The sequence below is a fragment of the Amphiura filiformis genome, chromosome 12, assembly GCF_039555335.1.
Source record: "Amphiura filiformis chromosome 12, Afil_fr2py, whole genome shotgun sequence".
NCBI lineage: Eukaryota > Metazoa > Echinodermata > Ophiuroidea > Amphilepidida > Amphiuridae > Amphiura > Amphiura filiformis.
Genome location: NC_092639.1, coordinates 59,902,419 through 60,169,325, shown reverse-complemented (window position 1 = coordinate 60,169,325; position 266,907 = coordinate 59,902,419). Strand labels below are relative to the sequence as shown.

The 266,907-nt window shown below is 36.3% G+C and overlaps 7 protein-coding genes and 1 long non-coding RNA gene across 9 annotated transcripts in view; 4 read left to right on the top strand and 4 right to left on the bottom strand.

The window, feature by feature from the left end:
• Positions 1-30,697, bottom strand: part of LOC140166966 (hyalin-like) — a 47,560-nt gene extending 16,863 nt beyond the window's left edge. The window contains exon 1 of the mRNA XM_072190449.1: positions 30,661-30,697. Coding sequence (XP_072046550.1) covers positions 30,661-30,697 — 37 coding nt within the window. The remainder of the gene's footprint in view (positions 1-30,660) is intronic.
• LOC140166515 (uncharacterized) lies at positions 15,104-45,506 on the top strand. The gene is made up of 8 exons (XM_072189996.1): positions 15,104-15,197; positions 34,283-34,412; positions 35,046-35,270; positions 36,304-36,475; positions 37,093-37,220; positions 38,722-39,000; positions 41,282-41,497; positions 43,912-45,506. Exons 2-8 carry the CDS (start codon positions 34,340-34,342, stop codon positions 44,172-44,174), a joined length of 1,356 nt encoding a protein of 451 aa, XP_072046097.1. The 5' UTR covers positions 15,104-15,197; positions 34,283-34,339; the 3' UTR covers positions 44,175-45,506.
• A 1,789-nt stretch (positions 45,507-47,295) lies between these two features.
• LOC140166514 (2-Hydroxyacid oxidase 1-like) lies at positions 47,296-59,420 on the bottom strand. Of its 2 annotated transcripts, XM_072189994.1 has the most exons (9): positions 59,262-59,418; positions 55,978-56,115; positions 55,336-55,487; positions 54,424-54,682; positions 52,889-53,037; positions 49,691-49,782; positions 49,428-49,589; positions 48,902-48,971; positions 47,296-48,235 (listed from the first exon to the last, which is right to left on the bottom strand). In XM_072189994.1, the coding sequence occupies exons 2-9, from the start codon at positions 56,109-56,111 to the stop codon at positions 48,165-48,167; spliced, it is 1,089 nt and encodes a 362-aa protein (XP_072046095.1). In that variant the 5' UTR covers positions 56,112-56,115; positions 59,262-59,418; the 3' UTR covers positions 47,296-48,164. The 2 variants fall into 2 exon arrangements, with proteins under 2 accessions (XP_072046095.1, XP_072046096.1); XM_072189995.1 differs by lacking the exon at positions 49,428-49,589 and having other exon boundaries at positions 59,262-59,420.
• A 4,951-nt stretch (positions 59,421-64,371) lies between these two features.
• Positions 64,372-74,232, bottom strand: LOC140166513 (uncharacterized). The gene is made up of 3 exons (XM_072189993.1): positions 73,939-74,232; positions 70,305-70,447; positions 64,372-67,427 (listed from the first exon to the last, which is right to left on the bottom strand). The coding sequence occupies exons 1-3, from the start codon at positions 73,991-73,993 to the stop codon at positions 67,203-67,205; spliced, it is 423 nt and encodes a 140-aa protein (XP_072046094.1). The 5' UTR covers positions 73,994-74,232; the 3' UTR covers positions 64,372-67,202.
• Positions 74,233-81,891: 7,659 nt separating this feature from the next.
• LOC140166965 (uncharacterized) lies at positions 81,892-82,356 on the bottom strand. The gene has a single exon (XM_072190448.1). It carries the CDS (start codon positions 82,354-82,356, stop codon positions 81,892-81,894), a length of 465 nt encoding a protein of 154 aa, XP_072046549.1.
• A 3,740-nt stretch (positions 82,357-86,096) lies between these two features.
• Positions 86,097-96,364, top strand: LOC140166512 (bcl-2 homologous antagonist/killer-like). The gene is made up of 5 exons (XM_072189992.1): positions 86,097-86,279; positions 90,559-90,824; positions 91,869-92,012; positions 92,280-92,457; positions 92,993-96,364. The coding sequence occupies exons 2-5, from the start codon at positions 90,631-90,633 to the stop codon at positions 93,098-93,100; spliced, it is 624 nt and encodes a 207-aa protein (XP_072046093.1). The 5' UTR covers positions 86,097-86,279; positions 90,559-90,630; the 3' UTR covers positions 93,101-96,364.
• Positions 96,365-115,852: 19,488 nt separating this feature from the next.
• LOC140166510 (uncharacterized) lies at positions 115,853-243,488 on the top strand. The gene is given in 15 exon segments (XM_072189990.1): positions 115,853-116,011; positions 123,726-123,953; positions 142,236-142,321; positions 157,919-158,004; positions 165,084-165,126; positions 207,706-207,786; positions 209,141-209,248; positions 213,637-213,795; positions 214,450-214,570; positions 218,616-218,710; positions 228,978-229,143; positions 230,291-230,407; positions 231,573-231,721; positions 241,363-241,752; positions 241,754-243,488. Coding segments are annotated over 14 exon segments (2,379 nt in total). The 5' UTR covers positions 115,853-116,011; positions 123,726-123,949; the 3' UTR covers positions 242,528-243,488.
• LOC140166511 (uncharacterized) lies at positions 145,472-150,419 on the top strand. Its single transcript, XR_011860875.1, has 3 exons — positions 145,472-145,684; positions 147,635-147,732; positions 148,703-150,419. It is a non-coding gene; the product is annotated as an uncharacterized lncRNA (long non-coding RNA).
• Positions 243,489-266,907: the final 23,419 nt, after the last annotated feature.

Sequence of the window (266,907 nt, the reverse complement as noted above, 5' to 3'; positions counted from 1 at the left end):
TTTAAATAAGTTATATTTTGGCTTTTGGTTTAGGTAAAAACGTTTTAATAACATTAAAATGTTTTCAGGTAAAACTCAGGGTTTTGTTTCCAGTACACTCACTCGAAAAGCAGTACACTAATTAATTAGCGGGGCCTTACAGCTTGCTGTGGATATCTTTTACTGCATTTTTAATGTAAAAAATTTGAAATCCCATGTAAAAATTGAGATATATTTAATTTTGAGAATGGCAATTATACTTTATAGGTACAAAGGAACGCGTTTAGCCTATTTAGTTAAGTTCCGGGTGGACGTCCTATAACACAAATATGCATATGTAAACTTTCTTTATCTGTGTCAATAATATAATATTGATTTCAACGGAGTATTGAGCTGTATGGAAAAAAATATTTATAATACAGGTTGTTGACACTGTGTGATGGCTTCTTCAGAATGAACTGTGATCCACTTTTCCCGCGAGATATACCGGTACTTCAGGTGCATTTCTCATCTATCGGTTAATTGGTTCTTCTCGAGATCCAGCCTGTCAAGAGTAAACATAACAGAACAAGGTGTATTTGGCCCTCAAACACACTGAGATCTTTGAAATGAATGTGGCCTCTGTGGCCCGCAACTAAATATACTCTAATTATTTCTTTTCTCTCAAGATCACCGATATACCTCATGTTAGTGGAATGTCATTGAAGTTGATTAAAATGATCGACTTTTTTTGTCATTACATTTACAATTCAATTTGAATTATAGATCCTAATAATTATGCAAAGGGTCAAGGGATTTAGTTTATTTAAACACGGAATCTAACTAAATCAATCCATGGGAACTGCACAAACCCAACAAACATAACATGAGTGATGGGAAGGAAGTGCAGTCACAAAATATATGATGATTAGGCAATAACTTTTGCCTTTTCAAATGTCATCAAATTAAAGCTGGCGGAAGAAAATTACATTTGCATTTATCAATTTATTAATAATAATATTCATTAAACATTTTCAACACATCTGGTTACAAACACGGCTTGTTAGCAACATTGTCACGAACATGTTGAATGGTCCGGTGTACTCTCTGAAGCAATCGTATCATCAGCAAACTGATATAGTGTGTTTGGTCTTGGGTTGAGAGTAACGCCATGCTGGATTTCGCAGTCGAAGATACGAATCAATACGTTTACGTCGCCAGCGTACGGACAAATCGCGATTCTACGTGTATGCTCGCAGGATTAGGTTAGCGCGCGCGATTCGAACTGCGAAATGAAAAACATACTGCGAAATGAAACACATACTGCACATCAATCATGATTCGACCTTTGTAGTACTTTAACCTGGTTAACAGGAAATTACTCCAGCAAAATCAATCGATAAAATCTAGCCAAACCCGCGCCCATCATTTACATTGAATGGTGGACTGGACTTATTCCCAAATATGGCACTTGCCAATCAATAATCACCCACTTGAAATCCCCTGGCTCGCTCCACTGACCAAAGTTATGGACATATATGGGAGTTGTTGTTGCTGTTATTTATCACTTATATATCAGGGAGGTACGAACATTTGCAGATACCCCACCTACTCAGTTTTTAGCCTACATATTATACATTATTCTTGATTGACAGAAAATACAAAAAATATCCGTCAAGTGGTTTAGCTTTAATACCCTTCGGAAGAGAGCGTGAGTGAGTGATAGTCACTAAGAGTTGCATTCGATTTACATGGAATTTTCCAGCGCATGTATGCCCTTCTTTACTAAAACACCAAAGTACGAATATTTCCAAACATTCTAGAATTTCAGAGAGTACAAACAATATTAGCCGATTATTTGTAACACAGTGACGTTAACTAGGCAATGTCCTATAACATACACTGTTTGTAGAGGTCACACGTCAATGGTGAGAGCACTGTGTATTGTGTATATGAAAATGAACAGTAACTGCAGTATGATGGCATAACTCTCAACATGACACGAGACAGACTATAGTTTTGCTTTTTCAATACAACCAATCACAAACAGTTTCAATTGTTCGATGTCCTCTCTGATGCTATCGTAACAGTTTATTTTTATCACCTCCCACTGATTACGTTGAAAACTATCATTATATATGCCTATATATAAGAGTATTTTTTGAGTTCACTAACAGTCTCTGCTTGAACATCACCTTGACCACAGCAACTATCCACGGTAAGTGCTTCTTCTTCTTTCTTTTCTTTTCTTTCTTTCTTTCTTTCTTTCTTTCTTTCTTTCTTTCTTTCTTTCTTTCTTTCTTTCTTTCTTTCTTTCTTTCTTTCTTTCTTTCTTTCTTTCTTTCTTTCTCTCTCTCTCTCTCTCTCTTTCTTTCTTTCTTTCTTTCTTTCTTTCTTTCTTTCTTTCTTTCTTTCTTTCTTTCTTTCTTCTTCTTCTTCTTCTTCTTCTTCTTCTTCTTTTCTTCTTCTTCTTCTTCTTCTTCTTCTTCTTCTCTCTCTCTCTCTTTCTTTCTTCTTCTTCTTCTTCTTCTTCTTCTTCTTCTTCTTCTTCTTCTTCTTCTTCTTCTTCTTATTCTTCTTCTTATTATTATTCTTCTTCTTTCTTCTCTTTCTTTCTTTCTTTCTTTCTTTCTTTCTTTCTTTCTTTCTTTCTTTCTTTCTCTCTTTCTTTCTTTCTTTCTTTCTTTCTTACTTTCTTACTTTCATAATTTATTTCATCTCTCCCATTGATACAGCACTACTCTTAGATGCAATGTAAACTTTTTTACGCCAACGCTCTAAATGCAACTCTTTTTTAAGTAAATCCAATAGATTGGGATGCTTTACATACTAATATTTACTGATACATAGTTTGGCAATTATAATAAGTTTGTTAATAACTTCTTCTTTTCACTTTCTTTATAAAATCCAAATAAGATGCCTGTTACAGAAATATATTTTCTCTAAGATTAGTGTCTTTATACCCATAATTTTTCAATACTTTTACAGTTACACAAGAAATGTTCCAAATAGTCTTCAACATTACATATTTCACACTTTGTGCCATATTTGAAAAGAGTTTGGATGTTTTTCTCTGTTTTGTCGTGTACTTAGTAAGATTCATTCCAACACACTTCTGGCCACGAAAAGAAAAACATTACATTTGTTTACTATCTGCTGTAATTTTTTCTTTATTAGAAGGCAACGGTTTTAAAGTGTTGGAGTGAAAAGCAGCTTTTTTCTTGTCATTTTACATAATTTTCAATATTTTTCTTTATGTCATCTTCAATTTACCCAGCAAACACAAAAACATTTTAAAAACGTTTTAAATAAGTTATATTTTGGCTTTTGGTTTAGGTAAAAACGTTTTAATAACATTAAAATGTTTTCAGGTAAAACCAGGGTTTTGTTTCCAGTACACTCACTCGAAAAGCAGTACACTAATTAATTAGCGGGGCCTTACAGCTTGCTGTGGATATCTTTTACTGCATTTTTAATGTAAAAAATTTGAAATCCCATGTAAAAATTGAGATATATTTAATTTTGAGAATGGCAATTATACTTTATAGGTACAAAGGAACGCGTTTAGCCTATTTAGTTAAGTTCCGGTGGACGTCCTATAACACAAATATGCATATGTAAACTTTCTTTATCTGTGTCAATAATATAATATTGATTTCAACGGAGTATTGAGCTGTATGGAAAAAAATATTTATAATACAGGTTGTTGACACTGTGTGATGGCTTCTTCAGAATGAACTGTGATCCACTTTTCCCGCGAGATATACCGGTACTTCAGGTGCATTTCTCATCTATCGGTTAATTGGTTCTTCTCGAGATCCAGCCTGTCAAGAGTAAACATAACAGAACAAGGTGTATTTGGCCCTCAAATACACTGAGATCTTTGAAATGAATGTGGCCTCTGTGGCCCGCAACTAAATATACTCTAATTATTTCTTTTCTCTCAAGATCACCGATATACCTCATGTTAGTGGGATGTCATTGAAGTTGATTAAAATGATTGACTTTTTGTCATTACATTTACAATTCAATTTGAATTGTAAATCCTAATTAAATGTTTTCAAAAAATGTTATTGTAAACTATTTTTGCAAACATTTTTGCCAAATATTGTGTCAATACTTAAATAACAGTATGTTAAATTATTTGAACCCAGCAATGAAATGTTCTTAAAATGTTTTTTATAAAACATTTTAATAACATATAAATGTCGGGTTATATAAAGATCATGAAAACGTTTTTAAAACGTTATTGTAAATATTTTGGGCAAACATTTTTCGCAAAATATTTTTTCAACTCCCCAAAATAACATTCTGTTTAGAATGTTTTGTATCAAGTTTTCAAGAATGTTTTTGGAATGTTATTAAAACGTTTTTATACCCTTTATATAACCCGACATTTAAACGTTTTCTGACAACCTTTTATAACCTTTTGCGAATGATGTCGAAAACGTTTTGTGTTTGCTGGGTAAGCCATCTGTAGTGACTAAATTATATTTTATGGTCATTTAAATTGGCTTACTTATGTCTTTGTAGATATATGTTAAGGATTTCTCCTTTTCCGCGACGCCATATGCTTATGTGATTTTTACTTAGAAAATGGAAAAGATTTTTCTTACATAAGACACCTAGGCTATATTCATGGAAAATATGGAAGCACTACTATTAGATTATTATTAGCTGAATAATAACGATACGCTCAAATGTTTAACCAACTGATTAAAATGTTATGATACCAAAATAAATGAAACAATGAAAACTTTAATATCAAAGTAACCATAAAAATATAAAAGCCTAGGAACTTTATTGAAAGATAAAAAAAAGCCGAGGAAGTTTTTATTTCATTGTGATGATTGCACGTGCAATCGAAATTACTATGATAGTTCTTATGATAACGACCCGTTTAATTTTTCTAGTGTGGTTATCCAAAAATAATAATAATAAGGTTTTTGATAAACCAATGATTTATTTTTGAATAATCAAACAATTCCTCATTTTTGTCATTAAAACACAAAATACAACTTAAGAAATATCTTTTTGAAGGTTGATAAATGATTCTTAATTGTGTGTTTTATTTTGTGAGTTCCTATGTACAAAATTGTCAAATTGTATAAACTTCTATATTTAAGCGCCATTTGTGTTGCTACCTGGTGATGATCGTTAAAATTTGTGAATGTATTTTTCAAATTATCGTTTCATGTTAAATTAAAAATAAATTATCATGATTATTATTTTCACTGAAATTTTCTTGCTGTTTTTGCAGGAAAAAGTAATGGAATACCCTGAAAATTTTGACCCGTTTTGCAATTTTCTAGTGCAACTTGACACCATTGATACCATCCATGCACAAAACCAAAATACAAAGTGGAAATCTTACTCTAACTTTCTGGCTTGACAATGGTTTTAATCAAAGCTCCAGTTTTCCCTGCAATTTTGCCAGCAGAGTATTGTAAAGAATCAAATAGCTTTATTTTTATTGAGCACAAATGTAACTCTTTCTTCTGACATCAAGTCTAAACTGAGTACGAGCGTAATACGAGGGATGGTCAATAAAATCTCGCAACAATTATGTATCTCTGCTCATGCATGACTTTGATGACTATCATGCTGCTACTTACGATAAATACAAGTTTGTACCTTTGTCTTTCAAAACACACAACAATAAAATAAATCTCACCCATGTTGTGCCAATATATCATGTTATATCATCTCTCCACCTCCTCTTCTGTCTACTTCTTCTTCTTTTTCCCATTCTTGGTTGCCATTCTAACAATCTCTTTGACCATCTGTTATCATTTCTTCTGGCAACATGTCCAGCCCATCTCAAATTTGATTGTTTGATTTTTCTCAAAATGTCTGCAACACCGGTCAGCTGTCTGATGGTTGAGCACCTTACTTTGTCTCGCAGTGAGATTTTTAACATTTGCCGGTTTCATTCCTCTTTGGGCGGAATGTAGTTTAGTTCCTAAATATTTAGTTAAGACCATGTTTCAGAACCATACATCATTGTTGGAAGGACACATTGATTATACATTTTCCTTTTGAATGACACTATGGGTATACTTTTGTTGTATAAGATTTCTTGTCTTCCAAAGCAACTCCATCCTACTTTTATCCTTCTCAATACTTCTTCCTTCGAACAGTCCTTTAACATCAGTGTTTGGCCCATATATTTATACTCCTCAACTCTTTCAATTTCCTGATCTTTGTCTCTGTTTACATTTTCCTGATCGACAACCACGGCGTTTAGTTTTGGCTATCTTCAAATCCTTCATCAATTTCCAAACATTTGGCTCAAAATTATTTCTGGACCTTACATGCACACTAGTATTGCGTATGTTCAAAAGGGCCTCCCTTGAATAAGTATACATGATGGTTTACTGTTCAACGATGCGTATTATCTTTTACAGCGTATTAGCTCTTACACTGATGCGTATTAGCTCTTACACTGTAGATTACAAAACTGAAAAGCTTGTTTCAATTGGACTTTCGGTTAAAATTACGGTACCGTTGCGTTTGGTAAATTTCATGTTGCATAATTAATTAGGGCCACTAATTAAAAAAGTTGATTAGGGCCCTAATTAATTATGCAAATGGATATTTTGATAATATAGCATAGGAAAAACAATAGTATTATTTAATGCTGATTTTTTTGCGAAATAACGAGTAACAAAGATTACATTATTACAGTTTTTTTTAAAGAGACATACTCTAGCCAATACAAGACATATAGTTCATAGGAAAAATGCTTAACGTAAGAATCCAACTTCTTTTTACTTCAAAACACCAATGAAAAGTGCTTTATAGTAAAGACATAACTGTACAGATTGTGCATTGTGTAATGTTTGCTCACTGCCAGCACAGTGCCTGCATCATCTGTGTTGGACAGTCATGTAGTACATCATTTTAGGATCTGCAGTATTTTAAAATACGACACTGGAGAATATGTATTGATATGTCGTTTTGTGTGTATACTACGTAATCGGCCGCGGACGGGCCTTATAACATTGCGGATTAATATAAAAATATTTTATTTTGAGAATTGTCTTGAGACATCTCACCAGAAGCATCACAAATTATTAATTAAAGTCCTATACTTTATCTACTTTCTTTAACACACAAAATATAGGCCAGACAGGTCAACTAATAGCACTCTTAACGTGGGTTTACTTTTTGGCGTAGTGATTAACATTTCCCGCCTATTAAGAGCTGATCAAAGTATATATAGTTTACGCCCAATTGTACCACAATATTGCACATTTGTCAACACCTGCCAGTCTAGTTCGCAGCTGCCTAAAAGTACAAAAACCATATAAATGTTATTATTCTAACATTGAAATGTTAGAAAATGACAACTAAATGAGATATTTTATTTAGCAGGGTACGTTTTCGCGTAGAATGCAAATCCACTTAATCCCTTGTATGTGCTGCGCGAAAGTACGCTCTGGTTCAGCGTCGTTATGTAGCAGTGTAAGTTTTCACATGTCAAATAGGCTATCCAGAACGCCTCGGAGGGACTTCGAAAAAAGTTGATCTCAAGGTGACTTAGATAACAAGTTATACACCTTTTATATATCTTTTATACGTTTCTTGTAGTAAAGTCCTCGAATGTAAGTTCATACGTGCTGGTAATAAACAATTTCCAAAAGTTTAAACTGACTTTCAGCACAAAAATTCACTAACCTTGAATTTTCGATGTGTGACACACATCTTCATCAGAAGAAGTCCTAAGATGTTGTGATGGACTTGCCCTTTTGTTGATCATTGGCAACTTTTGGTCGAATGAGGGCGTTGTATAAGGTTGGCAATTCCAGTCCTTGATCGCGATTTAGTTCTGGCGATTTCTTCTTGATCTGGAGGGCCTCTCGCACTAAACGGGGGTACTCTCTACCAAGTAGAGGGAAAGAAATCGTCGACCTACATCACCCTACCCTTTATAGAGGGGTTGTCACAGAAGCTCCAGCGTATTTTCAAATCCTACGGTGTTGCTACAAGCTTCAGACCGCACAATACGCTGAGAAAACTATTAGTCTCACCTAAGGATCCCACTCCAACTGAGAAAAAATCAGGTGTAGTCTACGAGATACCCTGCAGCGAATGTACAAGTTCATACATCGGCCAGACAGGTAGACAACTCGGAGATAGACTGAAGGAGCACAAGTCAACTGCCCCCAGCCGCAAACCCTCTGCTGTTGCAGAGCACAAAACAGAGTCTCACCACAACATCGACTGGGAATCCACAAAGGTGTTAGCCAAGGATGATAGAGAGTACCCCCGTTTAGTGCGGGAGGCCCTCCAGATCAAGAAGAAATCGCCAAAACTAAATCGCGATCAAGGACTGGAATTGCCAACCTTATACAACGCCCTCATTCGACCAAAAGTTGCCAATGATCAACAAAATGGCAAGTCCATCACAACATCTTAGGACTTCTTCTGATGAAGATGTGTGTCACACATCGAAAATTCAAGGTTAGTGAATTTTTGTGCTGAAAGTCAGTTTAAACTTTTGGAAATTGTAGTAAAGTCAGCTTTGAAAATTTCATATTTCCATTTGACAATACAAAGCGTAATGAAACATCATTTTTTTCTTTTCTCGCCTTCTCAGTCTCTCACTCTCCTTTCCCCCTTCCCCTCCACTCCCTTCTCCACATTCTCCCCTCCATATATCCTCGCTCTGTCAAACTTTACCTCCTCTTATAATACCCCACTCCCACTCCAGGGCACTCCAGTTTCCCACTCCCCAATGGCGTTATCAGGGTTTGAATTGAGTTGCTGATCGATTACCCGTAACATGGATGCGTGGCTGCCAGGTATACATGTCTATATGACTATGTTACTTTTTATTGATTGATTGTTTCGCAGTATATTTTGTTATCATTGTTATAAGGCTATTCAATAAATTCAAATGGATATTTTTATATCACGAATATCTATTTTAAAAGCCAGGGGAAAGTGAGGGAGTGTAAGAGGGAGGGGTTAAAAGAGGAGAAAGGCAATCGAGAGAGGGAGGGAAGACAAAAAGGACAAGAAAGAAAGAGGGAGGGGATAGAAGAAGTGAAGGAGAAGGTGACAAAATGTGGCACCCAATTTTGAAAACTGGACGTACGTTGAATGTACACTCTCATGAATAATGATCGGCAACATGTTTCAATGTGTCAGCGCTCTAATCAGACACAATAGAACAATAAACCCTGCAGTGCGTTGCACTAGACGTTGAAGTTTGTGCTTTTAAATCGCATTTTGCAAACTCACTATTGGGTTTTTTTGATTGATTGATTGAATGATTGAATGATTGATTGATTGATTGATTGATTGATTGATTGATTGATTGATTGATTGATTGATTGATTGATATTATCTTATCGCAAAGTCGTGGCCCGTTGGCCAAATAACATACAATATAAAACATACATAAGAACAATAACTGAATTAAATATCTAACCAAAAATTACACATGATAAAAAACACATTAATATACAATTTCAAATAACATTTACAATAATTTAGAAAATTGAGTATAAAAGTCATTAAAGTCATTAAAATATTGCACTTTGTAACATGTATAAAATGACATGAATAGTATGCAGAACAACTCTGGGTGGCAAAGCAAAACCACAAGTTACTTATTAAGAAGATCAACAAAAAAGGAATATGACTATTTCTGAAAACGGTTCGTCGAATCGTCGTAGTCCGAAACTGAGAAAAATTAGAACTATTACGCTAAGAACGACTACCAACGTCTTAGGCAGCTTCATTTATAAGCACACTGTTGTATCTGACACACTGTTGACGGTTGCAGAGAAAATCGCAAATCCAAGGAACAATGGACCTACGGACTCCTATATCGACGATCCTAAAGAAGTGTATGGTCAAAAAGGTCGAACGCCTTCGAGAAGTGTCCCTTTGTTGCGACTCCTCTCCGCTCCCTGGAAAATAAAATTAACAAGACTAAATAATGAGAAGTTGACACTCCCTTAACATTAGTCTATTGGCGGATGTCAATATCATTCTGAATATCGTTTAGGACCAAATCAGTAAAGACACCTTCAGCTATTTTGGCAAAAATTGATGTGGGCGAAACAGGTCCAAACTTATCAATTCTTGGCGGATACTATTTAGAACAGAAGCAAATGGAAACTATCAAGTTAGAGAATGAAAAACAAGAAAAGATAGCTCTTGACCAGCAAAAACTAGTAATGGAAGCTATGGCGCGCCAAGAAAAGATGGCGCTTCCGCGCTTGAACAATAAAAAAACAGAAATGGAAGAAAAGGGGCGCCAAGAAAAGATGGCGCTTGGACTTGAAGAAAAGGAAAAAGCAAACCAGGGTTGTCAAAACCCGAACAAATCAAATCAAAAAACTAGGTGAAAAATACTCATCAAATTTCTCATCAAAATCGGGCTTTGATATTACAAAATATGTCAAGCTTGTGCCAAAGTTTGAAGAAAAAGAGATGAATAAATATTTGCAACACTTTGATCATCATAATCATCATTATCATAATCATCATCATAATCATCCCATCCTGAATTGTAGGCCTATCCCTATGAGTTGTGTTCACATTGTCGGACGTACGCCCGGCGTAACTTGATCGGCGCTAGTTGCGAGTAGCGATAGGCGCTGCCAGTAGTAGGTCCAGTGTGAACGATGGTCAGCGTAAGTTCCGCCAGGCGTACGTCTGACGATTACTCTTGACAAAAGTCAGGAGTAGCGAGCTGGGTGTAATCTCCACCAGGCGTAAGTTGCAATGTGAACGCTGCTACTCCTGGCACCTGGTGTAAGTTTGACCTTTTGTTGGTCGGAACTAAGAAATTACATATCGTGTGGTTGATATTCAGAAACACCGGAATTGGTAGCCAATGTTTACGCCGACCAGAAGTGAATGCTTGGTGGAACTAGTCAGAGTAGTGCTAGAAGTAGGCTAGGTGTGGACACGCGGTAGGAGTAGGGAAAATATTTGTGGAATTTTGATCAATGTTAGCGTAAGTTTACGCCGGGTGTAACTCAAAATGTGAACACGACTCCTGTATGTGCGCCTATTATCCTGTATTGTTCGTACACACTATTGTGTGTGTGTGGATTGAGAAAATAATCTCCTCTGGTATTTTAGCTTAGTTAAGGCCGGTTCAAAGTGAATATTCGAAGGCGAATATTCGGCTTCGAATACGTTTTGGGCGTAAAAAAATTAGGTCTTTTTGGGAAAAAAATCCATATCTTCAATATGTAAGGGCAAAATTTTCAATTGATCGTCGGCTTTTCCTCCCAGCTACATACACTTTAAGAAAATATCATTAGATTTATAATATTTACTTCGAGGACTGTTATATATCAATATGTGAAAAATATCAAATTTTAATAAGTTGTCATAAAATTTGTATTATATCGTGAATTTCAAAAAATGAAAATTATTTGATATCAGAAAGACATTCTTCGTATTCATAATGTAATTCGATTATGTATGATGTGCTCTCATGTCCCACAAAAATACTGTCGAAACGCTCAAAACGCTCATTCCAGATCCCTTAATTTTCATTGGGGATTTTTGAAATCATCGTTCGTCGAACGATATTCAGGTGACCTCGAGCCTTTCATATAAATCAATAGTATCTCGCTATCAGTTGCGCGATATTTAATCCGATTCAACTCGGCGTGTCATCATATTTTATTCGTTGCCGTATATATTTTGACGTCACAAAAAGTATTCGAAGCCGAATATTCGCCTTCGAATATTCACTATGAACCGACCCTTAGGTTAGATTGGATAACAATACCCGAATCAAATAGACTACACAAACAAGCTTAATTAATTATGGATATAGGAGAACTTCCACATCATGGGGATGTCTCATAGTCTGATTTAAAACCTGATATTACAGGGCCTCAACCTATGTGTATTAATTGCTTTATTTTTGCCATTTTGCAGAATAACGCTGCTTCTCTCCAAGTCCTTAAGTAGTTGAAGTTCAAAGACGTCCCATTTCTACCCAAATTTAATGGCAAATCTCAGATTTTACTAAAGGTAGCCCAAGACCCAGTGTTTGTTCCTGCCCAAACTTAGCTATACACACACACAGTGTCATCGCCCCGATATCTTCATGGCAGAAATCGCCATGATAGGTTGAATCCATAGCCACGCATGGCCATTTTGTTCCGACCTTTGAGACGCATAATGAGCCAAGGGACCTGACTAAGGCTAGTGACAATAGCCGGGTAATTGATTTCTCTGTGTGTGAGTAAGCTTGTATACGACATTGAGGTCAAAGGTTATTAAGGGGTCACTTCCAATCGGCAACAACGAACGATTGTCTATGAGGTTGCAGGACCACGTTTCTAGTTCTTTTCTTCTTCTTTCTTTCTCCTCAACCTAAATTCGCTAATGTGCAGCGTCAAGTTCCCCGTCAATCATCGACAATAGCTGTAACACGTGACTGTACAAAGATGTCACCGTCTACTGCGCTATTATTATTTATGTAAAATATTTATATTCATAGCTCGATGTGTGATTATACTACTGATTCTCATGTCCCATGCCATGCATGTGGCAAAGGAGTTTGCGAAAGTTCACTTATAATAATTTACTTATAACTTAAGCATGCTAAACAGATTGAATAAAATATACGATCAGATTTACTACAAAAAATGTAAGAAATAAGCGATTTATACATAATTATTTGCACAATTTTCTCACTGCACCGCCATCCCCCTTGGGTTCCTCCTAGAATGGCAAGCAATTGACAAAACGTAAGATATAGGCCTCTCATACTGCAGTTACTGTCCGTTTTCCTAAACACAATACACAGTGCTCTCACCATTGACGCGTGACCCCTACAAATGATGTATGTTGGGAGAATGGACACTTGCCTAGTTAACATCACTGTGTGAAAAATAACCAGCCAATATTTTATTTATTCTCCAAAACTTCTAGCAAATATATTTCTCTAACATGACCTAAAATTACAGCTAGGTTAGATGTTCAGAAATGGTCGTACTTTTGTAAAATATGAGTGAGGGCAAGGCATAGCTAGCCAACTCCCCGTGTTATTTGAATGGAGATTTGACCGAAAATATTGGTATCGGACCGCTCACTTCTGAAGGATGCCACAAAAAACCCGGTAAAAGCTACATTTAAATTATTCTAAATAGGTTCTAGAAAATAAAGTTTTGTAACATGTCCTAAATTTTTAGCTAATTTAGGTGTTTGGAGAGGGTCGTACTTTTGTGTTTTAGGAAGGACATGTAAACGACAGATAACACCAAAAATATGAAGAAATTATTTCTAAACCGTGTTAAGTCAAAAATCATTATGTTGCTCATTTTCAAGAATGCTGGTTTACAAAAAGCACGACATTGTCTGATTTCGTGAACAAAGCCACACATAACATTGTTTCCTTTCGTTTCCTTTATAATCGGTTACCCAACTGAAGCTATGAATACCAGCTTTATTGCGATATCGCACATGAAAACAGTCACTTGTGCACAACCAGAGAAGATCCGATTTAATCAGTTGAGCTGTTTCAATGAGTGTTATCTTGGTTTAATAGCTTTTAATGGGGTTAAGTCCTGCAAAGGTCGAGATGAATTCTACTGTAGACATGACTGCATCATGTGAACAGATCCGTAGCCAGGATTTAGGGGGGTGGTACGGCGGTCTCGAAAGTGTAAATTGAACGTTCTTTGGCGAAAACGTGTTTTATACAGCAAAAGTTGACCTTTGTATTCGGATTGGGAGGTGCGGGGGGTACTTCAATATGAAATGGTTATAGGTGTAGGGCTGGCACTTAGTAACACAGTACTGGGCATTCGGTGAGAGCAAAATTTAAAAAAAAAACATGGGGTTATCGAGTGAGAGCATAATTTTTGGCATTCGGTGAGAGCAAAACAAAATATGGGGTCATTGGGTGACAGACGGACCGTTTGGATCTAAATTAGAGGGCATTGGGTAAGTACTCGTAATAAGGCCTTTTTTTAAATAGAGTCTTTGGGTGAGTGCCTCGAAATTTGAATTTCTAGTTCTAAATGGCTTCAAATGGCTTTGCTATTTTAAATGAAGTAACAAAATCAGTGATAGATGACTCGTTGCTGTTCGAATATAACAAGGATCTTTGGGTGAAAGATCGATAGGAAAAAAAGGATCTTTAGGTGACAGGGCATTTGATCATAAAACGGCCCTACATACGTGTCAGGTCCAAAGTGGGAGTGCCCCAGGTGTTGCACTCCCTGGCTACTGACTTTATTTAAAGAAGGCAGCCAAAATCGGTGAACTAGGCACTGCTTTACACATGGGCCCTCTGTATACAAAAAACCTAAATTAACTAACAAACAAACAATAAATATAAAAAAAAGGGGGAAAATGAAATTACAAAACAAAACACAAACAAAAATCCCAAAGATACAGAACACACTAAAATTACCAAAAACAATTTAAAAAGTGCAATATACAGTCAGCAGACAGTTAAAAAAAAGAAAAGCAAAAAAAAGCAAAAACACACCACTTAATGACACGGTAATTGGCACGTATCTGTGCGGGTTGGAGGTATTTTAAGTTGGCATCTTTAAAGTACATTTGTTCATTACTACATTATCGTTTCAGCTGTTCATACTCTAAACATAAATTATTCATTGGATTATGTATACTAAACAAAAACCGCTTGTCAGCAGATATTTCTATTTAAATCAACCAATCATGAAAGTTTTGAATCGTTCGATTTCGACGGTGCTCTCTGAGCTAATCGTACCCGGGGGTCTTCTTAGTTGAAGATATAGGCATACAGCGATGGACCACGGTTTTGGGGTATCTTTTCATTGATTTTGGTATATCGATGGGTGGGTTTGCAGTGGAGACGAATCCACCCAATATTGGGTGATATTTATGTGCATTTTGTGACAAACTTGGCATAGTAGTGGGTTACAAAAAGGTATAGAGAAAGTCAGCATCCAAAATTATACGTGACAGATCCCCGTATAATTTTTTTCTTCGAAGATCCACCCCGGATCGTACCATTCCGTATCTGGTTAACTACTTGTCAACAAAATGATAAATTCCATTTTATTCAACCAATCACGAAAGTCTTGAATGGTACGATGTACTACTATAGGCAATTTTTCAGCATTTTGTTATTACCTATCATATCCTATCTATCCTATCTATATATATAGATAAGAATACTGTTGATTTGAAAACCATTTCTGGATGGACACCGGCGTTACCAGACTAGGCCCCTTGACTACAGCAACAGATCATTGGTAAGTGTTTACTTTCTACAGATTTTATACTAAACTAAACGCTTGTGGATATTGATAATTCATTTTGAAACTAAGGATATATCTTTAGATTTCAGTCAACATTACGCATCCAAAGTTAATTTGAATCAAAATTATTGTCTCTCTTGCTAAGAAAACACAACTTCTAGCTTATTGTATACATGGTATAGGGTTCTATAATAATTATTACATTAGTCAATGTAGATTACAATAGTGCCACAGTTAACAGTTTACCTTCTACAAATTTTATACAGAACTTTTGTGGGTATTGAAATATAACTAGTTTTTGAAACTAAAGATAATCTTTAGATTTTAATGAACATTATGCATCCAAAGTTAATTTATTAATATGTGATGCGATCAAGCAAAATCAGTCGGAACTCGGAAATATTGATTTTGAGATATAGCCAAACAAAGGAACTATTTCCTTTTGATTCCATTTGTTTTGGAAACTCTTTAATCGCCCATATCTTTGGAACTGGTTGTTCAATTCCAATGGGGTTTTCTGCAAAATCCAGCTTTGTAAATGCTTTTAACTATCCTATCAGAAACTCAAAATTTGATATTTCCGAGTTCCGACTGATTTTGCTTGATCGCATCACATATTGTACAGATTCTATAATAAGTATATGCTGCATCAGTAAATGTATATTCGAATAGTGCCATGCAGAAATGACATGTGTATTGAATATTGTAGTTTGGGATTACTGGGTCTCTGAATGTTTTCATTAAACGAAATGAATCAGGGAGGTAAATAAGGATCATATATAAACGGATCCGAAAAAGAAAGTCCCCCTTAAGACATTTTGGTATAATCCAAAAACGGATTGATCAATACTCTTGTTTTAAAGTTTGGAACATAGACTGATTAGTTATGCATCAAGTGAGTGGGTTTTTGGTGCTACTTGTTATCATCTTCATTGAAAAATACAGCCAATTATGAAATTTTTCGGCCAAAACAAAGTTGCATTTTTCTACATCCAATCAAAAAATAAAGCTCCTATATGTTGTTGCTCATGAAATTTGCCACATTTTGGTACCAATGACGATACACTTTGGACAACATTTTAGCATGTTTATGCTAATTAGCTAATTTGCATAAAACTCAAAACAGAAGCGTCCAATGAAAAAATAAATCGCCTATATGTTGTTACTCATGAAATGTGCCACATTTTCAGACGACGGTGGCCGACATTATTCAATGTGGCAACAGCCAATAGCGTAAACAAAACAGACAATATGACGGCAACACTGCCTGGACGTTGGACGCAATTATTTGTCCCCGAGCCAAGGTGTGTTTTTGCTCTATTGGCCCCTATTACATGAAAATAAATAATTATAGATTCAAAGAAAAAAGAAGAAGATTTTTTTTCTTTATCGCCGGGGTGGGAATCGATCTCGGGACCTCTTGCATGGCAGGCGAGACACTTACACCAAGTATGCGCATTTATTAACATTATTAGGAAATTATAATAGGATATTTCTAGGAGGCGACACTTATTAATTCATAACGCTCACATTTTCATTCATAAGGGGGAAAATGAAATTACAAAACAAAACACAAACAAAAGTCCCAAAAATACAGAACACACTAAAATTAGCAAAAACAATTTAAAAAGTGCAATATACAGCCACCAGACAGTTAAAAAGAAAAAAAAACTAAAAAACCAAATCAAAGCAAAAGCAAAATTTTCATTCATGCTGTTGTACGGTTTATCTTGCTGAATGCTGAGAGCAAGGGCTGGTATTATCCTCTCCTGGTTATTGCACGTTTATGGGCCGGTATGGTTCGCGGTCACATAACTCACATTTTACCATGTTGGTGTGCTTGCTGTTATCATACTGTACTTATAATATTGCATTTGTATGCTTTGGTTAAATTTGAAATTGTATTATAATCCGGGATCTCTGGCTTCCTCCTGCTTTCAAGTCGGCGATAATTTATCAAAAAATTTCTTCATCCAATGGACTTTGGGGAACTGTTGAGAAAATTAGTGGATGTTACAATCTAAGTGGGGATATGTTTGCGCCGGATTCGGCTACAACCGGCCTAGTTGATGATATATCTGATTCTGATAATTCAGCAGTGGCAGCGAAATTACAGCGCTTTGAATCCTCTGGTGCGCTATATAAATCTAATATGGATTTAATGTTATTTATTTGTTTTATAAATATTTCTTGTAAATACAATCTAATGTGGTGCTCACTACATGTAGTAGAAGGCCGGGTCTGCAAATGTTCAGTGCATGAAGTTATAGCTTCATGTTTAGTGTAATCAAATAAAATACCAAAGCTAGATATTATACAATCGTGATGCATTCCTTCTTGTTATGGACGACAAGTATTAACTTTGATATGACAATATCCATTCCCTTCTCAATTGATTATGCTTTCTTTTCGAAAAATAAACCATAGGGCCTAGAGGCCATGATATAAACCTATATTCGGTATGCGGAAACCTTCCACGGTTCGGGCGGCGCTTGCACTCGCATATTCGCTAAACTGCCACCACCTTCTTTTGCCAACCTTTATCGAGGGGCGAGTTTGAGGTGTCATAGTCATATGCCTACCATTTTTCAGCCTGATGTGGCAGTGACGTCAATGCGTTGAAGCAGCTGTTTCGCTCGCGCATCTACGTGGCGTCTGTAAGCGCGTGCATGTGTACACAAGCGCTTTGACCGAACGCTAGTGATTATTTGGCTGTGCCCAATTAAATGCTCACTGTACTGACATCACTACCACATCAGGGTGAAAAATGGTATAGCATATCGCAAACCAGCCAAATTTGTCATAGGTTTGAATTGCTAGTAGAAAACCGTGAATATAGGGTCTCAAACTCTCAAAAATCTGAGTAGAACCTTGTCGCTTTTGCTGTTTTTACTGGCTCATGATGCAGTCATGTCTACAGTAGAATTCACCACGACCTTTGCAGGACTTAAACCCCATTAAAAGCTATTAAACCAAGATAACACTCATTGAAAACAGCTCATCTGATTAAATCAGATCTTCTCTGGTTAAATCCACACTACACATGCTTCTGTTTTACCTGTGCGGTATTGCGATGAGCTGGTATTATAGTTTCAGTTGGGTAACCGATTATAAAGCAAACGCAAGGTAACAATACTATGTGAGCCTTTGTTCACGAAATGAGACAATAGTCTGCTTATTGTTAACCAGCATTCTCGAAAATGAGAAACATAATGGTTGTTGACTTAACACGGTTTGGAAATAATTTCTTCATATTTTTTGGTGTTATCTGTCGTTTACATATCCTTCCTAAAACACAAAAGTGCGAATATTTCCAAACACCTAAATTAGCTAAAAATTTAGGACATGTTACAAAGCTATATTTTCTAGAATTTAAGAGAATACTTTAAATATTGGCCGGTTATTTTTCACACACGTTAAATAGGCAATGTCATGTACATACATACATACATATTCATATCTTTTATTGCATATAAAACCACAGTACAATACAATATATATAATACAAGCGGAGCATAGCAATGCAATAATTACGCAACAATGAAGAAGACATAAAATTGATGGAAACCAAAGATGGTTGGGACAATTGCCAGATATCTCAGCAAATCAGCAAGCCATTATCGTTGCAAAATAGTTCGAACGCGCTGCTTCCAGATAATATTTGAGCCAATGGCTGCGCTGATGCTGAGGTGTCTAGCGATCGCCTTACACCGCCTATTTGAAAAAACCAAGCATTTTTAGCCCAGAAGTGACTTTGTTGTGTACACTTCCGAGGCTACCTATAATAATGACAATTGTTTTGCACGAATACGGCGTGTCCAGGGTGATGTGCTGATTGAGTGGTTGGTAAATGTTGAATTTGGTGTTATAACATGTGTTAACAAAAGCATCAAATGGGCATGATATTTCAACAATAAAAGCTTGCATGGTCTGATGATCACAAATAAGGAGATCGGGTTTTCTGTGACGGATGTATTGAAAATCGGATTGAGTACCAAGAAAGTCGCCTGTTATGGGTTGGTCACTAAAAATATCAAACTGGGGGTGTAGTTTCATGATTTCCTCCCTAATAAGAGCCACAATACGGTCGTGTCTAGCAACATAAATGTTTCTGAAATGCATACAACCATTCATGATGTGGGATACAGTATCAGCTGGATTGTTACAAATGCGACATGTTTTTGGGTACGTGTTGGGGTAGTATTTGTGCAGGAGAGAATTACACTCTAAAAGTTGTAGGCGTGATTTGAATATAAAACGAACAAGATTATCATCTAAAGCCAGATTTGACAGAAACTTTGAAGACAAAACCTTGTCGCACTTAGTTTTGAATATTCTGCCTTGTGACTCCAGGTTGCTAAGTCTGTTTATGCGTTTATTGGTATGAGTCTGTTTGAGGTGGGTGGAAAGAGCAGTATGTGATCGAAAACTAATTGATCATCATAATGTTGAGAATCTATAGGATACACATCATTATGAAACTCTAATTTCAGCTTCTCGCGCATGCATAGCTCATTTAACTCAACCCAAATGGATTTAGGCCAGTTGACCTTACCCCTTTTGACTACTCTGCCCTCTCCATCCACTTCACAGTTCCCAAACAAAGCAACATCAGGATCATCCTCAGCATGAAAAACCGCTTTTCGTTTAGTCATATGCAGCTGAAAGGACGACCGAGCACTGTACTTTGTTTGGGGATCATCAGAATTTAGACATTGTAAGAAAAAACACACCTTTTAGCAACATACATTGTAATAGGACTTAAGATTCCTATCCCCCCTTTGCAAGAAGGAATAAATATGATATCCCTATTGGATGAATTGTTTAAATTAAACCATTCACGAAAATGTTTTACAATGCCATCCTCCATGGCCATAAGTGTCTTCAAAGGAATCGTAGTATTACTGAAAAAGAAATTTAGCTTCGAAATTGCCATAACGTTTATGGCCTGGATTTTGGCGTTTATAGGCAAAGGACATTTACTGATCTGATCAAGCGTATCATTAAAATCCTGGACAATGGAAATAAGCTGTGAATCGGTAGCTTTACCGTCCAAGCTTATGTCATAACCAAGATAGGTGTATTTTCCATCTTTTCCAAGTTTTGGAATTGGGAGGTTTTGAATGGAAATGTTTATGTCGGATGTATCATCCCTTTTGCTCCAATTATTTCCTGTCCTTTGGCCATGGAGGGTAGCACACTTCCTATGTTTTACCTCCATACCGGTGCTGTTAACGAAGATCCCTGTTTTTTCACACATTTGGATGAGACTTTGTTTACTAGTGCTACATAATGCAATGTCATCAACATAACCCTGAACAGGGTTAGGAATGGAAACAATACTATTGCCGCCCATCATCCATCTTAACCACATATCAACACCTTGCTCAAAAACAATAACGGAGTGGGGGCATCCCTGTATTATACCCCTTTGTCTATGAATGAAATCAGTATACCCAGTGCTAGATTCAATTTTGAAATATGAATTTGTATAAATATCTTGAGTTAATTTAACTATTGTTTCTGGATATCCATATACTCTTAGTGAATCGATCATGAATTCGTGATTTATGCTGCCAAATGCATCAGCCAAGTCAATGAAAGTAACATACATTTTTCCTGATTGATGACGAAAATCGGTAATTGAACTTTTCAAACAAAACACATGTTCTTGTAGCCCATTTCTAGGCATTGAACCTTTTTGAACACATACATACACACCTACATACATTACATACATACATACATATACGAATTTTTTATTCAATAATGAACAAATACATTTGGGCCACCAAAGCGGCATTATAAATCATTACATGAATAAATTACAAACAACATGAAAATGAACAGGAAGAATTAATTGATTTTGGTGAGCCTATTTCGCAGTCTCCAAATGATGTTGGTTCCAATCATGGAACTGACAGAAGCATACTTGGCAACAGCCTTGGAAACACGTTTAGGGAAGCCAAGTTTCTTCAACCCACTTCGGAAACGGTGATGACTATGACCGAATGACCCAATCACGAAGACAAGGATTTTGCAATCAAATCCGCACAATGTGAGCAAGTTACATACATACATATTCATATCTTTTATTCCATATAAAACCACAGTACAATACAAAATATATAATACAAGCGGAGCATAGCAATGAAATAATTACGCAACAATGAAGAAGACACTTATGCAAAAAATTGATCTAAACGCACAAAACTACATTACCAACAACAAACAATAACCAGCCAGTGGAAAACAAGAAAAGTCAATAGAATAGAATAGCTTCCTATTACCTATAACATACACTAAAACACCAAAGAGCAAATATTTCCAAACACCTAAATTAGCTAAAATTTTAGGACATGTTACCAAACAATATTTTCTAGAATTTCAGAGAATACTTTAAATATTGGCCGGTTATTTTTCACACAGTGACGTTAACAATACAGTATTACTATTACATGCAAACCTTTTGTTTTACACAAACGTTTTAAATGCAATTCTGTTTTAATTAACCCAACAGATTGGGATGTATTACATATTTATATTTACTGATACATAGCTTACCAATTGTATTACGTTTGTTAGTGATCTGGTTCTTCTTGTCACTTTCTTTATAAATTCCAAACAATATGCCTGTTCCTGAAATATTAATGTTTTTTTTCTTTAAGATTATTGTCCATAATTTTTCAATAGTTTTACAGTTACAAAAGAAGTATTACAAATAGTCTTCAACATTTCATATTTCACACTTTTTGCCATTTTGATGTTCTTCTCTTTGTTTTGTCTTGTACTACTCTCGATTCCAGAAAAATACAGCACTCATATTTTTGGATTAAATGTATCTCCGCTCATGCATGACTTTGATGACTGTACAAGTACCTTTGTCTTTCGAAACACACAACAATTAATAACTCTCGCCAATGTTGTGCTAATATATGATGTTATATCATCTCTCCACCTCCTCTGCTGTCTACCTCTTCTTCTTTTTCCCATTCTTGGTTGCCATTCTAACAATCTCTCTGTCCATCTGTTATCATTTCTTCTGGCAACATGACCAGCCCATCTCAATTTTGATTGTTTGATTTTTCTCAAAATGTCTGCAACACCGGTCAGCTGTCTGATGGTTGAGCACCTTTGTCTCGCAGTGAGATTGTTAACATTTGCCGGTTTCATTCCTCTTTGGGCGGAATGTAGTTTAGTTTCTAAATATTTAGTTAAGACCATGTTTCAGAGCCATACATCATTGTTGGAAGGACACATTGATTATATATTTTCCTTCTGAATGACATGGGTATATTTTTGTTGTATAAGATTTCTTTATGTCTTCCAAAGCAGCTCCATCCTGCTTTTATCCTTCTCAATACTTCTTCCTGCGAACAGTCCTTTAACCTCAGTGTTTGGCCCAGATATTTATACTCCTCAACTCTTTCAATTTCCTGATCTTCAATGATGATCTTTTCATCTGTTGCCAAATTTGTTATATATTTTGTTTTTTCCTTTGGCCATTTTCAATCCCACCTTCTTGCTTCTTTATTCAAGTCATTAAGTTGCGTGTCCATGTCCTTCACTGTTGAGGTAGTAAGGGCAACGTCATCTACAAATCAGAGGTCTGTTAATTTTTCTCCATCAACATTGATTCCTCTTTCATCCAAAGGTAGTTTTTTTAAGATAGCTGCCGTGAATATCTTAACAGTTTCAGAAACGTCACTATCCAGATGGATTCGAGATATTGCTTCTGTGATATATATCCTCCAGAATACAAATTTTCATTCATTCGTTTATTTCCATATATAAAAATATGCAACAACATCACAAATATATCAATAACAATAAAGTACAAAATATGGCGGAAAAGGCAGGAAAGCCAATAAGGCCTGAGAATTGCCTTTCCCTGACGAAAACAAACAAACAAAGATTATGAAATCAACAAATATAAATAAAAATAACTAACAAATATAACAAATTACATGGCCTAATTGTACTTACACAGTAGACTTCGGTTATATATATAAATGCGCTTTTATAAATGCGCACGTGACCAGATGGCCAGCGCCATATTTGCATTACATCACTAATGTAATCACTGAAATGACGACCGTTGAGGGAGTGGCTACAGTTGTGACCTTGTTTCGTGGCTAGCACTGACAAGGCTGGAGGTTCGATGCTATAAATTTGCAAGGATAAATCATGGATATCGAAGGATCAGGATTATTGCACAGCACAAACATAACTAATTTGTGTTTATTTTTTATTTATTTTTTTTATTTTTATTTTTTTTTATTTATTTATTTTTTTTATTTATTTATTTTTTTATTATTCCCTTTTACACTCATAAATTAATTGTTTTTTTGCTAAGTTTCCCCTTCCGTGTAAAGTAAAACTTTATAAGCCGTTTGAACCAAACTGAACAAAATGACGTATACAATTACAATATATAATACCATGACAATAATGTGTATGACGATCTACTAGCGGAATAAACCGTGCATTACATACGTGATTGTACGTCAAATTGTCATATACCGTATGAGCGTGATGTATAGTATACATCTTCCTCAACATCTTCCAGCCAGGATGTCGAGTCGGGATGATTAGATTATGTACAGTCATCTACGTGTTTATACTCTAAATTGTACGTCAAAGGGTGTACAGATTACCGATTTAGCATGGGGGACACAAAAAGGTGCTTAAAAACACATTTTAAATAATTTTTTTGTCCATTTTGATACTTGTGAATGTGAGCGAGCTAATGAGTAAGTTAGGGTTGAGAAGGTCGGGCGGGGACATCTAGCATTAGTTCGAGAGGGTCATTATTCCGGAAAGGGCCTAAGTTGTAATTTCGTCAATTTACGTTAAAATTAGAGTTAAAATTAGGGTCAGGGGTATGTTCAGTGGCGGCACTACGGGGAGGGGAAATATTTAAATGACAGCCCCCCTAAGTTCCCTATCATCACGTGCAAAAATTATCAAATAACATCATCGGCAGCTACTCAGTTCTGACCTTAAAGCCATATTATAACATTTTCAAACAAAATAGATTAGCATTTCTTTGCCATAAAATGTTAGCTTTTACTGTCAGATATATCCCCTTTTATTTTTGAGCCGAACAAATACGGCAAAGCAAAGAAAATTGGAATTTACTACCAGCGCACATGTCGCCAATACGTACCACTCCTTCGGTCATGTTGTGGTACGTTCCTTTGTTGTGTATATCACCGTCCCGCACGCTGTGTACGTACTGTGTGTTATGAACATCGTGTATGCGTTCGACTAATAATTCCATCGTAATAATAAAGCGCGGATTCCGGCGTTTTATTCAAAATCACGGATTTTGACAAAACTACAGCACCTAGAGTCTTGATTTTTGCAGGGTATATTGGTTTAATAAAGTACAATTTAATCGTGTAAAAGATTAATTTTAAAAATTCAGCGTCTTCCTCAGCAAATGTTATAATATGGCTTTAATGCCCGTAAGAATCACATTTCGTCATCAATATGGCCAATTGCCACGCCCACGGAAATAATGAAATATAAGTTTTTAAATCAGCTATATCTAGCTTTTCCGTCGTTATTTTTTTTTTCCGTAATGGAAAATCCAAATAAAGAGTTTATGTTTCGGGTCAAATTATTTTGCCCTTTGCTAAAAATGTCATTATTTTGCAAAAACAATTCTCCTTGTAACCTGTCATTTTCGCCTATACTTTTGCGTGTGGAGTTTGTGTACATCCAGGTACCTTACATCGTTGAACACGGTATGGCGACTTGTAGATGTCGCGTGCGCATTCATAAAAGTGCATTTATATACAGGGTGTACCAGAAAAAATTACCGAGTGAATAAAATTGAACGTAAGTCGAGAAGTAGACATCAGAATCAAAACATTAAAAATGTAGCGCATAGCCTATTTTGTTGTGCATCACGTACGAAAATTGTATTTGATTCGGTTGACTGGTTGCGAAGAAATTAACGATTACATAATGCGCGCATCAATGCAGTTCATTCCAAGTTTGATCACAGGCGGTTTTTTTCATACTCGCTAACTGCTTCCTTAAGTTTGCGTATCTCATTAAATTTAGTCCACATTATCTATTTTATAATCCAACGATGTTATGTTATTCAGGCTTTCACTGAAGATAAATAACAGTTTGTCCGAGAAAGCTTTGATTTCTGCAATTGGAGGCTCTCCAACTTTAATTCTTTAGGTTGTACAGATATGTCATATTTAACTTTCCAAAGAACATTTGAGCCAAGAATGGCAATGATCACAAAGTGCTTTTCAGTTTAAGTGTGATTTTTGATACCATGTAGCATAAATGTTTAAGTTTGCATTACAATTTCTACGAAATATTCCAAAAACTTGAACGTGTGTGAGAAATATTTTAAGCCAGGTGGTATTATTCTTTTATGCAATAAATCTTTATGCTACATTTATATCAACATTAACGAAAAAAAGATATTTACAAGTACAGAGCATCATTTTACATGCAAGCTTTCATTTTCAATATCGTGTAGGTTTTCATTTGAACAAAACCTAATTAAATGTTTTGCAAGAAACATATTGTTTAAAAGGAACGAAAAGGATTTCACAGAACAATACATGAAGCCCATTGACAGTTAACCACTATAGTGCGCATTGTGTTGAATGGTCTTTCTTTCAAACTTGGAATGAAGTGAATTGACGCATGCGTCATGTAATCGCCCATTTCTTCGCAATCAGTCAATCGATTCCAGTAAAATTGACGTATAAGATGCAAAATAAAATGAGCTACACGCCGATGTTTAGATTTTTGGATTCTGATGTCTACTTCTCGACTTACGTACAAATGCATTTGTTCGGTAATTTTTCTGGGACACCCTGTATATACCCGAAGTCCACTGTTAGAGATAAGAATTTGTTTAAGCTGTTTGCGGAAAAGATATATAATATATAAAAAATATGCAACAACATCACAAATATATCAATAACAATAAAGTACAAAAGAAACAAAATATGACGGAAAAGGCAGGAAGGCCAATAAGGACTGAGAATTGCCTTTCCTTGACGAAAAAAACCAAACAAAGATTATGAAATCAACAAATTTAAATAAAAATTACTAACAAATATGACAAATTACAGTGCACGAGAATGGCCTAATGGTACTTAGAGATAAGAATTTGTTTAAGCTGTTTGCGGAAAAGATGTTCTATGGAATCAAATGCTTTCTCGTAATCAATGAATAAGTCAAGTTGATATTCGTTTGACTTTTTAATGAGTTGGTTTATTGCAAGTAGGTAGTCCATGGTTCAGAAACCTTCTCTAAAACCCGCCTGCTCTCTTGGTTGATGTTCATCCAGTTCTTTCTTTAGTCTATTTTGAAGAATTTTTGTGAACATTTTGTACATGTGAGAGAAGAACTTCCTGATCTTCAATGATGATCTTTTCATATGTTGCCACATTTGTTATTTTTTTCCTTTGTACATTTTCAATCCCACCTTCACGCTTCTTTATTCAAGTCATTAAGTTGTGTTTCCATATCCTTCACTGTTGAGGTAGTAAGGGCAACGTCATCTACAAATCAGAGGTCTGTTAATTTTTCTCCATCAACATTGATTCCTCTTTCATCCAAAGGTAGTTTTTGAAGATAGCTGCCATGAATATCTTTGGTGACAAAGTATATCCTTGTCTAACTCGACTGGATATCTTAACAGTTTCAGAAACGTCACTATATCCAGATGGATTCGAGATGTTGCTTCTGTGATATCCCCCAGAATACAATCATACCCTTCATTTATACCTATTTCTCTCAGTGCTTGGAAGAGGGAGTATATTCAAGTGATAATCGTGAAAGAAGAAACGTGTCCATTTACAGCTATTTACTGACATAAACATCCACTCGCGCACATACAGCAAGAAACAAACCAGATGTTAAACAAGACTTTGAAAATACAATCTCATGTTCAGAACTTTAGCTCGCAACACACGGCAAAATGTGTGCCGTCTGCATTTTGTACCAGTGGGATCAGGACGATGACTTTTATGGCCCTTTTGGAAAGGAACTAACACCTGTTATTGAAATTGATTTATATTTAGATTTGAAATGTAAATATAAATTTTAATTTTAATTATAATTACAAAAACACATGTTGAAGTTTATGTTCATCATCTGTGTTCAATGAAGTTCAATACCCGCTATTATTTCTCCCTTTTGTCCCTTTGTTTTCAAATTATATCTCTTGTATCTCTTTATGGTACGAAACTGTTACGGGTAATAATGCTACTCCAAACTGGACTTGATGTTGCATCTTGTTTTATTTTACGTTCCTTAAGGCGTGGGGTATGAGCGACCTTGAAGTACAGGTATCTGGAGAAGGGAAGCAACGAGTTACCCCAAATCACAGCGACAGGTAGTGACTGGGCCACCGAGTGCTAATATATATTTATTTTGGAAGGTTCGTGTTTGTTTTAAATTTTGGGGCGTTTTTCCCAAATTTGATATTTTTGGTGATATTTCAAAAAAGCGACATGCCAAAGACAAATCTTTTTGCACATACTTTGTTATTGCTAATACAACTCTTTTCTGCATACCTACGCTACAATTCGTTTTGGTGATTTAGTAATATTATAAATTTTGTGACTGCATTTTGGCGTTTTCGATGCGATTTTAGGTTTACGGTGATTTAACGTTGATATCTGGTCTTGCTCCTTTTATAATTTTACTTTGATCGTCGGCTTTTGTAAATAACAGAATGCATATTGGCTCTGAATAAGTATCGTAGTCCTGTTGGTGGTTTTTTTTCATGATATTATTAGTTTGTATTTGCATGTAACAACCCAAAATCGACCTCTGAATTCAGGGTTGAAGGCTGTTTCCGGAATACCCGTGGACTCAAACAAATGCACGAGTGGCGACTATTATACTTCCCGCATTGATGATTGCGTCTACGCCTAACAATATACTTCTTTGTATAGGTTGACTGTAGCTGGTATACAAAGAATTGGTTGACCATTTGGTTAGTATAACTTCAGGGATAGACCCTTTATGCGCCTTTCTATCATGCAGTATCTTTACCCGCAGACATGTGCCCGTGTCATGTGCCAATATTGTGTAACGTTAAAGGTTAATATATTTCTTTGACATTGAGTAGACTGTGTGATTCTATGGCCGAGCGGTCTAAGGCGCTGTGGTTTCTTAGTTGCTGTTCTGAGCGTCGATTGTTCGAAACCGTGCGACTGTCCCTTTTCTTATGCTGCTTTATTTTTCAAGCGTAGGGCCCAGAAAAACTAATTTATAATTTAGATTGTACAGCACGAATGAGCCGTAAATGTCCTCAATTGTATTCTGAGTTACAGTAAAATGGGCATGAAGGTCGTATTCATAGGTACTCAATTTGGTGCTACGTGTACCTCCTTTAATGAGGTACACGTAGCACCAAATTGAAATACCTATGAATATGACCTTCATGCCCATTTTACACTGTAACTCAGAATACAATTGAGGACATTTACGGCTCATTCGTGCTGTACGGTCACATTTCTTTATATATATTTATTTATAGTAAGAAATTATAATGAAACCATCACTAGATACAGTGCTCAACTATAAAATATAGGAGCGAAATATATTTATTTATTTATTTATTTATTTATTTATTTATTTATTTATTTATTTATTTATTTATTTATTTATTTATTTATTTATTTGTTTATTTATTTTATTTATTTATTTAATGACGTTTTGGGGCTCGAGAGAACGGACACATTTATTTATTTATTTATTTATTTATTTATTTATTTATTTATTTGATGATTGAGTGAGCAGATTTATCGATTGCTACTTTAGTTGTGGGACTTCTATTTGATTTTGAATGACATCGTACATTAGTATTGATTTTTTTCCGTTAAGCATTATCAAGAATAAATATCACAGGTTTTAGTGCAGATAGGAAGTTGGGTTAGTGATACTATCCGTTGATTCAGAACCCGAAGGTGCCGGGTTCGATTCCCGCCTATGCCTATTTATTTAAAGAAAAGGAAAATTACTGCGGTAAGTTTATTTGGCGCGCGATCTCAGTTATTCATTTTCTGATGGCTGTGCCTCTTACAGACACCCTCCCTCTGGAATCCAAACCACGGTTCGCTCATTACACATCCCTTAAAAGATTACTTTGTGAAGTTTGGATGCACTCGCCTCTTGTCGTTGGGGCTCAGGTGCAGCATCATTTGTGAACATGGTTGCCAAATGCCAAATTATGAATGAAAATGGATTTCTCTACAATCAGATTTCTTCTTGTGATCATTTGATAATAAGGAATTTCGATTTCCACGACGAATGGATCTGCGACGGTTAAACACCAAACGTTGTTGTCGTCGACTTTACAATGCGTCATCGCACACTGACATCGCCTGGCTAATAATTACTTGGTACAGCAGAGATACTAAAATAAATACCCGGGATCGATACACGTGATTTTGCTATGCACGAGTTTGATATGAGAAGAAAATCTTTGGATACCGGTGTAGAAAATGATGAATATCTCCCGTAAATGACTTCGTATAAAGAAACCAGATGTGGTTCCTTGCACATGAATATATATTTTGAACAGATATGATAGTCGTTAGCTTGCGCTTTGAGACAGTAGCTTGCGTCTTGAGTCAAAAATTGACAATAATTCCGCACTAATTCTGATTTATATGTGCCGAATTATATAGCGCAGTGTATAGGCCAATCGTGAAGGTTGTCTAAAAGAATATGACCTATGGCATACCATGCTTGACTGACACACTAATCGGGGCTATTGTCAGTAGCCTTAGTCAGATGTCCTTCAGCCTATTATGCGAAACTATTAAACAGGTCGATATGTATAATGACCATGCGTGGCGGTGGATTCAATCTACCATGGCGATTTCTGCCATGAAGATATCGGGGCGATGACACTGTGCATCGTTCAAATTCTACAACACGCGAAGAGTCTGACATCCGTCGTGGCGACGACGACAACGTTTGGTATTTTATTGTCGCAGAACCATCCGTCGTAGAAATCAAACACTCCTTTTATGAAATATACGAGGGACGGTCAATAAGTTCTCGCAGCTATGGTGTATCTCCGCTCATGCATGACTTTGATGACTGTTACTTGCGACAAATACAAGTTTGTACTTTTGTCTTTCAAAACAAATAATATGTATTAGCGATGTTAAGTTGAATACTTGATTACGTAACTGATTACGCCTGATTTATGGTGAAAAGTAGCCGAGAAAATCTCGCACCAAATTGAGGTATTGTTACATAATTCAAAATATCTCGAGTATGGAGTCTAGCGCGGTTTTTCAACTTTGTAGACCGATAACATAGGGTTGATGCTATACTCCCTTTAGACATATGCTATTGTTATTAAAGATAAGGGATCATGTTGAATATCTCCAATTTTGAGTAAGCTTTATCACCCATTGTTCTTTAGATAGTAAAGCTTCCAGCATACTTTCCTGGCGCTTGCCGCCTGCTGCGGCAAGCGGCATGGCGTTTCAACCAATGACAAGCCTTGATTGTGTCCGTTTGTCTGCAATACGCGTGCGCCACGCCGCTCAGCGGCAAGCGGCAGGGTAGTATGAAACCAGCATAAGAGATAACAAGGTTAATCGACCACAACATTCAACAAATGGTACCTGATTGGGTAACTCCTGATTATTAAAAGGGGAGGTCCAAATAGTGACATCACAAACTGTTCTTTCTTAATGGAGCCTTTGTTTTCCAAAGGTCATGTGGTAAAATTATAAAATTAATCAATTTAAATTCAATTGCTCGACCATTGGCAGCCTTTCTTTGAGGCAGCACCATTTAATTTCCAGGAGATGCATGAAAGTTTTTAGAAGAAAACAAATTCGCTAGTAAGACGAAAAAAAATTACCTGCACTGATGAATAAAAATATCCCATCCAACTGTGTATAAGGATATACAAATAATAATTAGAGACAAAAAATGTCCCGCCCGAATATAAATTCTATGCCCTGCAGACCAAATGGTGCGCCCCTTATCTTTTCCTCTCTATTGTGTGATGGTTGTATGGGAGGAGTGAGTGCGTATAATAAGTTTGTCGGCACAAGCGGACGTTTTTATGAAACCAGTCCCCGTTTAGATAAGATTGCAATTGACTGCAAAAAGCATAAAAATGAATTTGAGAGTGCGACTCCTATTGTTGATATAAAAAGTTTTAGATTGTTCGTTGATTGGCTAGTAGTATGGAACTATTATGGAACAGTGCGTAGGAATTGTTGTCTAATCATACAATAATTTTAGGCATTATTTCCTAAGATTGAAGAACGTGAGCAAATGAAACTACGCATCGAGCATGACATCCTCCGCAACGTCCTTGGCGACTCGGGCCGTCCAGCTGACAAAAATGATCCCAGCGGCTGGAGATTTTACGACAAGTCTGATTTACAGGAATGGGGCCTACCTGAAAACTGGTGGTACAGACTGGACAAAAAAGGACACGGCAAGCAAGTGTCATTCCCACTGAAAATGAAGGTACAGTTGGACTGGACGCCACTGTCCTTTGTGTTGGATAAACACAGAAAACAAATACCAGCCAGACGAAAACCATTGGAGCTTTTGCTTGTGCAGATGAAGAAAAGAGACTATTCCGTGCAAAATATGACATGTACTTGAAGAGAAGGATCTAATGCTGTCTGAAATGCCATTTGAATGGAAGACATCGAAATGCTATTCCAGTTGAAATCCATACACCCCCTATGGAAGACATGACATTAATCTTCTGCATAGAGAGTGTGAATTTCAACTAGAATAGCCCAGTGTGATCCAACCAGGCCAAAGAGATCAATTTGTACAATTAAGTTCTCATCGTCATTCATCATCCACTTGCGTAGTAACAAGTGTGCTATTGCAGGGCCTAGATTTTGACGAGAATCACAGAATCAATACTCGTAAGATTGGGTTGCGAGAATCAACTTCTCTCATTGTATCATACAGTAAGTGCAGCGACTACAGTATGATGGATTTTGATTCTCGCAAACCAAGCCGAAATGAAGCCCTGTATTGCTGAAATGCTTCCTAGCATAATATTTGGATGCAAAGTTTTGTTTTACAATGCCACTTTTCTTACTTATTTACCTGCATCAATTTCACATTGTATTGCTTCCTTTATTATGGTTGGATCAGGTCACATGACAATTGATAACGTATAACCATAATAGATAATCATATGACTTTTTAATATGAGTTTGAATAGGCTATTCCATTTGAAACCCATACACCTGCTGGAAGATGTGACTTAATCTTCCACACAAGGAGTGTGAATTCTCGCTATTCACAATAAGGGCGCCGCCGGCGGTTTGCGATGTAATCGTGATGTGTCATGGGAAAGGGTCGACATCCAAGTCCGCGCAGTACAAATATTACCATGCTATTACATAGGAACATGTGACAATATTTTTAGTTTGTCAATATAACGGTGTTACACGCAAATCGATAGAGAAAAAATTAATTGTGCACATTTCAAATCACATTATTAAGTATTATTGAGTATCGATTCGCGTGTAACACCTTTATTTTGACAAACTAAAAAATATTGTCACGTGTTATGTAATAGCATGGTAATATTCGTATTGCGCGGACTTGGATGTCGACCTTTTCCCATGATGCATCGCAGTTGCATTGCGAACCGCTGGCGGCGCCCTTATTGTGAATAGCGAGAATTTCAGTGGGAGTACCTGAATGGTTAGCTCCATTTGAAATCTTCACCCCCTATGTGGGAGATTAAGGTCATGTTTTCCATGGGGGTGTATGGAAATCAACTGGAATAGCCCAATATTTAGTGTCAGGTATCAATCAACATCCAATGATCATCATCATGCTGACAGTAATTATTTACACACATCTTTTCTTTGTGATAAAGAAAAGATTACATTTTTACGATAGGACATTGTATCTTGCCACTTTGCTGCATGATTTTCTGCACTAGATACTGAGGTCAAAGTCATATTGATGAATACAGCAGCAAAAATCATTTGTCACAGCAGGAGCAGTTTAAAGGCTGGCTTTAATGAAGTGCTGTAAAATGTAACAGTCATTCTGATGGTTCTTTTAGGAAGAGTAAAATGTGACAAGATCTGGTCCAAAATTGAATATCATCATCAACTTGTGCAGTAGGCAAGCATATTATTGCAGACATTACCCTACCATAATTGGTTGCACAGTTGTGACCTTGCAAATATTCATACATTAAAAAAAAATGTTCCTATTTTTGCCTGCATCTTAATTCCACAGTTCGGGCCATTGGCTTGGCTACTGGCTAGGTTAGATTGTGTCCAAAAATTTGAAGATTTAACATGAGAAGAGTTCAGATCAAAAGCCAATAAATGCAATATTCCAACCGACTGTTTGCTTTCAGGCCACAAACATCTGCCCTACCTATAATGCTAGCATTTAATTGACAAAAAAAAAAAAAAAATCCAATGTGTATTTCTGAAACTATGAACGAAAACAGCACATATTTTCATATTATGTTCTTTATATTTGCCTATATATGCCGATATCTCTATATTTGTTTTTGCATCTGAACTCTTAATGTAAATCATGGTACTTGCAATATTTGAAATCGCAGCTCCACTTCTATGGAATGAACTGCCTATTTATATTAGAACTGCTAAAAATGTAACTGTGTTTAAAAAGATGTTAAAAACTCATCTTATGTCAGAGACATTCTGTAATTCTTAAGTTATGTTTCTTAATTTAGTTCCAGTTTTCTTTGTCTTGTTAGTTTGTTTTGTTTGTTTAGTGCCTTGAGCGCTCTTAATTGAGTGGATATGTGCCTTGTCGCTATTATTATAACGTGTGTGGTATTTTACTTAACCATGAGAACTACCTGCCGATTGGACAAAAGAAGTTTTCATTATCAAATGGACCAATCAGCAACATTGTTAGAATAATTTCACTATGCAAAAAATTGGGGTAAATTATTTGTAAAGCTCCATTCTGATTGGTGATTAAAATGAAGATATCATGTAATTGACCAATCAGAGGCAATGTTAGATCGGCATGTAGTGCTCAGGAGGTTAACTTTGGATCTCGGATACTCTTTGCAGATACATTTTTCATCGGAGAGTTCGGAATCAGCAGCACCTGTTCATTCAAGCTTCATTATGGGGCTTTTGCTGATCTTAACATTAACAATCACTGCTTTGACATGTTGGGGTACTGGCAATGCTCAAGATGGTAAGTAGTTATGATCTCAGTGGTCCAAGTCTTTTTATTTGATTTTTTTTTTGTTGCTTTGACGTGGTTGTGTGGTGGAGTAAAATAACGGCATATTATAAAAGAGAAAAAACTTTTCAATTACCTGTAATTCAAAATCAAATTCGCCGTAGAAGTGATGATGGCAATAGATGAATACAATTTTTGAATATATCATACTGCATCTGTATTCGCCGTAGAAGTGATGATGTAGCAGGGCTAACTTCCATAGCAATTATAGGTGAAAGCAATTTTTGAATATATCGCCCTGCACTACAAGCAGGTTAGACTCATCACCTGTGTATGTCTGCAATCACAGATTGAATACAATACCGCTCTTTTCAAAGATAAAATATCTTACAGGTGCGAGTGATCAGCATGATATGAATATTCTATAGAATTACAATCCAGATCTTTATCCCTGTTCTTTGACATCTGTGGTTCAATGCAGAGGTACCGTGTGAACGTACTAGTGCGGTGCGATATATTCAAACAACGTTTTAGCCTATTGCTATGGTGGTTAATCCTGTTACATCATCGCTTCTACGGGGAATTTAGCTTCTTTATTTAATTTTGTATTTAATTGTTTTTTTAATACAACCATGATCTCTACAGTGTATGTCAATGCATGTCTTCAAACAATTTTTACGGCACCAGCAAATACTCTTAAGTTTACCGAAGTATTTACACACGAGAGAATGATCAATTCAGTTGACATCGATGATTCAGGGAGTTTTCTTTACTTCTCTTCGGATTCGTCAATACTGAAATACAATTTAAAACAAGGTTCTGGGCCAGAAACCCTCATTACACTACCGCCTACGGATACCGGTGCCCGCGGTGAGTAACAAGTGATAAGAACAGTGTGATCTGCTACCACAAAATGAGCGTTAAGTCGCAAGCTGGTAGTTTCGAAACGCCCTGGCTACTGCGTTGGCGTTCTAGTTTGTCTCACACGCACCTGTTCAAGCCAGTATAATGTCTGCACTACTCGCTTGTACAGGTGCGCGGCAAACAAAGAACATCAACTCAGTCAACCAGGATGTCTCGAAACTACCAACTTGCGACTTTATACTCATTTCGTTGTTTTAGCAGGTCACATATTACTATTAAACATACATTTTATGTATTAATGCAGTGTAAGAAATTACTACTTCTTCGAACACATTTTGTGCTTGGTGTTTCCAATGAAATGGGTGAAAGAAGTTGGAAAACAGGAAACGGACGTTGCAGATAATCACTTATTCTAATTATTTCACAAGCTTTCGGACATGTTTATATTCATGTGTACCTGAAACCAGTGCACACCCCAAAACAGCAAATAGCACTGATCATAAGAGTATAAGAACCAAGATGATATTGAAAAAAGTACATAAACTATTTAATAGCACCTATAAATTCAAACGTTGCAGATTAAGCCTATCACACAAGAACAAAAACTGGGCTCCAAGAACTAGTTATAAAATGAGAGTAGCTGTGTTTTATATTTGTTTCGAAAATGTTTTGAGTTTGCTACTTTAAGGTTATCGTTCAGGGAATTCCATAACAGTGGGCCGGTAGTCCTGATTGAATGATTGTGTGATAGCTATGAATATCGGATCGTTTTAGAAAGAAATTGTCAAATGAACATGGTAGTTGTTTAATAGAATATTTATACATGTATACACCTAGTTCTAGTTTGAATATATCAAAAACATTGAGAATATTGAATTTTTGAAATAGTGGTCCGGAATGGCTTCGATAATGGCTATTCGAAATGGTTCTCATAGCCCATTTTTGGAGCAAATGTATTTTATGTTTAGTATATATTTAATGGTAAAACAACTCCCATCATTGTTATATTATTAACATTTTCCATTATTTTGATCAACAGTAATTATAACGTCCATCAAATTAGATGGTACTACACTTTACTACTTTACTAATCAGGCTTATGGGTTCAGTCTAGACTTGACCGCCCAGGATCTCTCTGCTAGTATCAACGAGATTTGGAAGAACAGTGACAAAACCGGCTATGTGATGAGCAAAACGGACATAAAGGGACGGTAAGGAAAACCTTTCAGTAAAATATCTTAATCATATGCTGTCAACCTTATGACGACTTCAATTTGTTTAACATCTACTGTATACCAAATTCAGACCACCACCCCCCCACCCCACCCAATTGAGTATATGAAGTATTAGACCATTAGAGTGCTCAGACCGTAGAACTACAAGGTCCTAATGATTTCACAAGATTGATAAAAAAAAATATATATCACACCTGTGCACCGTACCATTCATCCGCAACAATATAGGCCCATAGCACGAAGGCATCTTCAAAAAGAGTAGGGTGTGTACTCTGACTGTTCCATCTTTCCTTGTGGGTTCTAAGAGAATAGATAGCAAGTAAAAGTAAACAAAAATACAGTTGACGTTTCGAGCAGATAAACTGCTCTTCTTCAGGGACAGACAACCAAGTCAAAAACTGAAGGCAAGTTGAAATAGAACTCAGTAGCAAACAAGACAACAAGAGCAAAATAAGTTGTGTCTCTACTCATTGGGGTAAGATTGCTGCCAAAAACAATCGCAAAGAAACTTGTTTTGTAGCTAAATTTTCAGGGTAATTCAGGCATAATTATCATGAAGTTCGTTTGCATTATTCTATTGTTTTCATATGTAGAGATATGTACATCAGTATAATGTTCCAGAACAAGGTTATACGTCTTAATCTAGACACGTTGGAGGAGACTACACTGAGTACAATCTCCTCTATCAAATCGCCAACTGCAGTGACCGTCGACGACTCAGGTATTAAAAATGTATATGAACGTTATTTATTTATCTATTTATTTATTTATTTATTTATTTATTTATTTATTTATTTATTTATTTATTTATTTATTTATTTATTTATTTATTTATTTATTTATTTATTTATTTATTTATTTATTTATATATTTATCAATTTTTTATTCATTTATTAATTTATTTATTTATACTTTTTATTTATCTATTTTTATTTATTTATTTATATTGTTGTTTGTAATTAATTGTTGTCAATTTGTTTACTTTTTATAATTATTGATATTTCTGTAATTTTAAGTTACTGCTAGGGAAACGCAAATAGGAGTGATTTGTTTGAGAAATGTGCAATTTTAAAATGTGGTGAATTCGTTGGCAAGACATAAAATGTTGCGCCAAAATTGTAAATTAAGTATTATTATAGACGGAGAAATAAAGTCAAACTATGTGGTAAATTAAATATGAGAAAGGTTTTTAACCTTTAACCTTTTTAACCTTTGTATGTGTTGACTTGTGTTAAAAACCTTTCTCATAAGTATTATTATGTTTCATGTTGTTAAAACGTAGAGGGGGAGCAATTCGATACCACTTTCGATGAAATCTGTCATTTCTAAACTTTGACCACATGTGCAAGAACTTTGACTAACAAATTTGAATATATTGCCCTGCACTACAACGACTCATCACCTGCAATCATATCATATTGAATACAATACCGCTCTTTTCGAAGATACTAATCCTACAGATGCAAATGATCAACATGATATGGTCCAATGCAGTGGTACAGCGTGAACGTTCTAGTGCAGTGTGATACATTCATACATTGTTTTAACCTATTGTTATGGTAATTAGTCCTGTTACATCATCACTTCTATGGCATCACTTTTTGTTATTCTAGCGATGAGAGAAACAATTTGAGATACAATAATTACAACATGATGGGACCAGTTTCATTTTTAGTACCACTCGATGGCATTTAAAAATAAAACTAATCGTATTTTTTATCATTTGAGGTGTAAGGATGCCAAAAAAATGGTTCCACTAAAATACCTCACCCATGTACTACATGTATATAATACATTAACTTATATGAACGCTATGTCGGACTCCAATCAAATTGAACAAGTTCTACTCAGAAAGGATTCTCCGAGTATTACTGATTTATATAACTATGGTCTGGCAATAAACTACCAGATCCTTATTGCTTCCCCACAGGTACACTGTCGCACAGCTGATTCTACATCGGAATCACACGGCAGCAGTGTACCTTTGGGTACCTCCAGTGTACTCAAGATGGATTGAGATGGTTTTTTTCTGACTGAGAATTGTTGCCGTGTTCAAGGACTTAAGTTCGACACAACATCATATTCCACAGGTCAACTGGTAAATTTGAGGATATATTATAGCATCATGTAGTGTATTGACAAATCCCTAGTATTAAGCCAAATTGCTTCGGATCAGTTCACTACCATTCAACATGGCTTTTTTTTTTTTTTTTTTTCAACAGAAAATGCACTTTATTACGGAGCTATGAACAAAGTTGATTATTTCTTCTACATAAATCGCTATGACCTCGGATCCAATACAGAAACGGAGATGGTCCAATATCCCTTGAGTCAGCAGATGCCACCGAAGAGCATAGCCCTATTTGACGGAGGCCTGTTGTACACCAGTTTTTATTTTGGTTTATTTCAACTTGCCAGTAATAGCAATGTTGGAACTGCTGTTGAAACAGGCATTACGTGTACCAATTATAATATGTATACGGATGTTATTGTGGTTAATGGTATGTATACATAAAAACTAAAATGTCCCTTGTTCCCACAAAACCTGACCAATTAACCTTTTCGGTAAATAATTCTTTCCGGTTAAAGCTGACAATGTCGACATTTAATGTCACGCCGTTAAGCGAACATCGTTACTGCGCAGTTTAAAGCCGTGAAGTGCGCAGTAACAATGTGCGCGGCGTGACAACATCTCAGGTCTAACCGCAAAGAATTATGGGCTTTACCGAAATGTATTTTGATATAACCGTACGGAGTATTTAAAGTGCTGTTCAAAATATCAGCAAACTCACTTTTTAATTATGTATTGTTTTGAAGATTTTACAGTCCGGATAAATGTGCAAGAGCATTACTGAAAACAAAATTGATATAAGCTTCTTCAATAATAACACAAATGAAAAGGCTAGTTTTCATAAGAATAGTCTTTTTTTCTGAACTGTTTACATGTTTTGGCAGGGCAGTGAAATATAGTTTCCTTTCTTTGCTGTTTGGAGTGATGTCAGAGCACAAGCCTTAACAGGTAGGGTAGTGGACCCCTGGGGTCCAGAGCGAAACCACGATGGGGGTCAAGGGGACAACACCCCTGGAAGCTAATTAATTTTTGTTACTAGAAGTTGAATATCGGTCTTAAAATGTTCTTTTAATTGATTTTGTTCGCGCGAAAATTTTAACTTTCATCGCTTGGAGGGGCGCATAATCGATGCTGAATTGATCAATTTGGCGCCCCCTAAGGGTGGCGCCCGGGGCACGTTACCCCCCCCGTAGTTTTACCACTGCTTAAATAGCATCATTAAGAGATTGCCATGTTCCACCCGTCCTTCGTGGACCGTGTATTTATACGGCGTACATATCAGGTACATATCGCTAGTGTCGGCTCCAAGCTGGATTGTAAAAAGACGGCTCAGATTGATTGCTACATCAGATCTGGTCACAAGAGGGCGACACACTTGAAATTCATATTCGAATTTAAATATATTTTGATTTGATTTCTCAGTTCGTGCATCATGCAGTTATTGTTAACTACATGTGTGCACACAACACAGGGACACTCACAATAGGCAATTGAACCCTACTGGTAGCGCTGTGTTGTACATATAGGAGATGAACTAGTTAGCGTGATATATCAAAAAGTATAAAAGCTATGATTTTAGTACTTGGTCTATGTTTCAATTACTTATTCTTTTCAAAATATCTGAATTTTCAACCCGGTACAAGCTTTAATAACGGAAGACCATACATTTTTATGAGAAAGAAATACTACCATCTATCCAAACTCCCGTGTTATTCCAATGCACATTCTGTTTCACCGGGCAATCCTGGCTTGGTCGTATTTGGAATATTGGTGTCACGAAACCGTAATAGTTACAAATTTAGTACTTTCTGTCAATCAAGTATGGTTTATTCTCTACATGTCAATCTTTAAATAATTAGCATATTCCTTATAATAACGGGGGACCGCCTTGATGAGTAAATGACAGCAAACCAGTGAAAAATACCCCCAAAACTCGGTCAGTGGAGCTCCGCTCGTATACGTCAATAGCGTCATTATCGATTGGATTAGTCGACCGTAGCGGACAATTCGATCGCTCATTGGATTAATATTATCACGTGGTAATAAATTTGCATTGGACAATAGATTACTATAATGGTTTAGTGCATATATCGGTTTAATCTTCACTAAGCGGATTTATGGCTGGAAAGGTCATGGAGAATTTGCCGTGGACATAACTGCACTATGGAATAATATTATAATATTATTTGTGTTGATTGCAAGTTACTAAGTACAAGAGGTAAAGGCAAGAGTTAAAGCCATATTATAACATTTCTGTAAATATAGATTAGTATTTATTTTCAATAAAATGTTAGCTTTTACTGTCAGATATGTATCCTTTTAATTTTGAGCCGAACAAGTGAGGAAAAGCATAGAAAATTGGAATTTACTGCTAGCGCCCATGCATGTTACTCCCGCGGTTGAAATAGCCTACGGTACGATCCTCAAGGTGTGTGTGTATGTGTATCCCGCACGCCGTGTACGTACTGTGCATACGTGTTCGACTAATATTTCCATCGTAATAATAAAACGCCGGTTCCGGCGTATCATACAAAATCTTGGATTTTGACAAAACTACAGCACCTAAAGTCTTGATTTTTGCAGAGTATCTTTATTGACTAAAGTAAATTACAATCGTGTAAAAACCAGAATTTAAATTTTTTTTGAGGGCGTTCTTCTCAGCAAATGTTATAATATGGCTTTAATATAGTGTTTCTCGTGTGTTTTTCCAGATGATATGTCAGCGTGTGAGGAACAGCACACCGTTAGCTACACCCACGATGGACGTATGTTGAATTCCGATTTCGTATTTCCATTTGGCGAACTTGCAGCTGAATCCACGGAATTTACCATTTCTATCAAAGGGACAGCGTTTGCATACATCCTTCTATCCCCAACCAACAATCCTGCAGATGATGCAGCAGGAGCCGTCGGGATACCGAAAATAGGTACACGTAAATGATACTTCTACCAAATGGCACTTCCATAGTAAAGTGGGCAAAACTGTGTGAAGACAGTGGTGTCTCGGGGATATACCCTGGGGCACTCCAACTTTGGAGGTGACGCGTATGTAGGGCTGTTAAGACCCCCTTTTCAGCATCGCTGTCACCCAAAGACCCCATATGTTTTACGAACACATGCTCTGTCACCCGAAGGCCCCTAGTTTTCCAGTTGATCTGTCACCCAAAGACCCTTACAAGTTCAATTTGAACAGCAACTTTCATTTATCACTGATTTTGAAAAAACAAAGAAATTTGAAGCCATTTAGAACTAGAAATTCGTTTTTCGAGGTTTCTGTGGCGCTTTTTCGGCTCTCACTCAAAGATTCCATTCAAAAAAAAGGTCATGTTCTCACCCAATGACCCCATATTTTGCTCTCACCGAATGCCTCTTAGCGCAAAAGTGCCAGCCCTACACCTATATTCATTTCATATTGAAGTGCCCCCTCCTCCCGGGGGAAATACTACAAAAATGATGTCGTTCTGGAGCAGATGTTAAATATTTGGGGTCTTAGATGTAAGGTCGTAATGAGGTAGGACAGATACTACAAATTGGGTCCAATTATTGGGTCTTTTGGGGTAGATGTTTGAAATGAATGGGAATTTACCCATGTTTAAATAAATTGTCGTCCTTCCTACTGCTTTCCTACTGCTTTGTTTATAGAGAGTAGGCCTTGTCTGAGTTATCTTTATTCCTACAAGATCTCTAGGGGTAAAATAATTTTATAACAGGGATTTTTCTTCAAAAAAAACAAAGGATCTATGGGAGGCAAACATTGGTCAACTAGGGCAAAACAAGACAGTTGAGTAGATTTCTTTTCGACATTGGGGGATGGGGTTGGAAAATATCATGAAGTATGCCTATAGTGAATCCAGCACCTTTTGGCGATAGAATAAGTTTATGGTAGAAATGCGCGAAATTTTTTTTCTATATTGAAACTAAACTGATGGAATATATGGTACAAAAGTGGAATAAATTCGCACGAGCGCCGCCAAAAAATTTGCACTTTCGGGGCTAAACTGGTCAAATATGAGGTTAATTTGGTCAACAACCCATAGCAAAATATTGAATATTGGGGGGCTTTATCCCCCCCCCCCCGGATCTAGGCCTATGGAACAAGATAATTATGCCGCTATTTTGTGGGCAAACGGGGAAAACAAAGGTCTTTGGGATCGCAATTACTGCACATCATAGTGTTAAGAGTCGCCACCTCGGGACTTCCACCAATACGACATGTACAACATACACTCTTAAAACAGCGTGGTCAAAATGTTAATCCTTTTACCTGCTCACTTTTATTTGACTCCGCTATTCGCGGTTGAAATCATTGATGGCCATTTTCTGTTTGTATGTATCATATTAAAATGACCCCTAAGGGTCAATTTCTTTATCGCCTCATTCATCGCCCCATTAATCAAATGAGCCTTTATTTTGACAAATAATATGGTAACTTTTTAACCCCGATAGGGTTCATTTTAACCACGATTTGCGGTCAAATATTTGACCATGTTTGAGGGATTTTATTCGCCCTTTTTTAGTTGGTGGGTAAAATGTTGACAGAAAAGTCATTACACACAAACTATTGCATGATTATAAGGTAGTTTCCCCTATTTTATGATTATGATTTATACAAGGTACATCCCACTATACAAAAGACGAAGAACAAAATCTAAATTGGTGATTATTTTTTGCAGTTTTCTCAAAAAATAATAACCAAAAATCAAGGGATCAAGAGAACTTGCCTGCAATCATAACATCTAAAGCTGAATTTATACTACATCGCTGGACGACAGCGATTGGTTTTTACCTAATGAAGCAGAGCGCTTTTTGTTGCGTTGGGGAAAGCGCCAAATACCAACCGCTTTTCGCTCAGTGATAGATTGATAAATTTAAATTTAAAAACATTTTTGTATACTTTAATTAAGGTAACTTCAAACCTGATATTGTGCGGTGACACGATTATGTAACAAACTGATATGAAAACGAAACTGCTTTCTGCAAGTTCTAAGTTTCTAACTAAGGGTTCTAGACAAAGGTATCGGTAATGACGTCAGTCAAGAGCTTAGGTAGGATAATAGAAAAACGCGTGAGCAAAACCAAAACCAATCCTGAAACTTGAAACGACCGAATCCGTCGTAATATAAAACCAAAAACCGAATCCCGACTCTTATCCTAACTCTTACCCTAATCCTAACCCAACATTCTCTAAACCTAACCGCAGTCAAACATATCCCTAAGCGTAACTCCAACACTAACCGTAACCCTAACCATGACCTAAAATGCCCTAAACCATAACTTTAACCATTTTCGGACTAATGACCTATCGGACTAATGTTATGTTCCCTACTTTTTTTTATTTCAGAGATTGGTAGAAAGGATAATACAAAGTCAGCTTACCTCTGTAATTCCAACAACGCGTTTATACATTCTACCTTGGATTCACTCAACATTCTGAGCGACACCGACTACCGCGATTACCACTTCTCATTCGCTAATGGGCATGTGGAGGTTAGTTTCGATGGCAATGTATTTATCAGTGCGGATATGGAATGTCTCGGAGATGTCAGATATATTGGTATTGGATCAGGACGGGGCCACGACGCCGATTGGAAATATTGTCAATAAAGCAATCTAGTTATTGGCTACTGATGTACCCAGGATGAATAGAAATATGTCGAGGTTATTAAAAATATACTATTCAGTTATCTTTATTTAATTTTGAAAATATGGTAAATTCCGGGTTTTAAAACTAAACATTTTAGCGTTCACTAAATGTTGGAATCACATTCTTGTCATTAGTTTTTAGCACATTCATCACAAAATTTATACGCTTGTTAAAACAATTAATATAACATAATTATATGGGATCTCAGTAGCTTCTTACACCGGCGCTACACAACCAATTTTCAAAAGCATATCACGATATTCCAATAATATTATATTTATAAATTCAGTTAGTGTTTCAAAGTACTATTTATTAACTTATATTACTTGCATAATTATATAGTTGCAAATCTTCAAATGGTTACTATCGTATTTATCAAATTATATCTAACAACGTGTTATACATCCAATATAATCATAATAATATGATCAATGTGCTTTGCCTTTTTTGGCGTATAGCCTATACCTCTTCAAAGAATGGAACAGGCTATAAATTGATATACAACTTTCATAAATATTTTAATATTACTTAAAAGTAATATCATGCATAATAGCACCATCCAGAGCCATATTATTAGTATTAGTATTAGTATTATGTAAAACTTTAATGCGTTCAACTCAATCTAATATTTCTAAACTAAATGTGATGGAACTTCAGAGTCAGCATAGAGTAATTCATGTAATACGATCATATTTTTTGCAGATTGCTTTTTTGTTTTATTTAATAGTTTTAGTGTGGTAATGGACAATTTAACAAAGATTATGAGGAAACAATTATGCACTTAAGATTAAGCAAATGCACACAATATCCATAGGAATTTAAATAGGAATGGTAAAATGTTTTCTTCATTAGATTAAGCTGTAAGGAGGTCTTAAAAAGAATTTATCGCGTCTGACGTCATCTGTCAATCAAACTCAAAAAGTGTCGTGATGATGAGTTGCTGAACGCGGCTATATAACCGGGCGCCTTATTGTTAATTTTGCACTTTCAAACTTACAAACCATCTCAAAAGTTAGGTCTTTATAGTAGGAAACTTTCTGTCGCGAAGGCACCATGTCAACAATGCCTAGAAAAGTTGCTTTTTGCCTTGTAAAAGTACGTAATTTTTCGCCATTTTCTGCTATACCTTTTCTCCGATAGGCACCAGATAAATCGGACTTCTTTTTACGCGCTATTAACCTGTGTAAGCCAATCGAGGATCGTAATTGGCAGGGCCGGATTTACCTTTTGGGGGCCCTGGGCCAGACCAAAATTTGGAGGCCCCAAACACACCGTGAGGAAGGCAAGTGCACTCAAGTCGTCAACTTTTGAGATTTTATTGGGACATTTGCGCAAGTGCGCAAAAAATTTCAATTATAAACTATTTTAGCCCAAATTAAAGCTGAATGTTGCTATATAACAGGCCAGTGCGCGCAAAATTTTTGCAATTTTTGTAGGCTATTTTGGCCCAAAACATAGCGTTTTTCGGCCAAAATGGAAGATTTACATTGCACATTGCAATTTGGGGGGCCCTGGGCCCGGGCACATCTGGCCCTATGGTAAATCCGGCCCTGGTAATTGGCAGTGACATCAGACGCGATAAATTCTTTTTATCTCATGACTTTCATTATATAGCTTACTGTTTTCGAAACTGACTGTGATGTATAGGTACAGGTATGGTTTACTGTCCCCTGCTTTATATAATTAAGGATGCGGATCGCGAATGTGTTATAGCTGTCATTATTTGAATATATATATACTATCATATTTTTCTGTATTATTTATATGGACACTGATATCCGTTTGAACTGCTGGTCGGTTGGAATGGCTATTTGACTGTTCCAATTGAAATCCATACACCCCCTGCATGACCTTAATAGAATAACCCACGGTGGGTGTATATTTCAAATGGGGTTACCCATTCAGGTTTCCCTATTTGAAATTCACACTCCCTGTGTGTAATTAAGGTCATGTCTTCCATAGGGGGGTTATGGATATCAACTTGAACAGTCCATCAGTGTGTGTAGTTAAAGGAGGATGATATTAGATTTTGATATCAGTGAAAACACAACATTTGTCTCATTAACTCAATGAAAAATTAGGGCTGAAAAATGTTTTATTTTGAATTTGTTTAAAATAAATATTATTCGCCCACGGTCTCCAAAGGATTGAATTCTGACATGCAGGGAGTTAGGGTTAAGGGTCGTTCAGCCAAGGAGCAAAGGTCATTCATCCAAGGGGAAAATAGCATCGAACCATCCTCCTTTAAGGGATCTGGAATGAGCGTTTTGAGCGTTTCGACAGTATTTTTTGTGGGACATGAGAGCACATCAGACATATCGAATTGCATTCTGAATACGAAGAATGTCTTTCCGGTATCAAATAATTTTCATTATTTGAAATTACGATATAATACAAATTTTATGACAAATTATTAAAATTTGATATTTTTCACATTTTGATATATAATAGTCCTCGAAGTAATTTTATAAATCTAATGATATATTCTTAAATGTATGTAGTTGAAAAAGCCGACGATCAATTGAAATTTTTGACCTTTCATATTGAAGATATGGATACGAAAGGTCAAAATTTTCAATTGATCGTCGGCTTTTCATCCCAACCACATACATTTTAAGTATAAATCATCAGATTTATAAAGTTTACTTTAAGTACTGTTAAATATCAAAAATATCAATTTTTCATGATTTGCCATAAAATGTGTATTACATTGCGAATTTCAAAAAATCACAATTATTTGATATCAGAAGGACATTCTTCGTATTCAGAATGCAATTCAATATGTCTGATGTGCTCTAATGTCACACAATAAATACTGTCCAAACGTTCATACCCCATCCCTTAATAGAGTATATAATATTACCACTGAATATTTGTCTGCACGTTACATAAATCACGTAATGCATATGAAATCGAAATTGTTTTTTCTGCTTTTATTATCTGTGTCAAATTGTATTTTTAACGCTTGTACACTGAAGGTGTATGGAGTGTCCATATTTTATTAACGCCTGAAAAATACAGATTGGTATTATAATGGAAGACAGGGATAAAAAGACTAGTTTACGTCAAGTGTCGTTTACGACAAGTGTCGTGATGATATGAGTTACTGAACGCGGCGGTAAAACCGGACGCCTTATTGTTAATTTTGCACCTTCAAACATACAAACTATGTCAAAAGTTATGTCTTTATAGTAGGAAACTTTCTTTCGCGAAGGCACCATGTCGACAAATGCCTAGAAAAGTTGCTTTTTGCCTTGTAAAAGTACGTAATTTTTCGCCATTTTCTGTTATTCCTTTTCTCCGATCGCCACCAGATAAATCGACCTTCCTTCAATTATAATAACGACGGAGCGACGTTTAGTAAAAGCAGCCATTTTTGCTATACCATATTCTGGGACAGGCTATTTAACAGGAATTCCCATTTTATACTTAAAAGAGGGTTGGTCAAGCTATTAACCGTTAAGACCAATTTTTACCTTGCGTATTGCTAAAGTTAGCATTTCCTCAAAATTAAAATAGCAATATTATAATATCAATGATTTAATTTCCATGAATAACACATTAAGATTATTTTGCCTTTGTGAGACTAACGTTAATTTAACATGAAGAAAATTCGACGAAATATAAGTAAATAATCATATATAAATTGGTAATAAAAATAATAGATAATGAAGAGCAATCAAAACCTTTTTGACCATGATCCGTACTTTTAAATACAACTAAACATTTTCTGTCCTCAAACACGAACAAAATAATATTTTATTGCCACACTTAAATAAAGTACTTTTGAAAATGCCCAAAATTCAAATACTGGTATCAATCTTTAGAATGCAGAATCAATATCAATCAATTAGAGCAACTGCTTTATGTTATAAATAATTTGCCACGTGAATATAGATAGCCTTGCTTGGCTGTTTGTAGAAGTACAGAAAACTGTCCAATGACTTCATTCATAGTTTAGCCGCACATGTGCAATCTCTCCGCACCACACTTGCGTTTATCTCCTCAACAGATCTGCATCCTACAAGTATAGAAAATATTATTTTGTTTAAACGATTAACTAATGAAAATAATGTTGCATGCTATAAAATGTAGCAACATGACTTCCCGTATATTTACATTCCGTGGTGTTAACGTCAGTGTTTTAGTCTGTAACTTTTGCACTATTAGTCCATTACTTGGTATTGCAGGGTGTATAACTTGTCCTAATTCCATGTTGACCAGCATTTTAGACCCATTATCATCAAACTTTTGCCCAATGTTTCAGATGTCTATATCCCACACAAAAACTAAGCAAAATGTTTATACATGTGCTCGTATAACCTTTCATTATTTTGTCTGTGTAGGATATCTCTGGAACTGAACCTTTACTCAACGCAACAACAAAATGGCTGCGCGGGTGTGACATTATCGAGGAGGTCTCCCCGTCAGTCCGAAACACCATCAGTCCGAATCACCGCTAGTCCTTATTTCTAGGGTTAGGGTTCGGTTTAGAGTTATAGTTAGGTTTAGGGTTACGGTTGGGTTTAGGGTTAGGATTAGCGTTACCGTTACCGTTACCGTTAGGTAAGCTTAAAATTCGGACTAGCGGCGCGGTGGTTCGGACTGACCCACATTATCGAGGTATTAGTGGTATGTCACCAATTTGAATTTGAATGAGAAATTAGTCATGTGACATTGGTATTACCTGTCAATGCCATGGCAATATCAAACTCCTCTTGTAGAATTTTAAGCACACGTTTGACCCCATTCTCGCCCTGTACAGAAGACAAAGATAATTCATTGAAACATCAACATAATAATTTTGTAAAATGCTAACTCAAACGCAAATGGTTTTTATTTCGTGAAAAAAAAATCGCCTTTCGTTTTTAAAAAAAACAACAATATAAGATATATGTAAATATTTTTATTTTACAATTGATTATAAATAAACCTGAGTAAAGAGTGTCAAAGTTGGGTAGTATTTTCATTGAGACACTCTTTATAGGTAGAAACCATCCACATTTACAAATTGATTTCAACAAATTACGAAGTCATATAATGACAAATCGAACAGATACGCACTACATCTGAAATCTCCTTCCATTCCTCCCATTCTTCTGAGGTTACTGCCCTCCCTCGGTGAATAGCGTCACAGGTTTATATAGGAACTGTTTAATATAATTAGGTATACGTCACTATGCAGAATTCAGCATGATATCCAGGCTACTCACATCCAATCCTAGACCCCACAGTATAGGTCTGCCGACGAATACCGCTCTCGCACCGAGGGCAAGAGCTTTCAACACATCAGTACCCAGCCGTATACCGCCATCTATGTAAACTTCAACACCTGTACCTTTCACAGCTTCTACAACTTCTGGCAGCGCGTCTATCTGCATTTGAAACAGTCATAGGCCTACATAATTGCAAAGCAACACATCATTAATTTAAGTATATAGTTTTTATGTATGTTTATATATAATATTTAGCTTACCGTTGCTGGAACTCCATCAAGCTGCCTTCCCCCGTGGTTCGACACTAATATACCAGATACTCCATGTTTCACGGCTTCACGGGCATCTTCAGCTGTGATAAGTAAGATGTAATGCGATATCTTTAGTACCTTGACTAAACGCTTTTCTATAGAGGCCTTGCATGTGACGTATCATCCCGTAAATATGGCGGACTACTAAAATGCATTCAACAAAAGCATGATTGCAATCTACCGTGACAGTTCGTCTCATACACATAACCCTGCACTGCAATCAAATGGGTTGATGACAAAATTTGATTGAATGGACTGCACTCCGCCATAACTACGGTGAAGGACACCGGTTCAAATTCTTTGTTTGGAGCCAATCGATAAACTGATGCAGGGCCTCTATACGCTTTCAACAAATGAAAACTAGATTTTTTCAGACACTCGTGACAATGTTGGTTAGTTTATACTTTCAACATGTTCAAGTCTCAGCAAGACAAAAATAAAATAGTAAGAACCAGTACTAGTATTGTGAATTGTGGGATAGGCTTTTACGACGGGAGTTCATAGCAATTAGAAAGTTTTTGGCGGGTTCGCCGTCGGACAAGTTTAGAACTGCCAAGCTTTCGTCAGGAGTAGCTCTGACTTCTTCAGGACAAAGTACCTATGTATGAGACATGTAGGTCGCAACTTGTCTACTGATGGCTCTGCAAAGAACAGTTCGCTGAAGACTGCTCCTAGTGAACAGTGTTACGAGTCGTACTTGACTCAAGGCCAAAATCACCTTTTACCCGAACTCACACGAATGCACAACACAAATACACTGTTTGGTTAAGCTAACAAAATCTAAGTCTTTAATTGAAAGCACGTTATGATTGGTATAATATATGACAACAAATGTACATACACAATAATCAAATACAATCACTCTTTATCTATTTTATACTTAGCCAGCATTCTTCTTCTTGGCGATCATAAAGTTCTTCATGATGCAGTCATGTCTACAGTAGAATTCATCTCGACCTTTGCAGGACTTAAACCCCATTAAAAGCTATTAAACCAAGATAACACTCATTGAAACAGCTCAACTGATTAAATCGGATCTTCTCTGGTTGTGCACAAGTGTCTGTTTTACATGTGCGATATCGCAATAAAGCTAGTATTATAGCTTCAGTTGGGTAACCGATTATAAAGGAAACGAAAGGAAACAATGGTATGTGTACCTTTGTTCACGAAATGAGACAATGGCGTGCTTTTTGTAAACCAGCATTCTTGAAAATGAGCAACATAATGATTGTTGACTTGGAAATAATTTCTTCATATTTTTGGTGTTATCTGTCGTTTACATATCCTTCCTAAAACACAAAAGTGCGACCTCTCCAAACATCTAAATTAGCTAAAAATTTAGGACATGTTACAAAACTATATTTTCTAGAACCTATTTAGAATAGTTAAAATGTAGCTTGTACCGTTTTTTGTGGCATCCTTCAGAAGTGAGCGGTCCGATACCAATATTTTCGGTCAAATCTCCATTCAATTAACTCGGGGAGTTGGCTAGCTATGCCTTGCCCTCACTCATATTTTACAAAAGTGCGACTATTTCCGAACATCTAACCTAGCTGTAATTTTAGGTCATGTTAGAGAAATATATTTGCTAGAAGTTTGGAGAATAGCTAAAATATTGGCTGGTTATTTTTCACACAGTGATGTTAACTAGTCAAGTGCCCATTCTTCCAACATACATCATTTGTAGAGGTCACGCGTCAATGGTGAGAGCACTGTGTATTGTGTATAGGAAAACGGACAGTAACTGCAGTATGTGCAATGTTCTGGACGACTGATGTGATATATCCTTATTCACTTGTCCTGCGAAAATCCTTGCGTCGTTCTCCAAACACATTCGTAACTCTTTGCGCAGTTCTCCAAATCACTTTACTCCTTGCGCCGTTCTCCAATATTAAACTCCTTGCGCTGCTTTCTCCAAACTTGGTGCTATTTCCACCTTTCACACAATATCTTCAGGAAGCAGGACTGCGATGCAGTTGTCCCCACTTATTTTGACAGTTGCGTTGAATCAAAACACCAGACTTCAGCAAGTCGACAGAAGAATATATATTCCTTTCTTGGAAGAATAACGTTCTTTGACGTGTTCTAGATCTTCTCCGACAACACTGGTAAATAGTAGTACTTTGACTACATAAAATATTTCTGGTTTGCAATTTCCTTTCTTTGAAGGAATTGGACTGTAAGCATAGCTCAGATCAACACTATCAACTGAGAAGAAATATGTTTACCTTTTCTTATATACCAGGCCCTGGGAAATCCCAAGTATTAATACACATGATGAGAACTTGGAAATTCCCAAGCCTTAATTATAATATTAACCTTTCTCATTACATCATTTCCTTAGGGGAATTCCATTACATCACTTCCTTAGGGAGTTTCCAAATATTCCAAATTAGATATGATTCAACTTGTTTTGCTCAATTTGAGAGGGGAATTCCCCCAAAATGTCATCACTCATGTAACTTTGTAAACAAAGATAAATCATCAAGTTAAATTACTCAGGGCAGATCACAACAGTTAAAAAGCAAACTCGCCTATCTGCTAATGTAAAAGTTTTTGGTGGCTCTGAAAAGAGCTGTTCACTAAAGACTGCCTTTGTGAACAGAGAACAAACAGAACTCACCTATCTGCCAGTGTTAAAGTTTTTGGTGACTCTGAAAAGAGCCCATTCACTGAAGATTGCTCCATGTCAACAGAGAACAACCAGACCTTGCATATCTGCTACTAAGTTTTGAACCTTTTATGATTCAATGTTTTTTGGTTTCGTTTTCCGGTGAAACAAACGCATCGTTTTACGTTCTTCGTTGTAATTTCGCTGCGGCACATTTCGCAAACGGTAAAACGCTCTCATAGTTTTTATCCTATAATTTTAGGGAAACGTTTCATTCATCAGCGGTGTTTCTACTGCTATGGAATGACTGATTAATGATCCTCTATTTCTTCCGGACGTTGATTTGTATTATTCTTTTTCTTACTAGTATAAGTAACGAATCACATTATTTGGAAAGATAACTGCCCTTATATACATTAAGAAAGAGACCATCCAAGGTCTGTACAAGATTGCTTGCATTGGCAGGCTTTGATTCAATCTCAATTATGATATGCTTACGTGTATGATAACCCTTCTCTATCAGTATGACAACTTACCGGTGAGGATTCCTTTGCCGACTATTGGCAGTCTTGTAATTGACCTCAACCAATCGATTACCTCCCACGTGATGGTATTGTCAATAAGCTCAATATCTAGGTTGTGGTCAGTCCTTAAGGGAACGTCTGTGTCCTTAAAGTGACCATAGCTGCAATATACAGGAAAACATGTTTTAAAGTGACTATAGGTTAAAGACCACTAATAGGCCTGGGCGATACATTGAATTACGACGAGTAACTATTTGTTTTCATGGCATTCAAAAAGACTGCATTAAAATCGCTGAAATTGATCAAGTTATATAGCCAAAAAAGTACTTTTTAGAGTTTGATGCTTCAAAATGGTACCATTTCTCTCATTATATGACATTTTTGTTGTAATAGTACCAAAATTCGTACGCACGGCTTCGATTTTTAGTAAATATTCGCGCTATCATATTGTAACTTTCAGCTTCGAGGGCGCACTGTCATTTTAAGGTGTTTACGGTTCAGTGCGTTAAAACAAGAAAAGTCTCAGGTCAACCTATGTTGAATTTTTGATCATTTGGCATCTACATCATCACCTGATATTAGTGGCATTGAACTGTGAGAGTTCTGAATATGAGAAAATTCCACCCGAAATTAGGCATTTTCCCATTGAAACCCGTGTAATACATAATTATTGGTATTTAACCTATAGCTGGCATCCGAAACACAAAATTAATATGACCCAGAAGTATCTTAGTTTTATGTGTCATTTAGGTTGAATATGTTCATGTTCATGGTGTCCCCTTTCAATGCATTTAGGCACAGTGGAGTAGCAATCTTTTCGAGACCAGCGGCCTAATAATTTCAGCAATGTTTTTTGAAAAAGATTCGGCCAGTTTTAAAATGTTGCTATTTGACGGGTATCGGAATCGCTTACTTTTAAAAGATTTTACTTTAATTTGTACAAAAAATGGGGTCATAAAAAGTCTTCTTACATGTGACTAAATTATCAAAACTTAACCCGTCGTGGAAGAATTGGCCTATTCGGTAACTACTAAAATTACTTGCGGTTAGACCCGAGATGTCGTCATTTGACGTCACGCCGACGCGCACATAGTTACTTTAACATCGTTACTGCGCACTAATTCGGCGTGACGTCAAATGACGATATCTCGTGTATAAGCGCAAGGAACTATGGGGTTTACCGATAAGGTCAATTTGGATGTAGGTGTCAAGAAGAATTCTGCTTTTGATCTTGCTGTGAAAGTTCCCAGATCTAACTTAGTTAACCACATAATAGGATAAGAACTGCCCTTTCTGCACATATTGTTTCTGACTAAGATTCAGAGCTTCAAGCGGAAGATAAACCGCTATCTTTGCGCCAACCCGCCAATACTACCTAGTAATAGATAACTGATGGTAATGCCTTGATTAGCCTAAAAGAGGAAGCAAGTACTAGCAAAAAAACAATATCGGTACATCGAGACCTGTCTTTACATTTTGAATGCTGGTTACGCTCATTCCATAAGCTTTAGCAAGCATGGCGTCCCATAGCTTTTAAAAATGCATACCTGACTGGAGTTCTTCTGTATAATTTGCTCACGATCAATGGTGTCCCACTCTTGGCTTTGATTGGGCTATCCAGCGTGACAAATATGCCCTTATAGCCATTATTTTCTGCCCTGTATACTATCTGTTTGATAATGGCTCGGTTTGATAACGGAGTTATATGCAGCCACCTCAGCCCACTGGGTGAACATTCGGCAATATCCTCCAAGCTGCTACCTGACCACATACTTAGGACCATTCCTGTGTCCATGGACTCCGCAGCTGTTTGAATGAGAATAGTGGTGTTAATGTCATCATTTTCGCGCTTTTGAATAACATGTGGTGACCTTGAGGAGACACATAACTCATACTAACACGGCGGTGTCTTAGGGCCAGCACTTGCGTGCGTTGTGGCGTTACATACGCAGTAGTAATTTTGGCCCAACGACAAAATTGACGTCGGGATGTTGGAAGAATACTGCTTCCATTGAAGTTTTGAATTGTCACAACTGAAAACGCACGCATTTACTTCTACTTTGTGACAATTTTGATCAATTTCATTAAGTTGGTGAATTAACTGAGTCCTCATTTACACACGCGAACACACCCCATTGCACCGCATTGCGAGATATAACACGGCTTAGATACAAGCTGTACGTACCCGTTGGTTGTCATTGATATGTATGACACATCAAGCAAGGTTCAACATAAGATGCAAATACTTTTTATATTAATTAATTGTATAACAAGTCATAAACTATACATTCCAGACGTTTCAAGAGTATCTTATGTTGCATTTTTGAAATGGCAGGCTTTACAATAAACTTCAAAATTGATGGGTACCAATCATTTTGATACACCCTGTATGAGGATAAGCCAACCACATTGTATGGCAAGATTATGATAGCTGTTTAAAAATATAAAGTATTCATGACCTTTGGCAGTGAGGCGTTCTCCTCCAGGATGGACCCAATGATGCAGTGCAGTAGGCGCGATTGCGATAGGAAAGGAAACTTTGTGTCCAAGGATAGTTGTAGATGTGTCTCTTCTGGAAACATCTCGCATCAGTCTAGGCCTCAGCCGAATCCTGAGAACAATGATCAATGATTGAGCATTTAGGCAAGGCTGTTTCTACATTAAAGCCATTTGCTGCGTAGGACGCCCTCAATATTGTTTTTAATTCTGGTTTTACACGATTGCAATGTAATTTAGTAAAAAAAGATGCCCTACAAAATCCGAGATTTTATATAATCCGTCTTAATAAGACGGCTTATAACAATGGAAATATTTAGTTGAACACACAGTATACGGCGTGCAGGGGGCATATCTAATGCTAACATTTTATGGAAAAGAAATGCTAATCTATTTTTATAGAAATGTTACAGTGTGACTTCAATTATCTGATTGTTTCTCGGTCAATTCGAAGTTTAGGTAGTGGGCAGACTGATGTGGTGCATTATAAAGAACTTGTAAGTACAATCAAAACCTGTGTGTATGGTGGGGGTGCCGTGTGTGTGAGTTTTAAATTGTTTCAAACGGACAAAAGTGTTTACTTCCACTGCTTTCATAAGCCTTACCTTCTAAACGCGTTAATATTATCAGTATCTGTTTGTCCTCTATCCGATGAATTCGAAATATACTTGATGGCTGACACGGATAAAATTTGACGGGCTGAAGCCTCCAAATCATCAAGACATTCTCGATCTGTCATTTTACTGAAACAATGTTTACATTTCGGTTCAATAGTAATTTTAAACAATATAGCAAATTTCCACAATGATAGTGTCATATACCAGATAATATGCTTTTTAATTTTTAGCTGAATAAATGGGTTAAGGGATGGAGTATGAACGTTTGGACAGTATTTATTGTGCGACATTAGAGCACATCAGACATATCAAATTGCATTCTGAATACGAAGAATGTCCTTCTGATATCAATTATTTTTGATTTTTTGAAATTCGTAATGTAATACTCATTTTATGGCAAATCATGAAAAATTGATATTTTTGATATTTAACAGTACTCGAAGTAAACTTTATAAATCTGATGATTTATACTTAAAATATATGTGGTTGGGATGAAAAGCCGACGATCAATTGAAAATTTTGACCTTTCGTATTGAAGATATGGATTTTTTTCCCAAAACACCAAAAATAAATTAGGTCTTGTTGGGAAAAAATCCATATCTTCAATATGAAAGATCCAAATTTTCAATTGATCGTCGGCTTTTCCTCCCAGCTACATACACTTTAAGAATATATCATTTGATTTATAACATTTACTTCGAGGACTGTTATATATCAAAAATGTGAAAAATATATATCGTGAATTTAAAAAAAATTCAGAATGCAATTCGATATGTCTGATGTGCTCTCATGTCCCACAAAAAATACTGTCAAAACGCTCAAAACGCTCATTCCAGATCCCTTAAGGGATGTAAAAAGGGCGGGAACCTGGTTTGGATTCCAGAGGGAGTGTGCCTGTAAGAGAAACAGCCATCAGAAAAGGACTAGCCCAGATTGCGTGCCAAATAACTTAGCAGTTCAAAAATTACAATTTTCCCAGCCTTGGAATAAAAGTAGGCAGAGCTGGGAATCGAACCCGGGACCTCTAGCTTCTGAAACACAAATGCATTACGACTAAGCCAACAAATAATATATTTGCTGTGAGAAGTTCGATAGTAGTCCTTGATATTGCTGAATAGAATAAATCAATACTGATCTAATGTACGATGTTACAGGCAGAACGGTAGTCAGTCGATGCCTAATCCGACTACCAATTTTGTCAAATTCAATGACATTTAAAACCATGTGATTCGTACTTGATAATTATTTGTCTAACATATAACTAGGCTTAATGTTGTGATTGCCGGAGTCATCCTTTAAGAGTGTCCAATCAAGTCTATAACAAGGTCAGTCAATTGTCGGCTTGCTGATCGCTGATAGATACAAAGAGATATCTCAAGCATGTGCCAATCACAGCACATGTTTGGTAATGGCCAACCAAAGTATTAGTATAGTTTAGAGTAGAATATGCCATAGTCGAATTTTATTAAAAATATGTTATTATTAGTCATGATGAACCCATTTCGTTGAACTCAAAATTATACTGATGTTAATTAAAATTAAAGTATTCAATAGTAAAATGGTCATAAAGAATTAAGAATATCAGATGATTAGTGACAATAAAAGTAATTGAATGCAACATTATCTTGCATAATTATAATGGCTCACTGTAATTTCGAACAATTCTGATTTTGGAATCTACCAGTTTATTGATAGCGAACCACGAAAATCCGACTATGGACTTTGAATTTTAAGCAGAACTTTGCCCCGGGACTTTGCTCTCTAAAAACACACTGTCAAGCATACTTGTTTATCAGTCCATTAACCACATGTACTAAGCATGGTATAGTACAAGACGCGCTAGATGTTTGATGAGAGATTAACTTTGGCGTCAACACAAAAGCGCCGCAAATACCACAGATAGTTGTGTACGGTGTAGTTAATGGTAATGGCGCGGGCCCGGAAGATTTAAACCAAAGCGAGATATGGGCGACCAATCACACTAATTTTAGTTAGGCCAGAAATTGGCCTAACTCTCCATAGAGTCCCGTGTTAAAATCTTAACCGCAAGGCAAAGTCAGTAGTCCACTTGGGAAGCTAACAAACAGAGGGAGTGTGGTGACTGAAAAGATCAGATACAGATGTGAAAATCTATCAGTTGCACACAAATCAATATAAATCAGAGTTTTATGCTTAAATGTAATAGCCAGAGTATGTAGAATGGGCCGCAAGTGGACTACGGAGAAGTCTAAGTTTAGGAGTAGACGCATGCAAGCTTTCATTGGGGAAATTTGAAGACACTCTCGCTAGTTGTGCCCTTTACGGCGCCAAAGACTACAGCTTTTCCAAACGCAGCCACGAACCCTGCATACAGAGGTAAATTATAATCCTGTTACAATAAATTCAAAGTAATAATATCGTAAAGAGACCCCACCTAGAGGAATATAAGATTCATCGTGAGCCAATCTGCATTCTGTTGCTTGCAAAAGTCGACGATCAGACTGAAATTCTAAATGGAGTATTTCCAGATAGTATCGTTAATTTCATGGCATTGAAAACGATAAATTGCAGTCACAAAATGTGTAATATTAGTAAATCACCAAAGCGCGAATATAGTAACGTAGGTATGTGGAAAATAACTGTATTAATAATAGTTGTCTTTGGCATGTCGCTTTTTGAAATATCACCAAAAATATCAAAATTTGGAAAAACGTCCCAAAATTTAAAACAAAGATAAACCTTCCAAAATAAATACATATTCGCACTCAGCGGACCAGTCACTACCTGTCGCTATGATTTGGGGTCATTGTCGCTTGCAGTTACCTTACGTTAAGTTTACCCATACCTCACGTATCCAGTTGACCAGGCAAACTTTCAAGGGCAATCCAATTAAGTAGGCTTAAAATATAATCAAGTCAATGTTCACCTCTCTCTCTCTACCACCACACTTTGCACAGCTCCCAACTTAATGTGTTTTCCAGGTATTTGGAGCGGCCTTTAAAGCCAAGAAAATCGCAACTTCAGTGTATCGGTCCGTCGAACCAAACATCCCGTACGCCGTGTACGACAGTGAAAACCACTCGTAAATGACTGAAAACTACTCTTTCAAGGTAGGATATAAGGGACATTACTCGTTTTTGAGTAATATCTCTATTATAAATCAGCTTAGTCTGTTGATTACTTTGAAGGTAGAATACTAGAAAGAACCCAAAACACTAATCATATTCAAAACATAGAGAGCAATAGTAAGGAGACTCCATTTAACGAATAATAGTAATTATTATTTTACTTACATGTAGCATTATGTTGTTACCACACGACAAGTCCAATACTTAATAATAGTAGTTGTTACAGTAAAGCAACCAATTCCTGGTTTAATTTGCTGCTAGCGAAGCAGCCATAATGTGAGAATATCCTACACAAGACTGGTGTACTATATACAATGAAGGTTAGTAATATAGTCTCGTGCTATGTAACCTTGAACAATAATGCACCCTGATTGTATATGCCATGTAACCTTGAAGTTGACTTCCGTAGCTTAAAGCGTTACCTTAGAGCGTTACCTTAGAGCCATAATATACGAACTTTTTGAATGAATTTGTTTTAATCTTTTCAAACCTGATTTTGTTGACATAATTATTTGTAATGTTTACACATATAAAGACACAAGAGGAATTGTATGGGTTCTACAAAGAAGATTCCGAGGCTTGTACCGCCCCATGTGCATGATTTCCTCGGGAGGGTGAAAATGCTCCAAACTTTGGGTTTGATATATTACTTGTCTTAACTCAAGAACCACAAGACTTGCGAAATATAAATGCAACCAAACCTTCAAATTAAACAGATATCCGAGATCTGCTTGTTCTCTATTGACAAGGGCAGTCTTCAGTGAACGGCTCTTTTCAGAGCCATCAGTAGGCAAGGGGCGGCCTACATGTCACATTCTTAGGTACTTTGTCCTCAAGAAGTCAGAGCTACTACTGACGAAAGCTTGACAGTTCTAAACTTATCCGACGGCGAACCCGCTAAAACCCCACTAATTGTTATGAATTCCCCTCGTAAACATGGTAAAAGCATATCCCACAATTTATTACAAACCATAAAACCTCGTCTAGAAGCTATTTTTTGAACTATTTTAGTGATTCTATATCCTTGTTAATAAAATTATCATATATTGTTTAGAGTAGTTTATATAATTGTTTTTATAAAATTGTTTTTGTTTAGTTTTATAATCTTTTTGTTATACCTGTAATACTTGTTACATATCTGATTGTCATGGAAAGTTCTGATGTATATGATGCATTGAAATATCGTGGTATGAGAATTTGTAATTTTGCCTGGTAAATTTGCATGTCAAATTCTTTCTTGGAACGACAGAAATTGAAATTTTAGCGTTAAATGAAACTAGTCTTGACAGTAATATTGACAATAATGAGCTTCATATACCAGGTTAGGGGTGGTGCAATAATTATGTGTACCCCCCGGGGGGTGAATTATAGGGGGGGGCAAAGATTTTTTGGCAGGACAAAAGGGGGAAGCATTTTTTTGGCAGGTCAAAAGGGGGGTCAAGCGATTTTTGGCAGGTCGAAAGGGGGGCAACCATTATGAAGATATTTTGGGTACCATTTTATATTACGCCCTAAAAGGCGTAGGAAAACGTTAGGAACACGTTCAAATATGCAAAATGTCCTGCTCGCTCCGCTCGCATTATATGATAAGACAATTTAAGGTTTTAAATTCGGGTTCCCCAAAATCTTTTGCATGTGTAAGGGGGGCAAAGATTTTTGGCACGTCAAAATGGGGGGGCAAAGATTTTTTGGCACGTCACAAGGGGGGGCAAAGATTTTTTGGCACGGCCAAAGGGGGGGTACACATATTTATTGCACCACCCCTTATGTATTATACCGAAAATATAAAAATAGACATGGCGGTGGTGTAGCAATGTACGTCAGCGAAAAATACTCAAGTCAATTAATAAGTATGAATATGTGTGATGATATTGAATCTTTGTGGGTGAAAATAGAACTTCCCCACAGTAACTATTTTTATGTTGGTACTGCTTATAGATCAGAAAAAAAGTGAATAAGAATCATTTCTTTGAAAGATTGGAAAATCAATTGGATATTTTAAGTACTACTTCAAAGGATATTTTTCTTCTTGGTGATTTCAATCTTGATTCATTAAAACAGGTCTTGCCCAACCTTTGAAACATCTTTGCCAACTTTTTCAGCCAAGGCAACTTATTACTAAACCCACCAGAGTCACTAAAACAACAAAATCATGTATAGACCATGTATACACAATTGCAGCATGTAATAAGCTTCATTCATCTGGTGTAATTCCACTTGGCTTGAGTGACCACTCATTGTTGGTTTATGTTATCAAAAAATGTACTAAACCGACATGACCGAGGTACAAACCCAGAGTAATTACAACTAGATCTTTTAGAAACTTTAATCAAGTGGATTTCTGTAATGATCTAAGAAATGTGCCTTGGCATGAAATTGAGTTAAATGAATGTGTTGATGATGCTTGGTATACGTGGAATTTTTTTTTTCTTGAAGTATGTGATAATCATGCACCTTTTGTAAATATCCGATGTAAAGGTTATACAACTCCTTGGATCAATCAGCGTGTTAATAGTGAAAATACCGCATTTTCGATAATCCTTGTATATATACCGAAACCCTTGCTGTTTATAGTGAGACACAGTTACCGCACAAATTATATAGGCCTACCAACTAACATTATCGTACATTTGCAATGACCCCGAGGTCACACGGGGAATGTGTAAATATTGTGGCGCGAGTTATAAACAGCCCATTCAACAATATGATCATGGCGGTGGACATGTAGCTTCTGTTTTGATATCTCTTGAGGTGAGCATCGTTCCGAATGTCGGACTTTATGGAAAAGGTTACAATTATTATCATCTGGATACAGATCTGACAGGCTGCAATAGCCTTTATTATTATTCACAGTTTATAATGTTGATCTGGGCTAGCTAGCTAATATGCTTACAGTCCAATTCCTTCAAAAAAAGAAAATTGCTAACCAGAAGTATTTTATGTAGTCAATGCACTACTGTCTGCCAGTGTTGTCGGAGAAGATCTAGAATACGTCAAAGAACGTACTTCTTCCAAGAAAGGAATATATATTCTTCTGCCGATTTGCTGAAGTCTGGTTAATGGAGCAACGCAACTGTCAATATAAGTGGGGACAACTGCATCGCAGTCCTGCTTCCTGAAGATATTGTGTGAAAGGTGGAAATAGCACCAGTTTTTGGAGAAAGCAGCGCAATGAGTTAAGTTTGGAGAAAGCAGCGCAAGGAGTTAAGTTTGGAGAAAGCAGCGCAAAGAGTTAAGTTTGGAGAAAGCAGCGCAAGGAGATAACGGTTTGGAGAAAGCAACGCCATTTTTGTGTGAGGATTTTATTCGCAAGGATATTTATCAATGCAAGTGTACAAAGGACTTCGCTGATTTTCGCAGGGCAAGAGAATAAGGATATACATCAGCCGTCCAGAACATTGCAAGAACTCTTTATGATCACCAATAAGAAGAATGCTGGCTAAGTACTAAATAGTTAAAGAGTGATTATATTTGATTATTGTGTATGTGCATTTGTTATCATAATTTATATTGTACCAATCATAACTTGCTTTCAATTAAAGACTTAGATTTTGTTAGCTTAATCAAACAGTGTATTTGTGTTGTGCATTCGTGTGAGTTCGGGTAAAAGGTGATTTTGGCCTTGAGTCATGTACGACTCGTAACAATACAAATAACTATCGCTCTATTTCTGTTTTGCCAGTAGTCATGAAAATTTTTGAGTGTGCCGTAAATAGTCAGCTACGAGATTTCTTAGCAGAAAATAATATTCTTGTTGAGCAGCAGTCAGGCTTTCGTGCCAAACATTCAACATCTAGTACATTGCTTGATGTAAATGACTTCATTTTGAATAACATGAAAAATGGTCTTATAACTGGTGCAATATTTTTAGACTTAAAAAAAGCGTTCGACACTGTCAATCATGAAATAATCTTTTATCCAAATTGTGCAATTTAGGAATTTAAGGTACTGAGCATAAATGGTTCACAAATTACTTAAGTTCCCGGTACCAGTCCGTTGTTATTAATAGTGTTTTATCTGATTCTTTGAAAATTGATACCGGCGTGCCACAGGGCTCACTACTGGGGCCACTTTTATTCATTTTATATATTAATGATATGACAAGTGTAATTGATGATAAATGTAAAGTTGTTTTATATGCCGATGATACAGCTCTGTTTTATGCCTCTAATGATTCTGGAAATCTACAGTCTGTTTTAAATGCTCAGCTAGACAATGTTGGTAAATGGTTGTATCAAAACAAACTCACCTTAAATGTAAAAAAGACAAATCTTATGCTTATTGGCACACCCCAGAGACTGGTAAATTTCAAACATGTTCGTACAATTGTTAATAATGAAGAATTATGCAGAGTTTCCCATTGCAAATATCTGGGGATAGTTATTGATGAACATATGAATTGGATCTGTAACACTGAAAAGTTATGTAATAAGATTAGTAAAAGAATTGGAATTGTCCGCAGACTCCGGTCTTGCCTCAACATAAATACTTCGAATATTTTGTACAAATCCATGATTTTACCAGTTTTTGATTATTGTGATGTTGTTTTTAGTAGCTGCAGTGGCCTAAATGTTGATCGACTAGAAAAACTTCAGAATAGGGCATTATTGTGTTTAAGGTTGGTCTGAACCCTGGAATTACGGAAACTTTCGGGCCTCATAACTTCTAAATTGTTGGTCTAAAGTATATAAAAGTATACATATTTAGAATGGCAAAGACTTGATAAGTTCATCTGTGAGGTCAATTTTGGGCCAATGCCACAAAATCACAAAAATAACGGTTTGTGGCCCACTTCTTTTTCGTGCATCGTAACAAAAAAATTCTTGGGCCAAATTTTTTTTATTAATTTTTAAAAACTAGATCAAAATAATTATCTAGGACCCGTTTTTTCATTTGCTCCTGCTCGACATTTACTTACCTTTCTGTGTTTGACAATACATACATTTTTGCTGCAGCTTCTCAATAAAGAAAATATAATTATAATTGCTTCTCCTTTATAAAATGAAGTCTTGCCATCTAACACTTCCATCCATGCCTTTTCTTAGAATATTCACAACCTATTTGTCACTATGCTGAAATCATAATTTACTATACCGTAAAAACTCTATGGTTAGCATATGTGCTTACTATCGAGCGATTTTGAAAACATGAAATTGTATCGAAATCCGGCGCTTTACCAACTGAGCTAATGGGGTTGAGACAGAAATTTGTAGGTTTACATCATACTTATTCAATGACATTTCATCTTTTAATAATGTAAGAAACACATAATTCGTCGTTTTTCAATAATTGTTTATTTTGTACATACAATGCGGGTTTTCTTATCTATTGTTATTATTATACACCCAATCCAGTGTTTCATGTGTTATGTCGAACATAATAGGCATACATTTAATAATCTCAATAACTTGTGTCTAATAATCCAGCAAACAATATGAATTTTTAAATATTATTCTGCTTTCTCAGATGAAACATACACAACTTCTTGTTGGTAGCCTGGATAAACTGGATAATATATACATTTTGAAAACATAATTACAATTGCGTTTTGTTTTCTTATCTGTTCGTAGCAACTACATGTAGAACTACATTTTAATGTAATCTTAAAATATAGTTTTAAACTCCTGCACTAAACCGAATGTCATTTGCTTCGGCGTGTTCAAACGGAAACGACAATTACAGAGGAGACATAGTTCGTGGGCTACCACGGAAATAGTAAATTGCTACAACTTACAACATGTTTAACATATTTATTAAAGTAAGACTGCAATGTATGCGTAGGAGAATAAAGGAACAGTGGACTCTCCAACAGAATCACAATGTCGAGAAAATGAGGTTTAAATTTTGATCTCTAAATCACATTCATCATGACATAGCTCTATAGAAGAACCCAGACTTATGAACTGTCGTGCATGTCTTAGATAGATTTTCACATGCAACTTGGCTACAATAGTAGTCTAAAGCCTGAAGGTGCCAAATGTGGGATACCACATCCATGGCCCAATACATAGGCCTATAGAGTACCGAAGTGATGACGTCACAGAAAACTTTTTTTGCATTTCAGCGTTTTGAATACCATGTATCGGTGGAGCATGATGAAAAACATCCACAGTCAAATTTGGTGGGAATCGGATCATGAGGGCCCGAGATATGGCCGCATGAATACCTAATTAGCCCCATTGAAATCAGTGTAAATTGGCCTGGTTCATAAATGTTTGGAGCCAGGCCAATTTACACTGATTTCAATGGGGCTAATTAGGTATTCATGCGGCCATATCTCGGGCCCTCATGATCCGATTCCCACCAAATTTGGACTGTGGATGTTCTACTGAAATATGGTCATGAAAATGTTGAAATGCAAAAAGGAAAATTTTATGACGTCACACTTCAGTACTCTATACTGTTAACTAAAATCAAGCGCATTTGAAAATGGAGGATATCCTTCCTATAACCCAATAATCCAAATCGGCATTGAAATGTGCAATGCCTTGTGGGATAGTTTTTGCAGTTTTAGGACATTTTGCCCTCTGATCTATCGGGAAAATAGTTTTCAAAATATTATTTAAAATGTTTTATTAGAATAAAAATTGTTTTAAAAACTCGATTATTTCATAAATTAATTATTTCAAATATTGTTAATGATAACATTATTAGAATAATAAATGAATGAATAATAATTTCCCCGATATGTGAGAGGTCAAAGTCTCTCAAAAACTGTTCTCAAAAACCGGAAGTAACCATGCCGATAAGACAAAGGCATACTGTAGCAACATTATTTGCATCATACGTAGGGCCTACGTTTAGGAGTGAATGGTCTACATGTATCCTACATATTTTAGAGTTATAGAATAAAATATCTCAATCTATTATCTCAATATAGTCGCTTATGGAAAAGTAATACTTTAAAATATTTGCAGCATTGATATCAATTTTGTAGCATTTTTAACTCTCTCATTTTGCAATATTTTACTTCTAATCTTACGTTAAAATATTAACATATCATGATATTTCAGTTTCACGGCCAGTGTAGATAAATCCAATCACAAATTGGGCTATTCCAGTTGAAATCCACACACCCCTATAGAAGACATGACCTTAATCTCCCACACAGGGAGTGAGATTTTCAGGTGGGTTTACCTAAATGGGTGACTCCATTTAAAATCTGCACCTACCCCAACTGTGAGATTAAGGTCATGTCTTACATAGCGGATGTATGGATTTTAACTGAAATACCGTAGAGTTCTATCTACAAGCATAGCCTATTATAGGCCTATGCTTCTAAATGAGTGGATGCTTTAAAAAAAAAGAGACGAAAGGCACCCAACTTTCACAAAAACATTAGAATAAATTGGTCATACAATACATGTTTGTACTAATTGTACAACCGCCAAATGTTTTTATGGAGGATGTCTCCCTTTTGTCTCTTTTGTCAAAAACATAACAAACACACTAATTTTGAGTCATAATTATATACTTGTAGATGGGAATATACGGTAACCCAATGGTCCTGATGATCATCATTCTTAATCTCTTGACCGATTCATCATGCTCATAATAGTCACATTTTCATTGTTTCAGTATCCACTTGGTTGTAGCCAAACATCTTTGTATAAGAAAAAGGAATATCCTCAGGAAGCTTATCTACAATTATACATCTGCCTTCAGGGACAGCAATTTGGGAGATTTACATTGTTCCGAAGAAGAAGAAGAGACTTCACTTTAAGACTCTATTACTATAAAAGATACGGCTTCCGAGATTTTCGATTTCTTGTGTAATGTCTTGTGATCAATGTCAATCCATGCCACTTTTAAAGAATATAATTGTTACTGAAAAAGCAACAGCTATGACTATGACGGTAACCAGTTGAGATATGTCCTTTCCATATGCAGAATTACATAAATGTCCTGTACAGCACGTTACATTTGTGATAAACCTACTTCCATCGCAAATGTGATTTCGTTGCTTGCCCTCATCTAAACACGACCGCGAAATTATAGCTTGTTCCTGTAGTGTTATTAACGTGTAAGTCTGCAAACACACAAACAAAAAGTTGTGCGTCAATAAGAGCATTGCTTCGATAAAAGCAGTTGATCTTTATTTTGTTTTTAGTAGAAAACTTTGAAAATCGTTGCCAGTGCAGAACTTGTTATCAGGACAATAGTGACGAATTGGACAGTGTTCGCACCAGCTTTGTTGCATAAGTTGCCCGTGCAGCACGATATGTCCTTAAGACCGGCCATTCCATCGCACATTTTTAACTGCTGTTTTCTTTTTGTAAGGCATCCTCTAGAAATATATGGTGGTGCTCCCTGAATTACTGATGTGTATCTCTGCAAAAGTACAAAAAGTATATTCCTCGGTTTAAATCGGCTGTATTATAATAACAATAGTTTTTGTAACGTATTTATTTTGTAACGGCCGATGTATATCCAAATATTTGACGTAAAATATTCGTTAAACAGGTCGCGTTATAAGTCTGTTTCAATAATTCATTTTTATTTTAAAAACTTAACTTATTGTATATATTCAAAATCACTCTTATGTGACGGGATTTTGAATAGATGCACGGGCGTACGTACGATTGGAAATCGCAGGCTCTCTATTCGCCGTCGAAGTGACGTCATACTCGGATTAACTACCATAGCAATAGATGAATACAATTTTTGAATAGATCGTCCTACACTACAATCAGTTTGCTCTAATCACCCGTGTATGTCTGCAAACATAGATTGAATACAAAACCGCTCTTTTCAAAGATACTAATCTTACAGGTGCGAGTGATCTGCCTTTCTTTGACATCTATGGTTCAATACATCGGAACTGCGTGAACGTTGTAGTGCAGGGCGATATAGTCAAAATTGTATTCCTTTATTGCTATGGTACTAAATTCGATTAACTACGTCACTTCTACGGCGAATAGAAATAGATTTAATAACGAGTGCATGTTACATCAAATATTCGACGTCGAATAACAATTTTGCTGAGGCCTTTATTTCTAGTGTTAATGTAAGACAAAATGGCGGATCAAAGAACGCAGGAGTTCTAGTTCACGCTTCAGATCATGGATGGGGGCGAATACGTGCGAAATGGTATAAAAAATACCTATATCTGCACCTGCTCCTTTATGTTTAAAATACTTTGCAGCCCATATGTTACATTCCGAACGGATGTTGTATTATAAGTTTGACAGATTGCCGAATATGGATTTGTATTTTTGTGAATTTACGAACAGGGGATCGACTTGGTGATGCTTCACCGCCGTCCTCTGTCACTAACTTATCACGATAATCACCTGGGACTGATTACTGTTGTAAACACTAATATATGCTGCCCCTAGATCTAAAGCGCTGATCCCATGTTCCTTAATTCAAGTGACTTGATATGGTAACATGAATCTAATAAAAGACGAATCCAGGTTTGGCATTCTCATATCGATATGTTTGATCACTTGACATATGACGTCATTGCCCGCCAGTAGGCCATATGCGCGCGAATTATGACAATTTCCATTGTTTTTTGCCCTGCAGTGTCCTTACGCATTGCAGTTTGCTCAGGGCACATGCATTTTAAATCGCCCATCATATTTCATATAGTACAAGAAAGTCATTGAACAGTGTAGCGGTTCGTTCAAGCATATCGATAGACCAGTCCCTCGCCTGTTGATAAACAATGATGTATGACAAGAGGCGCGGCGATATTTAAACTGAATCTATTTTATCATATCAATTTAAAATAGGTAGGCCCTACACCTTATTGCTGTTTTCATCCGCATATCCGCAAATTTTGAATACTGAATTGAATTTTTGTTTTGTTTTGTTTTGTTTTTTCCTATTTTATAGGTGTTCACTTCGTACTGCTAGGAGTGAACCCCTTTTACCATTCCAATTCCATATTCATTCTAGCAATATGTCAAAGCTACTGATTTATAAAATAAACAATAAACAACAACAACAACACAAAAATACCATCTAATAGGTTGCTAGCTATTGCTTTGTAGTAATATGCTTATTGTAGCTAAGGTTTGGATGGGGAATTGAAACAAAATTATGTGGCTGAACAATTAAAAAATGCATTTAGGTTTACGGTTTATGTTTACGGTTTACCACTTTTTATTTTGCAAATTTTACAGACTCAAGTAAGAAAAACTTCTGCAAATTATGCAAAAGGTTAATTAATGTTAGGTTCACATTAATAACAATTAAAAATGCTTAGTATTTTGAATTTCCGGAAGATCCTCATTTATGGCAAGTCATTGCAATACGTAAATAATGAAATCATGGCCAAGATAGGTTACGTGTAATACTTCTCCAATTTCATGACGTATTTCCCCAAGATACAGGAAATATTTGTTTACCATGTCCTGATTTATTGATTTATTAACTTAATATCAACCTTAATTAATCGTATTAAATTGAATAATGTAGAGTAATTTCCTGCCGTTTTTGGAGTTCATTATGATTATTGCCATTATTATAAACAGCCTGCTGTATTATTAATTTGTTAGCATGACATAACATCACATAACAATTTGATTGCTCTCAAATATGTTGCATGTGTTTTGGTATTTGGAAATTAAACCAAAAAAGGAATTCACAAGCGATCACATTTTATTTTCATGATAATAATAATAATAATAATAATAATAATAATAATAATAATAATAATAATAATAATAATAATAATAATAATAATAATAATAATAATAGGCATTATACTGATAATAATGATAATAATAATAATAATTTCCCCTCCCTCGTAGTCCATGTCATAAAATATGGCTCAGTAGTTCAAATAATTAAATATTAACTGAATTTATACTTAAGTTAATTGATTTTGTTTTGATATCGATTGAAATGTAATTTCAACTTCATGAAAATGTATCAGGAAAACAATTCGCTATGTGTGTTTGCAACTTTGATAGCGATCAGGAAAATCCTTTTCAAATAAAGGAACACCCCCCAAATAAGGCCACAATATGCTCTTTGGAAAATCTTGTGCTTTTGGATCAATTTGTGCCTTTAGGTATGAAGACCCATTGTAGTCTCTCGCTCGCTTCACACACATCCAATTAATTTGTCAGTATTACATCCTCATAATAAAATCCTGTATCTACCACCATTGACATCCATCTATGACAATGACATCATCTACCGGGAATTTCCCAGTGATACCCTACAAAATACTGACAATCATTCTCCTATACTTACAATGCATTTGCCTTCAGGACAATCCATTTCATGAATACCTTCAGCTGGTAAATCCCCTGTCACACATGGTGATTGCTTCGTTACATCTGTGGTATCCCGTACCTCTGCTGTACATTGCCAACATTTTTGAGCTGTAACAGCGGCTGAAATAAACCATGTGATATTATATGTTAATTAGATATAAATGCACGCAGTATTCAGTGAACGGCTCTTTTCAGAGTCACCAAGCCTTTTTTACTCTAGCAAATAGGCGACAGTTTAAAAATATTATCAAAATTTTATTCTTAAAATATTTTTCGGCAAACGTTTTTGAAAAAATATTTTGCAACATGCTCTCTGAAAATAGCTCCAAACAACGTGGTCAAATAATATTGATCTCGTCCTCGTTATAAGTATAGGCTAGGCCTATATGTACAGTGTGCACATTACACCTGTAACTTGTGGTCAAATTTGGACCTTTGTGTGGTTAAAAATTTGACCACAATTTTAGGTGTAAGATGTATAGGTTATAATTCCTCACGGGGCCGGGGTCAATTTCTCTTTTGCTTTTTTCACCAATATTCTTTCGAAAAATTCATTAGCCTCTGCGATATAGTTTCAAGAGGCCAGTTGCAGTGTTCATAAGTTTAAATTTAATAGCAGTGAGCAGTCCCAGACACTCCAGATTTCCGGATTACATGCTGCTAACTTCCAGTTGCATTTGACATTTAAAGCATGCACCAGCCTTGCTTCAGGTCTTCCACAGTCTGTGTTTTACGCTTAGAAGGAGCTTACGAGTCAAATGTCAAAGATCAGTTTTTAAAGATTTATATTCCAAACTACTACTGTACAGTGTACATATTGGGCCTTTTCAGTTGAAATCCATATACACCGGCCAGGGGCGTGGCAAGCGGATGGACTACGCTACGTCTCGTCCAATATTTTAAAACTCATAGCTCAACCAATAAATATGATAAATATGGGCTCAATTGATGCAATTTGATATCGATATCCAAACAATATTTGATAACTGTTTTTATCCTCAAGTCTTTAGTTATTTGGTTCGGGCATTATAATACCAAAAAATGAAAGGGAAATTTCTTTCCGGGACACCCTGTAGGCCTACAGACCATTTTTTCATATATTTTATTTTTATTTATACGAGTCATATACTAATTCTAATAAGAAAGCAAATGTTTCACAAAAGAGGTCTAAAACATTGCGGTTTAAGCATTAGAATTCATTTATCATGATATTCTATTTGAACTTGACATTAAAAAGAATCTAAAAAATAATGATTGATGACAACTGAGTGGAAATTGATGGCAGATGGATGAGTAAAGGCTTTCAACATAGGCCTACTCGTGTGTCAGGACACAGTTCTTTAACCCCAATATGTTTGTACATTCACCGGATGAACTTTGAATGTGTTGTTACAAAAACTCATACTCTACAACATTAGTCAATTGTTTGGGCTTATAGATTATGAAATAGAAGATATCGAACTTTGCCATTGGAAATGAGGTTTATGTTGGTGCGTAATGAGCTGTCACAATCGATTTTCCGCAAGTTCAAGGCACTAAGTAAAAATATTACAACCATGATCTACCATGTCTATCAGAGCTCATAAAGAGGAAGTAAGAAAATTAGTTCCAAATGTACCTTTTCTGTTTGCCTTTATTGGGAACAGCACATTAGTCTGAAGTCCGAAAAGGGTTGAAATTAGGGTTTATGTCTTTTTAGGTTAGGATTCGGGTTATAGGGATAAGGCCTACACTGTAAAATATTACCGTTAGTTTACGGCACTTTCCCGTCAACTTTACGGTTATTTACCGTAAAATTAAATTACTATATTACTAAAAATAGGCATGTTAGTACCGTTAGACTATATTTATTTTGCGTGTGTGTATGTAAAGTGTTGCATCTTCCAATTATTTGAAATAGTAAATAGCCGTATTTTTCTGACAGATTGTGTTTAAATGCTATTTTGTATAATGTACAGTGTAGGTCCTATAGTTTCGGCAGCAACTGTATTTTAACGGCAGAATGTTAGCAATCCAGTTGCCAAATATTTTAACATAAAACATATGTGCTTTCTACCGTATTTTATACAGGACTATGAGCATTCTACTGTACTTTTACGACAATACACCGTACATATGCTAATTATACCGTGATATTCTTGTAAAATCGTTTTTACGGTATATAGAATGCTGGTAACTTAGTTGACAGGTAGTCGTAAAAATTCAGACTATCGATCTGTAACCAAAGTAGGCCTATTACATCCGGAATTTCTACCAATTTAATAAGACGACGAATATCAAAAAGTTTTTAAAAGGACAAAAGTTGTGCTGTGAGCCTACTCGAACGAATTTAAATGGCCAACGGAACTATTAATTTGTAAGTACTAATCAATCAATTTATTTCTGGGATAATGCTTCCTGTACATGTAATTATAAAGTCCTATAGTATTCTGTATGAAACATGATGTAAGGAATTGTTACTATTAGTATTAATGTGCAACTTTAATATTACTATAATTAGAATAATAATAATGCGTATTAATAGGCCTACTATATACTCTGCAGAAACACGCTATTAAAACTTGGTTTAAAATGCGACAAATTATGAATGATTGTTGTATAGTGCTGGAAAGTAACCCTTTAGTTTGAACAAAAGTTCATTTCCATTATTGTTTGGTCAATATTTGAAAAAAAAAATAACGGCAATCCAATCCCCCTTATACAACTTGCCATAAGTATTGATTGGACCAATTTCTATGGTTATAACCTGCCCGCCAGTATCTCAACTTGTCCGGTTGGTAATAATATTTTTAAATGCCTTATTTGTAAGTGTAATAACCATCAAGTTTAGTAAGCACTTCTATGGGTAAAATTTATCTTAAAACACTCAATCAGGTGAGTTACAACCGTATTACAAGTTTTAACCGTACGTTTTAAAAGGGCATTTCGTGATCCACAGCGCCACCCAGCCCCCCCCACACACACACACACACACACTTTTCTCCAAAAACGTTGAGATTTTTATACCACTGGAAACCTCTTGCTACATAATGTTTATGTACAAAAAATTCCTTTGCAGATTAAAAGCGGTTGGCAAAAATATCGTCAAATTTGAACGAATGATTACAACAGTGCCCTACTAGTACATCACAATCATGCATAACTCGAAAACGCAAAATCGGAATCACCTGGAATTTTGGAAATAAGTTTTAGTTTCGTGGATATCTACTGAAAATGTCATATTAAGGATGCTAGGAAAATGGCTACTGAGCATTTATCAAATCCTCATATTGCACAGGTTGTTCATAAACATCATGAACTAGTACAGGGTGTCTCAAAATAAACTCTCATAGTGAATTATTTTAGAAAACTGTGAAACCTACGGAAACGCATTAAGCATTAATAATTATTATCAAAAGTGCTGTAACTTCTGAATTATTGAGGCAAGATATATGAAAGTATAGATTTGTGGAAAGTACATTAATCAAAAAATCACAAACACACAAATACACAATACACGCATATTTTTAGAACACCCATATAGAAAAAGAAAAAACCACGAAACCAATTATCATTTAAAAATTAATAAAGGAATTAATGACGATAACAAATCTAAAAACAATGATACTTACTCAATGATGCCGCCGCTAAGAAGAATGCGAAAACTAATTTACCGGTATTGTCCATATTTATGCGGCTAAAAGATGTTAAAAACTTCCAGAATGTTTCGTTACCGCCCCACTATATTAAAAACGTCCAACTACTTGAACTAGTAGAGAAGCGTCACGATCATGTAAGTGGCCTTTTCCTTAAATATGTCTGATACTAATCCCAGTTACTCCTTATTTGGAGAGTAGCTCACTCTTGGGGCCTTTTCAAAATAGACGACGTTGATAAGTCAGTTCACCGTAACGTTACAGTGAGTTATGCTTAACATTTACCAAGTATTTCCAACTTTATTACATCATTTTAGGCAACTAATTGCAATTCCGATTGAAAAGCGCACACTTTTTACTCTATTCATGCGACTTCTATGGAACAAATGTAACCCAATTAGGCGCCAAAGCCACAATATTGGCAACAATGTGCACTATTTTACCCTGGTTATAAGGTTCTTCCGGATCTGTTCATTGTGTAGACATATAGCTCTGTAAGGAACGGACGTATCACCTCTTCCTTAAGAAATGACAAACTATCAACATTAAGAAACAAGTCGATATCAGGAACAACCTCTTTATACAAACAATAATTACGTTTGTTGGGTTGAAGCTTCAAGCTTGTATAAAGTTAGCAGTAAGCTTCTGCATGTATATGGTACACATTCTTGTCTTCAATATTAATATTATAGAATTTTTTTTTCACTTTTGAAACATTTGTTTTTTGTTCGCGGATACATTCAATTCAACCATCTTTGTGGCGGCATTCTGATAAAACAATGTCCGCATCCTAAATTCGGGATAGTTAGTGATGTGCAGCTATCACTGGCTATACTTAAGATTGTGTACACAAAAGTACGCAAAGTTCGTTAAGGCTTAAGGGCTATACATAGGTCACCCGCCTTTGCACAGTATTTCTACCTATAGACGAATCCAAAGAGCCAAGTCATGAGGATTTGGTCGGACATCTTTGGGTAGCCGCTATCACCAACCTGGTGTTTTGGGCGTCCAATTGTGCAAATAAAAGCCGCCTAACACCTAGAGAAGATACAAGGACGAGGAGGGTTAATAGAATAATATATATAATAGAGATAATTCCGCAGGTAATCCCATCGCATCTATTCATAGTCCTTTTGTTCGCAAATACATCAATGCATAGATACCGCATGTAGTTAATCCGATTATTATGTATTACGGTGTAAAACGAGTGATGGAATGCAGTTTAAAATTTCCGCCTAGGCCGAATGCGTGAATTTAGATTCGTCTATAGAGGAATCCAAATTCACGCATTCCTACACCCGACTAGCAGCCTTTAGTTGGGTAGCCGCCGGCTACAATGCACCCAAAATGTGAAATGATTCGGCCTTGGCGGAAATTTTAAACTGCATTCCATCACCCGTTTTACACCTTCCGCGAAAACACAGGTGGACAAAAGAATGATTAAACAATACAGTTCCTTTTGTCAAAACACACAGCTTCTATATATTCTCTGTTGAAGTGATATAATAATCGGATTAACTACCCATTACTTCACGCGGTATCTAGGCCCTACTTGCGAACAAAAGGACTATGTATGAATAGATGCGACGGGATTACCTGCGGAATTATCTATATTGTATATATTATTCTATTAACCCCCCTCGTCGCATCTTCTCCAGGTGTTAGGCGGCTTTTATTTGCACAATTGAACGCTCAAAACACCAGGTTGGTGCTAGCGGCTACCCAAAGATGTCCGACCAAATCCTGACCATGACTTGGATCGTTGGATTCGTCTATAGACGAATCCCACGAGCCAAGTCATGGTCAGGATTTGGTCGGCCATTACTGAGTCCCCGCTGCATCAAACTGGTGATGTGATGCCCAATTGGGTGAATTAAAGCCGCTTAAAAATCGATGTTATATTGTATTGTGTTGTAAACTTTCATCATTCTCATGTCTACGTGTAGCACAGGTGATGGATTGCAGTTTAGAATTACCGCCGAGGCCGAATCATTTCACACTTTGGGTGCATTAAATTGAGAAAAAGGTAAAGGGGAATTCGGAAAGTCAATGGGACAATCGAATTTTTTGGCATATTTTGCCAAACTCCTGTCCCCGGGTTTATTGAACGGTCCCTGATTGCATTTGACATTTGACCTTTTGAGTGTATCCCATAAACCTTTGCATTGGACCCTTGATGACGTCACGCCAATGCGCACATCGTAATTTCGCACCGTCACGGCGGTGATTTGCGCAGTAACGTCAACGATGCACGTCGTCGTGACAAATATATTCGCCGTAGACATGGTAAGGTGATGATGTAACAGGATTAACTACCATAGCAATATATGAATTGTTGATTATATCGCCCTGCACAACGTTCACGCAGTACCTGTGCATTGAACCAAAAGCGTCAAAGAACATGGATAAAAATCATTCGATAGAATGTTCATATCATGCTGATCACTCGCACCTGTAAGATTAGTATCTTTGAAAAGAGCCGTATTGTATTCAATCTATGATTACAGACATACGCAGGAAATGAGTGCAACCTGCTTATGGGATTCACCGTAAAGATGAATTAAATCCTACAGAAGAATTCCCGCCATTGAGGGACTTGTAGGAAGTTTACTATCAAAGCGGAACAGTCTGGGTTTAGGAGAGCTATTATAAAAAAAAAAAAAGAAGTTGGTCTGTAGATTAATTGAGTTTTCGTCGACACACAGTGCTCTATGAGCACTATAACTTTGTTGTCATTTATAAATTATAATTAGGGCTTAGTGGTGTGTTGTTTTCATCTTTGGAGTGAAGGAGAAGGTGGTTTTAGCCGGTGGTTTTACCTCTAATTATTTACCCACAGATGGAACCCAGACTGTGGGACAGTCTACTGTCATGTCTGTTGTGTTTCTTAAATCCTGATTGCTGGCGCATCCTTTCTCGTAACATAAATCAAGTCCTCTCCTGGCCTTCCACAATGTCAATTGCTCGCTCTATGACCCTCCGCTTCTTTTTCTATCAAACCTTTTAGTTGTTGTCCAACTACATGCCCCATAGGAGAGCACTGGAATTATACATATACATTATTTAATTGAAGATCTGTTCTATCGACTTTAAGAAGGCTTTTGATTCAATTAACAGGGATGTCATGTTTTCAATTATCCACTACTTCGGTATTCCAAAACCCTTGGTCAATGCTAAGGTGTGCTTCACAACAACTCCAAGAGTGCTGCTATAGTGGACAGCAATATCTCAGAACCGTTTCACATATATATCTACCGGCCTACTTCAGTACTGCAAGCAATGAATGTCCTGGTCCCATTCTAATTGTTCATGCAAGAGGCTGACTTACTCTGGCGTACTGATGTAATAGCACAACTTCGTCAGTCAAGTCGATATCCAGCAAAGATCTGGTTTTTGCTGACGACATTCCTTTTGCTTGAATCTTCCATCTAACGAGCACTGGCACAACTGACCAGAACAGCAGGCGCAGCAGAATATCTAGGTCTCATAATCAGTGTACCCAAAACTGAGTATGTGACAGTCAATTTCACAGCCACAGACCCCACTTCAAGTGTATGGAGTGTATGTCAAGCATACATGTATCCAACTTCAAATATCTAGAATCATTGATGGCCTCTAGTACCATCAGCGACCTACCCAGCAAACTCAAAACGTTTTCGACATCATTCACACAAGGTTATAAAAAGTTGTCAGAAAACGTTTAAATGTCGGGTTATATAAAGGTATTATTAAGAGTATAAAACGTTTTCATAAGCTTAAAAAACATTTATTGATAATCTACTGATCAGCAAACAAAAATGTTTTACAAAAAACGTTTAAATGTCGTGTTATATAAAGGGTATAAAAATGTTTTAATAACATTCCAAAAACGTTCTTGAAATCTTGATACAAAACATTCCGACATTTAAATGTTATGAAAAGGTTTTGAAAAAAAAAACATTTTAAAAACATTTCTGTGTTTGCTGGGTTCAAACATTTTAAAATAATGTTATTTAAGTATTGACACAATATTTTGCAAAAATGTTTGCAAAAATATTTTACAATAACATTTTTTGAAACCATTTGAAAATATTGTTGTAGTTTGTTTTTCATACAAAACGTTTTAAAACGTTATTATGACCTTTATATAACCCGACATTTTAATGTTATTAAAACGTTGTTACCTAAACCAAAAGCCAAAATATAACTTATTTAAAACGTTTTTAAAACGGTTTTGTGTTTGCTGGGTAACCAGACGTAAAGCACTTTCTAGGGTTGGTGATGGGAAATTAGAACACCTTTGGAGAAGTCCATCAATCTCCATTGCAACCAAAATCAGATATTTCCATCACCATCTGCGCTACGTACAGTGCTTTTATATGGCCGTGAACCCTCGGTAATATCTGGAGACATGGAAAATAGGATAATTGCATTCGGTAAATTATGCTACAGAAATATTCTAATCATCAATCGCCTTGACTGTGTGAGCATTAATGCCCAAATCTATGCTATGACTGATGACACCTCATCAACCTAGTAAAGGTGCGTCAGACACGTCCCGAGGATGCCAGTACAGGTGCCTTGTAGCAGATATACTCTATTATATGGTCCATGTCATATCACAAGGAAACCAGGGCGACAACGATATACATACAACCAGATGCTATTGCCTCACTAGCTATGAACCGTCGTGCTTGGAAAAACTTTGTATATAGTTGCCTGCTCCGCAGTCGAATGAATTGAAATGATGCTTCAGTGTCAGCGTAAGGTTAGACTATGCCATAGTCGAATTTTATTCAAAATATGTTATTATTAGTCATGATGAGCCCATTTCGTTGAACTCAAAATTATACAGATGTTTATTAAAATTAAAGTATTCAATAGTAAAATGGTCATAAAGAGTTAAAAATATCAGACGATTAGTGACAATAAAAGTAATTGAATGCAACATTATCTTGCATAATTATAATGGCTCACTTTAATACTGAACAATTCTGATTTTGGAATCTACCAGTTTATTGATAGCGAACTTGGGAAGCTAACAAACATGGGATCAGATGTGAAAATCTATCAGTTGTGCATACATTAATTAAATAAGAGTTTTATGCTTAAATACAATATTCAGAGTATGCACATTGGGCAAGTGGACTACGGGGTAGTCTAGCGTAAGGTCCTCATCGCAAATATGAAACTGAGACTATCAAATAAACTTGGTGGCGCTGTTGTAGCTGATTCCGTGTTTTCGTAGCTCTCTTCTGATTTACTCTAGATTTTGTCTCATTTTGCCTTTTCATGTCATTTTTGCATCTGCTGGACATTGATATCTTACATTGTAAGTACTCTGGAATCTGATAGTATCATCAATTCTATGACTCGTCATTTCATCAGGGGGTAGTTCATTGGTAGATCACCAGCGCGGTCATCTTCGGAGTCTAATTTCACCCTTCTTAAGATGAGCACGCCTGGTGTAGTTCTCTCTTGGAAGATGACAAAATTGGAAAAATCACTTTGTTGTAGTCTAAATAACAAACAAACAAAATCACCTTATTACATTAGCAAGTGCCACACCGTTGCAACGGTCCTCCGGAGTGATGTAAGGCATCAGGCAGGACTAGTGTATAGCTATGAAAAGTGTCGTTGAGGAATAGTCGTTGGTAAAACATCAACATTGTCACCATCGAAGCCCATTTTCATAGTATAGTGTGCACTGGGGTCTCTGGACCAGACTTTGGCGGGTTAACCGGTTTTATGAGCTCAACCTTCCCCATTCCCCCAGTGCATATCGATGGTGTTGGTATAAACTCTATCTGTTGGACTGCCTTTGTATTTCTGCATAGCCAGATGATGTAGCTGGCTCTCAGAGCTGTTTTGGAGGCAGTATCTAGGATTGGTTTTCCACATTCGGCTACCAGATCTTCGTATTTACACTTTTTCCTGGCTTACGCATTGGCTAGGTTCTCCTCCGATGGTACTGTCAATTCTATGATGATTACATGTTTGGTGATGGCTGAATAGATCGTAATATCAGGCCGCTTGGCAGTTTCTGCTATTTCTGGAGGGAACACTATTGGCTTGTGCTCCTCATCCATCAGGAAGGTCCAGTCTCTGGCCTTCTTCAGGATGATTTTTACTTCCTGTATGTTGTGTCATCGGCTGCACGGAAAGCAATGTTAGGGATGAAGTCTGGAATATACATGTTGTTTTACTGTTGTTAGCCTCATCAATATATGGTGCCAGGCCTGATGCTGTTTTTCTTTGTATTTGGTCATGGCGCCAGTTATACCTTCCATTCTCAAGCGAGTAGCTGCAACAATTCAGGATGTAGAGCAGACAATGGCAGAGTACAGTTACGGTAGTTGCAAAGTTGGCACAGTCCAAGATTGGTTTCCCCCACACAGTTTCAGATTATCAGGTGAAGGAAGTTGGTCATGGATGACATTGATATGGAAAGACAGGAGCTCTGGTGTCCAGACATATAGGAGCTTTTTCCATGAGGTGCCAGTCTGCATGGCGGAGTCCCATTTCAACCATTGTCCTTGTTTAGCACATCCGTAGAGGTAGACTAGCATAACTTCTTCATTCACTTCTTTCACCAGATTAGTGAGGCATTTTCTGTGCTCTTTCTGGCTCATGTCCTTAATAAGCTTTTGGGTTTTCTTGAAACCAAGTCCTGCCCGTCAGTTTGACCTCGGCTCATCTCATTTAAGATGAGGTGGCGCTCTCTCTGTTCGAGCTCTTTAACTCCATTCCACCTCTTCTTGGTTTTCTTATTTTCCAAACAATCTCTATATAGTGTTTGGGTCTTTCCATCTCTGGAGTATTTGTTCAGATAGTATTTGATGACCTGCATGCATTTGACAGCGGCGGTGAGTTTTTTCAGCTGTAGGCCATGTTTTCCTTAATAGGCCACGCGTTTTGAACTCGCCCCCTAAAAATGGTGGTTTTGTTACACTTTTACAAATCGAGACTCGTTCAAATTGTTATATCTCTGCTTCAACAAAAGCTATTGAAGTGTGTTTGGTGTCATTTTGTCGCTCAATGAGTGCCCTAACAGACCTCCAAAGTAGAATTATTTATCAGCTAAGATAGTGGAGTTAGAGTTGTTTGAGTTCGGAATGACCGAGGTGGTGGATGAGGCGGTGGCGGATGAGGCGGTGGCGGTATGTGCAAAGTCTATGGGAAATAAAGATTTTGTGTGTGCGCGTTGAATCAACTGATCATAACTTTGCATCCATATGGGCTACAGACATGGTTATGAGCTCTTTTGAAAGATTATTAATTCTGCTAATTGTTTTTAATCATTTTGAACTCTTTATGATTGGTTTAGTCTATAAAATGCAAACTTTTATGTACAAAACTACCCGTTTTCATATTAAACACTGTAGTAAGCAATGCGGATGTCTTCAAAAATCTAAAAGTTGCTGTAAATTTTTAATTATTTATCCTATCATAGTCAAAGTTTACATTTTCTGAGAGGAAATTTGATGAGGAATCTAAATATGAACTTTTTTGTATGGGTTAGGGGTGAAATGTTTCAGTTCAAAATATGTTGAATTGTAAAAAAAAATTGAACATATTTTGGGACACCCTGTATTCCGAGATTACCAAACAGCTGTGATTTTTTTTTCTTCCAAAGTCAGTAGGCTCCCCCTAACCTGTAACCAAATCAATGTTGTTTACTTTCAGTTTATAACGGCAAGTTAGTAATAAGCAATGCATTAAGTGACCCATTTTTTATTTGGATTTTTTTATTCCACCCTGTATAACTTCAAGGTCACCCTGTACAATTAGTTGAATGAAATGTGTATATTTAAATTGCTTTTGCCTTCTGCTTTCCAAAAATGTATACTTTTGCTTGTTTAGGGTTGATAGTTGTGGAGATATTCTAATTTGAAACTTGCTGGTGTGAAAATTTATAATATTTGTGATGTAACGCTAAGGGTGGCGAGTTCAAAACACATGGCCAATACTTCTGTACAGTGCACTATTGGTGGTGCACCTGCTAATTCCGACCCATCCTTTCAAGTACTTCGTACAGGTTGCCTCCAGGTTCTCGATGTAGGTTTTTGGAAGATTGTATATAGTGAACTCCCATGTCATTTTGGAGATAATCATATGATTGTATATCCACATTTTCATGATTCCATTCAGGTGACTTTTATCAGTAGTTTTCAGCATGGCTGACAGTTTCTGATTAATCATTCGTCTGATGCCATCATCCTTTAGATCTTCATAGATGAGCTTTCCTAGGAATTGCATGGGCTGGTTTTGAATATAGGTGATCATCTGTCCGTCTATTTGTAGCTGAGGATTATAAGCTACGTATTGGGTCTTGTGGCCATTCAACTTCTGTTCTGCGTTTGGAATTACTTTCTTCATCGCATGAGATCTGCATTTGGATGTTTTGGCCTTCATAGTTCTTGTCCAGTTGATGAAGTTGTGGACATTGTTAATAAGTTGCTGGCAACTTTATGGGCTTCTTGCTACAAGGGTCAGATCATCTGTATATGCCTTGGCTGACTATGTAAGGTCTGAGCGGTATCCAAGATGGCTGGATTGGTCGAAAAGATCCACAGATCGAAGACTGCTAGGAATAAGATGCAAGATAATGGGCATCCCTGGAAGACACCAGTACAACATTTAATCCAGTCTGTGGTCCAATCTTCAGTTTCCACTCTGATGAAAAGCTTATCGTAATAATTGAAGATGATCTTTCTAATGTGTTTTGGCAGATGGTACCATTCCAAGGCAAACTGTATAAGATGGTGTGGTACAGTGCCATATGCATTTTGCAAATCTAGCCAGGTTGTAAGAATTGGCTTGCCGTTCCTTTTGGCATCTTGGAGGATTTCAGTGAGTGCCTCTGTGTGTTCTACACATCCTGATATCTTCTCCATAAAACCTTTCTGAACAGCATTGTCAATATATTTGTTCTCTATCAGGTACTCGGATGTCCTCTGAGCAAGAATACCCATTTAAAGGTTGCCACTGGAATTCTTTAAAGTGATAGATCTGAAGCATAATGGATCATTGGTATTCTCTTCCTTGGAGATAAGGATGGTTTTACCCATTCTCCATGTAGTGGGTATTGATGTGCTTCTCCAGATATCACAGACAACTTCATGAAGCAGTCCAGTTATTCTTGGACATTTCTTCCATACTAGATAGGGATACGGTTAGTTCCAGGAGCACTGGCATTTCTACGTGTTTGAAGATAGGCATTGAACTCTGACAGGCTTGGTGGTTTTGGTCTTGAATTGTGCTGTTGGTTTTGGTGGTCTTTTCATGCCCTTCATAGGATGGTATTTGTATTCTCGCCTTTTGTCGTTGTTGACATCTTTGAAGTATTTCTCAGCAGCTATTTTATTGAAGGATGGGGTTCTGTGTTGCTTTTCATTAAGCAATCATTTTGCATATTGGTAAGGGTTTTGTCGAAATTGTTGTTGTGCTTTGCTTGTTGATTTCTTCTCTTGAAGTTTTAGCTCCAACTTTTTGACCTTGTTGTGTAACATGCCAGCTTGAGAAAGTCCTTCTTGAGATTTGCAAGCAGCTTTTGTCTTGTCCCCGTCTTTGAGGGCTATTTTGTATTGGTGTTTAGCTTCCTTTTTCAGGCGTCTGAGTTTTCTTTGTTGTCTTGAGGCATGCTGTTTTTTGCCAGACATTTTAGATGTGACTAGTTTAACACCAAAATAGTCTACAGACAATATTGTTCTCTAAGTAGGTTAGTTGCTCATCAGGACTACCCCCTATTTCTGTGGGTAGTTCTTCGTATAGTGTTTCATCAAAGGCTTTCCAGACTTGTCAGATGGTTTCGGTAGATTTATGTATTCCTTAACAAGAAGCTTAAACTATAAATTAGCCACCGATAGAGGGCGTTGCTTGAAGAATGAAGGCAATTATGGGGTAAACGTTTTAAAAAGTAGTTTTATGGTGTCAAGGTCACTGGAGACTACTGGGCTTTCTTGCACTGCGGGGTCCTTCTATATAGGAACTCTCTTGGAGTGTTTAGTTGCCGTATGGGAGTCTCCGGCTTCGGACCTGCCGGCCCTGCGGCCTTGATGTTTTATATTGATACTGGGCCCAAATGTGAGGACATCGAAATTGTACTCACATTTTTTTACTGTCCTGACATTGTACATGTAGGGTCTAGTGTAGAACTGGGGTATAGAATAATGGCCTCACTTTTATGTGGTTTACAATACATACAAACATACATAATAGGCCTAATAATCATAACATTTTCTTTCACTATGTTTGAAAAAATCATATTAATTATCAAGAGTTGTAGTTTCGGAAATACTAAAAATAGCATTGCCGAATTCAATTAAAAATTAATCATAATTAAAAAAAGTAAATGAGATATTTCAATTTTTCTTTTTGATTTTGAAAGCATTAGTCAAGTTAGGGGCCATTCACAAACACTTGTTAGGGGAGGCCTGATGCAAAAAAAAAAATCAAAATTTTTCGGCCCCCATACATACACTGGGCTTTTATATTGCGCCATTTCATTTAGACCACAGCGCATTAATAATACAACAACAACATAATATTTACAAGCAAAAACAATTATCAACAATCTGAGTGTCACTATTGAAAGAGATGTGTTTTGAGACCTTTTTTCGGTTACTGATGGGTAATTTATTCCATAAACCTGGTGCTGCGAGCGAAAAACATTTATCAGCGGCAGAGTTGAGAGATTTGTGAGAAAATGTGGGCTCTGTGAGACGTGTGATATCAGATATCAGAAATTTCAGCCCCCCCCCTCTTTTTTTTCTAACATGAAAATTATGGGTCAACCCCACCCCATAGAAAAGGATATAATTTATTAAAAACTCAATTTTCCCGGAACAATTTGTGGTCAATTTTTTTTCAAAACTTTTAAGGCCCCACCCCATTTTGCATAAGCCCCCCTTCCCGTAACAAGTGTTTGTGAACGGTCCCTTAGGCCTACATAAACTACTCCCCATTCCAGAAAAATACAGCACTAATTTTTTGGGATTAAACAAATATTACCAAGTTCTACCAAATGAAACATAACTCAATAATCATTCATTTACTCCTAACTGGAGATAAAAGAAAAAGTTCACTATTTTACTGATTTCTTGAAAAAAGAGTCAAAAACATGCCTTTTCGGCATGTTTTCTGACAATCGAGTCACAAAATCACCGACTTGGAACAAGTCTAAACATTCAAAATCTTGATTAGGCTATTAGCCTATGTCAAAAGTTTGCTGTAATTTTCACTTTTGTGTTTCTTTAATTAAATGGTTGGTTATAATGAAACATGTCTTTTCTAAAATTTAGAATGCATAAACTGAAATTAGTCTTAGTACAAGTCTTTGGGCTTGATTGTCACTACATATGAAAAACACCTTAAAATGCATGTTTTGGTCCTTATTTCAAAACTATTGGCTAAATATTAAAATTTGACTTAATTATTGTTAGTTAGAACTAACTAAAGGATTAGCATTTAGCTATATCTCATTAATAGCAAAACAGGACAATATTTTTTCTAAACAAAAAAAAAATTAGTTTTGTATTTTTCTGGAATAGGGAGTAGGCCTAGTGCAAAAAATGGGCTTGAATTTGATGTTGATAGCTTTTGATTGCAAATGTGGTTTCTAGAAAAAACTAGAAAATGAGTTAATTTATTTAGTTTTAAAAGCGTTACATCCACAAAAGGCGCGATATAAACGAAATAGTAAAATAAATAGGAAAGCTTGAAAATTGTACCAAACCTAGTTTCTAGGCCTATTCATCAACACTTTTAATATTCAAAACCAAAATGACTGAATCTTACACAAGTCAAAAAGTCCAGATGTAGGCTAAAGCCCGCCCGCCCGGGATGTAAAGACTTTTGCAACTAGCTCTTCTTTATGTTAAACTTCATGAAAGCTTAAACAATTTCAGATATTGGTGTGTTTTTTTACCCCTTCACCTTCAGGAAAAAGCTTAGGCCTAAAGAAAACCCTGCTGCCAGCCTTACCACTTCAGCCCATAAAATTTTGCATGAATATTTTTGTGCACTTCATTCTATCATGCGCGGTATCGATATGATGATTCACGGCTTATCGATACGCTCATCTCTAGACACCCCAGCTGAATGAAAAATGACAGCACAGATTACCATGGAATAAGTATATAGAGCACGATTACAACATGCAGTGACATGAATAAATAAGTGGTAAAAACAAATTTAAAACGTATGTTTCTGCGAATTAATTAAGGAATCGAAGAGCGATTTCTAAAACCAGAGAGAAGAGGGAATTTCGTCCTTTATTTTGCCTGGAAAGGTGATGTAATCAAGCGGTATTCTTGACGATCATCTGTCGGCGAGAGGTAAGCTTAAAATTTTATGAAATTTCCTTATCATACGACACGATTGTTTACAAATATTAAACATCGAAATGAATAACGATCTATATTTAGAAAACATGTGTGCACCATGAAGTGCAATTTGTAGTCAATAAGCTATGTGAGACAAAAAACAAAACAAACCCCAACAACAAACAAACACAGCTCGACCAGTTCTGTCTAAAATTTATTTGTTTAAACTTGGACGTCAAGTCTAAAATTTATTTTTTTAAACTTAGTCATTTGGTTGGTTGGCGATGGCAATCCTGACTTTATAGAACACCCTCGCTATATATCATGATCTGATGATTGATAGGCCTATATAAGGACTAAATTTTTACTTACGTGCATTAAGGGATCTAAAATGAGCGTTCATTGCGTTTCGACAGTATTTTTTGTGGGACATGAGAGCACCTCAGACCTATCGAATTGCATTCTGAATCTGAAGCATGTCTTTCTGATATCAAATAATTTTCATTTTTGACAATCGGATTAATACAAATTTTATGACAAATTATAAAAATTTGATATTTTTCAAATTTTTGATATATAACAGTCCTCGAAGTAAATTATATAAATCTAATGATATATTCTTAAAGTGTATGTAGCAGGGAGGAAAAGCCGACGGTCAATTGAAAATTTTGACCTTTCATATTGAAGATATGGATTTTTTCCCAAAAGACCTAATTTGTTTTGGTGTTTTGGGAAAAAAATCCATATCTTCAATATTAAAGGTCAAAATGTTCAATTGATCGTCGGCTTTTCATCCCACCTACATACACTTTAAGTATCAATCATCAGATTTATAAAGTTTACTTCAAGTTCAAGTACTGTTTAAAATATCAAAAATATCAATTTTTAATGATTTGCCATAAAATGTGTAGGCCCTACCGTATTAAATTGTGAATTTCAAAAATCAAAATTATTTGATATCAGAATGACATTCTTCGTATTCAGAATGCAATTCGATATGTCTGATGTGCTCTAATGTCCCAAAATAAATACTGTCCAAACGCTCATACCCCAGCCCTTAAGGTGTTTTTTTTTTTTTTTTGCATTCATTACCGGTTAAACAGTTGCCGAACACTTTGGAGTCACATGAATGTATTGGAAGGAGAGCAGGGCTAGTTCAAATTCAAGTAGAATATTTCTCAACGTCTTATAGGGCCAAGCGAGAAGTGGGGCGCTGCGTGAAGCGATGACAATCAAGGTCTTAGCTAGCCACCCGTCTGGCCGTCATTTTAGACGGCCAGTTTGCTCATGGGACGGGCAAAATTAATGCCTTTGACAGATGCTATATCATAAATTGTATGTTTTGAAAAGCTAATTGCCCTTTTTAGTAGACCCAAATTGTAGAACAAGGCCATATCACTGATATCAGTACATATTTGAACTCTTTGAACCCCCCAATGGGCTTTTTATGTCTGGTAAATATTTTAAAGGTCAAATTAGGACAGGCAAATTTATTCAAATGACGGGCAACACTCAATTTCTAGCTAAGACCCTGATGACAATGCTATGTTGAGTGTGGAGTATTGTAATGATTTGTGACTTCTTTCTTGAATTGCTTAGTTGACTTGATGATTTTGTTGAGGAGTTGATTCCAGTCCTTTAAATAGTTTTTGGAAAATAGGAATGTACCCAGCAGTCTTGGGTTCCAGTTGGTCGTTGGTAGGCTTTACTGTGATGTTGTTTGGTATGGCGGTTAACCGGCTGAAACGTTCTTTCAGGGATGGCAGCCTGTCCATTGGCGATCTTATGCATCATGGTGACCCTTGCTACTTTCCTCCGCTGTTCGAGAGAATCCCAACCCAATGTTGAGATCATGCTACTTGGACTACTCTCTCTGCTGTATAATCATTTTTCACAAACCGTGCTGCTCTTCTCTGAACAGACTCAATTGTCTTTATTTGCTCCAAAACGTGTGTGTCCCAAACAATGGAGGAGTATTCCAATAGCGGGCTGACCAGGGTAGTGTAGGGGCCTATACATGCGGTGGCCTTCAGGTCTTGGGGGCATGACACAAGGTTTCTTCGTATGAAACCCAAGGACCTGTTAGTTTTGGCTGTGATGTTGTTTTTATGTTTGGCCCACTTAAGATCATGTGTGATCTCTACCCCAAGGCCCAAGGTAGGTGTGGCTTTTTGTTTCTTGCAAAAATTAGAGTCTCCCAGTGTGTATTCTATCTCTATGGGTTTCTTTTTGTGTGATTCTTACCAAGAAGCACTTTGCAGCGTTGAATGACATTTGCCACGTGTGCTGCCATTTGGAGATCATGTTGTAGCTTAACTGTGTCAGAGAGGTGGATGCTATATTACGGTAGACTACACAGTCGTCCGCAAAAAAGCGCATGGAGGATCAATATGTTGTCCGGTAGGTCATTCAAGTATAATTAAAACCAGTAATGGACCTACCACTATCTCTTGTGGGACTCCAGATTGTACTTTCACCTAGTCTGAGTACTCACCACCTAAAACCACACGCTGTTTGCGGTGTGTTAATCCATGTTAATCCATTTTTAATCCATGAATGGATGTTACCAGTGATGCCATAGTTCTGGAGTTTTAGTAAAAGTCTGTCATGTGGAACGCAATCAAATGCTTTACTAAAATCCATTACTATGAGATCTGTTTGTTGTTTGTTTTGAAGAGACAGGGCAAGATCATGAACAGTTTGAATGAGCTGGGTTTCGCAGAAATGATTTGCTCTAAATCCATGTTGCTTATAAATCTGTTATGTGGTGGGTTTCAAGATGAGTCATAATGTGTGAATGCAAAATATGTTCAAATATCTGTGAGATGATGGATGTGAGGGATACCGGGCGGTAGTTCCTGGGTAATGTTCAATCCCCTTTTTTATATATTGGCGATATGATTTCTGATTATTTAACAACTTTACTATACCTGCTGTGCTAAAGTTGATTTGAGGAATGTTTGGATACAACGCCTTGAGCGTTGTCAGTGAGGGATTGAGAGGGCGCTCTTTGGTGAAAACCGACTCAAATTGGGTATTACGAACTTCAGTTTTCTGAATATTTTCAGAAACAAGGTTGTGTTCCAATACCTGTGGTTGGCCCCACTTCTTAGAGTGGAAATTCCAGTATTGTCTTTTTTTCATTATTTATATAGCTCTAGAATTGCTTAGATGATTCTAAGCAAGTTCCTTTGATGTACTCCCAGTATGCTTTCTTTGTTGCAGTTTTTACCATTTTTCTCTGTTTTTTAAAGTTTTCCCAATCTTCAGTCAGATTGGACTTTCGTGCCTTGTTATAGGCGCGCTTTTTTCTCCGCAGCAGGCGCTTTATGCGCAGAGATATCCAGGGAGATTGGTGTTTTTTACCAACCATTTTGCTCGGTATGTGTGCATCCATAGATGCATGTATTCCATCTTTGAATGAATTTCCACAGGTCTTCCACTGATGAAGAGGTAGTATTTGCCGTATCAGTTATATTTTCACAAAGAGTTTTTATCTCCTGTTTGAGTCCTTCAAGATCTATTTTTTTATAAAGGTGAATTTTCCTTTTCTTTTGTTTTTCAACACTTGGTTTTGTTTCCATGTCTATTATTAAGGAATAGTATTAACGGAATCCCATCATGGTCACTAATGCCGGGTGTTACTGTTAGAATACTCCGGCTAACCAATGATAGGTGAGAAGTCAAGAACAGGTCAAGTATGTTACCCTTTCTAGTGGATTCTGTTACCATCTGTTCAAACGAGAAGTCACAGACTATATCAAGAAGCTGACGAGACAGAGTTTGTTTCTTACAACCCTGGGCTGGCGATAGGGACGGCCAGTTAATCTCACCGAGATTAAAATACTAAGTATAAATTAGCCTTATTTAGGAAATTTTCAAATTATGGTCAGGGGCGTAGCAAGCGGGGGGACAGTCACAGGGTGGATGATAGCTTCATGGCAGAAATCGCCATGGTAGGTTGAATCCACAGCCACACATGGCCATTTTGTTCCGACCTGTTTAATAGTTTTGAGATGCATAATGAGCTGAGGGACATCCGACTAAGGCTACTGACAATACATATAGCCTGGTAATTGACCTCTCTGTGTGTGAGTGAGCATATATAAACCATGAGGTCATCTGCTCCACAAATCTTAAATTTACACACCCAATTTTTTGAATTTACACACCCAAACCTTCAAATCCTGCCTACGACCCTGGGCCACCCCCACAGACCCCTACATGTACCAGTGTATGAAAATGTCATGAATGTTATTATTTTATCAATTCTTTTCTGACTACTATCCAGGACTTCAGAAACACAAGTTAACCAGGAGTAACACCAACCGTTGACCATCACAGACTCATCAGTTCCTCCACCATGGCAACAGGAGGAAGAACATCCACAGAAACCTTGACTCCAGATACGGAGGACAATGTGATAGAGCACACAGAAGAAATAGTGCGTAGTTTCATGTACCAGAGACTACAGATGGACATGCAGCATGAGAGGAGTGATATAGCAATAAGTACACCTAGGCTACCAGAATTCCAAGTTAATACTTCACCATTGAGGTAAATTAATTTACATTAAAAGCTGGTGACAGTGTACTATGCCAGGATGCTGTGATAACTTCTTTAGCCTGTAATGTACAAATGATGCCAAAATAATCAATTTTACTTAGTTAAAAATGTTTGTAGTTATACTTTAAAAATTCAAAGTTTAGACCCTTCCAGAATAGAAGTCGTTACTCTGAGTTTCGCGCCTAAAGGTGATCGTCAGACGACAGGGTGGAGAAAATTTGGCTGGACAATCATCTCTTTGGAATGGAAGAATTTACATTCTAAGGTTTCAACAGTCAAACTATTCCAGAGTCAGCCTGTACTATCAGAGTAACAACTTTTATTCTGGAAGGTCTAAACTTTGAATTTGTATATGCTCTCTCTTTTTGGCATTGAGCACTCTATTCAAAAGGTAGTCTACTCTTAACTATGAATATATGTTGTAAATACTTTAATGTATATTAGTATCCAGTTGGTTCGGGCAGGCATACGCTTGGGTCCTAATGGGACCAGGCTCATGCAAAATGCTCAAGCCAAGCTGAAAAGCTGTATGTAGAAAAAAGAATCAGAATTGAAGAAAAAGTGCAAGGAAAAGAAAGTCCACTCGCAACAAATCAAGACTATGATTTTGCTCTTAGCTCTTGGGTTGAAAAATAAGGAATTGGGAATTCTAACTTCCATGCCCCGATACAAAGGCTATTCGGATATCAGATATTTGCCATTAATACTGACATGGGGCAGAGATATCGGGACAGAAAGTGTTATTATTTTTTTTTTTTTTAATTTATTTATTTTAATTAATTTTTTTAAATTTTATTTTTTTAGTTAGGGTCGGGCCTAATTTTAGGGTAGGTTGGGTTACGCCAATCAAACAATTTTTTTTTAGGCCTTATGCTGAGAATGCTTGGTCCCATCATTGCCAGATAAGAGAGATTGGACTGTATTTTATCAGGGTACAGAAAATTAACATACGTACCACTTCTGTATTGTATGATGACCAATGGTGCCTTTATCATGCAAGTAACCTCTCTCTACATAAATATTTTATTTTTACAGTTCAACATCACAAGTAGGTAGACGACTAGCAGAAATAGGTGACCAGATAAATGACCGATATGAAGGAGAATTCAGGTCTATGATTCAACATTTACATATTACACCATCAACAGCATACCAAGCATTTGCTGGAGTAGCTAGAAAGTAAGTATGGTACATATGTCTATGTGTTGGTGGGCGAATAAGGATTGCACAGCTAAGTGGTAGTATCACTTTGACTAGGTGATACAAGTAATGAGATAAACCAGCATGGAACTCGCACAGTGCTCCAATGACAGTAAACTTCACACTTTATAAGAAATTTGTTATCTTTGCATTGCATATAAACCTAGAGCTATAACAAATTAATTGGTTGGGCCAAGTTAGAACTGCCAATATTATTATTAATCATGTGTTCTTTTATCATTACAGATTATTCACACAAGGAATCAACTGGGGAAGAATTGCAGCCCTACTCATGTTTGGTTACAGAATCGCTTTAGATGTATCCACGGGAGTAGGGGAATTCTTAAATAAAATTGTGCAAGCTTTAGTCAGGTTTATTGTAGGAGAGAAAATTGCAAGTTGGATTGCTGAGCAAGGAGGATGGGTAAGAAAACAGCATCTTAGTTATTTTTTAATCAAAATACCACTATTTTAAAGTTAAATAGTTAAATAATACTTGTTCCCACTATCATAATATATTACAGGAGAAACTGTGGAAAAGCCTATAATGGAGTCACTCGTATTTCAACTTGTTCCATCTGTATACAAAAAGAGAAAATCAATTAGAAATTATAATATTATGTGGTCAGGCAAGATACTTAATTATCTCACTTTGGATATCCAAAATTATCACAAGCTTCAAAATTGGCATCTAATGGACGTACTTCACACAAATTTTCACCCAAGTTTTATTGAAATTGACAAAGTTTTTAAAACTTTCCCAAATTTTTGGCAAATTTTTTTGGCTAGTTTTCAGGGGAAAAGTGGGAAATCGTTGAAAATGACCCAAATTGACCTAGAAAAAGGGGTCATTGATATATCAATAGACCCATGTTTGCAGCACATCCCCATATGGTCATTTGTACAGAGTCCCACCCCCACAGGATTCACTAATAATCATTTTCATATTTTGTCCACAGAGATCTATATTAACGTACCAATTCCAAACCTACAGCTGGGTATCGGTAGGAGTAGTGGCTGCTCTGGCTACAGTTACAGTATTGGCAATCTACTACAATAGAAGATAGTTTTTTGAACAATAATTTCTGCAATCCAAGAATATAATCTTGCAAACTTTTTATTACCTTCTGGACTTATCCATACATGTATGTGTAGGCCCATCCTTGTTGTTATCATCGGCGCATCCAGCTGAGACGCCAGCAAGTAAACATTTCCTTCAAGAATTGCTGTAGTCACTGACAAGGTTTGTCCAAATATTATATGACTCTTGACTGCAAGAAAGTCGCCAGTGCATATTACTTAGACTAAATCTATCATCGTCTACACTGCACATGTATTTGTGAAAGACTTCATGGTTCATATTGTGATGGACTCATGAAAATATTCTTGCTCGACTTTGGTTGTGTGCGACTGTCTATCGGCGCCTGTGCAACCATGCTACTGCAGGGGCTCAATTGTGTAGGACTTTGTGTGAATCAATATTGATTCTCACAAACTCATCTGCTGAGAATCAAGTCAGAATTGACTAATCATCATAACATATGTGACCATCCACCACAACTGAGCCCGGATGTCGCCAGTGCCACTATTGAGATATGCTCCATTGAAGTTAACAATAAACAATAGGAAACAAAGGATTTATTGACTGTTTTATTGATTTTTCACTACTTAAATGTCAAGTACTATAGACATGATATACATCATTTTAAAGCTAATTTCAAGCAGAATATTTTGGATGAATATCTCAAAAATGATGATTGGCGACTTCAGGGCTCAGTTGTGCTGGATGGTCACATATACCATGTATAGAATGGATATTTGAGGAGAATCAGTTCTGATTCTCACAAACTATAAATTTAGGAGAATCGTTGTGAGAATCAAATTTGGGCCATGCATTGTGACAGGATCGTGCTCTGAAGTTCTAAAAATTTGTGTTTAAAAACAAACATGGTTGAAAGGTCAATTTAGACACAACTACGCAATCTCCTTTCCCCAGATTCTTAGGAAAAGTGCAACACAAGTTTCTGAAGCATCAACCCAGAAAGTCAATGGAATGAGGGCGGCAGTCTACTTATTACTATGCATGCACTTACGACTTTCTTGCACCAAACTGATGGCCGCTTGATAGAAGGTATGTCGCCCACCCAGTGATATTGTGAGCATCTGTTGAGCTGTATGGTTTACCCAATGATATAGTATAAAAGCTGGAGCAACATGTGCTATGAAAGTTGTATTCTAACCAACAGAGCTGTGTCTATTAAAAAAGCTTTGTATGAACTTGCCTCGTAATATGGATGGACATCTTTAGCAACCCTCTGGTTATTGGTAAAGTTAAGTAGATCAAGAAGTATATTTAAGTATTTGTTTTTAAAAGTATTTGTTTCATCTTCATGAGCCTCTTCATGGTTATACTGATTCCATACATAATAGCACTTTGGAGAATTTGCCAAAAGGCACTAGTACATTTTCTTGTACAGTACAGGCAAGCTATCACAGCATCCTGGCACAGTACACTCATCAGCTTTTAGCATTAATTTCACTGACACTGATGTCTAAGTACAAGTTGCCATTCAAACCTGTACAGAATTAGAGTGCTATTGACTACTGTTTTATATAGTACCAACATATGTGATGTGATTAAGCAAAATCAGTCGGAACTCAGAAATATTAAATTTTCAGTGTCTTATAGGATTGTAAAAAGCATTTACAAAGCTGCATTTTGCAACAAAAAAACCATTGAAATTGAACAACCAGTTCCAAAGATATGAGCAATTAAAGAATTTCCAAAACAACAGGAAACAAAAGGATATATTTCCTTTGCTTGGCTATAGAGGTTATCCGTGTTCTATAAGTTGCATATCCTATCAGCGACTGCTATACCTTGTTTAGGACTTTCAAAAGAAATACCTGCCATGACTGCATTAAAATAGCCCGCCAAAGTCATGTAGGTAACTCCGAGGTCATGCATTGAATTGGTTTGAATGAGGAATACTACAGGAATTAGCGCCTTTTGTTAGAAGTCACACATGAGTAAAGTGGATAACCTCTATATCTTAAAATCAATATTTCCAAGTTCCGACTGATTTTGCTTGATCGCATCACGTAAGTGTTCATGAGTATCTGTAACCTTGTAGCCACAAATGTAGTACTGACTACTTATGTTTAAAACAAGGGCCTGTACTTGTGATCGCACTAAATTTGATTTAAACAAATGCTGTATTTATAGTAAAACATAGAATGACCATTCCCCTTTTTGGGTAAGCATAACAGGCTAGTACCCTAAAGGGCATATCGCACTTGGCAATCACAAGGAGCGTTCATGATGTAACTTCCATTGCATATCAGAAAATCAATTGCCAATATCTGATAGATAAGTCGCAAGCATGCCCTAGTGTCAAGTCGCAAGCAGCTGACTTGAAGGCAACTTTGTCGCTACATCACTGGCCATGACTGAATGCTGGTAGCGATATTGAAAACACCTAGCATTTGATTACTAGCAATTATTGAATCACACACAGCAACTGCTAGTATGATATACCCTTATGTGTTTGATCTGAATGTAAGCAATAGGGGACAATTGGTCAGAATTTCATAGCATTAGTTGTACTTGTTACAACGTTGATTAATTTATTTTACAATGTGGGTAATATCCTTCAAATTATGTGTACAAGAGAAGTATCATGCAGCATGTATAGTGTGATGAACATAATTTGCAGTTCTACTCATGGTGAATGCAGTGCAGGTCACATGAATAAAGACAAGGGGCCATAAGCTTATTATCATTACATGAATTGTGTGAAATTAAATTGCTTTGCTTACTCAAGAACCACTGACCTAAGCTTCATGCAGGGTGTAATCTTTATGTAAAAACAGGGCCAGGCAGCACTGTAAAATTGTTTAGGCCAAGAGTGCAAGAGCAATCAACCCATATAAATGTGCGAAAAACAATATTCCATAGCAGGCCTCAAAATTCAGATTTTCAAGGGCACTCATTACAAGGCCATTGAGCAAAGGCCACTGTGTACTGAAGAATGCTTTGAAATTGAGAGGCACCAAGGCCAAGTGGCAGGCAGTGGAGGCCCCTGTGAATTTTGAGGCCTGTTCTATAGAAAGCACAAGGCTTTGTAAACCTGTTGTATAGTCTGTTACTGACATGTACTCATATACATTGCTTTTAAGCAATATTGTGTTTCTCTTTGCTTTTAAGCAATATTGAAATATTGTTTCTCTCTTGAGTGAAACAATATTTCGCTGTTCAACATGCTGCTGGTTTCATAACATGTAGCCACTGGTGCTTTAACACTGTATACTTTCAGTCATCTGGGATTTGATCAATTAGTAGAAAATTAAATCTGGTCAACCAGAAAAACTCACTTTTTGGTCAGATGGAATCACCTACGTTTCGGCCAAAACCTTTGGCCTTCAGCTGGGTGGATGATTTAGGGTCATCCGAGGTCAATCGATGAGGAAGTTGGTTGATGACCCGATCCCAAAGGATCACAAAGGACTCTGATAAGATCACTGAGCACCAACACTTGCGCCACGCCTGGAAAACGTGTGGTTACAAAGACTGGGCAATTGACAAGGCCCTAAATCGTGGTGAGAAAGACGCTAAACCAACCAGTGAACCCGCCGCGTCTTCTGGTACCAAGACTTTTGTAACCATTCCCTACCATTGGGATGTTTCAGAGAAATTAAAGAGGATCTACCGCGATCACTGCATCACTACACACTTCAAGCCAACCAATACCCTGCGGCAGTCGCTAGTACACCCAAAGGACAAGCAGCCCAAGGGCCGTATAAGTGGTGTTGTGTATGGTGTCCAGTGCGCTAAAGATCAGGTGTGCCAAGAACATTACATTGGTGAAACCGCCAACCACTGCAGAGTCGCATGTCCCAACATAGCCGTGCCAGTTCAAGTGGCAACGATTCAGCTGTCTACAAACACCTTGAGGGCAGTGGTCACAGTTTTGACATTGACGACGTTGTCATTTTTGACCGTGAACCCTGTTGGTTTGAACGGGGGGTCAAAGAAGCAGTGTGGGTACGAGCCGAACAACCGTCCCTCAACAGGAGCGGGGGCGTTAGAGTTAATCTGTCACATGGTTGGGATCGGGTCATCAAGCAACTTCCTCATCGATTGACCTTGGATGACCCTAAATCATCTGGCTGAAGGCCAAAGGTTTTGGCCGAAACGTCGGTGATTCCATCTGACCAAAAAGTGAGTTTTTCTGGTTGACCAGATTTAATTTTGTACTAATCACTGGTACTTTACTCTTCATATATTAAATTCTTGGACATTTGAAAGTAGTGAGTGCGTCCCACCAGTGCATGGTGTTGTAAACGACGCATCTTGCCACGCAATGTTATTATTAATTAACCAGTTGCTAAGGTCAGAGCTTTTGCACAGTATTCACATGCATGTACACGATATATGGCATGTACAGCCTTTTTGGTGTTGAGTTCAAAACACATGACCATATAGCAACAGCAGTATCTTATTTTTAGCTAGTGGCAGGGTGGCCCTGATTTGGTAAAATGATCTAACTTGAAATTTGGATATTTTGAGATAAATCCATATCTTGGGTAATGTCAGGGTGCTCTTTCCATTGGTGACATTCTCAAATCACCACCATGCTTCATTTTGAAAATAGCAGAACCTATTTTGACACTTTTTTGTCACTTTCCGTATATTTAATGTGGTAAAATACATACATACATTTGAGGCATTTATATAGCGCTACATACATAAAGAGCGCAGCGCATATGACAAAAAATTACAAAATAACATGGCAAAAGATGAAACCAGATTAATTAAATACAAAGAACATAAAATTATGACCACTGTGGAACAAACTATTCATAAGCAGCAAATAAGTAAGTTTTTAGACCCTTTTGAAACCAGACAATGTATTTGATTCCCTGATGGTAGTGGGCAAATTGTTCCAAATATGTGGTGCTGAATGAACAAAAGACCTGTTTGTAGCAGTTTTCAGCAATTTGACACTGTTGATCTCAGAAAGACGTGTTGTATCAGAGGCGGATCTGAGGCCAGCTCTGGCTGGACAATACAGAGAGAGCAGATCAGTCATATAAAGGGGCTGATCCATTGAGGCATTTGAAAATAATCATCATGATCTTAAAATGATCCTCTCTCTGATCCGAAGCCAATGTAATTCTTGTAAACAAGGCGTAGCATGGTCCTGTTTTGTTCTGCGGCAAATGAGTTTGGATGCCCAGTTCTGGATTCTTTGCAACCTTTGAATGTCAGATGTATTACTACCCAGAAGGAGCCCACTTCCATAGTCAATGCGAGACAGTATAAGACTTCTAACAACAAGGTGGCATGTGTCAACATCCAAGAAGCGTCTAACACGGGATATATTACGAAGCTGGTAATTCAAACTTGAACAAAGTGAGCTGATGTGTGATGTCATTGTCATTTGACGATCAAAAATAACACCTAAGTTCCGAACATTTTCAGACGGCAGAATCTCCATGTCACCAATCCGAAGAGAAACAGGCGGCATATTTTGCTTTTGGTAATCAGATACCGCAACAAAGAATTCAGTCTTCTCGTCATTCAGGCGCAGCAAGTTCCTGGTCATCCATATTTTGATCTCACTGCTACAAGCTGTGAGGCGAGCAAGCGCATCAGTAATGGATGATAGATTTCGGGGATCAAAGTTGATGTATAATTGTATGTCATCAGCGAAGATGTGATATGAAAGACCGAATCTGTTGATGATATGGCGAATTGGAGAGGTGTACATTGAAAAACCCAGCGGTCCAACTAGAGATCCCTGTGGTAATCCAAAGCTTAGAGGCTGAGGTTCAGACAGTGTACCGTCTACACTAACACGAGATGATCTGCCTGTAAGGTAACATTGGAACCACTTCCACACCACTCCACCAATGCAGAAGTCACTGGTAAGTCTGTTTAGGAGAGCACAATGATTCACAGTATCAAAGGCTGCGCTAAGGTCCAGAAGGACCAAAAACACGCCTTCACGCTTGGCAAGATGTTGCATGATGTCACTCTTCACTTTCAATAGCGCTGTCTCCGTACTGTGGAGAGGCCTGTACGCTGACTGTAAAGGATCACAAAGTTCATTGCTCTCCATATAAGCAGAGATTTGCTTGATGACATGTTTCTCAATTACCTTGGACACATAGGGAATGTTTGAAACAGGGCGGTAGTTCTTTAGCGTTTCAGGGTTGAGAGATTGCTTCTTAATTAACGGGGTCACAATTGCTTGTTTCAAGCATGCTGGGAAAGCGCCGGTCATCAGGGAATCATTTGTGATTTTTGTTATGATTGGAACAAACATGTCTGGATGCTGCTTAATAAACCATGTGGGTATGGGATCAAGACAACACGATTTGGCAGGTGATTTCTGAACATACTCAAGAACATCATTCTCACTCAGTACATCGAAATTCGTGAGAGAACAAGATACACTTCTTTCAGGGTCCACATTAGTGGAGGTCTCATTACACAACTCAACAACATCATTTTCAAGACACTTATATATGTTAGAAACCTTTTCACTGAAAAATGAGGCAAACTTGTTACTTAAATCTTGAGATGACTCATGGGCTGGAAGAGCCTTAGTGCTTCTATTTAATAGTGTGTTAACCTTCTTGAAAACAGTTTTAGTATCAGCTTGGGCAAGTTCATTTTTATAATATTCTTGCTTAGCTACACAGATTAAGCTGTTCACATGTTCTCTTTGAACAACATACAGTTGGTGGTCAACTTCAAGCCTGGATTTCCTCCACTTGCGTTCATGCTTCCCTACGCACTCTCACGAGCTTCATGGATATAGTTGTTATACCACGGTTGATGCAATCTTGTGCTTCTGGTAGATCTTTTTTCTGGAGCATGCTTGTCCAAAGTGGTCTTAATGACTCTATTATAGTGGTCAGCAAGATCTTCTATTTGGGAATCTGAGGACTCCAACAGTAAGTGGAAATCTGTCTCAAATGATGGAACATCCATCAAATGTAGCTTGCGTGATACTATGACTTGTTTCTGAGAATGAGATTTCTGTTGGCATATCTTGAAACAAACCACGTGATGATCTGAAAGGCGAGGATCTACAACACAATCTGTAACAAGGTTCTCTTCTATGCGTGACAAAACCAGGTCTAAGGTGCTTCCAGATATGTGTGTAGGGCCAATTACATGCTGGTGAAAACCTGCACTCTCTAACGTAGTCATGAAATGGACTACCTCTGGCCTTTCAGGGCATTCAGCGTGTATGTTAAAATCACCAGATATTACTGTTTTTGTACCAAGCGAGTTGAGAAAATCCACAAAAAGATCAAATTCTGCAAGAAACTCGCTTGTCTTTATGTCATTTCCTGAGGATGTATGAGGGCTATAAATCACAAAGTGATATAGATTCTTTGACATGTTGGTGAAACAACAATGCTCAAAAGTACGGAAAGATTTTCCTGTTTCAAAGATTTGTAGTTTCAGTTTATTCTTAAAAAGTACACCGATACCACCACCATAAGTATGTGAGTCACGAGGGATACTCAGGAATGAGTAACCTGGAGGGGTCAACTCGCCTATGACGACTGGTTCTGACTTCTTTAACCATGTCTCAGTGATGATAAGGCAATCTATATTATTGGCAAGAACATATTCAGAGCTAAGGATAGTCTTATTTCTGATGGAGCGGGCATTCCACAAAGCGAACTGAGTATGGCAAATCTTGTCCAATGTCTGAAAGTGGCTAGTATTATCTACATTGAGTTTTTGCTTTAACTTTGGTCTGCTTCCTTTACTGCCTCTATGGGTAGGCTTCTTAGAGTTTATACCAAGTTCCAAGATTGTATTCCAAACTTGTTGAGATACTTTACCATTAGCATTGTAAGTCAAGAGCTGGTCTCTATTATAACACATCGTAGTACTTGAGAAATAGGTGATTTGCACTTCAGTACTAGATGAAGGTGTTAAAAACACAATCAATAATGTGCAACCAAGTGGGCACGGAAAGTACATAGTCAAAAGTGAGTAGAGTTATTACACTGGTTCTATATATGGATGCCATGTATATAGAGAAAGGGTGTGATGATCAAAAATAAGATTCACTTTCCTGCTTCTCAGAGATTCCAGAAAAATCTTCAAGGTTGTCCAGAGTGGTCACTGATGTTAATAACAAATGTCCAAATGCACAATATTACTGGTGATGAGTAAAAAACCAAGTAATTATGAGTAATTCTGTAGAGAGATGTAAGAGGCAACCTTCTCAGGTGCACACCAAGACAAATGAGCTATCTCAAAGTTAGATCATTTTACCGCATTAGCCAAGATCCTCTAGAGAGCGCCAGATAAACCCTCACACATTAATGATAACATGGCAAAACAACATCTCAAGATAGATCATTTTACCAAATTAATGAGTATCGTTATGTTTATTTTTGTTACGAGGAAAAACAGTTTAAAATAATCTAACTCCCTAGAAATGGTTGTTATTTCAAAATTACTCAACCAAATTAGCCAATATTTTGCATATAATAAGGTTTTTATATTTTCTAAGATATCAGATGGGTTTAATAATTTATTTTATTCAAAAAGAAAAACATCAAGTGTTCAAACTTAAAAGCTGTTTTTCTCAAAACAGTGATTTTCAAGTTAGATCATTTTACCAAATCAGGGCCGAGGGGGTGAGAGGCTGAAATTGCATTCATGTAACCAGCAAACGTTGGGTCTTGGATTAAAGAAACCCAACACTTGAATTTGCATAATCAATGTACAATTTCCCATGATGCCTCGATGGCAGCATAAAAACTGTTATTGTACTGTAAAATTGTATACAGTACAGCTCTAATTCAATTAAGTTGTAGGTAGAGTTTACCATCAATGTGTGTTTGTTCAAAATCTATTTAATGTCTATTTCCTGTGATATATGAACATAAATATGTGTGTATTATGTAAAGTTTTAAATGCACAAATTTCTTCCAAAAAGGTTTGAAGATGGTACTAGTTGTCCCTGAGGTGTGTGTTTTTGGAAAGGTGAGAATAGCTTTAAAATGTGCGATTTGGATAATGTGCGGCAATCTGATCCTTTGACCTGATTGGATCAGATAGTGTCGCATGATCCCAGCAAACACAAAAACGTTTTAAAAACGTTTTAAATAAGTTATATTTTGGCTTTTGGTTTAGGTAAAAACGTTTTAATAACAAAAATGTTGGGTTATATAAAGGTCATGATAACGTTTTAAAACGATTGTATGAAAACACACTACAACAATATTTTGAAATGTTTTCAAAAAATGTTATTGTCAACTATTTTTGCAAACATTTTTGCCAAATATTGTGTCAATACTTTTAAAAATAACATTATGTTGAAACATTTGAACCCAGCAAACACAGAAATGTTCTTAAAATGTTTTTTCAAAACCTTTTAATAACATTTAAATGTCGGGTTATATAAAGGTAATGAAAACGTTTTTAAAACGTTATTGAAAATATTTTGAGCAAACATTTCTCGCAAAATATTTTTTCAACCCCAAAATAACATTCTGTTCAGAAAGTTTTGTATCAAGTTTTCAAGAATGTTTTTGGAATGTTATTAAACCGTTTTTATACCATTTATATAACCCGACATTTAAACGTTTTCTGTAAAACATTTTTGTTTGCTGAGCAGTAGATTATCAAAAAATGTTTTTTAAGGTTATGAAAACGTTTTATACTCTTAAGGTTACACAAAGAGCGTATAAAAACGTATAAAAGGCGTATAAAGTTGTTCTCTAAAACAGAGTTTCTCAGTAATCAAATATCGCAGCGAGTGAAATGTTGGTGCATTGGATGTAGCTTAACATTTTTGTGTGTGTTATATACAAATTATTAGAATAAATTTGAAAATCCTTCGTTTAAAGCATTTTTACCCACCATGTACACAAGATCAAAAACACGTTCCATGAGGTTTTTTCAAATGTGCGCTCAGTATAAATCCACACCGAGGGCATGTCTTCTTCTTACTCGGATGTAATTACAAATCGATCAAAGAAATAATGTTGCCATGGGGAAGAACCAAATACAGTACCGATTAAATTTTAAAAGCCCGTTTTGGGGGAAAATTTTGGAGAATTTGCTTGAGAAAAAGCTGGTTTGTGAAATTATCGATATCTTGATTACGAGACGTTAATTTAGACATCTGAATACCTACATTATTTCTCAACATTCTGCCAATTGCTATTCCATTTGATTTTCACTCCAAATTGAAGCTAGTTTTGCAAAAAACGAGGTTTTCCTCCATCAGTTCGTTCAAAATTTCAGCGCCGACATGCGTGTTTATTCTAAGAGCCATAATGCGGACGCGATTGTAATCATATGTATTTGCATCCAATTACAGTAATATCATTCGCTTTGAGAACAGTCAATTGCGTAAGCTGTGAGCTATGGCCCAGTGGATAGAGCGTTGGACTGGGAATCTAATATGAACTATTTTTGTGGGTTCGAGTCTCCGTGTGGCTGAATTTTCTTTCTTTTTTCTCTTTTCTCATTTTTACTTCCTTTCTTTCCTCTTTTCTTTTTCTTTTTTTCATTTCTTTTTTTTCATTTCTTTCTTTCTTTCTTTTTCGTTCATTTTCTTTCTCTCTCTTTCTTTCTCTTTTCACTATTTCTTTATTCTTTCTTGCTCCTTTCTTTTTAGTTTTATTTGATTGATTCGCTGAGTGCAGTGAATCGTGATTGATTGTTTTTCACTTTATATAATTCAGTCGGAAATTTGTAGGCCTGCTAAGTCTGTCTTGTTGATTTTCATCCCAAATTCGATTTACAAATAGGCCCTAATTGCTTTTTGATATTGTTGTTGTTGCCTACCCTTACATTGTAATCAGGGGAATAGCAGCATTGATTTCATCAAAGATATCAAGGCTATAAATTCAAAATGCCCCCAATCAATTTTAAAATTTATAAAATCCTTGTGAAAATTGCAAAAACGGCTTGTGCCACCCCGGCATCCGAGCTCCGGGCACGAGCTAAGCCAAGTTTCATAGCCGTTTCATGTCTTGACCGTGGATCGATATTCTATTGTAAGTAGGCCTACGTCCCGTTACGCTTGTTCATTTTCTGCATGGCTGTTTCTGTTATGAACTTACGCCCCTCTGAAATCAAGCGCATGAAAAACTCTCGGCTAACCTTAATATACCCTTTATATAACCCGACATTTAAACGTTTTCTGACAACCTTTTATAACCTTTTGCGAATGATGTCGAAAACGTTTTGTGTTTGCTGGGATGCAAGCAATGGGCTATTCCACTTCAAATCCATAAACCTACAGAAGACATGCCCTTAATCTCCCACACAGCGAGTGTAGATTTCAAATGGAGTCATCCACTCTGGTAACCCCATTTGAAATTCATTCACTGTGTAGAAGATTAATGCATATCTTCCATATATTGGGGGTGTATGGATTTTAACTGGAATGGACCAGTGATTACGAAGGTACAGTTCATATCATATGTGTATAAATTGTTTAAGGAAGATTGTGTGCTAACAGACAGAAGACTCTGAAATCTCAGCAACTTATTTTTTCTGTATAACATGTCTGTATGGAATATTACAATATCTCTTCTTTACCATTGTTAATAATTACAATACACATGAGCTTGAAGTACTCAGTTGACAAATAGTCATTGTTTTAACATTCTGTGGTAACAGTCGCAAGTTTCATTTGAACCTGTGTGGAAACATGTCAAATCTCTATGCACAAAACAAATTAGACCTGGTCCAAGTATGGAGATTAGTCTTAGGGAGTAGGAACTCTTTGGTATACCTTATTCTATATTATTTTAGATCATATTAAGAGCAAATATGTGTAGCTTAATATTAGATGTCTGCAGTTTAACTTTTGGACTTTGCTAGCAGTAAAATGCAGAAAAGAAAAGACTTAACGAATCCCTCTCGAAGTCTAACGTGCATAGTTAGAATACATGTAGGTCTAATGTTAGACCTGGTCTAACTTGTTTTGTGCATAAGGACCTATGAGTTAAACATATAGGTTTATACAAGATGGTAGATAGCCCAGTTTTTATATGAATTAAGTTTAGGTAGGATGATTCAAAGTGCTTTTATGTGGACACTGGGCTATTCCAGTTGAAATCCACACATCTGCTATGGAAGACATGACCTTAATCTCCCAAAGAGTGGGTGTAGATTTCAAATGGAGTCATCCATTCAGGTAAACCATTTTAGATTCACACTCTGTGTGTTGAAGATTCAGGACATGTCTTCCATAGGGGTATGGATTTCAAATGGAATAGCCCATTGGTCTCCATTTCATAAAGATAAAGATAAAACCTCAATTTCTACCAAAATGTCTGTTGTGGTATATGTGGCAGCAGGTTGCCAGTTATAAAATATGCTTGTAGAAATATTCACAATGATGATACGGTAAAATATACATAGTTAATACAGATTGCTGAACAGCTGTTTTATAGAGAAACAAGATATTGCTTAATATTTTGTGAATTGAGGCTCATATATGGCTATTTGCTCAACTTGTCTGTACAAATTGTACATGTGTGGATACTATTTATACTGATCAGCCACGATTTTACAATATATAGTCTTTCTTGCTGTGGTGTTTGCGATGATTACCATTTACCTCTGATGACAATACTTCATTACACAGAGTGATAGCTAGGGCATACCCCACATGTGTAATGGTTACCCAAAATATACAGTCTATCCTTGAAATGAGTAATTCTAGAAACAATGTTTTTGTGTTAAAAAAGAACAGATTGCCTAATTTCTTTTCTTCTGACAAAAAATGTGTGCATGCAAAGGAATCTAATTGAGAAAGCATGCTTATCAGCTATACGCACATAAGGAGAGAGTAGACAATTGGACACTATACTGCGTCTCGTCTCAAGTTAAAGAGTAATGCCATGTATGTATTTGGCAGTGGCAGTTTCGAATCGTGTGCGTTTAAATCTAATCCTGTGAGACGAATATACCCACATAGAGGGGTGGTTTGTTGGCGCACTGGCGACACAACAGCATAAACACATCTACGACACTCTCAACTTGAAACGAGACAGTGTACAAAAGCGATAACTTAATTATGAAAATACATTTTTGTACTATGATCAATGAAGCCTCTTGGTAATCTCTGCATTGCCCTTTTAAGAGGCTTAGATCAGAGTAATAATAATAATGTACTTACAAAGCAAATTCAAGGTTTCTTCATCTAGAAACTCAAGCTTGCCGCCCTGTACAAGGTTGCACTGTGTAGCTTGTGAGCTGAGAATAATACAATTATGTTGCTCCACTCAGAACTACCTTGTATATAAATGTATAATGAAAGTGCACTGATTGGTCTCTATTTCAACACAGAAATGTTGGAATGGTACAAGGTATAGGTTGTGTACATCTGTGAAAAGAATTTATGATCATCATGTATAAATGTAAAGTGTGCAAAGAACTATGTTGTAATTTTGTTAATTCATAATGGTAAAGATATTTTTTGTGAAATGTACTAAGACCAGTGCCTCTATAAGCTAGCAAAGTAAGTCAGATGCCTGTCAAATTGACCATGGGGTACATGTAGTAGATGGCCCATGTAACTACAGTACATGTTTATTTACTGTTGGAGAGTCAGTGCGCTTTCAAAATAGCGAGCAGTTGCTCAAAGCACTGGCGAACATACACACATTTATAGATACGGCATGGATACGTGAATGAAATGGCTGCATCAACCTGTTGAGTGACTCATTAAGAGTAAATTTACTCATCATATGTTTTATCATCATACTATACCAGCCAGACTGGTTATTGTCCAGACAGTAAAGGTACTGACTTCATGTCATTTTTGCAGTTCTGTCAGCTGATCCCTCATGTATAAACTGGAGCATGACCTTATTGGGTAACAAGATGGTAAATAGTTTGACCCTTGTTTTCAATTGACCAGTCTGAAAAACCTGGATAGCCTTTCTGATTTTACACTTCATGAATCAATATGTGCCGCTGATGCACATATCATTACTGTACAGTTCACAGTGCACAGTAACGATCTCCGATTATCGCTAACGATGTGCGCATCGATTGGACCTATGTAGAATCGAATTGCAAAGGCTAACTGGATTTCTGAAATGATCAATTGACCTTTTCAGTAAATCCCATAAGCCTTTGCAAGTACACCTGAGATGTTGTCATTTGACGTCACACCGATCTGTGTCGATGCGCACATTAGTGACATCATTTATCGAGCATCGTTACTGGGCATTGCATGTTGGCGTGACGTCAAATGTCGACATCTCAGGGGTACTCGGAAAGGCTTATAAAATTTACTGAAAAGGTCAATTGAAGATTGTACTTTGAAGGACAGATGGAGGGAGGCATTGTAAGTGAAGAGTTCAGGTACAAAATGTGATATATCAAAAGGCTGCTTTGTGTTAGTTCAGTGATAAATATTGCTCTTAAATATTTTTGTGTGCTTAGCTCTTTTTTAATGGATATTCTATATTTCTATTTGTGAAACCTTCTGTTATGATAATTTCTTTATATTCAATTATCCATATCAATAAAATACACTGCAGCAATGAGCAATATCATATATCACTTTTTGAATCGGAACTCTTCATTTGATAACAGATTTGTGTATTAATTTCACTTCCTTATCGTTTGATTTTACATATTCATTATTTTTATCAGCCAAAAGGTGCTGTTTTTTATTGTTATTATGTTTTTATACATTATTATTCATTTGAATTTGAATTTATCATAGTTCATCATCTGTATTAACTGAGAATGGTTATTTCAAGCCACGTTGCTAATAACATAAGTTGTTGTTATTCCATGTATTGAATCAAGGAGATACCAAAAGAGTACCGACTCAAGATTGCCCTGTGTTTAAGGGATCTAGAATGAGCGTTTATTATGCGTTTCGACAGTATTTTTGTGGGACATGAGAGCACCTCAGACCTATCGAATTGCATTCTGAATCTGAAGCATGTCTTTCTGATATCAAATAATTTTCATTTTTGAAAATCACAATATAATACAAATTTTATGACAAGTTATAAAAATTTGATATTTTTCAAATTTTGATATATAACAGTCCTCGAAGTAAATTATATAAATCTAATGATATATTCTTAAAGTGTATGTAGCTGGGAGGAAAAGCCGACGGTCAATTGAAAATTTTGACATTTCATATTGAAGATATGGATTTTTTCCCCAAAAAGACCTTTTTTTTTAGTGTTTTGGAAAAAAATCCATATCTTCAATACTGAAATGTCAAAATTTTCAATTGATCGTCGACTTTTTATCCCACCTACATACACTTTAAGTATAAATCATCAGATTTATAAAGTTTACCGAGTACTGTTAAATATCAAAAATATCAATTTTTAATGATTTGCCATAAAATGTGTATTAAATTGCGAATTTCAAAAATCAAAATTATTTGATATCAGAAAGACATTCTCCGTATTCAGAATGCAATTCGATATGTCTGATGTGCTCTGATGTCCCAAAATAAATACTGTCCAAACGTTCATACCCCAGCCCTTAATGCTATGGTAAATCTGTTATTTTGGTCTGTTGCTCATGGAGGGCAAATAGTGTACCCTCTGGCGTTTTTCTGCAAGAGTCCAAAATGGAACGATAATTCGCTTCTTTAAGACAAGTATTACAAAGGTGTGCGCACTCAGTGCTTAGTGTGACAACATGTTACTCACACAACCCAAACACACTTTTAAGCGAAGTTTACCAGGTACTTAGTGAAATTTTTCACCAGAGGTACACTATTTGCCCTCCATGAGCAGTGTGTAAACATGGCGGGAATCAGTACTCTTTGGTTCTCATTGCATTAATTACATGTGACATGAAAGCTCACCCTTGTGTGTTTCAGTATGGGTACCCACCGTGTGAACTTGTCAAAAATCAAATGCAATAAAACATTACACACCCAAATAATAGGCATGTATATATAGAGTGTTAAATATATCCATAGAGGGACCATAATAATGCTGAAAGAAGAATCTCTTCATTCTTGTGTTAGCATTAAGCAATTAGATGTTTCGAATTAAGTTATGAAATACAACAGTGCGATAACATCATGCAGTGCTTTGAATGTAGCATGCTAAATTAAACAAATTTAAAAATAAAGTTAATATGATTTGTAATTAAGCAAAATAAGTTGCTGTGTCAGACAAAATGGAATTTTAATTTATTTTATTCTTCATAATATACATGTAAAAGGGTGACAATGGGCTATTCCAGTTGAGATCTATACACCCTATAAGACATGACCTTAATCTCCCACACATGTAGTGTAGATTTCAAATGGAGTCACTCATTCAGGTAGCCCCATTTAAAATTCACACTCCCTCTGTGGAATATAGGGGGTGTATGGATTTCAACTGGAACAGCTTAATATGCTGAAAATCCACTACATTTTAATTCTACAACCTATTCAAGCATTACACACATATGTGCAAGGGGGTTCAGCATGCTTACAGATCAATTCCCTCAGATCACTGATGTAACTACCAAACTCGAGTTGAACAAAGTATAGTAGTGAAGGCTTTTTGGAGGAGAAGATACAGTCTGCTAACATAACATGATATGTTTAAAGTACCATGATTATTTTGATTTGTATTGATTTTTTGTATTCATTTTAAATACATTTACTTGCATGAATGTTCATCTGTTGATGAATTTATATTGGACGATTTCAGATGCAAAATGTGATATATCCAAAAAGGCTGTCTTGAGTGATATGATGATATCGTTATTTTATGTAGTTAGGTGCCTTCATAATTGTCTTTAGGGGTACTCAGATCCAATTAAGAAGTAAATGAAATATTAAATAGTCCACTTGCCTTCCTTGACACAGTTGCGTGCGCCAGATACATACCTGCCAATGTTCAGATTTAATCTTAACTCCAAAAAATCTGAACAATGAGATTTTTCAAATCTCCCAAAGAACAAATTTAAGTAAAAGAAAAAGAGCTCAATGCATGAAATGTTGTAATATATGAATAATAATCAATAATTATTGTCCTATAAAATGGGTGGGGTCTATGCCTAATACATGCAAAATCAGCCTGTTTTGGGGATATTCTTGCTTCTGTGTACCCTGTGGTTGTCAATGCACACTCCAGGGTCCAAGGTTTCTGGGTACGCCCCTGTGCGTGTTCAGATTTTGGACTTTCTATTGTTGGCAGGTATGGTGATACACAGGCTATCAAAGGCGGTGTATGAGTAAGACTTAATCACAGTTGCGCTGTCTTTGATCGTGTGTGTATGACACATTGATGCTACTGTCTCAAGGAAACCAAATGGTGGGACTATATTACAAAAAGAAGCACTTTTAATAACAATATTGATAAAAGAATAACAGGCAGCTAATATATCCTATTTCCATTTTGCATCTCAGCTCTTCATTATATGGTTGAAGTTTTGTTCACAAGAGATGATAACTGCTCAACTGAGTTGCAGTTGTTGGAGCTTCATAATTTGAATTTGCTGGTTGTATAGAGTACCTTGGATAAAATGGTCATGTTACGTCAGAACCAAAAATATTATACCCAGAGATTACCGACTCAAAATTGCACCATACGTATAATGCGCCATCTTGGTTTGTTGATCATGAGGATAGATAATATATCTGCAGCTTTCATTGGCATGAGCCCTGCCCAAAATTGAACAATACATTTGGTCTTTGGAGTATTTAAATGAGTTATACTCAGAGTGCAAACAACCACAAACTTTGAATCAAATTGAGGTACAAGCCTGTTGAGTGTTAAGTACACGTCAGAGGCAGTAGGTCATGCTGTGACCAGGGGGGCCGGCCAAGATTGGCTGAATTTTGACGTTGTCATTGGTTTTACACGTAAACACAAAAATGTCTCAAATTATTCCAAAACTGGACGTATGTTATTAAGCACTATTTTATCAGTCTAAATCCGTTGAGGTTCGCCAGTGAACCTCATTGTAAGTACTGTTTTTTGAATGTTTTGTATGAATAACATACGGTATGTTTATGATATATACCTAAAATTTCCCCCATTGTGTATCACGGTTCGCTTGGTCTAATGGTAACGGGTCTCGCCTGCGGTGCATAAGGTCCCGAGATCGAGTCGTGCTCACTCCCGGCTATAATTTTTTTTTTCTTCACATTTATTTTGAATCCAAAAATATTTATTTTTATGTGAAAATTTATACATTCACTGAGAAATATATTTTGTGCATTTTTTTTTTTTTTTTGGGGCCAATAGAGCTAAAAACACAACTCAGAAACTGGGCGTCCAATGTCCAGGCAGTGTTGCCGTCATATTGTCTGTTTTGTTTACGATATTGGCTGTTGCCACAGTGAATAATGTAGTCCACCATCGTCTGGCTGTGACGATAAGACTTTATTGATGATTCAGTGTTGCCATTCTTCAGGAAATTTTCTGATTTTCAGGAAATTTTACATACTTTATTCGCAACAATAATCAAGCAAGTTTTCAAAGTATATGATTTATAGAATGAACTTTTGGAAAACATCAAAGTATTATTTTTCAATAATATATTGATTTAGATAAAGAAAATCAATTTTTTTTGGCTGCTTCAACTAACAATACCTAGTCTACCCTTAAGCTACCAAACCAACCAGATGATCAGTTCTTTATGTTGTGAACAAAACATCAATCTCTGTAAGAATTAATTTTGTACATTTACATTTTATGTGATGTATAATAATATGTTTTGCTTTAAAAAAGTGATGATATTTAAAAACATGAGATGGTATTGTATAATATTCTTGTTTGTATTGTAATATTGTGTACAACTAAAAATAAAATGTAACTATGAAAGAGAATAATATGCTGATGTCATTGTTTGTTATGAATATCTTGTTTAACCCTAACCATACCAAACATCAAAAAACCTCAATTCAGAAAGTGTAGGCATGCACAAGCAGGTATCATCACGTTTGCGTCATGCGAACAGTCATGGCGATGGCAAGCTTGGCCGGCCAAGCTATACATTGGTTCATCTCAAGTTCGGTAGTGAGCGTCAATGCTTTTGCGGTTGCACCGCATAGCGTGGCAACAAAAACCGCCTCTGTGCGGCGTGCGTGTACACTCACCGCGTTTAATTTTACGCGCACGATTCGATACTGCGGCGAGCAAAATACGAACATACGTCACTACCAAACTTTGAGGTGAACCAAAATATACTCCCCCGTGGCAAGGTAGGCCAGTGCACAGGTGTGGCACCCGGGAGGTCGGGGTTCAAAACCGCACTGACCTGAAAAAAAGTTTTCTCTTCTTCTTTCTTTCTTCCTTTTTTCCTTCCCTCTTGCCAAAAAGCAGCTATAGATACTATCACTTATAAATTTGCTAAGACCCCATCAATTATTACAAGTGCTCAGCTTGGAAAAAATGCCTAATTTTGCCCAAAATTTTTGCTGAGGAAGGATCCAGGTTTTTTTTTTAAAGCGGGGGGGCATTCATGAAAAATCTGGGTGCATAGGCGTAGATCCCGGGGGGATGGGGGATTTATCCCCCCCCCCAATATTTTGCCAGGGGGGGATGCTCCATACAATCATCCCCCCCAATGTTGACGCCTGAATATAAGTTTCTGACCAAATTAACCTCATATTTGCCCATTTTAGCCCCAAAAGTACAAATTTTCGCGCGCTTCGCGTGCATTTATTCCACTTTTGCACCATATTTTATCAGTTTAGCTTAAAAATAGCAACATTTTTCGCTCGCTTCGCGCGCATTTGTACCATTAACTTATTCTGTTGCCAAAATGGTGCTGCTTTCACTATACTTCAAAATTTTTTCCAACCCCATCCCCCCCAATGTCAAAAAGAAATCTACGCCACTGTCTGGGTGTAAATGGCATTATTGGCCATTCTGCTGGGGAAGTCCAAGAGAGTTGCCACTCCCCTTTATCAATTTTTTACCTTATTTTTTGGAGGAGGGGTGTAGGACCCTCAAGTCCCCAACATCCACCATTACCCCTGCCCCCATATTGGTAGAAAAAGTCACAAGATGTTTCCCCCAATGATTTTCAGTTGGTGAAAAAATTGTGCCACAATGGTATAGGGCCCAGGAGTAGGGAAACTCAACTTTGGAACAGCACAAGAAGGGTCTTTTGGTATAAGTTGTTGAATGAGATTGTTCACAACAAATCCGTAAGGGTGCCAATGTTTTGTTGGCAGGCCAAAAAGGGGAAGGCAACTTGAACATTTGTCGGTCAAAGGGGGGTCGGGAGGGGGAGTAATATTTGGCACAGATATTTGGTGCTCCGTTTCTATTTTATGCCCTCTTTAAAAAAAAGTAGGAAAACATGAGGCTAGGGACACACTCAGCTACACTCCCGAAACTCTATGCCAGCATGCATTTTATTAGTCTATACGGGCTATCCAGGCGTGTGCATTTTTATTGTATTAAGCTTTGGAACGGTCCATGGATTTCCCATGGATTAGCATGTGTCCCTCACGGACCAACCTGGGTAAACAAACAAACAACCAAACAATAATATTGGGGCAAAGATTTTGGCACAAGGAGGGGTGGGGGGGGGGGGGTGGAACAAAGATTTTGGCACAGCCAAAGGAGAGCTATAGGCCTAATTGAGGCCCCTTCAAAAAAAAAAAAGACCAGTTTTATGATTCCTATTTTTTTTATCTCCTCAAAGCCAGCCTTAAGGGCTCGGATAGCAACGTTTTCACATATTTTTTGTGGGACCTGGAGCACATTAGACATCGAATTACATTTTGAATATGAGGAATGTCTTTCTCAAATAATGAGTGATATATACATTTTATGGCAAATGATTGAAATTTGATATTTTTGAAATTTAACAGTCTTCAAAGTAAATTGTATAAATCTAATGAGTAATGATATGTACAAAGTGTATATAGGCCTAGCTAGGATGAGAAGCTGTCCATCATAAAAAAAATTGAAGATAGGCCTATAGATTTTTCCCCAAAACAGCAAAAAATGTAGGTAATTTTGGTTTTCCCCAAAACAGCAAAAAATGTAGGTAATTTTGGTAGGCCTAAAAGTAATTATCTTCAATATGAAAGCTCAAAATGTGAAATATTGATGGTCGGCTTTTATCCCAGCTTCATACACTTTAAGTACATATCGTTAGATTTATAAATTTTACGCAATAAGATTTGTATTATATCACAAATTTTAAAAAAATCAAAATTATTTAATATCATAAGGACATTCCTAGCCCTGTATTTATAGAATGCAATTTGATATGTCGGAGGTGCTCTCGGGTCCAAATACCCGGTACTGCAAACGTTGTTATATCCAATTCCTTAAACATTACCCCTTTTAAACAAAATTCTCACCAAAAGATCCCCGGTACGCGGTGGAGTTTTTTTTCTTTGGGGGGGGGGTTGTTTTGTTGTGGATTTTTTTTGCATCAAATTTTGTTCTCAAAGGTCAGTGGCCAGTAGTAGGCCAGTGGGACAACGAAACCCTACGTGAACGAGCTTGCTTTTATAGTAGGCCTACATGTAGGGTAAATTGGGGTAAATGGAACGGTGGGGTAAATGGAACGCTGAGAATACAATTCCCTCAATCAAGAAAAAAAATTGGCAACATCATACCGACTGTTCCATTTACCCCAACGCCATACGTTCTGCTTTCGTTTCATACCCCAAGCGTGGGTTTACTCGGTATTTGAGTGGAAGAAAATCTCAAATGTTGTCACTGACCTTGAAGTGGTGCTACGGTTCAGTGAACATTACTAATTTAAGGGTATTGATTCCTAAATATTTGAATGTTGTGCTGAGAGTTGTCTTACACTATTGGCAATATGTTTGTTTTCTACAATAACATAAATGTTTTAAACAATAAAATAGCAGATTTTAATGATGAAATTATGCAAATTAATATGCTAATTAGCTAATTAATTAGTTTAGTGTTCCATTTACCCCACAACAGATCCACTTGGGGTAAATGGAACACGGTTGACTGACTTCAAATGTATATAACATGTTAATATTTTTTTTACTAATTGGTTTAATTATTATGAAATTATATACTACAAATAACTAATTCATGGTAGATTAGGCCTCCTATTGATTTTTAAAAAATCTGAAAATCATTTTTTTCTGTTATGTACCGAGAGAAAGTGTTTTTTTACGTGGTATTTGACCATGTTTATAAAAAAACATGAAAACAAAATTATTTTTGTTAATCTTTTGTTTAGTCACAAAATATATGTTAAATAAAATATTCTGATGTCTTTTCAATGTAAATATAGCTATGAATGTAGGTTCCTTGCAAGTAATGCCCCTTGTTCCAATTACCCAACCCACTGTTCCATTTACCCCAATTTGTTGGGGTAGGCCTAACTGGAACACCATGACCATGCATGTATTTGGACCGATACAAGAAACAAAGCCATAAAATGTGAGTTTATCTGTTAAAACAAGTTGTAAAAACATATTATCTACTTATTGAAACAAACAAAAATCATATATGGATACCCTCCTGACCACAGAAAGTGATTTATTGCTTAAGCGTTCCATTTACCCCAATTTACCCTAGGCCTAGGCCTATTTTTTTTTTTCGTTCTTTAATTTCTGGTCAAAGATAATTTTTGGTTGCTGTTATTCCTGTGTTTATTTTTTTTAAAGCAAATTAGTATAAAAGCATTATACTATTCATTATTTTTTATTCACAATAAATGTCAAATGGTTTTGAAATAGGCCTATGCCGGGCCTACATGGTCTTTTTGCAGATTCATTCATGGGAGACAGGAACTTTTCATTTTGTAAATAGCGCCACCAAAAATTGTTTAGGTCACATGACCTTTGATAGGAGTTTCCCAAAATGGCTGCCATTCATTGAAAACACAAACATGATGACAGGACATTCTATTGTCAGTTATGCAGAAATCAAGGAAATATATACTATGATTGTGCTAAATATAGGAATTTAACTCTATTAAGAATCTTGCTGATGAATTATTTTGGCAGAAGATAGCTGGGAAGGTAGGTTTTAGATGGCTTACATTGTCGGGCTAATTTTATGCACGAATACACTGATTGAATGGCGATGAGTGTACATCGTGTATTGTATTGCACTGATGACATGGCCTACTTTGTATGCACGCCTTACATTCATTGTTGTTTTGTTATAATAAGCCCTGGTTAGTGTAAATTGCATTGTATTAATCACATATTTGTGGTTCAATATTCACTCTCTTTTATAAACATGAATTTAGAAAGAAGGTTAGGCTTATCAATTTTGTACGGTTAGTCTAAAAAAGTCAAAATGTCAAATTTTATCATCATGCACATGCATGTTTCATTCATCAAACTGTACTACTACCAACACTAAAGTTGTTTTCTTTAAACTTCCGTGGTCGTGCCTGTGCGTATCGCGTACACGAGCGTAAACACAAAAGCAATAAACAATCACGCTGATTGGCTGATCAATGCACTTGACAACAAGCCGGCTGACCCATTGGTCTTCGGCGCGGCGCGTAGTAGGCGACCTTGTCACTTAAACGCGATCGCAATTCACCAGCGCGTATCCGGACCACGGAAGTTTAAAGAAAACAACTTTAGCTGAAACATGCTTAGTTGTCAACTTGTTCCTTCCTCGAATTAATCGATTGTCCGGAACCAAAATAATTAGTACAGGGAACCCATACTAGGCATGTTCACAAAATTTTCAAGTAGGATATTTCACATGGAAATTATTTTGTTTAAAAAGGTGATTATTTAACTTAAAAAATGAGGGATCAACCATGTATCTAGTGTGCTGTAGGTCAAAAATTAGCGAAGTTATGGGCAAATGTCCGTTTTCAAAAAACTGCACTTTTCTGCGGCCATCATTGACAATGCCTTACAATGACTTGCTGTACAAAAAAAGCATGTAATGCATCATTTTTTACCACGATGATCCATTTTACACAAAGGCGATTTTATTTTATGAAATCTAACTTTCACTGCATGCTGACTTCTGTATCAAGGATAAAGTACCAACACTTTTTAGACTACGTCGTCAAGTTTCTGGTGTCCAAATTTCAATTTTTTGTATTTCCCTATGGGGATTACACAGTTAAGCCATTGACTGTGAGCTACTGTGGACACAACTTTTTGGATTGAATGTCGGCCTCTATTTAAAGCAATGTGGACATGTCTACCCATACCATAGTAGCTCTTCACAACATTACAATAGGGCAGCACCAGTTTCTTTTTTTCTTCAAAATTAATCCTGTAAATCCCATTTGCGTGCACCAGTCGTGTTGAATACCCCCGGTACTAATGACGAAATACACATCAACAACGGGTCATCAAACTATTTTGTAATCAACGTTTGTACATACATAGTTCTAATGTCGTATGTATCAAAACCAATCTGAACTGTGGCACTCTCGTCAAGGCTTTCGCATGTCCGTACGTTGGGGCATCGTTCTCACAGCGATCTTTGCTTCTACTCGCTTGTGAACTGTGTCTTTATGTCGAGGTGTTTCCATGTTTTTCCATGCAATGCGAGTATTGCGGTGATTATTGACCGGGATTATTGACATTTGACAACATGGCGAAGCAGGCATCAATATGTAAAACCAGAAAAGAAATCTTAACTCGAACGCTGGCCATGAACGATATAGTATTTTGAGAAACAAGACACCCTGAACACAGCCATTGTTCAAATTTCAATCCAGGCCACTGATAACCGATGAAGATAGAACGTGGAGCTATAAAAATGCATCAGAATCAGTGAAGCATGACACCATGAAAGTAATGGAAATTCTGAAGTAATGGAAATTCTGATGGGTATACTATAGCGCCCGAAAAAGTTTGCTTAGATGATCAGCGAATTGTTAGCATGGTTATTAAGTTATTAACCATGCTAGCAATTCGCTGATGGTTAACCATTAAAACTAGTCTAGTCAATAATAATGTCACCATATGAGTGGTTGCTTTATTTTTTACTACAGTCAGTAATTTTTTGATATGTAGAATATAAACCAAATATTGTAAAAAGTATTTGCCACATTTTTTTTTTTCATGTGGGCGGGGGTGTAATCAGTCATTTTCAAAATGGCCTCCATTTGCTTTATTTTTGATGATATAGCAATTTGTTTCATCCTTAAACACCCTATTAAAGTGTTAATATGTACTTTAATATCAGGTAGGCTACATGTATATGACTTAAAAACAACACCAACTTAGTTTTAATACACTTTGCAGTCAATGAATTTTGAAAAACAGCAGGTGTGCTACAAATCGCACTTCTGGAAATAGTCAGGCGAGCTACATGTAGGCCTACATGTGTGCTGTTAATTGCACTCGGTAAGGATTTTAGGTGTGCTATCATTTGCACTCGGTAAGAAGTTTAGGTGGGCTATTTGAATTATTGCACTTGATATTCAGATAAGAAGCATTGGTGTTGAATGTGGGACTACAATGTACAGGTGGGCTTACTCAAACACCAAACTTTTGACACGAATATCATCCCGTCTGCCTCGGTTTTTTCAAACCCCATTACATCATATAGCTTGTAGGTTTTCCACGTCTTGTACTGGACCCATTTGTTCTTTTTGTCCACCATGATGAGTAGTATGTATTTCTATTGGCAAACCTCGGTACAATTTTATCATACACTCACCGCTGACAGATCACACGTGTGTAGGTCATGTCTAAATATTAAATCAGCCTTGTTCAGTTTCTAAATAATTATACAGTTCAGTTGAATGCATAAACATTACCACATTTACTACGGTGGTCAATGGCATGTCATGTCTTTGTTGTGACATGAACAGCACGTTATCATATTTTGGTAGCGTGACCTCACAAGAAAGGTCAGCTAATTTACATATTAAATTGTCGAAAACGGCCAATCAGCGAGTAGAAAAGATATTGTTTGGGTTGCCACCTTTGTAAAGGCCATGACGGCGATTTATTTTATGCAAATCACTTCCGGGAACCGCTGCAACTTTGGAAACTCCTTGAGGTGACAAGGTGCGCTATAAATCGCACTCGGTAAAGTGATTCAAGGTGGGCTCTATGCGCGCGATCGCACTCGCGCGCCTTAAAATGCATTGACTGACTTTGCACAATGAACAAAAAGATGTAATATGGCCGCCAGATCCAAGATGGCCGCCATTTTCATTATATTTTCATTATATTTTCCCTTTTGGCATCCTTTCCATTCCTGCCCCACTAACTTGAAATCCACTGCCTAGTGCCTACAAAACAGCGTTCGAAATAGTGGTTATCCGGTTGTCCAAATTAACCAAAACAAGCGTCGGACAACTTAAATGAGGTCGCCCGGTTGTCCGGTTGACAACCAAAAATCTACACACAATTTCTGTATTTTAATATCCATTACATAATCTTTACACAGGTGACAAAAGATGGTGGCTATATGATGATCAATTTCTCATATATTGTTGTTTTAATGCAAGCAATCACAGCCCCGAAAACTTGTAGTTTCGTATGCATTGCGACATGATGGGGAAAACCCAGCTGATGATTCCACAACTCTTGGATGTAAACAAAATTGGTCGCCACACAAATTTATCGCATACCTAGTGTCAGTAGTGTGTATGCATACATGCTACAGGGTTCGCGTTTTAATGCGTCATTGCGTCCTGGACGCAAAATTTTGAAAACGGGTAAATTTGGACGCACTGAATTTGAAAATCCAAGGAGATTAGGGGGTCCAAAAAATCTCAACTGGACGCATCCAAATCGCAGCCTAATTTGCTGTGTAGAAATAAAAATCCTCCCATTTAACAATGTTAACTATTTATTCACATAAAGGTGTCATTAATTTTCAAAATCGGCCACAAAAAGTTGTTGTTTTTCGGAAAATCCAATGCTGGGCGCCGTCAATTTTCAGTTCATATCGTTGCCGGTCATTATTTTAGCCTTCCAAAACTTTCAGAAAGTCCGGCATTCTAGGCTCCAAATTGCATAATATGCACATCATTTTCCAAACAACTGTACCCCTAAAATGGTGAATTATGGACTAATTTACTTCAATAATTAATATATACAGTAATACTGATTTGTGAAGTAGAATTTACAGTAACAGCAGCCATTTTGGCCGTATCGCGAACTTTATGAGATCGAGTCCACCATCTTGGATTTTATGTAAATAAAAAATATACTGCCCTCTATAGGCAGTATCTAGGCAGCAAGCGGTAGACATGGAATATATAGATAATATAAAATGAAAAAATTAAATTAAATTAAATTAAATTAAATTAAATTAAATTAAATTAAATTAAATTAAATTATTAAACTAAACTAAACTAAACTAAATTAAAATAAATAAAAATAAAAATTAACTTTTTTGGTATTTTTCTTTTTTTTTTCAATTTTTAAAGATTTTGGTGTTTTGGACCCTTTGTTTTTAGGTTTGGACGCCCTGTTTTCAGACTAAAGGGGGGGTTAAGGGGTCCAAATAATTTCCACTGGACCCCCTGTTTTAACCAGGCACCGCTAACCCTGTTAACATGCACCTTGTCGTATTCTGGTACAGGACAGATTAACTGCGTCATTGGGAAGAGGCTAACCAGAACACGTGGAGTGGAAATTTCCTTCAGCAGTCGCATTCACAAAAATGACAGAATACAAAGTTTTAAGTTCTTTTGTATATAGCGATATGTGGAAGTCATGGAAGTTGGGAACTCTGTCATTTTAGTCCTGGCGTGCGTGTGCGGTTGATGTTGTATTATTATCACAAGCTGAAAATATTATTTTTTATTTACATTTCAAGTAAATTTTCTTAAAAATAATATACGATTCCATAATTATATTAATTTTACGATGAATAAAACCAATTTAAAAAAAAAATCAAACCATTCAAATGTTTTTTTTTTTTGCATCCGCTAGATGCGAAAACAAAAACATGACAAGTGATGATTTCAGGAGCAGATCGAAAGAAATGTCTGACTTTGTAGCGTAATTTGTTTGAAAAATCACGGACAACTAAAATATTTGGCGGACAACCAAAAACTGTTACCTGGTTGTCCGGTGGACAACCACTTATTTTTTCTTAATTCGAACGCTGCTACAAAAGCCTTGTAAGACCGCACCTAGAGTATTCAGGAACAGTTTGGGATCCATACACCGGTGTATGCATTATGCAATAAACTTGAAGCTGTTCAAAGACGTGCAGCAAGATTCGTCTGCAAAGATTACTCTCCACACAGTGACCAAGATGTTAGCCAAACTTGAATGGGATAGTCTGCAAATATGCAGGAAAGCATCAAGACTGACCATGATGCACAAGATTGTGAACTATCATGTGGCTATACCGGCATCAAAGTTCTTGCAGCCAGTCCAACGCCCTACCCGTCTCTAACACAACCTTTTTACAACCACATGCCAAGAAAGACTGTCTCAACAAAAAATTTTTTCCATGAACCATCGCCGAATGGAATTACTGTACATGTATGTATGTACATCCCTGAACACCTGATCAACATAGCCAGCACTGATAATTTCAAGCAACAAGTAACAGCATACTTCTAAAAGAAACACCACCAAAAGACTACTACTAATACTACATGTATAGAATAGCTCCTCTGTACGTACACCCTCCCTCCCCTCTGTGGTTGATCGACCTTATAAGGAGGAGTTGCAGAGTATACTGTCAAAGTTAAAGTATTCTTTTTTTAAGGTACAAAAGGCACACCTTAGTTGAAACACATATGTTGTTCATATGTTATTGTTTTACAATTTTTCAAATTGATGGCGCTGTTGCATTCATAATTATTATGTGTAAACTTGAGCATAGATCAGTGTAATATTCTTCCAAATCGAAAAAGAAGCAAACAAATAAAAACTTTTCTATCAAGAATTAATCAGGAGATGCCCAATTCATTTTGTTGGCCCCCACAAAAGTGTGGGGAGGGCCGGGCACTCATATAACAACTTTTATACATTAGTTCCCCCCGGGCACTTGTGATAAGTGGATCTTTATGCCCCCACCGGAGGTATTATGTTTCCTAGTTGTCTGTCCGTCCGAGCTTGCAAGTGCAATTTCTCAAAACTGGTAAGGCGTATAGTGATGCAATTTGGTGGACGGGTGGCAATTGGCGGTCTCCAAATTTCAGTAGGTTTTTGTCGCAAAATATGGTAATTAAGTACCTAATTTGCATAATTTATGCATATCGAGCTTAATAACCTTGTGCACAGATTATCTGGAGATTCTAATATGGGTTGCAAACTTACAATGATGAAACTTGGTGGAGAGTAGCACAGCCAGAGGTTCTTCACCTGATTAGATTTTCAGTGCAAAATATGCATAATCGCAAGGTCATTTTGGGGTCATTTGAGGTCAAATTGCCATAGATTGTTGCAGGTTCATGAAATTTGGTGGGAACGACCACCCTAGCAAGACAAAAAATATCAATATCATTTTGATGTCATTTGGGGTCATCCAGGGTCAAATCTGCTGCAGGTCTGCTGCAGGTGTATGAAATTTGGTGGGAACAACCACCTTAGTGAGGCAAATAATGTGACATCACTTCAAAAGGGGCCAAGTGAAATTGCACCACACAGTGTCGACACCCAGTATTATAATATAAACTTAATACTCCGTTGGTGAGCGACGGGCGATTGGTATTTCACCGAACGCAAGAAAAGGAGGCCTATATGATTGGCTAGAAATAGAGGTTATCCGTGTTCTATAAGCTGCATATCCTACCAGCGACTTCTATACCTTGTTTAGGACTCTCAAAAGAAGTACCTGCATGTGCAACCATGACTATTTCAAAATAGCCCGCCAAAGTCATGCAGGTAACTCCGAGGTCGTGCATGGAATTAGTTTGAATGAGGAATACTACGGGAACCAGTGCCTTTTGTTAGAAGTCACGCATGAGTAAAGTGGATAACCTCTATTGATCGCTAGATCGCTCAGTGGTGGGGTACAAACTCAAAATGGAGACATTCAATTTGATTAAAATCAATATATATTCTATTATGACATTCAATTTGATTAAAATCAATATATATTCTATTATTGATGCAGACAAAGATAATGGTATACATGTAGTGTGTCAATAATGTACATTGTATAGATACAGCACCTGGATCTTACACAGGTTCCTTTATATAATTCATTTTTCAAACAGTTGAATATATCACAATTTTGACTTATGATTTCAAAATCTTTATTTATAAAATGCAGTAAAATATATCCATAGCAAACAGCAAGGCCCCGCTAATTTGTGTATTGCAATTTGCATTTCGAGTTACTGTATTGGAAACAAAACCTGCATTCTGACAACAAATCGAATTTTCTATAATGGCAACACCATAGGTGGTACTGATCATGCGCAAATCATGGAATAGAAACTCTGCGGCAGGCTCTGTGGTATATCGTGTAAATGGTATGCTTAGCCTGAGTCGCTCGGCATATCTCGAACAAAATCGCCATGCGTAGCTTTTGAAAACCGAGAGGATTCGCCGTACTATCACTGCAATTTTTGACACGAAGATATAGGGATGATGACGCTGTGCACCAGTTAAAATGATGCACGTCAAGGTGGAGGCATTTCAGCCGTCACTTTGCGTCGAGAACCGCGCAAGTCGAGAACTGCGAAATTCTAGTTTATAAAATGCAACCCTAACTGAGATCTTATTCATGTTTTTCAAAATTATATGTACGTCTAATTTGTCATTATTAATTAGCCCTAATCATTTTCTTTTGTCTCTCTACATTGTATTTTCTCATCAGAGTGTGCTTAGAATTAGTGAGCCCATTAGACATCTGTTGAAGGGCTCCTCAGAGAGGTGACAAAACAGCTAGGTCAAGTGTGGCTGGCTACAGTGTACTGTGAGGAAGGAATGTCTGCATCAGCAGTGTTGAATCCTTGCTGACAGGACGCCTTCCACCCAGCCAGAGACCTTACATAACATGAAGACTTCTTGGCCGTATACTATACAACATTTCACCCCATCATGAGTAAGTATCCGCTATGAGATGTTATCTTGTGGTCGCATGACAGACCAAAGTATTCATTCCAGCCAACCTTCCTCAGTTTTTGGCCTCCACACTGTCTGTGGGGCTTATGTTATCCAAATGGTTGTTTGCGTAGTTGTTTGGCTGTCCGGGCGGAAACAAATTCATTAATCAACAGTGCAGCTCCAACGCAATAACCAATCAACTTCAAACTTGGTATGGTGATAGGATATGGTGTGTGGTCTGATGTGCTTTATAGTTTGGTTTCATGTTATTTACATATTTATGAATGTTAATAAGCTTATTTGCATATTACATGTTATTAGTATAATTTACAAACATAAATTTATTATTTACACATTTTTATGTGAGGGCCACCTTTAATTATGAAGTGCGTAATTCTAATCGAAGCTTGTATTCTGGTATCATGCTCATTCAAAGGGCTGTAATACTTTACAACTTCACAAGTGATCAACAAAGTACATACTTCTGTAACATTTCTACTGCATGTAGCTCTGAATATTACAAATTTGTAAGGAGTGCACGAGAGGTGAAAGTGTCCCAATATGATTTTTATTTTTATCATCAAGATTCAGCTTTATCAGTGGAAAACAGGATTGAATTGATTTGAAATCTGAACGATTATAGGCCAATTCTAAAGTGTGTCGGATATTGTGTTGGGTGGAGCTTCCTGCCTGTTGACACCTGAAGAACATGATGAAGAGTACAACCTGTCAATCAAGGTTGGAAAATATGTATTACAGTAATACTTTTCAAAATGAAGTCATGTGCAATTTACACATGACTTCATTTTGAAAAGTATTTTTAAATTTTGGGAGTAGCTCAGGTTGGATTGACAAATTCGGAAGTACATGTAATTATGGATTCAAGAAATCTAATTTCATTTGAGCACTACCGTATGAAAAATGGCAATCTTTGGAGTGTGGTTTCAGTTGCCATAAAATATGGCAGACTTTGGTGGTTTACACCCCCCTACAACCCCACCCCCCGAAAAAAAAAACACACCAAGAAAAAGCAAGCTCAAAGATTTTTACATGCACTAATTTTTGGTAAATGCATATGTTTGGAAAATGTATTTTGGAATCTCATAATCAATTATCAAAATTAATATTTGTATTAAAATTATGAGCAAATGCTTGTATCAAGATATTGAGTGCTTAGACTTGTTCCAAATCATTGAATTTTTGTGTGTGCAATTGTAAGAAAACATGTAAAATTGCATGTTTTTAGCCCAAATTGCAATTTTAAAATTTGAATTTTATTGCCATGAACTAGAGGATAATCAGGATTTAGCTATATTTCATGTGGCAAAACATGATAATATTTTTTCATAATCCTTAAAACATGCTGTATTTTTCTGGAATCGGGAGTAGACTGTTCATGCAGGATATACTGAAGGCTCATATTCATTTAATGAAGTTAAGACTTCCTGCAATACCAGACAAGTGAAGATAATTTACAATTTCCTATAACCATTCAATTTTGAATATAACTAATTTTCAATGACCTGTTTGCTGTATACCTAATTGGCTACCCATTCTGGTGTGTGTAGAACTGTCACATAATTTCTATTGTTGCCAAACGAGGAATTGATCAGTGATCCTGAACAGCGATGTACATGTAATCATGGTTGCAATCTTGTGATTGAAACGTGGACATGACATGTGTGCATGCATACAATAAATGAGTGTGTATCAGGTGGTATACATGTACATGTACAATGTTCGTAGGCCTACGTACATATTTTTATTTTTAGTGATAATATTTTATAATTTGTATAGTGTGGTACAGACAGGACATGATGTGGCTATGCATGTACATGGTGTAATGCACAAAAATATAGTCAGACCCCCCCCCCACACACACCCCAACTCTTACCCATGCACAGGTATCGACGTCTTACTATAAATAGGGGAATGTTGTATGTATCTATCTGGGTTAATCAAAGGCTCCGTCAGTTTCGATCCAAATGTCACCAAATTCATACGGGAGATCGAGGAATATACCGAGACGGTAATGCGAAAATTTGGTTGAAAACGGTCAAGTATTGGCCTCAAAATAAGTAAAAAAGTGAGTTTTTCGGGCAAATTTATAGCGGTAGTTTGTTTACGGCCTATGTCAACCAACGCGTCCACATTTCTAGCATAAATCAGCGCCGTTAAGCGCGTCGGCGACACGACCCGCCGCTTGACTTGCACGCACGGGTGCCGCACGTGCGCTTAGCCAACTTATGCACGGGGTTATGGTGATACGGGATAATGGGATAACGGGATTAGGCCTACGAAGACATAAATATAGTAAGGGTACGGGAGGGGAAAAAGAAAAGAAAGAAGGACACAAAATGGTAGGCCTACTTTGGATGGATTATAGGTCCCACGGGTACGGGGTTGTGGTTTAGAGTGCGGGATGGGGTTACTAGATTACCAAGATGATTCGGAATGAATGAGGAATTTTCAATGAGTCTACCTGTACAGTAATTCCTGACTCTTCCATTTACTAATCTAGCGGGGACCCGCGCAAAGCGCGGGTGTCCCGCTAGTTGATCTAAAGGCAAAACAATAAACAGCATGACAAACAGACAGATACCCGGGTTAGGCATACATTTGCATGCACCCAAATACACAGATTGCACCATAGACAACAATATGATTACACAGACTTGTGTCAGTTTTAGAAGTAGAGTTTAAAACCACATCAGGAAATACTTCCAACTATGATAATTCACAAATACATGTAGGACCTACATTTTGTATGAGCATGTAGCAGTACATACAACAGTTAAAGGCCTATTCAGCGTTGTCATCAAAATTTAGTTTCTTGCACATTTGTTAATTAGTAGCATGTATGTGCAAATATTGCCTGCTATAGGCTAGTGGTGAAGATAAGAAATGTCTAGTTGTCTACATTTCAAGCTTACCTGACTGCAAATGCACTAAGGAAAATCATCAGTATTTATATAAATGGGTTTTTTTTTTGATATTTTTTTTTGGTTTTAGAGTGTCCCTGGACCTACATTGTACATTCACTTTTTAAAAGCAGTTCATACACTTCACTGGAATCACTGATGATGGCCTAATTTTAAATAAGAACTTTGAATTTGCATTCTTACACTGAACTATTTTTGTAAAATCCTTAAGCTTGTACATTATGTAAAAATTAAACATGATTTCAAGCAGAACAGCATTCAAAAATAAAGTAAGAAATTACAATTTTGGAGGTAGACTACCAACTCAGACAGTATTCATTATTATCCTTTCATGGGGCATGTGTCCAGTTGTAGTACTTGTTCAGTTGCTCACAAAATTGCTGTCAAAATTTGGTTAAATTATAATTCCAACAATGTATGATGTATGAAAACCTAACGATGTGTGAAACCAGCCAAAATCTATTCATAAACCAGGCGCCCATGGCGGTTTTACAAGTTTGACATGTTGTAGGTGACTCTTTTTGTTGCGGTTGAACGTGTGGTAGTAAAATAAACTGACATTGTACAAAATGTACGATAAATGAGTTGATGTTGTGACATGTAGTGAAAGTTACGGAAACAAAGAAGTAGCTAGCTAGCCTCCAGTCACCCTTCCACCCATGTTTTGCACAGGCAGTCGCTAACTTGGACAGCCCAAGAAATGCATACATTGTACATGTGGTTTAATTTCTCTTTTAAAAAAATCTAAATTTTTGTAAAATCAACAACTTGGCCTCTAAATTCCTAATAAACTTGTTCATAGATTTTGCCTTAATATCTGATGCATTTTAATCGCATCACGGTTGAAGCGTAAAATTGCAACAGTCAGCATTTTGATATTTAAATATTTTCAATTCATCTGTTGTGTTCTGTTCTGGCCTGTATATTTCTAGGTAAAATTATGATCATTCATAGGCTTAGGATTATGATGTTTGTCTAATGCACACATGCATCTACATACAAGTACAGGATTTAAAAAAAAAATTTGTGTGCGTAAATTGACAATTTTGACATTAATGTCATCATTTTTGCAAGTATCCACCTCAAAAATGGCTGACTATATTACCGTATTGGTCCGAGTATAGTCCCACCCGTTTTTTATGTGAAAATTTTTCACAATTGGGGGTGGGATTATACTCAATTTCAAAAAAAAAAAAAAAAAAAATTTTTTAATTTTTTTTTAAAGTTTATTTTTTTCCGGTTTTGGAGTGTCCCTGGACCTAGACCTAGATGCTAGGATCATTCATGCATTTTGAAATCATTAATAGAGTATGACATGAATACAAATTATCAATTTTCATATTAAAAATACAAAATATCTTGAAATTTTTTTTTTTTTTTTTTTTTTAGGTCAACCATAAATGATCCTAGCATCTAGGTCTAGGTCCAGGGACACTCCAAAACCGAAAAAAAACTTATAAAAAAAAAAAAAATTTTTTTTTTTTTTTTTTTACAATTTCTGAAATTTTTCGAAAAATGGGGGGTGGGATTATACTCGAACGTGGGACTATACTCGGACGAATACGGTACTATTAGGTCAAATGATCTGTAGTTAAAGTAAATTAAAAGGGCATTTCGTGATCCACAGCCTCATCCTCTCACTTTTTTTCTTTAAAAAAATTTCTTGCAGATTAATTTGTTCTGGTATACCAGAACGTAATGACAACAGTGGCCTATGGAGCAGTGTAATACACATAATCATGCATAACTCACAAACGCAAAATCAGAATCAACTGAAATTTTGGGAATAAGCTTTTTTTGTGGATATCTACTGAAAAATGTCATAAAAAGAGGATGCTAGGATCACAAAATACTCCTTTAATTGTGTTTAAAATTCTTTTATCAAGCCAAGGAAGTATGGGAGATACTGTTCGTAAAGAAATGTACTGTAATTCGAAGATCAACATGCAGGTGCAGTATCCCACAGACAACAATTAGTCCAGGACAAGTTGCGATACGTATTGCTTATCTGATCAGCAAAGAAGATTTTGTTACTTACTTGGATTTTGTCATGGATTCCTTTAGTGTATGTCTTTAGATTTGTGTTTGCGCATAGAAAGTGATGAATACCAACCCAGCTCAAATATCTGCAGACCATTTTGTTGTCCGTCGCTCCCTCCAGCTATTGGTGATGAAATTGCAAGGTGGATTGAGGATGTGGGGAAAATGATACACAAAATTACAGAACTAAAAACACAAATTGCTATGAAATAGCTAGAAGCAGAAATTATGCAAAATTGATTTAGGAAGCAAAATATTATTTATTTCTTTGTTTATTTTTTGTATGTATTTTATCTATTCCATTTATTTATTTTATTTTAAATCAAAAATTCAATTGTTAAAAATTTATTCTATTTTATGTCATTTATTTTATATTTATTGATTTTGTTAATTACGGTACCCGGTATATATTTATTTGTTTGTTTGTTTGTTTGTTTGTTTGTTTGTTTGTTTATTTATTTATTTATTTATTTATTTATTTATTTATTTATTTATTTAAAATTTACATCTTTATTTCATTTTATTTTGTTTATTTATTTTGTGGATATGATATGATATGATTTGATTTGATTTGATTTGATTTGATTTTTTTTTTCATTCATCATGTTTTCTAATCATTCAAATACAAATGTAGGCCTATGTAGACCTGTCCTGTATGTTATTCATTCAAGATGCACCCTTTCTAGGTAACAAATGAATAGTAGCCAAGAAATTTAAAAGTGACATTTAAAACATCATAACTCCTCCACCTATAAGCATGCATTAATATTATTAGAAATGACATTGTGTTAATTGCACAAATAAATGTTGAAGCAATATTACAAAGTAATTTGTCACTCTCCATTTGATATTGCCACATAACATACATGTGTAGTATAAAGATATGATCGTCTAGAGTCTGTCGGTATGTGGGAATGGGATTCTGAATAGAGAAGTATAAATAAACGCACTATTCAAGTGTGATTCTTAGGGGGCAACATGGCATTGTTAAAGGAAAGGGTGAAAAGTTTATGTCTAAGCAACAATAAAGCCGCCCAAGTGCAACGTTATACCGTGGACTTTCTCACTTTCTCACCTTAACATTTGATAGAAGCTTTCTTGAATAACATGAATGCTTGAAATGGTGTACATGTAGGCCTACAGAAATGTATATTGTCCCAGACAGTTATAATTTACTATACTAACGACAAAATATGGTGAAATTGATTTGATGTATTTAAATGAACAAATAAATGTTTTGGATATTTTGTGGGTCTTTATTTACGTGTATTTAGCTGCATGTTGTTAAAATCTGCAAATATGCCTGAAATGCCCCCCCCCAAAAAAAGCTGCTGATCATAACAAAAAGTGCCTGGGCTAGGACATCAAAATATGCTTTTTACTTTAAAATTTTAGTAAATGTTGATATACACTTAGGGCAATCTGCATACTACATGTAGTTGGGAATATATTTATTTTTATCAATCCACCACCACAGAGTTTCTGAAAGCAATTGTGACGTAAGGAAGATCGTACAATACTTTTGTGCAAATTTCCTGCTTATTCATATCCAGGAATCGGATTTACTTTGAAAATTTGCATTATATAGGTGATGATATTTTATAATGTTTAGTGTTTACATCGCAGACTTGTAGTAGTACCGGTACCCGTACCAGTACTCGTACCCCATTTTGGCTTTAATTTGGACCAGTACCCATACTCATGGACCTCATAAAGCAACATAAAAAATCATGTTCTTTGAAGTTTGCCATTGTAAAGGCACTAGAAATGTCAAACTATAGATAGCACATTTTAGAAATTAAAGGAAAAAACAAACAATGCCAAAAATAGATTCAAAATAGATACCGGTATATATGACAGTGACTCAGTTGCTAAAAGTGGTTTGTACATTTGAGCATTTTGGTTAACCCTGAGCTTCGTAAAAAAAAAAAAAAAAAGACAGTCACTGACCTGATATCATATTTCTACAATATTGAAATATTATCCAATCACAGATATCTGTGATCCAATTTAAGTATTATTTATTTCACAGATTTTGCTTTACAGTCCTTTGCATACCTTTATTATAGATTGTGTGAAACACACTATTTTCTAAAAGTATCAGTTGTGTTATGTGGGAAGACAAAGTAAATGTTGAATGACTGGAAAAATGCATTTGAATTAAAAATATGTTATTGCAATCTCTGTAGCTTTATTGTATCACCAGTCTATGCTACCACACTACTGATCTGGAATGAGGACATAAAGCAAACAGCGTACATGTACTAAAAATGTACCATATTTGGGTTATTCCTTCATGTAATTTTGCACGAGGTAGGGTTAGGATTAGGGTCTGAATTACTAGCATCATAGGCCTTCAAACAAGGCCTATATAGATGCTAGCATGGAATCATTTATTTTCAGGGGACACTTAAATCTTTTGAAATGAAAGTTATAATGGGAATTTACAATGCATCATCTTCGTAAACAAGAGTGTTGGAGAGGGGTGTTTGTGCTCAAATATTGAGAAAAATAAGCTTACACTCACAGGGAAAGGTACAGGTTCAATATAGATCCCAAAGCTCATTATTGAATTTGGGTTTTATTTTTCCCCCATGTGCATGATTTTTCTTGGGGGGGGGGGGAGGATAGCGAAAAATTCTGTTTTGTCCTATTGTTTGTCATAACTCAATAACTGCAACACATATGGAAATATAAATGTGACCATGCTTCCTTGACTCATTTCCTTAGAAAACATCAATGTGCAACAAATGCATGTATTACCCTGCAGAAATTTAAAATGTATTATTTCTGCAAAATTCCCAAATCTTGAAAAAATATTGCCTGAAGGCTCCGACTAGCCTTAAAAGGTAATTTTATTTAGACATTGGCTAGAATTTGGTTGTACTGTGCACTGGCATGCTTTATAGACAAATGTCACTCCGTAAATTTTGTGGTGGGGCCTACAATCCCGGAAAAAATGTGTTCGAACACCCACTGTAATTCCCATGTTCATCTTAGTATAGTGCGCACGCTATATGAGTCACTGGAAACTAAGATTTATAATAAAGTTCTCTCTATGTTCATCTTAATCATATCCCCTCCCCTTTCCCCACCAATCAATGTTGGGAGAAGATATGTGAAGATGAGCATATTGGGTATGCCAACATTGTGCATGGGGGTAGAAGGGGACTATTTCCAATAAGGCCTTTAAAGTGTTCGAACAATTTTTTCTGACATTGTAGCTAGTAGGGAGGGTGGTAGTTTGGTTGAATGAAGTATTTGCTGCACTGTGCTCTTGTACACAGAACTAGAGCGGTTACCGCACCATAGCTGAACCATGGGGCTTCAAATGGCAGTATATTGTGGTACATGTACATGTATATATCACCCCTTTATTGACCCCTTAATGACCTTAAATGAATTTTAAAATATTTTAACATGTTTAGAATGTTATAAAGATCATTGCATTTAAATATCAGCTCAATTGGAGCATTTATGAAAACTTGACCTTTGACCCCTTTATGACCTTAAATGAATATTAAAATATTGTAAACATGTTTAGAATGTCATAAAGATCATTGCATTTAAATATCAGCCCAATTGGAGCACTTTTGAAAACTTGACCTTTGACCCCTTAATGACCTTAAATGAATATTAAAATATTGTAAACATACATGTTTAGAATGTCATAAGGATCATTGCATATAAATTTCAGCTCAATTGGAGCATTTTTGGTTAAAATGACCTTTTTGACCCCTGTGACCCCTTGGATGACCTCTGACGCTAGGAAATATTTTTAATATATTCTTTACTCCTTCCTCTTTCATTTGACATCACTTGGGGGTTCATACATTTGTGGCATTTAAAGATATGTCCATTTCAGACCAAAAGGTTAGTCAGTCTGTAAGTAAGTAAGATACACTAATGTAGGCTGATACCATTTCATGGTTCAGCAAAAATTATGTAAGATACACTAATGTAGGCTGATACCATTTCATGGTTCAGCAAAAGGCTGATACCATTTCATGGTTCAGCAAAAATTATGTACGGTACTTGGACAAGGTATGTATAGAAGAACACTCAGTACATTGTACATGTATGTCATGTTTCCAAAAATTGATCAATTCCAGGTGCCTTTCAGGGGAAAAACTTGAATGGCTGATGATTCATCTTGAATTTACAGTGCAACCTGCCAGGTTCCTCACTTCAAAAGGGCACAAGGAGAGACAAAGTGCAAGAAAAATCAACAAGAAAATCAGCTATCCCTTTAGCAAATTATGAAGTGTATAAAACATGCCATGATCATTCATTAGAATTGTAGAGTTTAGATAGAGAAACCATTCTAAAGAATTCAGTACATCAGGCTAGTTTTAGGGTTACAATTTGGGTTTGTTATAAATGGAAATAGTGTTAGGGAATAGATCTAGAGATTATTTTTTTATGATTAGGGTTAGGATTGGGATGGTGTCTCTTATTGTTGGATTAGATTTGAAGTAAAATCTGTAAAGACAGAAATGTGGAGACATCACCCCAATCCAAATCCCAATTCTAATAGAAAATAGATAAGGTACACTGGCTGATTGGACTGCTGACATTTTGACTACTGGTAAAATGGAAATTGTAATTTTTGTGTGATTAATTTTTCACGCTTTGCCAATTTTGAACAGTGTGCCTTGTTTTTAAATTAGCAATAGAGGCCGTCAGCGTGACGTCATATGCCGCCATCTTGTGGGTACACGCTGCGATGGTCGTTCGATCTCCATGCGTGATGACGCGTGATAACAGCTAGCAGCTGCGTATCAAGCTGCGCCCTGCGCGTAGTGTCCGACGCATGAACACGCGTAGCATCTGTACCCACAAGATGGCGAAAGGCTGACGGCCTCTATTCTGAATTTTTAATTACATTTATGTACATTTATGTACACAAAAAGAATATAATTATTTGCATCTTGTCATTTTCAAGGTAGCAGCTTGGAACGCAAAAACACACAAATAAATGTGGCACGAAAATTTCTAAAATTACAGTATCCACCTTAGCCTATTTCCAGCTTTGAGCATTGAGTCCAAATTCTTAATGCTATAGGCCTACTCACTTTGTACAAGTAATGCTCATCCCAAGATGAGACCCACATCTAGGTGGAAACCTGAACTTGATGTTATGTTATGCATTAAAATCCCATCAAGCCACCAATCCTGATAATCCTGGGTTTTCATCCGGGGTCACTCCCATTGTGGCATGTACACCATCCGCGATAATGAAAATGCGTAAAAAGGGTAGTTTTTCGTCGTGGGTAAGCACGATACGCGCGTAACACGTTTAGGGTGTCAAAAACATGAAAGATTGAAAAAAATGGTAGCAAAATTGCAATTGCTAATGTATACGTGGAAATGAAATTCAGGGTATGAAATTTGATACAAGGAATAAAATCCCTGTTTAGGGTGTGAAAACACCTGTTTAGGGTATTGTTTTAGCCAAGGGTTAAATCCTTGTTTAGGGTGCTTTTCAAAAGTTGATTATCGCGGATGGTGTACAAGCTACAATGGGAGTGACCCCCCTGGGGTTTTCATGCCTTTCATGGTTAAAATATAATCAGGTAACATGAATTTAAAAAAAAAACCTGCAAAAATCTACCCTATAGACATCAATATAGCTGTTTCAAATTGTGAATAAAAGAAGCGACAAAAATGTTTGGAACAGTTAAAATCACCAAAATATAACCCCTGCGAAAATAACCAGTTATATCAGCAATAATGGCACAGAACAGTGAGAACACATGATACATGATTGGAGGGGAGGAGATAGAATGGACAATTATTGATGAAAACTCATCCCCTCCTCAAACCAATATTAGATTAATACGAGGGCTTCCCAGTGTCATGTTTGTTACTTTTTAATTATTAATGAGGCGTCATCCAAGGGGATATCCACTATGTACATTGTAATTAAATTCTATTCAGGTATGTACATGAAGGAAGCTTTCATTGGTGTCATTCAGGTATTTCTTGTGTTTTGTGAATTGAACATAATGGGTCTTTGAAATACACAATCACACACATAATGATACACATGAATATTTGTTGCTAAAATAATTCAAAAATACAATGTTTTCCAACTAACCTATTTTTGCAAGCAATGAGGTTACATACATACAGTTTTAAGAATACAGTTGATAGGTACACATGCAGATTGAAACTAATTTTTCAATGATCATATTCACCGGCCTTAGCCTGTAGAGTCACTTATTTAGTCTTTTATCATTTCAGCATAACTCATCTCATATATGTTTTTTTTAGCGTTCATATAAATTATGCAGAAAGAAAACAATTCTAACCCATTTTTTTCCCCATTTCATACATTGTAGCCATATGGCAAATTAAATAATAATGTGTTTGGAATGTTGATGATTTTGTTTTCAACTTGATTCAAAAATACTTAATTACCGGTATATGGTAATTACTGTAAAGATTCACCTAATGGCGCTAATGGACTCCCTTGATATAAGTGGAATTTTAGGGACAACCTATAAGTTCCCTCTCCGTCCCGTAACATTCCCATCAGCAAATAAGGGTATATAGAACCTTAATGATTGTTGGGATTTCAGAGGAGGGAGCTCTCTATTACACATGAAATTTAATAACCCCTGGAAGGTAAAGAAGCCCAAAGTGCGCCATTAGGTGAATCTTTACGGTATATCGTTTGTCGGATTTAGCGAATGAAGTTGCTGTATGATGTCAATCACAAAGCTGGACTGGACCATTTTGGTTCCCAAGTTGAATTTGCATTTCAAGTTTGCACATTAGCCTTAAAATACTCACATATAAAAACATACAAAGATACGTACATGTACATGTATGTATTTACAATAATGTACGGTACTACAGTTTTAGGTACATGTATGTAATGTATTCCACATGCAATGCATGTTTACATGTACACTGTACATTTATATGTATTTTTGGTCTGCAATTAATGACCCAATCATATATCATGGTCAGTCATCAGAATAACTTTTCCTCATGATACATGTATGTAAAATACCCTACATTTATCAATATTTACGAATCTGGAAGTAATGAAAATAGGAATCAGTCAACCATATAGCTTGCATCCCCATCTGGGATGTATACATAGATCTGATGTATTATTAGGCCTACTATTACTCCCTTCGGTTGTATGTTTTTCCTCGATATCGACCTATGATGAACTCTCAAGACAGATGGTGACAATTGAGACCTGCTTCTTAAGCGTAATCATTTGCATCGTGCTTGCGATGTGTTCATGCTACACGTGGTACATGTGTTAGTAATACTATAAAGTTCAATTTTCAATGGTGGTTTATTTTTCATGCTTTTGATGGTTAACCAGATAACCGTGAATTTAAAACCAACAAAATATTTGCAACCACAGGCTTCGATATGTAGCTGTTTGAAACTGTGAATAAATGAAACCACAAAAATATTTGGAATAGTTAAAATCACAAAAATTTAAACTCAGCAAAAATAATACATTATAACGTATGATGGGCAAAATATGTTGAAATGGAAACCAGGTTTTGTTTGGATCATCATCAGCATTTATATTATAGCAAGCATATAGAAAAGGAATTGTGATGATAAGTTTGAAATAGATATATTTTATGAAATTGGATGTGTTGAAGCTGCAGGTAGTGAGTTTCTCCCGTTAATTTAGAGCTTAGTTTTTAATTAAAAAAACAGCAAGACAAACTTATGCGACATGATCTAAACATGGTGATAGTGATATTAAGATCTCTATAGGCCTACATGTAGGCAACAATAGGAGCAAAAACAATAAAAACACAAGAAAATTAACATATGACCAAATATGCCAAAGACAGTGGATTTCATCATCAGAAAGCATTAAAGCAATATGTCAAACAAGTCAGTGATTCAATTGTTAAATTTCCCACTTTGGGCTGAATGGATCAGTGTTGTGGGAAAGGAGTCCAAATTTCTGCTAAAAATAATACTTATTCCCCCCCCAGCATGTCAAACAAACCATGCAATGACCCAGCTTAGCCTGCCAACAGTTGCTTTCCCTTTTGCAGCCTCTCAAACAATTTTGCCCCCCCCCCCTCATTTGCACATGCCAAATTTTTGGAAACCAATTTGCAAACCTAAATGGACATGATCACATGTAACTGATGTAGGGTTATTGTTTCCATACTGTTTATCTACCCCATGAATGTGTGCCAAAAATCTCTGGCCCCTTTTGACTTGGTAAATTATTGTTCTTTTAGATCAGTAATACGATCATATCACTATTCTTTCAGGCTTTGTTGCTTTTAGTGCATACTATTGTCCATCCAGGCATTATACTGTATATGTACAATGTACATACTATCCAGTCTGCATGGTCAGAGAAGTGCATGCAACCACGCTCGTCAATGAGAGCCACAGACTGCGACAAAAATATCATAGCAGCCAGATCAAAAATATCCGACACTCAAAGTGAGAAACATTACATGTGGGCTTTCCTAAAAGCATAACACAATACATTTCTATCTGGAGCCCATCATCGTCATTTAGCCGTCCATCTCCGTATACAACGCAAACCCATCAATTAATTTAGCACTAAAGCTTAGACTGCCCTAGAGAATTACCTCTTTGTGAATATAAACATTAGAAAAAGCCAGCAGGATTTGTGGTAGAGTCTCGATCCGGAGGTTTACCCAGCTTGTCAAATTTGTTTTGTAGATGGCCGTGTTGGATTTTTTATGCCAACTCAGTATTCATGTTTATTCTGATAGCATTTTTATGATCTGTTCTGAGTATCGGTATATGATCGCCATGTTGTTGGAGACACAAAATATTTTGGATGCTAGTCTGTCAGTATCTGTTACTAAAAATAATATGGTAAAAGTTGACATTTTACGCAATTAGTTTTTCATGCTTTGTCAAATTTTTCACTCTTTAGTTTCTTTAAATTTGTGATTCTAAGACCTACACAAAAGGAAGCAATATATTTGTGTTGTGTTATTTATATGGTAGCTGCATAGAATGTCTAAGAGCAAAAATAAATGTGGCATGAAAATTTCCACTTTTGCAGTAGGTCTATACGATGTATTGGGATGTACATCAATTGATCCTTCACACTTTACAGATACTTGCAATATTTGGGATCTTTGTGCACTGTGGTGATGCCCCATGTTCTTTATATTGTGAATTACGGTGACCTACATATCGTCATTGCACAGGAAAAACCTCCTGTGTGTCATTGGCCCCTAAACATGTTTAAAGCAAAACCTCCCATGTAACCGCCTCTTTTAGTAGTTTTGTTTTAAAGGCCACTAGATTTGGTTCAAGGGGCACAAGGGAGGTTTTTCCTGCCCAACAACGATATGACGAATTCGGATGCAAAAACCTATATCCATTTTTCCTCATTATAAGGAAATAACACTGATCAAATATGAAGAAAATATTGTGCTACTTTTTTATCATAATTTCAAAACTTTACTTTGGATTTTCTATCCCAACCCATCCCATCCCAAGATGAGGTGAATAAGATGCATTTTCTCCCGCACCGGGGACCCGGGGTACTATTGGGCTATTTCATTATAAATGACAACATTGAGTCCCAAAAGGGGTCAAAATTCAAACTCATTTATTTCATGCAAATTCATTATCATTTCAAAGTTCAGATGGTGTGTCAATAATTCTCAAAATATTAGAGCGTCAAACCCTCAGGAACCATTAAAAAAATTAAATTGAATTTTTGCTGTGTAAAACATAGCTGCCGTCTGGAGGGGACATTTTTTTAAACAATTTAATACACAACTTTGAAAGAGTATATGTAACCAACATTGGGTTCATACTTATTCATATTTAGTCTGTAATAATTGTTGTATGTTCCTTTACACTTCAGTGTCTTAAATATGCCAGTTTCAATATAAAACAATTAGTAAATTGATACTAATCCAGATAAATGGTGCAAAATTACTACATATTTTAAGGATAAACTTTATCTTCACATGAAAAATTCATGAAATAGTCATTTTGTCCTGCCCAATAGCTACACTGATGCATAAGTGAGTATTCTGCGTCAATCTGTTGTACTAGTCATGGAAAACCTAAAATAAAAGACCCCTCCTGTGTCATTTGTTCTGGATAGGACACATTTTTTAACACATAATAAAGCATACTTTAACTTAAATAGAAATAGCTGCATCAATATTATTGCATCAATATTATTGCATAAAAGATCCCCAGCATTTAAAATCCACTACAAACAGGGTTAATATTCTGGTTAAATTAGGAATATTGCAATTTTTAGCTAACCGAAGTTCAATGCAGAATAATATCATATGTGTTCTCAACAACTGGACAATAATTTGAACACTAAAGTGGTTTGTAAGCATAATTTGCAATAAAATGCAAAAATTTCTTGTGGGTTTGGCTCTTTGAAATTTTTATTTTTAGTTTGTTTACCAATTCATGGAAATGACATAATTGTGCTGGAGAGGACATTTGTTAAATTGCAAACAGAATCGTGGATACAGGCTTGCAAAAATGCACAAATACCAAATCATGTGCCACCTTGGTAGAAGGAAGACCACTCTTCCTCTACAAATTTCACATTCTATGATATAATCCTTCTTATTTCAACAATTAGTAATTAACTTCAGTTCTGGAGAGGACAAATTTTTAACGCGGAACTGTGGTATCAAGAACAAGTGGTCTACTGTATGTAAAATAAATGAATTCCTCAATCAGTGCCCTGTCCCATCAATTGGTAATATAACACAGATTATACAGGTAGGGTAAGGGTTTATATTTCCTCTTTAATGTTAACAAAAATGGAGGCATGAATTGGAGAGGACACTCATTTTTTTATTTATCGCAAAATGCCAATTTTGCAAGAATCTACGGAATTTTAACATTTTTGCACCAATTTTCACCATTCAACTTGCATGATGTTCCACACATATCATATTTTCATTGCAACAAGCACATTGCCATAGAATGTACCTAATTTTTCAAAGAATTAATTCAGAATACATGGGCAAAATGAAATGGGACTCCAAAATTGGGTTAAAATGTACCTTTTGGCAATTTTTTTTTTTTTTAAATAGACAGAATTCTGTAAAAATGCTCATGTAGCTTGTAGTTTGTGGCATACTTAGAATTAAGTTAATAACACTGCATTATCACCCTAATTATATCAACCAGATATGATAAAAGCCATTTTTGTGAACGTGTCATTTATAATGAAATAGCCCTATTATTACAATATATCGTCACATAGTATTAGTGCTGTCATCGCAATGTTTTTTTCTTTGTTGACATGTTGCCATGAAGTAAGCCTAACTCGGTAGAGATATGATATACATGTCATGTACTACCACAGTAAATGCATATTTTATGCATTATTTTTAATGCATGTATTTTAAAAAGACATCATGGTTATTCAAAATAAATGGCTAATTTTACCACTACTTCATAGGTACCATGTGTCATAAAACAATGACGATAAATGTTTTTAAATCCAAATTTTTGTTGAGATTGGCAATTTTTTCTGATGTCGACATAAATTGCATGTCGATGACAGCACTACACAATGGATATGTGTATATAGGACCCACAAAATATTATATCAGAGCCGGACTGTATACATATGTAGGCCTACATACAAAAAAAAAAAAAAATTACCAGTATATGCTGCATTTTTACTCCCAACAAAACAGGTTAGCAAATTATGTTGCACTTCATTCATAATACATTATTTACCTGACATAATGTAGTTACAATAAGAATGTGCTACAACAGCTTACAACGACAGCGTATGTATGCACAATGTACATGTGCTGACAATGATTGTAATTATTTGATATATCAGGAAATGATGTACTTCTCATTGCTACAGTAATTCAAGGTACAGGCTCATTTGTAAAAATAGTATGTGTTTTGTTAAATATTAAAGGTCACATAATATTGCAATTAAAGCCTTAATGTACGATTTCCGTCAAATTTTAATTGTGTTAAAATTTATTCAAAATGTTTAAATAATGTTAGTAATAACTGACAGGAATGGTTACTGAAAGAAAGGTAAAGTGAAAGAAACCCCACTGGTTATTTTGGCCATTTAACACACAGTTCTATAGGAGGACATATTATTATATTTTTTTAAATTATGATAAATACAAATGTATGTTGAACTTTGCTCTGTTGCCCTACAAAAACAACAAATTTGGCCGATTCCATTAGGTGCAAGTTGGGACATGTGTAAACATTACAAATATGCAAAAAATTCAGGTTTGAAAAAATTAACCAATTTCATATTATAAGATTGTACATTATGGCTTTTAGTAAATAATCAAAAGGTACATTTTGTGGACAAAATTAACTCATAGATTTAAAAACTAGTATCTGATTTGAATAGATTTTGTGATATGAAAGAATAGTATTTTCACCTAAATCTGCATAAGACCCTGTTTAGTGTTTACAATAGGCCTATACAAAATGTACATGTATGTGAAAGAAAATCAGTTTTACTTGGTTTTGAATTCCAACAGAGGATTAACATTTATTAATTTGAGTCAGTGCACATGTACTGTGAGCATGGTAAGCTACATGTACGTACGGTCAGTGGTGGGTGTTTAATATTATTACACCATTATGCACAAATCAATTGTAGTCCCGGCCCCCGGTGGCCGGGGATAGCGGGGACCTATACCTGGGGATGTAATTTTGGAAACTGTTACAAACATGTTACAGTCCCGGCTTAGTCCCCGCAGGGCGGGGCACTATTTCTGTGTACATCCCGGGGTACATCCCTGGCCAAGTTCCTGCCCCCTAGCCCCGGGCACCATGTTCGAAGTCCCCGCGAGTGTTTCCCCCGCATATGAACCGGCACAGTTGTGAGTACTCTTCTATTACGTCCCGTGTACACTCCCGGGGTAGATCCCGGCCTGTATGAGAGGCATTACATCCCCATACACTCCCCACTACGTCCCCGCACTGCGGGGACACATTGAGCTGTTACATCCCCGGCCAAGTCCTGGCTCGGACCCCGCTATTGCCAGGCCCCTGGGGGGCCGGGACTACAATTGATTTGTGCATTATTTAGTTTCAGTAAACATACAGTGTTTAGCAAAAGTTTCAATTCGTTCACAGACTGGGATGTTAACCCCAGACCCTTGGAAGAAGATTGCTACCAAAGTTTACTTGCTTGTAATTTGTAATACTCTTCATTTCAAGGCTATCCTTGCATAGGGTCTGTGTTTCCACTCACCAATATATATTCTCATCCATGTATGTAACCTAATTCCTTCTCCATTTTCTTGTTTTTCCATTTGCAGGTAGTGATTATTTTACTTACGAAAACGAAGCTGCTCTGGAGAGAGCCAAGAAGGAACGACTAGAAATATGCTTCAAATATGACAGAGTTAGTATCCATTCTTAGGGTTTAATCAATATATATATATGGGAGGAGGGATATGTAGGAGGCCACAATTATTTTTTTTCACAGGAAAAAGGGAACAAAAGTTGTTTTTATGCCTCCTCTGGAGGTATTATGTTTCTTGGTGGTCCGTCCATCTGTCTGTCCGAGGTTTCGAGTGCAATTTCTCGGAACAAGTAAGGCGGTAATATAGATTAGATGTGATGTCATATGTGTAAGACATTGCTTTGAAATTTTGAAGCTGATCACAATGAAAATCACTCTAACAAGCACTGCATGTATGTTTGCTTATAAATGATTCTAAAAGACTCCATGTTTTTTTTCTGTGTGTTCGAATAAGTTTGGTTAATATGGAGTGTTGTGATTGAGTGTTCTCATTAGGACAATATTATTATTATTATTATTTAATATTCTTTCTTTATTGAGGGTTATACTGCTTCAGTGACAAGCACTGCTTTTCATGCAGGCCCTCGTTGTATACATGTTAGCAACAAAATATATTACGATACACAATATTTACAAAATATCATACAGTATTTACAATGTACGAGGGGGTATCCAAAAGTTTTTGACATCACCCAGAAGTGAAAGAGCTATACCGATGAAATTTTGTCAGTGTAATCACTGGTCCTTATGTACATTATGGTCCAAAAATGGTCTCATAAGTATGTTTACTTTCTTTACATGGGGCACTAGATGGGCAGTAGGCACATAACCTGCAATATGGTGAAAATTGAGGCACGCATCATGTAAAAGTTCCTGCATTTGAAGGGTTAGGCCTACAATGCTCAGAAAATCTATGATGAAATTAAAGCAATCTACGGTGATGATTGCCCATCATATGGCACTATTGCTTTTTGAAAAAGGAATTTCCAAACTGGCCACATGTCTCTCACAGATGAGCCAAGAAGTGGACGTCCATCACTTACGGATGATGCGGCCACAGTGAAAAAACTCAAGAAAGTGGAGGATCTTATCACGAAAAGGTTATGCGCCTACTTCTTATCTAGCGCCACCTGTGAAGAAAGTAAACATACTTACGAGACCATTTTTGGACCATAATGTACATAAGGACCAGTGATTACACTGACAAAAGTTCATCGGTATAGCACTTTCACTTCTGTGTGATGTCAAAAACTTTTGGATACCCCCTCGTATTTACAATATATTACAAATTAATTATAAATACCATGATTCAAAATACAGAAATACAATAATTATATTTATATACAAAAATCAAGCAAGCAAGTGAACAAAATGTAGATAAAGACAGGCCTAAATTTCTTTAATTTTTTTTTTGACTGAAATTGGCCTTAAGTCATAATTCCATGCATAGGCTGCCCTGACGTGAAAAGTACGTTGACCAGAATTTGATTTAAGTTTTGTTTGGTACAATCATTGTATTAGAAGTATGATTTCTAGTCATATGATTATGGTTATCAGGAACAAAATCAAATTGAGAAAATAAGTATGATGGATATTCATTCTTCAAACATTTGAAAACAGTCATTTTTTAGAGTATTATGCCATCTTTGATCAAGTTTAACCCACTGCAATGTAAACTACAATACATATTATTTAATTAACCTTTGTTTTATCTCGCTATTCCATTTAAAATCCACACTACCCCTGTGGATGATTTTAGAAATATCTTCCACAGGGGGAGTATGAGTTTCAAATGAAATGAGCATATTAGGCAGCTCCATTTGAACTTCATACACCCTCTGATAAAATTCAACCTGAATCTTCCACACACATGCACAGAGGGAGAATGAGTTTCAAATGGAGCTGCTACTGTGTTAATTCCATTTAATATTTCCAAAATCTTCCACAGGGGTAGTGTGGATCCCGGGTGTGGATATTAAATGGAATAGCCCAATAATTTTGTCATTTACTCTAATCAATGATGATAATGTGAATTTGTGATTGAAGGTGCAAAGAGCATGTTGTGGTAGTAGCAAATAGCATAAATATTTGATAAATATCTAGTCTGTAATCTAGGTTATTAACCCTAACCATAGACCATCCAAACATGATCTTGCCCTAACTACACAGCATGCTATATAATACTGAAAGCCGCTGCGCATGGATGCACCCCACATGATGAATCATTCCTAGTCATATACGCACAGATTTGTTGACCGGGTCAGCGAAACACCACTACTGGTGCTCTGGCATGTGAGGGGCCCCGGGTTCAAATCCCACCCCAAACAAACAACTACTTTATTCATCATATCTCTTTATTACCTAGCTGGGGGGTTTACACCCCCCCCCCCCCAAGCTAGGTCCTGTTTTGCTATCCGTTCTTTCTTCTTTCTGGCAATTTTGTGGCATTTTTTGCTCTAGCTCAGACATGCTTTGACCGATTTTGACCTAACTTGGTCACAACCATCATTGACCATGACCATACATGTCACATGACACTTAAGTTGTCAAAGGTCACAGAGGGGTCAAGTAGGCCCAAAATGTGATTTCAGCTAAAAATGCTTCTTCTCCTACATATAACATCCTACAATGATGTCACTTGCACATAAGCATCGGCTATACCCAGTGCCCATAGGGTGTAAACAGAATTGGGGTCAAAGGTCATTAAGGGGGCATTTCCAGTATTTAACCAAATACCTTCAAATTGCTTCTTCGGCCACATATTACATGTATAGCACAATGACGTCATTTGCACATATGCACCGGCTATACCACACGCCTATAACTTGCACACAGAATTGGGGTCAAAGGTCATTAAGGGGGTAAAATCTTACAACTGCATTATCTGGACATCTGTAAGGGGTTTGAGATACCACGTATATGCCACGGCATCTTTCGGCAAGAAAAAAGATTGCCCATGCCCATAATATCGCGGTCGATGCGGTACGCAAATAAACGGTTACCGCCCATCCCTAATACATTGAAAGCCCACGTAACTGCACGTAATGTAGCCCGAAATGGCTATTTTTTACATTCTTCCTAGAAGAAAATTTAACGAAGAGATTGTAATGATATAGCTTAATTATAATATTTAAAGTGTTTACTTCACATTTTTAATGAATCGTCCGGGGCCAAAAAAGTGAAATGTATTTCATTCGAGCAAAATACACCATGTTAGGTGGTCTATTGTTTACTCTTAATCAGCTGTTGTTGATTTCACACCCCATTCAGCGTAATTGGGTGTAATATTGCGATAAATTGGGCGTTAATATTCATCGACGACTTTCGCGTACGTAACAGTTAACGTATGTGGGTGCTCTACATTGGGCGGAAAAAGTGGACGATCGGGTGTATTCAGAGTCAGACTTCAGACGCACATGTGATGTTGTTACGATTTTCATCATGTGAATCCCAATTGAATCCGTAAGTAAATCACACAATTCGTAATATATATAGGCTTTTATTGTCTCAAAGTTTAACCATATTACTTTTTGAACGATCGTGGAGTGCACCAGGCCGGTTATAACGCTTGGAAAAGTGGGACATGTTGTTGACTTGTCCGGAAAGCTTATAATTCTGATAATTTTTTTCTATGACATTGACATGTTGACAGTGCAGTATCAGTATTGCAGCATAGCCAGCTGATCAATATTGCAAAACAATCACGGTAAGCTTTACATGATACAAATTACAACATGTACAATGCGTACATCAGATGTGCATGTGGGAAATAAAGGAATAAAGGGGTGGTGCAATAATTATGTGTACCACCGGGTGGTGAATTATAGGGGGGCAAAGATTTTTGGCAGGCCAAAGGGGGGGGGCAAGCATTTTTGGCAGGTCAAAAGGGGGGGTCAAGCTATTTTTGGCAGGTCGAAGGGGGGGCAAGCAATTTTGGCACAGATATTTTGGGTAGGCCTACCGTTTCTATATTACGCCCTAAAAGGTGTAGGAAAATGTTTAAGGAACACATTAAAATATGCAAAATTTCCTGCTCACTGCCCTCGCATTAAAGACAATTTAAGGTTATAAATTCGGGTCCTCCAAAATCTTGTGTAGGGGGGGGGCAAAGATTTTTTGGCATGTCAAAAGGGTTGGCGGAGGTTTATTGGCACAGCCAAAGGGGGGGGGGGGGGACAAGCGATTTTTGGCAGACCATTTTGAGAATTCACCACCCCAGGGGTACACATAATTGCACCACCACTAAGATTATGAGAATGGAGCAGAATTTATGAATAACCATTTCATGATTTACAGAAATTACACGTCACATGTTTACTGTCATGACTCTTTGTCGATCAACCTCGACCCCTGTAAACGTCAAGTCCTCCCGAGTCCTGTACGCCGGCCTGTATCAGGGGTAATAAATTTTAATACATATTTTCATCATTATCTATTATCATGTTCGGATGCATGATGATGTAAGAATTGATTGAAAGACGTTAAGACGCTGCACTCATGAGTCACGTCATTCGTCACTGGTCTGTTGTCGAACTTGAAGGAAAATTAAAACACTGAAATAAAATGCTAAACAAATTGATGCATGTACAACTTTGCTAATCAATTGTAATCCTGCCCCTGTACCTGGTGCGTACATGTAAACCACAGGGCATAGCCCATAGCAGGGGACTTGACCAGTAAAAATATCCCCACAGGCCACAGTCGGGAATCGGTACAGGACAGAGCTGGGACAGTGACTCGACAATGCAATTTTGATTTTGTCTTTGACAAAATGCCACAACTTTGCGCATTAAAGTTAATGCACACTACTAGATTCCATTGCTACATTAGCACGATCAGCTTTGATATTTTTTGTAAGGGATATATTATGTAAATGTTGAAATTTGGAACAAATTTAGTTACTTTGATGAGTCAAATGTATCTTTTAAAACCACCGGTTTTAAAAAGTGTAAAATTTTAGATGCAATCGCCCATCCTGAATAGTTGTGTTTATTTCTGAGCTTCACAGTGTCATGCTTCAGCGATTTCAGCTTTTTTTCGAATGCAATGGTCTCTAGCCTCGAATGTTATCAGTGAGCAAATTTGTGGCTACAGTAGACTTTTTAAGCAAGCCACGCCCTGTATGGAAGTCGATTGACAGAGACGGGAAAATTCTAGTTTAATGGGGGGAGCTCTCTGATACAAAGATGCCCAGCTCGGCATGGAAGTCGAAGGGGCATATGGGGATTTTATGGAGTTGGCGTACAGTTCCCTGTATAGCTGAGCCTGTAGTTGCCAGGGTATCCGAGACCCGGTCGTACAATTAGTAGCCCCATTGATGTTGATGAGGTACATTGTAACACAAACAAAGAGTACAGTTTTTGCAGTTTATTTACCCTAACTATGTTCCATTTGCCACATTGTTATTTTCAGGTGTCATCCAATAATGGAAAGTTACAGTTGCCATTATACCAGAATAGGCCTACTGCAAATTGATGGAGTGTGATTACTATGTTTATGATTAAGTATCGGTATGTAATTAACAATGAGTTGCAATCTATTTAAAACAATAATTCTAGACAATTCTGACAGACCAGCCCTACAAAAGTCCTTCCGCAGTAGAGCAGAGTTTGTTGATGTTGTCATCTAGAATTATTGTTTTAAATACTTAAAAAAATGGTGACTAAGGCATGCATTTTCGAGTTATTTTGTATCTGGGTACCCTACACATTTTTCGGGCATAAAATTGCATAATTATGTCCCTGGACCTAGAGCTAAATGTTAGCATCATTCATGGCTGACTGACCCTCCCCGCAAAAAAAAAAAAAAAACCTACTACAACATTGTTTTTGTCAACTATGAATAATCGTCATATTAACTATTTAGCATAGGTCCAGGGACACTCCAAAACCAAGAAAATAAATAACATAAATAATTTTAAAAAACCAAAAAAAAAACATGATGCTGACTCTCTTACCTGGGTAGTGAAATCTTGGTTGGGTACCGAAAAACCGGACCGAAAATGCATGTCTTAGCGGTGCCTCAACAATGGCAAGATGGGCCATGAACATGAGCCTGGATCTTGTCAGGGACTTCAACATGGGGCCAGGACTTTGTAGGGATTCACCATTCAAAGAGTTCATCCTGTTTGGAAGTCAGTGAACAGCGACTAAGTTCTTACAACTTTACCGTGGGCCAGGATTTAGTCGGGGACTTACCATTCGATAAAATGCCCTGCCCTGTGTAGAAGCTGGCAGGGCCTTGTGTTGGATTTGTAAATTTTCAAAATTAACACTGTCCATGGCCCTGTGTTGCCCAGAGGACAGTGCAGTGTTACAATAGAGAAGGTGCATTATACAAAGTAGCTGGGGGGAATATAGAAGCATTAATGAAACTTCCATTGCATTGGTTAGATACTAGTATGTTTGGGTTCTTACAGTATCGGTTTACAAGAAATTACCTAATTTCCATTTTTATCCTTTTCATTTACACATGATGCAGGTGTCCAGAATTTGATATTGATTCGGCATGAGTGTGGCTCGACATCGCTGTGGCTCGACATCGCTGTATTCCTGACGCCATCAGGCACCGATCTGCTTTGTTACCAAAATGGGACTTGTTTGGTCTTTTAACAATACAAGCACAGTCAATTACAATCATGGATGTACATGTACCATTATGTGCAGGATCCATTCAACCAACTACTTGTGTATCAAACACAGAGCCATGTACACACAAAGTCCATATTCTGGGCCATTTTTTACATCATCGTTGGGCAGGAAAAACCTCATATGTGTTATTGGCCCCTGAACATGTTTAAAGCAAAACCTCCTATGTAACCTCTATGCAGTTTTGTTTTAAACATGTTCAAGGGCCACAAGTACATAAGAGGTTTTTCCTGCCCAGTGACGATATGTAATTATGTAAACATTATATAAGCGCCCACCCAAAATGACTTTGTTACGCGCCCTGGGTTGTTAATGGAATGAATATGGTAGGAGAAAATTGTTCACAGTGGACAGATATGGTGGATTGTTGAAAATTTGTAAAATATTCCGGTTTCAAAGGAAAAATATTATCAACTATTAAAATTCAGTAACAAGTTAGACAATCTGTCTTCAGTTCCAGTTACATCGTACTTTGTGTCGTTCACCCACACGGTCTTTGTATACCATGTATACTGCCCTATACATGTGTGTATTGACACTGTCAGCTATGGGGGACTCTTTTGCGAAATTCAGCAACCATACATTTAGCACCTACAGGAACAGAAGAATGGATGAGAAGACAACAAACCAATTTTATTTGAGAACATTATGGAGAAATAATGTCATATGCAAGTATACCCCAGTATGCTTGAAAAATGAATGTGCAGCAATTTACAATGCATGTATTATTGTACAATGCACTTTGAATTTAGTAAAGGGGAAATGAACATATCAACATATGTACACATATACACATACATGTGAACATATTGAGCTAAATCCTTGCTCCACAAATGCATTTAGATGGATCAAAGAAATACTGATACAACTTGTGTCAAAGTTTTTTCAGGAAAGCCCATGCTTTAAGGTAACCCACCGCATGGGTAGCATCATGTGACTTAATTGTGCCAGCTGTTTTTTCAGGAATTTTTTAAAATTCATTTTATTGAGCCACAATCAATGATAAAATTGGAAGACAAACAAATTGTGTATTTGTATCTTTAATTCTTTAGTGATTATAGCGATAAAATTGAAATTAAGAATTTGATTTCAATGTTCCGTACCTTTTACGCAAAGCTTTATGAGGCCTAAAATCTCGATAAATTCCTTCATTTCAGTGTGCCGTAGCTTTATCGGAATATTAAAATGGAGAATTTTATCAAGATTTTAGGCCTCGTAAAGCTTTACAAAAGGCCTAAAAATCTCGCTTGAATTGAAATTGAGAAGTTTTAATTGATTTTAATGTCCCGTAGCTTTTACCCAAAGCTTACGATGCCTAAAATCTTGAAAAAATGCTTGATTTCAATGTGCCGTAGATTTTACGGAACGTGGACAATTTTATCAAGATTTTAAGCCTCGATTTATTAGGCCTAAACTCTTGATAAAATTGAAATTGAGAATTTTAGTTGATTCCAATGTTCCGTAGCTTTTACGCAAAGCTTTACGAGGCCTAAAATCGTGATAAAATCTTTGATTTCAATGTGCCGTAGCTTTTACAGAACTTTGAAATCAAGAATTTTATCGAGATTTTAGGCATCGTAAAGCTTTACTAGGCCTAAAATCTAGATACAATTGAAAATGAGAATCTATTGATTGTTCCGTAGCTTTTACGCAAAGCTTTACGATGACTAAAATCTTAATCAAATCCTTGATTTCAATGTGTCGAAGCTTTTATCGAGATTTTAGGCCTCGTAAAGCTTTACTAGGCCTAAAATCTAGATAAAATTGAAATTAAGAATTTAAATTGATTTCAATGTTCCGTAGCTTTTTTACGTTAAACTTTACGATGCCTAAAATCTTGATAAAATCTTTGATTTCAATGTGCCGTAGCTTTTACAGAACTTTGAAATCAAGAATTTTATCGAGATTTTAGTCCTCGTAAATCTTTACTGGGCCTAAAATCTAGATAAAATTGAAATTAAGAATTTAAATTGATTTCAATGTTCCGTAGCTTTTTACGCAAAACTTTACGATGCCTAAAATCTTGAAAAAATCCTTGATTTCAATGTGCCGTAGCTTTTACAGAACTTTGAAATCAAGAATTTTATCGAGATTTTAGTCCTTGTAAAGCTTTACTTGGCCTAAAATCGAGATAAAATTGAAATTAAGAATTTAAATTGATTTCAATGTTCCGTAGCTTTTACGCAAAACTTTACGATGCCTAAAATCTTGAAAAAATCCTTGATTTCAATGTGCCGTAGCTTTTACAGAACTTTGAAATCAAGAATTTTATCGAGATTTTAGGCATCGTAAAGCTTTACTAGGCCTAAAATCTAAATAAAATTGAAATTAAGAATTTAAATTGATTTCAATGTTCCATAGCTTTTACGCAAAACTTTACGATGCCTAAAATCTTGAAAAAATCCTTGATTTCAATGTGCCGTAGCTTTTACAGAACTTTGAAATCAAGAATTTTATCGAGATTTTAGCCATCGTAAAGCTTTACTAGGCCTAAAATCTAGATAAAATTGAAATTGAGAATTTATTGATTGTTCCGTAGCTTTTACGCAAAGCTTTACGATGACTAAAATCGTGATAAAATCTTTGATTTCAATGTGCCGTAGCTTTTACAGAACTTTGAAATCAAGAATTTTATCGAGATTTTAGTCCTCGTAAAGTTGGCCTAAAATCGAGATAAAATTGAAATTAAGAATTTAAATTGATTTCAATGTTCCGTAGCTTTTACGTTAAACTTTACGATGCCTAAAATCTTGAAAAAATCCTTGATTTCAATGTGCCGTAGCTTTTACAGAACTTTGAAATCAAGAATTTTATCAAGATTTTAGGCATCGTAAAGCTATACCAGGCCTAAAGACTAAAATCTTGATAAAACTGAAATGAAGAATTTTAAATAACTTAATAGCCAGCCACCCAGCATTTCCACGGTGTATAGATTAAGGTTACCTACATGCTGATGCTACAGTCAATGTAGGCTAGTGTATAAATCACTGTAGAAGTCCAGATTTAAAATAAAATAAAAAATAAAAACACTCGAAAATGTCTCAAACGTGTTTATATTACTAAAATTTGTGAAATAGTATGGCTATTCTGAAAAAAAAACCTAAACGGTTTCATCAATCATACGTGTTTGTATGCACTGTGGTGGTCTTTACACTGCGCCGTAACTCGCGGCTGCGGTGACATGCATAACACGCGCTGTAACGTGAGATGCTTTAATTGCCCGCATACTATAATGGCGATTTCATCCGTAAATACTGAACAAATCATGCCAAATTTATTCATCTTGGAAGTTCTGTCCCGGCGCACTTTTAGTATTATTGGAAAGTGTGTAGTGTTCTTTTCCATTTCCATACCACACATTCATATTTCTTTGTGGTTTTTTCTTTTTATTAATGAAATTCTGTACACTATTCTCGGTAAATTGAAAATGTTAATATTGTGCTGCTTATCGGCGGAAAACACGCCTGTCAGCGGTATGATTTCAACGCATAATTAATAATTTGTTTAACTCTTAATATTTATTATGTAGCAATTTTACAGCAAAATAAAGTTATTACTACATGAAAATTGAAACGTTAGGTAATTATTTATTTTATTCTTTGAGTTTGATGCATTTTTCCATCTGCAATTTTGTGCTTTGTTCGTCTTTTGCTTGCGCTATGGGAAGCCCTTGTTTACGTCATTTGTGTGACGTCACAGTAGTGCTTTCGCGAAATCCCTTACTGGAGGAAACAATTCACTCACCAATAAATCCAAATACTTTATTATCGAAAATGCGTGTATTGGCGATGCCGTGATGCAGATGATACACAGCTTTATACTGCCTTTGATCCTTCTGTTCCTGGAAGTTCTGATCTAGCTTTATCCAGATTGTCTGCATGTATCTCAGATATCAAGAAGTGGATGACAATCAATAAACTCAAGTTGAATGATCAAAAACTGAATTCTTTGCTGCTGCATCCCTCGTGCCATTAACTCCATTTCCAATGTTACGCTTCATTTGAGCAGCTCAGTCATCATCGAGCCCTCCAATTCCATCCAGAATCTGGGAATCATATTTGATCCCACCATGTCTATGCGTGACCACATTACCACCCTCACAAAGTCTGTCAATTTCCATCTTCGTAATCTTTACCGCATCCGTAAATTCATTGACCAGGATACCTGTCACCATGCTGTTCGATCTCTCATACTGGCCCGACTTGATTATGGCAATGCAATCCTCTATGGTATCACTCAAGGTGAAAGAAATAGACTGCAGAAGCTACAAAATCGTGCTGTGCGTTTGATTTTCTCTGTCCCTCGCTCAACTGGTACCGCCAACCTTCTCATTCAATTGCATTGGCTTTAATCCAGGAACAAATTCTTTTTAAACTTCTGCTTTATGTTTTCAAGTGCTCTCAGGGCTGTGCCCCTAATTATCTTTGTGAGCTTCTTTTAGCCTATGCTCCCGGAAGAGAATTGAGATCTTCTTCCGATAAGACTCTGCTTAGTCAGCCTAGGGCACATAGAGGATCTGGTTTAAATACCTTCTCTGTCTCTGGCCCGAGGGAATGGAACACACTCCCTAAAGCAATCAGGGAGTCTCCATCAATTCCAGTTTTCAGGAAGAAACTGAAAACTCACCTTTTCAGTTAGCTTCTTTTTTGTTCCGCTGTGTTTCCTTTTTTTCCATCCTTTCTCTCCTTGTTCAGCGCTTTGATAAATTTTAAAGGTGCTTTATAAATAATGTATGTACATGTATGTATGTATGTATAAGGGGTATGGGGCTCAAACTTGGTGACAACAAATATCATGACCAGGGGAACATTTTGCAGGGGTCAGGTCAAAGGTCATGCAGAGGTCAAATTTTAGAAATGCATTTCTTGGACAACTGTAAGGGATACGGGGCTCAAACTCTGTGACAACAAACTTACTGACCAAGGGAACACTTTGGAACACTGCAGGGGTCAGGTCAAAGGTTATCTGGGGTAAAAATATTAGAATTTGTAAGGAGTACGGGACTCAAACTCGGTGACAACAAGCCTCATGACCAGGGGAACATTTTTGGAATATTTTGCATTTGAGATACCTCCAAAACACCAACATGCCCCAGCTAGGTTTGTGGTCTATGACCACCATTTGCCACTAGTTCTTTCCTTCTTTCCCTTTCATTTGCCAAAGAGCAATTAGGGTTAATAACAAGTATTTTTCTCTTATATAGGCACTGATTAACTATGTTGTGAAAACAGTTTTATTGACAAACATCTGTATCAGTATATTGTTCACATTGGTACATGAAAATATATGATAATAACTGAAGATTTAATTAGTTGGTCTGCTGTGTGAAATCTGTTCAGTATTATTGATATAGATTTTAATAATTCAATTGCAATTACTCGATTACATTACCAAATTTTTAAATAAAATAATGTTACCATTGTTACATCATAAATATATAATATGCTATGTAAGCTTTATGTCTAATCTCTATGGTAATAATCTGTCTTTATTGTGATTGTTCTTTCCTTGGATAAAATGTGCTAAATGTAGGCTCCCAAGAGGTGCAGATAAAATGCTAAGGCGTATGTTTTAAAAATAGCTGACATTTTATTTAGATAAAAACAGAGATGAACATAAATTTATACCGTCATAAAGATACAAAGTACGCACAATCTAAATAAAACACATAACTCGGTTATCATATGGTGGATCTACAAATCCAATAAGTCTTTTAAACACAATCTCGATCACTGTACATGTATGTGCTGTATGGTGTCTCATTATGTATCAGCTTCTGACATAATTTTCTTGATTAATTTTGAGGGATTATGATAATTTGCTCTAGAAAGAAGAAATCTGTTGCCAAAAGCTTAATCCTATTTCAAGGTTATCAGTGTCTTTGTATACAGCAGTAAAGGAATATTTTTGTTGAAAATACAATATGATGTTTTAGAATGTTTTTCCTTCCCTCCCTGCAAATGAACTATTAATAAATCCATCTGTTTGTATTAACAATGCATTTTTCATTTAAAGTGTTAGCTTCAACACCCCCCCCCTGCGCCAAAAAAGGGGAGGGGTAACTAGGGGAGGGGTAAAGCCAAGAATCAGATGGCAGAATATTTTTGATTTTTACTTTGTTTTTTCAATGCAAATTTTATGGATCGGTTCATTATTTTCAATAACTAAGTGGCACAACATGTTAATTAATTAATACTAGTTTTATTACCTATAAAATAGAGAATGGGGGTCACATGTGTTTCAACATGTGTCATCTACATACAAAAAAGAGCGTTCATTTATCATTTGTCATCGTTAGGCAAGATCGATGTATACTCGAGTAACTCGTTTAACCCTAACCATCTTATCAGTTTTGCCAACATCCAACTGGTCCTGCTCGTTCACACCACATTTGTTACGCGGGTTAGGACAGCCAAACTTGCTTGTAAATTAAATTGGAAATATAACAGGATTTGCTTGTATAACATTTAATGTTGCCTTATCAGATGAAATTAATGCTCTAAGCAGGCGCTGTGACACAAAACTAGGAAGAAGAGCAGATCCACTAAACATTGGCAGCGATGTAGGTTTTGTGTTTGGGTAATTGTAAAGAAACATTGAAAAAGTAGAAAAGAACCTATTCCTTTAGATTAACTTATTTGAATAACATTTCTATTTTATTTCCTCTATTAAACGCCCCAGGGCATTGTATTTTCTAAAACGGGACGTTAATTAGAAGTCATTTTTATTAGGTTGATCCCAAAAAAATTGTTAGGTAATTAAGATCAATGACTTGATTTAGAGCTATAGTAACTATTTTAACAGATTTTTTTGTCTCAGAAGGAAGTAGATCAAACCTCCACTATACCCTCACTCCCAGGTTGTTAAATAAAATTATAAACCATTTCATTATAGTTTTCATAATTATCATTATAAATAATGTATTTTTGGCATGATTTCACATTATTTGCATTTTGTACATAAGATATCAGATTATATTTCTGAATCTTACGATTTTAAAGAATAAGCAAACTTCAGCAAGGTAATTTGAGGGCTTAGTAATCATACCAAAAAATATAAACCAGGTAGCTTTAATTAATGTTAAAATATCCTTCTGAAGGATATTTTATAATTAAAGTTAAGGCTTCAATGTTGTTAAAAAATTTAATACAAGTTCAGTGTAATTTTTGAACAATAATCGAATGGTGTTACCATGAATTTGACCCCAAATTTGTTCCTGGTTCATGTGCACTGTTCCACCAGTTACACTTCATGGAACACAATAATTACAAGAACAAATTTGAGTCATTTCAATTTCAGCATTCCTTAGTTTCAGCATTCCTCAGTCCCCCCTTCCTCTCTCGTACTTCCTTGGTGGAATGTAGCTAGTAGCTAATTTACCTGCCGTAAAGCTGTAAGGGGAACCCACTCAAATGAACTTTAAAAATTGCCCCATACCCGACCCTCCAAAGGTACCAGTTAAATTTAATAAAATTGGTTAAACACCACACTGCATTACATAATTTTTATGGATGCAGATTGCGTGACCCCTCTATTTTGTCACTACATGTACTACAGTCTGAACCATAGCCCAATAAACGGATAAGATAATGAAATTTAAAGCTCCCAAAATGTTATTTCACACTCAATATTGAACTACACCAGGAAGTAATTTTACATGTTTGCTGCCCTCTATAATAGAATGCAAAAGTGGTTGGGGCAGGTATTACAGATTGAGGGCGGTAGATAGGTTTTCTTCTGTACATGTAACTAGAGCGTTGCAATTATCAGATCGGGAAGTGACTTATTGAAAAGGAGCTAGTGCATCCCTTAGCATAGATAAGTATCATTTCATTTTCCTGTTGTTAAGGAGAGTGGGATGACACAAGCCATTTTATTTATTTTTTTAATTTTAGCTATTTAACTGAAAAAATGAAATACATACATAAGTATAAATTTACATTGATCTAAGGAAATTAGTCAAGGAAGTAAATAATTTATATGTATCCATAGGTCTTGCAGTTTTTGAATTAAGACCAATAATATGTCAACACAAAAGTTAAGGTGTTTATCCTCTTCTGTGGAAAATCATGCACATATGGCGGAAATGACAATATAGTAAACCTTGGGATCTCCTTTATAGAACCCATACAATTCCTCTTGTGTGTCAGCTTTATTTGTCTCAGTATGCAAGGACCTCTAGGTGAATGCTCTCCTCCGACCCACCTTAAAACATTGTTGCCAAAATTTGCCAATTGTTAAATGTAGCTGTATTGGGACTTATAATATTGATTTAAAAGCTGTTAAAATGCTGGAATATATCAATGTCATTGACCATGTTTGTCATGTTATTTTTGAGACATGACAGGCAACCTTTCCTCAAAATAAACTTTACTAACCCGGGAGCACACACTACATTTTGAGGGGTTGGTCTGCTATTTTTAGTTGATGTACTTAGAGATACTTGCCATAATGCACTGATTTTGAGGTTTCAGGGATACAATATGAGAAGTACACAGACCCCTTATGGGCCCCAGTATGATATGACATGTCCCTGTTGCTTGTTTGCAAGGTAGTAACAATCAGTAAAAGAGGCGAGGGAAAACTTTTGTTTTCTGTTGGTTTTTTATTTTAAAAGTTCAATGGACCATATCTAAAACAAGCTCTGCCGACGTACATGGTGAATGGTCACATATATGTTTAAATGAATGGAAAGTTTGTATAAAATTGAGGCATGATATTTCAAAGATGACATAATTGTTGTAGGGAACAGTGGCAATTTAGTGTGACTTTTTTAAAAATAACATTCTGCATTTCAAGCTTTAAACTAAAGATAAGAAATAGTCAAGTGTTTTGGGGTTCTACAGTGGTTTTTTTTTTTTTGGGGGAGGCATTGTTTTAAACCTCTGTATTTCAGTTCAATTGTGGTTGTACCTAAGTTGTGATATTTGAGGTTGAGAAAGAAAAGTTCTGAATAGAAAACTTAAAAAAGAGGTAACTGCACTCATAAAAATAACAAGATCATGTCCGTAATTCTTTCTTTTTTGTTTGTTTTTGTGTTCTTTTTTAGGGTCGAGAGGAAGGCGTCGAGATAGACCCATGGGAGGATGCCTCTTTCATTATATATAAGGTTACTGATCGGTTTGGATTTCTACAGTAAGTATAGCAAGCAAAAACCTGTTGGAGTAGTTTCCCCACTGCATACCTCAGGGGTACCTCTATTGATGTATCTCTGTAGGACCTAAAGAGAGCAGTGGGAGAGTATGTCTACTCTTTCTTTATATATATGTAGGTCACTCATCAATATGGAATTCTACAGTATTGCAAGCTAAATACACACACAAATCTATGGGAGTAGTTTTCCACTGTGTACCTCAGGGGTACCTCTATAATGTATCTGTCAAGGACCCAAAGAGAGCAGTTGCAGAGTAGGTCTACTTTTGCAGTATACATATACAGGCTGTATCAAAATGATTGGTATCCATCATTTCCAGTGATATGGACATGACTGCCACTTCAAAATGCAACAAATGATCCACATAATTAGTTGATGTCACAAACAGTCAAATAACTAAAAAATTATGGTAATTTCAAGAAGACCCTATGTTGCATTTGGAAGAAGCAGGCTTTTCAGTAACCATCAAAACTGATGGGTACCAATCATTTACATACAGCCTGTGAAACAAGGTCACTGATTGATTTGGATACCCACAGTAAGTAAGCTAGATACACACACACAAAGTCTTTAGTGTGCCCATCCAGTTGATGAGAGTAACTTCCCACTGTACCTCAGGATATATCTACTTATATCTGGAGTACCCAAATAGTAGCTGCAGTCTGTGGCCCTGGAGCCTCTTCTGTGGATAGTATGTACTGCATAGTATAATACATGGTGACAGAGCCTGAAAGTAGTTCTACCAAATTTACATTGCCCTATTTTTAGTGTCCCAATACTTTTGTAGAGCATTGTAGGTTATCCTCAGCACACTTATCACTATCAATACATCTCTACAACTTTTGAAAAAAAGGGGAAATGTAGAGATATGTGCATTTCTACCATTGGTTTCATAGTTGTATACCAAATCCATTGCTGACTAGGTAACATGAAGTTAATGAATTTAATTTCATCCTGTCAAAACCAGAATATGAAATGGGCTATTTCAGATGAATTCACCCCTATAGAAGACATGACTTTAAGCTTCCAAACAGGGAGTGTAGATTTCAAATGGAGTCGTCACCCATTCAGGTAATCACATTTGAAATACACACTCCCTGTGTGGAAAATTCAGGTCATGTCTTCCATAGGGGTGTATGGATTTCAACTAGAATAGCCCAATGTACCCACCTGTTCAGAGCAGCCATGTGTATGTGTACAGTGTACACCAGTAGTAGGAGACTTGCTGTGTATTATAGAGGTGCCTGTTCAAGTTTGTTGTCATCTCTAGATGGCAAGAGTAAGTGCTAAATATGTGAGGCAATGTAATCAATGTGTAACATTCACATTGCACTTTATGCATGGTTAATATGAAAGCATGTTGGACATGCAGTGATTTGTGAGATGTTCGTAAGCAAATCCTGAAGCATGCATACCCTGTAGGTACATGTGATATATATAGTCTGTCTTGTCTCAAGTATAGCAAAGTCTGCTACAAGAACTCATTTATTACGCTCACTGCCACAAACTTAAACACACTACCGGCAGAGACGACAAACATAACCAGCAACAAGCTATTTAAGGCAACAATCACCAAGCACTACCTCAAGTAAACACAGAAATCACATCGCGCTACCATTAATCCTGTCCAGTTCGCATCGACTTTGGGGCGTGGGACAGTATACCTACAAGACAGGACAAGACAAGTTGAGAGTTAACGCTATGTTGGATTTTGCAGTGGCAGCAGAGAATCATGCACGCTAACCTAAATCCTGTGTGCCTATCCATAGGTGTAGAAAGGCGATTTGTCCGTATGTTGGCGATACAACTATGTAAATGTACTGATTAAAATCTGCCACTGTGAAATCCAACATGGTGTTAATTCTCAACTTGAGACAAGACAGACTATATATCACGTGTAGGCCTACACGTTAAACAAAATACACACATCAGGCTTTGGATATATTGCATTTGGCAACTGAACTCTTCGAATCAAAACCTTGTTGCAACTTGAGACAAAACACAATATAACAATTATAGAGAATACGTGTAGGATAATCATATGATTGCGAGTATGAGACATGAATCCAGATTTGGCAGTCTGTCAAATTCATAATACATAAATGATTTTGCAAATTGTGAACTAGACAAAAGTACACAATATATGACCAGTTGGTGTAAACGTTTTGAGAATAATAATGATGACATCACTTCATATGTGAACTACACTTTCAAACTAACAAACAAATCATTACAATCAAACACACTCGTAACAAATTTGAAATTATCTTGGTACTGAAAAGGAAGACTGTTTTTTTATTAAGTTCATCAGGAGATAAGAAATATCTTTTTAAACAGATTGAGTTAAACAGATTGAGTCAGAAGATAAATACTGATGAAAAACAGCTCGGAAGCATTCCACGACCCAAGGGAACACTGCAGTTGGCTTTACATTCCCTGATGAGCTCTTGAAGATAATTGCATGTCAGTTAATATTAATTTATTCCAAAAATGGGATTGTAAGTCATTGATTTATTGTACATCCTAAATAATGCTTTTGTATTTTCCAATTTTTCTTTCCCTTTATGTGGAAGTAAGATACTAATAGAACCTGTTTGAAAACTTTATTTCAATTTTAGATTTCTGTTACACAGTTTATAAAATTCAAATTATATGAAACTTCATGCAGTTAGTAATACTTGAAAGATAATTCCAATAACCTTACATGACCTTTGACCTTTAACCCTACTGAAAGATATGACTTGTGTCATTGATTTGAGCTGTATGACAAACCTCATGCTCCCACCTGGCCAGTTGCAACATCCACATCCTTTAACTTTACCTGTGACCTTTGACCTTATGATGATCATAACCTGTATCATAGGTTTCAGATACATGGTTGAGTCAATGAATCCACCTGCTTCACCATCATAAAGACCCTCTGTTCTAGATATGTTTGCATAATGCAAATTCAAGTTAAGCAAAACCTGTTGGCAAAAAAAGCCAGGCTTCAAAAAGTTCAAGCCTGCGAGATAAGCTTTGTGGGGGAAAAGCCTACTCATCAGTAAGAAAAAAAAAGGAAAGCACCCGGCAATATGCATAATGTGACACAAGGGTCATATTCAGGGGAAAATCTCTCATGTGTTCGCTTTGACTAAATTGACTACAAAAGTAGTGACTGTACAGACTCTTTGTATGAGGAAATTGTTCCATTTTTAAAAATGCCAAAACCATGTATGATTATTCGGCGATAGGAGGAGTGTATCAGCTTCGCACTTTCACAAGCAAGGATGGACTTTTTGTCATTTATGTAGCCACGGATGAGCATGGGTTCATCGTGTAAGTTGCTATGCCGAAAGATATTTGCATGTTTTGTTACTTAAAAATGAGCAAATAAACCACCTGACCGGCCGAGTAAGATGTCACATTGCAAGGCTGATGTTTTGGTTTTAATGTTATTAGTATACAATGTGGTTGGAATTTATTTTGGTGATTACCCACATGGTACGATGCATGATCACACCGGGAAGTGGGTACCGGGTGACTCAAATAATGTCACTTACCAAATTTGATTAAAATAGACAGTAGTCTCCCTGCAGGTGTATGCATAAGAGTTTATACATGTGACCACTACTCTGTGTAGTTATGAGTGCTATAGTGTTTGCCAGCTTGCAGCAGTGCTAATATTCGGGTATGGGTGCTGCTGTATGGAGACATGACAGTGACAATATGGGAAATTAAAGACAGGAAGGTGATGGGGAAGGGAAAGCTGAGCCACTTAGAGTGTGTAAGGGATTTGTCACCTGCAGCACAGCTGGACAGTAGTGTGAAGGGTTTTGTATCACACATGTAGGCAAAAAACGAAATTACTCATTGCAGTAAATGATACCAGAATGATAAAAAAACATCTACCAAACTGCAACAAAGAACAAATTATAATCTAAAACTTACGAAAGCAACAACAATGATTATGACAAGATCAAAACATAAACAAAGTGAACAATGCAACAAGAACTCCATTTCAAACACCAACAGCACAGCAGCAACAACACAAAACAAACTGCGTTTTTCATAAATTGTGTTTTAAAAGTCTAGAAGGTTACTCACAATTTAGACATTTCATTTCTGTGAAGATTTCATCAATAAAGTGCTAATCCAGCCACTGCATCGATCTCTACTGGTAATCCTCCTACTCTCATCCACAGAGTGTGCTGTTCCTTTGCAGTAGCTGATCGTATCGCTTTGGCAGAAAAGCAATTCTCAAGCATGATCCATCGCTTTTACAAAAAATGACATCACTCTTGCGAGTTGAAAACATCTCAACTCCTCAGCGATGTCACTTACCAACTAGATCTATTATTTTGCTAATTAATTAGAGAATAAACGATAAGAATTTTTATTTTGATTATCCTCTACCGTGTGATAGACGACAGGCAGGTCCAATATTTTGAGTAGTGGATGCCGGCGCAGCCGGCATCCACTACTGTAAACTGTAAACTACTCTAAACTATTTTTTAAAGCAAAAATTAAGTTACCGTCATTAAAACTCCCCCTTTTCTAAAATGAACGAAACTTGTTTACAACTTCACATCTTTTCTTACGCGTACTGCTAGCTGCGAATATTCCGCACTGCGTCTCACGCATACAACGCGATACATACGATGCACCGCTATGAGCGCAGTTACGCGTTATCAACACTCATGATGGCGTGGGGTCGTCTACAGCCTGATAGTCGACTCCCAAAATCATGTGATTGTCCAATCAGATTATGTGTCTACGTAATAGACTGACTAAGAATTTACTTTCAGAGATGAATTAATTCAATGCAATATAAATTGTTGACAGTAATAGATGTTTTGTGGCCTTTTTAATATAATTTTAATTGTCGTCTGCAATCCTGATCGCTGTATAAATGTTAAAGTGATGAGTGATGCATCGCAAATTCTGTGACTGCCCGTCACTTTTCAAAAGAGATGCATCATAATAGCTCAGTGATCTAGTGTTAATTCAGCTTTAGTGTAAATAAGTACCTTCATCACTGGTTGAAAATATTGTCATTACTGAAGAAATCTTTCACATGGAAGATGAACATTCTGAACTTGTAAATCATAGTTTGCAATTTTAGTAGAATATTAACAGTCCTGATGAAGTTTGATATTCAACAAGAAAAATTGCATTTTGTTTTCACACAAATTTAAGTTCATTTCCACTTGTTGTGATGAGTCATCTTCAAACTGAAAAATAATATACAATAAACCCACCCAGCAAACTCAACATATTTTATAGAAAACATTTATAAACTGAACTCAAAAATTATTTTTCAAATTTTTTCTTGAAATCCTGTCCATCAAATTGAACCAAAATTACACACAGATTTACTTCAATACTCTACTCTTAACACATGTCAGTAACCAAGCAGTTATCCAACTGACACAACAGCAAAATGCACTGACATGGGACAGCTTCCTGGACCACATCACAGCCCAGCCCTGTTTCATGAAAAAAGTGTATGAAAAGCAGAAAGCAGCACCGTTTTATCATCTGTGCAAGGATCTTGTGTGCATTCTCACAGATTTTTTGTCTTGGGTGCCAAATGTTGGGCTGTGAAAGTGAAGGAAGTCCAGGAAGCTGTCCCATGACAGTGCATTTTGCTGTTGTGTCAGTTGGACAACTGCTTGGTTACTGACATGTGTTTTGAGTAGAGTATTAAGGTAATCCTGTGTGTAATTTTGGTTCATTTTGATTGACAGTATTTTAAGATATGACCTTGTGATTCACAAGTTGTAAAAAAATTACAAGTTTCTTTTTGAGCTCAGTTTATATAAAGAGTATAAAACATTTTAATAACAGTCAGAAAATATTTTTGATAACTTGATGCAAAACATTCTGTCATAATGTTATTAAGTGTTGACAAAATATTTTGCAAAAAGGTTTGCCAAAAAGTATTTTGTAATAACATTTTGACAACATGTTTAAAATGTTGTTATAATGTTTTTCATATAAAACATGTTAAAAATATTTTTGTGACCTCTATATAACCTGACATTATTACCTGACAAATGTTTTATGTTACGTTTTTGACCAAATCCAAAATATATATGATGTTTAACATTTTCAAAACATTTTTGTGTTTGTTGGGAAGTTGTATATTTAATTGAATCTCAATTTTTTATGAAGACAAATATCTTCCCATTGCCGTCAAATATTAATACAAATTAATATATCAAGCAATGAAGCCTCAACAGTGATTTTCAACTGATATCATTATGCAGTACATGTCACAATCAGAATTGATTTTTATGCCTCCACCGCGAGGCATACTGTTTTTGCAATATCCGTGCTTCCGTCCTTCCGTCAGGGGCGTAACCAGACCTGACCTTCAAGGCATATTAGAAACTAAAAAATCAGTGTTTCAGAGTACAAATTTCACAATGAAAGTAGTATAGATCTTCTTCCTCTTTCTTCCCCTTTCTCTTCTCCTTCCCTTTCTCTTCTCCTTCCCTTTTTCTTCCCTCTTTTTCTTTTCTTCTTTCTCTTCTTCCCTCTTTTTTTCCCTTTTTCTCTTCTCCTTCCCCTTTTTTCTTCCCTCTTTTTTCTCTTATTTCCCCTTTCTCTTCCCTCTTTTTTCTTCCCTCTTTTTCTCTCCTTCCCCCCTTTTCCCTTTCCCAATTTTTCGCTCTTCCCAGTTTTTTGTGTCGGGGGAAGCTTGCTTCCCGCGCCCTGCCCCCCCCACTGGTTACGCCACTGCCTTCTGTCCTTCCATCCGGATGCTGTATCTCGGGCATGGATGAGCGGATTGACTTCAGATTTTCAGGATAGGTGGGTCATGGTCAAAAACTCTGGCTACTTTTTTTTGGGTGGTGTTCAAGGTCATATACTGAGGTCAAAGGTCATTTGAGGTAAAATTACTAAAAACTGTTGTATGGGCATGAAACTTGGTGGATACAGTCAACATTTAGAGCCAAATTTTGGAAGGTCATTTCTGGGTCATCTGGGGTCACCTGCTTAAAAATGAAGTTGCAAATAGTAATCTGTATCTTTTTCAAGTTTTAATATTGTTTTTCCCTTTGTATCTTTTCAGTTCGGAAGAGTTACCGTCAAGTCCGGATGAGGAAGAGAGGAAGGTTTGTATTACATTCATGATTCACAAGTTGATTGGACACAGTCTTCTGTACTAAGCAAGTTTGTAAATCTAGACGTCTATACCAAATCTTGCACTATGAGTGACGCAAATCTTATTTACATACCAAAAGTGCAGATCTCATTTGTCAATTCAACTTCTGAATCGGTTAATCATTTATGTTAATTAGTGCTTTTCAATATTCATGAACCACCAAGACTGGACTATTACAAAGTTACCTGGATAGTATGGAATTCCATGGCTAAACAGAGTTTGTAGGTATTCGGAGGTGTGGCCAACTGAGGTTCGCCACATGCAGGATAGGAGAACATGCAACAGGTAATTGTGGAATCAGCTTTTATGACTGGAGTTCATAACAATTAGTAAGTTTTTAGCGCGGTCACCAACAGTTGTTTGACAGTTCCAAATTTGCCTGATGGTGAACCCGCTAAAAAGTGACTACTTACTTGGACAAGTTTGGAACTTGACAGCGAATCTGCTAAAAACGTACTAATTACTCAACAAAATTTTAATTGTGCTAATCTATTTGAAATTCATTCACCCCCCCCCCCATCTCCAACACAGGGACTGTGGGTTCTAAATGAGGTTACCTGAATGGGTGACTCTATTTAAATCTACACCCCTGTATGGGAGATTTATAAGGTCATGTCTTCCATAGGGGTGTATGGATTTCAACTGCAATAGCCCATTGTTCATTTGAAATCATAGCGATCTTCTTAATTAGGATATAATGAAATAAAAGTCTTTTCATAATCTGCTTGACTATATGTTTTCTGAACTAGAGGATTCTGAACTTGAATCAAAATCTAATTTACCAATTACTAAAATTAGCTCTGCAATGTCATGAACCAGTGTTCTGGTTCTTGCAAGTCACCTTTCATTTTATTATTATTTAAAAAATAAATAAAATTGGGTGTATTTGAATAGAAATGACATGTGGAAATTAGTTTTTCCTGCAAAAACTGACCAATCATATATTAGGTCCCAGGATGTGAAACTGTTTGCTTTCAGAATGTTTTAAAAAGAACAATAACAATTGCAGTTTTCAATAAACAATTACAGCTTTGTGTCCAAGTTAATTTAAGTCATAATTGTACCTCATGCATAATAAAATGAATGTACAATTTCCAATGCATTGACATCAGTGTCTCAAGGAAGCCAAATAGCACTGCAGATGAATTCGTTCTTTGATTGTCATATTCCAAAATGGATTCATCATCTTGTTCCTGGCAGGTTGGCTGTGCATGATATGAAAATACTTGAGACTACAACATGGAAAATAGTGTCATGATCGACGGGAATTATGTATAATAAACATAATTTACCAAGGACATCAGGTTTACAAGACTTGTGCCTTAACCACTTGGCCACTGGAGCTTTGTGATTAGGCTGGTTGCAATTTGAACCTATAAGCGGTCATTTAAACTTATTTCCTCCCCGCAAGTAGCCCATAGTAGCTAGGGCCGTAAATGCGAGAAATATAACATGATAGTCATTCATCTATGGAGTCCTGTATAACTTGTCCAAATTCAACTATGGAATAATTGCATTGCATGATGAGTGGAAGACAAGCTTGCTTGTTTATATAACATGCATTTACATTGAATTCAAAGGTGTAATATTGAGTATGCATGATCACAGCTGTGCATGGCAGTGAAAGTTCTTTTCAAGCTTTTTCAATATTGGTATACCATCCACTACAATTTGACCGGAATGTCGCAAAAACTTTGAGATATGATTTTTTTGGTAGACACCTAGGCCTTCTGATCTAAGTGCTGCCTGCAATATCTTCAGAGAGCTATATAGAAAGTAGAAAGCATTTATTAACCTATTTATTGAGGAAGTTGTACTGTCAAGAATGTGCAAAGTAGTTGGAAGTGATGAGCTAGATATCATGTCTGATGTTTATATCTCTTTGGTATTGTAAAGAAATACATGTGAACTGGTATTTGTCAAGTAGGAGATGTTAGTTTTGCTTTCAAGTTTATTGGAAAATGGTTTCTGATGTGTTTTTTTTTTCAACTTTGTGACTGTGCATTGATGCATCCGGGGGCTTAGAATTGGATCTGTACCCAAATTTATTTAAAGCAAATTTTACTTGAATATCACTGAGTGATTATAATAGGAGAAACGTTTTTGCAAATATAATACAGGTAGTGCAGCTCAGGGTCATATATCCAAGTGTAATTACTTGTACTATAATACAGGTAGTGTAGCTTTAAGTTTACTTCTGGTGTTAAGAGTATGTGATGCATTCGCAACATTATATTATACATCTGAGCACATACTTAGGGTTCTATAACCAAGTGTAATTACTTGTACTATAATACAGGTAGTGCAGCTTTAAGTTTACTTCTGGTGTTAAGAGTATGTGATGCATTCGCAACATTATATTATACATCTGAGTACATACTCAGGGTCATATATCCAATTGTAATTACTTGTACTATAATACAGGTAGTGCAGCTTTAAGTTTACTTCTGGTGTTAAGAGTATGTGATGCATTCGCAACATTATATTCTAATGGGAATACATACATGTAGCTACAAATTATGCATTTCCTCTGCCCTTTGACATTCATGTGTAATGTTAAGTCCCTGACAGAAATGGTTCCAAAATGCAAAGCAGCAGTAAAGAGTACAATGTACAGCATAGCTGTTGGGAGTTAAACAACATATTCAGTATGAAGAATTGCTAATGTGATTTTTCTTTGCATTAATCTCACACCAGTGTTTTATGTTTAATATCTTGGTATGCTATGAATATATTTAAAGTTCTGTATTTGAGTCAAAGATGGGATTTGACATTTTGAAATGGACTTTTTAATGAAGAGCCAACCTCTTTTCCTACACTTTTTGTTAAAAAGTTGGCAAAGTATGCTGTGGTACATGTTTGGCACCATTGCATGTTAGTCATCTGGTAAAGTCTTTTAGCTGACATTAGCTCCCAAAAGAAAACCAGTTGGAAAAGGTGCTAAACTTGTCAGTCATAAAATGATACACCTCTCCCTCTCATTCACAGTTTATCTTATTATCTCTCTTGCTCTGCTTTTACCCTTGTTTTCTCTTCATCTCACACTCCCTCCCTCCCATTGTTTTCCCTTTCAACCATGCTCCTTCCTTATCCCCTCTATCCCCTCTCACTCTCCATCTCTTGCTCGTTCTCTGTTCTCCCTCCCTCCCTCCCTCCCTCCCTCCCTCCCACCCTCCCTCCCTGCCATCCTCCCTACCTCCTTTCCTACCTCTCTCCCTCTCCATCTCCCTCCCTCCCCTCCCCCTGCTACCCTTCCTCCCTCTCATTCATACTACTTCCCTCCTTCCCAGTAGGATACATGGCAGGATTATGTAGACTAGAAAATTTCACTCTTCAGCTTTTCTTATATTTGAGTTCCTAAAGAACTGCAAGGCATGGATATGCATGGTACATGTCCTTAATTAAAACTCTTATAACAGGTGCAAATGTGTTAGGTTTCACAATGCTGCAGTAAATTGAGAGCAAAGGAAATGCATATACAGGGCCAAATAATAATGATCTGGTAAGCCCTACCTTAAAAAACAATGAAAATACAAGGCTGTCATTATGTAATTTATTCACAATGTCCCAATACAAACATACATGTATGTCATCATGTAGAAGATGACTCAAACATACAATTTCCTGGCAGGTAGCTGTAGGCCTATCACAGCACATGCAATTGTTCTTGACTATGCTTATAAAGTAATGATATCATGTGGTGCACACAGAATTTTGAAATTGAAGGAAATAGGTTTATAGAACACCCTTGTATGTTGATGAAATCTTTCTTTTGTTATTCTGTAAGATTTAATTCCTACATATCTTAACCATTGTTTTCCTTACATTTATGTGGTGTGGGGTCTTCCCAGTGGCACAGGCAGTAAAAATATTTCAATATTTGATGTCAAATTTTGGATTGTATGATTTTGTTCCCAATTAGGCAGGCATTCAGAGGTCATTCAGTGCAACATATTGGGGTTATAGAACTGTGTACTGACATATGAGCATAGTTGAGGTCTTATATCCAGTCCATGGTATTTTTTTAATTATGTCATGATTTCTCGGTATACTGACATGATTACAATAAAGGAACAATGAGAGCGCTCATACGGTGAGCACCTTATCATTGTGTTGTGACAGTCCACTTCTAGTTATACACACCAGGGCAATTACAAAGTCTGTTGAGTAAATATGATACAACAACAAAATGTGTACACGCAGGTCATTTTCATCACCAGTTACGACATGATCTTGCTACAAACTGGCCCAATGATGGAAATTATCATCATCTTCAAATGATGACACGATTGTACTTTTTTTGGTAGTATGCCAATGACATTTACTGGACACACTAGACTAATTTCGTAACACAATTTTAACATGATGGGAAAAAACACACTCGTGTGGACCGGGTCTTAGTAATGCTTTACACTTGGGTTGTGATTAGGAACAACAAAATGAAACACTATTGGAATAAGTCATGTTTTTTGGACTTTAAGAGCAACTGTGTAATAGCTCTATAGCTATATAAACTTGCCACAGCTATGCCTAGAAAATAAATCGAACTTTTTTGTTTCACATTTAGGCGGAGTGAGTGTAACCTAATGAATATGCTTATTTTTGACATCTTATTCTTTTCTTTGCGTACAAGTGCAATAATCATTTGAAATACATTTATATTTTAATTTACAGGGATTGGATGGATTATTGTGGACACCTGCAGTATGTATTTATTTTATTTTGAATTTTTATGAAGCTAACAAACTGGGATAGGGAAACATATATTATGAAACTATTGAAAAATAACACATTCATAAGGGAACAAACCAAAAGTTTGATGATGTTCAATAAACACAAGTTTGTTTGTTAAGAGGTCGATCCCCCTCACCACTCCCTGAAACAAAAGTTAGAAATTTTGAACATTCCAACCCATATTTCTAGGATATATATCATATTACGGCCTAGACTACAATGAAGGCACTTGTACCCTACACATAGTGTATAGTGCACATTAATGCACATTAATTAGTGCCACAATATAGTCAAATTAAATGAGCGCATCAAAACTGATGGATATTTTCTTCATATCATGCTCTTCAAATATTTAGAATATTGATTCAATTTAAAATCTTTTTGAAATATCCACATATGCAGCGTCAATATCAAACTTCAGAAAATACTTGAATTTAACAAATATAATGATATTAAACCCTTAAAAATAGATTTTTACCAACATTTTAACTAGATTTTTAACGACCCCCTCTCCCGAACAGAATTTTGTTTGTAGGATGTCATCAAAACTTTTGGTAGGTTCTTTAATTTTTAACATAAATAGAATTTAAACTCTCCTACTGCACCAGATGACACTGATTTGAAAGTGCAATGGCCATAAAGGATTTTAATCAGGTGCTTAATGTTGGCTACCTATCCTTGTGTCAACTAAGTAGTCGCTATGTCGTGTCTACTATCAACTAAGCAGTCATATGTTGAAAAGTTTGTTTTATCCTATTTATGGTATATTTCATTACCCACATGTTTAATAAACCACTGTTTTCCTTAACAAGTAACAAAAAGATGATACAACATAGTTTGTTTATAATATATCCCTCTTCTTATATGCATATACCTTCCCAGCAATAAACTAATCATAACAGTTGTCAACATTACAAACATGTTTGCATTCGGCAGTAAAATAATCTTTTAAATTTAACATCCATGTATAGTCTTGCATAAATCCCCATGCAGGATTACCCTTTGTACACTACTCAACAAAATGACAGGATCAGACTAACATTTTTTAAACAGCATTCTAACACTATAAATCAGATGAGTTTCATTTCTGTAATGTTCATTGTTGCAGGCAACAGAACACTTATAAGACTGAGTACTGAAGCCCCAGCCATGAAACTGAAAACCACTTTGGTCAGCACCAAAAGAAGAGAAAAGAAAGAATTCAAATCAAGATAGTCAGATTCCGACACTTTATCTTTTTGAGTGGTGTATACAGCAAACATGTAAAACATTATGGTATCAACTAATTCCTCTTATAACATAAAATGAAACAGACGGCTATGCACACAAGACAGGCATGAGAGTTCCCTGTGTATTGGCGGTTTCCACGTTTTGAAGGCCAAAATATGACTTATTTATAGTTTGTACCAAGGCTCAATGTAGTCTCATACATTAATTTATCCTTCCTGTCAGCAAACACCACAATTAATCCTATTGTATTTTCCTGCAAACTTTTGATGCGAGAGTACTTCTGTGAAGTTGACAAGATCCTATAATGTGTAGTATGTTTTGGTTAATTTCACCATATATATGTCGTACATGTTGAGAGTTCCACCTTGTGAACATCTCGGAAGCACGCTCTCATCAAAAGTTTATAGCAATTTACTATAACATATATGTCCACATCCACTAAATGCAATATTATTTATTTAGTAGATGGAACTTCAAAGTTGGTAGGGTAGCAGAGCATGATGAGTTCTTGTGTTGTATAGTTTTATATATGCTTATTTTATGAATATTTATGAGCTCATAATAGCATAACCTGAACCCAAACATAGTTTTCCAGTATAAACCGCATAATTCCTCAATGTAAACATTTTATAATAGACTAATTGTATCAATTCAAAGATGACAATTTTCAGCACAAAATTTAGCAACTTTTTAATACAAGTTTCTAAATTTTGTGAGAAGTTCGATCTGTGCATGAAAAATATTGTAATATTCATCCACCTTTCCTCCACTAAAAACATTTGTCACTTTGTTCAGTTTACAGTAGTAGTACAATAACATTCAATTAACAGAGATGGCATACAGTAGTCCATCTTTATTCAATACCTTTCATGGAATTTGTTCACGTAACATTGAATTTGACAAATTTGAAAAGACGAATTGTGACGTAACTGTAGGTAAATGTGATGTAACTCTAGCAATAGGTATCCCAGTTGTACATTCCCTATGGAAGACATGAACTTAATCTTCCACACAGAGAATTTCAAATGGGATTACCTGAATGGGTGACTTTACTTGAAATCTACTCTCCATGTGGGGGAGATCTTCAATAGGGTGTGTATGGATTTCAACTGGAATAGCACATTGCAGGTCTTTATCAACTTAAAATCTTTGATAGGAAAGTTTAGCAACAAGAAATATAGGTTGACATGAAGACTGTCTTAAAGAGTACCAAATCTATCCAGTCTGGGATAGAGTTACTAATAAAGGTGAATCATGTGTTGTGCACCTAAGTTTACCTATGGGCCTATATTTATCCATATGGGAGTGCACTAGCATGTATCATTGTATTGTCAGACTCGAGCAGGTCTTTACATTACAGTACTTAAAATACTGACCTGGTTCATGAGAAATTCAACCCTAATCACTGACCTTCCTTGAAATTTACTTGAAAAGGGTCCCACTAACCACTGTTTTGGTCTATGTGTGAAATTTGAGGTGAAATCACCAAGATAAAGGATTGCAAAAGCTCTGATGAGCAAACTTATACTTTGAGTAACTGTTTAATCTTCATTATCAAAAAGATTTTTATTTAGCCTATTATGGAAATGCCTACCATATAAGGTAGCTTGTAAGTCATTGAATTGTATCATTGGAAATTGGGACCCTAAAAGCGGTCAGTGATGTTAGTTGAAAGCCCTACCATTTCTCACAAATACCTGCTCGAGGATGGACACACATCGGGTTTGAGTGGCTTCCCCCAGCCTACATACTATACTATAGCATTGGCTCAGTGCTGGCCTCAGGCCTATACCCTCTGAGCAGCTGAAAATGTCGTTCGCAGGTGCTTTGCAGCAGCTTGTGCTTCATAAATACTCAGTATTGGAGGGTGTCATGGACAAACTGCACCAGTTCTAACTATATATTTATCACTATAAATGGTTGAAGGAAATTTTAATCATACTCAAATTACTGTTGCTATATTTAATTCTCGGACACAGGTGTACTTGCATGGCGTTATGTCAATGCGTGTGAGTACTAAGCAGAAGCAATGACTGGCTACTTACATGTAGTCACAACATTGAATAGCATGATTGGTTGTGTGTAGTTTACACAATCATTTATGTGTGGAATGCTGGATGGATACACTCATTGTTTCATTCAAATATACATGTTGCGTCCGAGATTTAAATATAGAAAGAGTAACTTGTATTGCATGCACAGGAATTAACTGCACACGTTTACAAATAGAGTAACATGTTTGTGACCACATCATATCCTTGTTACTTTATTTACCATGAAAGAAAAGCGTCTTATTTTTGCAGTGTATAATGAGGTAATTTTAGGGCTTCAAATCATCATCAGACTTTGGGGAAATAGGCTGCTGTCATCATCGGTATCATGGTAGATGTGACAAAAGAACATGAGTCATGCCTGAGTTGAATGTATTCCCTTCTTTTTATCTCTCATGTTTTTGTAAACTGTCGTATGAAGAAAATCCCATCGGAACCGAGACGTGAGCAGTCCTGAAACAACAATGAAACAAGAAATTATAATATTATGTCAATATTTCATGCGACTCATTTATCTTGTTCATATAAAGTAATAGTCCATGACAACCTACCCCTGATCGAGACAGCTTGAAAAAGTACCATTCTGTTTGGTCTGATTCAATACACTGCCCTCTATATCAAGTGAAATAAGGTTTGTGTACTTCCTGATCCAATCCAAGACTGTCAACATTTTGGCTATATGCCTAGTTGCTGTTTATATCTGTTAGCAAATACTCTATGCAGATATAATGCACTTTGTAAAACAACTCTTTTGCTTGTGCCCGGGGCACTCAGCTACATTGGTGTACACATGCGTGAACAAAGAAATGTGTCAAAAGGGGTCTTTTTTGTTCGACAAACACGTAACTCGCGTTCCGTGTTTAGGGGTCTAAAAACGCTGTTTTTCAACAAAAACGGGGTGTTTCTTTGTAACCAGCAAAACGCGTTAAGGGGGTAAATTTTCGGAAATTCTAGGAAATAAGTAGTACCAGATTTGAACACTTGTCGATCCCCTCGCAAATTTTCCCAATTAAGAATTAGCATTGTACCAATCGTTATGATAATACAGCGCCCCATCCCGACCCTCCATGTCTGCTATACCTAAAACAGTGTATTGATGACCGTCCCCCATACTAGCTATAGCGTTCATTTCTGCATGAAACAAGATGAATTTTCCCGGTGAATTTTCCACCCATTGCCTCCACCACATGCTCGATCTTTCTCGATCGTTTTTAATCGGTCGACGAAGTAAGAACTATTTTTTTTATCTTTCATGAATATCCTTTCATCTAGTTCTCTCATGGTACTTAAAGTTATTGTACAACTACTAGCTTTTTTTAATCTATGATACAAATTCCAGGCAGGGTATGATTTTTTTTTTTTTCTTAAGGAGGATTGATGATTACTGTGTATGAAAGCCATTTGGAAGTTCATAGTTTGATGCTTTCTATTTGAAATAAATTCTTACCTGATGAATTTTAAAAGAATGTGTACATTGTAATTCCTTTTTTAGCCATTGTGACCCTCTCCATTAAAGTGTATTGTTGATATTAATTTTAAAAAAATCTGCTAAGGGGTCCAATTTTGACCAGAACCTGTTTAGGGGGTACTTTTTTGGGGGAAAGCGCGCTAAAAACCTGTTAAGGCGGTGATTTTGAAAACAGGGTAGAACCTGTCACGCATGTGTACACCAATATAGCTGAGTGCCCCCCCCCCCCCCCTGGGCTTGTGCATCTATGCAGCATATTTAAATGCATGTGTGTTTTCGCCAGCGCTTTGAGCGAACACACATGCTTTTTTGTTGTACCCAATGAAATGCGCACTGACGTCACTGTCACATCAAGGTGGCAAATGGTTTAGCTATTATAGTTTAAAGTTATGGGTCAAAATAGGACAATATTAGCACCAAAAGTACCTGATAGGTAATTATTACCTCATTCATAGCCATATCCTATATGCATTGAAATACATACGTTTTGACATGTAACTTTAAACAATACATCTGAGTATTATGGGTGATGAACTATTTCATCCAAGGAACAACTTGAGATACTATTTTAAATGTTGTGTTTAAGAGCACAGGTTTCATATTGCCCTTTTCCCCCCACCGCAATGCAGATTTCCACTATACATTGCAGATAGGTCAAACTGTACATTTTTTTAATCTTCTTCAATATTATTATTGTGGTTTTTTCCTATTGGTCATTTTGGGGATGTGATCCAATATGTTACATATCAGCAAAAGATAGCTACATGTAGTACTATTTAGGGGCATGTGGACTTGCCAAGTTTGTATGTAACCAACTGTTCTTAGGAATATGTGTAAATGAAGGAAACTTAACCCCATGAGAACCTGCCGATTGGCCAAAAAGAAGTTTTCATTATCAATTGGACCAATCAGCAACATTGTTAAAATAATTTCACCACACAAAAAAATTGGGGTGAGTTATTTGCAAAGCTCTATTCTGATTGGTGATTAAAGTGAAGATATCATGTAATTGACCAATCTGAGGCAATGTTAGATGGGTAGGTATTATTCAGGGAGTTATTGAGATGGAGAGGCAGAAAGATTCATATAAAATAATGACATGACCAGAGGTTGTAACTGGAGAGAGAAGGGTTCCCAAGACAAAAGCGCTCAACCCACCACTGCCCGACCCAAGGGGCAGTTGCAGTAGCGTATTTTGTCAAATAAATGCCCCCGGGGGCGTTACATCTTCCCAAGGGGGCGTTTATTCAAGGTCAATTTTAGAACGATAATTCCCGTTAAAATCATTAGGTAAACTTAAAACTCACGCTAAAATGACGAACTATGAACTAGAAACACTGACTTCTGGTTCACTTCCGGGTTTCCAATCCAGATTTTCGCCAATTATTGACGCTATCATCGTCCATGTACGGATGTGGGCAACTTGGTAAGCTTACTACACAAGATAGCATGAAAATATCGGCATTTTTGAAACATCTTGGTTGAAAAAAGTGGTGGGGGCGTTTATTTGAGGGGGGGGCGACTATTTGACGAAATACGGTATATTGAGAGAAATGACAACAGGATGTAGTATAACCTATGCATGTTAATCCCAACACCTTCAAGAACGTCGTAAAGAAATGTTGATACAGATCAAGCGCGACCACGCCCGGCCGTGGTTTGCTATGTGCAAAATGTAATGTTATGATTTCGATATTAAGTTGTGCAGCAGCTGTACTGACATTAATTATGTGACAACTTCTGAATTGTAAGCATTCAGCATTTCCTGTTTGGCATTATGACATTAACGCTCTGCATGCTAGACATATACTGTGATATAGGCTTCAGCATGAAGTGTTCAAAGTTGATGTTTTCTCAAAATATCAAGATCTATCTTAAGAACCACTGGACCAATACAAGGCTTGTTTGTACTCATTTTAATGCATTTTATATGCTGATTCCAAATATGGTCATGAAAATTTACAATTCTGAATTTTTTAAATTTTAAACAAACAAATTGAAACTTGTTCTCTGCAGTCGACACCCATGTGGGGAGAGTTAAAAACTTTCTACTTTAATCAGTAACAAAATTGACAAGTTGATAAAATATTGTAAATTGAGTTTGCAAATGCAAGTAGTGAAGTGCATGTAATATATTTGTTTGTCTTAAGGCTAAACAAATATACTGCAAACTCGGCGTTCACCTTTTGATCAGTTTGATTTAACCCTAACCCTACCCGTGGTTTTTGTACTATTGGAAGGGAAAGAAGGAACGAAAAAGGAGAGAAGATGAAGAAGAAAGTCACTTGGCACCCCTGGGATTCGAACCTCGGACCCCTCGCATGCCACGCAGAAGATCCCCAGCATGTAGCTACACAGGTTACGTTGGCCCAACGATTCCCTGGGTATATATGACTTGGTCTGATTGCGTCATCAAGTCCCGTGGAATGCATGCACGCAGAGTGGTTTTAATAGTGAGCTTTAGTGAGTCCTAGTTGGGTTAGGGTTAAGGAGGCATAATAGGAAAAACATGCATGTAGCTTAACCCTAACCCTACCCGTGGTTTTTGTGCTATCGGAAGGGAAAGAAGGAACGAAAAAGGAGAGAAGATGAAGAAGAAAGTCACTTGGCACCCCTGGGATTCGAACCTTGGACCCCTCGCATGCCACGCAGAAGATCCCTAGCATGTAGCTACACAGGTGATGTTGGCCCGCCAAGCGATTCCCTGGGTATATATGACTTGGTCTGATTGCGTCATCAAGTCCCGTGGAATGCATGCACGCAGAGTGGTTTTAATAGTGAGCTTTAGTGAGTCCTAATTGGGATAGGGTTAATAAAACAAACCCTGTGATGTTGCCTAATGTTGACTCTCATCTCTATTTGAATTAATAAAATTAAAAGAGTTGTGGTTGATAAGGTCTTGTCTGTATTCTCCACAGCAAAAATGAAATTTATACTTTATTTAATCTCAGAGTTATTGCAGTTTTATAAATGTTGGCATTTTTGATTAAAAAAATGGTAAAAAAAGTCAAAAATACTGTTTTTCAACATGTATACCTCAGCTCACATCACTTTTCAGAAATGAAAAGATCAAAATGTGTAGATTACATTTTAACAGCATAAAAGCTTTGTCCAAAAATGTTGCACAAAATTCTTAATTAGAGCAGATATACCAATGTGGCCTCTGCGGAATTGTTGGTTGTACATCTTGGTTATACATAGAAATGTTAGTAATTTGAATATAGGGCCAGCTAACAAAACATTAACAATAGCAGCAATAATGAATCTTCCAAGTTTAATGTGAAAACAATAACCAAATTATTTGCATATGATTTTGAGGCTATATTTAGCTTTCACTTCCCCCATTTTATCCCAGGTTTCCTGTGTAGTTTGTGATGATATTTGCCTGTCACTATTTGTGGCTATATAAATCTCAATAAAGTTAGCTTAACTTTAACTGTAGAAGAAGTTTCAACTTCTACGTCACACCCCATATGGATCAGATAAACTGTCAATCACATTGATAAAGGTCTGATGATACAATGAGATTTGGATGTGTGTGTAGATTTGAAACTATAAAAGGAACAGAAATTGCCTATACACACATCCAAAAAAGAAAGTCCCCACTAAATCGGATTCTTATAGCTTGAGCACAATCAATTCGAAGTAGTTAAATCCAGATGAACATGTAGAGAATTTTGATAGCTGCAATATGATATGGCACTTGTTTAAAAAGATATTGGAATGACTGAGAAGTTAATGATTGAATGACATTTGATTTGATTCAAAAAGTTGCAGTGTCATTTACTCTGTAAAAGGATAGGGTTGAATATGTGGATCCTGGGTTTCTCTACAGGAAGTACCAGACTTGAGTCCTGTTTATCATGGACAGTCTGTAGCTCGGTGGTTAGAGCGCTCGCCCTGCAAGCCGGAGGTCTAGCGTTCAAGTTAATTCCCGCACAGGCAGGTATGTCTGGAGTTTTTACTCTGGTATATCTGCCTATGCATGTCATATTTCCATTTGTAATTTCATGTTTAATTGTGCTAGTGTGCAATGCGTAATTCTTCTTTCCTCGGTACAAGTACACTTAATCATTTTGTTGTCTGAAATTGAAGAAAAAATACACATGTACAGTGTGCTGCATTTCTGTGGTGTGTTGTCAAGAATAGCTCACAGACTCGGCCACAGACCTTTCTTTTCTGTTTCCGACCGTTCTTATATGTGGGCTGTAATTGGCTCAATGTTTGACATGCACCAAATTGTCCAGAACATGATTACATCAATGCTTGTTTAAAATTAGCAACCTAGTCCATTTGAAGATGAGTGATTGTCAGAAATTGATGTTGAACAGCTAGGGCAAATCAAGAATTTTAAAAAGCTGGTTACAAAGTCAGGAACTTGTGATTGTAAATTAATTGATGAATTCAGATGAAGGAAATTGAATTGCTGTAATTGGGCCTTTAACAATACATGTAGGAAGTACACATACACTATTTAAGTCCCCATGCATGACAATCCATTGTGGTATATTTTTATGCCTCCACCTGAAGACATTATGTCCTGGTTGTCTGTTAGACTGTCTGAGCTTGTGAGCAAAATTTATTCTAAGAACTGGTATGGCGTATAGTGATGTCACTTGGTGGTGAGGTGGCAATTCACGGTCGGCAAATTCCAGTCGAAGTTTGATGCAGAATATGCTAATCAGGTAGCTCATCTGTATAATTCAAAACTTGTGAGCATGATTTCTTGGAATGGGTAGCTGGTAGTGAACCCTGGTGGGGTGATTGTCTATAATTAACAATGTTGATTGATATCCTTTTGGGTTGATTGGATTGGCTCAAGGTGGAGGTATTACGGCTTTTTGCATTTCTAGTTCAAAGTGTTAAGTACTGGGCTCAGTGTGCTAAGTCCAGACTATCCTAGTCTTTCCTCGGTGGGTCAAGATTGGCACCTGTGTCTCCTGTCTCTCATGAGTTAATGGTTGTTGACCTATTATGATCAGGTTTAACTTCCTGAAGTTTGAAAGGGGAAATTTGGATCAATAAAGTGTCAGCCATTTTATCCCCCTGGTTTTATTTAGCCACAAAGGGTGATTATGCGCATATGCGATGGTGATTTCTTTTTGTGTGTATGTATGTGTAAGGGTACACACATGGTGTATTTGTGTGTGTTCCATTTTGTTTTGGTTTTTCATGTTTTCCAAATATCTGGAGATCCAAATGGGCTACAGTGATGTAATTTGGAATAGTCCATTTAACTTCCTCCAGTCAGTAAATTAAAATCAAATTTTGAATTTTTTCTCAAAAACTGTTAATTTTTGCATGAATCTGTTATGCTACTTGGATTCCTTGCATCATTTCCTTTATGAAAATATATACTTCTTATCATAATTACTGACTCCAGAGATATACAGACTATAGGAGTGGCAGGGCCATATGTTCTCAAGGTGGTTTGATTTTCAGCGCAAAATATGCCAGTTAGGTAGCTGATTTGCATAATTTATGCATTTAGGTTATTCTTTTTTCACAATATCTGGAGATCCTTAGTGATGTAATTTGGCAGGGAGTGGCAGGACCAGAGGTTTTTTATTTGTTTTTGCAAACCATGAAAGCCGAATTACAACTTACCATGGCGCTACAACGCTTGCAGTGATTGTATGCTGCTAGCGATTGTGAAAACACAACCAGCATTTGAGTGATTGATCATCACTAGCAATTTTTGAATCTGCGACTACAAGTACGATAATGTGCTTAAGCCAGGCTCATTAACAATAGAATAATAAGATTTAATAATAATTTTTTTTTAAATTTCAAACGTCTTTGGTAATAGATAAATTTCAATTCATTCATTGTATAGTCTGGAGTCCTATACTTCACTCTGTGTGAGGTACAAAGTAAAACCATGCCATGAGAAATATGTTGCATTGCTTGAGAATATATACATATATTGGCCATGGTAAATCAGCGCTCCCATAATGCATACATCAGGACAGATCATCAATCAAAGTAAATATTATGTTACATAATAAATTTAAATGATAGGTTTTATGGATTTGAAATTACTGCTTTCTTTTTGTGCCATCATATTGTCATTTACAAAAGTATGGAACCCGTGGTCGTCTCAGGATATTACTTATTGTCAAACTTGTGCTATAAATATGGCTGGATCAGGAAGCATGGTATATTCATTGGTCCCAATTGCACATTGTTACTCCTTTGTAGATGTGCATAGTTGTATTACCTTTGAAGAAAGTGGATGGGGAAAGTGATTGAGTATCAACAAGAGGGTTTTGTATAAATGGGAACATTTCCTACTAGCCTGGGGATGACAGGCAGACTAGGGACCAATGCCTAGGGATGATACTGTCATATTGTCTGTAGAATTGTTGCTATACGTGCCATAGAAGAGACAAAAAATTCCTAAGACTTTGTAATTGTCATAAGTTTGTTCATAATTATGAATAACTTATGTAAAAGGTAACATGCACATGAACTTGCGAATGTTGGGTTGTTTTCCTGAACCATGACAGCAATCCATATATATTTCTGTGTCCATGCTTGAGCACATACATATACATATGTATAAGAGATGGTACACCAGAATTTCATGCTCCTTACTCAAGTGTTCAATTGGTCAGTGTGGCAACAGGTTCCCTAACTCCAGACAAAGTATTCTCCAGAAGCAATTTGCAGAGAAGCGTGCCCTTCTTTCTCTGATTTTCTCTGAGAGTCTTGGAAGGTCTCCATGAAGCTCTTTGTTTAATTCAACCAATTCAAATTTATATTTCTAAAATGCAATCAAGTTTTACAATGAGATGACATGTCTACAATATTACAATTAATTAATTAATTTATAGTTTTGTGCTGTTTCCATTGTGCTGAGCATTCGTGGGCAATAGCCATCTAGATTTTTATTAGGTACCACATATAGTTTGGTCCTACTCCTATTGCGCTATCGGTGCCCTGATAGGTATTGATGGTTCTTCCTATCGTACCCTGAACATTTGCATAGTGCTTTTAGTTTTTATTTAAATGAAAAGACTAAATGGGTAACGCTGTACAAATGTTAACTGTCATGCTTGATACAATTGATCACATCACCAGGGTATGATAGAAAGAGTCATCAGTACCTAAGCGGGCACCCATAATGCTATAGGATCAAATTAGATGGGGTGCTTAGATAGTTAAGATTCATGCCATGTAAATATTAATCAACTTTTAAAAAAACAGGTTGCATACAATAGATTATCAGGAAACCCGGTCAACTCAAATGACATAATGGTTAATTGAACCAAACAATATACACAACAGACAAGTTCACATTCTATTAGGTTTTATTGGGAGTTGTATCATTTTCTTGGCATTGTTTATTTTGGTAAGTTATGCATTGTTTGGTTTGTGCTGAAGGGACACTCAACTTTTATTTTAAAGAAGGGAGAGCAGTGGTTATTTACATGTACATAACATTGTCTTCAAGTGCAGATTCAGATCATACAGGGTGTTCTTAAGGAACTGTTTTACACATAGAACAAATGGGATATTTTAGGGAACTGAGCAGGGAGCAACAATGAAGTTTTAATAAACCGATTGGGAATGGGAGATTTTGAAAGTCTATGGAGCTGATATGATTCCAACTATGCCCTGGGTTGACAAAATCCACATGAAATCTCAGGTTGCAGTGAATATGTTTAATGTCTGAAAATTTTGCATTTTTATGGAAGGGAAATCAATATATTGTAACTGATTTCTGTGATAAAAGGAACCCCAACTCAGGTTTGGACCAGTACTTCAGAGTAATTTCAGGTCGAGCATGTTTTGTTTTTAAACAATATTATTGCCTAATGGTTGAAAATTTCTTCTTCTTTTGTCTTTATAGCCATTTATTCAACTTATGGTTAGTAACTATTTTAAACTGTTGTGATTTGGTAGTTCACAGTCAAAGTATATGATTTGTAGAATGAACTTTTGCAAAACATCAAAGTGTTATTTGTCAATAATATATTGATTTAGATAATGAAAATAATTTTTAAGCAAACCAAAAATACATAGCCTACCTTAATGTTAAGAAATGCTTAGCCAGTATACAATCTTTCATCATTGTGAGCATGTGATTCTTCTTTATATTCACTCTATACAGAAGTCAAACGATGACTCAATATTTCAATCAAATTCTTTATTTCCTGTCTGTCGTCTTATAATAACTCCCATGTAGGCTAGTAGAGAAGATGTCTTATCCTTCCCAGAATCCTTTGCAACATGATATATAATCATGTCAGTTCTTCAAATGACGCGCCCATTACTTTATACCGATTCCCTTAATATTACCATTTGAGCCCAGCATTTGAGAAGAGATGTTTAAAACATGGGTTGATAGTCAAGAAATAAACTTATTTTGCAAGATCTGGATGTGCTCTTCATTGAGGTACATTTCATCACTATCAACCCATGTTGCACTTGATAGCAAATCCGTACAGGAAATTGAAATGGAAGAAATGCATTATGGGAAGTGCAAGACATCTTCTCTGGTAGGCTAGGGTATGAGCAGGTGCAATAGACTAACCTAGTGGGTTGAAATCTTTGAACATGGAATGGGTAGAAAAGGGGGTTTATATACTGTAAGGCATGATAATTTTGCGGCATTACAATTTCACGTTTTGGAAAGAACCCATGTTTCTGCGACTTGAAATGTTTGTGAATTTGTGCATTTCCTTTAAGGCTAGGAAGAAAAAATATTGTGTGCATGAAAATGTGCACAATATTCTGCCAGGCCTGTGAACATTTTTTGCTTGAATTCAGTTCATTTCTAGGCGGTGGGAGGGGGGTCTATATGGAATCTTGAAGCCATAATGTATGATCTGTTAAATAAATTTGTTAGTGTTGTAAACCCCAAGTCAATACCCCCAGCAAATCTCTCCCGCATGGGTTGAACCTGGGACCTCCTGTACCAATGGCAAATACCTGAACCATTAGGCCATGCTCTCCCATATTGTCACCAGTTGTGTATCAAAATTGAAGGTTAGTAGTCTATCTCATTCCAGTGTAATGAATCAGTGATGTGCATTCAGTTGGAATGATCTGGTTTTGAGATGTTTTGTTCATACTCACAAACCAAAGATCCTGTCAATCTTGACATCTAGTCAGTTGTTTTTAAGGTGTTGCTTGTTTATGTGGAATCTAGTATTCAGGAGTTAGGTAGTGTTGTGACAGTATTTAAAATAAAATAAAATAATATTTTATTAAGACCTCATATGCACAAGAATTATTCACTGACCTATAATAGCATAGAACAAATTTGAATACATACTTAAATACATTTAGACCTATATTAGGTGTCTTTTTCCACAGGTTACAAAGTACTCAAAATGTTAATATAATAATTATTAATCAGTTTATTTATTGCGTTGAATATTTTTGGGCAGTTTGCAACCCATGGAAATTTTGCAATGCAATTATTTTTCGAATACCTTACCAAATGACAAGGTTAAATTTAGGATTGGTTAAGGATAAAGATACAGGTTTGGGTTAGGGTGAGGGTTACTATTTTTAGTAGGGCTGGATGTGAAGTATTTAAAAAAACCCTTTTTTTTCCTGAGCAAACTGGAGGTGTGTGTTGGAGTAGACTTACCTGTCAAATGTGCAGTGAATTAGTCTCACATGAGATGATTTCTTAAATGTTTCCTATTTTGATTCTTTGTAGACACAACTTATTTTTCTGATTAAAATCTTTGAAGCATTTCTGGATATTTTTGTGAACCAGTGTAGCTGAAAATTGTTAGATAATAAGCAAGGTTGATTTAATATGTCAGTGGTGTAAGATACATCCTGTTTATGTAGATTGTCTTACTGGTTCTTGTACACCCAAATAATCCTTTGGATATCATTGTTATTGATATAGGTAGTGTTTATGTAAATTGGAATAAAATTGACAAATAAAATGCATCTTGTGATTCTAGTTAATTTTTAGTGATATATTAGTGATTTGAATAAATTGATTTCAAATATTGATTGATTACTTGCACAAATGTACATGTAGAACTATTGTTTTAAAAATGTTGATAAAAAAAGGTATAGAAACACTTCTGTCTTAGAATGGTGCATAAAATCAAAAGTTCTTTTGACCCAAAGGAAGAGGTGACAATTCACAACATCCTTAAAGTGCACTCTCAGGTGATGATAATAGTAGTGAGGAAATACTCTTGGAATACATAGATGATATTGGTGTAGACTGGATTTTTATACCAACTATTCAGTATGTTAGCAGTAAGACGTAGCATGCGATTTCGTAGCAGCGTAAGGTTTCGTAGCAGACGACGATTGAGAAAACGATCCCGCACTCGCAGTATTTCAGATCGAAAGGTTTGTTGAGACCTACAATCAAGGAATTTAATAGTTGGTACACCTTGACAATATGTTGGAACTCTTCATTGCCGCTCTGAGAGTTAAATGAAATTAGTATAACTATGTTTGATGAGAAGTACATACCTTCTCCTTTGCTCTTCCCTCCCCCATTCCCCCTCAATCAATGTTGGGGAGACTGGAGAGCCCAATGGAAAAAGTGCTTTCATCAACATTGAACTGGGGGAGAGGGGTGGCGATTTACATTTAGTATGCCCGAGTGTACCAACATTAATTTCTTTGATTGTAGTTGCGATATCTGTAACAATATTTTGTGCTTTCTGGATTCTATTATGGGGAAATATGCCATTGTTTGTAACACCTAGAAATTATTTACTTATTTGGTGCTCTAATTAGGTTGGTACAGAGATGCTGCATTTAAAAATTCATATCATCAGTGATATGATAGAGCTGTATTATAAACAATCTGTCATGCATTCATTATCAATTCATATAGCACTTTTTACGTAGTCACAAAGCGCCACTGTTTTACATAAATCCCCTGCAAAAGATGGAGTACTCTCATTGGTTCATTTGCCCAATTCCAAATGCACCAGAAGTCTGATTAAATATGCAGTATGTTGGCAATTAAATTCACACTTTTTTCTCCTAAGTCAATACACTGGCAAGTTAACACCAATGTAAATTGAACCAGGGACCTCATGCATCAGAAGTGAGTACTCTAGCCACTAGTCCATACTCTCTCATATTGCATGGTTTCAAAAAGTGAAATTAATTGAAAATGAAATGTCTGCTGCAACTGAAAAACGTTAGAGTTCTCTACTAGGTTGTACCGGGATGTATATCTTTTGGAAATTTCCTGATTTCAGGAAATTTTACTTGGATCTTCACTGTACAAAGTATAGGTAAATACATATTTTCAGGAAATGTTAAAGCAGTTTCAGGAAATTATGTCAGTGCTTGTTTTCATCCCTGATTTAGTTGTACCATCCATATATTGACAAGATATATTCAAAGTAATGTCTTCACTCTGAGGATGTCGAATCAAAATGTACACCTGTTTGTCTGTCTTTGGTCTCTGCACACCAAATGAACCATGAAAGCACCTTAATCCCTAGATAGGGAAATTGTCAAATTTGATAGTACAAGAATGAACTTAACCCTAACAGGACGGTATACTACAAAATACTACTTGATATATGCGCTGTTCGTGCATGCATCCCACGTGGTGTGATGAGGTAATCGCCCTAAGTGATATATAGGCACGGTTTCGCTGGCCAGCGAAGCCCAAGACCCGTGGCAAAGTGTCGCCGACCCAGTGCCTGGCATGCGAGGGGTCTCGGGTTCGAATCCCACCCAGAGCAAACAACTTCTTTTCTCTCTTTTTTCCTTCCTTCTTTCCCTTCCCGTCGCCAAAAAGCCCTTAGACGGTTAGGGTTAGGTAATCAAAGTTTGTGATCATCATGAGGAATTCAAAGTAGGCCTATTATTAGTGGACAAGGGACAGGTTTGAGTGTTCTATGGATAACCAAAGAATGCTTTGGGTTTAGAAAAGTTAATAAAGGTTAGCAACTATTTGAAACTGTTGTAAGTTGGTAGTTCACATCATCCTGCGAATGGTGGTGAGCTTTGGCAAAAATTGCATTCATCATTTCATAGCGAGTGTATAGAAGAATTCAAATATCACAGATATACTTTTATAGGTCCTGTGGTTCTTGAGTTATGTTGTATATAGGACTGAAACAAGAACACTTTTGTAAATTGTACATAACTCATTAACAACAATCAATCAAGCAAGTTTTCAAAGTATAGGATTTGTAGAATGAACTTTTGCAAAGCATCAAAGTGTTATTTTTCAATAATATATTGATTTAGATAATGAAAATCAATTTTTTTTAGCTGCTTCAACCAACAATACCTTGTCTACTCTTAATCTTTAAAAACTTTTGCAAGAAAAATGGTCTTTAAGCTCTTGTACAAGAACATATTATTTAGAAAGCAAAAATATGCCCCTAAACAAGAAACGTTTATGCCTCTTTATGACTCTGTTTAGACTAAATTCAAACAAAAATACGGTACCCATAACAAGTTGATCATGATCAGTAAAACACCATTTCCCCTTGGAAAATCATGCAAATGCACCTTAAACATGCAACACAAAGCCCTTTTCACTTTGTGGCCTCTTTGGGATCATCGGTTTGCACTATCTAAGTATTAAGGTGATTCTGGTCTGATATGGTTATTTATAAGGTTTTCATAGCTCTGTGTCAGAATTCGCAAGTTGTAAGCAACGTTAATACTAAAATGGTACTTGGTCAGCTAGTTAAGATGTAGTGTTGACATAATGCATGAATTGACGCTAAAAGCTGTGACACCAATGTATTAAATCTCCTATCCTGACATCAGAGGGCCGAAGCAAGCTGGGCAGGCTCTGGCTGCTCCACATTTTGAGACATTTTATGTTTTTGTCTTTATATCTTTATTTCAATTTGAGCATATATGTGACATGATCAAGGGGAATGAGTCACATGTCGGCACTGGTCTAAAATGAGTTTTACAAAGGTTCCTAAAGAAGACATTTAGAGCTTTCAGAAACTGAAAACCATGTTGATCGACTTTTCTTTGTAAAGTTCAATCAATTTATCAATCGCTGAAAACAATATAAAACAAAAGAATTTTAACACTTTCTTTGCCAATATCTCAAAATCAATATTAGCGACATCCGACTCATTTCCCTTGATCGTGTCACATATTTGTATTTTGGCCACTCCACACTTGTGATGGCCACCACACATTTTTTTAACCTAGCCACATCCCTGCAGGGGGGAAAAGCGGGAATGGGCATAAGACATGTAGCATTTTCAGGCTCTTACGGGTGAGGTGTTTTGCTATGGGTCACACAATTTCTGAAAGCTTTTTTTAATTTCTGGGGGGAAATTATGAAAAAGTTGTCATTTGTGGTTTGATGATTCACCTCCAAGTGCTTCAGAGCCGGATAGTGTGACAATGATGAGTGCAATCCTTTCTGTAGACATTTTGTCAATATGGCTGGAGTTTGTTTTGTGTGTGTGTTTTTGATGCCCGAAAAACAACCTTTTATGGCTGGAGTTACATGCAGGTGAACTTTTTACATATCTGCTTAATTTAGTAGCTATTTACGTTTGTTCTGGGGCTTTCCCTTCTTTTCAACGTTTTGTTGCAAAATGGGCTACTACCTGTGGCTATTACAGTTGAAGTCCGTACATACCCTTTGGAAGACTTGACCTTGATCTTCTGCAAAAGGAGTGTGAATTTCAAATTGGTTTAGTACCATATAGGAGTGGATATTCATATATAGTGGTAGATAAATGATTCAAGAGTATAACTTCAATACTACACTATAATCGTTCACCTGTACGTTTTTTGCTGTGTTGACAGCATCAGCAGATGGTGATGCTGTAATGATATCTTGTCTACAACCGGGATAGTCCTTTTTGATGATGTTCTGTGATTGACAGTATCACCTCCTAAGATGTTACAATGTAGTCCTCCTCCCCCCCCCCTCCACCCCCGGGCATCAAAGTTTATCCCAAATAGGGGTTAGTACCGTTATTTGAATGGATCACTCCATTAGAAATGTGACAGATTAAGACCATATCTTCCACAAGGGGCCCGGGACAAGGGGTGTATGGATTTCAACTGGAATGTCGACCTAAATATACTGGCCTAATTAAAGCAACCACCTATTCCTTGACATATGTGACATGATCAAGGGAAATGAGTCGGATGTCGCTAATATTGATTTTGAGAAATTGGCAAAGAAAGTGTTAAAATTCTTTTGTTTTATATTATTTTCAGCGATTGATAAATTGACATAACTTTGCAAAGAAAAGTCGCATCAACATGGGGTTTTCTGTTTCTGAAAGCTCTAAATGTACTCTTTATTAACATATGTAAAACTCATTTTCGACCAGGGTCGACATGTGACTCATTCCCCTTGATCATGTCATATGTAGTACTATTTTAGCTCATACAAAATCAGACAGACCAAAGCACTATCTATGTTAGTGTATATTACACATGTTTTTGTCATGTGCTTTACTATGGCCAGAAAGCATTGCATTGATAAAATGGAACAAATCTGGCCAGGTATTATGGGTTTAAATTGGTGTTAATTAGGGAGCTTAAATGATTACAAATGTTGAGGTCAAGTGATTAAGTAAAACATTTGAATTAATCACCATGACTAGGATGACAGCTTCATGATGTAAAGTTCAAGGTCAATAGCTTCATAAGTTCATCCTTAATTAAAAAGTTATAGAAGAGAAGAAAAACTATACAGAATGAAGAAGAGAGCAAAGAAATTTAAAATGCTTAAAGATACACTTCTGAAATACAAGTCCAGTGCTCTATTTTCCAGCTACATTGTATAGACCACTTGACATCATTGTTTATCAACAAAGGCGGTGGACTGGTCTATCGATATGCTTGAACGAACCGCTACACTGTTCAATGGCTTTCTTGTACTATGAAATGTGGTGGGCGATTTAAAATGCATGTGCCCTGAGCAAACTACGATGCGATGCGTACACACACTGCAGGGCAAAGAAGAATGGAAATTGCCATAATCCGGGCGCATGCTGCCGGGCAATGACGTCACATGTCAAGTGATCTATATGTGTATATCCATATCAAAACGATGCACTTGTCGGCTGCTACATGTGTCTCATTTCACATAATAGCTAGGAATAAATACCAGACTCATCTCAAGCAGAAGTCACTTCAAATCATCCCAAGTCACATAGTTTAGGAATACGGAGAACATTCCTTAACCCTCGATGACTTGGGATGATTGGAAGTGACCTCCACTTGAGATGAGTCTGGTATATTTATTCCTAGCTATTACTTGAAATGAGACACATGTAGCAGCCGACAAGTGCATCGTTTTGATATGGATATACACATATACATGTTTATTTTTGTCTTGACATGCGGTCGCGAAAGCAGGTGAGACCTCTGGTTCAAAAACTGCCTTGTGGTTCCAGAACTACAGGCTGTATCAAAATGTTTGGTACCCATCGTTTTTGGTGTTTATTGACAAGCCTGCTTCTATATGCAACATTGGATCCTCTTGAAATGCCCAGGATTTATAGTTTTATGACCTTTCATAACATGTATCTATAAATAAGGCAGCTCCTATGTTGTATTTTGTTGTGGTAGTCTTGTTCATAATAACTGGAAACTGATGGGTACCGATCATTTTGATACACCCTGTAGCTCTGCTGACATCACAGTGCATTCTTGGTGGATCGTCACATTATTCATTTGCCTGTCCAATTTTGACATTGTTCTTATGGACCTTCCTATCTAATTTGAGCGAGTCATGGCCTATGTGTGATAGCTATATTTGGAAATTTAAATTAAAGTGGGCTGGTTAATATCATCCAATGGTCAATCAAGTTCATTATATAGCCATATAGTGATTCTTTCTGAACTTGCATTGATGTTCATAAACCTAATTTTACTAATTTGGGTGAGTAATGGCCTATTTCTGATAACTATAAAGTGGACTGGTTAATATTAAAGCCAAGAATTTTCTGCTTTACAAATGCTAAATTCCGCTTTTCTCCGCTTTGTACTTTTAGCACATTTCTGACATAAAATTTCACAAGAATCTTACCTTTACTGTAGTTGCCCTTCAATCTGTCCTCCCAACTTTGCACTTCGCTTTGGTTCCGGTGGCATTTTGAAATTGTTTGCAACAATCCAAGAATAAACTGACAGATTTTACTTTATTTTGATGAATTTTGAAGACCCATTTCATTTAGTATTTTATTTATTTCTTTTCAATTGTTTTTTTTTTTTTCCTTTTTCTAGGTCATTTTTGCTTATTTTTTTTATTTTTTTCTCAGAAATGCGTTTTCCGCTTTACCTCCGAATTCCGTGATTTTTGCGGAATTCGGCTTTAGTTAATGTAATCCAATGGTCAAGTTTAATAGTTCTAGTTCTAATATTAGGAGAGCACATGGACCTTTTCCGACTTCTGAAGTTTTCTGATGTTTGAAGTTTAAGTCCAAAGTATATAAAACTATATATTAATAGGAAGGAAATGAGTTGAGGAATTCATCCTATGGTAACATCAGATTTAAATAAAAATGTTCAGTTTTAGAAAAAAAAATCACAAAATCAGTTCTGAGTAGCATATTTTCAGTTAGCTTTTCATATAAGTTATAGAGACGTGAAATTAGGGAATGTTTTCTTATTTTGTGAAAATTTGCCTCGTTTTTATAAAAATTGAAAAAAAAGCATGTGAAAAAAACTATTATATTCAGTTTAAAATTGCACATAATGGAGTATATTTTTGTTTAAAAAATATATTTAAAAAAAATAAAAAAGCCTTCCCTGGAATGCTGGACTTTGATGTGCTCTAAACTATAGTGTTTACCTTTTGCTTGCATATTTTTCCCCGAGTTATTTTGTCACAAAAATTGTGCAATATTTGCCAAAAGTGAAATTTGAGAAAGCTATGTATGTTATAGTAAAAAAATGTCAAAATTATGCCCAAAATGTCTTTATATTTTACAACAGTAAGACTTTTATGCTTGCGAAAACTGTATTTGGTGCATGGTCATAATTTACTTCTTTTTGCACCAATGAATCCAAAATGTCTGCTTTTAGTGCACCAAAAATTCAAAATAATTCAAAAATCTGAGTGGCATTTTGATGCATGTTTGCTGGCATTAACAACAAACCAAATGGAACTTGACTGTGTTGGACATACACATAGGTTTGTGTTCTTCAGTTTTTGTTGCACACTATGTCAGTTGTGTGATATGTTAAAATCTTAAGCACATTAAAGTCCCATTCAGTGATCCCAGCACAAGTGTAAAAAATTTAAATTGTTTAAAATTGCTTAAGGAGGCACACAGGATCACTAATTATCCATTATTATTCACCTCATAACTCGAAAACTATTTATGTAAAGTATATAAAAGTATACATTTTTGAACGGAAATGAGCTCATAAATCCATTTAAAATGTCAGTTTTGGGTCAAAAAGTACAATTTTGAAAAAAATCCCAAAAACAGCTTTTTTGACCAAAAATTTTGGTCCGCCATAAAAAATTATTTGAAAATCAAAAACTGTAAAACATGAATTTTATTAATTTAGACAAATAAATCTAGAAAGTGTTTTTTATTTTTTGAAATTTTGCTTAGTTTTTAAAATATATGCAAAAAATCAGTAAAAACGAGTGACCCGTGTTCAAATTTTTGAATCATGGGTGATAAAAAAAGTTTTAGGCCCTAATTTAAAAAAATGAAAAAACACTATCTAGATTTTGGCCATATCTAAACGTTTGACTTAAAAACTTACCTCAGTGATGCTTCATTTAGACGCTATGGCGGACCAAAAATGGTTAAAAGTGGTCAAAAGTGAACTTGCCGAAAATCGTGATTTAGAAAAATACAGCGGATTTTAGGTCCATTTTTGAAGATTATTCCATAAATATATAATCCGGTGACTTGTGACGTTTGGTCAAGTTAGAAAATGAGAAGGGGCGTCCAACTGCAGCAGATTGGCATTTTTTTGGTGATTTAGAAGGTTAAATATACAATATGACAAAATTATCCGTGCACATTCGGCAGATGTTTATCCACATGGTGCAGCCATTTTATTTACTGCAGTCTTGTTTCCATGGTGCAGCAGAGCTTCCGGCAAGGTCGCGGCGTCGCGTCGGCGTTTGAGGAGCGACAGGGCGTAGCGGACAGACAGACAGGTTACGTGAATAAGTTGCACAGTGCATGGTCGTGTTGCCGAGAAAGAAACCATGATTATTTTTGCACAATTTTGTCCTGTTCCGTATAAAAAAAAAGATCATGCTCTGTATTAAAATTTGCGGACATCAGAACATTAAAATTAGCATAGAATAACTGACAAGCAATTATTTTAGCAGATAATCAGGAAGTTTTATGAAATGAAGAATAAATTGAGACATAATCATGATAATTGCGATTTCTGTTTTGTACTAATTTTCATAATTTTGTTTTAAAAATGCAATGTTTTTGGTGATTTTCTTTCTTTTTTTTTGTTTTTTTTTGGTGTTGACAAATTACTACTCGTTGCTTTTTCTTTTTAGTTGGTGCTTGAGAGGCACCACAGCGGCCCGTCTGCGCCAAAGATAAAGCTAAAGCTAGGCCTACACCACAGGAATCCCAAGTAAAATTTTAAAAGATTCTGATGTGTCGCATTACTCAATATTCCGTTTTTGTTATTGTAATTGTTTGTTACGGAATATCAAAGTTGTAAAATATTTTGTACCGCATAAAAAGTGAATAAAATACAAAAAAAAAAAAAAAAGTGTGTCTGTTGTTGTTTTCAATCAAATAAACGTGTAAAAAGTGGGGTAAAAGTTGTAATATGTCTTGAATAAACTTCTTGTAAAACGGACAAAAAGTAGGCCTATATATATATGTTAAACGGGCAAAACACGGAGAGGTCACAAGAAAACTGAAAAACACGGAAATTTACATAGCCTAACAAAACCGAATTTCAAAAGTAGAAAACGGAACACTTATGGCTTTAAATTAGATTGTGGTTTATGCAGTAGGCTCTACCGTAGGCCTATATAGGCATCATGCTATAAAGAGCGTTTTAAAACACTGCATGAAAACATTCACGCAAAAGCATGCAGAAAGCGTGAAAGTTGAAAGCCAGACAAACATTGCAAATAAAAAGGCATTCGCCAAAACATTCATAAAAAGTGTTGTAAAACCAAAAGGTCAGTTATCACAATCATGGCATGGTAGACCTAATAGGCAACTAATGGAACTGTAGTTAAAATGGGTTAAGAAAAAAGCACGAATTTGCGTTTTCGATTGTATTTCTCGTTTGAAATTATTATTTAGCATTAAAACATTCATGAAAATGCTTTCATAAACGCTAAGCGTGCTTTCGCTATGCCGATTTCAAATATCGACATTTTGACATAGAGTTAGGCCTAGCCCTATGCCTAGATGGTCAACATGATGTAGGCCTATTGAAATGTCAACGTTTTTGACATTGCGTTAATGGTCAATCAGGAGTAGAGAACGTTTGAAAACGAATCTTAAATCCGTGTTTTAATAACACTTTGAAACATTATTCGGGTCCTTTTGGTATCTAATATAGGCCTACCGGTAGTAGGCCCTAACTGCTTGCCTATTTTTATGGTCTTCAAAATGAAGACGATACTGAACGACCATGAGAGGCTCCCGAACCAAGGCTGGGACTGCATAAAATATAAGCTAATATAATAGGCCTATTATTGTCCAACTACACCAACTTGGTAAATCAAATACTAACAATGAAATGAATGAATGAATGAATGAATGAATGAATGAAACTTGAAAAACAAATTAAACAAAAACAAACAAAAAATTCACTATAATTATGTTCATATAAAAAAATTGGCCACTCCAGCGCCTCAATCAGTAATCACCTCGCCCATCCAGTTTACCACCGTCCACCACGTGTGCGTGTCTTTGCTAGCTGTACGCTTGCAGTACGCAGCGTTACGAGAACGCGATCTATTGCGGAAAACAATGATTTATTTGCTTTTGCATTTTGACTAAAAAAAAAAAAAAAAGGGTCTTTAAAATAGCTTTTCTTATGGTTCAAATTTTAAGATTTCTTTAAAATCTATTAATGACAACATAAAATACGGTTTGAAGATGACATTAGTGATGAAAACTAAATTTTGGCCATGTAACACTTCAGTGATCCTGTGTGCATCCTTAAAAGTGAAGGATAAGTCATTCAAATTGTCATTTGGTATTTTTGGATTGAAAAATTTGGGGAAAAACAAAGAAAACAACAGGTTGGACAGAGTTGAAGCCCCTTTCAAATACATATAAATATATGGCTTTCGGCTGATTCACTAGCAGGCTATGTTAACAAACCTATGACAATGACAAAGGTACCATCATCCGGATGAGCAAATCACTGAATGGGCCTTTTTAGTAATGCTGCAGTTTTAAAAATCCAAATATTGCAATTACGAATTTCATGTTGCAGGTTTTCAAAAATGATTCCTCAAATTTGAAGAGTTATGTTAAAACCTCAACTTGTCCATGTTTTATTCTTTTTTAGCTGATTCATGATCAGTAACATATGCCCATTTCTGAGAGCCTACCACATCCCATTAATCTAGTAAAATGGGACAAGCAATGTTTTCCTGTTTAATCCTAGATATAACTTGATCGAGAACTAATATCTCACAGAATATAGCAATATTTTTGTTAAACATTGATAGAATGTAGCGAAATAATTTGTCAAATATACATTTTATCTTTCACAATTTAATCAAATTTTACTTACATGAAATTTTGAAAAGCTTGAAAATTGTTCTGATATCATTTAGGCATAGGATGTCAGGGCTTATGTATTGGGCTATTCCAGTTGAAATCCATACACCCCCTATGGAAGACATGACCTTAATCTCCCACACAGGGGGTGTAGATTTCAAATGGAGTCACCCATTCAAATAACCCACACTCAAATTCACACTCCCTGTGTGGAAGATTAAGGTCATGTCTTCCATAGGGGGTGTATGGATTTCAACTGGAATAGTCCATCGGAAACTATAGACCGTACTTGAAAGATGAAAGTGAAAGGCTGGGGGATAGTTGTAGGATACATATTCTATTAACCCAGGAATGTCGTCACATGTACATAAACCTTAAGTTGTGTTTTCTATAATGTAATGGCCCTAATAGATATCCTCTTGTTTACAAACAATGTTTACAAACAACTGTATGAATGGTCTGTGTTTTATGTATAACATTATAATAGCCCCTGAATTAATTTTTTTCTTAATAAAAGACAATCAACAACGAAGTTCTTCCGTTTATGAATGGCTTGTCTAAAGCTCTTTAATTCTCAACTCGAAAGGAAGTGAAAATTAACCAGCGACTTTCAGTGATACAGCTTCATATGACTGAGGTTATTCAGTAGGTTCATTGTGTATGCGTTAGGTACATTGTTTTTGATATACCCATTATACATTGATGGACACCTAGGTTTAGTGGTGTGAGCTCCGGAGACCATTGCTGACAAGTAATTAAAACTTGTCATCAAAGGGTCAAGTACGTAATGTATGGACAGCCGGGGACAGGATGGTGGAGGTACACGGGGCAAGCAGGAACGACCTAGATAGGATCGGTATACTGTCAACGCTATCAAAACTTAGTAGCTAGACTGACTGGGGACTGATTAACAATGATGTATCACCGCATAGGTCTTTTGTGTGTTACATGGGTATTGCTGTACGGTCATAACTTTTTAAGGTGTATGTATCATCAACATGTGTCTTGCTTTGTGGTTTAAGTTAACTAGGTACGCCATACTTGGCTGACTCAATACGCCTGGCTGTGCACAACGATTTACAACAAGAGTGTTGCGATTGCTGAACAGGAATAACACAGGGGGCTTGCCATTGGAAAATATTTCTGGAAGTTGTCGGATTATATGACTAATATAAGTTTATGGACATACATTGCCATGTAGCGGGACTAAAATCAGTTGATTTTGATTCAAACTCGCATATTTGTGTGTGTCAGTTATTTTGTTTACAATGGACATCACATAGCAGTGGATGTATTTGGAAACTGTATTTGCTACAATCCTTGATTTTATACTTTTATCTTAAGGAATATACTGGAATATACTGTGGAATATAATTGCTACCATTTCATCAAGAATTCGTGTACGTCAGTACTATGGAATTATTAAATATAGTGTGTGAAACATGTACATGTGTGTGTCTAAGAAGCACAACATAGCTCACACTGCATTTATATCAGTGCCAAAGAGAAGCAAATCAGTGGCATATTTGAGTGCGGCAAAGTGAGCGTTTTTTTGACTACTGAATCGCACATTCAACAGCGCCACCCATGGGTAATGCTCAGGTGAATGAGGCATTTGAGGCTGCCGAAATCTACAAGGCTCACAGGGTGAGACAGGTGTGTAATAGTACCCTCCCAAATAAGAAGACAGTATCTGTAGGTAGATAGTATAGCAGATACTGTGTGTTGACTTGGTGCATGGCAAGTGTTTTTGAATAAGTGTGCCTGCAAAGTAAAAAATGTATTATCCATGACAATTTGGGATGAATATTATTGATGCAGCATATCCCTCCAGTCAGACATCTTGCCCACCCCCCCTTATAAAAACAAAGTAAATAAAAAATTTACCATTTTCAAGGCAATTTTGTGGAAATTTCATGATTTTGGACCTCCTGCAATTCATTTGGCTTGGTGGCCCCGGGTACACCCCTAGCAGATACAGCACTTTTACTTGGGAGGGCGGATGTAGGGGTGTGTGCGTAGTTTTAAATTAGAGTGGGAGAACCACAGACTACTACAGACCAATCGCAACCAGTCAAAGTCCCCATGTTTAGTATGCTGTGAATTCTCGCATATTAATGAGGCCCGATTGTTTGCGATAGATTTGCGTGTCTAAATATGTGGTATGTGCATAGCATTTTATGGAACAATCGGCCCTCATTATCGGATGATGCTGAGACTTTGACTGGTTGCGATTGGTCTGTTATCTTTTTCATCCATGGGGAGAACTCAGGATTCACCATGTTTGTTTGTCACTCATGGAAGAGTAATGTAACCGGTCAAACTGATTCTTAGATGTATGATATGCATTGAAATTGCAATTGAGGCATATTCTAACATACATCCTAAACAGGGCGTGGGATGATGATATGAATGACACCTTGCACACCCCATACAGGGCCTGGATGGCTTCTGAAACAGGGCATGGGATGGCAATATGGCACCTGCACACCCCCTACAGGGCCTGTGATGACGATATGAATGACACCCTGCACACCCCCTCCCCGGGCCTAGTTTCCACTTGTTCATTTTCATCTTAGATTGCATGGCAATGGACACTTCCAGTTGTCAGTGCAACAAAGCCTCATCTCCATGTCTGGATTATAGTGTGTATATTATGCAATTATTCTATTGAATAACATTACCCAGGGGAACTAATGGAGATAAGGTGCACTGAGACCTAACTTAAATGGTGAGGCTACGGTTTATTCATTCATTCATTTCATTTCATTCAGCTGCGAAGCAGGCGACGACAAAGTTTCTTCATGTACTGCGATTTGAAGCCAAAGTGGTAATGGCAACTGGCAGTAAAAAGTTGTCGAAGTCCCCCAACAGTTTTTGCACTCAAGACAAGTAGGATATTCTTTGCCTTCCAGGTCTTATAACCATGTTATGGGGTGTAGAGAGCATATATCTTCTGCATAGTTCATCTTCCTGCATCCTCAGGATATGTCCCAGGAATCGTAGTTGTCGTGATTTGACAGAGTTGATAAGAGGCACAGTGTTGGTGATGGTATAGATCCTTTCATTACTAGTGTGCTTGATGTTCAGCATTATCCTGTAAAAAAGCGTTGTACCAAAGTCATGTACTAAAAGCGTTGATCTTATTTTCCATGTCAGTAGATGTCACCCAGGACTCACAGCCATAGAGCAATACTGTAACACAAGTGGTGTGAAAAAGCTTGACTACGGTAACAGTGGTTATTTTTGTGTACAGTTATTTTTACGATTCTGGGGTTTATTGGAAATTGTGTGAATTGTTTTTTCATTGAATTGATGTCAAGTATAATGTAATTTTGTAGAAATATTTTTTCAAATGTTGTACCTGCTTAAAAAAACAATCAAAAATAACCAGAATAGTTCCATGGTTATAAATCTCAGTCAGCAACCTATCCTGTTAATAAATCATTAGTAAACCTGTGGTTTTCTTACAATGTGCCAACATTCATACTGGCACAAATACTATTTCTGACCTTGTCTTGTCTGCATAGGATATGGTCAATTGGCATTTTTTTTACTTTACTATCAAGAATAAAATGGCTAAATATATTGTTATTGTACACCCGGCCAGCCACCTACTCATCCTTATGTGCCAAGTATGATACATAGGGATAAACGTAATTAGTGGTCAATCACTCATTAGCCTGTCCTGGATTGTTTCATGTGTGTGTATGTGTGGTTTTGCAAATACCGCTTAATTGCAGTGGCATGTCCAGGGGGTGCTTTGAGGGCTGAAGCCCCTCGCACTTTGCTAAAAATCATGTTAAATCAGCCGTTTTTTGCCGATTTTAGCCATTAAACCCCCCACGTAACTCTGAAAACCCCTCTGAGCCGCAGGAACAGATCCTGGACACATTGGGACACATATGAGAATCTTAAGTAAACATAACACAAATAGAAAGTCTGCACTTAGGTAACCCGTCATAATTTCTCATAAATATAAACCTGTTTTATGTTATTACGATTTGATTGACACAATTGTGTGCAGGGTTTTGTTAGCTCTAATTTGATACCATATTTGCTAACAAAACCTCTAAATTGACAAAGATTGATACCAATATATGAAATTTGATGCATTTGTAAAAGTAGCATATTCAAAAAGTAGCACATAGTGCTTTAGAGGTGAATGCAGAGCATGACAATTGCATAGCCTGAGACAACCGTAATGTATATGTTATATTGATTACATCATGCGCTAGTAAAGCATTGTAACAATAAAAATTAACAATTGAATAAACTGGGCACTTGGGATTGTCGTCAGTGGCTGTTCATGGACGAGCAAGCTTGGCCATGCATAGAATTCCATCTGCGAGATCATTTTTGATTTGCAACTTTTATTTTGCACACATAGGGGTGCGTAGATGTAGATGTGCGCGGCTGTTACTATGAAACTTCACATTCCAACAGTAGATGTTATCATGTTACTGCAACCCCGGGGGGTACTCAAGTTTGGTTTTGGTAGGGGCGTGCCGCTGAGAATTTGGAAGTGGACCCATAAATATACTAATTTTTCAAGAAATTTGGACCCATTGATATACTAAAATTTTCGGCCAAATTTAACCCAAATTGTCTTACTTTTTACACATTTTCCCAAAATTTTGGGAAAATTTTGGCTAGATTAAGGAAAAATTGGGCTATTTTCCGAAAAAATTGAGAACGTTTTGAAAAAAGGACCCATTCATATACCAAAATAGGCTTTGAAAAAGGGGTCATTGATATACCAAAAGGCTGAAAATGCTACCCATGTTTGCGGCACGTCCCCATATGGTCATTTGTACTGAGTACCCCCGGACTGCAACATGTCAATTTGAGAATGCATCCTCTATTGTTGATATAAAATCAGTCCCCAGTTGATAGGTTAAAAACCAAAATATTGTGTGTGATGTAAAACAGGTCAACATCCCTGGTTAGGTTCAGAAAATGGGAAAACATGTTTGTGTTCATTGGTTTAGTACAGAGTCCCAGCTTGCCGGCGAATACAAGTAGGGGGTGTCACAGTGCATCTGCAGACACAAAATCATAATTGACATACACAAGACATTCGCAGTATCCTGACTATAAGAGACTCCACGATGTCCAAATAGCCCAAACAGCATTTAAGAATGAGTTCAGCCCAATATGCAGGATTTTTAGGGAGTGCAGATTTAGAAAAGATGGACCTTTTTTCAGGGGGCAATTGTGAAAAGTGGACCTTCCCAAAATTGGTCTATTTTGATCATAAAAAAGTAATTTTTTTGCTCGCTACGCACACAAATTGGGATTTTTTTGTGACTTTCTTTTTACTTTTACAAATGATCCCCCCCCCCATGTACAAGCATGAATGAGTCTGTCATAGGTAGGTATAGGACATGGCAACCTGGTGATAGATAAAACAATATAATTAATTCACACAAATTCTCATCATGAGAAGTGACCACTGTGTAATGAAAAAAAAATGGGTTAATTTACTTCAGTTGAAACTTGGTAGCAGTTTTATAATATGTCCTATTTTTTTATTTGTGAAAGTTTAAGTGTGCAATGTTTCTAAGAAAGCAAAAGTTACATATTAAAATGCAATAGGGAAAGCTGAATTGCAGGAAATGCTGGAATTATATTTGGCAAGATATAATCGGGACACATACATGTGCACTGTGCAGTATAGCAGGCCTATATAGCATTGAGTATCGTACACATGATTTATAGTACAAAGTTCTTGCCAAAAAAGCCAAAGATTTATTGCAGCACGAACTGAATTTGCAGTTTGTTGCATGTCATATATTGGTCCTCAAAATGTGTCACACTGCACAATGTGAGAAAAAACAACAATTCTGATTCAGTAGAAAATAACTTAAAAAAAAAAAAAAAAGATGCTACTAGCAGTCGAAGATATCAGATATGTCACAATTGACCTTTTCGGTAAATCCCATAAGCCTTTGCGAGTACACCTAAGAACTCGTCATTCTGCGTCACGCCGCTCAGCGCCGATGCGCACATCGCTTATCGAACATCGTTACTGCGCATTGCAAATCGACGTGACGTCAAATGACGAGTTCTCAGGTGTACTCGCAAAGGGTTATGGGATTTACCGAAAAGGTCAATCAGCATCTTTATACATGGGTGTCCATGAATTATAAGAGTGGAAAAGTGTGAATATACTTTGGTGAAACCTGTGATAAGAACATTCTAAGGCTTCAAAAATCAACTTGCATATAACAAGTTAAAATAGCCTGAGATACAGGTTGTTCAATAATGGTAAATTATTGTTTAAAGTTTTATGACATCAATTACAACTGTGTTCCTCCATGCCCTGCATATAAACCAATGCCGTATTTGAATTCTTTATTGAATTTCTTTTTAAAAACTTTTTTAAGTAACATTTTCATAACACAACCATATGACATAGGATTTAAATATCCTAAAGAGGACATAATTAGCTACATAATGATACCAACATTTCTGTAACACCATCAGTGTTTCTCAAGTAAAGTTAAATTAGCAACGTTCAGAAACTTTTCACTTTGTTTGGAACATATAATAATTTTCACCCTTATCAAAACTTCTGTAAACCTAAATTAAAAGCAGACAAAATATTTGCATAGTGTGGTAGTGTATGTAAAAGAAACACTATTCAAAAAATATTTATGCAATACGCTCATATTCTTTTGTTTCATAACTTTTGTTTTGATGTGTAGTTTACAGCACAGTTAGTATATGCCCCTTACTATATGTGAATCTATTTCCTCTTGTCTGACCAATACGACAGACAGTAGTACTTTCATGTCTTCCCATCATGCAAAGTGATTTTTTAAAATTATAAGTTTAAGGAAAGCAATGTAATTGAAGGGGAAAAGTGATCATGATGTAGTGTTCTTTATGGATGAAACACATGAAAATTATTAAACAGCAGTGGCACAAATTGGGCATACGGGAAAATTAAAATTGTAACCTTTATAAGCTTACTGCTAGCCCCTTTACGATGATATTTTGGCATTATTACTGCTACGTGCATGCTTCTATTTCACTTTCATAGTGAGATGACCTGCAACAGAGCTATATCATTATTTCTTCTTAAAACAAAAAGTTTTAATGAAGTGTAATATGGCACAGTCCGCTTCCTTACAATTGCACATACAACTGCCACATCGCATAGGAACCCGAAAATGAACTTCCCTCCCACATTCAAAGTACATGGAAACGATTCCTATATTGATTATTCAAGTACCTTGGATGTTTAAATCTGACATAAAATATTGACTAAAATCCTGAAATAGAGGTAATGAATATTTATAAGGCACTTTGCATGTGATTCTGAGATTAACACCGTCCTGCCCATGTTTGAAGTAATTATTATGATTTTTCACACATTAAAATTATAAAGTGTGCTTTTGCAGTAAAAACCCCTGAATTCATACTTTTTTATTTTAAAAAGGTGAGCAAAGAAAATTTGGCTAAAGCAGGATTTGAACCAGCAATCTCTTGTTTGTGAGACCAGTGCTCTACCATCTGAGGTATCCAGCCCTATGATGAACGGCGATTCCAAATATCTTTGCTTGTTAGATTTGGAACACAATCTGAATTCATTTCACGTACTACACCCACTGGAGTATCCGTCCTTTCTTTATTGGGTAATTTGACTTGTAGAAGGCTTTACCGCATTTTACCTGATAATGAAACTTGGAAAAATAATGAATAATGAAAAAGTTACCTTGTTTGTTTTCTGAAAATATGTGATGGGGAAACTCATTAAGTAGCAAGGTACATATTGGAAATGTACATTGCATTATGGCCGGGCATTATGGTGAAGCAAGTACATCCTCTCTCGTGGCAAGTTTACAGTGAGTCATATGCAGTGTACAGCTTAACAGGTCAATGTGCATAATTTGTACCATTGCCGGCTAGACGCTAATTTTAGACAAATTTTGTATATTAAAAGGTCAGTTTTGAGTAGAAAATTTTCCTTTTTTAGATTGACCATGTTATTTTTGATCTAGTACATGTGCGCTAGCTACACGACCTTTATCTTGCCTACCTGTAGCCTGTATAAACCTGGAAGAGATCAGAATCAGATTTTAGGTTGACAATGCTATTTTGATCTAGAATATGTGCAAAAGTTAATACGACCTTTACTTTGCCTACCTGTAGCCTGTATAAACCTGGACTACAAGAGATCAGAATTAGGTTTTAGGGGTAGTATATCTAAGCTAGGGTTAGGAGTAAGTTATGAGAGCACACACTCAAATGTGGTATAGATATTAACAAAATGGTGGATATTTATAAAATGAATTATACAGTATTTACTGATGTGAATTGATACCTGCGTCCAACACTAATTGGTTCCACTCTGGTTGCAGCAGTTCCAAGTTTGGCATAGAGTGGGGTCAATTGGTGTTGAGGTGCATGTATCAATTCCACATGAGAAAAAAACATATAATATTGCACCATTTGTTTTGTTATATCTATACCAGGTTTGAGTGGGGCAGAATGGAGTGGCCCCAGTAGAGTGAGGCCTGTTTGTGGTCTCATACCTTAGAGATTTTGATGTTGAGATTAGAGTTAGGTTTAGGGCAAAGATCAGGGTTTATGGTGGCAACTAGTAAAGTTGCTGCAAAATGTTCTTGTATTTGTGACTGTCCACCACTAATGAGCTGTAATGTTGGCATTTTCATTTTTTGAGATATTGATCAGACAGTCAACTTGTATTATTGTATTTGTGATCATCCACCACTATAATGAGCTGTAATGTCGGCATTTTAACTTTTGGAGATATTGGACAGACAGTCAACTTGTATTATTGTATTTGTGATCATCCACCACTATAATGGGCTGCAATATCAGCATTTTGACTTTTGCAGATATTGATCAGACAGTCAACTTGTATTATTGTATTTGTGATCATCCACCACTATAATGGGCTGTAATATCAGCATTTTCATTTTTGGAGATGTTGGACAGACAGGCAACTTGCATTATTGTATTTGTTAGCATCCACTACTATATAAATGGACTGTAATGTTGGCATTGTAACTTTTGCAGATATTGGACGGACAGTCAACTTGTATTATTGTATTTGTAATCATCCACCACTATGATGGGCTGTAATATCAGCTTTTTAACTTTTGGAGATATTGGACAGACAGGCAACTTCCTATTACACATGTCCCTAAGTTGTAAAATCCTGTTGTTTTCTTTGTTTTTGAGAGTTATATGGGCCATATCTCAAAGCAAGCTGTATTGTATGATTTTACACTTCTATTGAAATATTACAGAATTACTGCTAATAATATTATCATAAAAACTACCGACCAATCAAATTCCAGATTTAACTTCCTGTCACTACATCTTGCTCTCATCCTCACATGATGAGTAGGAGGATGAGAAGGATAAATCCAGGCTTGGCCCGGGGCTTGGCCTTTATCTTCCATTTCCATGATTTAGGGCAGTGTTGACACAAAACATAATTTCATCAGAAATAGGGTGTGATTAATATACCAAGTGAGTAAAAGTGATGTTGCGGTATAATCCACACATTGCCTTATAAGTCCCTAAATTCATAAACATCTTTAGTCTAACATAAACCCAGTCCAAGATCCTTGAGCAAATATCTCCTCTCATCATCAGTACAAAAAGGACTGACGTAAGTAAGCTAATCATTATGTTAGATACAAAATTGGCACAAAACATAAATTCATCAGAAATAGGATGTAGCTGATATGACCGTAATGCAAGTGAGTAAAAGTGATGTTGCGGTATAATCCTCCCATTGCCTTATAAGTCCTAAATGCATAATGTCTTTAATCTAACATTAACCCAGCCCAAGATCCTTGAGCAAATATCTCCTCTCATCATTAGTACAGAAGAGACTGACGCAAGTTAGCTAATCGCTGTTAATTAACCAGCACATAGTTTCACTCATTACCAAAAGAAAAGACTGCTCATTTGATATAACATAAAATAGAACATTTTAAACTATGCTTTAGATATGAATATGAAACATATGACAATGATAAAACAATGGAATTAGCATAATAATACTGGCTTAATTGATATAGATAAGATTATTATTTACATCATTAGAGTCTAGGAATGCGGCACAATAGCCAGAACATATATAGAAGTCTATATTAACGTCATAATCTCTTTCCAAGGAGAAATGTCATCACCTTAATTTTGGCAGCTGTTGTAGCATTGTCTTTATCAAAATTAAAATGTATAATTATGCTTAATTGGCTCCCAGCAGTATTTCTCTACTCCCAGTTTCAAAATTGTTGACTGATTTGACCGAATTAAACACACTTTCAAAAAAAATTCCCGAAATTTGAGCTCAAGTTAGGTGCAATTTGGGGTATTTTAGGGGGGAAATGTGCAAAAATGACAAAAACATTTATACCAAAATTGATTTAAAAAAATGTGGGGTCATTGTTATACCTGGGTGTGGAAGTGAGACTCATATTTGCAGCATATTCTCTTATGGTCATTTGTACCAAGGTCCCTTTGCCACTGTTGAACAACTAAATTTGTTGCGTACATATCATATGAGCCCCCTCCCCTCTATCATTAAACATTTAATGTACATGAATCATGTATATCGTGACCTTTTGCATGTAGGCTATGATTGTGTTATGTATAGGCAGCTATACAGGATGACATTGACAGGTTTGGAGGAAATTACTCATATTAAAGGGAATAAGGGTGATAGGACGTGGATATGACATAGCGACATCAAAGTAGGCAAAAGGTTATGAGTGTATACAGAAGGCTGTCACAGCTTTGGGGTTTTGTTTATTGTGAAAAAAATTGTCATTGCCATTGTGAAATTGACTTTGACATATTTAGGATAGTATGAAAATGATGTTGATGTTTTGAATTTTGTTGTTTGATCTCTTTCTTTGCTGTTTTAGTATATTCAATCTTCATAGCCTCAGAATATGCCTTTAATATTACTATACACTATCAGTGCCTCTGGATTTTGTTTATGGGTGCAAGACAGACATGAAGAATGTTTGCTAAATGTGTAAAGGCTCCATGGATTTGTATTTCATGTGATGAACAATTTATGCCCCCTATTTATACCATAATATGATTACCCCCACATATTTGGTCTTCCAAAGCAAATGACAGCCCCTTACATTTCAATTGAACATTCCTGACCTTCATATTCTGCAGTGGACAAATTTAGCTTATTTGAAAGATTTTGAAAAAGTCTCAGCTAATCCTTTTGGAGCTAAATCTAGCAAATATTCAAATCTTGTCCAGTAATTTACAAAGCTCAACTCAAAACATGCAACTTCAATTCAATTTCTACATTCTTGCTGGCTTTTACTTTTGAAAAGTGCAAGTGAGCTACAAATCACTCTCCTGTGAATGTTAGGGAGAGCTTTCTTTCTTTTTGGTATCATCATCGGCATCATCATCGAGGTCAGCACTATCAAGGATTTGAATTGCACATCGTTGAGTTTTATAATGTAATGAATTAATTCACTAAACATCTCCATTATGAGGATGTTCATATGAGGTCCTGCATCATATACTGGGGTACCCAAAAAGGTGGTTGTGTTACATTTTGATGTGCAGCTTGGATTTCAAAACCGTGTCTCTTAAGTATTCCTTCACTTAGAAGATGTTTTTATCCTGTTATAAAATGATTTTTAATTATTTTCTTATGACGGTTGGCATGACATGTGCCAAGGGTGGTTGTGGATTAGGGGGAGGTGGATTAGGGGGAGGGATTCATATCGTAAATTTGATCTAAAACCCCCATTAAAAATTTGAATCCAGTAAAAAAATGTCTAAATGAACTCCCCGACATCTAAACCAAGTAAATAAATACAGGTCATTTAAAAGACTAATACTTGCTCAGAATGATTGTAAATGTGGATAAAAGATGTGGGGTTAAATCCCCCTACTTTGTGATTGTTTTTGCCTGCACTCTCTCATTTTTTAACCAATTTTCATAAAAAAGGTGTCAAAATGCTCAGGAGGATGAACCACTTCAAATGAGAAGTGTAGGTAAAATATTTGAATCATTTCATTTTTTTGCTACATGTATGTAACACAAAGGTACCCCAGGTTGTGACACAGGACCATGAGTTAAACACAACTCTCCTGAAGAAGTGTAGTAGAGCTTTTAGGAGTGTGATCACTCTTGCTTGCAACAAGTCAAAGCCTGTTCTTGCTGTAAAAGTGTTCAATATTGTGTTTTTTCTGTGTTTTTTTTTCTTTCAGAAACTTGGTAATGATCCATATTATATCTATTCTTGCATTATTACTTTGGAACAGAATGGAATGTTTAAGATATAGAATTTGAAAAAGATTAATTGGTAATAGCAAAATATCTAATGTGTATACTTTTTGTTTACTGTTTGTTCTTCCAGTTAAAAGAAGTAGAACTAGAGCGTACTAAAAAATGGTTGAAGATGGTGAAAGAATGGAAACGGTACTACTCAGGGGACAAGGTGAGTATTATTGGGCTTTCTCATGATCACTCATCAAAGGATCATTTCTAGCAATGATCAAGGAATCATTAATTCACTTATTTTAGGATTAGGTGAGCTAATTTCCGCTTTAGGGGAACAGGGGAAACTATTTTTCCCAAGGGCTACCAGGTGGTAGGCCTGTAGCCAGTACAGAGGGAAAAGTAGTGACCCTATTTCCCTGAAAATACCATGTAGTACATGTATTTGTTTTATTACAACTCATACATATTTATGAGAGAATGACACCAATTCATAACATATTAATAAGAAAATAGCTAGGCAAATTTGCAGTCTTCATCTAGCCTACCTTGATGTTAAGCTTTGGATTCCAAAGGCTCTGCACACGCGATTCCCTTCTCCTCGCAATACGTCATGAACAGCTTCATGGCTTTATGAATCATAAATTGGGTGTTTAGTGCATCCTTTTGCAGAAATTGTTCGGCAATATCTGCTTCGGTCACCAAGGGCTTCTTTCCATGGACGCTGACATTTTTGTTGTTGCTATAATAAATTGGTTAATTCCTGTTCAATCATACGGAGAACCATGAATATGATACAATATAAAATGCCGAGTCCTACCTTCCCAGATCGAAAAACACACTTACGAAAGGAGTACAAACTTTTGTCTCTATGGATGATGTTATCGTGAATAGGGGGAAAAACTATTGTCTGGTAAGATACATCGAACTGGGGATAGGTCAGTCTACTTGGGTTGTGTCAAGTTCCGATTAACCAATGAATTGGTGTCATTCTGTCATGAATATGTATGAGGTGTAATAATTTAATTTTCTTCATCGCAATATGTATTTTATAAAGAACATAATAAGTTCAAGCAAATAGCATTCATAAAAGCATAGAATGCATTCCACCAATTGGAATCCCTCTCCATCTCTATTATTGTGGGAAAAATTGGAACTGGAGGTTGGCATTTCAAGATTGGTAGATGCAGTTATAAAAAAATGACTGCCTGGAAATATTGGCACTACATTTTGGAATGAGAAATAGGTGCTGAAAAAAATTGTTAGCTGTAACCAAACCAACCCTAAGGACATGGGGAAAGGAATCCAACTGCATCTTCGAAGTTAACAATTACCAATTTTTGAACGATGTCCAAAAGTAAGATTTTTTTTACTCAAAATGTTTGATCCATCACATTGATCCATCACATTTAACAATTCAAGACAAAAAGAAAATAAAGTCAAATATTGCTAAACTGAATTGTGCGTGTACCCTTAAGTCGCCTAAGGAAGAGCAGGTATATACACAATACATATTATTCAATTTGTTGCTCAGTTTAATCAATTTGTCACTTTGTTTTTTTTCCTCTTACCAGTTGTCGAGGAGAATATACAAAGGTATCCCAGACAAAATGAGAGGTGTGGTGTGGGCGTTGCTTCTAGATATAAGGAAAATAAAGGAAGAGCAACCTGGTGTTTATGAGGTAAGGTGTGAGACAGGTGTACTGTCATTTGGTTCACATCTAGTTTGGTAGTGACGAATGTGCGTATTTCGCTCGCCACAGTATCGAATCGCATGTGTAAAGTTAAACACGCTGACTGTACACACACGCATACAGGGGCAGTTTGTCGGCACGCTTGCAGCGCAACTGTGAAATATTAGCATTGACGTCACTGCCGAACTTGAGGTAAAACAAATTATATATGAAGGGTATGTGATGTGGGTTTTATTCAGGGTTCTTCCAATAACAAGAGCATGACTGCTGATGAGCAATTTTGAAATCATTGAAAATATAGTCCAATAAACCCACACATTCTGATTTTTCCATATGATTTGCGGAGGACTTTGATTTCTTGCAAATCATGAAGTTTATTTTCTGAGATAAATTGCCCATCTTCAAACGAGGTGCGCTTCATTATTTTGAAACCATAACCATTACAAATTTGTGTTTACATCCGCATATTCAAAGGTTGTACAATTGCAGAAGCCATGATCACAAGGTTGTGAGTTTAGCCAATGTGTTGTGTCATTGTTCAAGGCACTTAATCCTATTTGTTTCACTTCAGCCATTTGTGAATGGGTGTATGTACTGGCTTAAAAGCGCATTGTGTAGGGGTAGTAGACCCCCCCCCCCCAGTTTGGCCCAAAATCACTATGAAAGAGATATTGGCAATCCAGCCTGTAAAACACATGCATTAATTAGAGAATAAATGATAGGAATTTTTGTTTTTACTATCCTGTGTGATAGACGACAGGCAGGTCCAATATTTTGAGTAGTGGATGCCGTTGCAGCCGACGATATGTTCTTTTAATAACTGTAAACTATTTTTTAAAGCTAAAACTAAGTTACCGTCGCAAAAACTCCCCTTACTAGTATAAAATGAACGAAACTTGTTTACAACTTCACGTATTCTGTTGCGTGTACTGCTAGTGCGTGCGCGTATTCCGTATTAGTCTACGCATACAACGCGATACATACGCGCACCTCTTCAAGCGTGTTACGCGTTATCAACACTCATGATATCATCTATGGCCTGATAAACGGCACCCGAAATCATGCGATTGTCCAATCAGATTATGTGTCTACGAATTAGACCACTCCCACTGAATAAGAATCTTCTGTACGCTGATCTAAAGTCTGCACAAAAAGAAACTCAGCTGTTATAAATACGCCTATAGCTTCAGATCAAATAATTGTTTCAACAATATTTCTACATAGAAAGAAGGATGATTTATTTATGCGCATTTTGATACCCCATTTGTCAAATGTCGTTCAATATTAACAACACAGTAGTGCTTTTAAAGAAAAATACCCGAATTTAAAAGTTGCAGTTTACAGCGATCAATGGTTATTACGCAATCATTGTGGCACGTAACACCCTCCATTTATCTAAGCGCTGACTTCAAATCAATACAAGTAGCTGCAACTTTTAAATTCGGTTATTTTTTCGTTAAACGCTGCTGTGTTGTTAATATTGAACCAAATTGCACAAATGGGGTATCAAAATGCGATAAACAAATCATCCTTCTTTCTATGTAGAAATAATGTGGAAACAATTATTAGATCTGAAGCTATAGGCGCATTTATAACAGCTGAGTTTCTTTTTGTGCAGACTTAATTATTTGTAGTGTACGAGAGGGTATCCAAAAGTTTTTGACATCACCCAGAAGTGAAAGAGCTATACCGATGAAATTTTGTCAGTGTAATCACAGGTCCTTATGTACATTATGGTCCAAAAATGGTCTCATAAGTATGTTTACTTTTTTTTACAGGTGGCGCTAGATGGGCAGTAGGCGCATAACCTGCAAGATGGTGAAAATTGAGGCACACAGCGTGATTAAGTTCCTGCATTTGAAGGGTTAGGCCTACAATGCTCAAAATCTATGATGAATTGAAAGCAATCTACGGTGATGATTGCCCATCATATATGGCACTATTGCTTTTTGAAAAAGGAATTTCCAAACTGGCCACATGTCCCTCACAGATGAGCCAAGAAGTGGGCGCCCATCACTTACGGATGATGCGCGCCACAGTGAAAAAACTCAAGAAAGTGGAGGATCTTATCATGAAAAGGTTATGCGCCTACTTCCCATCTAGCGCCACCTGTGACGAAAGTAAACATACTTATGAGACCATTTTTGGACCATAATGTACATAAGGACCGGTGATTACACTGACAAAATTTCATCGGTATAGCTCTTTCACTTCTGGGTGATGTCAAAAACTTTTGGATACCCCCTCGTATCTCTGACCCTAGCTGTAATATTAATGTGAGCCATGAGAATCTGTGTCATGGTATCAGTGTGTCAATAAACTTTGAAAATTTATTATTTATGTAATAATTGTATCAAATATAACTCAATGATAACAAGTATGAGGGAATCAGAGATAAGACCCAAAGAGAACTGACACATGCACAGAATTGACCATTTTGTAACGATATGGTAAATTGTCCATGCATCATGCATGGAGACCAAAATAATATCGGTAAAAGACCAACATGGAACAATATAGTTTGTGCTTTAAGCTTTAATGTGACAAAGACTTGTGTGCATAGTACTTGGCGCATGCTGTTGGCACAATTATGCAAAATGCAAAGAAGCACACAATTTGAATCAAAATTTTAATGGGCGTAGCGAAATAAGCTGGATGCACACTATTTTACCCTTCATGGTACACAGGAGGTACACTATTTTACCTTTCATGGTACACAGGAGGTACACTATTTTACCTTTCATGGTACACAGGAGGTACACTATTTTACCTTTCATGGTACACAGGAGGTACACTATTTTACCTCCATGTTAGAGTCAGTATTCTTTGGGTCTAATCTCTTTGGATATATCCAGGGTTCCCATGGCCCTTGAAAGTCCTTGAATTTGAAAACACCTTTTCAAGGCCTCAGTCCTGGAAATAAGGTCATTGAAAGTCCTTGAAAATTGGAATTGTACCTAAAAGTATAATTTTGACCAAATTTGGGGAGTGAAGAGGAGCTGTCACTTTCGTTAAAACCTGCTGCATGGAGAACCGCATCATGATTTTTGTGTTGTGGTAAGTCCTTGAAAGTCATGCTTTTGGACCTTGAAAGGTGCAGGAACCCTGTATATCTTATATCTTTGCATTTGATGTACCTTATCGTCATATTTGCCCAACAAATAAGTTACTTTCATAAAACGCTTTGATATGCATCTAATAAACAGTCTGTGTGTGTGTGGGGGTGTGTGTGTGATATCTCAATATCATGGCACTTGGACGAATTAGGGATAAATTGTGCTGTGCAATGTATGAATTTTACCCTACAAAATTTGTTAACACTTTTTGGATTAAAAAGGGTTACCTCATCTCCTTGTATGTTCCTCTAAAGAACATCCACTCAGGAGGATAGACTATATACTGTGTCTCGTCTCATGTTGAGAGCTGTTTGAAGTGGCTCAGTGTGCCATCAGTGTGTGATACGCGATTGTACCAGCGTAAAGACAAGTCGTCTTCCTATGCATGAGTATATGCCCAGCAGGATTAGGTTAGCACACACAATTTGAAACTACCCCTGCAAAATCTAACATGCCGTTACTCTCAACTGGAGATAAGAGACACTATAGAGGTTGGTGAGAATGGCACACTGCTTGTGTCCCATTAAAAAAGGGCTGAACATCCTATTGGTAACAGGTGGTTCACATTTGAATGTTATTAATGACTGATGTAATTAAATTTTAATTGACCCAATGATATCTAATAAGGATGTGTCAAATATAGCACAACACATGAGACTCTGCGGGACAAACCCTAAAAATAGCAAATCAAAGGGTCTAAGGGACATTAAATGATTCAGGCCAAGACAAATTTGACATTTATAATTTTACATCTGGGCAAAATTAAGTGAAACTATTAAAAGAATAAGCAGATAGGCAATTGCTCATCCAAAGTGTTTTAAATATCACCCTTGGTGATATCAAGGTTCTGGTTAAGGTTGAAGTTAATATAACCCCAAACCCAACTCAGATATCACCTGAGGTGATGTTCTGGATGAGTAATTCCCCATCTGCAGAATAACATAATAAACTTCAATCTTCATAATTGCAAGCTGCCTCATTGGATCAGGTCATGTCACATTGGGCTATTCCAGTTGAAATCCATACACCCTATGGAAGACATAGCCTAATCTCCCACACAGGTAGTGTGAATTTCAAATGGGGTTGGTTACCTGAATGGGTGACTTCATTTGAAATCTACACCCCTGTGTGGGAGATTAAAGTCTTGTCTTCTATATTTGTTGTATGGATTGCAGCCGGAATAGCCCTCAATGAACCTTCCACATGCTCATGAAAATAGTGATAAACTTATCATGTTGCTGGTTTTTTTTACAATTGCAGAGAATGAGGGATCGAGCCAGAATATTGTCCCCAGACGTGAGACAAATAGACCTGGATGTAAATAGGACGTTTAGAAATCACATCATGTTCAGGGACCGATATGGAATCAAGCAGCAGGCTCTGTTCCATATACTGGCTGCATATTCTATGTACAATACTGTAAGTTACTATGGCGATCAATACTCTGTGTACAATACTAGAAGTTACTATGGTGATATGAATATGAATTATTTGTTTTGAAAGGTTTTAACCTTATACAGAGCTATTTGCAGAGCTACAGAGCTATTTGCACAAACAGTATGTTAAAACATACTTTTTGTGCAAATAGCTCTGTAAATGTAAAGATAGTCGGATATTTTGCATGCATTTTGCCATTGAGGTAAAAGCAGCAGCAATTTTTATGCAGCATTTTTATCTTTGGCCCAAAATTTAACTTGTTGCTGCAACAAAACATTTGGAAGAAGAGCAAAGCCCCGAACAAACGCTGAAAATCCCAGTGGCAAATCACAAGCACAGCACATTTCAAATGTATTTAATATTATGATTCAACACACACTGTTTGATGTATATTACTTTCAGTGAGGTATAATTTTGTAGACCTATTTAAAGAGGCACTTGTTAATCCACAACCTCATCCTCCATGTGAGTTGGCACATTATTGACGCACACAGTAACAAAAACTGAATAATTTCCGCCTTTTATAAACCGAACAAACTTTAACAAAAAGGACTTTCATTTATACGACATCATCGAATGTTTGTCCCTAACATGATTTATGAACTTTCTTTTATTTGTCTTTTTCCCTCATCACAGGAGGTTGGTTACTGTCAAGGCATGAGCCAGATAGGGGCTTTACTGCTGATGTACATGAATGAAGAAGATGCTTTCTGGGCATTACATGTCCTCTTAACTGATACCAAACACGCTATGCATGGTAGGTCAATAATGGTATGGAGCAACAATAGGGTTTCCCTACCGGATCACAATTTGTACCTAAATGCCTTCCCACCGGGTAATAGGCATATTGCATAACAATTGATACAGTTCAGTACAGTTCTCCTTTATGCAATACGCATATGGTACTATGGGAAGGAAATTTGGTACAAATCGACAAGAGAAACCCTAAAGATGTGTAACCCCAAAATGTCAAATGGAATTGATTGTCAATGTCACACATTGTTGCCTTCTGTATTTTAGAAAAGATGCAGTTTTTGGTCTATTCAACATTCAAACAATGCATTATAAGCCTGATCCTCACTTGAAATCATCCCCAAGTCACATGGTTTAGAAATGTTCTCTTTATCCCTAAACCATGTGACTTGGGGATGACCTGAAGTGACTTCCACTTGAAATGAATCTGGTATTTATTCTTAAGATACAGTGCACATTTGCAGAAGCAGACAAGTACTTCCTTTTGAAATGGATGTACACATATGTGATATGATCAAGCAAAATGAGTCGGATGTCAGTAATATATTTTGTGATATAGCCAATAATAGTATTCAATTTCCATGGTATTTTATTGTACTGAGCAACACTACAATGGCCATATCTCTAGAACTGTAAATCTAATTATGATGGGGTTTCAGCAAAATAATGCTCTGAGAATGGATCATGTAATGAACTTGAATTTTGATAAACATCAGACTCATTTAGCTTGATCGCATCACACATTGTTTTAATACCACGTAGCTTCATTTGTTCCCATTTACAAAGGCAGATTAGGAGGCAGATATAAGCTTAGACAATATACATGTATACAATAAACAGATATAGAATTGATCTTCATATGATCTTCATATCATGTGGGAGCACATGTGGCCGAGTGGATAAGGGGCCCCAACTCATAATCCATAGGTTGCGAGTTCGAGCCCCGCTCGTGCCAACGTGTTGTGTCCTTGGGCAAGGCACTTTATCCTCATTGCCTACTGGGGGTCTATGGGGTTGGGTTGGATTGGATGTTTGTATAGTTGTTTGTTTCAATGTTGCAATATTGGCACTGATTAAGCTGCTGCCTGCAAATTGCATTGTGTCTGTTTAGGTATGTTTAAGGTACAATTCTAGCAATTTGACCTGCGGGTCACCATTAGAGTTTCAAATAAAAAAACTTTCGTAAAATATACAAAATCATTTTATTATTTTGTCACCATTCACAGATTCTAATCAAATTACAGGTCTAATAAATTAACTTGATTTTTACGCTTTAGAAATTCCAGTCACTTTATATATAATATAAATTAAATCATGTGCCATTCATAGAATCACAACCTGATAGTCACCATTCACAAATACACACAAACTTAGTCACCATTCATAAACTTTGTCACCATTTTCAAAATCACATCAAATTAGTCGCTATTCACAAAATCTCATAAACTTAGTCACCATTTACAAAATCACATAAACTGTCACCATTTACAAAATCACGTAAACTTAGTCACCATTCACAAAGTCATGCATTAACTTGGTCACCATTCACAAATTCACATATTAACTTAGTAGCCATTTACAAAATCACGTAAACTTAGTCACCATTTACAAAATCACATAAACTTAGTCACCATTTACAAAATCACATAAACTTAGTCACCATTTACAAAATCACATAAACTTATACTAAAATGCAGCAAACCTTTGACGAGCGCGACTACCGTGATGTTGCAAATTCGGCGCTAACAACGCGTATGGCGCACAGTTCATTCATAAATTTCCACTCAGCAACAACATATCGCCTTATTTAGCAGCCAATCAGAGACAAGTGCGTGCAACGCAGTAAATACGCGATGTGTCCTTACAATACGCGCTCGTCAAAGGTTTACTGCATTTTAGTATAGTCACCATTTACAAAATCATGTAAACTTAGTCACCATTTACAAAATCACATAAACTTAGTCACCATTTACAAAATCATGTAAACTTAGTCACCATTTACAAAATCACATAAACTTCATCATCATATTTGTTTACTTCTGTTTTTATAGCATTGTTTTACATAAAATGTGTGACTTTCTCAACAAAGCCCCTTGAAGTGATGTTAAGATTCTGGGGCACCAATTTGGTTGAAATTGGTTACTGAAGATGTAGTGGTTGCCATTTGCAAAACTGGAATTAAGATATAGGTGCTATATATTTACAGAACAACATAATGAACCCATTTGTTCTAGCTACATGTATTTACAAAAATATAAATTTGATCGCTCTTTGGAGAATTACATCATGTAAGCTTGTTTGCCCATTTGCAAAATAACAACAGTCACACCAACCTTTGTTGCCCATTGACAAAAATATACAAACTTAGTCACCATGTACAGATTAACATCAATGTAAAAAGTATTCTAAATATAATGGCCAGAATGACATAACGTACCTTGTTGCCAATTAATCGCATGTGCTTTTTAAAATTGCACAATTTTATTATACTGATGTGATGAGAAAACAATATGATACAAGTATAAGGCATGGTATGATCGAAGGTCAGAAAAACAAAGGTCAGAAAGTACATGTACCACAAGATAATCAATTCTCGCTATTCGCAATAAGGGCGCCGCCAGCGGTTTGCGATGTAATCGTGATGTATCATGATGTATCATGGGAAAAGGTCGACATCCAAGTCCGCGCAATACGAATATTACCATGCTATTATACATAGGAACATGTGACAATATTTTTTAGTTTGTCAAAATAAAGGTGTTACACGCGAATTGATACTCAATAATACTTAATAATGTGATTTGAAATGTGCACAATTAATTTTTCTCTATCGATTTTGCGTGTAATACCGTTATATTGACAAACTAAAAAATATTGTCACGTGTTCCTATGTAATAGCATGGTAATATTCAGATTGCGCGGACTTGATGTCGACCTTTTCCCATGATACATCATGATACATCACGATTACATCGCAAACCGCTGGCGGCGCCCTTATTGCGAATAGCGAGAATTTCAATAGAGTGCATACAAAGCTTTGTTTACAATATTTATCATTTCAGTGATATTAATCAATTTAATCTAGTACAAATCTGCACTGCTTCAGGCAGTGAAAAAAACACCTTAATCTTCCACACATGGAGTGTATGGATTTCATCTGGAATAGCGCAATAGATTTCAATTTCTCAACCAAGTTGAAGAGCTGCTTTTTTGCTTTAAAATTATATCTCATGCATTAGTGTATTAAATAGAATATTGATTTGATAAATTCTTGACTGTTTAATATTATCTTATTGTGCCAAATGAAACAGCTAAATCCTCACCTGAACTGGCCATAAAATTGACTAGTTTTGAATTTTGAGCCAAATTTTCTTTTAATTGCAGTCACAAAATTTAAAGACTCAGAACAAGTCTAAGCACTCAAAATCTTGTTTATAGGCAAAGAGTATGCTCATAATTTTAGTACATTATGTTAATTTTGAAAATTGATTATACAAGAGATTCAAAAATGTGTTTTTGTAAATTAGAATGCATAACATGAACATAACATATATTTTTTGGCCCTTAGTTTAAAAAAAATACCAAATTTGTAAATTTTACTTTCATTGCCAGTTAGAACTAACTATAATCTGTTCACTATAAGATGACACATGACCTTTGGAAAAGTACACAGGGTCCCCAGGTAAGACAAAGGTCAAATTATGTAAAACCGTTGGAAAATATGCAGTAGCTTTAGTGAATGTTGCTACAACTTGAACATGTCCTTTCGTGATATAAAACTATATACATGAGAACCGAACATGGTCTTGTGCCATTTATACTGAATAGACTATAAAGGATTGAGCTATGTTTCATTTGGCAAAATAGGATAATATTAATCCAAAAAATTAGTGCTCTATTTCCCTGGGAATTGGGAGCACTGTCTAAATGAGTGGAACAGGTGTGTCTGAAAAACATTAGCAAAATCATGCAATTTATGTTGGTTAGACTGCTTCAACATACTTTGTCAAGTTAAACGTTATCATTTATTTCTTTGCTTGTTTTGACAGGGTTCTTCATTCCTGGGTTTCCCAAACTCATCAGGTATCAGGAGCATCATGAGAATATACTGAAGAAATTCTTGCCCAAAGTCAAGAAAAATATGGTAAGTATGGGAGGAGATTATCATTATCATAGACTGAACTTATTGAGACCTGTTCCTACCAAATGAGTCGTCAGAGATGTTAAAAAGATAGAGTCCATTACACATGCCAGTATGACACTCAGAGAATAAAGGTATTGTTTTTAGCCGTTGGAGTGGATCTATCGTCTCATATAACACGGGCGACATCATTATTTTAAGTAACTCGTTTTACGCTTAAAATAATGATGTCGCGTGTTATATGAGACGAGAGATGCACAACAGCGGCTAAAAACAATACCTTTATTCTCATTCTAAAACACTTCAATTCAAATAAATATATTAATCATTAGCATACCAAATTTTAATCAAATTGAATCCTACATTTTACAAGGAATTACCTGGGGCTGAGAATGCTATGCGCCTCCGATTGGTTCAAATAGCGCGTACGAGTACCGCGTTGACACACACACGCTAAGGTGTGTGATATTGTGTCATATCACACGGGTAAGAAACAATAGGATTGCTGGAACGTTCTCAAGTGTTTAAGAATAATCAATAAAAAACAAAAGAAAAGCTCAAGGAAAAGTTAGTTTTTGAACACCAAGTCAGACATCAACACTGACATGTTCTATATCATTTTAAAGCTTATGATCAGGAGAATATGAATTTGGCCCCAGCTCAGAAATGAAATTTTGCGACTTTCCTTTCATTTGTGGGAGCGGGTCTCATTTTTTATCTTGATGAGTCACTGACGTTAATGCATTAAGCAGCTGTTTTGCACACGCATCTAGGCAGCATCTTTAAATGTGTGTATGTTAATGCCTGTGCTTTGAGCGAACACTCATGATTTGAAGCTGTGCCCAATGAAGTGTGTACAGACGTTACTGACCCATGAAAATGAAAAAGAGAAGTGGGGTTCTGATAGACTAATAGAATCCCATTAGGAAATATTGTCACTTCAATGGCTGAACACGCTGCGTAGGATTACATGACCCAGGCATGACCTAATCCATGTTACGTGATAATTTGGATGAGCACGTCAGCCAGTGCAAAAGCACCTTGCCGAAAACTATAATATAATTCCAGGAAGATGTTATGTAGTTTTAATATTCCCTGTGGGTAGCTGCACATAATAATATTGCCAAGAATGTTTGGTAGCAGACTTTTGCTGTAAAAATAACAGAGAGTGATCGGTAGAATATTTACTTTAATTCATAGATTACGACTGTTTTCGTATTTGCCACAACCAAGTGTCCATCACTTGTCATTGACATTCCCCTAGGTTGAGACAGGCCTTCTAAACACGCCACTAACTTGCCTGTGATGTAGCTGTACTGTTCAATTATCCCAGTGTGGACATAAACCTTTCCAGGCTCATCTGCTGCTTCACTCCTTGCTACCAAAAGACACTCGGTTTGCTCATCATAGCAAATACCGGTCACACTTCCAAGACCAGTGATGCACAGAGTTTCCTGTCCAGTCTCCATATCCATCACACTCATCTTACCAGCCAAAAAATCACTCATAGCAATATGAGTATCATGGATCAGAGTCATAAACCATGGGCGTGTAATTGTTGCCATTGTTCTTATAATATTACCCGTGGGATCATGTTCTGTTATGACCGATCTGGAAGTGTCACCTGCTAAAATCCTCCCATCTGACATGGTGCTGATACTATATACATTTATTATTGTGCTTAGTGGTAGTCCTGTTTCAATCCGTGTCAAATACTGTCCCTCTTGTGAGTATACTTCAATCCATATACCACTAGCTATCAGAAATCTCCCATCAGGATGGATAGCGATACCACATGGCTCATATTTCTTGTCTATCAGAAATCCCCCATCAGGATTGATAGCGACATATGGCGTATTGTCTGTAGCCACATTGAAGCTCAGTTTCTGTTCATACTTTCCGTTTACACGGTGGTAAACGATCACTTTCTTACCCTCACAGTCACATACAGCTAATAATCCTGTAGAAGAGCATGCAACATCCTGTGCACCGATAAACCCTTCCAATGTTTGGATCAATTTTATCTGCCTCGGTTTGTCTAATGTCGGATAAATAACACTCCCAATTGTTGAGGTTATATTGGGCACAAACTTGACTGTAGTCGGGGTAGTGTGCGAAATTTCCTCTTCCAACTTGACTTTGTTCATATCCTCAATCAGATCAGCATGTTGGGTAACATACTCATGTTCTGGGGTATGTTCCATTGCATTAACACAAGCTTCCTGATGATGTTTGGCTGTTTTTGTTACCTGCTTGACTCTGCCTATTTTTTGTTCAAGTTGTGCTGAGTTTGTCTGATGGGCGCTTCGATACTGGTTTTTCAGTTCTTGACTCTGATCATATATCATATTCATAAGTTTTGTAGTGCATTCATCAATTTGGTTTTTTGCTGTCTCAGTAGAATATTGCGTTTGAGCAGTTTTGAGTCTTTGTAAAGCTTCCTCAGCATGTTTAATACCCACATTCGCCTTTTCTATGGTAGAACGCATTTGCATCATCTGCCGTTTGTAGATTTTGTGTAATTCTTTAGTTTTATGTTTTTTATGTTTTTTCTGAGCCAGGCAGAGTTTACATACCGACACATTGCAAGAAGCACAATAATGTAGAATCTCCTGTTCCTTGTGATCAGGACACATTGGTTTACTTGTAGTTTTAACACGTACAGAACTAGTCTCACTAACGTTTTGCTGCATTTCTGCAAGATTTTGTAATCTGACATTAGTTCGAAATGATGTAACTCCACCTTTAGGAATGATGATCACTCTCTGACACTTTGGACATGTTTTTGCAGCCTTCTCCTCCACCATTTTGTTAAGGCAGACCTCACAGCAGACATGATCACAAGCAGGCAAAGTCTTTGGTGTATTTGGGTTCATAAATAGTTCACAACATATTGGACAAGTGAGCTCATCCTCGGCAGTCTGTGCAGTGGACGTCGCCATGTTGAATATCACACTTGTAAATGAACACTTTGTTGTAGCTGGCAAATTTATACCATACTCACTTGTTGGTTTAATATTTGCTATTTAGCAATGATAGGGATCAGTATTCAAACAGAAATAAATTCTATTTACAAGTAATAAGTACAGCGGGCAAAGGTACATGATAATACAGGCTGTATCAAAATGATTGGTACCCATCAGTTTTTGGTGTTTATTGATAAGCCTGCTTCTTACATGTATATGCAACATTGGATCCTCTTGAAAAGCCCAGGACTTAAAGTTTTATAACATTCCATGTATAAATATGATTAGCTCCTATGATGTATTTTGATGTGGTAGTCTTGCCCATAATCACTGGAAACTGATGGGTATCAATCATTTAGATACATGCTGTAGTATTATGATAACTAGCCATGTGAGTGCAAGAATGTCGTATGTGCAATAGCTGTCTTTTGTCATTTAAAATGTATAGTTCCAGGGATATGATTGAAGACCAAATTAAAAAGACTAGTTTGCGTCTGACGTCAGGGCAGATGCGCGACGTGATTAGTTGCTGACCTGCGCAGTACGGCACTTTTGGTCTGGTTGACATACGTCATACGCAAGCTAGTCTTTTTAATTCGGTCTTCAATTATATAATAACACTCCTAGGAAGCTATTATGAGGTAACATTTTCTCTGCGGGTAGCTGCACATCTATTTCAAATTATCTTCAAGAATTTTTTGTGTTAAACTTTTGCTATAAAAATAACAGAGAGTGATTGGTAGAATATTTACTTCAATTCATAGATTCTAACCGTTTTCGCATTTGTCACAACTAACTTTCCATCATTTGTCATTGACATTCCCCTAGGGTTGTTCATCAGACCTTCTAAACTCACCACTAACTTGCCTGTGGTGTAGCTGTACTGCTCAATTACACCAGTGTCAAGTTGTACATATCCAGGCTGCTCATCTAACGGTTCACTCCTTGCTACCAACAGACACTCGGTTTGCTCATCATAGCAAATACCAGTCACGCATCCAAGATCAGAGATGCTCAGAATCTCTTGTTCACTTTCCATATCCATCACACTCGCCTTAGCAGCCAAAAAATCACTCATAGCAATATGAGTATCATTGATCAGAGTGGCATACCATGGGCGTGTAATTGTTGCCATTGTTCTTATAATATTACCCGTAGCATCATGTTCTGTTATGACAGATCTGGTAGTGTCGCCGACTAACATCCTCCCATCTGAGGTGGTTCTGACATTATACACATTTAGCATTGTGCCTCGTGATAGTCCTGTTTCAATTTTTGTCAAATACTTTCCCTCTTGTGAGTATACTTCAATCCATATACCACTAGCTATCAGAAATCTTCCATCCGGATGGATAGCGATACCACTTGGTTTATATTCATTATCTGTGGGGCGCCCTCTGTCTGGTGCCATATCGAAGCTCAGCTTCTGTTCATACTTTCCGTGTACATCGTGGTAAACGATCACTTTCTGACCCTCGCAGTCACATACAGCTAATAATCTTGTAGAAGAGCACGCAACATCCTGTGCACCGATAAACCCATTCAGTGTTTGGATCAGTTTGATCTGCCTCGGTTTGTCTAATGTGGGATAAATAACACTCCCAATTGTTGAAGTCATATTGGGCACAAACGTGACTGTTGTCGTGGTATTTTGCAAAATTTGCTCTTCCAACTTGATTTTGTTCATATCCTCAGTCAGAACAGTGTGTTGAATAACATACTCATGTTCTGGGGTATGTTCCAGTGCATTAACACAAGCTTGCTTTTGATGTTTGGCTGTTTTTATTACCTGCTCGATTCTGCCTATATTTTGTTCAAGTTGTGCTGAGTTTATCTGATGCGCTCTTTGATACTGGTTTTTCAGTTCTTGACTCTGATCATAAATCATATTCATAAGTTTTGTAGTGCATTCATCAATTTGTTTTTCTGCTATCTCAGTAGAACCTTGCATTTGAGCTGTTTTGAGTCTTTGCAGGGCATCCTCAGCGTGTTTGATACTCACGTTCGCCTTTTCTATGGTAGAATGCATTTGTGTCATCTGCCGTTTGTAGATTTTGTATAATTCTTTAGTTTTATGTTTTTTATGTTTTTTCTGAGCCAGGCAGAGTTTACATACTGACATATTACAAGTAACACAATAATGTTGAATCTCCTGTTCCATGTGATCAGGACACATTGGTTTACTTGTAGTTTTAACACGTACAGAACTAGTCTCACTAACGTTCTGCTGCATTTCTGCAAGATTTTGTAATCTGACATTAGTTAGAAATGATGTAACTCCACCCTTAGGAAAGATGATTGCTTTCTGACACTTTGGACATGTTTTTGCAGCCTTCCCAGACACCATTTTGTTGAGACAGACCTCACAGCAGGCATGATCACAAGCAGGAAAAGTCCTTGGTGTATTTGGGTTCACAAATAGTTCACAACATATTGGACAAGTGAGCTCATCCTCGGCAGCCTGTGGACGTCGCCATGTTGAATATCACACTTGTAAATGAACACTTTGTTTTGGCTGGCAAATTTATACCACACTCGCTTGTTGATTTAATTTTTGCTATTTATCAATGATAGGGATCAATATTCAAACAGAAATAAATTCTATTTACATGTAATAAATACAGCGGGCAAAGGTACATGATAATACAGGCTGTATCAAAATGATTGGTACCCATCAGTTTTTGGTGTTTATTGATAAGCCTGCTTCTTACATGTACATGTATGTGCAACATTGGATCCTCTTGAAAGCCCAGGACTTAAAAGTTTTGTGACATTTTATAACAGTCATGTATAAATATGATAGCTCTAGTCCTATGATGTATTTTGATGTGGTAGTCTTGCCCATAATCACTGGAAACTAAGGCTGGCATTTTCGGGCGGGCTCGCGGGTACCCGCCCGAGATTACATTACTCTGGCAGGAAATACCCTGCCTGGGTGCCCGAAATTTAAAAAAAAACCAAAGTATCAATTTTCATATTAAAAACACAAAACATCGTGCAAAATTGTTTGGTTTTTTTTGTTTGTTAGGTCAACCATGAATGATCCTAGCATTTAGGTCTAGGTCCAGGGACACTACAAAACCAAAAAAAAAAAAAAATTAAAAAAAAATTGATTCTTTGTTTGTTTTTTGCAATTTCGGGTACCCGGCTACCCGCCCGAAAAATGCGGCGGGTACCCGGGCACAAAATTACCCAAAAATGCCAGGCCTACTGGAAACCGATGGGTATCACAATCATTTTGATACATGCTGTAGTATTATGATAACTCGCCATGTGAGTGCAAGAAAGTCGTATTTGCAAAAGCTGTCTTTTGTCATTTAAAATGTATAGCTCCAGGGATATAATTGAAGACCGAATTAAAAAGACTAGTTTGCGTCTGACGTCAGGGCAGAGGCGCGACGTGATTAGTTGCTGACCTGCGCAGTACGGCATTTTTGGTCTGGTTGACATACGTCATACGCAAACTAGTCTTTTCAATTCGGTCTTCAGTTATATAATAACGCTCCTTGGAAGATATTATGAAGTAACATTCTCTCTCTGGGTAGCTGCACATCTATTTCCAATTATCTTCAAGCATTTTTAGTGTTAAACTTTTGCTATAAAAATAGCAGAGAGTGATTGGTAGAATATTTACTTTAATTCATAGATTCTAACCGTTTTCGCATTTGTCACAACTAACTTTCCATCATTTGTCATTGACATTCCCCTAGGGTTGTTCATCAGACCTTCTAAACACGCCACTAACTTGCCTGTGGTGAAGCTGTACTGCTCAATTGCACCAGTGTCAAGTTGTACATATCCAGGCTGCTCATCTAACGGTTCACTCCTTGCTACGAACAGACACTTGGTTTGCTCATCATAGCTAATACCAGTCACGCATCCAAGACCAGTGATGCTCAGAATCTCTTGTTCACTTTCCATATCCATCACACTCACCTTACCAGCCAAAAAATCACTCATAGCAATATGGGTATCATTGATCAGAGTCGCATACCATGGGCGTGTAATTGTTGCCATTGTTCTTATAATATTACCCGTAGCATCATGTTCTGTTATGACAGATCTGGAAGTGTCGCCGACTAACATCCTCCCATCTGAGGTGGTTCTGACATTATACACATTTAGCATTGTGCCTTGTGATAGTCCCGTTTCAATTTTTGTCAAATACTTTCCCTCTTGTGAGTATACTTCAATCCATATACATCTAGCTACCAAAAATCTTCCATCAGCATGGATAGCGATACCACCTGGTTTATATTCATTATCTGTGGGGCGCCCTCTGTCTGGTGCCATATCGAAGCTCAGCTTCTGTTCATACTTTCTGTGTACATGGTGGTAAACAATCACTTTCTTACCCTCACAGTCACATACAGCTAATAATCCTGTAGAAGAGCATGCAACATCCTGTGCACCGATAAACCCATTCAGTGTTTGGATCAGTTTGATCTGCCTCGGTTTGTCTAATGTCGGATAAATAACACTACCAATTGTTGAAGTCATATTGGGCACAAACGTGACTGTTGTCGTGGTATTTTGCAAAATTTGCTCTTTCAACTTGATTTTGTTCATATCCTCAGTCAGATCAGCGTGTTGAATAACATACTCATGTTCTGGGGTATGTTCCAATGCATTAACACAAGCTTGCTTTTGATGTTTGGCTGTTTTTATTACCTGCTGGATTCTGCCTATTTTTTGTTCAAGTTGTGCTGAGTTTATCTGATGCGCTCTTTGATACTTGTTTTTCAGTTCTTGACTCTGATCATAAATCATATTCATAAGTTTTGTAGTGCATTCATCAATTTGCTTTTCTGCTATCTCATTAGAACCTTGAGTTTGAGCTGTTTTGAGTCTTTGCAGGGCGTCCTCAGCGTGTTTGATACTCACGTTAGCCTTTTCTATGGTAGACATCATTGGCGCCGTCTGCTGTTTGTAGATTTTGTGTAATTGTTTAGTTTTATGTTTTTTATGTTTTTTCTGAGCCAGGCAGAGTTTACATGTACCGACACATTACAAGTAGTACAATAATGTAGAATCTCTTGCTCCTTGTGATCACGACACATCGGTTTACTTTTACTGGTTTCACTCACATTCTGACGCATTTCTGCAAGATTCTTTAATCTGACATTAGTTGGAAATGATGCAATTCCACCTTTAGGAATGATGATTGTCTTCTGACACTTTGGACATGTTTTTGCAGCCTTCCCAGACACCATTTTGTTGAGACAGACCTCACAGCAGACATGACCACAAGCAGGCAAAGTCATTGGTGTATTTTGGTTCACAAATAGTTCACAACATATTGGACAAGAGAGCTCATCCTCGGCAGCCCGTACAAATGATGCAGCCATCTTTAATGCTTGGCACACATTTTTAAATGAACACTTTGTTGTGGCTGGCAAATTTATACCATACTGATCGCTTGTCTGATATAAAATTGGCTATTCTGATATGGATCAGTATTTAAACAGAAATAACCTTATGTACAATTAAACCATAACTATAGCGGGCAAAGGTGCATGATAATAATATTATGATAACTCTATTATTCATTATATGTTTGCATGTCCTTCTAGGGTCAGTCAGTCAGATATTTGTTTAATTTCATAGCCAAAACACATTTACAAACTTCCCTGTTGCAGTTGTAAGAAAACTTGGAATATTGTTCTACTGTACCGCTTCATTTATGTTTTAAAACAGTTTAGATGTGTGAATTGTTTTTAAAAACTTTTTTTTTTCAGAATTCAAAAATTCTGAAAAAAACACCTGTTTTCTGGAATTTCCAAAATCTGAGTCAGTTTGTGTTGGACACAAAAAACTTTTTCCAGATTTTCAAGGTTTTGATCCACACAGCATCAAAAAGAAACATACCTCAGGTGTTAAATTTTACTGGAGTAATGAGAAAAAGATGCTAACCAAACAGTTTTGATGAAGAAAAATGGAAGATAAGGCTGTCGATCGGGTCACACCACTTTAAGCTAGCATTTCATAATTTATGATGATTGGTGATGAACAAGCTATGTCCTAATGCACAACACGGGCATGACACAGGTGCACAAAATTGTGGATGATTCTTCACCATAATTGGATGCACTGACCCTTAAGGACAAGGCGGATCTTCATGACTATTTAGTCAAAGGTCATCTACAGATTGTTTCTATTCCCAAAATAGAGAACACTAAAGTAGGCAGCACTTATGATCCACTGTTACACTGTCTTGTTTGGAATAGAGTACCATATCCTCTCTTTATCCATTCTTAGTCAGTGGGAGTGGTCTATTATGTAGACACATAATCTGATTGGATAATCGCATGATTTTGGGTGTCGTCTATCAGGCTGTAGAAGACCCCACATCATCATGAGTGTTGATAACGTGTATCACGCTCATAGAGGTGCGCGTATGTATTGCTAAAAAAGTTGTATGCGTAGACGCAGTGCGGAATACTCGCACGAGCTAGCAGTACGCGGAACAAAAGATGTGAAGTTGTAAACAAGTTTCGTTCATTTTAGAAAAAGGGGAGTTTTTATGATGGTAACTTAATTTTTGCTTAAAAAAATGGTTTACAGTTACTAAAATAATATTTAACTGATTAAGAATGAGAATAAACGATAGGAATTTTTATTTTGACTATCCTCTACCTATGATAGACGACAGGCAGGTCCAATATTTTTATCCACTACTCAAAATTTTGGACCTGCCTGTCGTCTATCACACGGTAGAGGATAGTCAAAATAAACATTCCTATTGTTTATTCTCTAATTCGTGTTGCTTTCCCTCACAAGACAAATCAGTCAAGTTTGGTTAGGTAGGTGTCACTGGGTTTCTGAAGGTGGACCCATCGCTACACCAAAAGTCAAAATGTTTGGCCAAGTTTGACACAAATTGCCAGTTATTACAAATATAGATTAGCTTATTTTATATGGAGTCCAAAAAACCAAAGTGGTAATCGACAACAGCATTGTACTGTTTTAGGGGCCATTGTGATACTTTTGTATTTTGCTTCTATATCCAAACAACCGGAGCAATTGGGCTATTCCATACACTCTCTATATTACACTCTCTATGGAAGATGTGACCTTAATCTTACACACAGGGAGTGTGATGAATTTCAAATGGTGTTACCTGAATGGGTGATTCCATTTGAATTCTATACCACTTGTGTGGGTGGGAGATGGCTTCCATGGGGGTGTATGGGTTTCAAATGGAAGAACCAAATTGGGGTAGGCCTCCATATTAGATATCAGTCCACCCACCATAAATGTATGCACAGAATTATTTAATATGTCACTTTTTTTTTCATTTTCAGGACAAGTTAGAAATCCATACAAGCCTGTACTCAATGAAATGGTTCTTCCAGTGTTTCTTGGATAGGGTGCCATTTCCACTCACGTTACGTCTCTGGGATATCTACATGTTAGAAGGAGACAAGATTCTCATAGCAATGGCTTTTAACCTCATGAGAATGCACAAAAGTAAGTGTGTGTGTTTGTTTTTGTGTGGGTGGTATCACAGTGTGTGGGGGTGCGTTTGTAATCACTGTCAATCGAGGACACATTTGCATATATTTTGATAACTGTGGACACACACCAAGTGCAGATGTCCTTGTTTTCTTTTTTCCAGTATCATGCACCAGAATTCCATCCACAAGGATATGTGCCTCTAAATGATTATTTTTTCTGACGAAAGAGATAAAATGCAGACACCCTCCACAAAAACATTATTTGGAGTTTGAGCAACTATACTACTGATACAGGCAGCTGTATAAACATGTATTATTGTAAGACCTATTGTAATGTTTTTGTGGAGGGTGTCGTGTCTTGTGTCTCTTTCATCAAAAACACACTCATTTAGAGGCTTGTAGGCCAAGTCTATATTGACAGTAAAGCTTCACATAGGTCTGCGTTTGGTGCAAAAATATCCTCGTTTAGATCAGTTTAAGGTCCTGGATTATATATCCTAGGTCCTTGTTTGCCAGTCTTTACAAGTAGGGGTGTGTTTGTAAATGACGTCAAGTATGGCATGTATAATGCACAATAGAGGGGAAAACTTGTTTAATTCGCAAAAAAAACCCCTGTTTTTTCGCTCAAGAAACCAAGTTTTTCAAAAATGTTGCTTTAACAACAATAAACCTGTTTTTCAAATAAAAAATCCTTGTGTATCTTATTTGATGTTCTAGGTTTTTGAAAAAATTGGTTTTTCTTTTAAAACAAACACATTTCTTGGTCGATTAACTAGGTTTATTAAAAACCTTACTTTTCAAATCGATAAACATGCTTTTTAAATCGAAAAGCCTAGTTGTTCAAATTTGATAAGCAAGGTTTTTGAAAAACCTGCTTTTCTTAGTTGAGAAAGCAAGTTTTTTCAAAAAACTTTGCTTTTCAAATTGAGAAACTTATGTTTATCAAATAGAGAAACCAGGATTATTGATCAAAAACCTGCATTGCCGGAAAATTAGGTTTCTCATTTTCCTTTTGCAAAATATGTGTCATATGCAACAAGAACACACAGGAGGAAACAAACATGAGAAATCTTATTTTCATGGACAGCGTTACTAAATCATACAAATTTGCAACTGTATGAAATTACTTACTTTGAGAATCTATTATTTATCATGTGCAGGGATGCTACTAAAGAAAGATATGGAGTTAGTGGTGAGGTATTTACAGGAGCAGTTGGTGAAAGATTTTGGTTACAAAGATGATGACGTCATAGACTCACTACAAGAATGCTTAGCAGGTGAGAGGTCCATGTAGAATGCTACTTAATACAGCTCTCAGTGAATTGAAATGTTGTACAAGAGATTAGACCCAAAGAGTACCGACTCAAATTTGCCCTGTGTGTAATGCTAGGGTAAATCTGCCATCTTGGTTTGTTGCTCATGGAATGCAACTTTTGAAATTATGGCTACCTTTAGATTTGGTATTTTTGGTAAAAATTGAAAAAAGTCACAAAAAACACATTTTTTAACCAAAATATCTCAGTTCACGTCACTTTTCAGAAATGCCAGCTGGATTAAACAGATAAAGGAGACTCTAACGATTAATTCGAAACCGGCTGGCACCTTTGTCCAAAAATTTTGCACTGAACCCTATGTAGCCAGAAAGTGGCCACTCTACTATTTTTGCATCTCCTGCATTTATCGGCAAGATACCGAAATCGAGCAAAGGTTTGTACATGCAGCGTTTAGCGATCAGTATTTTTAGCACAACGTGTTGCATGCACTTTGAATTGAAATTGTAGGGCCTATAGCAAAATAATCCGGAGTTTGCCCTCCATGAGCCACACACAAACATTGGTACTCTTTGATTCTACCTCTCATTGAATGCTCCACAGAAAATTGTTTCACATATAAAGCACTCAAATATACCAGAAAGAATTGCTGAAATGGAGCCATTTTTTTTTCTAAGAAAGAAAGGAATTTCAGCATAAAAGAGCAAACTGTTTTTAATGGGGTGATACAGCAACCAATGTGAATAGTTTGCATTACAGATTGAATCTTCTGTTTAAATTCAATAGACAAAATTAGGCATAATATCACACATGTTATGAGGGGAAAAGATCAATGAAATCCTATAAATGTAACTAGTTTTGTGTTCAAGTAGCTTAAAACAGGTTTGGGTGGATTTCAAAACTATGAGATATAACCATTGAAATATAATTGGAGTAAATGTTATGATGTTTTCCTTGTCCGCATGTCCAAGATTGCCTCCATCGTCCTGAGCACGAATCGCAACATTGCGACTAGGGCTGGCACATTACAACGTGTTAAGCACCCAAACTAACTGATGCAAATCAAGCAAAAATTACATGTAGCATCAGATAAAAACAGCATTTGTTTTTGTCAGTCTTACCATGTATTTCTGTAAATAACATTTTCATCCATATTATCTTACTTGACAAGATCTAAGAAGAGCCAAGTTGATCAATCCACCACCACCCAAATCAAACGAGTCTCCGCAGCTCCCGTTTGGGTTGTACAAACGCCAACCTTCAGCCAGGAGGCGGGTATACGGTCCTCGATGACCCATCAGCAACGGTACCGGAACACAGGTAATTGAAAATACCAAACCACTGTCGGATGACGCGTTCTTATAACTAGGTGTAGTCACATTGTTCAAATGCTAGCTGTGTATATTTGGTGCAGATTATGAGCAGAAACAAGAGTCATGCCTGCTTCGGTATATGTAAAGATCTTGCTTGGTTACTGTCAATCAGGCAAGGTTCATACTGGATCATATGCATTGGCATTCAAGATGCATTTTTTTGTCCCTGGAGGCTGCAATTTTTTTAAGTGCATTTAGTCTAAAGAAAGTGTACATGTATTTAAAATATTAAGAAGCAGGGAGGGTTGAGAACTCTGTCTGCCCACAAAATTTTATTTTTTGGACATCAAACTTTGAATCCAGTGGACGAACCCCTTAGATTTCTCCCAGTGCTACCCTGCAATCTTTGTGAGAGTTCATGATTCTTCTTAATGAATTGAACTGAGCATTTGTAAAATTTGAGCACTTGCCAACCAGGAAGCAGATGGTAAGACATGTATATAGCAAGAGTGACAACAACATGCTCATGATTGTAAGGCATACTTCAGATGTCTGTGTGATGAGCATGGTTGTTTTGATTTCACAGATATCAACATTTGTAATTTTGGATCAGTGAATTCATTACAAAGAAATGCATTATATTTGATGACAGTGCAAATTTGATTGTGATTGACTTATTTGGGAATTGAGACAAAACAGAGATTTAAACCATCATTCAACACAAGTATATCGAGATGTTTATCCTCAATGCTTCAATCAGGAGGGCTCCAATAATGACCTGATAGGGGCGTGTGTCCTTTCCTCAACCTTTGATGTCATTTCTATTGATCGGATCAGGGCATTATGTTATGAAGGGAGTTAAAATCCTTGATCACATCCTGCTTTTCCAAAAAGGCAAAAAAAAGAAAAAGTTGTATACTTAACATATATGCAGCAAACAATCAAACTGTAGACAGATGTCAAAATGTTTTTAATTTTCATGTTTCTAAATTAACGCTAACAGTCTGTTGAAAACTTAATCAGTGATTTCTGAGATGCGGAGAGCTCAATTTAGTCATATCTTAAAATAGATGTTCACAAAATCTGACCTATGAGATCATAATTATACTGTGCAATTGTGTGTTTATTTTGTAATTATTACCAATATATATTTTCTGTATTTAACATTATGATAATCATTGATAGGTGAAAAAAAAAGATTTGAACATTAAGATATATTTATGACATAAATATCAAGAAAATAAGTATAGGTATTTGAACACTGTGACTATACCACTTTGTTAGTTACTTTGTATTTTTTAGTATTTAATATTTTGCATAATGTATGTAGCTAATTGTATTATGTACCATTAGAGTTATGTCAGCATTTATTGCTCTGCTGCCGCTAAAGTTCAATGTATAATCATTCAATGTTTGTAGATAGTTGCAAAAAATAATCAATGTTGTGTCAATGTGGCTAGACTGTTAACATGATGTGTGATATCCTTGCATGCATGTACTTATATTGGAATTTGGTTTGAAGGGGCATTCAGCAATTTTGTGGGGATGGTTGAATCAAAAGTTTAAATTAGAGTCTGAAATTCTCTGTTTTGTAAAATGTTAAATTCTGTGGTTTTTTTTTTGTTTTTCTAAAAATAACAATTATCCAAAAATAACAATTACCCACTCTAGGGAAATCCAATTTTTTCATATTAAAAAACACTGATGTTTAGCTGAAAAAAAAAAGCTAATGCATATAAAAAAATGCATATATATGACCCCTAAAGGCAAGTATTGATAAATTTGAAGTAAATTTCAGGAAATATTTAATCGATTTGTGCATTCTGTTGAATTTACATTGGAAATTAGGCCCAAATAAGCTTAAATTTTGCATGTTGTTTCAAAAGTCCATTTTCCATATCTACTTGAAATTCTGTGAAATTTCTTTGTTTGTTGTAAAATGGAGAGCTTCGGGTTCTACTTTAAATGTTATTTTAACATGTTGGTAGCACTTCCACGCTTTCCTTACTTTATAAATTACAGTCTAAATCATAAGGATACTAATTCTAATAACAGGTACAATAATTGCAATTGCTATCACAGGGATTGGAGGTGTATTGTTTTTCCTCACTCAGGAAAGCTTGAACATGTTTATACATGTATCAAGTTCCTATAAAACATAATTTGTCCTCCCCACACCTTCCCATTTAGGCTAAACATTGCTGAATGCCATTTTAAACTTCATAAAGAATTAATAACCTTCAAATGAAATACACTTTGTTTTATCTTGAGTTCGGTAGTGATGTTAGTGCATAAGTGTGTATTGCTGCTCATAGTATCAAATTATGCGCAGACATTTATTTCTGCTATATCACACTTCAGTAGCTCAAATTCAGTAGTTTCAGTAAATCAAATCTCACAGGGCATTACACACAAGCACAATGGTGGCTTGTTGGTATGCATGTGGCACAACTGCGATAACGTGCTGATATCACTATGAAACTCAAGGTAAAGTTAGCATGAAACAGGACAATGGATATGACTTCTTTCTCCTATGTATGTTAACAAATGTATGTGTGACAAGTTTTGAATCGTCAAAAGTTTTAACCCATCGCATTTACATATACAATTATACATGTAAGTAACTCATCATATGAGGGCCTAGAATATCTCTGTAACTTTGACTTCAACATGACAATTTTAATTTACTCATCTAAAATGTTTTCAGTAGTTATAGTGTTAAATCATCAGCAGATGATGAAATGTAACATATCTCTATCAGAATTTCCATAATTGCTACTAATTGCTATTTACTTTCTATAGTCCGTCAACGCAGATGTACAAAGTAAATATGTGGCATCGGGGTTGATGCATAAAGAGCGTGGTGCGCTCAGCAAGTACCAATCGCGCAGCAGTTGGCGCGCCAAAGAAGCATTTACACACACATTGCACTGAAATAATTATTCTCATACCTCCACTTTCTGAGGTCTATTTACTTTGTACTTCTGAGTTAATATTTTCTACTGAAAACCCAAAAAATTGCCCCTTCCTGTTAAGGTCATAAAGAGGTTTTCATTGTGTTTTGAGCACAAATCAAAAGGATTCATTACAACTCAAACTTACAAAATGCTTGCATCTCCTCATGTTGAATTTGAAGTTATATGTTGTTTTTATTCATTTCACTGTTTTCTGTATTATAGAACCTTAACCATGTATGCAATTACTTAAGCAATGTAATTTGTATCAAAAGAATAAGCATGATATATCTGCACCCTTGTTCCTAATTTAACTGCATTTATCAAGGTACACCTAGTACACTTTCCATATCTTTGGGTTAGTATAAACAGAAAAGAATTTTGTCAATATTTGATAATCTATTTTACAGAGATTCCTCAATATGAGGTATTCCATTAAATATCATCTGGACGCTTGCACAGTTGTCATATGTTAAAATAGTTAGATCTGCAGCCGCCATTTTTGCACATGTCTTCCAAACTAGAAATAAAAAACAAGATGAAATTCTATCATGTTATCATTAGGGTATTATAGTATACAAGAAGTTTTTCCAATGAATGCACATGTGACAAATGCTTGTGTTGCCGTACTTGAGATTGCCGGATGCATACTGAATGCATCGGACGCATGCAATTACATGCGAGTCTGAAATGGCACTCTGTGTTGATTCATTTGGAATTCTTAATGTAGATAATGAGCTATTGTGCAAGCCTATATTGATGCCTTATAATGTTTATATGGATGTAATATTATGTATAGTATTTTGTGCATCCTGTTACTCATGTAGTTGGATAACTGGATACAAAATTGATGTGATGTTAACCCCATGGGCACTACTTTCTTTCTTACAAAGCTCCTAATTGGTTAATTGTGTGATATAATTATCTGAGTAACCAATCAAAATAGAGCTTTTAGATATTTTAGCAATTTTAAGCTTAATCACAGCCAGCTCTCCTGACTATTCTTACCATATCACTGATTGGCTGAATTCATGATATGTCCCTCTTTGTAACCAATCAAAATAGTTTTTAGAGGCTGATAATTTGGCCAGTTGTGCCCACATGGGTTAATGTCATGTTTTTACCACCTGCATAATTCTTTCTGAATCACTTCCATCGGTGAAATACTGGTATTTTACAAGAAAGGGAATTCATCTTTCGGTAAATCCCATAAACCTGTAGAATTGGACCCTGATGTCATCACCTGATGTCAAACATCGTTATTGAACATAGTTACTGCCTATTTCAATACCATGAAGTACACAGCAATGATTTGCATATCAGTGTGCCAACATCAGGGGTCCAAATGCACAGGAATTATTTGAAGGATTTTCTTTGACATTTTGATTCTGGGGTTGATAAAAAACCAAAACAGTAATACTGAAGATTTAACAGTACTAGGTCTAAAAATACTGCATTTATAAGTGTCAAGCAGAATTGTGCTTTGTACTTTATAGTCAATTGCTGTAAACCATTGTCGAGAGTGCACTTTACTCTGTACGTCGCATGTTTAACTGTGTTAAACGTAATTGTCTCTAATTGGCTGCTGATGTGATTTGCTGTTGTCAAGTCACTGAACTTAGCATCATATGGATTGTTCTGCCTTGTCAACATCACAGAAGTATATACTCTCATCAAAAATTTACAGCATTTACTATTGTAGCCTAATTATTTAAAATTCTGTTTTATTCTAGTGGCTTAATTGTAAACAAATGGTTGTCAATATACAGATACATTATAATCTCACATTTGTAATTGATAATCAAATACTCTGTGTAATAACATACTGTAAAATCAAAAAAATAATGACAGTGTAAGGATATATTATTTGTACAAAATTGAAGTATTTAAAGTATGATTATGAGCTATTATGATACAGAAATAAGGTCAAGAGATGTTGACAACAGGATGGTGAACTATCAAGTAGTATTTGTAGATATGTGTATGTTTGACACCGGTGGCCAAAAGAGGTAGGATACATTTGAATGGAATACATGACATAGCTGACTCCTCCCCTTCAGTTCATTCGGGATAATGCTAGACACATATGCATGACCAAAATTTGTCATAGCACCCACAATACAAGTTTCACCATATCAGCAAAAATGCTAACAAGACAAGAACATTTTAACACTAATTTTTCCCAAAAAAAGATTTTGAACAAAAACGTACCCCCTTTTGGACTCAATTTGCGAGAGTTTGAACAGCTTTAACCATATAATAATAATAATGCATTTATAATGCACCATCTATCGAGACAACATGTTCTGAGGCGCAAACATTGAACAATTAAATATTAACACACAAGCAGTCACATATATTTGTAGAAGTCAATTTTCATAAGCAATCTTAAACAGATGAGTTTTTTGAATCTTTTTGAAAACATGCAAGTGAATCACAAAATGTAGATTCAAAGGAAGCAAGTTCAAAGTGTAGGTGCACAACCATGATCAGGAAATCTACCCTTGTGTGCCCATAAATGGAAAGTGAGGCCAGTGGTGACAGCTTTGCTGAAACAGGAAATAAATCTTGTAAATGCACATATTTTCCAGGTATATTCCAGCAACTTTTGAAAAGTTTTGTTTAGTTTAGTCAAGTTGTGCCTACTTTATATAAACTCTATAAACTAGGAAATATGCTACACAATATGTATATAACAAAAAATATTTTTAAAAATTTTGTAAATAGTCAACGCTACAAGATATGCCAGTTGTAATAGTGCATTTTATTTAATGGCCAAATCTAATCAAGACAGAAGCGTATTCGCTTCTTGCATGGTTCCGACATTATGCACTATGTGCGGGGAGAGCCTCGAAGTGGCAGCATACATGAATGGAAATTGAACCAGTCATAACATTCTGTGTAAGGTTACGTAATTCTTTCTTTTATGTGTGCTGCCAGTTTGAGGCTCTCCCCACACATTGGGCATAATGGCGGAACCATGCAAGTAGCGAATGATGCATATTATGACATTCAGGAATCCCTTCATCAGTTCTGTACATTACACAGATTTCTCCTTGTGCCATGCATTTTAAGCATTCCATACGTAATTGCAGGGCCTTCTGAAGTTTGCTGTAACTCAAGTCTTATTAAAGTAGTTGTAACATTCAGCATGTTTCTATTGGTCTGACGGTATTATCCATTATGAGAAACAAACTAGGAAATAGCTGTTGGAGGTGTTTTCTACTGTGATTAAATACCTTTGAAATCCTGACACTGCTGACATCTGTTAGGCAATTATAGCAGAAGGGGCACCTATGGATCTTGAGCACTTACTGGCACCATTGCGGAACCATGTCAGTTTCTATTGTGTTAAGCAGCTTTTTCCTCTGGCATATTATACATTTTGGAAGATAAATGCCATAGAAATTTGAGATGGTACAATCGAGCAAAATGCCAGAAGAGATCAGTTTTATTTCACTTTCTCTTTAATCCAATAGCCTGCATATACCAGCTTTTTGCTCCAATAGAAACATGCTGATAGAGAAACACAATATAGAGGATTCTTGTTGTGTTAATTGTAATTATGTCATGTTTAAACAGATTTATCATTTTAAATATTGAATTAAGTACATATATAAATTAATAACAATATTTGGAAACAACTGTATATATTATGAAGTAACATATGAAATCCTAATGGAATAAAAATGTACAGAATGTTTTTTATACTAGCTTGCATTTTGTATGGCTTATTAGTGAATGAGTGAAACTGCGTTTAAACCTAATCTTCGCCATTAGCATGCTCTGTGGTTGTATGCATACCCTGCTGAGAGTTGTTCCTGCCTTGTGCTACACAAGATATGATTATACGACTTCAAGCTGTCCTGTCATCATTTTGAGCACCCATCATGGTTTGCACGATAAGTTGTCTTCATTCCAGTCTGATCTCACACTTTCATCTTTTACTCAACTTTGCATGCATGCTTGTTTTAACCGTATGAGAACTACCTGCCGATTGGCCAAAAAGAAGTTTTCATTATCAATTGGACCAATCAGCAATATTGTTAGAATGATTTCACCACGCATAAAAAAATTGGGGTGAATTATTTGCAAAGCTCCATTCTGATTGGTGATTAAAGTGAAGATATAATGTAATTGACCAATCAGGGGCAATGTTAGATCGGCAGGTATTGCTCAGGGGATTAATGCACTCTCATGGTAACTTATTGATATCTATATATCTTGCATGTGTTCACTGCTAAACATGGAATGAAATAGATAAAGTTGTGATTGTATTTGCATCAATTTCTAAAACTTAACACCTCTCTGGTTTGCTGTGTTTATATTTTGACTCTTGTTACGATGTTGTCTTATGAAATAGATCAGCACACTAGTTTTCTGTTTTGTATGCATGTCCTTTTTTTTCACAAGCTTTGTTGTAAAGTAAAGTATGTTTTTTTGTGTTACTAGCAATTGTACTAATTCAGCTGTAGTAATTTTGTAAGCATGCCAAATTGAAGTGTGTGTTACTAAAATCAATATCATATTTCATCATTTGTAACTGTTTTAAGTTTCTCAGTGAAATGGTAAAAATTAATTATTTTGTGTTTTTTATGATAAGAGAACTAGTTACAGCTAGTGTGAGCTTCAAGATTTTAACCAAGGATTAAGATAATATGGATGTCCATATTTGAAAAGTATTGTGTTTCTTAGTGAGCACTTGTTTTGGTTTTTAGATACTATTATTAAACATTTTATTCAGATATAATTCCATATTTCTGTTCCAAAAATACTAAAGAATTTTCAATTGCTCTATTTCAAAGAGCAAATCTTTTGTCATTTTTTTGGAATATTAGACTCTCTGGTATAGGAGAATTTTTTAACTGGTATTATAATTGTTTAACTGGTTTTATAATTGTTTAACTGGTTTTATGAATTGAGTTAAATATCACTCTGTGATGTATGAGAAATAAAACTTTTGTCTCAAACATTTACTCTATGCTTTTTGTAACAAAACTAATGAAAAGTTGATTTGCAGTATGTTTAAATTTGCAGTGAATTTGAACTTACTTAGAATGGCTTAAAACTTGCAGCTGCTGGTTGGGAGATCCTTGATAAACAATCTTGCCTTTTGATGATTGCCCAATGAGGAAGACCTTTGACCTTTTTGAACCTACATCATGAATATTATATATTTAAATTCTTGTTTTTCTAAAATAAAACATAACTTTGTGTACTCTTGTTGTATTTTTATTAAATCAAGCATTTTTTTTGATAATCCATTAATTTTCATGTAATTATAAATTTAGGGCTAAAGAATCATCCCATATTCATTTGCATAAGTGTGATATTACATGCGTTCTCATTACTTACGATTATTACGTAAAACTGGTAAAAATGTGCACCTTTTAATTGAAAGCAAAACAAAGTACACTAACTTCTGTTTTACACTACAACATATTAGTAAAACAAGAGTTTTAAAATATTTGGTAACTTGTATTAAATAATTTTCATTGTGTAGGTTCAAAAAGGTCAAAGGTCTTCCTCATTGGGATTTATTGTCTCCAAAAACAAACATAACACCCTTTGGTCTGTATGCACAAAAGAGTTAGACCGGGTCTAAAGTTAGAACTGGCCTAAGTGGAATTTATTACCAGGAGAAAGGACATTTTCCTTTACATTTTCTTAAGTTAATTTGTACTATTTTTCATTTTCATTTCTCATTTAAATCTTTAGAATTTGCTAGCGACTCTAGAAAGGAAATAAGAGTATAGGACCATTCCTGATGGAATTAAATTCCACTTAGACCGGGTTTAAATAGACCCGGTCTAACTCTTTTGTGCATACGGACCTTAGTGTGCGTATAGGTTGCAAAATTGTCTCCAGATTTCACCCAAGTAGCAGCATGCAATTTTGTTAGCCATATCTGAAACTTGACTCAATGAAATCATTTTCTAAAGAATAATCATATGCTACTTTACAATATATTATATTAACCTTGCTTGCTTCATTCATGTTCATGATGAACTTGTTGTGAATATTGTACGTATGACCTTACATATTTGCACTTTTAAAAAAGCAGCTGAAATAGGAGCAGGTGGAAAGTGGCAAACTATTCAAGCAAATAATTTGGCCATTATCATTGGACTATTCCAGGTGAAATCCATACACCCCCTATTGAAGACATGATCTTAATCTCCCACACAGGGGTGTAAATTTAAAATTTGAGTCACCCATCAGGTAACCCTGTTTGAAATTCCCACTCCTGTGTGGGAGATTAAGGTCATGTCTTCCATAGGGGGTGTATGGATTTCACCTGGAATAGCCCACGATCTTTGCTTATTAAAACCCTAACTTTATCATTTGCTAACATCTTCAAAATTATCTTTAAAAAAAATTTAAAAAAGAATCTGTCTGGAATTTTGACATTGAATCTTTAACCAGGATCCTAATAAACATTTGATCTCGGAGTTACTGATAACTTTCTGAATAAAATCACCTGTTTATAAGTGAACACAAAAATTAGCCTGACGCATCTATTTCATTCAAAAATAAGACTTGATTTTTGATGCTTTTTTAAATCGTGCAAGTATTCGTAAAAAACAACAATAACATGGGGCCATAATTTGTGCATTAACATATTTTACTTTCCTCTTTCATTTCTTTTCATATTCACTTGGTCCCATCTCACTGTGTGCATCAACATGATCAGATAATGCCTACGAGTACCACACCTCCTGCATCTCCAAGCACCACAACATCCATGTCAAATAGCACCTCGCAACAGACATCTCCAGATAAGAGGAAGCCGGAAGACAGTTATTACAGCAGCGTCACATCGTTTGACAGTAACGTGTCTGGGAACATTGTAAGGGTCCACACGTTTCAAGATGATAGCGATTCTGAATCTGATTCAGACGCTCGGTCGAGGACTGATAACCGCACGCCAACTCAGCGTGATTTTATTGAAGGCTCCGATGTTGATCTCGGATTGCCATTTATGAGAAAAGGTAGCGATAGACCATTGCGTAATGGGTCACCACTTAACGATCGACCGATGAGCTTGCCGCCATCGAGTCCGGACTTGACGGTGGAGAGAATAACGGCGCAGGTTATCTTTGTATGATAACATTGATGTATATTATAATGCACATTATGAACAAAGCATGGAGGAATCTCTAGAGATGATAGCAACTCCAACAGGTCCCTTACAGGATGCTCCATTATTCGGACCTCCTATACCTATACCCGATGGAGGACATGTGCCTATGGTGGCGTCAAGGGAAAGCTTAGAACCTCCTGGACCACCCCCGCCATTGCAAGCTGGTAATATTAACAGTTTTGATTTGGTGGCGGTTAATGACTCCCCACAACCTCCGTTGCAAGCTGGTAATATTAACAGTTTTGATCTGGTGGCAGGAAGTAACTCCCCGCAGAGACCAAGGAAATTAGATGGAGTTTCATCATCAAGTGGTGATAAGAGTAACATTGACACTATTAATGTGACAAATTGGAGCCCACATGCCTTGATTTCATCTACTCCAAGTGGCCCTAATCCGAGCTCAAATCTGGGACCTATCATCTCTGGCCCCAGCAGCCCCACTGGCTTTAGCAGCCCTACTGGCCTCAGCAGCCCTACTGGCCTCAGCAGCCCTACTGGCCCCAGCAGCCCTACTGACCCCAGCAGCCCTACTGACCCCAGCAGCCCTACTGGCCCCAGTAGCCCTACTGGCCCCAACCCAGGTCCAGACGGAGATGCTAATAAATCGCCACAAGTGAAGCCTAAGACGCGCAATCCACCAGCCGTCAAACCAAAACCAAAATCACCACGCAGCCCGGTGAGCGGGGTACCGCATTTTAAGACGACGGCAACATGAGTGTAACGTATGTTGCGTATTAAATGCTTACAGCATTATGTTGTAAGTAAGGTGATATTTTATTGGTGTTATTTGTATACAGAATTGGTATACAGAAAAAGGGCGTACATGGTATAAATATTAGACGTATTTATCAGTAATATACCTTGAACAGGAATCTTGTTTTCTGTCAGGCAAAGCAAATTGTTATAACCTTTGATTTCATAAGGTTTATAGCAACATTTGAAGTCAATTCAGGCATGAACCTATGTGGTGACTGGCGCACTATACCTCTACCCCCAACAAGCAGAAAATATATTAATATATATATAATAATAATAATTAATATATTGAAGAGGAAAAATGAAAAACAATTTTTAACTGACTGTAACCTCAAATATATATGATAAATCATGACAATGTATTGCAGTGCTAAAAATGGCTTGACACAAAATAAGATTGTAACAGCATACATACATGCATATCTAGTAAAATACAAGGAGATTAGCCCCAAAGAGTAGCAACTCAGCCATGCTTGTGTGTCGCTCATGGAAGGCAAAAGACTACTTCCAGCTTATTTCAACATGCACTCAGTAAACTTTGATATGAAATGTGTGCTTGCATTGCATTGTGTGAGTAACACGGTATGATGATAACACACACCTTAAAGACACACATTATTACTTGAATATTGGTCTTTTTACAATGAATGTTGGAGGTACACTATTTAGGACTCCATCATGACAAACCAATATGGCCGGCAGATTTACCATAGCATTACACACTGCGCAATACTCTAGGGTTTAATCCTTTCGATACATACAGCCAAGCCTTGAAATAAGCAGACTGGAACCAGGAGCAATTTGTTTTGAACATTGCTCCTGGTTCACTGGGATTTTACAAGAACCAGGAGCAATTTCTGAAGAAACAGGAGCAATTTTCAATATTAAATCCTTTTCTGCATATATACAATACAGCATACCAGCATAGTCATCTACTTTGATACTCTTTATTACATTCAGTACGCCAACCTGAACATGCAGTGATGATTTGCAAAATAATTACCATATGTATGCAAGTTTTCAAAATATTTGTTATCGATTTGAGAAAAAAAAAATTTCTGCAATTTTTTTTCCTCATGGGAAGGTTTCATGTCACCGAAGCAACAATAGTACCTTTACATATCGGCACCTGTTAGTGCCCACCACTCATAAGAAACAATGTCAATATATTTCAATTGAAATTCAGTTTAAAGGTGCGTGGTCCGATTTTAATATATGATGTTTTCTACCTCGGACAGAAACTCATCACCCAAACATTCTTATTCACAAAATTTTGAGATAAATTACTACAGTGGTTTGGATACTAGAAGCAAACCGTAGCTGTTCTGGCAAAACCTCGAAAATGCCAATAGCTGCTAGGTGTTAAATATGTAAAATATAATATATTATATTGTATATTGAACATATAGCAGCTATTGGAGTTACAAGGTTTGCCAGAACAGCGACGAAACTTGTATATCACACTGGCCGATAGAAGAGTACATACTACCAGTGGTGGGAACCACCAACCATGTTTTTGTCATACTGTCTAAATGACACATTTCAGGTGTAAAATTTCACTGGGGTTATGAGATAAATACAAGCTCTCATCTGTTTTCAAAATCTCACTTTTGAATAAGATGGCGACAAGTAGGGTGTCAATTGGGTCACCCACTTTTAACGAGGTAAAATGCCATTTGAAATATAATACGTTTAAGATGACAAGTTACAACAAAATAATTTGTAAAACAAATCACATATTTCAGATAAAGTTTCTTTTCAATTTATTATAAACCCAAGAAAACCTTGAAGACAAATGTTGTCATATGGCAAAGCTTAATAAGGTTATAGGTGGCTGTAGGCTATTTAAAATGTCTACATGGAGTGGGAAAACATCATAGACAAGCTTAAACAATTTTCACAGACAACTCGGCATACTAGTTGTATAAATTACTAGCCATATCAAAAATACATGGCAAAATGAAAATACTGTGTATCAATAATTTTACAAAAAGTAGAACCTATCTTGTAAATTTGAAATATCATGCATTTTCAATGATGTAGAACCAAAGAGTACTAACTCTAGCAAGTTTGTGTGTAGCTCATGGAGGGCAAATAGTGAACCCCCGGATAATTTTGCTATCCATGTGGGTAGCTCATGGAGGGCAAATAGTGAACCCCCGGATAATTTTGCTATCCATGTGGGTAGCTCATGGAGGGCAAATAGTGAACCCCCGGATAATTTTGCTATCCATGTGGGTAGCTCATGGAGGGCAAATAGTGAACCCCCGGATAATTTTGCTATCCATGTGGGTAGCTCATGGAGGGCAAATAGTGAACCCCCGGATAATTTTGCTATCCATGTGGGTAGCTCATGGAGGGCAAATAGTGAACCCCCGGATAATTTTGCTATCCATGTGGGTAGCTCATGGAGGGCAAATAGTGAACCCCCGGATAATTTTGCTATCCATGTGGGTAGCTCATGGAGGGCAAATAGTGAACCCCCGGATAATTTTGCTATCCATGTGGGTAGCTCATGGAGGGCAAATAGTGAACCCCCGGATAATTTTGCTATCCATGTGGGTAGCTCATGGAGGGCAAATAGTGAACCCCTGGATAATTTTGCTATCCATGTGGGTAGCTCATGGAGGGCAAATAGTGAACCCCCGGATAATTTTGCTATCCATGTGGGTAGCTCATGGAGTGCAAATAGTGAACCCCCGGATAATTTTGCTATCCATGTGTGTAGCTCATGGAGGGCAAATAGTGAACCCTTGGATAATTGTGCTATCCACGTGTGTAGCTCATGGAGGGCAAATAGTGAACCCCCGGATAATTTTGCTATCCATGTGGGAAGCTCATGGAGGGCAAATAGTGAACCCCCGGATAATTTTGCTATCCACCTGGTTCAAAGTGTGTTACTGTTTGTGTTCTGCTTGTAACATATGTTATGCCATAAACATGCACTGAATTGGCAAAACCTTTTTAACGCTTGAGTTTAACTATGCCAATTGTCATTTGATTTAGGGCTCTTGCCGAAAAAACAGCAGCGGTACCCTGTTTGCCCTCCAAGAGTGACACACCACAATGGTGGATTTACCACAACGTTACACACAGGAGCAATTTTGAGTTGGTCCTCTTTGTGAATTTTAGATCTTATATATGGTGCATATTTTGAAGAAATGTGTTTTGAATAACTGAAAATGTTCTGATGTGACATGACATTTGTTAGTATAGTGGTTCCCCGATTGACAAAAACATATTACTGATGGTGTACATTTTTGCTTTTATGAATATTTGATTGTGCCAATATAATTTATATATTTTGCATAAATATAAAACCTGCCTTGATTGTTAAAATACTTTTAAGTTCATAATAGGTTGGTTTGTAGAAAATGGACAAATAATCTTCAAGTGATGATAGTTCTGAAAGAGATTTGTACATGATTTTTCAGCCCCACAGATTTGGTGAGGATATATATTGATTTGTAAAAAACCCCACTGTATTAGCTACATTTTGGGAATAGAAACATCTGAAGTTGCTCTCAACTGTCTTACAAAGTATATGTGTGTTATTGCAAAATATATGTGATGCGATCAGGCAAAATCAGTCGGAACTCGGAAATATTAAATTTTCAGTTTTTTATAGGATAGTAAGAGGCATTCTCAAAGCTGCATTTTGCAGAAAACCCTATTGAAATTGAACAACCAGTTCCAAAGATATGAGCAATTAAAGAGTTTCCAAAACAACAGGAAACAAAAGGAAGTATATCCGTTGCTTGGCTATATCTCAAAATCAATATTTCCGAGTTCCGACTGATTTTGCTTGATCGCATCACATATGGTGACATTCTATCTTGACCTGGGCCAATTGTGATTGAACTCTTATTTGGTTTATGTCTACATCACCTATATAAAGGGAAGAAGACTCCACATTGGCTATGCCACTGTATTTTATCTGGAACTTGTGCACAATAAGATAACGAAGATAGATAAGCATCTATTTGCATTCTTATAAAACATGAGAATATAGAAGGTGCCCAAGAGGCCAGTTGACATGAGAGGAGTATCACCTTTAAAGTTAGATTAGGTTATAAATCTTTGCAACTGGACTTACTGTTTTTGTTGACTACAGTATCACATCAGGCCTAGTGATGTGAATTGGCTCTGTGTCACTAGGCCTGATGAAGCGTCAGAGATATGATGTGATACTGTAGTCAACAAAAACAGTAAGTCCAGTTGCAAAGATTTATAACCTAATCTAACTTTATTCAACTACCTGGATGATTGAGAATATTCATAGAAGTATCACCTTTACATGAACTTACCAAAGTTGCATACGATACATTGGAATAGGACCACAAGCAAGGGAATTACCTCTTCACATGACTATTCATTATGTGTGGTGTTTAGTTTGTTACTTTATGATGTGATTTTATCCATTTGATTGAAGTATGTAAACATAGAAGGGAGGGTTCTTCTGTGGTTTAAGAATTTGCCTTATGTCTTTACATTGCTGGTTTCTTCTGGTATTACCTTCATTTAAAGCACACTCTGCAATAAAGGGATTATACAGCTAATGGAATGAAGATGTTAATCCCTGATTGATTCAACAACTCTTCCTATACCTTTGTACAGGAGGCAAGTGTTGTTAATCTGTGATGAATCTACAGTGCAGTAGGGTATCTGCGAACGCAAGGTTACGTGTATGCGTTGCGTGTGAGCGCGTAAAATTCATCATGCCTGGAACTTGTGCGTAAACACTCTCTTATGTTGGAGGCAGCAATCAAATCATTACCACTTTATTCTTTAGTTTTATTGCTCACTTTATTCTTCAGTTTTATTGCTGATATCAACAGAGAAATCACCGATCTTCTTGTAAGGTTGAGTGGCAATGACAAACGGACATTCTGAATGAATGAATCATGTGAATTAGACAATCTTTAGCCTGTTATTAAAAGGGATTCAATCATATGTTTCGTCGTTGTTGAAACGGATTCAATCATGTTTCGCCGTTGTTCATTACTGATTAACAACTCGCGTCTGTGTGGTTTACTTTGGACAGCTAAATCTGCCCTTGCGAAGTAAACCATGCAGACGACACAGACGCCGGAAGAAACAGGAGTCGATGCACATATCGTCAATGTGCACTGAGAATGTGCACATGAACAGGACATATTCACAGTTTTAATTGTAAAAGTTTTCTGGAATTACTGAAGTGGTCTATTACATATGTTATGTAATTAATATGGATACATTTGAAAGCAAGTTGGAATATATATGCCATGGTTGTACATTTTTCTCAAGAGGGCTTAAGGTATATAGTAGAATTATTATTAATTTATAAAAATTCTACATACCTCATAAAAATTGTTGTTACTTATTGCTATTATCTTCCGTTGTAATCTTGTTTGATATCCCCATTAAGCAAAAAAAAAGGCAAAAAAGTGTGCTTGTCCATAAACCACTTTTGAATGATGGGTCGGTCGATCGGAAACCTTTTTCTTTCTTTTTTTTCAGGATAAGCTTTTTTAGGTTCATCTGTGTGATCTGAAGCTGATGAAAAAACAATGTTGTAACCTGATAAAATAACGAAACTTGAGGCAAATTTATATTTAAAAAGCCCGTAAAAATGTGACTATTATCATCATTGCAAATTCAGCAGACAAGAGTTTTATAATGGAAAAGTTCGGATTATCATAATACCAAGATATGTTGAAAATTATAGATACACGTTTGTATTTTGAGAAACTTGTGTTTGCAGTATTGTGGATCGTTAAATGTAGACAAAACAGACCAAATTTCTTCTGAAGTTAAGAAATTGAAATTGCCTGAATAGGGCTAAAAAGACCAACTGTATAAAGAAGAGCAAAAACACTGGGCTGTTCCAGTTGATATCAATACACCCCTTATGAAAGATATGACCTAATCTTCTACACAGGGAGTATGAATTTCAAATAGGTTACCTAAATAGATGACTCCATTTGAAATCTACACGCTCTATGTTGGTGATTTATGTCTTCCATAGGGGGGGTATGGATTTCATTTGGAATATCCCATTATGTTTTTGTATGGTAGAGAACTATACTCAAAACCAACATTTATTGGACAGTGCTTATGCCAATATCATACTAGCGCTCAAAGTGTGTATTTTTTTGCAGTTCAAAAATCACTAGTCATCAAATACTGGCAGCGTTTGCACACTTACTACCAGTGTTCAGATGTAGCTAGCGATGTAGTGTCTGAGTTGCCTTCAAGTCATCTGGTTGCAATTTGATAGTAGGTTATGCTGGCAACTTATTAATTGGATGCCTAGTATATGGGCATTAATGATTTGACCATTATGGTGCAATGTAAGGACATAACCTGGTGTTTGTGTTTAACTCATGGAGGGGCAAATAGTTTTATCGCCGGAGAATTTAGCTGTGCCCATGAATCTTCAATTAGAAGCGTCTGGTTGACTGCGTGTAACGCTTTGTGTCAGAAATGTGCAATAAGCCCTAGTGCGCAACCATTTTAAAGCTCAAAGACACAAATTATTGTTCAATTTCAGGCTGTTGCCGAACTACTAGCCCCGTGAGCAAAAAAACCAATATGGCGGACTTACCTAAATGTTGCACAGGGTGCAATTTTGAGTCGGTCCTCTTTAGTTATGATCTCCTTGGGTGATCTGGTGTTTACTTCCATGGTGCTTGGTTCTGAGTATATGTTTCAACTTTTAAACTAGTAATAAATAATTTTGTTAATTTTTTATACACTCAAAATGTGTTCTGTTTCTTGTATATCGTATGTACATGTGTGGGAATTAAGGACCGTCGGTATATCGATTTTTATCGATATTAAATGGCTGATATATCGATTTTTCTGACATCGACGGTCCTTAAGTGGGAATTCTTAAAACTTTATTTATTCACAGCTCAAAAAAAGTTTCTAAGCATTAACTTTTAAGATGTATGACTGTAAACTATGTAAATTTTGTATGGCACTGATTATGTTTATTTGATGTCGGAGGCGTAACCAGATGGTGGTAAGGGGCAGACTGCTTTCTCAATCAAATATTTTGAGGTAAAATCAGAATGGAAAGAATTAAGATGACTACGCATCAGTTGTTTTGAGTGCATTGTGAAAAATTTAAACATGATGAATATACTGAGGGGCACAACTCCCGAAAAATAATTGATACAAAGTTATCAACCTCATTCATAACCGGCAGTTTTATAGTCATCTGTACTTACAGTATGTCCAGCACCTCCTGGGAGATACTGAAGGGATGCTGCAGCCAAACAAAATTGTTTCTCTTGCCCAAGATCGCAATAGTTGGAGAAAGCTTGTATAGTCACCTGCTCCGCAGCCGACTGATGATGATGATGATGATTTGTATTGTTATATTCTTTTTTTAGATTTCAAAATAAAAATTTTATTTCTCTATTTTTTGGTTTCCCTGTATTCAAATAGCTCACGATGGTGATGCCACCAGTAACCAATTACACCAGCGAGAAATCATTTTGATGTCCAAGTACGACTGTCACCATGCTCGTATAATGCTCATGTGCTGAACATGGCAAACTAAGCGATCATTATACTATAACGTTCAATAATATGCATTTGCGTCCTTATGTTTACAAATATAATTGAATCGCATGCATTGCGTTTATTCATTAGGTTATGAATGAACATCAATGTTAAACCAGCCATTTTTGTAACCCATTTCTTCTCCCAATTAGGGACATAATGCCTCTTCAGAATAACAAAACTGGTTACGTGTCTGTGTGATGTTAATCGGACTATTCCAGTTGAAATCCATAACCCCTATTGAAGATAAAACCTAATGTTCCACATCTAGGGAGTGTGATTTTCAAATGGGGTTACCTTAATGGATGACTCCATTTGAAATTACACCCCCTGTGTGGGAGAATAAGATCATGTTTACCATAATGGGTGTACAGATTTCAACTGCAATAGCTTTGATCTAAATTATGCAAAGTAAACGAAAGAAATTATGTAATATATACATGTATATTGGATCCGTTTATTACACACAATCATTAGTTAAATCCCCAGTTTTTTAATAAAATGTTTTGTTTAAATTTTGACAACTCATATACCTTAGAATAAATATAGTCATTGTTTTTTCACCATTTAGTCAGTTAGTCAGTTTATTAGTTAAAATTATCCCAAGATGAGAATAATCAATACATAACAGCATATGCCAAAATAACATTTTGATTAAACTATTATATTATATAAATTATATCATTAATCCAAGTAGTATTAGTAAGAATAATATTTTTGAATATTAATGTTTAACTTTGATTATAACCTTCAATGTTTTGTCAACAAATTTGAACCTAAATTTGGCAGAAGTTACATAATAAGTTGTGGCAATTGCGTTTTTCCAGTTGAAATCCATACGGCTCATATGGAATACAGGACCTTAATCTCCCTCACAGACTGTGCATATTTCAAATGGAGTTAGCCATTCAGGTATCTCAATTTGAAATTCACACTGTCTGTGTCGCAGATTAAGGTCATGTCTTCCATGGAGTTTGCATGGATTTCAACTCCAGTAGCCGAATTTGAAGAACTGGAATCCCACCAAGTGAATTTTTGCAGACTATTTTGTGGTGCATCAACCTGATCAAAATGTTTTAGTTTATTTGTTCTCTGCTCTATCATTATTTATATACAGATTAATTTTCAATGCAGATTGTCACTTGAAAATAGTCAACCAAAATATTCTTCTTGGTATTAGTGATTAACAAAATGGAGAATGTACAGAAGAAATCCTTCAACCATTTTTACCATTTTTCTGAAAATTTCCTTTATTTTTGTGAAAAATTGAAATTTTCAGGAAATTTTCAGAAATAATGTATGCAATGGTGTTTTGTAGATAGAGCCATGCCCACTTGTTCTTATCAGTTCCTAATTATAATTTAAAATGTTTGTCATCAGTCAACCTTACTATTTCCACAGTTCTACCTTGGTAACGCCTCCCCCATATACTGTAACTATTATGTAATATATAATTTTTTTGAACTATACATATTGCTAACTTTTCATATTCAGTTGAATAATAATGTGTGAAAATATTGATACGACCAATGAACATGCTACATTAATGACCAGAGAATACAAAAAATGGGCTATTCCAGGTGAAATCCATACACCCCCTATGGAAGACATGACCTTAATCTTTGACACAGGGAGTGAGAATTTCAAATGGAGTTACATGAATGGGCGACTCCATTTGAAATTCACACTCCCTGTGTTGGAAATTAAGGTCATGTCTGGCATAAGGGGTGATTGGATTTCAACTGGAATAGCCTGATGTGAAATTATGGTAGATAATATGGAGGAAACACTTTAGGGAACAAACCCAAAGTTCAATGATGTCCTATAAACGAAAAGTCCTTTCATTAGGGGGAGAGGGTGTCAAAAAGTATGATTGTGTTTGTAAAAAACTAGTTAAAATATCAGACAAAGTTGATCTTTTGAGGTTGGAATTTTCAATATTTCACACTTACTTTACAGGGAGGGAGGGAGGGGGTTAGCTTCCTGAAGACAGCACTTTCGTTTATAGGTTGTTCCCTTATATATGGCTACATTTTTGTGTGAAGTAGATGTACATTTATTTACAAACACATAAGAAAATAATGATTTGTATTTAAATTGTGAAGACAAAGCACTAGCTACCATAGCTCCCAGGGAAAAGGCAATATATTGTACACATTGTGATGTGCGGTATATGGTATGTAAAATATTGATGTACGTGATTGATTCATAATCACTGGGCTTTTTTTTCTTTTTTTTTTTTTTTTGGTCCTCTGTCACTTTTTCATTGGTCATAGGAAATACTTTAGATTATACCCAAAGCAAGCATAGGTGATGAGTTGGATGTCAGAAATATTGATCCAATAATAGTATTTAAATTCCTTTTATTTTATTGTTCTGAGCACTAAAATTACCATATCTGGAACCGTTACTCACCCGTTAGTCTAATTATGATGGAGTTGTCAGCAAAGTAAATCTCTGAGAATGAGTCATGTATGGAAAATGAAAACTGAATTTTGATTTTGATCGACACCAGATCGCAAAAAATAGCTGTTCATTTGTATATTCCACTACTGCATTTGGATATTCCATAAACGTTGAAAAAAACCCCAAAAAAACAGTGCATCCGGCTGGATTCGAACCGGCGACCTTCGCAATACTAGCATGACGCTCTAACCAACTGAGCTAAAGAGGCACGTTGGAGAAGAGCGGAAGATATAAATCTATAGGTATTAGGTTCGAATATAGGTATTAGGTTCAAAGTATAATAATTTTCACTTCTGTACCATGTTAGTTACTTTGATAAAAAGAAAGGAAAAAACAAAATCATTTTATATAAAAATATTTTTTCCTGGGAGCTAGTATGATTTGCATTGTTTAACATACTGTACTCATATAGAGTAAATGTATCCGTCTGAGATCGGAGATATGAGCAATAATGAAAAAAGAAGAGATGCTCATGTTCTAGAAACTCTAGAAAATATAGGGAAATTTAACGTAAAAGAGAAAAACACTTACAAGAGGCATCTCTCATGCGTCAATCCTTTTTTGTCTTTATCTATTTTGTAAAATCTGGGGAAAAGTCAAAAACAATACGGTAAAAGTATGTTGCTTGGACAGGAACAAATTTTTAGGGTAATTTGTTAAACTTTTTAATTGCTTTCTTTTAATTTACAAATACCTGTAACAGATATCTATAAATTAAAAGAAAAATAAGAAATAAAAAAAGTTCAACAAACTATTTGGTCTTGTCCGGGCAACTCGTTAATAAGCACATATGCTTATTAACAAATTTTTACGGTACTTCACAGCATTGAACCATATTTCTTAACATTATATTGTGGCTTCAGGTCTTTTTTTTTTTGTATACTGATATCAATACAGGGTGTCCCAGTAGAATGGAAGGTAATTAAAAATTAAATTGCTATCACCCTATTGTTTGCTTGCATTGATATAAATGATGTATACGAAATACAGCCTGTTGCTGATGGAACTATAGTATAATGATACACTAACATAATAGTATGATTGTCATATTCAAGTTTACACAATATCAGGAAAAAAAATTTTAGTCTCAAAATGAACATATTCACAACTACTATGTACAATTTAGATAAAACATGCCCCCAGGAATTAAACACATTGTAATATGTTGAAGAGTGTTAACAACTTAATATTTTCAATTTTGAGTATTGTTTATTTGTTTGAAATTTTTGCTGTAAATAAAAAGCAAAGCTTGGTCTTGTGTATAGATACATGTTTTGTACATAATACTTTATGTTAAAGAAACTTACGCATTATATATATGTACCGTGAAAATTTATGCTTGTTATGTTTTTTTTCTTTGGGAATATAGAGAGCAGAGGAAAAGTGCAAATAAATAATTAATATAAATTGATAAAAAAAATTGTAATGAATATGTATTTTTCTTTTACTGTATGAAGTATAAACTGTTGTGGTATGCAATTTTGTCATTAGTGAGATCCCCAGCAAACACAAAATTTTAACAAAAACATGTTTGACAAAAAAACGGTTTGTCAGGTTTATATAAAGGGTAGAAAAATGTTTTAATTTTTCAAGAATATTTTTGAAAATTTGATGCAAAACATTCTAACATGATGTTATTTAAAGTTGATAAATGATTTGGCAACATTTTTTAAATGTAGTGTTTTTTCACATAAAACGTTTTCATGACCTTTATATAACCTGACATGTTTAAAAATGTTATTAAAACGTTGTTTGTTTTTTTGTTTGTTTTTTATATTTGCAAAGGCTGTCCGGTTGCCAACTTTATTTTATATGAACTTCTAATAACAATCGATATACAGAAGCCTTATATTTTTTTTTACATAAAAGAAAATATAGATGCAGCAAAATATAACAAAATAAAATATAACATACAAATGACAGTTTGAGAACCGATACACAAGGGATCCTATAATGAACACAACTTTCCTCATATAACACTCTTACACCCCTCATGCACCCATAACCAAAGTATCTCACACTCGCACTCTTTCTACACTCATGCACTCACATATGCTCTCACTTACATTCGCTCACATTCACAGGCCTGGGAATGTATATAATTTAAAAAAACAAACAAAGTGCAGTGATTTATAGTGCACTACGCACAGGCACAACGCCTAGACGTTGATCCACAAGCCTCAGCACACTTTACAGGTATATTTAAAGCATATTTACCAACAAACAACAAATTATATAACCTTTGTATGTCATACTCTTACTTGTACACAGCAATGATACAATGATTCATGACATACCTTCTAATGCAGGAGATAGTCCCACTTTTTATAGTGAAACTCAAATTAAAACGTTTTGAATAAAACCAAAACATTTTTATAACAAGATTATAACATTTTAAAAACATTTTTTGTGTTTGCTTCTTCATTACATATTTGAACAATTTAAGCAATTATCAGTGGTCTCACCATGCTCACTGGTTTGGTACTGTTTAGCTTCATTTAAGGACATTGTAAGTACCCTTATCAGAAACCATTGCAACCAGGATTGATTCCCATCTCTGAATTTTTTTGAAACCCTCAATTAATTTACTATACACAAACTAAAACACGCTTTTTATAAGAAATAAAAACCGTATTTTACATGTCATACACAACATTGAAACATACTGTTCTAAAAGCTATTTTCTTTATATATATGGAATCAAGCACAATGTGGGATTTCAAAATAGGTTTGGAACGAGCATGCCATTTCTGTGTTTTTTGTGTTTTTTCAAGAGCACCATAAATAAAATGATGTATATTTTTATTTTTTTGATGAAATATTTTGCTGTGTCAATAATCAATGCATTATACTTTATTGAAGTTTATAGATATTTACAGTTTTCAAATTTGCTACAGCCAAGTTTGTATCACCTATCATTGTCATCCCCTTTGGAAGATACAGTTGTTCTAAACGTGCTACTAACTTGCCTGTAGTATAACTGTACTGCTCTATTACACCGGTGTTGACAAGGCACTTTCCAGACTCATCTGCTGCTTTACTCCTTGTAATCAACAGACACTCTGTTTGTTCATCATAAGTAACACCTCGCACACCTGGAATATCAATGCAAAGAGTTTCCTGTCCAGTCTCCATATCCATCACACTCACTTTACCAGCCTTGCTGTCACTCATAGCAATATGGCTGGTATCATGGATCAAAGTTATGCACATTGGCTGTATATTTGTCTTCATTGTTCTCACAATGTTACCTGTTGCATCATGTTCTGTTATGACAGATCTGTGAATGTCCCCAGCTAATATTCTCCCATCTGAGGTGGTTGTGATACTCAACACACCTGTCATTGTGCCTGGTGCTGCTGTTTCAATTTTATTCAGATAGTTCCCCTCAGGTGAGTATACCTCAATGCATGACTTTCTAGCCAACATGACCCTACCAGCCAACATGACCCTACCATCAGGATGGATAGTTATATCCCATGGCTTAAATTCATTTGAAGGATCACGTTTCAGATTCAGTTTCTTTTCATATTTCCCATTCACTTTGTGATAAATAACAACTTTCTTGCTAACACAGTCAGACACAGCAAGTAGTCCAGTAGGAGAATGTGCCACATTTCTTGCGCCTTCAATTCCATCCAAAGTTTGTATCAGGTTTACTTTCCTTGGTCTATCAGACATCACAGGCAGAATGCAACCTACACTCATATAGTCCAACTTGTTTGGAACAAATTTAGCAGCTGTATGAGGTGTAAAACGAAATTTGACTTTCTGGTCTTTGGACTCAACTTGTTTCAATTGTTCAATCATATAGGAATGCTGCACTATGTATTCACAATGAGAAAGGTTTTCTAATGCATATTCAACAATTTGAATTTGATCAGTTGATTCAACTTTCTCTTCAATGTTTAAAATTCTTTCATGAATGCTTTTTAGTGTTTGAGCTTTAGAGTCAGCAAGTTGTTTTGACAACACTTCTATCTGTTCAAGTAATGAATTCATATGAGATTCTATACATTTTTCAATGTTCATTTCTTCTGTTTCATACGATCTGTTCACTGCTATTGCAAGCTCTTTGAGTTCAAGAACTGAATCATTTGCTTCTTTAATGTTTTGTTTGGTCCTGGCAATAGTTGACTGCATTTCATCTTGCTGCTTGGCGTACTTTTCTTTGACAGTTTCAACTTTATGCAATCTGCTGGGCGATCTGCTCATCAGGCTCCACAAACCTGAGCTGTTTGTATGTTTCACAGTCAGGCAAGCTTGACAAGCTAGCACATCACAGGTATTGCAATAAAAATGCATCTCTTCTTCCTTATGATCAGGACAATTTGGAACTACTAGTGTTGATGGTTTCTTAGCATGCCCTGATAATGTCTGGTGCTTTTCAGCCAGATTACGCAATATGAAGTTAGTTAGAAATGATGTCACACCGTCTTTTGGAAGACAAATCGCTTTTCGACACTCGGGACATGTTTTTCCAGTATTCTCAGCCACCATTTTCTTGAGACAGATTTCGCAATACACATGACCACAAGCAGGCAGATACTTTGGTGTATGTGGATCCACAAACAGTTCAGAACATATTGGACATGAGAGCTCGTCCTCAGCAGCCTGTGCAAATGCAGCCATCTTGAAAAAATTAGTTGAAAAAACCTGGGTGAAAAACCACAAATGGAGGTGTTAAAATGTTATCATCAAATATTTAGTTGCATTTTCTTGTGCACTTGTTCTTGTAGAAATTTAAGCAAAACGATGCAATGTGTGTGCACAAGCTTTATTAGCAGATTATGGTAATGATGTTGGCAAAATAATACACAAAACCACACCTATTGATTGATAATAACAAACACGTTTAATTGATCACAGTAAAGGAGGTGTTACCTTAAATTTGTGAATATTCTCAGTCATCCAGGTAGATAAACATAATAAAATGAATATTAAATCTGTTCATCTGGACTTACTATTTTTGATAGCGACAGTATCGCGTCTCATCCAAGACGCATCATCAGGCTGACTGACCAGGTTGTTGACTATTGACCTGTGACGTACTTGATGGTATGGCGTCACAGGGAGTCGCCGAGGTAGCTTCGGATTGCTGCGTCGTGAGGTCCTGGACAGGTTGTGGCGAAGTCCCCTCCTCTGTTGAGCGAAGGTTCCTCCGCCGGACATGTATTGCCTCCTTAACTCCTCTTTCGAACCACTTATGTTCTCTGTCGAGCACTAGCACATCCTTGTCCTCAAAAGAATGGTTGGCAAATTTGAGGTGCGTATAAACTGTGTTACCTTGTTTTCCCCAGTTTAGTTTGGTTATGTAGACACTGCCATAAGTAACTAATTTAAATACAAATTTACTAGTTTACAAGGACAAATGTGGGTGATGGCTCTCACAAAGTTTGCAAGGGAAAAACTTAGAAATTTTTCATGATTATGTCTTTTTATATAATTGCACATGATGCATTTGGGGACAAGTAACAAACATATATTTTCCCTGAATGTTGCAATATATGAAAATTGTAAACACTACAAAAACAATAGCATTGATTAGTATTGTACATTTTGCAATGCATAGATTTGATGAACACATGTTGCAAGTGATATATCAATATTTTCTATATCAATATTTTTTTATACACAATATCTACTAGTTTGCAATGCAAAATGTGCACTAGCGGCACCAGGAATTTTTTCGGGGCATGGGGGGGGCAAATTGAATTGGGGGCAAAATCAATGAATTTTATGCTTAAAAAGTGGAAATTTACGTAATTTTGGGGCTTTTACCTCAAAAGTGGGGGGGGGGGGCAAGAAAAATATTTGGGGATGCCCCCCTTGCCTGGCGGCATAGGAAGCGCAACACGTGACGTACGAGGCTGGCGAAGATACAGGGCTGACAGCCCCATTCAAAATACACGGTTAGCAATTACAAATGGAAAATTAACATAAACACAGCCAAAAAAGAAAGTCTCCAGTAGTTCCATCCCCATTTAATCAGATTCTGATGAGTTTATGGCAAAATAATTTATATAATAATTTTCTATACACTCTCCTTGAAGATTGATACCAAATTTGATATCAAAAGTTTAATCATCGTGAGCATGGGAACCTTTCTTTGGAAATTCGTGCAATTTAAAAAATGACATAGGGAGTTGTATCACGCAGCGGAGCTAGCGTGTGTGCCAAGAATTACGTCGCCTGAATAGGCCGGCAGGTTAATCGATAAAGCGTGACTGTTTGTGACTGCGGAATTTCAAATGGGTTATAACATGTCGGGTTGTATGTGTAGCTGTTGCACACATTTCAGCGTTGTTGTAAAGTTCTTTACCGGGAGATTTATTGAGTTCAAGTTCTAAACAGTTTGTGCAGACTTCAAAATAAGTAATGAGACAAAAATTTTTCAATACGTTTTCTTGTAAGCATCATTAACATAAAATATAAAATTATCAGCATTCACACAACATTATCTGCAATGGCTTCTTTTACGACATTATAAAAAAAGTATTTTTTACATCTACACGCATCTGAGAGGTCTAAATTCATTGTCATTAAAGGTTTACCCATGCATGTCAAAATGCAAATCAAATACCCGCTCTTTTAATTGTGCTTGAGCAAGCATGGCAAGTGTACAATGATTCCTGTCACGGGTTGCTTGGGCCACATAATACGCTGATACCATGCATTGACTTTTGCGTGGTCAATTCGTAATTTGTCATTTTTAAAATTGCACGAATTTCCAAACAACGGTTCCTTTGCTCATGATGATTAAAACTTTTGATATCAAATTTGGTATCAATCTTCGAAGGAAAGTGTATAGAAAATTATTATATAAATTATTTTGTCATAAACTCATCAGAATCTGATTAAATGGGGATGGAACTACTGGAGACTTTCTTTTTTGGCTGTGTTTACTTACAGTGTGGTACATTGTCGTACCCCAATGGTTTTAGAGTAAGATAATTTTCCTTTGACACCACATAACAAATTTAGAATTGTTTGTGAAGATTTCATGACTATGTGTTAATCCAATGGCGACCTCAAAATTGGCGATATCGCTTCCATCACTGCCTGCCCCCTGTAGCGCCACCACTGAAAATGTGGGAGATGGTTCTCACAAAGTTCAAAAAGGAAAAACTTATTGTCACATTAATTCATGGTTTGGCCTTTTTGATCCCAACTATTATATTCATGAACATAATGCATTTGCAGATAAGTTGCAAACATATATTTTCCCTGAATGTTGCAATTAAAATTGTTATCACTATAAAAAAAATTGCAGTGATCAATTTTGTACATTTTGCAATGCATAGATTTGATGAACACATGTTGCAAGTAAACTATCAATATTTCAACACATACATAACAATCATGATTGTGGCGTTATCTAGTTTTCCCCAGTTTATTTTTTTAATACACGGCATCTACTAGTTTGCAAAGCAAAAATGTGGGAGATGGTTCTCACGAAGTTCAAAAAGGAAAAACGTAATTGTCACATTAATTCATGGTTTGGCCTTTTTGATCCCAACTATTATATTCATGAACATAATGCATTTGGAGACAAGTTGCAAACATATATTTTCCCAAAATGTAATCACTATAAATAACAGTGATCAATATTGTACATTTCGCAATGCATAGATTTGATGAACACATGTTGCAAGTAAAGGCCGGTCACACTGTGACAAATAGGGGTGAACGGCAAGCGACGTTAAGTTACGAATTGCAATTTTGAATTTACCGTCACTCATTGTGTGTTGCCGTTAGTTGTCGCTGACGAATCCGTTAGCTACCGCAGACGGCCGAAATTATTTGTCACGTTCGTCGGCAAATTTTCAACATGTTGAAAATTTTGTGACGGCAAAAGAAGTAGTTGTGATTCCGTTCAGATTTCGTTGGAGACCGCAACCCTCATTTCTTTGACGTCTCCATACCGTGCGAAACCGTCTTTAGTCGTTTTGAGGTCGTCGCAATTTCGTTGGTAGTCGTTGTCAACAACCATTGACGAAAAAACAACGGCAAGTGACTTCACATCTCGAACCCTGACGACACATTGTGGCAAGTAACGAAATTGTAACGATCTTGGTGCGGCAGTGACTTGCGAATTTTGTCTGGAGGGTGACGGATGTTGACTGTTGATGGCGGGTCGTTTACGAGTACCTGCGGCATTGAAACGGTGGTCTGCGATGGGTTACGATCTTTAAACGATGGTCCACAATTTTTTACATTTTTTGACTTCAGTTCGATTTCAATAGACTGTCCGGCACGATGCAATTTTGAATTTCATATATAAAGAAATATCAATAATAATAAAAAAATATTAATATCTTTTATTGTTATTGATGTTAATATTTTTGATTATTATTGATATTGATATTTTATTATTATTGATATTGATGATAATATTTTTGATCATTATTGATATATTGATGTTAATATTTTTGATTATTATTGATATTGATATAACAGTTTGGATTTTTAATGATATTGATTTTAATATTTTGATTATTATTGATATTTATATTAATTTTTTTGATTATTATTGATATGTGTAATATTTTATTATTATTAATATTGATATTAATATCTTTGATTATGATAATTGATATTGATGTTAATATTTTTGATTATTATTGATATAGATATTAATAGTTTAGATTATTATTGATATTTATGTTATTTTTTATTGTTATTATTGATATGTGTAATATTTTGTTTCCTGTCGCAGCCTTTCGTCCCTTGCCGTCGTGTTGTCGCTAAAGGTCCTTCCCACTCGTCGGCGAATCTTGTTTTTCCTCTTTTTGCCGTCGCTTTGCCGTCAACATTTTGTGATTTTCATGTTCGTCACCTTTCGTTGGTTATCGTCCGTCATAGTGTGACAGGGCCTTAATGTATCAATAGAGAGATTGTGATTTCCAAACGTAGGTATCGGACGTACATTGATCTATTCAAAACCACTCTCCTGTATTTAGCTAGTTTTGAAGATTTTCCCCGTCCGAAATAAACGTAGATATATCGTTGAAAATGCACAAAATTTGTCCATTTCACAATATGTTAAAGACAGTCGATGATAATGAACATACAAAGGAAAGTCTAATTACTATTATGATCCTTTTTGTTTGTAACAAATCATTATAATAAAGGAACAGCGATGTGTTGAAAATTGACTACATTTTACGCGATGTGTATACGCAGAGATTGCCCATTGAAATTTGTGTGATACATTGCGTATAAAAAATGACATTGCGATTTTCCATTTTGGATTCCAACGTAGTATAAAACACAGATGCTACATTGAAATATGCTGATTTTACCTTATGTCGAAGTTCATGCAACGCGCCCAATTTTCAGGACGAAAAAGTCTCATTTTGAAAGTAAAGTCATGATATATGGATGTAGTGATCTTTAATCTACCAAACTATATGTTTTTGGGCAACTATAATATTTGGAGAGCACAAAAATACAATTAAGTTTAAGTAGCATGTTTGAATTACGCAGAGACTCAGTAGCCTGCGCTTATACTGTTATTTTTTCAATGTCCTCTATTGACCTAGATTAGATTAGATTAGATCAGATTTATAGTCTTTATTCCAGCCGACTTGTTCTCCTTCGTGACGAATGAGCACAATCCAGTTTGGAACCGAGACTAGCAATATCTAACACCGTATTAACGTACATGAAAACGTGCGGTCCACGTGCTGCGTTTGGAACATTGCAATCTCTCTATCAACACATACGTAACAATCATGATTGTGTACCATAACCATGACAACTTATAATTTATAGATATTTCTTGGATGATTCAAAGAGAACACTAACTAGAATTACACGGTTCGCAATTTAGGTGGGCCTCACTAAACATGCACCCACATAATAGTATAAGATTTTGACTCAAGACCATCTGGGGTTGGAATATTTGACATCAAAATACCAAACTCATGTCTAGGGATTTTTTCAGCACAAAAAATCAGACCCATGTCTGAAGAGCACAATTACTGGAGTAGCTCATCCCTATATGCCCTATAATGGGAGTTTCAACAAACAAGCAAGGAAGCAAATATTAGTAAACACAACTAAATCATGGTTTCATTGATAATTTTAGACTGATTAACTGTAGCCTACTGAAGTGACATCTTGTTAAAATCTGCCAGGGCTACTTGAGTCCTTGGGTCTGAAATCTACGGGCATAATTTCCACGGGCCCGAACTCAAATTTATTGTTAAACTGGTCCACATTGTGTGCGGGTACGTAGTGCCATGGATCATGTTGAAGTCACCATTAAGTATGTAAATATGGATACCCAACACCATGATTTTGTACAGGAACGTCTTGCAGACACAACCAAACCCTTCTATGACTCGGGCCCTCAGGTCGGGCAAAAAGGCATCCTCCAAGTCCATGTATGATATGGGACACATGCAAGGCAATGTCGTGGTGGCGGCCAAGAACTTTGTGTTCCTGACAATACAAGAATCCCAAGAAACTGGAAAAGTTTTCTTCGTGTGGATTCCATTAAGCATGTTTAGACTTTTCCGGTTTCTCGCTTCTGCTATAGCAACAGTCTTGGTACCAGAAGGTAAATTGCTACCTGAACTTCAACAATGCAATCATGAAGAGGCCGACTACAGAATGATGATGCATGCTATGGATGCCCTTCATGGAGACTACGAGAAAGCAATGATACTTGCCTTATACACAGATGTCCTTGTATTAGTCATAGCAACAGCAAGGGTAAAAGGGTGTGTGAACAGTGTCGGGCATTTGGACATGGATCCAACTTCAGGTACATATCGGCACACGGTATTGCAAATCAGCCAGGCACATAGTCATGGTGCCTTTTATTCATGCATGGTGTTTCTGGATGTGATACCATATACCATAACATTGTCTAGCGAGATTGGTAAGAAGAGTACCTGAAAAGTATAGAGATCGTTGCCACAACTAAACCAGTCTTCATGGAGACTACGAGAAGCAATGCTACTTGCCTCGGATACAGATGTCCTTGTATTAACCACAGAAACAGCAATTATTTTACCCGGGTGTGAACTGTGGCTGGCATTTGGACATGGATCCAACTTCAGGTACATATCGGTACACGGTATTGATGCCGATCAGCTAGGCACATATTGGTCATGGGGGCGCTCGCTGGCCTTCTATTCATGCATGTTCTTCTTCTGGATGTGATACCATATCATTGTTTAGCGGGATTGGTAAGAAGACTGCCTGGAAAGTATGGATATGGATGAGCTAGAGAGGTATGTTGTTCTCCTATATAAGAGAACATTCTCCCTGACTAAAGTGAACGAAGCAAGAAGCTTAATGGAACGTCAGGTTGAGAACATTCCTCCAACTAGGTCTGCACATGTTCAGCATGTCAAGCGAGCTGTTTCATTTGGGACAACCACTAACTTCCAATCCAGTAATTCACTCTCCTTCAAACTGGGGCTGGGTAAAAAATTACGACACAACACAACACAATGGGCTCCTGTTTGGACAACACTTCCAGAAGCATCCACAGCATGTAGTGAACTGGTCAAATGTGACTACAAGAGGAACTATCATGGAAGATGTAAATACTCTAATGCAAATCTGAAATTTTCTGCGCTGGTCAGTGTGAACAATAATGACGTTATAACTATAATATCCAATACCAGCTATAATTCCAACCGTCTTATAACAGCAAACTTCAGTATTAAGGATGTAATGAAAATGGAAATGTACATAATTATTATTCAATCATTTCAACATATATTCAATTTACAGATCTTGATAACATACTACCAATTTCAAACACATACCATACTAGTTTGAAAAGGCAGCTAATTTAACATTCAAATGTACGAGTTCACTGAAATAGCTCTACTATTTAATAGTGGTATTTGGTACCCTTGATAGGACTACCGACGGTTACCAAGCACTATTTTACTTGTGATGTTCACAGATAACAAAGGATACTATTGTATTCAAATGGCGGCCATTTTGAAATCAGCTTTATCTGAAATCAAATTATAAGGTAGCATTTCTCATGATTATAATAATATATATAAAGGGACTCTTGGCATTACAAATATGGGTATTACCACCAATCTTAGCATCCTGTGATCTTTACAGGCCAAGATATTCAACCACAGAGGAGTAAGATAAGGCAGAGCGCGTACCACCAGTCAAAGTCCCCGTGTATTGTATGGTACCAGTTCTCGCATATTCATGAGGGCCGATTGTTCGATCGTGCTGTGTCAAACAATCACGCCAGCGTTGCGTGCCTTCGCGTATATGCGATAGAGCGTTGCGTGCTTTCGCGATAGACCATGAAAATACGCGGTAATTGCGTAGCCGTCTCGCCTGTCGCATTTCATGGAACAATCGGCCCTCATTATCGGATGAGGCGGAGACTTTGACTGGTGGTACGCGCTCTGTCATATCTTACTCCTCTGTGTATTCAACATACTATGTTGAAATGGCGGCCATTTTGAAATCCAAGCTGGTCCCTTAAGTTAACAGTTTTCATATTTAAAAATACTTTTAATAGGACCCTTAGCATTACAAATATAGGTAAACCACCAATTTTAGCATCATGTGACCTTCACAGGCTGAGATATTGAATATTCTATATATTTCAAGGGCGGCCATTTTGAAATCCAAGATGGCGGCCAAACGGATACTCGTATCATTTGTATCCATAGATTTTTGAAACCAGCATACTTCAGAACCCATAAGTACCCATTTCTATGATTTCTGCCAGAAGTGAACATCTATTTCACATATCCGCCTCACTATACAGAGAAGGGAAAAGAAAGGAATGATGAATACATTTAATAATAATTATTAGGCCTATATAATAACTAAACACATAACAGCACTGGGCAGCCATTCGATGATGTCAATGTCTTTATTCGTTACGTAATTAAAACGCCCAGTCAGATGTATTTCACACCTAACAAACACAACTCACCCAATTTCGCAAACTGGACGTTGAATGTACACTCTCATGAATATTGATTGGCAACATTTTCCAATATGTCAGCGCTCTAATCGGAAACAATAGAACAATAGACCCTGCAGAGCGTTGGTTATTACTAATAAATTAGTATTTCATAATTTTGGTAAAGAACAAAAAAATTCACATTTGCTAGAAATCGTATTATGGCTTTAAATATGTATGTATCCATATCACATCCAAACACAAGAAACACTTAACTTTGGATATACCACACCCAAACTCAAGAAACACTCAACTGCTGACAAGTTCCGGTTTGTTTTTAATCTTTCACAGAGCCAAAGGTTCTGTCATTTATTGCATCAAGTCATCAGTTGTTGTTTTTTTTACAGAAAGGGGTCAAATTTGCAAAATTAAACCATATTGTGTAGGTTTTTATATATGTATTGGAATTTAGAATATCTTAGCTAAAATACTATTATAATCAGAGCCAGAATTATAAAAAGACTAGTTTGCATCTGAAGTCATCTCTCAATCAAACTCGGAAACAATTTGTTTATGATTTTTTGTGATAATTGAAATTTCTGAACGCAGCGGTAAAGCATTGTGCCACATGGTTAATTATGCACCTAAAAACATACAAGCCGACTCAAAAGTCTTAGTCTTAGTAATAGGAAACTTTCTTTCCTGGTCAACAATGCCTAGAAAGTTGCTTTTTGCCTTGTAAAAGTACCAACATTTTCCCCAATTTCCTGTGATTCCTATTCTCCAATGAAGGCACCAGATGAATCAACACGCTACTTATAACCAATCACAGGTAGCAAACTAGTATTTTTATCTCTGGCTCTGATTATAGATCCAGCAAATTTTCCTTCATCATTTCCTCCATATTTCAAGATACGATAAGTTTTCAAGTAATTACAACTGAGTAGTTCAATAGTACTAAATCTACATGTAGTACTTATTGATGGACATAAGTGGGCTGTCATTTTCTTTGGAATGGGGGGAGGTATCATAGAATTTCCATGCCAAAATGGGGGGATTGTTTTCATTTAACATACAATCAAAATGTGTATACAATCTTAAGTTTAATCAAAATTTTGACACGCTCCATGCGCATTCTTTATACTTATGAACAAACTATTTCAGCATGCATTCTTTACACTTGCAATCAAAGTTTTTGCACACTCCACGCTTAGTTCCAACAAGGAATAATTTGTTTTTGTTTGAGTCTTTGTGGGCGGAAGGAAGGGGGTCATAAAATTTTCAACCAGAAATAGGGGGGGTCATCAAAAATTTCAGCCCACGATAGGGGTCATAGAAAATTACTTCGGTCACCAACATATTCATGCCCCCCTTCAAAAGAAAATGGGAGCCCCCTAATAGTAATACAC

Bases quoted from the DNA above. Each gene is read 5' to 3' on its own strand.
- LOC140166515 (XM_072189996.1), top strand. From the start codon at position 34,340: ATGGGGCTTTTGCTGATCTTAACATTAACAATCACTGCTTTGACATGT. The intron at 37,221-38,721 runs GTATTAAAAATG...TTTTTTCAACAG, and splicing joins AGTGACCGTCGACGACTCAG to AAAATGCACTTTATTACGGA. The intron at 39,001-41,281 runs GTATGTATACAT...GTGTTTTTCCAG, and splicing joins GGATGTTATTGTGGTTAATG to ATGATATGTCAGCGTGTGAG.
- LOC140166965 (XM_072190448.1), bottom strand. From the start codon at position 82,356: ATGAAGGCCAAAACATCCAAATGCAGATCTCATGCGATGAAGAAAGTA.
- LOC140166514 (XM_072189994.1), bottom strand. From the start codon at position 56,111: ATGACAGATCGAGAATGTCTTGATGATTTGGAGGCTTCAGCCCGTCAA. The intron at 55,488-55,977 runs GTAAGGCTTATG...CATTGTTCTCAG, and splicing joins AATATTAACGCGTTTAGAAG to GATTCGGCTGAGGCCTAGAC. The intron at 53,038-54,423 runs GTATGCATTTTT...TGTATATTGCAG, and splicing joins TACAGAAGAACTCCAGTCAG to CTATGGTCACTTTAAGGACA.
- LOC140166513 (XM_072189993.1), bottom strand. From the start codon at position 73,993: ATGGACAATACCGGTAAATTAGTTTTCGCATTCTTCTTAGCGGCGGCA. The intron at 70,448-73,938 runs GTAAGTATCATT...GGTTTATTTCAG, and splicing joins CTTAGCGGCGGCATCATTGA to CCGCTGTTACAGCTCAAAAA. The intron at 67,428-70,304 runs GTAAGTATAGGA...GTACTTTTGCAG, and splicing joins GTCCTGAAGGCAAATGCATT to AGATACACATCAGTAATTCA.
- LOC140166512 (XM_072189992.1), top strand. From the start codon at position 90,631: ATGGCAACAGGAGGAAGAACATCCACAGAAACCTTGACTCCAGATACG. The intron at 90,825-91,868 runs GTAAATTAATTT...TTATTTTTACAG, and splicing joins GTTAATACTTCACCATTGAG to TTCAACATCACAAGTAGGTA. The intron at 92,458-92,992 runs GTAAGAAAACAG...TTTTGTCCACAG, and splicing joins TTGCTGAGCAAGGAGGATGG to AGATCTATATTAACGTACCA.